Genomic DNA, 283,450 nt, shown 5'->3' with positions numbered 1-283,450 from the left:
AAGGAATACTTGAAAATGAAGACAGAGATAGGTTTCAGAGAGTAGGCATTTATTCTTACCACAGTTTCAAATTAGTACAGACATCGGACAGATTCTGGGTTCAATGGCACAGCGCTCTGCCGTCTGAGAAGTGCTGAAGACGACTCCCAAATTAAGCCCAAATCACCCTTCTTTTATACTCTTATCTCCCAATAGAAGTCTATGGCTGGACCTATTTTGGGACCTGTTTTTTTCAAATATTTCTCAATTTCTGTGGTTAAACTGTCGTGTCCTGCCATCTGTTGTTCTGTACCCAACTCTTTCCGTTCCAGCTATTGCAAGTTATTTCGCAATTTCCTCTTTTGTCAACATGTTTTTCTCTTCTGCCAGAACATCTTATTCTTAGCATATCAGTTTCACTTCCCCTTTTTCTATTATCTTATGATCTAAGTTTCATCTTATAGAAAGACAAACTCCATTTTAATAAGTGCTACATTCAATTTGTACCTGATTTTGTTCTATAAGGCCATTAGTAGGTTATCAGGCCTAGGCAGTGCTTTTCAGCTGTACAAAGCTATGTAGTTTGGCCTGCCACTATTCCAGTGGATAGATCTTAGGGTAGAACACATATTAACTTGCAGGAAAAGCAAGTCCATGCTCAGCCAGTCATAGATTTTTAAACCTAGCTGGTATTTTTACAGCCTGAGTCCTAAAATCTGGCCTTCCACCCTTTCGGTGGGCATCCAGTGAGGGCCTCTTGCTGTAGTATAATTATACATTCCCCACTTGTCACCCCCTCTAGAGAGGGGTGACACAAAGCTCGTCAAGCTCGTCATCATCCATTCCAGAAGGTGGCAAGCTATCAAACGAGAGGAGGAGTTTTGGTCTTACAAATTGCTAGAAGGTATGGTGCAAGATAGGAAACTTCATTCTTAGGTGGTATATTTTTGGGCATATGGAATTCCCTTTATATTACCCAATCCCTTGGGCCTTAATCTTGATGTTACCCCTCTTGAGGCTAATTCAAACCTGTAGTGAGAGAGGTTTTATGAATGGGACAAATCCATGAGTTCATCTGCAAAATCTCATGAAGTATAGGTATGTGGGTAATAGCAATTTCAGGTGGATCATACTAATAAATACTGTCAGGTCTTGCTATGACTTCTATTGCATCTGTTGCATAGTACATGGGGAGATAATCTAATGTATCTATCTCAGTGGTCCTCGGAAGGAACAGTGGTTTTGATTAAGCCAATCCTAGGAAAATTTATATTAACAAAGGTCATGCATGGATATTGACATATGCATAATGACCTGGAAGTATGGGAAGCATTTTATATATCCGTTACCCCACTTGGAGCTTAGTCAAACCTACAGAAAGACATGCAGCTTAAGTAAGCCTATACCAAAGTTAAACAATTGCATAACAGGTTGATACAAGCAGGGTTTACACCTGCATTACATAAACAGAAATAACGGGGAAACTCTTAGAAAAACAATTAGAACAATAAAGGAAATAATAGGAAAATAAAAATGTCCATAAACAGCAACAGTTAATCTCAAATGAAGTATCAGTTCTGAACTCTCTTTCATCGATCATGGTTGAGGCGGTGGAAGCGCTGAAGAATCTGGAAGATCTAACAGGGCTGGATTTTCAGGCTGGCTTGCTGAAGGAAGTGACTGGTCTTGAGATGGTTAGGCTGGTTCTGCGTATATCTTTCACATGGACCCAAAACTTATGGTCCAATAGTTTGCAAGGTGTAAAGATTATTGCCACAACCTTGGGGGATCTAACATCATTTGGATAGATCTTGAAGACGTACTTGTGGTGTATAAAATGGGATCTTTCCATGTCTTTATTCTAGGCATATACCATCAAGTCCATCAAGAGTCAGAGGCTGGCAAAGGAATAAGCAAAATAACTGTATGCCTGAATGATACATTGCTATATCTTGGTGGGCATAATCAGTGTGAATTGAATAAGCAAAAATAATATATAAATGTCAAGAGAAATGAAAGACAATGTAAACATGGAGAAATCAGTGCTAATTAAGTGCAAAAACAAAAGGGAAACCATAAGGGTTAAATAATGAAAAGCCAATTTTCATTAATAGCAATAGTATATATAAAATTATATCTCCTGTTTGGTAGGGGTCAATTGCAACCCTCTTAATACTAGAAATTGGGATGTGCATAATATATCCCCACTTCTGGCTTGCATAACGTGCGAGACAGATTGGTAATTTTAACGAACACATGATCAAAATAACAATGGTTAAGTATATGGAACAAAATAAGTACAAAAACTAACAATACAAATTTAGAGATGATGGTAAATGTTCAAGTTATTGATGTATGGAGGGCAATGTGTTGAAATCTATCGCCAATAGGTATGGAATTTTCACCTGCGATGACTAACATTCACCAAGGGTTGAGCCCTCAGCTGCAGGAGGCCAGCAGGACTTACGAGCTAGATGATTCAGAAAGAAGGGTAGAGGCCAAAGCTTCTTGCAACTCCAGTAAGTGGAGAGCCTATCTCTTTCGCTCATGGACCAATCGATGTATCTGTTGAAACTCACACTCAATAATGTCTCGTATCTCACACCGGGTAATGTTGGGGTCTGTGCATCTGTCCTTTAATTTAGCGATTCTTTGCTGCAACATAGCTTTCAGATCAGATATATTATCGGGTAGCTCTTCTTTGCTATCAGTCGTCTCCTTGGGGAGGGACGTCAACGGGATTCCTGTATTCATCTGGGGAAAGGTAAAACTTAAACAGACCAGTAGTGCAATTTATGTGCTTAATTTATTGAAATGCTAGGAGGCGGGTCGTGGGTATGAATGGGGGTCAGGGAGGAGGATATGAGGGAAAATCGGAAGGAGGAAAATAATTAAATTATGTAAGAGGAGAGCATCAGTGAGGAGGGCAGGGAAGAAAAGAAAAATGTGCAAGAGTCGGTAGAGCATCAGAGAGGAGGGCCGTGAGGTGTATCCCAAGTATGGTGTGTCCCCAAAACAAAAAAGCATCGAAAATTAAAAATTAAAAAAATTTAAAAAAAATGAAAAAAAACACTCTGAAGGGTGTAAAATAAAAATAGGCTTAATAAAAAAAAAAAAAAAAAATAAAACCAAATATGATACATCTGAATTGCAGCAAGGCATATTCAGAAGGCAATGCCAGAAAAAGGTTCCTTGAAAAAGACAAATAGAAAAAACATTCAAAAGTTATTGACCTTCACATAGAGTTTAAGTAACCCTTTTTAATCAGACAAAGAAGTAGAAAGAAGCATATCGCTTCCAGACAAAACCACCACGTGGCAAGAGTTAGTTGAAGCAAGGTGTTAGTTAAATACACAAAGCATAAATTCCAGGACCGCTGCACACAAATAGTTTATACCAGTGTTTCTCACAATCACTCACACTGAAAGACAGAGAGATAGAAAGAGCAATAGTTGGCATTCCAGGGGTATTGTGATAACCTGTTCTAAATAGTGGAAGTATTCTGAACTATAGAGAAACATTTCTTTGCTTTTACATTAATAGATATGCATATAAAATAAGTTTTACCTTTCCGGTTGAGAAGATGATGGCTGCGTGCCATGAGAATACAGCGTTGTTTCACTTCAGTTATTTCCTGTTGGTCCTTTATAACCCAACCTTCTCTTTCCTTCTAATGCTGCAGCTGTTCTGTTTGTCATCATTTAGACATATCATTTCAGTCACTGACTAGTATGTATGTTTTATGCCGTATCATTGGAAGTTCTTGATGTAAGAATCACATGTTTTAATTTGTTCTTTTTCCCCTTTCACCTGTTTAGCCACAAAAGCTTCCTGCCATTGCATTCGGGTTTATTTTATTTTTATGTCCCTTTTCTGAGTGTATATTTATGGGTATGAGCTTGTCATCTTTACACCACGATTCTGGTGTCCTGTTTCAAAATTTATTGATTTATATGCTTCTCTTATATTTAATATGTCTTTGTTAATATACATTTTCTTGCCTTTTGTTGAAATCGGTGTTTCCTTTCACTGGCTTGTTGGATGGAAAATTCTATTTTCCATTGCTGCATGACAAGTGATGTCTTTGGCATTTTTAGTTCTGGCTAATGTGTTCCAACTAATGACTTTTTTGTGACTGTGCCTTCCCCGAAGAGCTTACATTTGTTTTGTTTTGCCTTGGAATATTTCGTCTTTCTCTCTATTTTTCTACCACTTCTATAGTAATTTTCAGGGGCTTTTCCCTGGAACATACTATACTTTCTTATATACCAGTGTCACGCTATAACTATTGGGTTTGATATCGATGCCTGGGGCTTACATCCATCGAAGGTGGATGACGGTATCGCAATTATTAGATTTTAAGCAGAACCCCATTCTATTTTTGGAATGGCCTGCATTCACTGAATTGGACTATTGCCCATATAGAAGTTACCGGTACAGATGCGCGCTGGGGATATACAGAGACGTCTAAAATCCTTTAGTTGCAAATTTAGACAGGTTGACTGGGGCCCTAAATTTTTGTTCTCTTCTAGACGAATATTTAAGCATCTATTGGGGGTTAGCGACAAAATGGCGAGTGTATTCCCATATATGGCGAGTGTATTCCCATATTTCTAACCGGCGAAAACCAATTAGATCGCTGCCCTTTAATTTTAGAGAACTTATTTTCGCTGTTCGCTAAAATCTTTTTTTGGAGTTTTTGCTTCCCCCACTTTTGGGGTTTTCAATATGGCGAGTGTTATCCCATATCCAAATTCATGGCGAGTGTTATCCCATGTGCGATCCCAGGCGAGTGTAGTCCCATCACATGGCGAGTGTTATCCCATGTCAAAATTCATGGCGAGTGTTATCCCATGGTCAATTTCTATAGAAGCATACTCTGGAGGGCAGTATTTTTAGAGTAGGTTATATATAGTAAGTGACACAACTGACTCCTGCACTATTCTCATGTTCATGGCTATCATTTCTTTGTTAATATAACCTGCGGCAAAAGCATTGAGCTTTCCGCCAATTAGTAATTTATGTTTTAGGTTCCGCCAATGGGACGCTCTTGAAGACGCGTGAGTATAAGTGTTTTTGTTATACGCATGATGCATGTTCTTTTGTTTAGATAATTTTCCCGTGCATGGTTTTGTTTAGTTGCCCCTGTTATAGACCTCAGCATTTTGATTTGAACCATCTCACTTGTAGATATTGCATTATATTGAATACACTCTTCTATGAGTTCCTATGTGAATTGTCTTCCCCCTATTTCTGATCCCACTATGTCCCCCTCCTCATCCCCTAGTCCCCTGGAAAGAGTCCTTAATTTCTTTCCCGCTGATAGAAAAGAACTTACCCGCTTATGTCAAACCTGGCATACTGGTTGGTCCGCTAAGGATCAAGGACTGGAATGGCCATCAAAGGGCTCATTTGATCAGGGCAAACTCCAAGCCTTGGTCTGCTACAATGAGTCCAACAAAACGGGAAAATCTAGGGATAAACATTTAGCTGCCATTAACAAATTCATACTTATTGCACGAAACCAGCACGATAGAGCTCTGGGTAAGTCAGATACCGATCAAGCCCCCTATCAAGATCCTGTAGCACCTACAGCTCCACCACCTTATGATGCTGCTACTGCTGCAAGTACTACCAAGTTGTTACCATGTGCAGTGGGATATACCCCAATACCCCCAGGATATTGTGATAAACCTGACACAAATCCTCAGCTACAGATTTCTCAGGGATCTCAGACAGTGACACCCCCGCTGCCTGCAGTATCTCCTGCTCCTATGATATTTGACCCACCTACTACCGTGCACATCGCCGGTGTTGTTGATCTATCTCTTCCCTCATCACAAAAAAACTCAATTCCAATATCTCAGGGGTCAGTACAAACTCAGACGCCTTTAACCCCTTCAACAATCCCAGTGGCCCAACCAGTAGCCCTGATTTCGGCCCAATTACCCACTGTTACCTCTGCTCCAACGATGCAAGCAACAACCCAGACGCTAACCCCACCACCGCCTCATGTATATCGTACTCTTGGAGGCTATGAGATGGAGATACCCCCTCCCATTATTGAGCAATATCCTTGTGTCCCGAACCCATCAGTTCCGGCCACCGTCCAGTACCCTGCTATCAGTCAAATTGACGTAGCTGCCCAGACCTCCACCTACCCTAGCCTAGGATCCGGGTTGACTTCACACATGACCACCCAAACGACTACCTACCCACATATGGGACACACAACTCAGACATCACCTCCACCACTACCTTTGGACTCTTCTGTCCAAACTGGTCCCTTGCCAGCTGAATCCCTACAGTCTATCCTGTCTCAATTACGACAGATGGGTTTCATTCCATGTAGTCCTGCTACACAGACACGGGCTATTTGTCAGGAACTCTATGATCGGGGTTTCATTAAACCACCCCCTGCTCCAGTGAACCCTTCAATGCCCATTCTAGAACCTCAGTGTTCTATTCCTCCTAGATGGGACACGTTAGGTGCACGGCCAATGCGTCCCTTGGTACTCCCAGCCAAACCAGCTAATAAGGAGCGACCGAAGGTTAGACTCTCCCCATTAGACGAAGCATGGGAAGTTTTAAAACAACAACTCCCCACAAAATCGGACATAGAGGATATTCGAAACGAGCCTCCTCCGATGTTCCATTTCTCCTCTTTTTCAGATAGTGAAGTAATCCCTTCCCTTGCAGACGATTCACCTCGTTTCACGTTACCTAATACCCCAGTCCCCTCGGAAGAACAATACGATCACACATTGGCTAGTATGGGAGATGGCCTCGCGTTTGTTTCAGAAGGACTTCGTTCCTTACACAAGTCCCTGACAACGCAACCGCACCCTGATACCCCGGACACCGTGGTATCTGTTGCACCAAAATCTGAGTTTCCTCAACAACATGATGTTATTTCTCATCATACTAGACAGCGCCATCCTCACAGTTATCTTACTGATGAAGGATCTAGCCGCTGCCTTGCGGTTATTGACAATTCCCCACACCCTACAAGTTTGAATATCAGTACAGACCCTATCTTATCTAGTCCGCCTAGCACACCTGCCCAATATGTGGCTTTACATGAAAATTCATGGTATTACGTTCACCCATGGGTTGATAATCTCGCAGGATGGTCTGAGGCGCTCCAGCCCCAGTCCGCTCTCTTCCCACGTGAAGGATCCTTACGTTCTGACAAGCTTTCACTTGTAAGAGATCTAATTTATGACCACCCCGACCCCCATTGGGATCAGAAAACAACCCTCTATCTAATCCAAGGTCTTCAGGTTTGGAAAAAGTATGAGAATCAGTTTCCCCCAACCACCTCGATTGATCTCCTTAAATCAGTGAAACTTTTTCCCCTGCTGAATAAAATGTCAGGTGGTGTCCCTCATACGGAATACACCCCACTTTCAGCTGTTGAATTGAATAGCCTCATACTACAGCTCCCGGATATTGCACAGGGAGGTAACCGCTGGTTAAAGAAATTACAGGACATAACCCTGGGGACTACTCTATCAGTAGGTGATATGAAAGCGCTCCTGGGCAGAACCCCACACGCTAGTATCACTGACATATTCACTCAATCGGGCTATGCAAAATTTGCCACCGATACTCAGTATGATGGCAACCCTTTGACAGAAATTCAGACCAAAGTATTCCAGGAAATCCGGACCATGTATCCGACCCTTAAAGACTTTTCGGTTATCACTTCCCAAAGATGGGAAATGGATTCAGAGCCTATTGAGGCCTATTTACTCAGACTCCAAGACCTCTATAAGGAAGAAACAGAGGAAAAATTTGACTCTGATAATGCCCTCCCAGTATTCTACCATTTACTGAAGGGAACCTTACCTTCAGAAATTAAACTTAAGTTAGAGAACACCGTGGGTCTCCAATTAGAAAAATGGCCTAAAATTCGTGAACACATCCTTCATCATTGCAGACGACTTATTAAAAGCAAGCAAAATGAAGCCCAACATCGTAAGACAGTACACACTAACTTGGAGGTGCTACAGACTGAAGATCTCAAAGAGAAAAGAGCCTCTAAGAGCTCTGACACCAATACCAATACTCCTAACACTTCTCCCCCTGTTATTGTTATGTATGCTGATCAACGCTATGACAATAACACCCGAAATCAGGGCCCACGGCCCTACCGCCCAGACCGTAGAATTGATTACCCTGAAGAAAGAGGTCGTCGCTCTCAACCCCAGCGAGGTCCCCCAAGGGGCCCTCTTGGAGATACTAGGCGACAACGAGACTATCGTTCCTGGCCTAGCCCTGATCGCTATCCTGATGTGCTCTGTTATCGCTGCCAACAATACGGTCATTATGCTGCTGAATGTCTTCAGACACAGCCATATAGATTTAGAAAATCGCAGATCCGTCAAAATCCCCCTGAACGGCAGTCATTCCCTTTATGGAACCCGGATCAACACCGTCCGCGGTGACCACAGATTTAGGGATCAATATTACCCACCCCATAATGACTAGGCGTAATCCGAACACGATTTGATTTTGTTGCTCTCAGTTACTCAAAACTACTCGGCTCCTCATTTAGTATCCGGTAACCATTTCTCTGTATATGTGTTGGTTTGATGTTTCTGTTTCCATTACAGGTAACATGTCTTTATTTTATATTCCTCTAGGTTTAATAGCAAGTGTATATTTATGGTACCATACAAATGACCTAACTAAGTCAGCAAGTTATTTATTTATTTATTTGCTTTTATGCATACCTTCCCTGGGGAGTTCTTATCAACTGCAGGGATGAGCGATCCCCGAAGGATGTTCATTTTATATATATACCTGTACTGACTTATTTATGCCATTTTACTTTATACGGGATCCCTTTTAAATAAAAGCTGTGTATTGCTCTCTATGGTATGTGTGATATCTGAAAGCTTTTCATTATTTCCTTGTCTAAGAAAGAAGCAATATTTGATAACCATTATCCGTTTTATGGAATAAATGCGAGAAATGTTCCCTTGAACTGGCCATTTGGGGGAACGTTTTGCGCTGATCATAGATTTTGTAGTATTCTTGAATTGAGAATTGGTAAAGCTTTCAGTCATAAATAGGGAAAATTATACACTCCAGACTTTGTTCCTTTTATCTCGCTGCACCATATGCCTGGAATAGACTTCCTGAGCCGGTATGTCAAGCTCCATCTCTGGCCGTCTTCAAATGTAAGCTAAAAGCCCACCTTTTTGATGCTGCTTTTAACTCCTAACCCTCCTAACTTGTTCAGAACCCTTATTTTATCATCCTCACTTTAATATTCCCTTATCTCTTATTTGTCCTGTTTGTCTGTCCTAATTAGATTGTAAGCTCTGTCGAGCAGGGACTGTCTCTTCATGTTCAAGTGTACAGCGCTGCATACGTCCAGTAGCGCTATAGAAATGATAAGTAGTAGTAGTAGATATAACAGCCATATATAAATAAATAGAAACTCTGAATGTTGGGCACCTGATTCTCATAACATGATGTCTGTTTTAGTGGCCCTTTACCAGGATAAATAAATCTCTGCACAAAAATTACACATGCTAGGGTGTCCCTATAACCAGCCACTCCAAATGACTCAGTGATTAGGATTTATAACCAATAACTACTCTACCTATAAAAAGTTATTCCATTATTCCTCTGTGTACATCCGTATGCTGCACAAGCTGGTATGTTTGAAAATATAAGTGAGGTAAAATACAAATGCTACCAACAATAAAGAACAGCAACATGGATGCAGCTGCTCATAGGTTTGTTTAATATTTTATGAGTGTACTTGAATGACGGCCATATGGGGGAGGCGAAACTGAGATTGACCCAAGTGGCTTCAACTTTCTGATGTCATCAGTCTCCTGTGTTCTTCAACGGCCTTGGTTAAATGAAACAAAGATTTTATAACAGGAGATGACATGAGCCTATCTGGCCCATTATGTGGGCTATCAATGTCATCGTTTTGGGGTGTATCAATATAGCAGCAGCAGTGGGGAGAATGAAAACATCCTTGAGTGGAGTCTGGCTTATGACATCATGCCATCTCATGTTCTCAAACCTACTTGGGCAGAGCCGGGTGCTGGCTGCTGGCAAAATAATAGGCAGGAGATGCGCCTTGCAAAAGCTGGCATAGCTAAACCATGGGAAAGTTCCTATTTGGAGTGTCCTGTCTCTTATTGGACAGTGCTAGAGAACAGCTCTCTGCTCTGCTTTAGCCTCTTCCCTTTTGCTTCCTTTCTAAAGCTACTTGTGTTACCTTCAAAAGCTAATCAAAAAACATATTTAGTCCAATAAAAAAGGTATAATCTTATTTTCTATTTATTACCTTTAAAAGTGAACTAACACTGCTACCACATCACTTTACTCTAGAGCTATTTGGAAAGAGAGGGATATAATGGAGCAGACAACGCATAGTGAAAATTCAAATTTAGGCACTTATATGCAGGGCCGCTGAGAGACAAAGCTGAGCCCGGGTCAAAAAATCTTAAGGGCCCCCCCCCCCCACTGCTCCCACCACCACCGCTCCCGCAAATGACCCCTGAAACAGGCGCTTTGCGCCAAAACATGGCCCGTCGGGTCAACGATATATGATGCATAATTAAAGGTTTTTCCCCCGCTTGTACTTTTTGGCTGTTTGGACTTTATTTTGTACTTTGAACCCTCTCTCTGTTTTTTGTTCAGATTAGATATTTGAAAGATCGGATTTTAATTTGCTGTGATGGGCTTCAATCCCCCCTGGCATTTGTTAATTATTAACCACTAGGAGGGACATGATGTACCATTAATCTCAGCCAGAAGTTGGAGTGGAAGCTACTTAACAAATATCCAAAATAATGGCCAAATAACAAAAACAAGTTTGTTTGGATTTATGTCATGTGTTTTTGGTACTAGTTCAAGACAAGTTACATTCAGATACAGCAGATATACCAAATCACATGTAATTTGGCTGTCCTCACATGCCATGTGCCAAGCACCACTCTTCTCACACATTCAGGAACCAGTGTGCCTCCCACTGCCTTCCCCCTCCCACAGTCTGGCATTTCTCCCTCTCTCTTTCATTCTCTCTAGACCAGCATCTCTCCACCTCCACTTCTCCCCCTGCCCATGGCCCAGCATCTCTCCCTTTCTCTCCCCTCCCATTGTTGAGCATTTCTACCTCACTCCCCTCTGCCCCTGGATTCAGCATCGCTTACTCTCTCCCAACCCCCCCCCCCCCCCCCCCCCACACACACACACACAAGTCTACCTTTAAACTTTCTTTACCACCAGAGGTTACACTCTGCCTGTGGCTGATCTGGGAACCTTCCCTCTACCGTGTCTTTCTCCCTCTGATGCAGTTTCTTGTGTCCGGTGGAGCAAGATGCGGCAGAGAAAAGGCTGGCTGCGGGCAGTGTGTGTTAATTGCTGCCACTGCGCCTGATCTCTGTTGGTGAAGACAAGTTTGAAGGTAGACTTGGGGGAGGGGACTTTGAGAGAGAAAGGGAGAAGCCAGACTGTGGTCAGGAGGAGGAAAGATGCTGGACCCAGTGGTAGAGGGGAGGGAGGAAGAGAGGCTGCACATAGGAAGGAGGGAGTGAGGGAAGAGAGAAGGAGAGATGTTAGACCACAGGGTGCAGAGAGGGAAGAAGAGAGATAGTCCCACATGGGAGGGAAGAGAGGGAGATATACAGGCTCATGGGTGGGGGGAATAGAAGGGGAGAGGTGCTGGACTGGGGAGAGATACTGGACCATGTCAGCAGGGGGAGAGATGCAGGACCACCGGGGGAGGGCAGGAGGTAAAATAGAGAGAGACGCTAGGCCATGGGAGGGAAGGTTGAAAAAGAGAGGGAGAGATGCTGGACTATGGGGATGGGGTGGAGATCAAGACTGTTATCCTCTATGTCAGGGGTCCCCAAACTATTGTCAGCAGCATTTAGAAAGCAAAACAATATGCAGATCTTTCCAAATTTATGCTCCAGATGCATTGGTAGAAATATTCACTCTTTGGCCTTCAGTCTCATTCACTGTGGTGGTGAATCTCACTCTTTGAGGTCTCTGATACATTAGGTATTTTCCTATCCCCAAAGGGCTTACACTGTGTTTGTACCTGTTTAATCTGAAAACTAGATATAATAACTGCCAAAAAGTATTAGATCTCTTTTGCTTCCTAAAAGTGTGCTGAACCCTTCCCGCACCTGTTTTTTTTTTTTAAGACAATCAGAAAGCTCAGGTGTGGCTTAAAGATTCTGTTGAATGAGCTGCAGTTAACCCACGAGGTCTTTTCTTGACTCCTGCCTGAAGGACACTCATAGATAAGATTTGCTCTGGCTTTAATTCTGCATTTATATCCTTATATCTTTCAAAAAAAAATGGTTTTTATCTACTCTGCTAAAATTGTGATTTGCTTGTCCCAATCCTTAGACCTGTGGTTCTGGACATTTCTGGTGCATTTAAATGCAGCTCTACAGATAGGTTACAGCAAACACATTCCACAGGTCTTAAGCCCACCTACCCTGCCCCTCAACCCACCCACCCCAAGACTGACACTTCCTAAATAGCATTCCCAAATACACTACTTATCATAAATTAACTCGACCCTAATTACAGCTGTCTCTGAAAAGTAAACCCCTCATTATCACAGGAATCCCCAGTCTCTGCTCACCATCAAGGGCTTACTGCTCTAGATAAAAAGGACCTCTGTTAACATATCCATAGGCTGCTATTCTCATTTTATATCACATAGGATACCATTTTACCTTCTCTTCCTTAAACTTGTTCATCAAGCTTCTCTCACTGTTGGCAGTACCATATTGGCAGGATAATCAAACAAATCATTATTAATCAGCCATACCCATAGCTCTACCCTCTTTCCTTTCCTGCCTAGCTCTGATAGAGAAGAGGCTTTTCTAATTACTTCTGGTCCTGTAGTATTCTAACTTTGAGGAAAGGTTCTGCCAGTCCTAGTTTTATTCTAGTGGAATTTGAAAGTTAAATCAACTGGAAATTCTTGATCAGACTGTATCAGTTCTGGTCATACCTAGAGAACTTTTTAATACAGCACTTGGCTGACTCACTGGGACTAATAATCCCACCCACCCCAGGGTTTTCCAGTCATATATAAAGCCAAAACTCGTTGGCTTTACTCCTCGGTCACGCACAGGCAGTCTTGCAGACTGTTGACTCCATTATAGTACACCTGTTCATACCCATTTCAGCTTGGAGAAGAGACGACTGAGGGGAGACATGATAGAGGTATATAAAATAATGAGTGGAGTGAAAGAGGTGGATGTGAAGCGTCTGTTCACGCTTTCCAAAAATACTAGGACTAGGGGGCATGCGATGAAACTACAGTGTAGTAAATTTTAAAAAAATTGGAGAAAAGTTTTCTTTACCCAACGCGTAATTAAATTCTGGAATTCGTTGCCAGAGAACAGGATGCTGGGCTCGATGGACCCTTGGTCTTTTCCCAGTGTGGCATTACTTATGTACTTATGACTTTTATTCTCTCTAATAATTGTGGTGCTTTAGTTTCAAGGCCAATCATCTGGAGACTTAAGGTTTGTCTTCAGCTCACGAGTTTAAAACAAGAGCTCAGTAAAGTAAAACAGGAACTGGATGCACATCGTCTAACATTATATAACATTGTATCTAATCAACAAGATTATATTCACCCAGTGTCCTACCTATAATATTGTAACCAACTTTTGTCCCACTTATGATGTTAACCGCATTGAACCCTAAATGGGATATTAGCGGTATATAAGACCTGAATTGAATTGAATTAAAGCAACATCTAGGACTGCACAGAATCATACCAAATTCTCACCACTGCCACAAAGGATAAAACCACCTAAGAATAGGTGGATCACGGTAGGCTCAGGCAGACTTCGTTATGTGACACAAAAGCATCCGCCCTCACAAGTGTTGCCCCTACAGAATTCTTTTGCTCCATTACAGCACTGTGATGTTCCTGAAAATAGAACTGAAGCAGAAGAAAAAACAATGAAGGTGAAACAAAAAGATATGAAGATACCCAAAGAGAAAAGACACCCCAAAATCATTAATGTTGAAACACATACCAGGAAATGTAGATGGAAAGCGATGACCACAAAATGCTCGCAGTCTAAGCAATAAAGTTCATGACCTTCAAGCCCTGATGTTGGAGGCAAACTTAGATGATGTTGCAATCATGGAGACGTGGCTCAATGGTTCCCATGAATGGGATGCAAACGTACCAGGCTATAATCTATTTAGGAAGGATAGAGATGGTCGTAAAGGTGGAGGAGTAGCTCTGTATGCGAGAAATGATATTGCAGCGACTAAAATGACAGGGACCTGGGGAAAGAAAGAAGCAATATGGATCACCTTAAAAAGAAAGGATATAACCTCTGTCCACGTGGGTGTTGTCTACAGACCCCCGACACAAATGGAGGAACTAGATAAAGATCTGATCGCAGATATTCAAAAGTTGGGAAAGAAGAGAGAGGTTCTGTTGATGGGAGATTTCAGTCTGCCGGATGTAGATTGGAAGGTTCCGTCTGCGAAATTGGAAAGAAGTAGAGAGATAGTGGATGCTTTTCAAAGTGCTCTGCTCAGACAAATGGTGATGGAACCCATGAGGGAGGGAGCGACGCTGGATCTGGTGCTCATAAATGGGGATAGTGTGTCAAATGTCCGAGTAGGTGCCCACCTGGGCAGCAGTGGCCATCAAATGGTTTGGTTTGATATGACAGCTGAAGTGGAGGATGGCCACTCAAAACTCAGTCCTGGATTTCAAGCATGCTGACTTTAGTAAAATGGGGGAATACCTGAGGAAGGAGCTGATGGGCTGGGAGGATGAATGAGAAGTGGAAGGCCAGCGGTCAAAGCTGAAAGAAACTATAAATAGGGCCGTAAACCTTTATGTAAGGAGAGTAAATAAAAGCAAGAGAAAAAGGAAACCGATATGGTTCTCCAAGCAAGTGGCCGAGAAAATAAAGGCCAAAGAGTTGGCGTTCCTGAAATACAGAAAAACTCAAGAAGAGGAACAAGGAGAGGAATACCGGATGAAACTGAAAAAAGCCAAGAGAGAGATACGTCTGGCGAAAGCGCAAGCGGAAGAAAAAATGGCTAGAAATGTAAGGAGGGGTGACAAAAATTTCTTCAGGTATCTTAGTGAAAGGAAGAAGACAAAAAGAGAATTGTGAGACTGAAAGATGCTGCGAACTGCTATGTAGATAATGATGAAGAAAAAGAAAATTTGCTAAATAGATACTTTTGTTCTGTTTTCATAGAAGAAAATCCTGGAGAAGGATCGCGATTGACTGGCAAAAGTACAAATAAGAATGGAGTGGATAGAGCACCGTTCACGGAAGAGTGTGTGTATGAACAACTTGAAAAGCTAAAGGTGGACAAAGCTGTGGGACCGGATGGGATCCACCCCAGGATATTGAAGGAGCTCAGAGAGGTTCTGGCAGGTCCTCTTAAAGATTTGTTTAATAAATCCTTGGAGACAGTTCTGTGGGATTGGAGAACGATGGATGTGGTCCCTCTTCACAAAAGTGGTGACAGGGAAGAAGCTGGAAACTACAGGCCAGTAAGCCTCACTTCGGTTATTGGAAAAGTAATGGAAGCAATGCTGAAGGAAAGGATAGTGAATTTTCTGGAAGCCAATAAGTTGCAAGATCTGAGACAACATGGTTTTACCAAAGGTAAATCGTGCCAAACGAATCTCATTGAATTCTGTGACTGGGTGACTGGAGAACTAAATCAGGGACGTGCTACAGACGGAATCTACTTAGATTTCAGCAAAGCTTTTGACACGGTTCCCCACAGGAGGCTCTTAAATAAACTGGATGGGCTGAAGATAAGACCTGACATGGTGACCTGGATTAGGAACTGGTTGACAGACAGACGCCAGAGGGTGGTGGTTAATGGAATTTGCTCGGATGAGGGAAAGGTGAGTAGTGGAGGGCCTCAGGGATCTGTGTTGGGGCCGATTCTGTTCAATATATTTGTGAGTGACATTGCCGAAGGGTTAGAAGATAAAGTTTGCCTTTTTGCGGATGATACTAAGATTTGTAACAGAGTGGACACCCGGGAGGGAGTGGAAAACATGAAATAGGATCTGCGGAAGCTAGAAGAATGGTCTAAGGTTTGGCAATTAAAATTCAATGCGAAGAAATGCAAAGTGATGCACTTAGGGAGTAGAAATCCACGGGAGATGTATGTGTTAGGCAGTGAGAGTCTGATATGTACAGATGGGGAGAGGGATCTTGGGGTGATAGTATCTGAGGATCTGAAGGCGATGAAACAGTGTGACAAGGCGGTGGCCGTAACTAGAAGGTTGCTAGGCTGTATAGAGAGAGGTGTGACCAGCAGAAGAAAAGAGGTTTTAATGCCCCTGTATAAGTCGTTGGTGAGGCCCCACCTGGAGTATTGTGTTCAGTTTTGGAGGCCGTATCTTGCTAAGGATGTAAAAAGAATTGAAGCGGTGCAAAGAAAAGCTAGGAGAATGGTATGGGATTTGCGTATCAAGACGTATGAGGAGAGACTGGCTGACCTGAACATGTATACCCTGGAGGAAAGGAGAAACAGGGGTGATATGATACAGACGTTCAAATATTTGAAAGGTATTAATCCGCAAACTAACCTTTTCCGTAGATGGGAAGGCGGTGGAAATAGAGGACATGAAATGAGAGTGAAGGGGGGCAGACTCAAGAAAAATGTCAGGAAGTATGTTTTCACGGAGAATGGTGGATACTTGGAATGCCCTCCCGCAGGAGGTGGTGGAGATGAAAACGGTAACGGAATTCAAACATGCGTGGGATAAACATAAAGGGATCCTGTTCAGAAGGAATTGATCCTCAGAAGCTTAGCAGAGATTGGATGGCAGAGCCAGTGGGGGGAGAAAGGGCTGGTGGTTGGGAGGCGGGGCTAGGTTGCTGGGCAAGACTTCTATGGTCTGTGCCCTAAAAATGGAAGATACAAATCAAGGCAAGGTATACACAAAAAGTAGCACATATGAGTTTGTCTTGTCGGGCAGACTGGATGGACTGTGCAGGTCTTTTTCTGCCATCATCTACTATGGTACTATGAGACATATTTTCAAAGCACTTTGGGAGGCTATGTTCCACAGGTTTCTATGGAACTTTGGGAGGCTAAGTGCTTTGAAAATGAGCCTCTATGTTACTATGTTTACCTGAGACAATAGAGCGTTAAGGGCCCCTTTTACAAAGCGGCGGTAAGCCCAACATGGGTTTAACACTCGCTAAAAAGGACGTACCGCCGGGTTACCACAGCAGCCTGGCAGAACATCCCATCCCCAGTGCGCTGTCATATCCAGTGCTACAAAAATATACTTATATTTGTAGCGCCGGTGTATACCCGCTACCAGGTTACCGCCGGGTTAGCTCAATGGGTGGTGGTAAGGGCTCCCCCCCCCCCCCCCCCCGAAATGGCCGTGCGGTAAGTGCTTCACTTGCTGCACAGCCATTTTATCAAAAAATGAAAGACCTATCTTTTACCCGCTGTGGTATAAGGGGGCATCAACGCACATCATAAACACTCGCCGACCGCAACGCAGGCCTCCTTTTGCCGCAGCTTGGTCAAAGGGGCCCTGAGTGACTAACCTAAGATCATATGGAGACCCAGTGGGATTTGAATTCTGGTTTCTCTAGTTTTCAGCCTGCTGCTTCAACCGTTAGGTTACTGTTGCTTGTCATGCACAGTACGAAGAGGTTACAGTTTATTTGGAAAATTAAGAGTGTAGGGAACTGCAGAATGACAATGTCACTGAAATTGCACTTTGGGGGAGGAACAGCTTGCTGTGATACATGTTGTCAGGTAACCCCAACAGCAGGCGTGGCCTTTCTTAGAAAAAGCCCAAGATAAATGTTTGCTTTACAGGGCCTCATCCTGTGTGTGGAAGGTGAAAGCTCTGTACAGCTGCATTTGTAAGCAGCAGAAATATTGCACAGAGTGACATTGCAACACTGAGCACTGCTTCCAGGTAAAATGGTAACATGGCTTGTGCCAAACTGCATGTAAAGAAGCAGTTCTGACCTGATTCACCAATTTTAGGAACATGAGAACATAAGTGTTGCCATACTGGAACAGACTGAGATCCACCAAGCCCCGCATCCTGTTTCCAGCAGTGGGCAATACAGGTCACAAGTACCTGGCAAGATCCCAAAACAGTGGTGGCAGAGAGCAGGGCCACCAAGAAGGGGGGGAGGTCAAGATTCCCCGGGCCCTGTGCCAACGATCAAAAGAGACTGCTCTGCTAGCCACAGGTCCGTCTTCCTGCCATGTCCTGCCTATGCGGAAACAGGAAGTTACTTCACAGGAGGAGGGATGCCGCAAGAAGAAGGACCTATAGCTGGCAGAGCACTCTCTCATTCGCTGCTGAGGGGGGGGGGGGGTGCAGCGGTGGCGGCAGGGAGAGCAGCGGTGGTGGCGAAGGGAGCAGCAGTGGTGGGGTTGGGGGGCAGCGAGGACCTGAAGGTTGTTTGCCTCAGGCCCATCTTTGTCTCTCAGTGTCCCTGGCAGAGAGAGAAGGATGACAATTACTATTATTTATATAAGCACTGCTAGACACACAAAGCGCTGTACACCTACACATAAGTGACAGTTCATGCTCCATGAGAGCTTACAGTCTATCTAGGACAGACAGATAGGTCAAATAAGAGATTAGAAAGTTTAATTTATTATGGGAATTGATTAAAAACAAGATGGGTATAAATAGGAGAATAAGGGATTAGCATTTAAAAGCAGCCTCGTAAAAGATAGGCTTGTAGCCTGGATTTGAGTAGGACCAGAGAGGGAGCATGAGGTATAACTCAGGAAGTCTGTTCCAGGCATATATGGGGCAACAACATAGAAGGTACAGAATCTGAATTTGGCAGTGAAGGAGAAGGGCACAGATAAGAGTGACTTAGCTGATGAGTGAGAAATCAGTAGACAGGGAAAAAATTGTTATTTTTAGTCAACATTTTTTTTGTTACATTTGTACCCTGCGCTTTTCCCACTCATGGCAGGCTCAATGCGGCTTACATGGGCCAATGGAGGGTTAAGTGACTTTCCCAGAGTCATAAGGAGCTGCCTGTGCCTGAAGGGGGGATCAAACTCAGTTCCTCAGTTCCCCAGGACCAAAGTCCACCACCCTAATCATATCAGTGCTTAAAAGAGTATTTTTGATAAATTTGTTTTACTGTCTAACAGAATTCTCTGTCCTTCCCTACACCCCGCTCCATGGATAAATCCTTCTTATCTGTTCTCTTCTCCACCACTGCCAACTCCAGACTTTGCGCCTTCTGTCTCGCTGCACCCTACGCCTGGAATAAACTTCCTGAGCCCCTACGTCTTGCCCCATCCTTGGCCACCTTTAAATCTAGACTGAAAGCCCACCTCTTTAACATTGCTTTTGACTCGTAACCACTTGTAACCACTCGCCTCCACCTACTCTCCTCTCCTCCTTCCTGTACACATTAATTGATTTGATTTGCTTACTTTATTTTTTTTGTCTATTAGATTGTAAGCTCTTCTATGTTTGTGCAGCGCTGCATACACCTTGTAGCGCTATAGAAATGCTAAATAGTAGTAGTAGTAGTAAACCGTTTTCCATTGATATTGCTGCTTTAAGGTGGTCTTCATATGCTCTGTGACAAGGGCTGTGGAATGGAAGATCCAGGGTGGATCCTAGATGTGCCATGGAGGCAGTACACATTGGCCCAAGGAAGAAGATAGAAGCAATGGGCAACATTAAAGGTGCCCCTCCATCCCTGGGCCTGGTGAGTATACCAGCAGTTGCTTGACATCCTGGAGCTGTGAAATTCCTTCAGCGACATCAGCATAATATCTGTGCTTTCATGCAATGGGAGAAGCCAGAGTTTCACCTTTCTTGGTGCCACTATAAGAAACCTGTCCCTATCTACAGCATCTATTGTTGAAAACCAGAAGTCTAATTTTAAACAAATTTGGAGATACACATTGACTTCTGAGATGACAAAGTGGAGGAGTGGCCTAGTGGTTAGAGTGGTGGACTTTGGTCCTGGGGAACTGAGGAACTGAGTTTGATTCCCACTTCAGGCACAGGCAGCTCCTTGTGACTCTGGGCAAGTCACTTAACCCTCCATTGCCCCATGTAAGCCGCATTGAGCCTGCCATGAGTGGGAAAGCGCGCGGTACAAATGTAACAAAAATAAAATAGATACTATTGCAGATTCTACATGGAATGTTGCTATTCCAATAGCAACATTCCATGTAGAAGGCTGCGCAGGCTTCTGTTTCTGTGAGTCTGACGTCCTGCACATACGTAACAAAAATAAAATAGATACTATTGGAGATTCTACATGGAATGTAGAAGGCTGCGCAGGCTTCTGGAATGTAGAAGGCTGCGCAGGCTTCTGTTTCTGTGAGTCTGACGTGCTGCAGGACATCAGACTCACAGAAGCAGAAGCCTGCGCGGCCACATTGGTGATCTGCAAGGGCCGACTTCTACATGGAATGTTGCTAGTGGAATAGCAACATTCCATGTAGAATCTCCAATAGTAGCAACAGTGGAGGAGTGGCCTAGTGGTTGGGGTGGTGGACTTTGGTCCTGAAGAACTGAGTTCGATTCCCACTTCAGGCACAGGCAGCTCCTTGTGACTCTGGGCAAGTCATTTAACCCTTCATTGCCCCATGTAAGCCGCATTGAGCCTGCCATGAGTGGGAAAGCACGGGGTACAAATGTAACAACAACAAAAATATTTCTAGGACTGTAATTTTGAATTAAAAGGAGTTGATCGGGGGGGGGGGGTAATTTGGGGGTTCGGTATGGGGGTTGAGTGGGAATTGGGACTTGAGGTCTAAGGACTACAGACTTTTTTTGTTGGGGAAAAGGGAGTTATAGTGTAAATTGAAAAATGATTGCTGCTGTTCTGCTTTCTTTGTTTTCAGTCATTATTGTTGAAACTAAGAAACCTGGCCTTTTCTATGTCTGTTAAATGGATGCTTTTACAGAATCAGAGCTTCCTTTAGTAAATAAATGTGGTATTCATCAATATTCTAAAGGCTATGATAGGCCCCATTAAGGATATACATTTACAACTGTGTAGTGCCTTAAAGTGTCTCTGATGGGCTGAATTCAGTTCAGAGCTCTGGCATTTGAACTCCTGGGATGTATAGTATATCAGTTTTACCTATGTGCAGGAGTAACATAGTAGATGATGACGGCAGAAAAAGACCTGCACGGTCCATCCAGTCTGCCCAACAAGACAAACTCATATGTGTATACCTTACCTTGATTTGTACCTGCCTTTTTCAGGGCACAGACCGTACAAGTCTGCCCAGCAGTATTTCCCGCCTCCCAATCACCAGTCCCGCCTCCCATCACCGGCTCTGGCACAGACCGTATAAGTCTGCCCTCCACTATCTTCACCTCCCAACCACTAACCCCTCTTCCCCCCACCTGCACTGCCACCCAATTTCGGCTAAGCTTCTGAGGATCCATTCCTTCTGCACAGGATTCCTTTATGCATATCCCACGCATCTTTGAATTCCGTTACCGTTTTCATCTCCACCACCTCCCGCGGGAGGGCATTCCAAACATCCACCACCCTCTCCATGAAAAAATACTTCCTGACATCTTTCCTGAGTCTGCCCCCCATCAATCTCATTTCATGTCCTCTCGTTCTACCGCCTTCCCATCTCCGGAAAAGATTTGTTTGCGGATTAATACCTTTCAAATATTTGAACGTCTGTATCATATCACCCCTGTTCCTCATTTCCTCCAGGGTATACATGTTCAGGTCAGCAAGTATTGATTTGCATGGTATTTAAGAGCTTTAGAAGTTCCAAGCATCACAGAATGTGGCCTGGAATTTGGCAGCTTTGCTTAGGCACAAGATTTGTGAGGGTTAAAGGTCAGGGAGAGACCTTGCTTCTGTTTTCCAGGACTGGCTGGTTCCTGTGAGGTTGGTTATTGTTTCACCTGCACTCAGGGTCAGCATGGGCAGAAGCCACTATTCTGTGACTGAATTATTACACTGGTTTTAATGTAGTGCCCCTTTATCCGGTGGTCAGCAGAATGCAGTTTCCCTGGGCCAGTGTTTGTAATGATATTAATTTAATTTTAAAACATTGTTAGCGAAATGGGAGAGGTGGAGTTGCTTTAATTAACCATATTTGTTATTGCATGTACAATTTCTCTGCCAATGAAGTTAAATAAAAACCATAAGGCCTATCCCGTCTGCCCATCCATGCCATCTACTCTTCCTGTCACTCCCTTAGAGATCCTATGTTTTGTCCCAAGCTTTCTTTAATTCAGATACAGTTTTCCTGTCCACCACCTCCACCAAGAAGCCATTCCATGAATTTGCCACCCTTTCCGTGTCGTATTTCCTCAGGTTACTTCTATCCCTTTCACCTTCATCTTATGCCCCCTTATTCTAGAACAGTGTTTCCCAAGTCGGTCCTGGAGTACCCCCTTGGCAGTCAGGTTCAGAATATTCATAATGAATATGCATGAAACAGATTTGCATACAATGGAGGCAGTATATGCAAATCTATCTCATGCATATCCATTGTGAATATCCTGAAAACCTGACTGGCAAGTGGATACTCCAGGACCGACTTGGGAAACACTGTTCTAGAGCTTCCTTTCAATTGAAAGAGACTTGCCTCCTGGTTATTTACGCAACATAAGTATTTAAATGTCTCTATCATATCTCCCCTCTCCCACCTTTCTTCTAAGGTATACATATTGATATATTTAAGTCTGTCCCCATACACTTTATGATGAAGACCACTAATCATTTTAGTAGCTGCCCTCTGGACTGACTCTATCCTGTTTATATCTCTTTGAACGTGCGGTCTCCAGAATTGTACACAATATTCTAAATGAGGTCTTACCAGTCTTATACAGGGGCATCATCTCCTCCTTTTTCCTACTGGCCATTCCTCTTCCTATGCACCCAATCATCTTTCTAGATTTTGCTGTCACCGTTTCTGCCTGTTTGGCTACCTTGCATTAGAGACAGTTATATTAAATCAATCATTTACTCCATCACTTGTATTCATTTGATGGGCATCAAGGCACAGAATGCAGTTGTGGTGGAAAGCATCGTTCAATATGTGTGGCTTCCACACTTGACACAAGTAGGGCACTGCACCAGGAAAAAACTGGGCACAGACTGGAAAGGCCTTTTGGTACTTATTGGCTGTCAGATTTGTTTTCTCGTTGACCAATTTTCTGTCATAGTTACTTATGTTGGTAAAAAAAAAATTAATGGTGAACCCTTGAACAGGATTTCCTTTTCTTTCCCCCTCCCCTTCACCCTCATTTTTACCCTCCTCTGTCCTCCTCTTTTCTCTTTGTTTCTTTTCTCCCTCTTGGGCTTTCCTCTTCAGTATGATGTTTATTCATTCTTTTGTTTTTCTGCAGTGCAATCATTCACTTTGTGTGAATAAAACAAGGCCTTTTGCTGAGGTATGCCGGTGGCTGGGGCTGAACTATGGGGCTCGGGCTGGATCACCTCAGCAGACCTGTTAGGGCAGGCAACACAGCACCACAATGATGACAGTACCGGCAGTGGCGTTCCTTCCCTGGATGGCACCCGGGGCGGAGCGTCGATGCGCCCCCCCCCCCCCCCACTAAATTACACCTCCCCCCCCCCTCCGGCGAAATGACCCCCCCCGGGGTGCACGCCGCTGGGGGGGGGGGGGGTGCCGCGGCGCGCGCCTGCTCCGAGTTCGCTAAACTTCTTTGCTCGTTCGCTGCAGCTCCCTCTACCACGGAACAGGAAGTAGTAACCTGTTCCAGGGCAGAGGGAGCTGCAGCGAACAAGCAAAGAAGTTTAGCGAACTCGGAGCAGATGCGCGCCGCGGCACCCCCCAGTGGCATGCACCCGGGGCGGACTGCCCCCACCGCCCCCCCCCCCCCCCCTTGGTAAGCCACTGGATACCAGCAGTACTTTATTCATTGCTGCTGTGGCACCATGTACAAGTGGGAAGGTGGCAGTGCATGCACTTTGGTGTGTTTTTTTGAAACATCCATTTGAGGGAGCGATCGCTCCCCCTGCTGGCAGGATGACTTACACTCCTGGCAGTGAATATGACATCAGACGCTGACTTGCATCTGTTTGGGCCCAAACTTCCGGTCCCAGCTCAACTGTTTTTGGGGGCCAGAAGTTCAGGCCCAATCAGCTGCAAGCGCCTGAGGGGGATAAGATGAGGTAAGGAAAAATACTTTAAAAAAATACTTTCTTAACTTGTACTTTGTTACTAAGTACAAGCTTATTTGTAATGAGTTACAAGTAAAAAGTACTGGCAAAAAAACAAGTTAAAGTACTGACAACTTGTAACAACTCATTACAAGTAAAAGTACTTAAGTAACTACCCATCTCTGCATACAAGGATTCCTGACGCAGGCACAAACCAAAACACAGCCGTGTCAGGTCTGTGAACCAATAAAATATAATCATGTAGTACATTAGTCTCGTTTGTCCATCTTTGCTCCAGTTTTTTCATGCCTAAATTTAGGACCTAGCTTATAAAATTGCCCTTAACACTATTGTGGAGGAGTGGCCTAGTGGTTAAGGTGGTGGACTTTGGTTCTGGGGAACTGAGTTCAATTCCCACTTCAGACATAGGCAACTCCTTGTGACTCTGGGCAAGTCACTTAACCCTCCATTGCCCCATGTAAGCCGCATTGAGCCTGCCATGAGTGGGAAAGCACAGGGTACAAATGTAACAAAAATATAAATAAAATTATATATATATATATATGTATTTCTTTGTTTATCACTAGCAAATCTAGTTATCAAATTGTAAGATATTTTATTCAAAATAATGGTTAGAAACTGGACCCACTGCTTCATACTTTACACAAGGCCTACCAGTGTCTTAGGTGGCCCTAGTCACAGGAGGAAATGGAGGGCTGCATGTGGAACTAAAAGGGAAAGACCACTATGGTGATTTTTGTTACATTTGTACCTCGCGCTTTCCCACTCATGGCAGGCTCAATGCGGCTTACATGGGGCAATGGAGGTTTAAGTGACTTGCCCAGAGTCACAAGGAGCTGCCTGTGCCTGAAGTGGGAATCAAACTCAGTTCCTCAGTTCCCCAGGACCAAAGTCCACCACCCTAACCACTAGGCCACTCCTCCACTCTGATGAAAATACACATCAAATATAAATAAAGGTATTACACTTTAGGATCTAGACTGAGGCTGAATTGATGGGGAAGATAATTTAGAGGTTAACAGCAGTCAATAGCAAATCCTCTGTTTGCCATGCAGCTAATCAGAAACCAGGGATTAGTGTATCTATCTGGAGGCTTCATAGCCTTGGGTGGGTGATGGGGCACTGACCTGGTTTTCTGATTGATCAACAAATACTTTTCCCAGTGTAATATGATTCCCGGTCACTGCTCTATATGGGTAGTTGGTTGGACAAGGTTATTGGAGTATATCTCACTATCCATCCTTTGCTACTTCCTAGATCCAATTGATTTTGCCTCCTAACTGCTGCCAAGTCACCAATGAGCAAACTGCTTTATCAGGCAGAGTACTTTACTCCAAGGAGGTATAACCTGACAGTGTTGAAACAGCCACGATGTCACACAGCCTGGATCTTTGCTCCTCCACATGCTTTTTGCCTGATACATCATGAGAATTGCTAGACTCTGACATTTCCCAGAAACCCTGAAAAGAGTCACAAGACAGGTGATCATTACATAGTAAAAGGAAGTCGTCCTGTTGGTATAATGCAGCACTTCTCAACTCTCCCCTGGAAGCACACCAAGCCAGTCAGGCTGGCAGGATTACCACTATGAATATGCATGACAAACATTAGCATAAAGTGGAGACCCATTTTATGCAAATCTATCGCATGCATATTAATTGTGGTAATCCTGAAAACCTGACTGCCTAGGTGTGAGAAGAACTGGTATAAGGGGCAGAGGATATGACAAAGAAAAAAGCTTCCAGATTCTCAGGAAACACCCATCCAGTCAGGTTTTCTGGATACCCTCAATAAATATGCATAAGATAGATCTGCATACAGTAGAGGCAGCGCATGCAAATTATTCATTGTGGATATCTCAAAAAGCTTTCTGGCTTGGTGTATCCTATTTAATATTAAATCTGATTTATGTTTGTGCATGAGTTTGTTTGTTTTTTTTAATTCTTTTTCAAGACGTTTGCTGTTTCTTGCCCAGAGTGCCTCTGGCTTATGTTCATTTATTTATTTATTGCATTTGTATCCCACATTTTCCCACCTTTTTGCAGGCTCAATGTGGCTTATAATCAGTGGTGTGCTGGAGCAGGCTCTCACAGGCTCGCAAGAGCCGGTTGTTAAGTTTTTAAGAATTTTGGGAGCCGGTTGTTAAAGTAGGGCCCTCCATGGCTACTTAACAACTGACTCCCAAAATGTGGGCTTGGGCCCCCTGCTGAATTATCTTTTATTTTGCTGGTGGGGATGCTGAGCTCTTCCAGCCAAGTAAATAGACTGCTGCTGCTCCTCGCTCCATGTTTTCAGCTCTGGGCAGCAGGCTGGGACTTCTCAAGCATGTGAGAGAAGTTCCAGCATGCTGCTCAGAGCAAGACGTTGGGAGTGGTGGCAGTCCATTTATTGGCTGCCAGCAAAGGTATGCCTAGCGTGCCCGCACAAAGGGAGGAAGGAGAGAGAGGCAAGTGTTTCTCCACCCCCCCCCCCCCCCGCCCACCCCTGGCCCTTCCAACTGCAGAGCTGGCTACGTCCGGAGAAAGAGCCTGTTGTTAAAAATTTACCAACACAGGCTGCTTATAATACATCATGAATGGTGAAGGTATATTAGAAAATAGACATTTAGTGTTACAGAAGAATCATGGGTAACAAGATAATGATAGAACATGATAATAATATAACAAGCAGATATTATAAGACAGTTCTGAATATATGTGGAGGAGTGGTGTGTGTTCACATTTGTTTATCTTTGTGGTATGCTGTTGCACTTTGATCCAGAGCAGTGTCTGTTGACAAGCACAGCTTTTTTTGAAGGGGTTGATCACCCCTGATTTTTAGTTTTACCCCTGACGCAGCCTGAGGGCGAAACATGGCCACGTCGGGTACTGCTTTTATCTTGGTTTGAATAAATTATTTCTTTGTTTTTATATATGTGTACTTTTTATAATAGATTATTAAAGAGATGAGTCTTCAGTAGTTTGCGGAAGTTGGTTAGTTCGTAAATCGTTTTTAAGTTGCGCAGCAGTGCGTTCCATAACTGTGTGCTCAAGTAGGTAAAGTTCGACGCATGCATTAGTTTGTATTTTAGACCTTTGCAGTTGGGGAAGTGCAAATTAAGGAATGTGCGGGGTGATCTTTTAGCATTCCTGGGTGGTAAGTCTATCAGGTCTGAAAGAAGTCTTCAGGTTTGTCTCTTCCTTGCCCATGATTAAGGATCCTCCGTTCCTGACCCAGGTAGTTTTGAATTCTGATCCTTTGCCACCATGTCCTCTGGAAGATTGTTCCACACATCTGTCATCTTTTATTAAAAAAGAAAAATACATTTTCTTACATTATTCCTGAGATCTATACTCAACCTCATGCCACAATCCCTTTTACTAGAAAGAGGCCTCTAAATCTAATCCTCAGGACACATCAAGCCAGTCTGGTTTTCAAGATATCTACAATGAATATGCATGAGATAGATTTGCATACGTTGGAGGCAGTGTATGCAAATCTATCTAATGTATATTTATTGTTATTCAATGTGTGTGTCAATTGGGGGTTTGACCCTGATCTCTTTTCCTCTTTAATGTAAATCATCCAGAGCTATAAGGTTGAAAGGGTATGGAGAAACTGGTTATTATTATTTATAGGCCCAATATGCTATCAGCATTTTCTTGACCGCCATTAGCATTAAACCTTGAAATTCAATGCCGGGGCCTGTCCGGGCACCAGCATTGAATTTCCAGGTTTCCGGAGCTAGCAAACACTCTCCTATCAGTCAGCTAGAATTTGGAATTCCTTGCCAAATGTGATTAGATTAGAAAGAAATTGAAACGTATTTATTTACTCGTTACATAAAAATACTATAATGCCTCTGTATCGCTCCATGGTGCAACCGCACCTTGAGTATTACGTTCAGTTTTGGTCGCCGTATCTCAAAAAATATATAGCGGAATTAGAAGAGGTTCAAAGAAGAGCGACTAAAATGATAAAGGGAATGGAACTCCTCCCGTATGAGGAAAGGCTAAAGAGGTTAGGGCTCTTCAGCTTGGAAAAGAGACGGATGAGGGAGATATGAATGAGGTCTACAAAATCCTGAGTGGTGTAGAAAGAATCGAAGTAAATCAATTTTTTACTTGTTCCAAAAGTACAAAGACTAGGGAACACTCGAGGAAGTTACATGGAAATACTTTCAAAACAAATAGGACAAAGTATTTTTTCACTCAATGAATAGTTAAGCTCTGGAACTCTTTGCTGGAGGATGTAATAACAATGGTTAGCGTATGTGGGTTTTAAGAAAAGGTTTGAACAAGTTCCTGTAGGAAAAGTCCATACTGCTATTGAGACAGACATGGGGAAGCAACTGCTTGCACTGGGATTTGTAGATGGAATGTTGCCACGATTTGGGTTTCTGCCAGGTAATTGTGACCTGGCTTGGCCACTGTTGGAAACAGGATTCTGGACTGGATGGACCATTGGTCTGACCCAGTATGACTACAATGACACCTAGATCCTTCTCTTGAGTGCTGACTCCTAAGGTGGACTCTAGCATCATGTAACTATGATTCAGATTATTCTTCCCATTTTGCATCGTTTCACATTTGTCCACATTAAATTTCTTCTGCCATTTGGATGCCCAGTCTTGCAGTTTCCTAAGGTGTTCCTGCAATTTTTCACAATCCACATGTGTTTTGACAACTTTGAATAGTTTTGTGTCATCTGCAAATTTAATCACTTCACTCGTCATTCCAATTTCCATATCATTTATAAATATGTTAAATAGCACCGGTCCCAGTACAGATCCATGCGACACTCCACTATTCACCCTCCTCCATTGAGAAAAATGGCCATTTAACCCTACCCTCTGTTTTCTGTCCAATAAACAATTCCTAATCCACAGAAGGACGCTGCCTCCTATCCCATGACTGTTTAATTTTCTCAGGAGTCTCTCATGAGGAACTTTGTCAAAAGCTTTCTGACAATCAGCCCTTAGTGTATAAGGGGAGTCCATTCATTTATTAAATAAGGTTAAAAAACTATCTCAAAGCACATAATCCCACTAATGCTACAAAAATCACCAAAAATTGTGCACACAAATTTAATTGAATAACAAGCTAATTAGTGCCAATAACGGGCAATTATTGGCTCTAATTGGAATCAATTAAGATAGCTGTGCCTAAATTTTAAGCACGTCCCAAAAAGGGGGCAAGGAAATGGGAGGGTCATGGGCAGTTTGGAGTGGATTGTGGACATGGTTTTGGGTTACACATGCAATTATAGAACAAGGGGATTCCGCATGTAAATTTAGGTGGGGCATTTGCACCACGTTTTAATTGGTGCAAATTGCTGTGCCTAAATTTATGCATGCCCCCCCGGGACTTAAGCGCTGTTCTATAAACTGTGCCTAACTTTAGGTGCAGGTTATAGAATAGCGCTTAAACGTTTGTCCAGGCAATGGACAGCAGACTTGCACACGGAAATTAGTGCAAGCCAGATCAAGACCCATGTGTTGACAATCAGGCGAATTACATATCAATCCAAGCATTGGTAATTACAATATAAATTTGCACTGCGCTTCTATGTGCCCCCCAAAAGAGCATTTTACATGGGCCTTTCCCCCTGGGGAGAGTGCCTGAAATGCAGAGCAGAAGGGGCAGATCTGGGACATATGTTCTGGCTATGCAAAGCAGTGGAGAAATTCTGGAAAGAAATAATCCAATACGTAAACTCAATCTGGAAGCAGGGCTGGACTTATCATCCGACCCTCCTGTTTGGACAGCTAACAAATAGTCGACCCACAGTAAAAGGCTTTACAGCATTTACCCAGCGTGCTGTAATTGTGGGCAAGCAAGTTATATTGACAGAATGGTTGTCAACTGGGGGCCTGACACTGCAACAGTGGAGGACGCAAATGTTACAGATACTGCGCACAGAAAGGATGGGAGTAACAGACATCAACTCACAAATTGGAGAACAATTACAGCAACGGTGGACCCCCTTTTGGAACACTCTAACTCCCCCAGCACGTAGCCATCTTCTAAACTTGTAATGAACATACAAAATCAGAAGACAGACTATCAAGAACAAGGGAAAGGGGAAGGGAGTTGGGGGGAGGGTTTTTGTTGGGATAAAAAGAAAATGGATGGTGAACAGTTGTAGATGTTATAAAATTCTGTTTATAATTGTTTGTCACATCAATAAAAATGATTTAAATATAGAATAGCGCTTAAGCAGGTTTTTTTCAGCGCCAATGTTTTTAGATGCAATTTAAAGAATTCACTCTAATATGTCGCAGCTTGCAACTTTGGGGATTATTTCCAAGCAGCCTTGGAATGGAGTGGATACAGCACCGTTCACGGAAGAGCGTGTGTATGAACAACTTGAAAAGCTAAAGGTGGACAAAGCTGTGGGACCAGACGGGATCCACCCCAGGATATTGAAGGAGCTCAGAGAGGTTCTGGCGGGTCTTCTTAAAGATTTGTTTAAAAAATCCTTGGAGATGGGAGAGGTTCCGTGGGATTGGAGAACAGCGGAGGTGGTCCCTCTTCACAAAAGTGGTGATAGGGAAGAAGCTGGAAACTACAGGCCAGTAAGCCTCACTTCAGTTATTGGAAAAGTAATGGAAGCGATGCTGAAGGAAAGGATAGTGAATTTCCTGGAAGCCAATAAGTTGCAGGATCCGAGACAACATGGTTTTACCAAAGGGAAATCGTGCCAAACGAATCTTATTGAATTCTTTGACTGGGTGACTGGAGAACTGAATCAGGGACGTGCTACAGACGTAATCTACTTAGATTTCAGCAAAGCTTTTGACATGGTTCCCCACAGGAGGCTCTTGAATAAACTTGATGGACTGAAGATAAGACCCAACGTGGTGAACTGGATTAGGAACTGGTTGACGGACAGACGCCAGAGGGTGGTGGTTAATGGAATTCGCTCGGATGAGGGAAAGGTGAGTAGTGGAGTGCCTCAGGGATCGGTGCTGGGGCCAATTCTGTTCAATATATTTGTGAGTGACATTGCCGAAGGGTTAGAAGGTAAAGTTTGCCTTTTTGCGGATGATACTAAGATTTGTAACAGAGTGGACACCCGGGAGGGAGTGGAAAACATGAAAAAGGATCTGCGGAAGCTAGAAGAATGGTCTAAGGTTTGGCAATTCAAATTCAATTGAAAGAAATGCAAAGTGATGCACTTAGGGAGTAGAAATCCATGGGAGACGTATGTGTTAGGCGGTGAGATTCTGATATGTATGGGCGAGGAGAGGGATCTTGGGGTGATAGTATCTGAGGATCTGAAGGCGATGAAACAGTGTGACAAGGTGGTGGCCATAGCTAGAAGGTTGCTAGGCTGTATAGAGAGAGGTGTGACCAGCAGAAGAAAAGAGGTTTTAATGCCCCTGTATAAGTTGTTGGTGAGGCCCCACCTGGAGTATTGTGTTCAGTTTTGGAGGCCGTATCTTGCTAAGGATGTAAAAAGAATTGAAGCGGTGCAAAGAAAAGCTATGAGAATGGTATGGGATTTGCGTTACAAGACGTATGACGAGAGACTTGCTGACCTGAACTTGTATACCCTGGAGGAAAGGAGAAACGGGTGATATGATACAGACGTTCAAATATTTGAAAGGTTTCAATCCGCAAACGAACCTTTTCTGGAGATGAGAAGTTGGTAGAACGACATGAAATGAGATTGAAGGGGGGCAGACTCAAGAAAAATGTCAGGAAGTATGTTTTCACGGAGAGAGTGGGGGATACTTGGAATGCCCTCCCGCAGGAGGTGGTGGAAATGAAAACGGTAACAGAATTCAAACATGCGTGGGATAAACATAAAGGGATCCTGTTCAGAAGGAATGGATCCTCAGAAGCTTAGCCGAGATTGGGTGGCAGAGCCAGTGGGGGAGGCAGGGCTGGTGGTTGGGAGGCGGGGCTAGTGCTGGGCAAGACTTCTACGGTCTGTGCCCTGAAAATGGCAGATACAAATCAAGGTAAGGTATACACAAAAAGTAGCACATGAGTTTATCTTGTTGGGCAGACTGGATGGACCGTGCAGGTCTTTTTCTGCCGTCACCTACTATGTTACTATCCTGCTTATTTTTGAACGAGAAGGCCGGCCATCTTCCGACACAAATTGGGAGATGGCCGGCCATCTCCTGAACCCGGCCAAATTGGTATAATCGAAAGCTGATTTTGGCCAGCTTCAACTGCATTCCATTGCAGCGCCGGCCAAAGTTAAAGGAGGTGTTTTGACAGGGTACGGAAGGCGGGATGGGGGCGTGGTTACCAGATGGCCAGCTTCGCCTGATAATGGAAAAAAGAAGGCCGGCTCTGACAAGCACTTGGCCGGCTTCACTTGGTCCATTTATTTTTAGGACCAAGTCTCAAAAAAGTGCCCGAACTGACCAGATGACTACCGGAGAGAATCGGGGATCACCTCCCCTTACTCCCCCAATGGTCACAACCCCCTCCCACCCAAAAACATTTTTTAAACATTTTTTGCCAGCCTCAAATGTCATACCCATCTCCATGACAGCAGTATGCAGGTCCCTGGAGCAGTTTTTAGTGGGTGCAGTGCACTTCAGACAGGTGAACCCAGGCCCATCCCACCTATCTGTTACACTTGTGGTGGTAATTGGGAGCCCTCCAAACCCCCCCCCCCCCAAAACCCACTGTACCCACATGTAGGTGCCCCCTTCACCCCTTAGGGCTATGGTAGTGGTGTACAGTTGTGGGTAGTGGGTTTTGGGGGGGATTTGGGGAGCTCAGCACACAAGGTAAGGGAGGTATGCACCTGGGAGCAATTTTTGAAGTCCACTGCAGTGCCTCCTAGGGTGCCCGGTTGGTGTCCTGGCATGTCAGGGGGACCAGTGCAGTACAAATGCTGGCCCCTCCCGCGACCAAATGCCTTGGATTTGGCCGGGTTTGAGATGGCCGGCATCGGTTTCCATTATCGCTAAAAACCGATGCCGGCCATCTCTGACATTTGGCCGGCCCCAACCGTATTATCGAAACAAAAGACGGCCGGCCATCTTTTTCGATAATACAGTTCGGGACCGCTGTTTGTGGCGCCAGCCATATAGATGGCCGGTGCCGTTCGATTATGCCCCTCCATGTTACTATGTTACACACTCCCCACGCAGTCCATCAATCTTTCTATAACCTTTTCTGATCTGAAAACCCTAGGGAACAGGAAGAGAATAAACTCTGAAAAACAAAAGTCCTTTTAGGGGGAAAATATTTGTATTTGTTCTTCAAATGGGTCTTTTACCCTCTCCCCTCCTCCCAAACCAGAAAGAAAATAATTGTTATTTTTGTCTTCAAATTCATTTACTGGAATATGTGTAAAAATGGATAAATATTCGTTTTTCTGGTCCCTGCTACAAACAGCCCACAGATGTATCAAGGGCAGGTCACAGTGCAAAAGGGGCTTTGATGACGAATACGTTGTTGAGCTGGCAGGAGCAGTAAATGCACTTTGCTCATCAGCAAATAAACTCTTAATTTGTTTTGGACTGAAGATGGTGTGATCAGAGGTGAGGCCAGGATCACCCCAAATCTCCTGTTCCATCCCATTGGCACCCTTGTGGTGGCATCTTCCATAGCCCACCAGTTAACATTTTGTAAAATAACAAATCTTCCATGAAAAAGGAGCCTTGAGCAATGATTAATAAAAATGTTTGTTTGATAGAGTTGAATACAATTCATTATGCATGACTAAGAGATAGTGTCACCATTTCACTCAGGTTAAGTCAAAGAGGTTAATTCAGTCCTTCTTTAGTATGGAGATGCAAATTTACTCATCTCCCCCTCTTCCTCCCCTTTTTTTTTCTTAAGGAAGGCAAAACTACAACTCCCAGGGGCCTCCTTCACCCTGTTTGGGTTTACCTGAGTGAAATGATGACCTTAGTCATGGTTGTTACATTCCTAGTCTGGTTGTACAATGTAGTGTAGACTAGAGAGTTGCATGAGGACAGAAATCTAACCCATCCCTGCCGGAATCTAACCCGTCCCCGTGGGGAATCTAACCGGTCCCCACCTGTCCCCACGGGAATCTAACCCGTCTATGCCCATCTCTGCAGCAAGTAATCTCCTCCATTCCAGCCCCTGCTGCATCACAGTCACCTTGCTCCCCCTCCCCCCAATAAAGACATCTGCATGAAATATGACTTATGAAAACCACTTGCCCATAAAACATGCTGAAACAGAATAATCCATTTGTACAAAAGAGATGAAGTGAAGATGTTGTAATTCTATGTGCCCCAATAAAAGTCAACTTGTATGTATTCCCATACCCATAGAGGAACATCTTAGTGGATAGAGAACCAGCAAAGCCAAGGTTCAAATCCTGCATCTCCCAGCGACACTCCTTGTGATCTTGGGAAAGTCACTTAATGCTCCACTGCCCTCAGGCAAAATAGACCTGATATTCAGCTGGCGGTGATCAGCCTTTTGCTGACTGCAGCCGGCATTAAACCTGGAATTCAATGCCAGGCCATGTCCGGGCACAGGCATTGAATTTCTGGGTTTCCGGAGCTGGCTAACACATAGCTAGTTAAGTGCAATATTCAGCACTTAACTCGCTATGTGGCACCGCAATCTTATATATGTGGTTAACCCAGTGGTGTAGCCAAGGGTGGGCCAGGGTGGGTCCAGGTCCACCCACTAGCAGGACACCTATGATATGACTGGCAGGGATTCCCAAGCCCCACCAGCTGAAAACTCCCAACAACTGTCCCTCCTGCATACCTTGTAAATAGCAGATCTTCACCTGCAGCAAGCAGCGACTGATACATACTGCTTGAATAGCCCCACAGCCTTCCCTCTGATGTATTCCCGTCTATTGCGGAAACAAAGAGTTGCATCAGTGGAAAGGCTGTGGGGCCAACCTGAACAGTATGTATTAGTTACTGCTCGCTGCCGGTGAGAATTTGCAATTTAAAAGGCATCCCGGGACTTCCGGTGACGTCATGAGCTAGGGAGCAGCGTGCTGTCGAAGCTCTGAGACCCCCGACTCCACTAAAACCTAAATCTTGAACAAAAAACCCTACGGAGCGACTTCACTGTATGGAAAAATACTACAAAGTGCTTCCGAAAGACATGGCACAAAAATCCGCAAAAAAAGATAAGCTTAAAACAAGCAGCGGGGATACCAAGATGGCGGAGGAACCCGCGATTGTGGAGCCTGCGTTTACTGAAAATCAACTCCTGCAGCTTACCCAGGCAATCACGAAAGCATGGGAGCCGAAATGGGAAGCGCTGAATACTAAAATAGAAGCTTACCAAACCACATTAGACGGGATGGGAATCCGGGTCGGAGATTTGGAGGCCAGAGTCTCAGCCGTTGAAGACGATACACGTGGAGTTAGCCCAGATATTGTAGCCCTACGACGTCAGCTCGCAGATCAGAGAAACTTGTTGGATGACTTTGAAAATCGAGCACGTCGAAATAATATACGGATTGTCGGGCTAGACGAGGCACTTCCAGAAAGAAACCTTGACACGTGGTTGGAAACATGGCTCTCAAAAGAGTTAGCGGTTACAGATACGATGGGACCGCTTATTGTGGAAAGAGCACACCGCGTGGGCCGCCGAACAGAGGATCGCCATAATAACCGCCCACGCGTGGTCGTCGCGAAAATACTGAACTATCGCCACAAACTAGAAATCCTTCAGGGTTTCAAGCATAAAAGAGATACGTTGAAATATAACAAAAAGAATGTGTTGATTTTTCAAGACTTTTCTACTCTAGTTCAGGAAAAAAGGAGGCAATATCATGCGATTTGCTCAACCTTAGTACTTAAGAAAATCCGCTTTGTATTGCAATATCCAGCTCAACTAAAAGTGCTCATACGGGACCAATGGAAAATATTTCCTACAGTATCAGAGGCGAAAAAATATCTCGTCGAAAATAACATCATTGATGCTGTTTGAACATAAGTTTATTTCCTTTGTGCAACAGCGCTCTGTGGGAGTTACACTGTATGGAACTTTCAGATAGGTATATGTATGCATATTTGGTTAAATTGTGGAGTTTGGGGTCTCTACTGTTCACTGAAGTCCTAATCTCAACACCTGACTAGTTTAGGTGGATGAGGAAGGGTATATGTGGGGCTGATGGGATAAAGGGATGGGAGGGGGGAAGGGGACATGGATCAGGGGGAAATATTTGGCAGATGGTCAGTAGGAAATGTTTATTTAGAAATCTATCAATAGAATATGTATGTGCACAGATTATGAGACATCTGATAAACTCCAATGTGTGCTCAATGAACAAGGGGATGCCCTTGTATAGAGGTGATGGTGGGAATAATAATATTATTTTCATGGTATGCCAATTAGAATAATATCTTGGAATGTGGGGGGTATAACGTCCCCTATAAAGCGAAATAAAATCTTAACGGCCTTAAAGAGGTATAAGGCTGATATAGTCTGCCTTCAGGAAACGAGACTTAATGATGTGGAACACGCAAAGTTACAGAGAACATGGGTAGGAGAATGCTATGCAGTGGCAGCCAAAGGGCGCCGAGGTGGAGTGGCGGTGTTAACTCGAAAAGGATTAGCATGTAAAATAACGGTAGTGGAGAAAGGAGAACACGGGCGTACCCTCCTCTTAAAGGTATGGATACAGGGCACTGAATTTTTATTAGTGGGGGTATATGGCCCAAATGAATATGACCCAGGGTTTTTCAGATCACTAGAAAACAGTTGTATTCAACATAAAATAACTAAATTGTTAGTATTGGGTGATTTTAATTTAGTATCTAATCCAAGAGAAGATACCTCAAACCCCATTTCATCACATTATTTAGGTCAGAGGGCGAAAGGATTGAAAATGTTCATGAAAGCTCTAAATTTAGTAGATACCTGGAGAGTGATGCATCCTGGGGAAAAAGATTACACACATAGATCCAGGGCACATGGCACTTTAGCGAGGTTAGATTATATATTCCTAGAAAGATCTATGTTCTCCCAGGTAAAAGCAGCCCATATAGGACCGGAAGAAATATCAGACCACGCATCAGTGTGGTTAGATCTCGAGGTTACGGGCGGGGGTGTTGGAGGAGCAGGATGGAGATACCCGGCATATTTACATAACGACCCCCAATTTCAGAAATACTTGGCAAATAAGTGGGAGGATTACGCCATTAATAATAAGGAACATGCACAAACAGACCCAATATTATTTTGGTCTGCCTCGAAAGCAGTCCTGAGAGGTGACCTCATAGCACATTGTAATATCAGGAAAAAACGACGGGTGGCAAACATTCTACACCTAGAAAAACAATTAGCGAAGGCTAAGAGAATTTATGCACATAAGCACACATTAACTGCTTTAGAGAATATGAAAACAATCCAAATAACTCTAAACACTTTATTACATGAACAAGAGACCAGATCCTCAATTTATTACAAATATAGATTGCAACGTTTTGGTAATAAAACAGGGAGGTTATTAACTAGAGTTATCAAAAATTGGGGTGCACCTCGAGTGGTGACTGCGTTAAAGGAGGATACAGGTAAAATTATAGTCACACAAAATGAAATTGGGCAGGCTTTTACTAAGCATTTCGCCTCACTTTACTCGGCCAGTGCCCCACCAGAACCAAGCTTGGTACACGAATACTTAGATAAGGCAGGGCTCACAAAGTTGACGAATGAGGAATTGACTGTGCTGAATGCACCATTAACCCTGAGAGAACTGCAACAGGCGATCAGGAAACTTAAATTACGCAAAGCACCAGGACCCGATGGATATTCCGGGGAATACTATAAAAGCTTGCCCCTAGAAGCACAGCTGGCACTGCTAGAATATTTTGAGGAGGTGATAGAGAGGAGGGGTCTCCCTCGTTATGCCAACTCAGCTTTAATTACATTAATACCAAAGCCGGGAAGACCGCATAATAGAGCAGAAGATTTCCGACCAATATCTCTATTGAACGTAGACACAAAACTATTGGCAGGAATATTGGCGGAAAGACTTGCACAATATTTGCCCAAACTAATTGGAATGGAGCAAGTGGGCTTTGTTCGAAATAGACAAGCCACACACAATGTACGCCGCCTATTATTGGCGATTGCATCCAGCCAAGAGGGGGAGATCCCATCAGTAATAATGAGCCTAGATGCAGATAAAGCATTTGACAGGGTAGGGTGGGAATACCTATTTCATACTATGGAAGCTATGGGAATTACAGGCTGGTTTCTGTGGGCGACGCAGGCTCTTTACCACAAGCCGGGAGCACAAGTGTTGGTCAATGGATTGCGAGGGAAAGAGTTTGAGATTATGAGGGGTACTAGGCAAGGTTGCCCTCTTTCGCCTTCCCTCTTTGTGATATCATTAGAACCACTTATCCGTACACTCCTGAAACAAAGAAACATCACAGGAATATCTGTAGCAGGACAGCAGGTGAAGGTATTGGCTTTCGCTGATGACTTGCTGTTGACTGTCACTGACCCACCTAGATCAATGCGAGTTCTATTAGCTGAAATAAATAGATATGGACAACTATCAGGTCTTAAGCTAAATATGTCTAAATCGTCAGCGTTAGAGGTAGTTAAAGGAGACAACCAAGATTGGAAGAATGAATTCCCACTTACTTGGGAGAAGAGATTTATTAAGTATTTGGGAATTCGCATTCCAGATCAGCTGTCACAGCTATATGAACTTAATATACAAAAATTACTTACAGACACAAAGTTAAGTTTACAAACTTGGAGTACACTTCCGGTATCATTACTGGGGAGAATAGCATTATTTAACATGATCATAGCCCCCAGATGGATTTATTGTTTTCAAACTATGCCACTGTATTTGAGGAGAAAAGATGAACAAATCTTGAATCAACAGCTACAGACATTTCTTTGGAAAGGGAAAAAGGCCCGTTTATCTGTTAATTCTTTAAGTATACCAGTGGAATATGGAGGGTTGGGACTCTTAAACCTTCGCTATCTTAATGTTGCTAGCGGAATGAGGCACATAAATGACTGGTATAGGAATACCAGTGATTACACAAATACAGCCCTAGAATTGAGCCTTACCCCGAAACTACATTTTAGCAATTATCTACACGCTACAGGCGCACCCATGCCATATACTCTAAAACATTCTGGGATTATGCCAACGGCTAGAGCAATATGGAGATGGGTGTGCCGGTTACACCATTTTGATATAAAAGTGACACCATATCTACAAATTTGTGATAACTTTGCTTTTGTACCAGGTCAAATGTACTCTGTTTTTCAAAAATGGAAACAAAAAGGAATAGTATATTTATTGCAAGTGGTGACTAGAGAAGGTCATATACGAACGTTTTCAGACTTGCAAAGCGAATATACGCTGTCGGACAGAGATAAATTTCACTATGGACAGTTGAGCCACTATATTTCTACATTGCCATGGACATCAATGACAGAAGATGTTCAAGAAGAACTCTCCTCGGCTTTTACCTTGGAGTCACAGCAGAGGGTACCGATGTCGTATCATCACAGGCATATACGGGATACAACTCCAGAACTGGAATACCGCAGATTGGCACACTTGTGGACTGGGGATTTACAAATGACAGTCTTGGAGCAACAACTGAAATCCCATGTTCAACAAATAAGACGAATCACAGATTTTGCGACTCACTGGGAATTACAATATAAAATAGCCCTACGCCTGTACATCCCACCAAAAAGAGCATTTTACATGGGGTTATCACCCTGGGGAGACTGTGTAAAATGTGGTGCCCCAGGAGCCACTCTAGGCCATATGTTTTGGACTTGCGTAGGTATACAGCAATTTTGGAAACAAATTATAGCCTGGGTCACCAAGATATGGAGACAGACATGGCATTATGAACCACTGTTGCTATTTGGACAACCAAACTTGGGGGTGTCCTCAAAAAAAAGAGGATATGCTGCATTTATACAGAGAGTAATAATTGTTGGTAAACAAGCGATTCTTGCAGAGTGGCTATCCTATCAATACCCTACCTGGCAGCAGTGGCACGCTCGTATGGTGTCCCTATTACGTATGGAGCGCATGTCCATAAGCGACTTGGAGTCAAGGACTGGAGAGAAATTCCAACAACGTTGGAGTCCATTTTGGGATTCAATGACATCTGCAGCACGCAGTCACATACTAAATTACTGACAAAGCGGCTATGACTTACAATGAATGGGGGGGAGGGAAGGGAGGTGGGGGAGGGGGGAGTTAGAATGGGGGGGAGAAAGGAGATAAAAATTCCTAAAAGGACAAAAGAAAACCAATCTTAAATGTACAATGTAAGTTGTTAATACGGATGTTTTGTTACTAACAGTTTAAGAGACAAGGCGATAACATTCACCTATAATATATATAATCATATGATGAAAGACTTGTCAAATATTTGGTTTTAAGTACAAATGGAAGAACTATGTACATGTACTGTAGATTATGATTGTTTCCAATAAAACAGATTTAAACATAAAAGGCATCCGGGAGAGGGGGGATGTTTGAAAGACCATATAGCATGCAGGTGAGAGGAGAGACCAAATCACCTGTGGGATGGGGCGGGGTTCTTCTGGCCACCATCTTGGGCCCAGGCCCACCCAAAATTTGGGTGTCTGGCTACGCCCCTGGCAACTACTACTACTACTTATCATTTCTAAAGCGCTATTAGACATACGCAGCGCTGTACACTTGAACATGAAGAGACAGTTCCTGCTCAACAGAGCTTACAATCTAATTAGGACAGACAAACAGGACAAATAAGAGATAAGGGAATATTAAAGTGAGGATGATAAAATAAGGGTTCTGAACAAGTGAATAAGGGTTAGGAGTTAAAAGCAGCATCAAAAAGGTGGGCTTTTAGCTTAGATTTGAAGACGGCCAGAGGTTGGAGCTTGACGTACCGGCTCAGGAAGTCTATTCCAGGCATATGGTGCAGCGAGATAAAAGGAACGGAGTCTGTAGTTAGCGGTGGAGGAGAAGGGTGCAGATAAGAGAGATTTACCCAGTGAATGGAGTTCCCGGGGAGGAATGTAGGGAGAGATGAGAGTGGAGAGGTACTGAGGAGCTGCAGAGTGAACGCACTTATAAGTCAATAAGAGGAGTTTGAAATGTATGCGGAAACAGATAGGGAGCCAGTGAATTGACTTGAGGAGAGGGCTAATATAATCATAGCGACATTGGCGGAATATTAGTCATGCAGCAAAATTTTGAACAGATTGAAGAGGAGAGAGATGGCTAAGTGGGAGACCTGTGAGAAACAAGTTGCAATAGTCTAAGTGAGAGGTGATAAGAGTGTGGATGAGGGTTCTGGTAGTGTGCTCAGAAAGAAAAGATGACCCCAAGTTTACGAGCTGATGAGACAGGAAGGATGAGAGTGTTATCCACAGAAATAGAGAATGGAGGGGGGGAGGAGAGGTAGGGGGAAAGATGAGAAGCTCAGTCTTGGTCATGTTTAGTTTCAGATGGCGCTGAGACATCCAGGCAGCAATGTCAGACAGGCAGGCTGATACTTTGGCCTGGATTCCTGCTGAGATTTCTGGTGTGGAGAGGTAGATCTGGGAGTCATCAGCGTAAAGATGATACTGAAAACCATGGGATGAGATTAGAATACCAAGAGAAGAAGTATAGATGGAGAAAAGAAGAGGTCCCAGGACAGATCCTTGAGGTATACCAACTGGCAGTTGGATAGAAGTAGAAGAGGATCCACTAGAGTATACACTAAAAAAACGCTGGGAGAGATAAGAAGAAAACCAGGAAAGAACAGAGCCCTGAAATCCAAGTGAGGACAGCGTATCAACCTGATATTCAGCAAGTAACCTGGCTGGTTACTTGTTGAATATCAGCACTTAGCCAGTCAAGCGCTGACTCCATCTCCGGAATGTTCTCCAAAGAGCTGGTTTTCAGTTTGGTGCTAAGCAGTTATTTTCAGCAGCACTCGCCTCTTTAGTGCTGCTGAAAATGAGGTTAACCCCGAATAAGCAATTTAACTGGCCAGGAGCCGTCTCTGGCAGGTTAAATCACTTTGAATATTGGCCCCTTAGATTGTAAGACTACTTAGGGGCGAATTGGTTTTGGCTCATAAGGCCTTTTACAAAATACAGCCACCATAACTGAGCACATTAGTAATACCTTATTAAAGATTTTAGGATGGTAGTCCCTAGCGCATATAGAGTGAGATTTAATTTAATTTGCATTTATAACCCGCTTTACTGACAAATTCTAAGTGGTTTACATTTTTTTGTTACATTTGTACCCCGCGCTTTCCCACTCATGGCAGGCTCAATGTGGCTTACATGGGGCAATGGAGGGTTAAGTGACTTGCCTAGAGTCACAAGGAGTTGCCTGTGCCTGAAGTGGGAATCAAACTCAGTTCCTCAGTTCCCCAGGACCAAAGTCCACCATCCTAACCAGTAGGCTACTCCTCCACTCCGCTTTAACAGTATGTTATCAAAAGATTAGCTAACAATAGTAATAACTTACAGTGGAACTGTTCAGTATGCAGTAAACAATATTACATTACATCTTATTAACTAGCTAGACATGGTTGAGCATAAATGTTTATGTAAGATCATATTTAATGAAACTTGATGGTCTTTGGAACTCATCTCTCTATATAAAAAGCAGCACCAACGTTCTATGAAGCCTCCAGCCGGAAGTGTGAAGGGGGCGAGATATCCGGTTTCCCTATGAGTGTCTGCCCCGCCCTCTCTGTAACACAGTCAGTGAAGGAAAACAGCAGAGCACAAAATCAAATCGCTGGCTCTGTATCAGTGAAGGACTCAGAGGGGGGAGGGGAGAGAGGGCAGGGACACACACACTCCCACATGCACACAGAAGAAAACATTGCTAGCCCCCCGTTTCATTTGCATCAGAAACGGGGCTTTTTTACTAGTAGTCTATAATGTAGATCCTTCGCCATTTTTATCTGGACAAGTTTAAAGTCTCATGTCAGTGTTCTGCTACGTTTAGCAGGTGGTTTCGTGTTTCATCTTCCGTGTCTTGTGCAGATGTGGGGCTAGTTTTTCTGAGGTTGAGCCAAAGTGTTCCTGGAATACCCAAGTTTTAACTGAGCATCTGAAATGCAGATCGTCTGTTATTAATCTTATATCTCATAAGTACATAAGTATTGCCATACTGGGAAAGACCAAAGGTCCATCAAGCCCAGCATCCTGTTTCCAACAGTGGCCAATCCAGGTCTCAAATACCTGGCAAGATCCCAAAAAAGTACAAAACATTTTATACTGCTTATCCCACAAATAGTGGATTTTCCCCAAGTCCATTTAATAATGGTCTATGGACTTTTCCTTTAGGAAGCCGTCCAAACCTTTTAAAACTCCGCTAAGCTAACCGCCTTTACCACATTCTCTGGCAACGAATTCCAGAGTTTAATTACACATTGAGTGAAGAAACATTTTCTCTGATTTGTTTTAAATTTACTACATTGTAGCTTCATCGCATGCCCCCTAATCCTAGTATTTTTTGAAAGTATAAACAGACGCTTCACAGCTACCCGTTCCACTCCACTCATTATTTTATAGACCTCTATCATATCTCTCCTCAGCCACCTTTTCTCCAAGCTGAAGAGCCCTAGCCACTTTAGCCTTTCCTCATAGGGAAGTCGTCCCATCCCCTTTATCATTTTAGTCGCCCTTCGCTGCACCTTTTCCAATTCCACTATATCTTTCTTGAGATGTGGCGATCAGAATTGAACACAATACTCACGGTGCGGTCGCACCATGGAGCGATATAACGGCATTATAACATCCTCACACCTGCTTTCCATACCTTTCCTAATAATACCCCACATTCTATTCGCTTTTCGAACCGCAGCAGCACACTAAGCAGAAGGTTTCAGTGTATTATCGACGACGACATCCAGATCCCTTTCTTGGTCCATAACTCCTAATGTGGAACCTTGCATGACGTAGCTATAATTCGGGTTCTTTTTTCCCACATGCATCACCTTACACTTGTTCACATTAAACGTCATCTGCCATTTAGCCGCCCAGTCTCCCAGTCTCGTAAGGTCCTTCTGTAATTTTTCACAATCCTGTCGCGAGTTAACGACTTTGAATAACTTTGTGTCATCAGCAAATTTAATTACCTCGCTAGTTACTCCCATCTCTAAATCATTTATAAATATATTAAAAAGCAGCGGTCCCATCCCCTTTATCATTTTTGTCGCCCTTCTCTGTACCTTTTCTAATTCCGCTATATCTTTTTTGAGATGCAGCGACCAGAATTGAAAACAGTATTCGAGGTGTGACAGTAAGTTCCACAGTTCTGCTCCTTTGCCTGTAATTGTCATGTTGAGATGGGAACGAACGAGATGCGAAGCCTTCTAATGTTTGGCTCCCCGTCTTTGGAATATGCTGCTAAAGGATTTGAGGGCAGAGGATAGTTTTAAAAAGTTTAAAATTCTTTGCAAAACGTTCTTATTTTGTCAAGCTTTCAATCTATGTGAAGACAGGGTTGGGAAGATTTATTGAGGATACTGCAATTTTTAGAAACATAAACCTTTTTTCTGTCTCTGAATGAGCTTGAATGTGTGGGCAGGTCTGTCCTAATTAGAGTGGCATTTTTTTCAATTTTATGTTATTGTATTTTTTTGTTATCCTCCTAGAACTGGTGTCGCGTGCTCGAGGACCTTGGCATACTGTCAGGCTTCTTCCCCGGGAGCACTGGGTTCGTGAGCCCATGGGCCACTATCGTGGAGCAGCAGTGGCAGGCAAGATCACCTCCAAGGTAGAGATGAGACAAAACTGGACCGGAACCCCGGACTGGAGTTCTACACCGGAATACACGGAACTGGAACGCACCGGACGGGTGCGCACTGGAGTGGAGCCCGCTGGACTGGAACACACTGGAGGGCCCCACAGGACTGGAACATACAGGAGAGAAACCCGCTGGACTGGAACACACTGGACCTAGGCTTCACCTACGCTTGACCACCTTTCCCCGAGGGTTGAGCCCTCAGGTTCTGGCAGCCGGTAGGACTTACAGGAAAACCCGGAACTGGAACTTGCAAGCAGGAACAGCAGGAATGAAGATCCAGGAGTGCCCCCTGGCACCTAGGCGCAGGCAAGGCCGACAGGCAGGGACTGTCCGGGTTCTGGCAGTCGGCAGGTTTAAACACAATGACTAGTAAACTGTACCTAGGCTAATAGAAACGCTATACCCAGGCAAACCAGTCATACACAAGAAACATACACAGAGCACACTCAGGAGACTTGAAAGCTATACACCAGCTAACAACAAAGCTGTGCCCAAGCTAACAAGTCATGCACTGGAAACAAACACAGAGCACTAGCAAAGCTATACACAGGCTAACAAGCCACACGGTGCCTAAGCTGGCTAGTCTAAACAAACACCGAGCACTAGCAAAGCTATACACAGGCTAACAAGCCACACGGTGCCTAAGCTATCTAGTCAAACATAGAAACTCACACAGAGCAAACACTGAAACAGTGTACAGAGCACTCTATACACCAGGGCCCTTAGATGAAATGCAAAGGCCAGGGCTGTAGTCTCTAAGTGATTAATAAAGCCCTTCCACACCAGAGGCACAGCTGCAGCAATCACCTTGCATCCAAACAGAGGCTTGACACACAGAGAAGTCAGCCCAGCGGGAGCCATCTTGGATACTGGCATAGAGGAGTGGGCGGCAGCCATCTTGGAAAAGGCATAGCCCACACAGGTGAGGTTCAGTAGGGCAATCAGCACAGAGCCAGAGAGAAACTAAGACAGAGATAGACACAGAGACAAGCAGAAGCCAGCACAGCCACTGACTCCCAGAAACAGGGTAAGTCTGAGGGTGGTCACGGCCACAGACGTAACAACTGGTACAGCTTGATGGTATATAAAGTTTTAATAAAACAAACATAAAATAATGCAGAAAGCCGCACATGAGAAATATATGCCAATGGCTGAGCACACAGCTTCGAATGCAAAAGTTTTAGCTGCTGATGCAGTACGTTAACCATGCTAACATGAAGCTTGCAGAACTTGTGCTCTAATTAAGACAAGCATACCAGATGAATGCACGGAAGGTTCTGAACCAAGGGAAACTAGAACCCTGCGCATGTCCGAGCAAAGTGCCAGCACATATCTGTACATGTGCTGGAATGTTATTCTGTGGGAAAATTGCGGCATCAGAAACCTTTTGTGTGCATAAAATTTGTAAAATGCACAGATAAGTTTTCTGCTTGGATCTGTGCGCAGAACTGTCACCTCCCATCCCATCTTAAAACTTTTGGGTAGGAAAGGGGATTTGATATACAGTGCAATCCGCTTAAGTGCAAGGGTCTGGGACCAAAGAAATGCATGCAGTTAACCGGAGCGTGCACTTAACCGTTGTGACCCAAAGAAGCTTGACATCTGATAAACATATGTACAGTACTGTTTATTATACGTACAGTATACAGTCTCCATTAACTGACGTTAGGCTTACTTGAAGTAATCAGTCATAGTCCTCTGTACACTATTGTGTCTGCGAGTTCCATAGACTACGTCTGCCAGACGGTAAAAACTGTCATAGCACTGACATCCAGTAGCCTCCAGATAGGCCCAATGGTGTTGAGAGTCTCCAGCGCTCTTGCAAAAGTGACAGGAGGTTGTTGAATTTCGTCAGCATGTGCCTCGCTGCTCATTTCATCATCTGTTTCATCATCAGCCGTTGCCTGCGTCTAGGTGCATATCTGGACATCAGTGCTGTCGTCAACTGTTTGTACATCGTAATCAACAGCTACGTAGTGATGAAACTCCTCTTCAGTAACACCGGCTGGGATGTCAATAGCCTGTTCATCTGACGCGTTTGCAACAGCTGCATCTGTTTCGTCCCTCTCCACATCCCTAACAAAGCTTGCCTGCTTGTAGTAGTTCACAATGGTTGCCTGTGTAACATGATTCCAGGCTTCTTTCTGCATATGTAGGGAATCCAACAGTGATAGATTATGAGCCAGTTCAACAGCACGTTTATCCTTGCCAGTCTGGTCATCCATAACGCTCATCAGACAACGTAGCACAAGAGCCCGATAATGTTTTTTTGAAATTGGCTATTATGCCCCTGATCCATACGTTGGATCAGAGAGGTAGTGTTTGGTGGCAGGAAGACCACCTTGACATTAAACAACCTGACATAATCCCTGTGTGCAGCAAAATTATCACAAAGCAACAAAATCTGACGCTTTTGTGCCCGCATTCTATTGTCTAACTTCTTTAGCCACTGCTTCCAAATTTCCCAAGTCATCCATGAATTTGCATTAGCCTCGTATGACACAGGAAGTCGCTTAACATTCTTGAAGCAACGGGGCTGTTTGCTCTTTCCAATGACGAGTGGTTCCAACTTTTCACTCCCATCCATATTGCAGCAAAGGAGGATCGTCAGTCGGTCCTTTGACGTTTGACTTCCTGTAGTTTCAGCTTGTTTGAATGCAAGTGTTCAATCAGGAATCGCTCTCCAGTAGAGACCATTTTCGTCAGCATTGAAAATGTCATGAGGTGCAAACTCGTTCAAGATGGTAGGAAGAACTGAAGCAACCCAATTTTCAGCACCAAAGTCATCAACGTCTTGTTTTTCACCATGCTGTTTCTTGAATTTTATGTTGTTCCTCTCCTTCTGCCTTTCCAACCATCCAACAGTGGCTTTGAATTCAGTTAGTCCAAGACTTTCAGCTAGCTGATTAGCTTTCTCCACAAGCAGTGGACCACTGACAGAAAACTGGGGTAAGCAAACATGTGGACAATGGGGAGCCGGTTGATATTGTATATCTGGATTTTCAGAAGGCGTTTGACAAAGTGCCGCACGAAAGACTCCTGAAGAAATTGCAGAGTCATGGAATCGGAGGTAGGGTATTATTATGGATTAAGAACTGGTTGAAAGATAGGAAGCAGAGAGTAGGATTGCGTGGCCAGTATTCTCAGTGGAGGAGGGTAGTTAGTGGGGTCCCGCAGGGGTCTGTGCTGGGTCCGTTGCTTTTTAATGTATTTATAAATGACCTAGAGATGGGAATAACTAGTGAGGTAATTAAATTCGCCGATGACACAAAATTATTCAGGGTCGTCAAGTCGCAGGAGGAATGTGAACGATTACAGGAGGACCTTGCGAGACTGGGAGAATGGGCGTGCAAGTGGCAGATGAAGTTCAATGTTGACAAGTGCAAAGTGATGCATGTGGGTAAGAGGAACCCGAATTATAGCTACGTCTTGCAAGGTTCCGCGTTAGGAGTTACGGATCAAGAAAGGGATCTGGGTGTCGTCGTCGATGATACGCTGAAACCTTCTGCTCAGTGTGCTGCTGCGGCTAGGAAAGCGAATAGAATGTTGGGTGTTATTAGGAAGGGTATGGAGTCCAGGTGTGCGGATGTTATAATGCCGTTGTATCGCTCCATGGTGCGACCGCACCTGGAGTATTGTGTTCAGTACTGGTCTCCGTATCTCAAAAAGATATAGTAGAATTGGAAAAGGTACAGCGAAGGGCGACGAAAATGATAGTGGGGATGGGACGACTTTCCTATGAAGAGAGGCTGAGAAGGCTAGGGCTTTTCAGCTTGGAGAAGAGACGGCTGAGGGGAGATATGATAGAAGTGTATAAAATAATGAGTGGAATGGATCGGGTGGATGTGAAGCGACTGTTCACGCTATCCAAAAATACTAGGACTAGAGGGCATGAGTTGAAGCTACAGTGTGGTAAATTTAAAACGAATCGGAGAAAATTTTTCTTCACCCAACGTGTAATTAGACTCTGGAATTCGTTGCCGGAGAACGTGGTACGGGTGGTTAGCTTGACGGAGTTTAAAAAGGGGTTAGATAGATTCCTAAAGGACAAGTCCATAGACCGCTATTAAATGGACTTGGAAAAATTCCGCATTTTTAGGTATAACTTGTCTGGAATGTTTTTACGTTTGGGGAGCGTGCCAGGTGCCCTTGACCTGGATTGGCCACTGTCGGTGACAGGATGCTGGGCTAGATGGACCTTTGGTCTTTCCCAGTATGGCACTACTTATGTACTTATGTACTTATGTCTGCTCCTGACTTGAGAAAACCACCGAAGAAGAGCATCTTCTACATCCTCAGCTTTTCCCGCCCGTTTAGGTTTCCTGTGTGGATTTGTATTGTTTTGCCAGTCTTCCAGAAGCTGATCTTTCTGCTTCAAGATACGTGAAATTTGACTGGGATTGACACCATATTCTTTAGCAATAGATGCTTGACTTTGTTTGTTTTCTCATTTTTTAAGAACTTCTATTCATTCAGCCAGTGTTAAAGTCTTACAGTTGCGCGATGACGACTCCGACTCCAGTGCACACTCTAACAACTTTCTTTCGCTTATTCTGCCTGTGGCAGTTAACCAATGAGATTTCAAATTTATCGCCCCTTTGTCATGTGCCAATCGGCTTCCATATTCCATGCGTGCGTTTATGCGGAGTCTTTCCTGCAGAGGAGCGGTCTTAAACCATGCATATAAGCGAATCTTGCACTTATCAGTGGTGCGCTAAACCAAATTTTGTCCCCATAGAAATTGATGGCGCCAAAAACGGGACCGATGTACGGCATGCAGTTAAACAGAGCATGCGCTTATCCGATGTGCACTTAAATGGAGTACACTGTACTATCTTTCCATGGTTACAAACAAAGCAGTTTACATATTATATCAGGTACTTATTTTGTACCTGGGGGCCCACTGTTCCCTCTAAGCTGAGCAGGAGTCCTCCAACTGCATTGTTGCCAGTGGTGGGAAGTGCTTCAATATTGTGTTTTCAATCTCTAGGGACAGGCAGGTTCCCTGGAGTCCTGCAGAGGCTGCCTGTCCCTCGGTATTGAAACTGTGATAGTGAAAGAGCACCACCCACTGGCAGGACCATAGGTGGAGGACTCCCGCTCAGCTTAGAGGGAACAGTGCCTGGGGCAATGAAGGGTGATGATGTTAGCAGCAGCGTCAACCCAAATCCAGCCTCCCCCAATAGAGCACGCACAACTGTCGGCAGGTCGGAGAAGGGAGCAGCGTGGAAGGCAGTGGAATGCATCACATGGGGTCCCAACGCAAAAGTAAGGAAGTAAGGAAGCGCAAGAGCAACCATGACATCCAGGCCATATCAGAAGAGAAGTCTCTAGCCTGAAGTTCAAAAATTAGCAGACACTGGTTGATGAACCCTCTACAGTCTTTGGGGTTCCCGTTGTGTCTTGGTGGAGCCACGAGTCGAATACCTGGAGTTATGAGAGCAGCCACTGGGGCTAGATCTGGACCTGGAGGGGCCGGAGCCTGTTGTGCTACCAACTGGTAATGATCCATATGAGCAGACAAGTCTTAGACAGAGTCATCGAATTGCTGAACCCGGAGACTCAGTTGCTGGAGCAACTAGAAGGCGGATCACTTACTGGGGCTCATGGCCTTTGCAATCTGTCACAGTTCAGGAAAGTGAGCCTTTGGGCCGTAGCTGAGTTGGTGCTACCCGATCAACCCAAGGGTTAGCTGGGCCCCAGCTGGTGGCAGGCATGTCACCTGAGCTAGGCTGAGGACAATCAGAACTAGGCACCCAGCCCAACTACAGCTGAAGATGAGGCTTGGCTGGAACTGAAGACCCAGCAAGAGCTGAGGCAGGGCTGGACTGGAAGATTCGGCAGGAGCTGAGGCAAGGCTGGACTGGAGACAGGCAAGGCTGCAAATAGTAGACCAAGTGACCCATTGGAAAGGCACTAGCAGAGTGTCAGAGGCTTCCTAATACAAGCACCATACCGGAAGTGATCAGCAGCATGGCCCTGGCATTCCTGCAAGAGGCCCTAGGATGCCAGCACCGTACGTGCAGCAGGAAAGCAGACCACCACCCAGAGGAGTGCCATGGAGAGGAAGGTGCGTCGGGACAGGAGAAACAGCAGAGGTCATGACAGGACCACATGAAAAGCAATGAGGGGGTGACAAACCATGGTATCACCAGTAAAGGCCACTTTGTACCATTATCACCAGGCAGGAGCTTAGCTTTGAAGTGGCTATTTCACAAATTAAAGGTTGATCAGAGGACTCACTTGCTAATTGAATCCTGGCTTTACCGCCATGACATGCAGTGATGCGTTTCCTAAAAGAAATTGGAACTGCATGTCCCAGCATGCACCAGGCCAAAACCAAGACTGACTCAACCAGTACTTTGATGACCTGGAGCCATCTACTGTCCCTAATCTCTTTATTCACTAATACACTTGATTTATGTTCCAGTTGTCCCTCAGCAGAACTGCAGATGAAGCGGCAAGCACCGCAGATCTTCCACTGGTGCAATGACAGTATATGCGTAGTTCTAAACCCTAGTCCTAATCATGCCTCTCCTTGCAGTAGGTAAATGCATGTACAGAATGGCACCAGTACAAACACAGGACTGAAATCTATAAATGGCACTTAAAGTTAGGCGTCACTTAGAGAGCAGCATTTAGAAATGGAAACTGTGATTACTTTTAGGCGTGACCATTTACACCAACGAAACCCTGGTCTAAACCTCTGCACCTAAATTAGGAGTGGATCCATAAGAACATAAGTATTGCCATACTGGGAAAGACCAAAGGTCCATCGAGCCCAGCATCCTGTTTCCAACAGTGGCCAATCCAGGTCACAAATACCTGGCAAGATCCCAAAAATATACAAAACATTTTATACTGCTTATCCCAGAAATAGTGGATTTTCCCTAGTCCATTTAATAATGGTCTATGGACTTTTCCTTTAGGAAGCCGTCCAAACCATTTTAAAACTCCGCTAAGCTAACCGCCTTTACCACATTCTCTGGCAACGAATTCCAGAGTTTAATTACACGTTGAGTGAAGAAATCTTTTCTCCGATTCGTTTTAAATTTACTACATTGTAGCTTCATCGCATGCCCCCTAGTCCTAGTATTGTTGGAAAGCGTGAACAGACGCTTCACATCTACCCATTCAACTCCATTCATCTACTTTATTCTATCACAGCATGTATAATTTGTGGCCACGCCCCCTTTTTGGAGCCACACATAATAAAATGCACAGAACTGGACAAGTAAATATACATGTGTAAATTTTAATTGATGCCAATTAGCACAGATAATTGTTAGGGCCCAATTATTGGCTCTAATTGGCTCATTAATCAATTAAATTGCATGCACAAATTGAGCGCACACCCAAATTTGCACACACAATTTTTAGCCACTTTTATAGAATTCAAGGGATAATACTGTCAAGGGCCCTTTTACTAATCTGCGTAGATGCCTACGCGTGCCCAACACACACCAATTTGGAACTACCCCCCACCCCCCCCCCCCCCCCCCGGCTACCACATGGCCCAGGCATTAATTTAATTTTTTACAGATGCCCACTACGTGCTCCAGAAAATTTCCAGCATATGGCGCTACCTGGGCAGTAATCAGCATTGTACACGTGATGACGATTACTGCACGGTTAATGCGTGAGACCTTACTGCTAAGTCAATGGGTGGCGGTTTAAGGTCTCAGGCCCAAAATGGATACGTGCCAATTTTCATTTTGCCACACGTCCATTTTCAGCCCCCCCCCCCAAAAAAGAGAGTTTTTTTGCAGGCGCACTGAAAAATGGACATGTGTGCGTCCAATACACGCGTCTACAACAGCGCAGGCCATTTTTCGGTGCACCTTAGTAAAAGGACCCCTCAGTTTTATAAATGCCCATTTCTATAAGTAAAGCACTGCCCTAGCTATGGAAGTATTGCCCTGTAAAAGGCAGGCATAATTAAAGGCCTCTTTTATCAAGCCACGCTAGCGGTTCCCGTGCAACAATGCCAACAGAGCCCATTCAAACAGAGTGGCCTAGTGGTTAGGGTGGTGGACTTTGGTCCTGGGGAACTGAGGAACTGAGTTCGATTCCCACTTCAGGCACAGGCAGCTCCTTGTGACTCTCCTTGTGACTCTGGGCAAGTTACTTAACCCTCCATTGCCCCATGTAAGCTGCATTGAGCCTGCCATGAGTGGGAAAGCGCGGGGTACAAATGTAATAAAATAAATAAATTAATTAATTAATTAAATAAATTAATAAAATTACCACATCAGGAAAAGAAGCCCTAAGAGAGCAGTTGAAACAGAGACATTTTCTCTCCATATAGGAACTGTCCAGGAAGCTAGTGTACATGAGCTTTGGAGTCACACCTGCAAAAGGGGGCTGGGTAGGCTCCCAAGCTTAGGTACTGGAGCACAATGAAGAGTGCAGAAGTTGCCAAATGCTCATTACAGACATGTTAAGTTAGTCCTACAAAAGTCTCATCTAGAGCTTTTCTGTTGCCCTGTTTCTCTGTAGCTTTACATTAAAAGTGTGATTATATTAAGTATTCTCCGAGGACAAGCAGGCTGCTTGTTCTCACTGATGGGTTGACGTCCTCGGCAGCCCCCTCCATTGGAAAGTTTACTAGCAAAGGCCTTTGCTAGTCCTCGCGCGCCCATGCGCACTGCGCATGCGCAGCCGTCTTCCCGCCCGAAACCGGCTCGAGCCGGCCAGTCTTCTTTCGTCCGCGCTCGGTACGGTCGTGTTACGCCGTTCGTGCCCAGAGAGTCGACCTCGCGCGTCCTTTTCGACGTGTTTTTCGTGTATTTTCTTCTAAAAAAGTTTGGGAAGCGCTCCGGAAGTGTTCCGGAAGACCCTGTCGGGTTTTCTGCCCTTCCCGTATTTTTCAGGTTTTGCCCCGTAAGTTTTCTTTCGTTGTCGGGGTAGGCCTAGTTTGGCCTCGGTCGAGATTTTTCTCCCTCTAAATTTGGTGCTTCAATTTTCGCCATTTCGGCTTTTGATTTCGCCGGCGTGATTTTTCCGCCCATGACATCGAAGCCTTCCAGCGGCTTCAAGAAGTGCACCCAGTGCGCCCGGGTAATCTCGCTCACTGATAGGCACTCTGCGTGTCTTCAGTGTCTAGGGGCCCAGCACCGCCCTCAGAACTGCAGTCTGTGTTCCCTGTTACAAAGGCGGACTCAGGTAGCGAGATTAGCCCAGTGGAACGTTTTGTTCTCGGGCTCTTCGTCGGCATCGGCACCGGAGGCATCGAGTGCATCGACGTCGTCAGCGTCCGGACCTTCTCCCTTGGCTGCCGCTCCATCGACTGCATCGAGGCATCGGACCTCTGCATCGGCGCCGAGGCATCGGGCGACTGCATCGACGTCGGTGGTACCGAGACTTCGTCTGCTGATGTCGTCGGACGGAGGTGCATCGTCAGGAGTGCAGGTGAGGGCTGTCCATTCCCCTGCTGGTGGCGGTGAGCCTTCGGGTGGGTCTCCTCCTACCCTGAGGGCTCCTGCGGTACAGCCCCCCCGGGATCGACCCTCTTCGGTCTCGGCCCCGAGGAAGCGACGGATGGATTCTACGTCCTCCTCGTCGGTGCCGGGGAGTTCCGGTGACATGCTTCGGAAGAAGTCGAAGAAGCATCGACACCGGTCTCCTCCCCGTGTCGGCACCGAGAGCTCTGGGTCGCCGAGGGATTCGGCACCCAGTAGACATCGGCACCGAGAGGACCGCTCACCCTCTGTTCAGGAGGTGTCGATGCGCTCCACTCTGGACAGCCCGGAACAGCCTCCTCGCCCGGAACAGGTTCTGACGTCGACGCCTGCATCGACCTCTCAGCCTTTTTCTGCAGCCACTCTGAACGAGAGCCTCCGGGCCGTTCTCCCAGAGATTCTGGGAGAGCTGTTGCGCCCTACCCCTCCGGTACCGGCGGTGCTTGCGCCTCCGGTACCGTCGAGCGCGGCGCCGGCTGGCCCATCGCCCAGGTTGAGGTCCCCGACGTCGGTACCGCGTGCGGTGCCGACCGCGGCCACCTCCCAGGAAGGCTCCCGACTACATCGGCGGAGGGAGCTTCGCCGATGCGGGCGAGGGAGTCTACCTCTCGACGCCCCCACCGTGGACGGGGTTCCACCGAGTCGAGCAGGGCGAGGTTGCAGACACAGGTCCGTGAACTTGTGTCTGACACCGAGGGTGAGGCCTCGTGGGAGGAAGAGGAAGATCCCAGATATTTCTCTGACGAGGAGTCTGAGGGTCTTCCGTCTGATCCCACTCCCTCTCCTGAGAGACAGCTTTCTCCTCCCGAGAGTCTGTCTTTTGCCTCCTTTGTCCGGGAGATGTCTACGGCCATCCCCTTCCCGGTGGTTGTGGAGGACGAGCCCAGGGCTGAAATGTTTGAGCTCCTGGACTATCCTTCTCCACCTAAGGAAGCGTCCACTGTTCCCTTGCACCATGTCCTGAAAAAGACATTGCTTGCGAACTGGACCAAGCCATTAACTAATCCCCACATTCCCAAGAAGATCGAGTCCCAGTACCGGATCCATGGGGACCCAGAGCTGATGCGCACTCAGTTGCCTCATGACTCTGGAGTTGTGGATTTGGCCCTAAAGAAGGCTAAGAGTTCTAGGGAACATGCTTCAGCGCCCCCGGGCAAGGACGCTAGAACCTTAGACTCCTTTGGGAGGAAGGCCTACCATTCCTCTATGCTCGTGTCCAAGATCCAGTCTTACCAGCTCTACACGAGCATACACATGCGTAACAATGTGCGGCAGTTGGCGGGCTTGGTTGATGCTCTTCCCCCTGAGCAAGCCAAGCCTTTTCAGGAGGTGGTCAGGCAGCTGAAGGCGTGCAGAAAATTCCTGGCCAGAGGAGTTTATGACACTTTTGATGTTGCGTCCAGGGCCGCTGCTCAAGGTGTGGTGATGCGCAGGCTCTCATGGCTGCGTGCCGCCGACCTGGAGAATAGAATCCAGCAGCGGATTGCGGACTCGCCTTGCCGTGCGGACAATATTTTTGGTGAAAAAGTCGAACAGGTGGTAGAGTCTCTCCACCAGCGGGACACCGCATTCGACAAATTCGCCCGCCGGCAGCCTTCAGCTTCTACCTCTACAGGTAGACGATTTTTCGGGGGAAGGAAGACTGTTCCCTACTCTTCTGGTAAGCGTAGGTACAATCCTCCTTCCCGACAGCCTGCGGCCCAGGCTAAGCCCCAGCGCGCTCGCTCTCGTCAGCAGCGTGCGCCTCAGCAAGGCCCCGCGGCTCCCCAGCAAAAGCAAGGGGCGAGCTTTTGACTGGCTCCAGCAGAGCATAGCCGACATCCAAGTGTCCGTGCCGGGCGACCTGCCAGTCGGAGGGAGGTTGAAAGTTTTTCACCAAAGGTGGCCTCTCATAACCTCCGATCAGTGGGTTCTGCAAATAGTCCGTCAGGGGTACACCCTCAATTTGACCTCAAAACCTCCAAATTGTCCACCGGGAGCTCAGTCTTACAGCTTCCAGCACAAGAAGGTACTTGCAGAGGAACTCTCCGCCCTTCTCAGCGCCAATGCGGTCGAGCCCGTGCCATCCGGGCAAGAAGGGCTGGGATTCTATTCCAGGTACTTCCTTGTGGAAAAGAAAACAGGGGGGATGCGTCCCATCCTAGACCTAAGGGCCCTGAACAAATTTATCGAAAAAGAAAAGTTCAGGATGCTTTCCCTGGGCACCCTTCTCCCCATGATTCAGCAAAACGATTGGCTATGCTCTCTGGACTTGAAGGATGCCTACACACACATCCCGATACCGCCAGCTCACAGACAGTATCTGCGATTTCAGTTGGGCACACGCCACTTCCAGTACTGTGTGCTACCCTTTGGCTCGCCTCTGCGCCCAGGGTGTTCACCAAGTGCCTAGCTGTGGTAGCAGCGGCGCTTCGCAGGCTGGGGGTGCATGTGTTCCCATATCTCGACGATTGGCTGGTGAAGAACACATCCGAGGCAGGAGCCCTGCAGTCCATGCAGATGACTATTCGCCTACTGGAGCTACTGGGGTTTGTGATCAATTATCCAAAGTCCCACCTTCTCCCAGTGCAGAGACTCGAATTCATAGGAGCTCTGCTGGATTCTCGGACGGCTCGCGCCTATCTCCCAGAGACGAGAGCCAACAACTTGTTGTCCCTCGTCTCGCGGGTGCGAGCGTCCCAGCAGATCACAGCTCGGCAGATGTTGAGATTGCTGGGCCACATGGCCTCCACAGTACATGTGACTCCCATGGCCCGCCTTCACATGAGATCTGCTCAATGGACCCTAGCCTCCCAGTGGTATCAGGCCGTCAGGGGTCTAGAGGACGTAATCCACCTGTCCACGAGTTTTCTCAAATCCCTACATTGGTGGACGATTTGCTCCAATTTGACTCTGGGACGTCCCTTCCAAATTCCTCAGCCACAAAAAGTGCTGACCACGGATGCGTCCCTCCTGGGATGGGGAGCTCATGTCGATGGGCTCCACACCCAAGGAAGCTGGTCCCTCCAGGAACGCGATCTGCAGATCAATCTTCTGGAGTTACGAGCGATCTGGAACGCTCTGAAGGCTTTCAGAGATCGGCTGTCCCACCAAATTATCCAAATTCAGACAGACAACCAGGTTGCCATGTACTATGTCAACAAGCAGGGGGGCACCGGATCTCGCCCCCTGTGTCAGGAAGCCGTCAGCATGTGGCTCTGGGCTCGCCGTCAAGGCATGGTGCTCCAAGCCACATATCTGGCAGGCGTAAACAACAGTCTGGCCGACAGGTTGAGCAGGATCATGCAACCTCACGAGTGGTCGCTCAACTCCCGAGTGGTGCGCCAGGTCTTCCAAGCGTGGGGCACCCCCTTGGTAGATCTCTTCGCATCTCGAGTGAACCACAAAGTCCCTCAGTTCTGTTCCAGGCTTCAGGCCCACGGCAGACTGGCATCGGATGCCTTCCTCCTGGATTGGGGGGAGGGCCTGCTGTATGCTTATCCTCCCATCCCTCTGGTGGGGAAGACTTTGTTGAAACTCAAGCAAGACCGAGGCACCATGATTCTGATTGCTCCTTTTTGGCCGCGTCAGATCTGGTTCCCTCTTCTTCTGGAGTTATCCTCCGCAGAACCGTGGAGATTGGAGTGTTTTCCGACCCTCATCACGCAGGACGAAGGGGCTCTTCTGCATCCCAACCTCCAGTCTCTGGCTCTCACGGCCTGGATGTTGAGGGCGTAGACTTTGCCTCTTTGGGTCTGTCAGAGGGTGTCTCCCGCATCTTGCTTGCTTCCAGGAAAGACTCCACTAAGAAAAGTTACTTCTTTCATTGGAGGAGGTTTGCCGTCTGGTGTGACAGCAAGGCCCTAGATCCTCGCTCTTGTCCTACACAGACCCTGCTTGAATACCTTCTGCACTTGTCTGAGTCTGGTCTTAAGACTAACTCTGTAAGGGTTCATCTTAGTGCAATCAGTGCATACCATTACCGTGTGGAAGGTAAGCCGATCTCGGGACAGCCTTTAGTTGTTCGCTTCATGAGAGGTTTGCTTTTGTCAAAGCCCCCTGTCAAGCCTCCTACAGTGTCATGGGATCTCAATGTCGTTCTCACCCAGCTGATGAAACCTCCTTTTGAGCCACTGAATTCCTGCCATCTGAAGTACTTGACCTGGAAGGTCATTTTCTTGGTGGCAGTTACTTCAGCTCGTAGAGTCAGTGAGCTTCAGGCCCTGGTAGCCCAGGCTCCTTATACCAAATTTCATCATAACAGAGTAGTCCTCCGCACTCACCCTAAGTTCCTGCCAAAGGTCGTGTCGGAGTTCCATCTGAACCAGTCAATTGTCTTGCCAACATTCTTTCCCCGTCCTCATTCCTGCCCTGCTGAACGTCAGCTGCACACATTGGACTGCAAGAGAGCATTGGCCTTCTACCTGGAGCGGACACAGCCCCACAGACAGTCCGCCCAATTGTTTGTTTCTTTTGATCCCAATAGGAGGGGAGTGGCTGTAGGGAAACGCACCATATCCAATTGGCTAGCAGATTGCATTTCCTTCACTTACGCCCAGGCGGGGCTGGCTCTTGAGGGTCATGTCACGGCTCATAATGTTAGAGCCATGGCTGCGTCGGTAGCCCACTTGAAGTCAGCCTCCATTGAAGAAATTTGCAAAGCTGCGACGTGGTCATCTGTCCACACATTCACATCTCATTACTGCCTGCAGCAGGATACCCGACGCGACAGTCGGTTCGGGCAGTCAGTTCTTCAGAACCTGTTTGGGCTTTAGGATCCAACTCCACCCCCCGAGGGCCCTGTTTGTTCTGTTCCAGGCTACACTCTCAGTTAGTTGGTAAATTTTTAGGTCAATCTCAGTTATGTCCTCGCCGTTGCGAGGCCCAATTGACCATGGTTGTTGTTTTGAGTGAGCCTGGGGGCTAGGGATACCCCATCAGTGAGAACAAGCAGCCTGCTTGTCCTCGGAGAAAGCGAATGCTACATACCTGTAGAAGGTATTCTCCGAGGACAGCAGGCTGATTGTTCTCACAAACCCGCCCGCCTCCCCTTTGGAGTTGAGTCTTCCCTTGAACTGTATTGTCTTGCTACATACTGGACTGGCCGGCTCGAGCCGGTTTCGGGCGGGAAGACGGCTGCGCATGCGCAGTGCGCATGGGCGCGCGAGGACTAGCAAAGGCCTTTGCTAGTAAACTTCCGATGGAGGGGGCTGCCGAGGACGTCAACCCATCAGTGAGAACAATCAGCCTGCTGTCCTCGGAGAATACCTTCTACAGGTATGTAGCATTCGCTTTGTTGCTTTGCTTGTTACAATGGGGCTCATTTTCAAAGCACTTAGACTTGCATAGATTACTATGGAACTTTGTAAGTCTAAGTGCTTTGAAATACGCCTCCACGTATGGTATGTTTGGTTGTAATCTCCCTCAGTGTATGGCAGAATATAATTGAATACATAAATAAATAAATTCAAACTTTGCAAAAACTTCAGCTGAAGAGGTTTTACCAGGACCTTACTATCACGCCAGTCTTTCAGTTTCATCATCTCAAACACGAAAGCTGACCTTTAGATCTGTTTATCCATTTTTTTTTGGCTTTAATCCCCTCCCCTGCCCCGATTTCTTAGTGTCTGAAAAATCTCAAGGTTGTGTAACATGGAATCAGAAAAACAAACCAGACGAGATTAAAGCACCAAGAGGTCCACAAGTCAGGAGGACCTTTCAACCTGTTCAGCACAATCAACCCTTATCCCTTTATGAACATGAGGAACGCGGGGACCAATCCGCTGACTGCAGGGGTGAGGTTACTGGAGTCCTCGCCAGGTATATATTCAGCTGTGCAGCAGGGCTGTCAGTCACACTTCTGAGAAACAAGTTCTATTTACAGGTGAGACATTACTGTATCTATACTAGGCTAAGAACTTGACTTTGAAATTATTCAATATGCGTTAGGATAAGCTCCCTTCTGTGCTTTCTGTGGTTAGGGTATTTAAGGAGGAAAAGGCTTCCGCTGTTCGGTATGTTTTCTGACTTTAGTGTATTTATTTATTAGGATTTATTTACGAAGGAATTCACTCAAGGCGGTGTACAGTAAGACTAGATCAAACATGAGCAATAGACAATTACAGCAGTAAAAATATTCAAAAACAATACAAAGTATGGCATGGTATACTATTTACAATGTCAACGCAATACGTAATAGAACATTATTTCCAGTACTTGAAAAATATTTTTATACCTTTAGCACCGGGGTTTTCCTGGTGGTAATCGGGCAGCGCCTCACACTGCCTGGTTACCACCGGGCTAGGGCAGGAGCCTTACCACCCCTAACTAGGTGGCGATAAGGACTCCCCAAGGAAATGGCCGTGCGGCAAGTGTTTAACTTACCACATGGCCATTTCCTTTTAAAAAAAAAAGCTTTTTACCTGCTGTGGTAAAAGGGGGCCTCGGCTTGTGGAAAATCAATGTGCCAATGCCCACCACAGACTTGCTTTGTCACCTGCTGAACCGATTTCTTCATCAGCCGAAGAGTTATATTTCTTTTTCTTTATTTTTTTAAATATTTAAGTATATTTTTTCAATTTACTTTAGAGTTCATATACTCCTATTTTATATTTCTTTTATATTGCATAAAGGGCAACACCGGTACTTATCTTCTAGAGCAGTGCTGTCTGTATAGGTCTCTATTATTACTAGAGAATATTTGCTTGCAGCAGAGAAAATGAAAGACAGAATTCCTTATCTGTAAATTGATACACCTTGGGTGATAGATTTTGATCACTCTTGTAGTGTTGGGTATTTTTTTTTAGTTGGTTTGTGGGTTTGTTTTCCCCTGTTGTAGCTCAAGGTGAGTTACCTTCAGGTAACATGGGTATTTTCTTGTCTCTGGAGGGCTCACAATCTGTTTGCACCAGAGGCAATGGAGGGTTAAGTGATTTGCCCAAGATCACAAGGAAATACAGTGAGATTTGAACCCTGGTTTCCCGAGAGGTGGTGGAGATGAAAACGGTAACGGAATTCAAACATGCGTGGGATATGCATAAAGGAATCCTGTGCAGTAGGAATGGATCCTCAGAAGCTTAGCCGAAATTGGGTGGCGGAGCAGGTGGGGGAAGAGAGGTTGGTGGTTGGGAGGCGAGGATAGTGGAGGGCAGACTTATACGGTCTGTGCCAGAGCCAGTGATGGGAGGCGGGACTGGTGGTTGGGAGGCGGGAAATACTGCTGGGCAGACTTGTACGGTCTGTGCCCTGAAAAAGGCAGGTACAAATCAAGGTAAGGAATACACATATGAGTTTATCTTGTTGGGCAGACTGGATGGACCATGCAGGTCTTTTTCTGCTAAATAGTAGTAGTACTATGTTACTATGTCACTGCTCTTGCCATTAGGCTACTCCTGCACACCTTTTATTCTTCATTCTTGCCAAATATCTAATTGCTAGGGATTTGTTCATTTCATGCTGCCAACTTTTATTCTTGAGTTGCCAGCAACTTTTACAGGTGTTTTTAACAAAGTAAAATCTGTTAGAGGTAGCAGAGGGGTTTGGAGCACTTTTTACGTGGGCATTTTTTTCTAGGCAGGACCTGGCACAAGTAATGGGTGTCATCATTTGTGGTAGGGTATTAACAGTTTTAGGTAAAATCTAAATGTAATAACAATGCTGACTGGAGATCAGGTAACACCTTTCCTCTAGGCTAGATTCTAATGTACATTACACCTCATGCAGGTCAGAAACTAGTATGCACAAAGCCTGGTGACTTCTGAAAGCAAGCGGGAGGTTTACTCTAATCATCCGAGTACACAAAGGCAAAGGAAAATTCAGTGACTCAGTCAAAGTCACACAGAACAATGGCAAAAACCAAGATTAGAGCTCATGAATTTTCATTAGTCTCACTAAGAAACTTCTATTCAGTTTTTCTTCCTGGAATATCTCTTTTTGTGAAGATTGAGGTCTGAAATATCAGCATGGGAAGGGAAAATGGGCAGAGACTGAATGGGTTTTGGGGTCTTTACATGTCATCATGTTCTGTGTAAGGAACAATTCAATTCAATTGACTCAAAAGTGGATATTAAGGGGCTCATTTTTGAAGCACTTAAAGACTTACAAAGTTCTATAGGTTACTATGGGGCTCATTTTCAAAAGAGGAAAACTGTCCAAACAGTGGCATAAATCTGAATTTGGACGTTTTTTCTTACAAAAACATCCAGATTGGTATTTTAGAAACCAATTTTTAGACTTTTTCTATGAAGTTCGTCAGAAGCGCGTTCAAATCAGAAGGGAGCATGTTACTTACTAGCCTCTATGCCAGCCTCAGATGTTATACTCATGACCATTAGAGCAGCATGCAGGTCAATGGAATAGTCTAGTGGTGGGCACAATGCGCTGCAGACAGGTGGACCCAGGCCCATACCTCCCCCTGTTACACTTGTGGTGGAAACTGTGAGCCCTCCAAAACTCACCAGAAAGCCACTGTACTCACATAGAGGTGCCCCCTTCACCTGGGCTGTTGTAGTGGTGTACAGTAGGGGGGTGGGTTTTGGGGGGCTCAGCAGACAAGATAAGTGAGCAACAGTGAGATGTGTATCTGGGACCATTTATTTGAAGTCCACTGCAGTGCCCCCCTAGGGTGCCCCATTGCTCTCCTTGGATGTCCGTGTGGCCCAATCCACTGCTGGCTCCTCCTACATCCCAATGGCTTGATTTTGTGTGTTTGGAATTTTGTGTGGAATTGGAAAAGGTGCAGCGAAGGGCGACTAAAATGATAGCGGGGATGGGACGACTTCCCTATGAAGAAAGACTAAGGAGGCTAGGGCTTTTCAGCTTGGAGAAGAGACGGCTGAGGGGAGACATGATAGAGGTATATAAAATAATGAGTGGAGTGGATGTGAAGCGTCTGTTCACGCTTTCCAAAAATACTAGGACTAGGGGGCATGCGATGAAACTACAGAGTAGTAAATTTAAAACAAATTGGAGAAAATGTTTCTTCACCCAACGCGTAATTAAACTCTGGAATTCGTTGCCGGAGAACGTGGTGAAGGCGGTTAGCTTGGCAGAGTTTAAAAAGGGGTTAGATGGTTTCCTAAATGACAAGTCCATAAACCGCTACTAAATGGACTTGGGAAAAATCCACAATTCCAGGAATAACATGTACAGAATGTTTGTACGTTTGGGAAGCTTGCCAGGTGCCCTTGGCCTGGATTGGCCGCTGTCGTGGACAGGATGCTGGGCTCCATGGATCCTTGGTCTTTTCCTAGTGTGGCATTACTTATGTACTTATGTATTTTCACTTGGATTTTTTTTTTTTTTTTTCGAAAATGGACCAAAAAGATAAATACACAGAGCACAAAAACATTTAGCAAATAGCCATTTTTGAAAAAAAAAAAAAAGATAGACGTTTTTCTATTTTGAAAATGGCTATATTCCCCACTTGAATTTTGGACGTTTTTAGCAAAACGTCCAAAGTTGGACTTAGATGTCATATCAAGAATGCCCCTCTATGTAACGTTGTAAGTCCTAAGTGCTTTGAAAATACGCCTCCACATGTACTAAGATAATACAGATGCATACAGAGAATGAGAGACAGACAGACAGATAGCAATAGATGAGAATAAGACAAAGAAAATACTGAACAGGGCATTGATGGTTTCCTGCTTTTGACAACTGATGTTTACAGGTCTACCAGTGTGTGCTCTGCCTGCAGAAATGAAGGTTTTGGTGTTGGCTGTTCTGTTAATCACGGTCAGCAGCATGGAAGGTAGGATAACCTGAGCCCTTGAGAGGTTGGGGGGGGGGAGGGAGGGAGGCAGTCAACAAAAAGTAATGGGAGAAGTGATGCAACACTTATAGGGACCTGTCACCTGGTGAGAGACACCTTAAGACAAGTGACAAGATTTAAATCTGTTCCAGGGGCAGCAAAGTATAAATTTGATCAGTTTCCAGTTTCCATAGAAACTGAACCCCCCCCCCCCCCCCCCTTGATATTCAGCCGGCAGTGGATAACGTTTTTTTTTATTTTTGTCCACCGCCAGCACTAAAACCAGATATTCAATTTTGGGCCCTGTCTGGGTTTCAGCATTGAATTTCCATTTTTTTAAAAGCCGGCTAGTACACGACCAGTTAATTCAGATGTAACCAGCCATGGGTTAGCAGATAAAGACTGGACAGCAATTTATGTGCTCTTATTTATCCACTAAAACTAGCTGGTTATGTCTGAATATTGAGACATAACCGGACTCTGCCCCAGAACGCCCTCTGACATAGCTGGCTTGATATTCGGCTCTAACTGGTCATTTTTTAGCAGTGCAAACCAGTTAAGTGCAGCTGAAATAACCAGATAGTGGTTCACTGGTTGGTGGCCGTTGAATATCGGCTGGGAAGACTCTGATGCTGAAACCTTAGGGTGCCCACATTTTTTGGTGTGCAGTGGGAAGGCGCACTAGCAACCCTTGCCTCCCATTCTCCAGGCCCCAAAAGTGGAGGAAGAATTGCTATCTATCTTTGACATTTCTTGCTGAAAAGGGGCAGTTTCCTATGAGCCCTGGGTTCCGAGCTCCAAGGCCAGAGAAGAGGGGGCTAGGGGTTTAAACCTCAGAGGCTCGGGTGCTGTGAGAGGAAATGACTAGCCTGGGATTCCTTCCTTGAAGGAAAAATGGAAGATGTTCCAAAAACTCCAATTTAATGAGGGAGAGAGGAAGGTCCCACACAAATAAATGGATGTCCACATAAAGAACCATCAACTACTTACTAATGTGAGAGCATCCTCAGAAGCAGCAAGAATGGGGCTGCATGGAGGGTTGATTGCCCTGCTGCCTACTTGTGCTGTACCTGTAAGGGTCCTCTCTCTGTTTGGGGAGGGTTTGCCCCAGAGGGGACACACAACATTCGCTGCTGATGCAAGAAAACTCCAACATTCCTGAACAACTCCAAAAGAAACCTAAGTCCACATGAGAAGATTCTTTCCGTGAAAATACCTTTATTAGGTGCAATACCCAAAATCAAATATCTACAATGTAGCAAAATGAAAGACAGAAAAAGATACATTAAATAAACTTCAGTTTCCTTTTTCTCACTCTGATTTGGTCCAGGGTGGGTCCCTCTTCTTTAGAGTCCCGAACTCCTGTAAAACATTCTCAGAGAAAAAAAAAAAACATTTCAAAAACTCACAATCCTTCTCATGAAGTTAGAGAAAGTTCAGTCAGTGTCACTTGTCTTTCATTAAGAGAATTACCAAAACACTCTTCTAAAGCAGGATGGTGAACCCTAGGCAAACAAGTGCACTGGGCCCCTTATCCTAATACTAGCCATTAAGCCCGTTAAAACGGGCGAGATTTGTGTTTTGCAAAATGTAATAATTCTCACCTCCATCCATCCATTTGCAGCAAACCTCCTCTCTCCCCTGCCCTCCCTCCCTCGATCCATGTCTAGCAACCCTGCTCTCTCCCCTGCCCTCCCCCCCATGTCCAGCAGCCATCCTGTATCCCCTGGCCTTCCCCCCCCCCCGTCCAGCAACCATCCTCTCTCCCCTGCTCTCTCCCCTACCCTCCCCCCATGTCCAGCAGCCCTCCTCTCTCCCCTGGCCTCACCCAGTCCACCGATCCTCCCCCTCATATCCAGCAACCCTCCTCTTTCCCTTGGCCTCCCCCTTCCACCAACCCTGCCCTCCCCCCAATGTCCAGCAACCCTCCACTCTGCCGTGCTCTCACCCCATGTCCAGCAACCATGCCCTCTCCCCCCTGCCCTCTCTCCATGTCCAGCTACCCTCCTCCCTCCGTGCCGGGCCCCCTGCACTGACCTGGCACGGAGGGGGGCGGGAGCGGCGGCGGGGATGGGGGGAGGGTGGAGGATGGTGTGCGCGATGTTTCTTTCCAGGCTCCAGCGTCAGCGTCCGACAGTCCGACTCCGTTTCCCTCTCTGTTCCGCCCTCTGACGTCATCACGTCATGACGCAAGGGCGGGACAGAGAGGGAAGTCTCTACTGCGCATTTGCAGGTGACTCGGTCACTTGCCATTTATATGTTTGATACACAGACTGTAAAACTCCCACAAATAGGATCCAGCATGGTTCTGAGTGCAGGGAAAAACCAGCAGAGCAGCATGCAGCAGGCAAGAAGCGCTGCTCACCAGCTCCTTCTGCACAGGGGTTGAGAAAAATAAATAAGACCTCTGAGGGCAACAATGGTTCTGGTTCCCCTGCCCCCACACCTTTCTTTCTGCCAATATCTGAATCACAACTATTGAACGCATTGCCAAAAGCAGTAAAAACTACGCTCGACCACCTAAATTTTCAGAAAGCACTAAAGACAGACCTGTTCAGAAGAGCATACCCCACCGACCCAACATAAAAATACCTGGTCACTTGCAACACAATGTAACCAAATACCGTAACGAACATTACCTGACTCTTCTTCCCCCTTTTCCTCTCTGTTCCCCCCAACTGTACCTACCATACATATACCTCACTCTACCACAATATCACTTAGAATTCATTCATGCCATGTATTCGTTCAGACCGTAATCGGCTAACGCCGTTAACGGTTATATGTAAGCCACATTAAGCCTGCAAAAGGTGGGAAAATGTGGGATACAAATGTAACATAATAATAATAATAAATAATAACATTCTGCTTCAGAAGTCATTTATTAATTCAATGGCCATATCAACTGTGGTATGTCACTTCCTAAACATTTGGGCCTTAGGCATGTGTCTGTTTTACCTATGGAACAAAAGCGGAGTTTGACACTCCGCACAAAACAAGCAAGGAAACAAGGAACAGCAGTGGAGTTACACTCTGCACAAAGCAAGCAAGGCACAACAGCCTTAATCCTGCCCTGCACTCTTAACAATATCGCCTTTGGGGAAGATACTAAGGGAATCTTTTACTAAAGCTCGAGTTATCTGCAGTAGGGCCCATTTTATTCCTATGGGCTCTGCTGCAGATAACTCGAGCTAAGCTTTACTACTACTACTATAAATCACTTCTATAGCGCTACCAGTCGTACGCAGCGCTTTACAATTGAATATGAAGAAGACAGTCCCTGCTCAAAAGAGCTTACAATCTAAATCAGGACAAACAGACAGGACCAAGAAGGAGAAGGGCAGACAGAAGGACACATAAGGATAAGATAAAAGTTACAAGTGAGGAGTTGAAAGCAGCATCAAACAGGTAGGCCTTTAGCCCGGATTTGAAGGCAGCCAGCGATGGAGCTAGACGTAATGGCTCAGGAAGCCTATTCCAGGCATAAGGTGCAGCTTTAGTAAAAGCTTTAGTAAACGACCCCCTAAAGCTTGGAGAAAAAAACTACTCTATTCCCCAAACACATCTGCTGAAACACTGCTGCTCTGAGTGCTAGGTTTCAGTCCCTCAAATTCAAAAGACCTGTATTAACAAGTGTGGAGATTATATATCAATTCTATGTAGAAATATCTCAAACACTAAATCTCAAAGTTTTTCACAATTCATCAGTGGTATCTCTCTTCTATTTTCCAGTATATATTCATAACACAACCCTATGTGATAAATGTGGATCTTCAGAATTTAATTGACAGCACACACCTACTAGGAAACTTGTTCCAACGATTTTGGTGTTTGGTAATCACATCTTCATTGATCCAACATTTTAGATTTTTCTTGTAATCTTCACGATCTGTATTTTCAAAAAAACTACATCTTGCCCTTTAAAAAAACTTTTTTTCCTTTCTTATTTTAAATTTTTATATAAATCAAAGATGTACTAATCATGACACTTAGCTTTAAATAGCATTCAGCAGCGATTTTTCTCCCAAGTCAAACCCCAGCCCATCCTATGTGTCAGGTTTCAGTCCCTGACATAGGATGGACTTCCCTGGGGATGCACTGTGTTTGCCTATTCCCCTCCTGAGGAATACTCAGTTTAAGCTGGTTCTTGACCCTAGATCCTTCCTTAGATTTGTACCTTGTCCAGTCTTCTCCTTTGTTTAGGTTAATCCAGCCTTGAGCACTCCTCTTCCAGTACAAGGTCTGGCTGTCTATGAAGAAAGACAACTCCCAGCTTCTCCTCCTGTGGTAGGACTGACTCCAGATACCTCCCAGCTCCAATATCCTGAGCCAAATGTGCCCTCAAGTCAGACCAACTCCTGGCAATCACACAACGATGGGTTCCAGATTGCCCCCTCCCTTTTGGGTTTCTTGGCATGATACAGCAGTGGTTTGCCATTGCCTTCTCCTGTGCAGTGTGAAATACCACTATGTTGCTACTGCCCAGCAAAGAGGGTACACTTCCTGGACTGATATTGCTGTAAAAACCTTCCAAACACTGGGCATAAGGCAATAGAACGTTAAGTGACTTGTCCAGGGCCATAAGGAGTTGTTGTGAAATTTGAACCTTGGGCTTCCAGTTCCCACCCTACTGCTCGAACCATTAGGCTACTTCTGTACTCCACTTTGACTCTATCAAGATACACCCACTGTCCAGAGATGGACATGTAGGCCCATTCTCCACCACATCACCTTAAGCACAGGTCAAAAAAGCAACAGGGACTCCGCAATGTTTCTTCTCTAAATACTGAGGGACAATTCCTGGGATGCTGCTACTTGTGTGGGCAGGTTTTTTTCTTTACCTTTGAGAATGGAGGGAGACTGGGAAATGTTTACTCACATGTCTGTCTTTTTCTGTCTCACACAGCTGCAACAGTAAAGAGGGAGACAACAAGTCTACCCTTCTCTCTGGACCAGTTAACAGAGTTTTTCACATCAATTAAACAGAAGACCGATGACTTGATCCGAAACGTTAATGTCCCAGACCTGCAGCAACAGGCTCAGTAAGACTTCCCCTACTTTTAACTACCCTTAGTTACCCCAGAATTGCCCAAGACTATAGAAACTTTTTGTGTTAGGTGAAGGAGATTAACAGTAATCCTGCTGTTTTTGACTAGATACCAGAGGGTGAATTTATACACACTATCTTTAAGGTCAGCATCGAATGCAGTCTGAAAAAAATTATGATCAGAGGGGGCCTGATGGCTTGGGAGCTCCAGTCACGCTGTCAGAGCTGGGGATTGGGGAGGGTGAATTTCTTAGTTATTGCAAAAGCACAATTCAATGACAGGTCCTATATAAACAGAATGAGAAGCCTAAACGAATTAGGCCCCTAGTCTTAGTGTTCTCATACCATAGTAATTAAGGAGTTGCACTTTTCAAACTGATTTCCCCTCTCATCTACTTTCTCGATCACAGACCCAAACACACAGGCAAGAGAAAGGGGATGGAAAGAGCCATGCTCTGCATGCTTTCCTCACTTAAGCCTTGTTGCCAGCATGGACTGCAATCTTATACCTTGTAGAAGGCAATGGCAGGAGGGATGTGCAACCTGCAGTCTCTCTTTATCTCTCCTACTCAGTTTCCCGGTCCCCATTTGCCTCCTCCAAACCTCAGAGTTGCTTTCTCACACTCAAACCCTGATTCCTCACTCTACCTTCTCCATTCCCTCCCTTCCACTTTACTCTCTTGGTTTTCCATTTCTCTCTCTCTCCTCCCATTCAATTTCCAACTCCTTGTTTTCTCTTCCCTATAAGCAGAACAGCAATGCAGGGAGCCTAATACCTCTAACTTTCTCCTCTCTTTATCCCTCAGCCCCTCCCCGCTCACCCTCCAATGATGATCCCCCTCTCATCAACTCCCACAGTTCTCCAACAGTGATACCCGGTCAGGTTATTAATGAAGCTATCACTGTCTCTATAAATTCTAGCCCAGGGAATTCAGGCTGGAATTTATTTTTACGTTGTAGCCAGCGTCTTTAGAGTTTGGTGCCCAATGATGTGGCACTTACCAATCCTCTTCTTTGAGGTGGCCCCAAAACAACTGAGTGGGCCATGGCCTAAAACAGTGTTTCCCAAGTCAGCCTTGGAGTACCCCCTTGCCAGTCAGGTTTTCAAGATATCCATAATGAATATGCATGAAATTGATTTACATATACTGCCTCCATTATATGCAAATGTCTTTTATTGTGGATATCTTGAAACCCTGACTGGCAAGGGGGTACTCCAAGACTGACTTGGGAAACAAAGGCCTAAAACACAACTAAATCCTGAATCACTTCCCCAGTGCCTATCCTTCCCCCTCATCACCTTGTTACTGTGGCTCCAGGGTAACAGATTTTTATTTCTCTGTTTCCCTGCACTGGACAGCTCTGACTGAGTATGAGCTGGCAATATTGATATGGCTGTGGTGTTCTTGTGTAGAGATGCCAAGTTACCCAGTTCTAAGGCTGGAAATTTTGAGACAGTCCTGCATTTCTGACGACCTCATCCTGATTATTGGACTTGCAGCACTGATTTCAATGGGCAGGGACAGGAACTAGAAATCCCACACTGCCTTAGGATGTAAGTTCAATAGCAGAACTGGCTAAGAAATCTCCGGCCTAGAACTGAGCATCTGTGGCTTGAGAGACTTTGAGAACATAGTGGTAATTCCAGCACTGAGAGCAGTGCAAACAAAACTAAGAAATCAGGGTAGTCAGTGCAAGATGAGGGTAGGGGACAGAAATCTTGCTGAAGCCTCCAAAGATGCAAAGTGTTTGGCCTGTGCTTAACAGATGGCCCAGCTGGTAACTCTAGAGTTGTAATCAATGTGCTTGTTGTGAGCCCTAAATTTAAGGCAGGTTTTGGGCCTAACAACCTTTGGGGCTATTTTACTAAAGTACGACAAGGCCACCACGGGCTTGCCACATGGCGATCCAGCACTACCACGCTACCGCAGGAGCTCAGCGGTAGTGCCTGCCCCCACCACACTCTATTTCCAGCGCTTCAAAAATATTTTAGTGCCAGGGGCTTACCCAGCGGTAATTGGGCAGCGCTGCCCACTGCCCAGTTATCTCCGGATTTGCGTGGGAGCCCTTACCACCTCCTAACTAGGTGATGATAAGGGCTCTCCCAGGAAATGGCGGCATGGAAGGTGGTTAACTTACTGCATTGCCATTTCCTTGTTTTTAAAGGCCTTTTACCCACTGGGGGGGGGGGGGGTCCTCGGTGCACAGCAAACCTGTGCCACCGCAGGGGTCCTTTTACCCCTTTATGTACTCATAATAAAAATCAGCGGGTGTCCATTTTGGGCCTGGAATTCATTGCTAGAGAATGTTGTAAAGGTGGTTAGCTTAGCGGAGTTTAAAAAAGGTTTGGACAGCTTCCTAAAGGAAAAGTTCATAGACCATTATTAAATGGACTTGGGGAAAATCCACTATTTCTGGGATAAGCAGTATAGAATGTTTTGGGATCTTGCCAGGTATTTGGGACCTGGATTGGCCACTGTTGGAAGCAGGATGCTGGGCTTGATGGACCTTTGGTCTTTCCCAGTATGGCAATACTTATGTACTTATGTACTTATAGGTAACAACTTCATTTTCTTTTCCTTTCTGCAGGGACTATGTTCAGGAGTCAAAAAAACATGTGGATTCTGCCACAGCAGAAGTGGAAAAGTGGTGGCAGCAGTTCGTAAGCAGCATAAAGAAGACTTACAATGAGCAACAGTAGATGTACTTCTGGAACCAAACGTATTCTGGAGTGGGAGACTCTGAAATCTCCAGATCCCCCAAGTGTAAACATGCTGGTTTGTCTACAGAATCCTGTCAAACCCTGTGTAACTCTGGCTCATGTTGCCTCCTCCTTCCTTCCTTCCTCCTTCTAACTAGTTTTTATACATGCTCAGGTATTAGTTTGATGGATGGTATATAAAATAAAGACAAACTATGAACTATTACTGTACCTATTACTGTGACATGAGTCACCACGGCAATAAAATGTGAAAATTACATAGCCAATAATTCTGGGTCATGTCGTCCCTGTGTCTAAATATCCAGGCTACATCATGCAATAAATATAAGGCTGCCAACTGGATCCAGATGCGCAGGACAGGATTTATCCAGGCTTGGGTCTACCCTGTTGCATGCAGAGAAAATGCAGGACAATGTAATGACATGATGAAACTCTCCACAGTATAATGCTTTTAACACATTGACTAATGCAAGAACATACAGTGGCAGTCTCAGTGAACCCCCTTTGTAGTGGCAGATTCAGGAGGCTTTGGGACAATGTTGTATATAGCCGGTGGGGGGAGGCGGGGCTGGTGGTTGGGAGGCGGGGCTAGTGCTGGGCAGACTTCTACGGTCTGTGCCCTGACAATGGCAGATACAAATCAAGGTAAGGTATACACAAAAAGTAGCACATATGAGTTTATCTTGTTGGGCAGACTGGATGGACCGTGCAGGTCTTCTTCTGCCGTCATCTACTATGTTACTATGTTACGTTGAGGCATATTTTCAAAGCACGTAGCCTTCCAAAGTTCCATAGAAACCTATGGAACTTTGGAAGTCTAAGTGCTTTGAAAATATGCCTCCATGTGTATTTTGTAGGGTCTTGAGGAACAGAGTGGAGATTCACTCTCCAAGGCCATGAGGTGGAGAATGACTCTTAAGCAGCGCACACTGTCCCGGTTCAATCCACTGCATCCCAGGCTGTGAATTAAAGTTATAATTTATTGGGTGGCTGCTCTTAAAACAAAATTCATTCTGTTGATGCACAAAACTACTAGCTGTTGATTTCTTTAAGCTTCAGGCCTCTAAGATGTTTTAGTTAAACCACTTCTCTGACTTCTTACAGTATATTTCCTGGTGATTCTTCAGAGCACTCCTCTCTGGGGTTTTTGTAACTTTTTCTCCTTCAAGATTCTGAAAGGAACAAACTCCTTCTCCCCCTCACTTCTCACAGACAAGGCGAACTCCTCCTTTTCCGGGCTTCTTAGTTGCTTAGGGCTCTATTACCTGAACACTTGCATCACCCCTCTCCCTTCTTCCACATACACTTTAGGTTACTCACATTCAGCAGATCCTCTCTGTCTCATATGTTTTCCTACCTTCCATGCAGTGGTGTATCCACTCAAGCTGCATGTGTTGCGTACACCCCCTCTGTCGTCCCTCCCTTCTCCCTCCTGCCACATCTCTCCCTTCCTTTCTCACACCAGGTCTGCAAAGATCTGTAATTCCATCCCTCCCCCCTGCACTGTACCTTAAAATCATTTCCAGTCTTCGCCCAGGGGGCTGATTTTTCTTTAATCTTCTATCTGGCACAGGAGGAGGTAAGGGGACGGCAGCAGGGCCAGGCCTGGAATTGAGAAGGGAAATGAGGAGATGCCCATGTGGAATGGGGGGAGGTGTAAGGGGAGATAAGAAACTCGCCAATTAGGGGGATTTAGAGGAGAAGGAGAGATACTGGAACCTGTGGAGTAAGGGAGAGAGAGGCAGGGAAGATGCTGAATTACCTGGAGGGTGGGCACTTAAGGCTCACCTAGTACATCCAATAACTTTGGGCCAGCCCTGATATCTGGCTGTATCTGTCTTTCATTCTCTGTATACATGTGTATTTAGGAGTATATTAGAGCATCTAATGTCTAACTTTTGAGTCAGTTAAATCAAATTGCTCCTTACACAGAGAAACACAAAGCATATAAATCCCCCAAGGGCACATCCAGTCTCTGCCCATTTTCACATCCCATGTGATATCTTACACCCTACTCAATCTTCAGAAAAAGAGATAAGTACATAAGCAATGCCACACTGGGAAAAGACCAAGGGTCCATCGAGCCCAGCATCTTGTCCACGACAGCGGCCAATCCAGGCCAAGGGCACCTGGCAAGCTTCCCAAACGTACAAACATTCTGTACATGTTATTCCTGGAATTGTGGATTTAGTAGTGGTTTATGGACTTGTCCTTTAGGAAACCGTCTAACCCCTTTTTAAACTCTGCCAAGCTAACCGCCTTCACCACGTTCTCCGGCAACGAATTCCAGAGTTTAATTATGCGTTGGGTGAAGAAATTTTTCTCCGATTTGTTTTAAATTTACTACACTGTAGTTTCATCGCATGCCCCCTAGTCCTAGTATTTTTGGAAAGCGTGAACAGATGTTACACATCCACCTGTTCCACTCCATTCATTATTTTATATACCTCTATCATGTCTCCCTTCAGCCGTCTCTTTTCCAAGCTGAAAAGCCCTAGCCTCCTTAGTCTTTCTTCATAGGGAAGTTGTCCCATCCCCGCTATCATTTTAGTCGCCCTTCGCTGCACCTTTTTCAATTCTACTATATCTTTCTTGAGATGCGGTGACCAGAATTTAACACAATACTCAAGGTGCAGTCGCACCATGGAGCAATACAACGGCATTATAACATCCTCACACCTGTTTTCCATACCTTTCCTAATAATACCCAACATTTTATTCGCTTTCCTAGCCGTAGCAGCACACTGAGCAGAAGGTTTCAGTGTATTATCGACAACGACACCCAGATCCCTTCTTGGTCCGTAACTCCTAACGTGGAACCTTGCATGACGTAGCTATAATTCGTCATCTGCCATTTAGCTGCCCAGTCTCGTAAGGTACTTCTGTAATTTTTCACAATCCTGTCACGAGTTAACGACTTTGAATAACTTTGTGTCATCAGCAAATTTAATTACCTCGCTAGTTACTCTCATCTCTAAATCATTTATAAATATATTAAAAAGCAGCGGTCCTAGCACAGACCCCTGAGGAACCCCACTAACTACCCTTCTCCATTGTGAATACTGCCCATTTAACCCCACTCTCTGTTTCCTATCCTTCAACCAGTTTTTAATCCACAATAGGATATTTCCTCCTATCCTATGACCCTCCAATTTCCTCTGTAGCCTTTCATGAGGTACCTTGTCAAACGCCTTTTGAAAATCCAGATACACAATATCAACTGGCTCCCCTTTGACCACATGTTTGTTTACTCCTTCAAAGAATTGAAGTAAATTGGTCAGGCAAGATTTCCCCACACAAAAGCCGTGCTGACTTGGTCTCAGTAATCCATGTCCTTGGATGTGCTCTGTAATTTTGTTTTTGATAATAGCCTCTACCATTTTCCCCGGCACCAACGTCAGACTCACCGGTCTATAATTTCCCGGATCTCCCCTGGAACCTTTTTAAAAAATCGGCGTTACATTGGCCACCCTCCAATCTTCTGGTACCATGCTCGATTTTAAGGATAAATTGCATATCAGTAACAGTAGCTCCGCAAGCTCATTTTTCAGTTCTATCAGTACTCTAGGATGAATACCATCCGGTCCAGGAGATTTGCTACTCTTCAGTTTGCTGAACTGCCCCATTCTCCAAAGACAAGCAGGCTGATATTCTCACAAGTGGGTGACGCCACGTCGGCCCCGGAGGATTTTAAAGCAAAATCTCAAAATCTCTTTACGGCGTTCCGTCGCGCGAGCGATCGTACTGCGCATGTGCGCACACCTATTCCCGCTCGCCGAGCGGACACGCCCCTCAGTTTTTCTTTTTCCGCGTCTGAGGAGACACGGAGTTCGTTAGGGCTTCGTGTTTTCTTCAGGTCTTCGGAGTAAATCTCTTTTTATTTTTTATTTTTATGGCAGGCTCATTGTGGCTTATATATACAGGTATTTTTTGTACCTGAGGCAAGAAAAAAATTTAAGTAATTGCCAGAGTCACAAGGGGCTGTGCCTCAACGAAGCTTATAAGCTTCTCTTTTTCTTTTTACTTGAAAAGTGCTGGTATATTGTTATCTGTGGGCTCTCTCTAGCCAGCAAATAAAACAAGCCCACATTTTTTGATCCATTTATTAAAACTTATACAAATTGCTCTCGAGAGCTGTGAGAGCCTGCTTCATGGTGAAGGTGTATGTCACAGCCACTGAATGGGCAGCCTGGTGACACAATATCAGTGGTGTAACCTTTGAAGTGAGTCTCCACCCGTCTCGGCGTCTCCTGCTCTGCAGGTCATTCGGACGCATCGGCGGAAGTGTCTTGGGCTGGATCATCTCCCTGTGAAGCGCAAGTAGTGTCTCAAAGTACCGAGACGTATTCTACTCTGCCAGGGATGCCCAAAGGACCAGATCATCTCCCTGTGAAGCGCAAGTAGTGTCTCAAAGTACCGAGACGTATTCTACTCTGCCAGGGATGCCCAAAGGACGGATCATCTCCCTGTGAAGCGCAAGTAGTGTCTCAAAGACGAGACTTATGCTACTTGTCAGGGAGTCCGACAGAGACCGATGCACGCTGGGTATAGTTATGCATCGAGTAGGTCTCCACCTGCCTCGGCGCCTCCTGCTTGGCAGGTCATTCGGGCGCATCAGCGGGTGTCGGTACCATCGGTGCCCAGAGCTTTGCTCCCTCTGTTATGGAGGTATTCGGGCTTCAGACATCAGTCGGTGCCGAGAGCGTTGCTCCCTCTATTATGGAGGTATCCTGGCATTGGACGTCGATACACCGCATCGGTACCGGGCATCATCGGTACCGTCGGTACCGAGTATCATCGGTACCGGGTGTCATGGGTACCATCGGTACCGAGTATCATCGGTACCGGGTGTCATGGCGTCGGTACCGAGTTTCATCGGTACCATGGGTGCCGTCGGTACCGAGTATCATCGGTACCATGGGTGCCGTCGGTGCCGAATGTCACCGGTGCGTCGGTACCGAGGAGTATCGGTACCGGGAACATTGGTACCATGGTCGGTGCCATGGGTCCCGTCGGTACCATCGGTGCCATGGATTCCATCGGCACCGGGTATCATCGGTGCCGAGTATCTTCGGTGCATGGGCACCGTCGGCACCAGGTATCACCATCGGCATCAGATATCATGGGCACCATCGATCACAGGTATCATCGCCCATCGGTACCGAGTATCACGAGTCCATCGGTATCGGGTATCGTCGGTACCATGGATAGCTATCATGGATACCGTCGGTACATGAGTACCGTCGATACCAAATATCATGACCAGGTACCATCGGTACCATGGGTGCCATTGGTACCGGGTGTCTTGAGCACCGTCGATACCATGTGTACCATAGGTACCGTCGGTGCTGTTGGTGCCGAATATCATGGGTACCATCGGTACCACATGTCAAGGGTCCCTTCGGTACTAGGGTATCATGGGTACCATCGATACCAGATATCATGACTATCATCGGTACCAAGTACCATGGGTTCCATTGGTACCGGGGGTCATCGGTACCATGTGTATCATCGGCACCGTCGGTGCCATGAGTACTATCAGTACCATCGGTCATATCTCTGTTATGGAAGTCATCTGGCAGTCTGGTTTCGATTCCCTTGCATTGCCAGATGTTGTCCTTGGCTTCGAGACCATGGGTACCATTGGACGCCATGGATGCTACCGCCTCCCGCGGCATCTAGCTTTTCAACTGGTCTCCTTCACCGATGCTGCCTCTGGTATGGGTGTTCGCTCGTAGAACTTACCGCGCCTCCATACCTTGGCTTCCAGGCCCAGAAATGCATGTTAAGAACAGCCATTTTGCTACAGGAGAACATATTTTTCCATAGCTGTTCTTTAGAATTGTATGTATGACAGTTGCTCTATACTGGTCAATGTTTGCATCTGACCTGCTCTGTTTGAGTAGTTGGCTCAGTTCAATGATGGTTCATCTGATGAACATGAAGGTCATGGGGTTTTCTCTGCTGAGAATCCTCTAGATCCTCTATTTGTCTTGACACATTGCAATGGAGATTGTCAATCAGCCCAATGCCAGATGCTCGAGGTCCTGGACTACCATCTTCAACTCAGAACTGATAGCAGTTCTAAGAACTTGCTTCGGCGCCCCCGAGGCCAGAGCATACATCCTTAGCCTCCTTTGGAGATTGGCGTACCAGGCTGGCATGATCGCATCCAAGACCAAGTCCTGCCAGATATTTATGAGCATTCCCACCGGGGTAGGCTACATCTTTTTTCCAAGTGTCGCAAGTTCCTGTCCAATGGCGTTTTCATCACTTGTATTGTAACACCTAGATTTCTGCTCTAGGTATGGTGATGCGCAGACTCTCATGACTGTGTGCCTCTCACCTGGAGGAGGAGACTCAGCAGAAAATTGTTGATATGCTGTGCATATACTTCCTCATCTCGGAACTTCTTTAAAGAGATCAGCACGCTCGTTCTAGTCAGCGGCGTGCACCTAATCAGGCTCCTGCAGCTATTCCGCAGGAACCAGAGAGGGGCAACAAATGTCCATACCGGCCAATCTGCCTGTCGGGGGGAAGTTCAAATTTTCTCCACCACAGGTGACTTCTATATCCTCCAACCGGGGGGTTTTTTCAAATAGTCCGGTTAGGATACATTCTCAGTCTGGAATCAAACCCTCCACATTGTTCATTGGAAGTTTAATCCTTTAGCTTCCATCAACAGTGAGTACTTGTAGAGAAACTCTCTGCCTTTCTCAGTACCAATGCAGTCGAGCCTGTTCCACAAGGGTAAGAAGGATTGAGTTTCTATCCCAGGTCCTTCCTTGTGGGTTCCGTCCCATCATAGACATAAGGGGCCTCAACAGATTTCGTTCAGGATGATTTCCCTGGGCATCCTTCTCCCCATACTTCAGGAAAACGAATGGTTATGCTCTCTGGACTTACAAGATACTTCTACTCACTTTGCGTCCAGAGTATGTTTTTCCTAGTGCCTAGCTGTTGTTGCAGCGTATCTTCATGGACTGGGAGTGCAAGTGTTCCCTTACCACGTTGATTGCCCGTCTCAACAGATTACAGCACAGTAATATTGAGACTTCTAGACACATGGCTTCCACAGTTCACGTCACTCCCTTGACACTTTTGCACATCTAGAGGATGTAACCCAACTGTTCGCCAGTCTTCGGAATTCCCCTCAGAGGTGGTTAATTCTCTCCATTTTGATTCTGAGGTGTCCAGTCCACCTTACTCAGTCAAAAGCTGCTGACGAAGGTTGCATCCCTCCTGACTATCCAACCTAATTATTTTAATCAACCACACAATCGGGTTGTGATGTACTCGATAACAAAGGAGTACTGGATCTTGTCCTCTGAGTCAAGATGCCATGCAGATGTAGCGGTGGGCTCGCCAACGCGGCTTGGTTTCTCCAAGCCATTTATCTAATTGGCGTAAACAGCAGTCTGGCCGACAGGCTGAGCAACTTAGTTCAATCACAAAGTCCCTCAGTTCTGTTCCAGGCTGCAGGCTCACGACAGACTACCATCGGATGCCTTTCTCCTTCTTTGGAGGACAAGTTTTCTGTATGCATATCCTACCATACATCTGATGGAAAAGACTTTGCTGATTCTCAAGCAAGATTGTGGAGCCATGATTCTGATTGCTCCTTTCTAGCTACGTCAGATACGATTCCCTCTTCTTCTGGAGTTGAAATGTTTTCCAGCTCTCATTACGCAGAACGAGGGGGCACTTCTACATCCCAACCTCCAATCTATGGCTCACACGGTCTGGATGTTCAGAGTGTAGGTTTCGTTGACTTTTCCAGAAGAGTGTCTCCCGACTCTTGCCTGCTTCCAGAAAAAGATTTCACAAAGAGGTGTTATTCTTTTCATGGAAGAGGTTTGCCGTCTGGTGTGACAGCGAGGTCCTAGATCCTGCCTCTAGTCTTATACAGACCTTGCTTGAGTTCTTTCCACACCTGTCTGAATCTGGTCTCAAGACCAACTCGGTCTGTATTCATCTTCGTGCAATAAGAGCTTATCATCAACGTGTACAACGTCAGCCTTCAGCTGTCCACTTCATGACGTTTACTTCTCCCACAGTATTGAGAGAATTCCTTGTCTGTATCTAAGGGGGATTATTTCTGTTGGGCTTAGCACCCACAATAATTTTTCAAGTTGGCTCTTATGCTTCGGTCAGAGCCCCTATCACTCCTTATTCAGTATCTTGGAGTCTCAATGTCGTTTTCATCCAGCTGCTGCAAGCTCAATTCGGGCCACTGGATTCCTGTCATCTGAAGTATTGGACCTGGAAGGTCATTCTCCTTGGTGGCTGTTCCTTCAACTCGAAAGGTCGGTGAGCTTCAGACTCTAGTAGCTCAAGCTCCTTACCTTACTTCTCATCTTAACAGAGTAGTTCTCCGCATGCAGCCAATGTTCTTACTGGCGCTGGTATCAGAGTACCATCTGATCCAGTCAATTGTCTTGCCAACATGCTTTCTCCCTCATCTTACAAGCCCTGGCGAAAGCAAGCTGCGCACTTTTTGCGTGGAGCAGACGAGCTCCCTCGGAAGGTCCGCCCAGTTGTTTATTTCTTTTAATGCCAGTTGCTGTCGGAAACCGCATCATTTCTTCTTAACTGGCAGATTGCATCTCCTTCATTTTTGTCCAAGCTGGACTGACTCTAGAAGGCCATGTCACGGCTCACAAAATTAGAGCCATGGCTGAATCGGTGACTAATCTAAAATCAGTCACTATTGAAGGGATCTGCAAAGCTGTGGCGTGGTCATCAGTCCACACATTCACATCTCACTACTGCCTTCAGCAGAATAGCCGACGCGTCAGTCGGTTTTGGGCAGTCGGGGCTGCAGAACTTCTTTGGGGTTTAGAATCCAACTCCAACCCTCCTAAGCCCATGTTTGTTCTGTTCCAGGCTACACTCATTTTGATATTTCGGGTCAATGTTTATTCTGGCCTCGCCGTTGCGAGACTCTATTGACCACTGTTTGTTGTGTAAGCCTGAAAGCTTGGGATACCCCACTTGTGAGAATATCAGCCTGCTTGTCTTTGGAGAAAGAGTAGTTACTTACCTGTAACAGGTGTTCTCCGAAGACAGCAGGCTGCATATTCTCACAAACCCTCCCACCTTCCCCTTTTGGAGTTGTCTCCTCCATCTTTTGGATATAACTGAGGGGCGTGTCCGCTCGGCGAGCGGGAATAGGTGTGCGCACATGCGCAGTACGATCGCTCGCGCGACGGAACGCCGTAAAGAGATTTTGAGATTTTGCTTTAAAATCCTCCGGGGCCGACGTGGCGTCACCCACTTGTGAGAATATGCAGCCTGCTGTCTTCGGAGAACACCTGTTACAGGTAAGTAACTACTCTTTACATCCTCCAGGTTTACCGTGAAGTCAGTAAGTTTTGCCGACTCGTCCGCTTGAAATACCATTTCCGACACCGGTATCCCACCCAAATCTTCCTCGGTGAAGACCGAAGCAAAGAATTCATTCAATCTCTCCGTTACGTCTTTATCTTCTTTGATCGCCCCTTTTACCCTTCGGTCATCCAGCGACCCAACTGATTCTTTTGCCGGCTTCCTGCTTTTAATATACCGAAAAAAATTTTGCTATGTTTTTTTTTACCTCCAATGCTATCTTTTTTTCGTAATCCCTCTTGGCCTTCTTTATCTGCGCCTTGCATTTGCTTTGACACTCCTTATGCTGCTTCTTGTTATTTTCAGGTATACCAGCAAAAGGTATCTAGAGAAGGTTTCTTATTGAAAATTCCTGGATTCTGGACATCCAGCCTCCTTGCACTTGCAAGAACCTGGGTAACCTGCTTGTCTTATTCTTTCAGGTCTGAGGTTGATATCCCCATTCCTCCTTTACAGGTACCACTCTCTTGTTCCTTTGTGAGGATGGTGCTGTCCCTGAAGGGCTTAGAATATAAGTTTGTACTTAAAGCAATGGAGAATTAAGTGACTTTCCCAATATCACAAGGAGGGGCAGTGGGATTTGAACTGGGCTTCCCTGATTCTCAGTCCAAGCTATTCCTCCAATGCCTTTGGTGGCAAAATCTTGCAAAAGTAGGACCAACCATCTTTCACTCCCTCCCTCCCAGGCTCTTCTATGGTTCCACGCAATGATGAATTTTCATTCTGGGAAGAATTCACAAGGAATGCAAGATGCACTTTTGTTACAGATCCATTTGATAGAATACCAACAATTTAAAGGATTGAAAGCACAATTCCGTTTTGGGAATTTGTTCCTGTAGTGCAATAACCAGATTTACTAAAGGATTAGACATGTTTATGGAAAAGGAATTAATCCTTGACAATTAAACATATCGGGGTGTCACCCTGGGTTCAGTAACATAGTAGATGACGGCAGAGAAAGACCTGCACGATCCATCCAGTCTGCTCAACAAGATAAACTCATATGTGCTACCTTTTGTGTATACCTGACCTTGATTAGTATCTGCCATTCTCACGGCACAGACCGTAGAAGTCTGCCCAGCAATAGCCCCGCCTCCCAACCACCAGCCCTGCCCCCACTACCGGCTCTGCCACCCAATCTCCGCTAAACTTCTGAGGATCCCTTCCTTCTGAACAGGATTCTTTTATGTTTATCCCACGCATTTTTTAATTCTGTTATCATTTTCATCTCCACCACCTCCCACGGGAGGGAATTCCAAGCATCCACCACTCTCTCCATGAAAAAGTACTTCCTGACATTCTTCTTGAGTCTGCCCCCCTTCAATCTCATTTCATGTCCTCTAGTTCTACCGTATATTCCTCATATAGTCTAGGACTGCACAACAGTGACACATGTGACAGGGGATGGACAACTCCCTGCATCGTATAACTCCTCTGAGCACCTGCTGCTTGCTACTGATGGGATGGCACCCTGGACAAGGCAAATCTTTGGTATGAGGAGTATGGTCATTCAGGAGCTGAAAATACAGGAAATCTGAGGTAACTGGGTTAGGGTTGGTAACTTGGTCAGCCAGTCTCTCTTCATCTGTTTCTTTATTTTCTTACCTTCTTTAGCCCCCATGAGACCCTGATGGTACTGGAAAGCAGTTACCCATAGTTCCCATAAATTCAGCCCATCTTCAGCACAGCAACATCTGGTCAGGATGCATAAGGACTGCTGTGAATTCTATCCTCTCCTCCTCTGGCACAAGCCTCCTTAACAAACAGAAAGCCAGGGGGAGGAAGTGTGCTGTAGGGTTTTGAAATGCATACTGGCTCACAGCTCCTGTACTTCAAGGAACCAGGACAGGAGGAGTGAAGGAAGATACAGGAAAAGGATTAACACTTCAGGTAAAGGCATCAGGATGGGAAGTTGGAGTTAGAATGTTTTACTCATGTCCCCAAAGTAGAAAATCAGAAATATGCCGACTTCACCGCTTTCCTATGACCTGAAGCTATCTGCTTACCCTACATGCAGGGAGACTTGGACAGATAGAGGGTGTGTAGACTAATGACAGTTGTATTGCTGTATTAAAGTCTTGCTGGTGACTATTCCCCCTAAATTAAAACCCACCAGACTGGTCTAAAGCAGCCAACTGGCTACCCTAAAACAGGGTTACTTATCCAGTGAAGGAACATAGCAGAAGTGAATATGGCCAGGTGAAGGGTTGCTGACTTTAAAAAACTGAAAAACTAGCCAGCCCCTGAGACCATTACACTCCCTCCCTTCAGAAAGTAGGAGCTGGCCTTGGTGCTGACTTTGTCAGAACTGGCAGGCAGGGCTGAACCTATGGGGTCCAGGGCATATCATTCAACCTGGGGCTTCATAAAATCCGGTACCACCAGAAATGCATTGCGCTGGGGGCGGAACTACCACCGGAGGCCGTGTTAGGTCTGCGGTAGTTCCAATTTGTCGCGCGACAAACCTTTAGTAAAAGGGCCCCGAAGTGTTTTCTTCTTCAAGCTGGTGCAAGTGAAACTTATCAGACAAGTATCACTACAGATAACATTTACTTCACTAAAGGAGGCCTTTTACAAAACCACACTAGCATTTTTAGCTCACAGTAAAAATCAGCTGGCGGTAAACACTGAGATGCCCATAGGAATATATAATGGGCATCTCAGCCTTTACTGCCAGCTGAATTTTACTGTGAGCTAAAAACACTAGCACGGCTTTGTAAAAGACCCCCTTAGGGACTCATTTTCAAAGCACTTAGATTTACCAAGTTCCATAGGTTAGTATGGAGCTCATTTTCAAAAGAAAAAAATGTCTAAAAAGTGACATAAAGCAGCATTTGGACATTTTTTCACAAAAACGTTCAAATCAGCATTTTCGAAACCTGTTTTTCAAACATCTGCAGTGCATCCAAATCTCGAAAGGGACATGTTAAGGGTGGGATTTGGGCATTCTTACACATTCTCAGCCATAATGGAACAAAACTAAAACTAAGACATTTTGAGCAAGACCTTTTTTTTATAGCGAATACGGCACAAAAAGGTGCCCTAAATGACCAGATGACCTCCCAATACCCCCCCAGTGGTCACTGACCCCCTCCCACCCCCAAAAATTATGAATAAAAATATGACTTACCAGCTTCTATGACAGCCTCAGATGTTATAGCCAGGTCTATTAAAGCAGCATGCAGGTCCCTGGAGCAGTGTAGTGGTTGGTGCAGTGCAGTAAGGAGTGGGGGACTCGGATCCCTATTTCCCTCTACTTGTCACACTTGTGGTAGAAACTGTGACCCCTCCCAAAGTTACCAAAACCCTACTGTACCTATATATAGGTGTCCCCTTACCCATAAAGGCTAAATTGTGCTGTACAGTGGGGGGGGGGGGCAGTAGGTTTTGGGTGGGTTTCGGAGAGCTCAGGGGACAAGATAAGGGAGCAAAAGGTGAGATGTGTACCTGGGAGCATTTTTATGACGTGCACAGATGTGCCATGTAGGGTGCCCCATTGCTCTCCTGGGATGTCTGGGGGAGCAGTCTGCTAAAAATACTGGCTCCTCCTACATCCCAATGGCTTGATTTTCTACGTTTTGCACTTTTGTTTTTCGAAAATGGACCAAAAATAAAACGTCCAAAGCGCAAAACCTTGTTCGAAAACAGTACTTTCGAAAAAAACAGATAGGCGTTTTTTTTTGAAGATGACCTTCTTTCCTATTCAGATTTTAGACATATTTTGCAAAACGTTCAAATTCGAACTTAGATGTCATATCGATAATACCCCTCCTTGCAACTTTAAAAGTCTAAGGGGTCCTTTTATGAAGGTGTGGTAGGGCTACCGTGCAGGTAGCATGTGCCAAAAAAGCACTACCACCGGGAGCTCCTGGGTGCCCGACAGTACTTCTAATTTTAGTGTGCCCTGTTTCCTGCAGTAGAAAATAATTTTCTATTTTCTACTGTGAGGAGCGTTCCTGGCGGTAATCGGCAGCATGACCATACTGATACTCTGCCTGATTACCGCCGGGTTAGCACGTGATCCCTTACTGCCTAATAAATAGGAGGAAGAAAGGGCTCACACAGTAAAAGGCCAGTTGCTAATTTTGAATTAAGCGCTCGGCCATTATTGCCATAAATGAAAAATTGGCTTTTTTTGCAGCCACACTTAAGAGGTGTCTGGAGCGCGCGGGAAAACCACACACTACAGCTACCACTGGCCACTTTTTAGCACAGCTTCATAAAAGGGCCCCTTTTTGAAAATATGCCTCTATATATAATATCATTTATGTGTTTAAATCTTTTTTTTATTAACATTTCAACAAAGAAATCAAGCCACCAAAATGTGCAACTTTGTCTTGTGTACACAGTGCTTTTTTTGTAGGAAAAAAGGTACTGGTACTCATTACGGGTGGGGTCACCATATATGGCTCCACCCCTATGGTAGCCACACCCACAGTAGCCACACCCCTTATACCAGCCATGGTGCATATAAACAGGTACCATTAAAAATACTATACCAGTATTTTCACACGCAAATTTCCCCATTAGTAAGTGAGTCCTTATGACACCTATTTTCTAGGTGGCAAGGGCTCCTGTGCTAACCCCATGCTAATCGGTTAGTGTGCGGTGATGCAGCTGAGCTAACCCGTTAGCGCTAGGCATGCCTACTCTCTGCCCCTAGACCCGCCCCAGCACTAAAAAATATTTTCTATTTTTTAGCATGTGGGTAGCGTGCACTGAACACAAAACTACCATGGAACACCTGAGCGCATCCCATAGTAGTGCCTTTTACCCTGTGCGTAACCCTCCAACTACCTCAATTGCACTAAATAGAAACCTTTTATCTCTTTTCCCTCCAATCAGAGGTAATGTCAAGGACGCCCATTCGCCCCCTTATTATTTGCGACAGCAATTCGAAACTCAGATATGATAAAAGAAATTACAGGCGAAAATCACTCCATACCACTCTATGCAGACGATACACTTTTTTTTTTTTTTTTACAAAACTTGTCCCACTGTTTACCACAATTATTGGCATTATTGAAAAATGTTGGACATATCAGGTTATTCTGTGAAGTATACAAAATCTGTAATTATGCCACGTGGTATTCATATGAAATCAACAAAAGACAGGCTAATTTTTTGTGTTGTATCTTTTACATTTTTATTGAATTTTTGTGATATAGGATAACCAAACATTGATTGAAATCGGCATATCCAGTTTCTATCCCTTTCACCAGCAAACAATAACAATGTTAACAAATCTATGTAAGCCACATTGAGCCTGCAAATAGGTGGGAGAATGTGGGATACAAATGCATGAAATAAATAAAATAAATAAAAAAAAACCCTGATTCCCCTGATTCTCTGCCTTCCCCGGCACTCTCCACTCATTTTGAAAAGTTGGCTTCTATTCGTCTTCTAAGGAGCACTGCTCTATTACTATTTTTATGCAGTAATACACAGACTACAAAGCAATACGTCTCATCATAGCTCTCAGTCTCTGCCCTCACTAAACATGGCCGCGCTGCTGTCACTACTCATCCTGCAAGCAGCTTGAAGTCACTTCCGCTTCCGGGCCGGCTTTTCCCAGAGGCGAAATGGCCGACGAGGCGACGCGGCGTGTCGTGTCCCAAATCCCGGTGCTGAAGACTAACGCTGGCCCCCGGGATAAAGAGCTGTGGCTGCAACGGCTGAAGGAGGAATACCAGGCGCTCATCAAGGTCAGGGAAACCCAGTCCCTTCTTACTATTTTCGGCTTTGCACACGGGTGTCATGCTGAACTATGTTCGTGGGGAACCCGTTTCCGGCGTGGATTTACGAGCGTCACTGTCGACTCGGCTCTCTCTGGAGTGTGGGGTTTCTTTTTGTTTATAGGTGGCGCTTTGTGAAAGGAAGTATAGTTTAGGGGACAATGGCAGGAGTGAAGTTCCTCTTTTTAAATACGATTTTTGAGGCGCTGGTAAAATGAGTCCTACCCTGGTGAAGGGTGTTACATTTTCTCACCCCACTTGTCTCTGTTCAGTGGCAAAGTACTGTCCTCTACTTTAGGCAATAGAGAGGCTCATTTTCAAAGCACTTAGCCTCCCAAAGTTCCATAGAAACCTATGGAACTTAGCCTCCCAAAGTGCTTTGAAAATATGCCTCATAGCTTCTCAGCTAGTTCCTGGTTACTACTAAGTAGTAGTAGCTAGTTCCTGGTTACAAGGGTTTTGCCCCGTTGCATCGTTTCTACCCCTGATATCTCACCTTGCATCCAAACCAAAGTTTCAGCGTGCTTGTCTGACATTGCTGTCTGGATGTCTCAACGCCACCTGAAATTAAATATGACCAAAACCGAGCTTCTCATTTTTCCCACCTCCCCGCGCCCCCCGTTTTCTATTTCTGTTGATGGCTCTCTCATTCTCCCTGTCTCTTCAGCTCGAAACCTTGGGGTCATCTTTGACTCTTCTCTCTCCTTCTCTGCTCATATCCAGCAGATTGCCAAGACCTGTCGTTTCTTTCTTTACAACATCCGTAAAATCCGCCCCTTTCTTTCCGAGCACTCTACCAAAACCCTCATCCACACCCTTGTCACCTCTCATTTAGACTACTGCAATCTGCTTCTTGCTGGCCTCCCACTTAGTCACCTCTCCCCACTCCAATCGGTTCAAAACTCTGCTGCCCGTCTCGTCTTCCGTCAGGGTCGCTTTACTCATACTACCCCTCTCCTCAAGACCCTTCACTGGCTCCCTATCCGTTTTCGCATCCTGTCCAAACTTCTTCTACTAACCTATAAATGTACTCACTCTGCTGCTCCCCAGTATCTCTCCACACTCGTCCTTCCCTACACCCCTTCCCGTGCACTCCGCTCCATGGATAAATCCTTCTTATCTGTTCCCTTCTCCACTACTGCCAACTCCAGACTTCGCGCCTTCTGTCTCGCTGCACCCTACGCCTGGAATAAACTTCCTGAGCCCCTACGTCTTGCCCCATCCTTGGCCACCTTTAAATCTAGACTGAAAGCCCACCTCTTTAACATTGCTTTTGACTCGTAACCACTTGTAAGCACTCGCCTCCACCTACCCTCCTCTCATCCTTCCTGTACACATTAATTCATTTGATTTGCTTACTTTATTTTTTGTCTATTAGATTGTAAGCTCTTTGAGCAGGGACTGTCTTTCTTCTATGTTTGTGCAGCACTGTGTATGCCTTGTAGCGCTATAGAAATGCTAAATAGTAGTAGTGAAGGGTGTTACATTTTCTCACCCCACTTGTCTCTGTTCAGTGGCAAAGTACTGTCCTCTACTTTAGGCAGTATAGCTTCTCAGCTAGTTCCTGGTTACAAGGGGTTTGCCCCGTTGTATCGTTTGTTGGTGGCACAGTAGCATTTAAAATCTTTTCTCTCTCTCTTTCTGTGTAGCTTAAAAGAGAAAGATGTGTGGAAAAAATTCTACCTTAGAAATATATTTTAATAGTAGGTTACAGTTTAGTAAATATGACCACTTTCTGGATGTGTATTATCTCACTGTTTAACTCTAAAGAACAGAGTGACCAGAGTGATTTAAGTGACCTAGGTACCTTTCGGAGTGGGAAAACATTGTATGTTATTTATATCATTATTTGAATCTTTCTTTTATGTATTCCTTTGATCCTTTTGTGTTCAAGCTGCCAAATTCCCTGTATAAGGAGCTGTCTTTTTCCAGAATTCAGAACATACCTTGTCTGCCATTAAGACTTGTATGTCCTCATATATTGATTATATTAATAAAATAATTGTTAATTTTGAATACAGGCTAGTGTTTTTTTTTATTTACAGTTATACAGATGGACTCCTGATGAAAGCGCATGCTGACACGGACCATGTATAGTCCATGCTTCAGTGAAAGGCTCTTTGATGCTTTGATTGCATTTTTTCAAGTGAACATTTGTAATATAGACTGATTAATGCATCTTGCTTTATCGCTTCCCACCCTACTTTTGCTGCTATATATCAGCTGACAGCTGTCGTTCTTTATCCAGGTTAATTTTTCTTGTCTTCCTCTTTGGTTTTCTTGGATTCAGTTGGAAAAACTGTGTAGATAGAGGGTCGAGGTAAAAATTGAAATACTAAATGGAATATGGCATGGGGACAAAGTTTGTCCCCGTCCCTTCCCAGTGGGTTCTGCTTCCATCCTCACCCCATTCCCGCTGTCTCTGTGGGCCCTGTTACCATCCCACAGATTCTGTCCCTGGCTACACCCCATCCCCGCGGGCTCTGTTCTCATCCGCAGAAGCTTTGAACACTTATGATTTTATATTTAAATCTTTTTATTAAAGTATAAAAAGGAACAATATGCTGCACAACTGTTGTTTATAAATCACAAAAAGAAAACAATAATGAATAACTATAATAACTCCACCACCACCCCCTCTACCCTTCCAACCCCAGCAATAGCCGAGTTCTACTACTCCAAGGAATCCTAATCCATCTTGTTGAAATGGCCAGGGCTACAAAATTCAACCTGCACTGTATACCCTAGTAGGGGAGAAATATGCCCTATAAAGCATTGTTGTTAATTTTTAATCTGTGGATGAAGAATGCATTAGCAATCTCAGTATTCAGTCTAGCTCTCCTGTCTTCCACAGTCCTTCTTGCAGAAGATGTGCTGGTAGCAGGAATGTACAGGATCCCCCATGCAAATTTTGCCAGTTGTGGCCAGCATGTTTGCTTGTTTTTCCAAAAAATCAAAATATTGTGGTCTGCATCATTCAAACATAAATAACACTCCAGTTCATTAAGAGGCTTCAAAGTAGAGAATGTAGGTTATTCTAGTCATTCCCCACATTTTCATGTTTCCTCTGAACCTCTCTGCGCTTTCAGTTTGTGACCCCCTTCCCCTCCCTGCCCCCTTCTGTATTTTCCTTTTCTATAGACATTTCATCTTCCTTTCCTTGATTAAAGCCTGTCCGATATTTCCATTTTTATATCATATCCACCTTTTCCTTCTTTCCTTTGACTACATATTGAGTGTCTTTAGCCTCTTGTTGTAGACTTTGTGTTATTTTAATATCCCTTTTCTAAAGTGCCTTTATCCATGTTGTAGTTCTGATTGTTTCATTTTATTTCCCTATGAAAATAAAAACTACAAACCCATGCATGCAATGTGGCAAAACCAGGATCGGGATCACCTTTTCTTTATTATATGAGGCCAGTTGGTAAACAGCCCACCCCTCCATACTAATTGTGGTGATCTAGGTCTATTAAAATAGTCGGAACAGTGCAGGCCTCTCTGAACGCCGCCCGAGTAAACTTAGCACACAGTTGGAAATCACCGCTGGTTCCCCCGGTGGTGAGATGGATAACCAAGGTACGATATATTTGCGAAATGGAGAGATTGGCTGCTGTGAAGAGAAAAACTATGCCCAAATGGAAGAGGGTTTGGGAACCCTTTTTGACAAAGTGTCCTGAATAAAAGATGTACTGAATGAAAGGCAGGGAAGACGAGGGGGAGGGAGGGAGGGGTAGAGAACGAGAGGGGGAGACCTAGGATAAGCTATGGGGGGTGTTAATACATAAAACTGGAAAAAAGTTTGAAGTATAATAAGTTACTGTTATGGCATTGTTTTATGCTTGGATCGTTCTTTTTTTAATGCACTCATTTCATGATCCAGAATATATGTGGAATATTGTATTGTATTGAGTAGCATAAATCATGTTTTGATTATCAATGCTCAATAAAGACTTCTACAAATTAAAAAAAACAGAATAATTGGAACATGTTTCTGCATATCTTGATTTCACTGAAGTGAGAGAAGGGTTAGTTTGTGGCCCTGAAGGAGTGTAGATGCTGCTCCTGCCTTGGCGTGAAACAGTGTTTCTGGGGCAATAGAGAAGTGCAGCACAGAGCTGAGATTAGATAATGGCTGACTGTGGCCTACACCTTCTCTTCCCCAGTATGTGGAAAACAACAAGAGTGCAGACAATGACTGGTTCAGACTGGAGTCCAACAAGGAAGGCAGCAGGTACGTGATCAAGTGTGCAGGTTGATGTTACCAAGAGACTAGACGGGTTGTAATCCGACTCTAGCAAAAAGCCCATTTAAAAATTAGGATGGGAGAGGGCTGGGGTTGATGTTTGATTGCTTTGGTTCGTCTGTGTAAACATTCAGACCAAATGTAGAGGTCTGGCCTCTTCTGCTGAGTTTGTTACTTATGCCTATTCCCTCCTACACTCCTGTGGGCAGCCATGATCAGTATCATGTGATCAGAGTCACATGAAGGGATGTAATATCACTGCTCTCTGCTGCTGTAGCACAAACATAGCACAGAGAAGTGATGGAGAACTGGGGGGTGAGAAACAAACACCAATCCTTCACGTATATCAGCCTTCTCTTTCATAACTTGATCAAATACGCAAACTTGCCAGCTATAACTGTTCTCTGCTAAAACACTATAGCAGAGTTGTCCAACCTCAGTCATCAAGGGCCGCAATCCAGTCAGGTTTTCCCTAATGAATATGCAAGAGATGTATTTGTATGCGCTCCCTCCACTGTATGCAAATAGATCTCATGCATATTCATTGGGGAAATCCTGAAAACCTGACCAGGCGAGGGCCAAGATTGGACACCCCTCACTATAGTATGGTTGTTTCCAAGCTGTGGGTTGTGATCCCAAATGAAGTCATAAAATCCTTATTTAAGGTCAAAATCACAGCTGCAAAATAATAAACCCTAGAAAGTGGCGTCGTCGGCCTGCACAGGCCAGTGGGGCACTATATCTCTTGCACAGGGCCAGCAGAAGGCGAGGATTATATTAGCACAGTGGTCCCCAAACCTGGTCCCGGAGGCACCCCAGCCAGTCAGATTTTTAGGATATTCACAGTAAATATTCATGAGAGAGATTTGTATGCACTGCTTCCACTGCATGCAAATCTCTCATGAATATTCACGTGGGTATACTGAAAACCTGACTGGCTGGGGTGCCTCCAGGATCAGATTTGGGAACTACTGTATTAGCACAATCAACTGACACTACGTCTTTGGAGGAAATGTACAGCCAGGGTTTCTATTTTCTAGATCTGCTAAACTAGGGCGGTGGCCTTCTGTTCTGTCTTTCTCTTCCAGGTGGTTCGGGAAGTGTTGGTACATTCATGATCTTCTCAAGTATGAATTTGACGTTGAATTTGATGTAAGTTTGTGTTTTGTTTTTCCCCATGTTAACAGCAAGACTCAGAATCTTATCTTAGCTGACCCGTAAGCTCAATAATAAAGTGCTGTGCAGATTCTTGGGTTTGAATCCCAGCTCAGGAGAGGCTGGGGATGTCCAGGAAGCAACACTCGCCATTTTCACTCAACAGTAGCATCTACTAGTCGGAACTGAGATCCCATTTTACTGTGTTTCAAACAGCGCCACAGCCTGTGGCCTCATGCTAAGAGCATTTGCTGCAGTGCTACAGAATGAAGGCTTACAATATACAACTACTACTTAACATTTCTAGAGCGCTACTAGGGTTATGCAGCGCTGTACAATTTAACAAAGAGATACAGTCCCTGCTCAAAGAGCTTACAATCTAATAGACAAGTGAACGGTCGGTCCGATAGGGGCAGTCAAATTGGGGCAGTCTGGATTCACTGAACGGTAAGAGTTAGGTGCCGAACGCAGCATTGAAGAGGTGGGCTTTAAGCAAAGACTTGAAGACGGGCAGGGAGGGGGCTTGGCGTAAGGGTTCAGGAAGGTTGTTTGTTGTATATACTGAGGTAGAAGTCCGAAGAAGCAGGCGGAAATTGCTGGGCCACAAGAAAACCCCCTTTATTTTCATATTTTGACTTTTCTGGACACCCTCTGAAGTGTGGTGTGAGGTATGGAATGCCCTCCCGCGGGTAACGGAGTTCAAACATGCGTGGGATATGCATAGAGGAATCCTGTGCAGAAGGAATAGATCCTCAGAAGCTTAGCTGAAATTGGGTGGCGGAGCAGTTGGGGGGAAGAGGGGGTGGTGGTTGGGAGGCGAGGATAGGGGAGGGCAGACTTATACGGTCTGTACCAGAGCCGGTGATGGGAGGCGGGACTGGTGGTTGGGAGGCGGGAAATACTGCTGGGCAGACTTATATGGTCTGTGCCCTGAAAAGGACAGTTACAAATTCAAGGTAAGGTATACACATATGAGTTTGTCTTGGGCAGACTGGATGGACCATGCAGGTCTTTTTCTGCCGTCATCTACTATGTTACTATGTATGTAATGGCTGTTCAAATGCTGCTGCTTCTTTACCCAGTGTTCATCATTTGTCTCTGTAGCTCTGTTAAGTAGTTTTATACCTACTCCCTAGTTTTAAAAATCTCCCACCAACGTTGACACATGGAATAGACTTAAGACGGGACAGATTACTGTTGAGGGACTTTGAATATTAATAAAAGAACTAAAACAAATTAGCTGTTTAGTCCTTTTACAAGAATAACGATGTAATTTTTTGCTGAGACTGTTCATTTCTTAAAGCTTATTTGGCAAAATTGACACCCAGTCGCTTGCCCTAAGTATTCAGATACCCCAACTACATTGACACAAATTTTTTCAATATGTGAGAAAATTCAAGTTTTTTTGTCAAAGAATGACTGACCTAGAATTTAGCACCATTGAGTCTTGGTAAAACTGAAAATATAGTTATCTGATGGAGTGGCCAAAAAAGGAAACATTTTTGAAAAATGCATTTCTACTACTACTACTACTAACTGTATCATTTCTATAGCGCTACTAGACGTACGCAGCGCTGTACACTTGAACATGAAGAGACAGCCCGTGCTCGAGAAAACTTACAATCTAATCAGGACAAATAAGGGATACAGGAATTTCTTAAGGTGGGAATGATAAAACAGGCATGGGTAAAAGCATCATCAAAAAGGTGGCCAGATTTGAAGACGGCTAGAGATGGAGCTTGATGTACTGGCTCAGGAAGGTTGGAGTTGGCAGTGGAGGAGAAGGGTACAGATAAGAGAGATTTATCCAATGAACAGAGTTCCCAGGGAGGCGTGTAGGGAGAGATAAGAGTGGAGAGGTACTGAGGAGCTGCAGAGTGAATGCACTTGTAAGTCAATAAGAGGAGTTTGAACTGTATGTGGAGGAGTGGCCTAGTGGTTAGGGTGGTGGACTTTGGTCCTGGGGAACTGAGGAGCTGAGTTCGATTCCCACTTCAGGCACAGGCAGCTCCTTGTGACTCTGGGCAAGTCACCTAACCCTCCATTGCCCCATGTCATGTAAGCCGCATTGAGCCTGCCATGAGTGGGAAAGCGCGGGGTACAAATGTAACAAAAAATAAAAATGAATAAGGAGCCAATGAAGTGACTTGAAAGGGCTAATATGAGCATAGTGATACCGGCAGAATATAAGTCCTGCAGTAAAAGTTTGAACAGATTAAAGGGGAGAGAGATGGCATAGTGAGAGACCTGTGAGAAGCAAGTTGCAGTAGTCGAAGTGAGAGGTGATAAGAGTATGGATAAGGGTTTTGGTAGAAAAGGACGAATTTTGGTGGTGATATAAAAAAAGAAAGGACAGGTTTAGCAGTCTGTTGGATATGTGCAGAGAAAGAGAGGAGTCAAAGATGACCCCCAAGGGTACGAGACAGGGAGGATGAGTGTTATCCACAGAGATTGAGAATGGGGGAAGAGGAAAGGTGGATTTAGGGGGAAAGATAAGAAGCTCAGTCTTGGTCATGTTTAGTTGCACATGGCAGTGAGACATCCAGTCAGCAATGTCAGACAGGCAGGCGGATACTTGGACCTCGATTCCTGCTGGAATTTCTGGTGTGGAGAGGTAATCTGTGAATAATCAGCATAAAGGTGATGCTGAAAATCATGAAATGAGATCAGAGAAGTATTTTTCTCTTGAAGGAAATGCATATTGTTGAATTGGAGAAGACCCCCCCCCACACACACACAATTATTGTTCAGTAGAAAAATGAGCTTTACCGATTGTTGAAGTTTTGAGCGATTAGATGTAAAGAGGGGAACACTGTTCATGTAGCAGACATTTACACACCTGTGTGGGAAGCTTTACCCCCAGAGAGCATGTAGTTTGCTGTTAAACGTGTAATATTGAGCACTTGGAAAGGGAAGGAACTAGGATTATGGTTGTACTTTGGGAGGGGAGGGAGGGAGATGTTCTTATAAAATTAAGTTAATACTGCAGTAAAGAGTCAACTCTGGTAGTCACTGGACTTTCTGCAGATGGAGCTGGCAATTTGGAGGGGAGAGGAAGGAAAAACATATATATTGTGGTGTCTCTTTTTGGAGGTACTGTACTATTGTGTGACCAGAGTTTTTGTAACATTGTACTGAATGAATGCATTGATTAATTGTATTGATTAAAAAAAAATTCCACCAAATCTGCTCTTTAACTGTCCATGTTACATTTGAGCTTCTCATGTGACAGCTTCATACCTGCCTGGAGGCTCTGATCGGTACGACAGCTCCTCCTGACGAGCTTCATCTATAAAAGTGGAAGTTTCTAGATTGGAAAAACTTTAAATATATACGTTTTCAGGAGTAAAATAAAATTCAAAAAGAATGTTTGTGATTTTTTTTCTTAACTGAAGACTGAATAATTTTTAAACATATTTGTTAGTTTTGCAAGGCTCTGAGCTGCGCTTCTGCATTTCCTTTGAGCTTTTGGAAGCAGTCATCTTAGCAAATTGCAAAACACCTCCCACTTACTGGATATGATTGATCTTTATTTGTTGTTATGACATCACATTCATTTCATGTGACTCATGTGAGTGGAGTGGCCTAGTGGTTAGGGTGGTGGACTTTGGTCCTGGGGAACTGAGGAACTGAGTTCGATTCCCACTTCAGGCACAGGCAGCTCCTTGTGACTCTGGGCAAGTCACTTAACCCTCCATTGCCCCATGTAAGCCGCATTGAGCCTGCCATGAGTGGGAAAGCGCAGGGTACAAATGTAACAAAAATAAAATAATCACATGACACTGATCATGGCTGCCCCCAGTAGTGTAGGGGAAGCAGGCACATGAACTAACTCCAGAGTCAAGGACTTCTTTGAGAGTTGCCATACTGGTAGTGGATACATCATTCTTTTCAGTATATCAGGCTCAACAGCCAACACTAACTTTACTAACGGGGTGGGGGTGGGGCAAGGGATCTAATAATTTATTCAATAATGTTTTGGACCAGCTCTGTACATAATAAGAGAGCTCTTTGAAGGTGCCCCGGCCCTCCACCTTTATTCTGGGTTGGGGGGGGGGGATGATACACATGAGAAATGGTGTTGGCTTTCTGTACAGTAATCAATGCTGATATTTTCAATTACAGATTCCAGTCACCTATCCGTCAACTGCTCCAGAGGTGGCCATTCCAGAGTTGGATGGGAAAACGGCCAAAATGTACAGGTAGAGCACAGATGGCTTCTCTCTACGTGAAGGCAAAACATGGTTGGATACCCATTCTCCTCAATCGCCAGCATGTGGCCAGTTATAGCAGATTGTCATACCTTCACATCCTTTGATAACAGATTCCCCTTTTTCTTGTTCATATTTTGCTCACATTTAACTTTACAGTTTCCCATCTTACACAGATGACTTTTTAGGAGCATTTTGCCAAGCAATAGCACCTATTGAGGGAGGGTCCATCCATCTGTTTGCTTGTTTGTACATCTGCCTGAATATACCGGTTTGTTTGTATATCGGTCCAGGCGGAAGATAAGACGCGCGGCAGAGTTCTGAACGGATTGAAGGGGGGATAGATGGTTAAGTGGGAGGCCAGTGAGGAGTAGGTTGCAGTAGTCGAGGCGAGAGTGGATGAGAGTTCGGGTGGTGTGCTCAGAGATAAACAGGCAAATTTTGCTGATGTTATAGAGAAAGAAGCGACAGGTCTTGGCTGTCTGCTGGATGTGCACAGAAAAGGAGAGGGAGGAGTTGAAGATGACTCCGAGGTTGTGGGCTGATGAGATGGGGAGGATGAGGGTGTTATCAACTGAAATAGAGAGTGGAGGGAGAGGAGAAGAGGGTTTGGGTGGAAAGACAATGAGCTCAGTCTTTGCCATATTCAGTTTCAGGTGACGGATGGACATCCAGGCAGCAATGTCAGATAGGCAGGCTGATACTTTGGCCTGGGTTTCTGCCGTGATGTCTGGTGTGGAGAGGTAAAGCTGGGTATCGTCAGCATAAAGATGATATTGGAAACCATGAGATGAGATCAGCGAGCCTAGGGAAGAGGTGTAGATTGAAAAAAGAAGGGGTCCAAGGACAGATCCTTTGGGGAACACCAACAGAGAGGGGGATGGGGGTGGAGGAAGATCCATGAGAATATACTCTGAAGGTGGGAGAGATAAGAGGAGAATCAGGAGAGGACGGAGCCCTGGACCCGAATGAGGACAGTGTGGCAAGAAGTAAATTATGATTGACAGTGTCAAAAGCGGCAGATAGGTCAAGGAGGATGAGGATGGAGTGGTGACCCTTGGATTTGGCAAGGAGCAGGTCAATACAGACTTTAGAGAGTGCCGTTTCAGTTGAGTGTCGAGGACGAAAACCGGATTGAAGCGGATCGAGGATGGCATGAGGGGAGAGAAAATCAAGGCAGCGGCTGTGAGCGCGTTCAAGTATCTTGGAGAGGAAGGGTAGGAGGGAGATGGGGCGGTAGTTGGAAGGACAGGTAGGGTCTAGTGATGTCTTTTTGAGGAGTGGTGTGACTACAGTGTCCTTGAAGGTGTCAGGGACAGTTGCAGTGGAGAGAGAGAGAGGTTGAGGATGTGACAGATGGAGGGGGTGACAGTAGGAGAGATGGTGTTTAGTAGGTTGGTGGGGATGGGATCAGAGGAACAGGTGGTGCATTTCAAGGAGGAAAAAAGGTGGGCGGTTTCCTCTTCGGTGATATTAGGGAAAGAGGAGAAGAAGGCCTGGGTAGGATGGTATTATTTCTGTTTTCTTCTCTCTCTCTCTAAATTAAATTCCCCTATTGTCTCCTCTTTTGACAGAGGTGGGAAGATCTGCTTGACGGATCACTTTAAGCCCCTCTGGGCCAGAAACGTCCCTAAGTTTGGGCTGGCACATCTCATGGCACTTGGGGTGAGTAGCAGCAGCAGCTCCATAAGGAGCATTTCCCCTGAATAAAGCTCTATCATGTAGTAGACTTTACCTTTTCCTTTCTTACTGCAGCTGGGCCCCTGGTTGGCAGTGGAGATCCCAGACCTCATTGCCAAGGGTCTGATTGAACACAAAGATAAATGAATACACCTTGGGAGCCAGGCAGGAGGAGCCTGGGGAAAATAGAACAAACATTGTCACAACCCTGAAGATCTTGGCAGCGTTGCTTTGCTCTTGTGGTTAAATCCACAGGCAGTTCCCAGCATCAGAATCATCCCTTGGATTATTGGACCATCCTGTACCAGAACCATTCAACATGTTTACAGCTGCTTTGCCTCAAGTTATGTCAGACAAGAAATTTAACATTATGGAAAAGAAATCTGCTTTTCTGCTTTGTTCCTCTTTCTCAAGAGTGTGTGCAGTTCATGCTTTCCAGCTGGTCTAGATTCAGTTTTACTTACAAAAAAAGCTGTCTGCTGGGCAGCCCATATAACAGACAGCAGCTGAACCTTTGTAGAAAATAAATAGTAAAGGCCAGCAAACACTTCTAAATGAAACCCTTTTTATTGGATTAACGTAATGTTTTTGACTACCTAGCAGAGGCTTCACAGTGCCCAAGAAGTTGTAGACATCCTCCCCCCCCCCGCCCCCAACAGTCCCCCTTGGGCTGTGCAGCAGCCGAGTTTCACTGTTGTCATAATGACAGCGGTGGCAATATAGTAACCCAGATTGCTGCTTGTCTTCCCCCTTTCTTCTACTATCTATGTACCTAGACATGCTGGGTAGTCCAAGTACAAGGTATCCTCTACAGTTTCTGTTTTAGTATTTATATGTATTCATGTGAACTAGAAAGACAATGACCCTGCTGTCACGTCTGTGGCCGTGACCTCTCTCAGATTCACCTTATTTCCTGTGGTCAGCTTCTGAGCTGGCTTCTGTCTGTTCTTTCTGAGTTAGTTCTGCCCCTGTCTCTGTGTGCTGGCTGCTTTGGATTGTCTGTGTGCTGTTTCCCGTTCCAGACTTCAGCCCAGTCCAGTCCGGATCTTTCAGCCTGCCAGACTTGCTTGGCTTGTTTGAGCCAGCACAGCACCCGTAGCTGCCTGGTGATTGCTGCAGCTGAGTCTCAGCTGCTGCTGGGCTTATTAGCCATTTGGAAACTCTCTGCTTTGCTGTTGCATCGCCTAAGGCCCTGGTATGTTGGTGCTTGTTCACTTCTGCCTAGTCCAGTTTGTTGTCTGAGATTCTTGCCTTATTCTAGTTTAGTCTTTGTGTGGCTTGTGCTCTGTAGTGCTTGTTTACTGTATTGTTTGTTTCCCAGTCTTGTTTCTTGTTTGTATGTCTTTGTCTAGTTCTGGGTTGCCTGTGTTTCTTGTTCAGTGGCTGCCTGGCAGCTTTTAGTCCTGTCCCTTATCTATCAGTGTTTGTTCCCTGTTTCAGTGACTGCTTGCAGCTTTCAGTTCTGTCCCTTGTCTGTACTAGCCTCCCTGTGTGTTCTAGTCCTTGTATGTATCCTGCTGGTATCCAGTTCCGGCCCTGTCCGGTAAGTCCTGCCGGCCACCTGCACTCAGGGGCTCAACTCCCGAGGAATGGTGGTCAAGTGCAGGTGAAGTCTAGCTGGCCCTGTCAGTGTTTTGCCTTATCCCTTTGTGGGGTGGTTTTGCCTGCCACTGCCGCTCCTCGGCAGTGGCCCAAGGGCTCACAACCCTAGTTCCTGCTGTGAAAGCGTGACACCTGCTTTATGCCAGGGATTAAAGCAGCAGCACTTGCTGGGTACATTCTCCATGCTGCTGTTCTTACTGTTCTTGGCTCTGTTGCTACCTTTTGGGGTCTCTCAGTTAGAAATAAGATTGCATTTTATTAATAGTCCACCGCTGACATTTAAGGTGCCTCTTTCCTTGAGTCCCTCCTCAGTTGCCTTAGTATCTCAAGATTTAAATAAAGTTTAGAAAGAACAGGTGGATCTTAAACTTGAACTTCTTTATAATTGCCCGCTGAACTATCTAAAAATATTTTTGCGAGTACAGATGCTGCATTAAAATTATCTGTACAGTTCTTTTTAGGGTGAGCAAAATCTCGGTGCAGTCTTTCCAGGTGCAGTTTTCTCATTGCTAAAATGAAGCTTATATATATATATACTAGTAAAAAAGGCCCGTTTCTGACACAAATGAAACGGGTGCTAGCAAGGTTTTCCTCAGAGTGTGTATGTTTGAGAGAGTGTGTGTGAGAGAGAGTGAATGTGCGAGTGTGTGTGACAGAGAGTGAGTCTGGGTGCGAGTGTGTGTGACAGAGAGTGAGTCTGGGTGCGAGTGTGCGTGTGAGAGAGAGAGTGCGTGCGTGAGAATGAGAGTGTGCGAGTGCGTATGTGAGACAGTGACTGAGAGAGTGTGTTTCACACAGATGCACTGTGTGAGAGAGAGAGTGTGTGTGTGAGACAGAGTGTGAGAGACTATGTGTGCGATACACAGACTGTCTGTGAGACCGAGGTTGTGTGAGAGTGACTGTGTGACAGAGAGTGAATGTGATACAGTGTGAGACATAGTGTGAGAGACTGTATGAGAGTGAGAGAGAGAAAGACAGTGACTGTGAGAGAGAGTGTGTGTGTGTGACAGAGATACCTCCCCCCTCCCTCTGTGGTCTCAGCACCTCCTCCTCAGGTCTCAGGATCCCCTCCCCCCTCTCAGGTCTGAGGACCCCCTGCCTCCCCCCCCCCCCCCCCCCGGCAGCACCATGCGAGTGTGTGTGTGTGACAGAGCGAGAGTGATATGGTGCGAGTGTGTGTGTGTGACAGAGCGAGAGTGATATGGTGCGAGTGTGTCTGTGAGAGAGAGAGAGTGTGTGTGATTGTCCTCTCTCCCCTGGCCCCCCTCCAGCCACCCAGCGATTCTCCTGTCTCCCCTGCCCCCCCCTCGAGCCATGCAGTGATTCTCCTCTCTCCCCTGCCACCCCTCCAGCCAGCCAGCGATTATGCTCTCTCCCCTGCCCCCCCCCTTCAGCCACCCAGCGACTTGTGCTGTCTGCCCTGGCCCCCCTGCAGCCACCTAGCGATTCTCCTCTGTCCCCTGGCCCCCCTCCAGCCACCCAGCTATTCTCCTCTCCCCTGCCAGCCCTCCAGCCAGCCAGCGATTCTCCTATCTCCCCTGCCACCCCTCCAGCCACGCAGCGACTTGTGCTGTCTGCCCTGGCCCCCCTGCAGCCACCTAGCGATTCTCCACTGTCTCCCCTGCCCCCCCTTCAGCCACCCAGCGATTTGTGCTCTCTGCCCTGGCCCCCCTGCAGCCACCTAGCGATTGTCCTGTGTCCCCTGCCCCCCCTGCAGCCACCCTGCGATTCTCCTTTGTCCCCTGCGCCCCCCCCCCCCCAGCCACCCAGTCGAAGCGGCGGCGTTATTGTAAGTCCTGGCTGTCCATGGAGTCAGCTTCTGAACGGAGCGATGTTCGTTCGTTCCCTCAGTCCTCCTCCTGCGTTGTTACCCGCCCTCGACGTCATCACGTTTAGAGGCGAGGGCGGGGCCCGCCCTCGACGTTGTCACGTTTTGATGCGAGGGCAGGGCATAGAGAGATGAGACACCCTTACAGACTTACGAACCCTGAAGCCACGGAGTCAGCTTCAGAACGTTGGAGGTGCATTTTATTATAGTAGATATATATATATATATATATTTTTTTTTTTTTTTTTTTTTGAGTAGCAAGTCCTGTAAGAAATGTAAAGATGAAACAGATATTAAAATATAAATGAACCTACAAAATGTCTTCATTATGCCTAATTCTGATTTTATTGATTTATTAGGATTTATTTACCACCTTTTTGAAGGAATTCACTCAAGACAGTGTACAGCAAGAATAAGTCAAACATAAGCAATAAACACAGCAGTAAAAATATTCAAATAACAATACAAGGTATAACATGGAGGGGCATTTTCGATATGACGTCTGTCCGTCTTTGGACATTTTGCATAAAATGTCCAAAATCCAAATAGCAAAGAAGGTCATTTTCAAAAAAGAAAAACGTCTATCTTTTGTTTTCGAAAATAGAAGGTTTTGTGATTTGGACGTTTTATTTTTTGGTCCATAAAAAAAAAAAAAGCAAATTACCAAGTGCAAAACGCACAAAATCAAGCCATTGGGGGATGTAGGAGGAACCAGCATTTTTCGTACACTCATCCCCCTGACAGCCCAGGAAAGCAATAGGGCACCCTAGGGGGCACTGCAGTGGACTTCATAAAATGCTCCCAGGTACACATCTGACCATTGCTCCCTTACCTTGTCTGCTGAGCCCCCCAAAACCCACTACCATAGCCTTTATGGGTGAAGGGGGCACCTATATGTGGGTACAGTGGGTCATCAACAGTTTCCTCCACAAGTGTAACAGGTAGGGGGAGGTAGAAGCCTGAGTCCACCTGTCTGCAGTCCCTGCACCCACCACTAGACTACTCCAGGGACCTGCGTGCTGTTCTAATGGCCCTGAGTATAATATCTGAGGCTGGCAAGTAATGTTTTTCATCACATTTTTGGGGTTGGGAGGAAGTTAGTGACCACTGGGGGAATAAGGGGAGGTCATCCCTGAGTCCCTCCAGTGGTCATCTGCTTATTTAGGGCACCTTTTTGTGCCTTATTATTTATAAAAAGCAGGTCTAGCTCAAAACGTCTTAGTTTTAGTCCTGGATGGTTTTGTTTTCTTCCATTACAGATGAAAAGCGTCTTAAGTCTCAGGAACGCACAAGTCCCGCCCTGAACACGCCCCTGATACGCCCACGAGATTTGGATGCACTTCTGACAGACTTCAAAGAAAAACATCTAAAAATAGGTTTCGAAAATGCTGATTTGGACGTTTTTGTGAGAAAACGTCCAAATGGAACTTTATGCCACTTTTTAGACGTTTTTCTGTTTTGAAAATGAGCCCAGTAGTATGCTACATTACAATGTCAACACAATATGCAATAAAACATTTTAATAGACAGCACAGGATGTCAACAAAGACAGAACATGTAGAGGGATATTTTCAATATGACATCTTTATCTGATTTTGGACGTTTTGCGAAAAACATCCAAAAGTCCAGTAGCGAACATGGACATTTTCAAATCAGAGAAATGTCCAACTTTTTTTTTGAAAACGGCTGTTTGCTAGATATTTCTGTGCTCAGTGCATCTATTGGAACCATTTTTGGCAATGAGGAACAGCTTCTGTGTGATCATGTGTAGAGCACAGCTGCCATTTTGCAGCCTCAGTGGCCCGATAGAGCATTCAGCTGCCTAGGGGTCTTTGTTTTCTCTTGAATTTATATTGCTCTTATACCAGGCCTATTTACTGAAGCAGGGACAGCCAGAGTTGCTTTATCGCCTCGCTGCCCCTCCGGCTCCTAAGAGATCTCATTTAGATCTCCAGGAGTGGGCATATGAGCCTATCTCTGCTTCTCCTTCCTTATCTCATGTGGCCTCAGTCGGTTCAATGGAGACATCGTTGAAGGAGCTGTTAGAGGAGGAAGATCTCCCTCCTGAGGAGAGGGATGATCTGAAAGTACTGAGGTTTCATAGAGAAGCTTAGGACTCTTATTTCTGAGGGACTGGCAGTGCTTTCCATTGAGGAGCCTTCTGCGTCAGCATCAGGAGTTCCGTCTTCATTGATCATGAGGGGGCTTAGAGGGGCTTAGAGGTCCTTCTAAGACTGTCTTGATGCATCCAAACATCCAGGGCCTGATTATAGCAATATATGGATTTCACCGGACGTAGGGCTGAGAGTGGGAAGAACCATGACTCGCCTCTACCTGTTGGTTCTGAAGGAGAAAAATAAATTGCAGCTTCCCAGAGTGGACTCCCTTGTTACGGCGGTGACTATGAAGACCACATTGCCAGTGAAAGGGGGCACTGCCCTAAATGACCTATACAATAGGATGCCTGAAGTGGCATTAGCAATTGGCAACATAAGACAGGCGCCACAGTACCCAGCTGGAAGTGGGGTTGGTCTACTTGGCAGATGCTGTTTATGACATGTTAATGGGTTATGGCTAATTGGAGAAGATCTCAGTAACTTAGTGAAAGAACTGGGGGAAACGTTCCCAAGTCACAGCAGTTGCCGGAGGATAAGCCAAAAGCCTCTGGTCGTCCATCTTCAGGAGGCTCTTGATTTCAAGACAGCAAACTGTACCGGCCTGGCCTGGTCGTCAGCAATATGGTCTGAAGTCCCGCTTTCAGGCACGCCGTTCTTCCTTTTGTACAGACAGGAAGTCCTCCTCTTAATCAGCTAGAACAGCCAAAGGCCTCCTGAGCTTTGCAATGATGTCAGGCTGATCCACTTTTCCCTTCCTCCAGTGGGAGGACGTCTTCAGGAGTTTCATGAGGAGTGGGCCAAAATCATGTCAGAGCAGTGGGTTCTGGATATTCTTACAGAAGGCTATAAGTTGGCATTCTCCCGCCTGGTCACTCCTCTCTTCTTGCAGTCTCCTTGTCAAAAGGGAACCAAAGTAGTCAAAGTTCAGGCCACTGTAGATTTTTTTTTGTTTGTTACATTTGTACCCCGCGCGCTTTCCCACTCATGGCAGGCTCAATGCGGCTTACATGGGGCAATGGAGGGTTAAGTGACTTGCCCAGAGTCACAAGGAGCTGCCTGTGCCGGGAATCGAACTCAGTTCCTCAGGACCAAAGTCCACCACTAGGCCACTCCTCCACTAAATTCCACCATTGTTCCAGTTCCCCAGGCCAAACAAAGACAAGGCAGATACTCCATCTACTTAATTGTCCTAAAGAAGGAAGGCACCTTTCGTTCAGTCTTAGATCTCAAAGGTCTAAACCACTGCCTTGAGTGTCCCGCTTTTGCATGGGAACACTAAGAGCACTGAAACATAGAAAAATGTAGGCAGATAAAGACCATATAGGTTATTTATCTGCCCATCCATACCATCTACTCTCCCTATCATACCCTTAGAGATCCTGTGTACTTGTCCCAGGTTCTCTTGAATTCAGATACTGTTTTCATCTACACCACATCCACCGGGAGGCCATTCCATGAATTCACCACCCGTTCCATGAAGAAGTATTTCCTTGGGTTAATTCTGAATCTATTACATAAGTACATAAGTAGTGCCATACTGGGAAAGACCAAAGGTCCATCTAGCCCAGCATCCTGTCACCGACAGTGGCCAATCCAGGTCAAGGGCACCTGGCACGCTCCCCAAACGTAAAAACATTCCAGACAAGTTATACCTAAAAATGAGGAATTTTTCCAGTCCATTTAATAGCGGTCTATGGACTTGTCCTTTAGGAATCTATCTAACCCCTTTTTAAACTCCTTCAAGCTAACCGCCCGTACCACGTTCTCCGGCAATGAATTCCAGAGTCTAATTACACGTTGGGTGAAGAAAAATTTTCTCCGATTCGTTTTAAATTTACCACACTGTAGCTTCAACTCATGCCCTCTAGTCCTAGTATTTTTGGATAGCGTGAACAGTCGCTTCACATCCACCCGATCCATTCCACTCATTATTTTATACACTTCTATCATATCTCCCCTCAGCCGTCTCTTCTCCAAGCTGAAAAGCCCTAGCCTTCTCAGCCTCTCTTCATAGGAAAGTCGTCCCATCCCCACTATCATTTTCGTCGCCCTTCGCTGTACCTTTTCCAATTCTACTATATCTTTTTTGAGATACGGAGACCAGTACTGAACACAATACTCCAGGTGCGGTCGCACCATGGAGCGATACAACGGCATTATAACATCCGCACACCTGGACTCCATACCCTTCCTAATAACACCCAACATTCTATTCGCTTTCCTAGCCGCAGCAGCACACTGAGCAGAAGGTTTCAGCGTATCATCGACGACGACACCCAGATCCCTTTCTTGATCCGTAACTCCTAACGCGGAACCTTGCAAGACGTAGCTATAATTCAGGTTCCTCTTACCCACATGCATCACTTTGCACTTGTCAACATTGAACTTCATCTGCCACTTGCACGCCCATTCTCCCAGTCTCGCAAGGTCCTCCTGTAATCGTTCACATTCCTCCTGCGACTTGACGACCCTGAATAATTTTGTGTCATCGGCGAATTTAATTACCTCACTAGTTATTCCCATCTCTAGGTCATTTATAAATACATTAAAAAGCAACGGACCCAGCACAGACCCCTGCGGGACCCCACTAACTACCCTCCTCCACTGAGAATACTGGCCACGCAATCCTACTCTCTGCTTCCTATCTTTCAACCAGTTCTTAATCCATAATAATACCCTACCTCCGATTCCATGACTCTGCAATTTCTTCAGGAGTCTTTCGTGCGGCACTTTGTCAAACGCCTTCTGAAAATCCAGATATACAATATCAACCGGCTCCCCATTGTCCACATGTTTGCTTACCCCCTCAAAAAAATGCATTAGATTGGTGAGGCAAGACTTCCCTTCACTAAATCCGTGCTGACTTTGTCTCATCAGTCCATGTTTTTGTATATGCTCTGCAATTTTATTCTTAATAATAGCCTCCACCATCTTGCCCGGCACCGACGTCAGACTCACCGGTCTATAATTTCCCGGATCTCCTCTGGAACCTTTCTTAAAAATCGGAGTAACATTGGCTACCCTCCAGTCTTCCGGTATTACACTCGATTTTAGGGACAGATTGCATATTTCTAACAGTAGCTCCGCAAGTTCATTTTTTAGTTCTATTAATACTCTGGGATGAATACCATCAGGTCCCGGTGATTTACTACTCTTCAGCTTGCTGAACTGACCCATTACATCCTCCAAGGTTACAGAGAATTTGTTTAGTTTCTCCGACTCCCCCGCTTCAAATATTCTTTCCGGCACCGGTGTCCCCCCCAAATCCTCCTCGGTGAAGACCGAAGCAAAGAATTCATTTAATTTCTCCGCTACGGCTTTGTCCTCCTTTTCACCTTCATCCTATGCCCCTTTTTTCCAGTGCTTCCTTTCAATTGAGACTCTTATCTATCTCCCCTCTGCCAAAGTATACATATTGAGATTTTTAAGTCTGTCCCCTTATGTTCTATGATGAAGACCACTGACCATTTTAGTAGCCATCTTCTGGACTGACCCCATCTTGTTTATATCTTTTTGAAGGTTCAGTCTCCAGAATTGTAAACAGTATTCTAAATGAGGTCTCGCCAGATTCTTATACAGGGGCATCCTTTTTCTTACTGGCCATTCCTCTTCCTATGCACCCAAGCATCCTTCTAGATTTTGCTGTCGCCTTTTCTACCTGTTTGACCACCTTCAAATTATCACATACAATCACATCCAAGTCCTGCTCCTCTTTTTTGTGCACAAAAGTTCTTCACCCCCTAAATTGTACCGTTCCCTCAGGTTTTGGAGCCCAAATGCATGGCCTTACATTTATTAGCATTAAATTTAAGCTGCCAAATTCCAGACCATTCCTCTAGCTTTGCTAAATCCTTCCTCATGTTATCCACACAATCAGGGGTGTCTACCCTATTGCATAAGTACATAAGTAATGCCATACTGGGAAAAGACCAAGGGTCCATCGAGCCCAGCATCCTGTCCACGACAGCGGCCAATCCAGGCCAAGGGCACCTGGAAAGCTTCCCAAACGTACAAACATTCTATACATGTTATTCCTGGAATTGTGGATTTTTCCCAAGTCCATTTAGTAGCGGTTTATGGACTTGTCCTTTAGGAAACCGTCCAACCCCTTTTTAAACTCTGCTAAGCTAACCGCCTTCACCACTTTCTCCAGCAACAAATTCCAGAGTTTAATTAAACGTTGGGTGAAGAAACATTTTCTCCGATTTGTTTTAAATTTACTACACTGTAGTTTCATCGCATGCCCCCTAGTCCTAGTATTTTTGGAAAGCGTGAACAGACGCTTCACATCCACCTGTTCCACTCCACTCATCATTTTATATACCTCTATCATGTCTCCCCTCAGCCGTCTCTTCTCCAAGCTGAATAGCCCTAGCCTCCTTAATCTTTCTGTCCCTGATTCCTGCCCGTATCCAGTTTCTGACCCCTACCTGCATCCGGACGTCCTGTCGGCCGCTCGCACCTGGGGGCTCAACCCTCGGGGAACGGCGGTCATCACAGGTGAAGCCTCGGGGTTGCTTGGATGCCCAGCAGAGTGCAGGTTCGAGTCCTCGTCTCTGTGCTCCGCCCGGCACAAGGACTCACGAAGTCGACCTCACCCTCTAAAAGAAACAGGGCCATGTGTGTGTATTTTATTCAGGTCCTCTGCTTTACTTCTCTTCCAATCAGTGGGCGGACAATGATGGCTCTATCACATCCCTCACTCTGGAGCTAGGTTTTCATTTTCTCTTTGTTTGGAATAATTTGGTGTTTAAGAGCCGTTGTTTCCAACTCCTAGCAGTCACTGAATGCTGAATAATATACAATTAGCTGAGTGCCTGCCAGCTCACAGTTAACCCTTTTGGTAAATAAGTGTGTTCTGATTGCAGAGGAAAACCAGCAGCAGAGGAAGCAGAAGACTAATGGACAATTCACAGTGGGGGAAAGCACAGACAGTCCTCCAGGGGCAGCGGTGGCTCTGTTTCCCCCCTCATAAGAACATAAGATTTGCCATACTGGGACAGTCCGAAGGACCATCAAGCCCAGAATCCTATTTCCAACAGTGGCCAATCCAGGTTATAAGTACCTGGCAAGATCCCAAAACAGCACAATACATTTTATGCTACTTACCCTAGAAATAAGCAGTGGATTTTCCCCAAGTCCATCTTAATAATGGCTTATGGACTTTAAGGAAGCTATCCAAACCTTTTTTTCAATCCCACTAAGCTAACTGCTTTTACTACATTCTCTGGCAATGAATTCCAGAGTTTAATTACACATTGAGTGAAGAAATATTTTCTGTGATTTGTTTTAAATGTATTACTTTGTAGCTCCATTGTGTGCACCGTAGTCCTAGTATTTTGGGAAAGAGTAAAGAAACGATTCACGTCTACCAGTTCCACTTCCGGCAGGTTTGCCAGGATGAAAATCTGTGACAGTCATTTTACACTTCCCTGTAATTTATCCAGTTGCAAACTATGCCAAAATATTTCACAGGACCCCAAAGTCATCCACAAAGGAAAGATATTCAACATAAAGGGATCGTTCACTTGCTCATCTTCCAATGTGGTATACTGTATATCATTCAGTGTAAAAAATGTAACGAAGGATGCTATATTGGAGAAATAGGCCAGATGCTTAAGACAAGATTCAATTTACATAGACATCATATGAACAATACTGGTGCCAGCAGGGTTCCCACGCCTGTTGGTCAACATTTTACAGGACCAGGACACTGTACCAGTGACTTCACAGTGAGAATCCTCAAAGGTAACTTTAAAACCATACAAGAACGTAAGACCTTTGAAGTCAGAATGATTGAATATTTTAACACCCAACAGAAAGGACTTAACAAGGATCTGGGGTTCCTAGCCCATTATAAACCATAAAGCTGTATGTCTCTGTTGATCACCCTCACCTATCCACACCCACCCTGTTAGAATATCAATGATATGCTTTGATGTCCCCATGCATACTTCCTACCCACCCCCCTCCTCCCACCCTGTCAGACTGTCATAGTAATGCTTGAATGTTTTCACTTATATACACTTATATACACTCCAACTACCGCCCCATCTCCCTCCTACCCTTCCTCTCCAAGACACTTGAGCGCGCAGTCCACAGCCGCTGCCTTGATTTTCTCTCCTCTCATGCCATCCTTGATCCGCTTCAATCCGGTTTTCGCCCTCTTCACTCGACAGAAACAGCACTTTCTAAAGTCTGTAATGACCTGTTCCTTGCCAAATCCAGAGGCCACTACTCCATCCTCATCCTCCTGGATCTATCCGCTGCTTTTGACACTGTCAATCATGACTTACTTCTTGCCACACTGTCCTCATTTGGGTTCCAGGGCTCTGTCCTCTCCTGGTTCTCCTCCTATCTCTCCAACCGCACCTTCAAAGTTCACTCTCATGGATCTTCCTCCACCCCCATCCCCTTATCTGTTGGTGTTCCCCAGGGATCAGTCCTTGGACCCCTTCTCTTCTCAATCTACACCTCTTCCCTGGGCTCCCTGATCTCATCTCATGGTTTCCAGTATCATCTCTATGCTGATGACACCCAACTGTATCTCTCCACACCAGACATCACCGCGGAGACCCAGGCAAAGGTATCGGCCTGCTTATCCGACATTGCTGCCTGGATGTCCAACCGCCACCTGAAACTGAACATGTCCAAGACCGAGCTTATCGTCTTTCCACCAAAACCCACTTCTCCTCTTCCTCCACTTTCTATCTCAGTTGATAACACCCTCATCCTCCCCGTCTCATCTGCCCGCAACCTCGGAGTCATCTTTGACTCCTCTCTTTCCTTCTCTGCGCATATCCAGCAGATAGCCAAGACCTGTCGCTTCTTCCTCTTTAACATCAGCAAAATTCCCCCTTTCCTCTCTGAACACACCACCCGAACTCTCGTCCACGCTCTCATTACCTCTCGCCTGGACTACTGCAACTTACTCCTCACCGGCCTCCCACTTAGCCATCTATCCCCCCTTCAGTCTGTTCAGAACTCTGCTGCACGTCTCATATTCCGCCAGAACCGATATACTCATATCACCCCTCTCCTCAGGTCACTTCACTGGCTTCCGATCAGATACCGCATTCAATTCAAGCTTCTCCTTCTTACCTACAAATGCACTCAGTCTGCTGCCCCTCACTACCTCTCTACCCTCATCTCCCCTTACGTTCCCGCCCGTAACCTCCGTTCACAGGATAAATCCCTCCTCTCAGTACCCTTCTCCACCACCGCCAACTCCAGGCTCCGCTCATTCTGCCTCGCCTCACCCTATGCTTGGAACAACCTTCCTGAACCCTTACGCCAAGCCCCCTCCCTGCCCATCTTCAAGTCTTTGCTTAAAGCCCACCTCTTCAATGCTGCGTTCGGCACCTAACCCTTACCGTTCAGTGAATCCAGACTGCCCCAATTTGACTGCCCCGATCGGACCGACCGTTCACTTGTCTATTAGATTGTAAGCTCTTTGAGCAGGGACTGTCTCTCTTTGTTAAATTGTACAGCGCTGCGTAACCCTAGTAGCGCTCTAGAAATGTTAAGTAGTAGTAGTAGTAGTAGTAGCTAGCACATTTGCTTATTTCCGATCTGAGGAAGAAGGGCAACCTTCGAAAGCTAATCAAGAAATGTATTAAGTTATACAATAAAAAAGGTATCATCTTATTTTCTTTTCCATGTTTTATTTTGTTTGATTTCTATTGATAACCTTAAGAGTGGACTAACATGGCTACCACACTCCTCTACTTAAAATGGCTATGAGAACTGATATAGTTGGTAATACATCACTGACTGTAGGCAAGATTTTTGGAATGGTCAGGATGATTGCTGGCAGGGATGTGAGCAAAAGGGGACCTTTTTGCATTTATTGTGGGACTGCTTTTGGGATTACTGGATATTGGGACAGAGTGGTGTACATTTTGCAAGAAGTATTGGGAGTATAGATTGTGAAACAGTTGGGTGATTTCCTGTTGAATAGGCAATCTTCTGGTTTGGATGAGGACCAAGTACAGACTGGGAATGGGTGATAGTTAAATTATATGTATCAAATGACAAGATTGACCAAATTGTTAGGATCTTGGAACATTATGAGAAATAGAGGAGGAAACCTGGGCATTAGGAGATAAGAGAGGGCAGCCTTATCTAGGGAATGTGGGATTAAGGAGGGGAGGGAAAGGGATATGCAGTTGGTACTTAGGAGAGGTTCAATGGGATGGGTCACAGAAGTAGGAGAAATCTATGTATGTGGATAAATGTGCTTCCTGTGGGAACTGTTGAGATTATGGAGAGGTGTATTTTCAAAGCACTTAGACTTACAAAGTGTCATAGTAACCTATGGAACTTTGTAAATGCTTTGAGCCCTAAATCTCATAGTTGCTTCAGTGTTAAAGTTTGTAAAGTATTTAATTAAAAATAAATTAACATGTTAAAGGTCATAAGAATATAAACGTTGCCATACTGGGACAGACCAAAGGTCCATCGAGCCCAGCATCCTGTTTCCAACAGGTTACAAATACCAAGATCCCAAAATAGTACAATACATTTTTTGCTGCTTATCCTAGAAATAAACAATTGATTTTCCCCAAGTCCATCTTCATAATGGCTTATGAACTTTTAGGAAGTTAGCCAAACCTTTTTTAAACCCTGCTAAACTAACTGCTTTTACTGTATTCTCTGGCAACAAATTCCATTGTTTAATTACAGGGTGTGTGAAGAAATATTTTGTACAATTTGATGTAAATTTACTACTTTGTATATTCATTGAGTACCCCCTAGTCCTACTATTTTTAGAAAAAGTAAACGAGATTCCCATCTACTTGTTCCACTCCATTTGTTATTTTATAGACCTCTATCATATCTCCCATCAGCCGTTTATGTACAGAGTTACTACGTTACTGAGCTCTAGGAAGGAGATTTTAGGCCATTCCCGAATTTCTGTCAACTCCATCATTATGTATTATGGTACCTGTAGCACTGGTTTTAATGAACAGAAGCAAGGACTACAGGCAGTATGCTGCACTGTGGCATGTATGTTCAAAACTAGATCTGGCCAAAAAAGTTCCCCTCTTAGAACTTGTTAGCTCTGGTTTTAAGCCTAGGCATGTGTCTAGTTAATTTATGCCTTTAATCGTGCCTTGAATGTAGATGTACTTAAGGCTTGAAAAGGTTGGGAAGCTGTCTTCAGTGCGTCATCTAATATAATTTGCTCCTTCAACGTTTGAATGTGTCTCATTGGGATCGTAACCATCTCCGGACATCACTGGCCCGCATTAGAACCCTGCTTGCCTGACGTCAGGAGATGTTACTACAGAGACGTTGCTGTGGAGGAACCGCTTCAGCTGTTTAACGCCAGTGACAGGGTCCCCTTTCCCTCCCTCCCTCCCAATTCCAGGCTCCCCCCTCCCTCCCAGTTCTACGGGCGTCGTCCCTCCCTCCCTCCCTTCCAGTTCCAGGCCCCCTCCCTCCGATTTTTAAAACTCATCTTCACTCACAACGTCGGCGTTATGGCCGCCGGCAGCAGCGGTACAACGCACGCAGGCTCGGCCCGTTTCTCTGTCTTAGCTCTGGTCCCGTCCTTGCAGAAACAGGAAATGAGTTTTGCCCACCCGCCTGTTTGTCCGGATTTCTGGACAAACAGGCGGGCGAGCGGCGCCATAGGTCTCCCCTCCCCTTACTATCTGCCCTGGTGGTCTAGTGACCTCTTTGGGGCAGGAAAGAGCCCCCTCTTTCCTGCCTGGAGCGCTGCCTGCCCTCGCCCTGCATCCTTCTCAGTCTCGGCTCGGGATTCAAAATGGCCACCGGGAGTTAAAGCGGCCTCGTGAGACTTCAACTCTCGGTGGCCATTTTGAATCCCGAGCCGAGACTGAGAAGGATGCAGGGCGAGGGCAGGCAGCGCTGCAGGCAGGACAGAGGGAGCTCTTTCCTGCCCCGAAGCGGTCACTAGACCACCAGGGCAGTAGATAGTAGGGGAGGGGGAGGGGAATATGGGACAAGGGGCAGGGGAGGGGAATATGTGACCCGGGGGGGGGGGAGGGAATATATGAGGGTGGAGTGAGCGAGAAAGGGCAGGGCGAGGTTGCGAAAGGGACGTGACATAGTAATATAGTAGATGATGGCAGAAAAAGACCTGCACGGTCCATCCAGTCTGCCCAACAAGATAAACTACTACTACTATTAAACATTTCTATAGCTCATATGTGCTACTTTTTGTGTATACCCTACTTTGATTTGTACCTGTCCTCTTCAGGGCACAGACCGTATAAGTTTGCCCAGCACTATCCCCGCCTCCCAACCACTGGCTCTGGCACAGACCCTATAAATCTGCCCAGCACTATCCCCGCCTCCCAACCACCAGCCCCGCCTCCCACCACTGGCTCTGGCACAGACCGTATAAGTCTGCCCAGCACTATCCCCGCCTCTTTTTCAGAGGACAAAATATGGTAACCCTACTACACTCACTCACACTGACAGATACACACATTCTGTCTCTCAATCACACACTGTCTCTCTCTGACACACACTCTTTGTCTCTGACACATACTCATTCACTCTCTCACACATACTCTCTCCTAACAGTTGAACTGTTTAACAGTTCCCTTAAAAACATAATTACCATTAGAGGCCAACCTTGCTAGCGCCCGTTTAATTTCTTTCAGAAACTGCCTGGCCTTTTTTCACTAGTATGCAATACATTTTGATCACGTCCAGTCCCCGGGAAAAAATAAAAAAATCTCGTACGTCATTCACCCCGCCCCTTTCAAAGGAGGCGGAGTTTGAAGCACAGTCAGCCGTCCCCCGTTTTCCAGCCTCCTTTACGCACTACAGGCACGTGGGGACAGCCAGCAGTGTCTCCCAGGCGACGGCCGTAAACAAACGACTCTGCTGGGGGAAGTGGCTCCCACGCCCTCCGTGCGCACATGCGCACTGCCGCCGCTTGAAGCCCGGCGGGGCGGAGCGTCAAAGATGGCGGCGGCTGCAGTTGCCATGACGCCCGGCAGGAGCAGGCCCTGAATCCCTGCGCTCGCCGCCTCCGCTTCCCAAATGGATGAAGGTAAGAGTAACAGGGGTGGTGGGAGGGTTCGTGGAGCCCCGAGAGGGGGGCCACTCCCGCCTGAGCTGGGGTAACAAGAGAGAGTGGCTGCCGGCAGCTCTGGGCTCCCGGTCCTCAGTCTACACAGGACTGGGCATTTATTTTTATTGCCATGTTGTTAAATAGTAGCAATACTTTCACCGGTTTCGTGGCTTTTATCATATGTTTCTGTGGCGATAAGTTAGACCTTGGTACTTGTAGTGGGGTACTAAAGGGATAAATGGAAGAAGCAGGTACTACAAATCCCGCAATGCATTAGGGTAGAAGCACCGCTGCAGGTGACATTCCAACAAGTGGAGGGGAAGGAATGTAACATACTAGCTTTTTAAGGGGTTGGGGGGGAGGGGGCTAGTACAGTTTATGGAATTAGCTTCTTCCCTTCACTTTCAAATAAAACATGGTTCTCATAGTACATTTCAGAAATCAGAGTCAAAGCTCCAGACAGAATTAAACATCTTTCAAATCAAATAAAACAGTATGCTGTCAATATGATATACAATTTTTAATAAATGAGGCTTTACAGTCAGTTGAGAACATTGAATATCATGTCTGTGTGCAGCCTGAACCAGTGACAGTTTGGTGGTGATGTCCCAAAAATAGGCAATATAAATAGATGCCATTGCTTGAGCAGGGACTGTCCTTCCCCATGTTTTAACTTGTACAGCGCTGCGTAACCCTAGTAGCACTATAGAAATGCTAAGTAGTAGTAGTAGTAGCGCTTCTATTGGTAGCCTTGGATCCCTGAGCAGCTCTTTGCTTCCACCCCATCTGGACCAAAAATTCCTCTCCCTGTCCTTCAGAATCATGAGCTTCTTGAAGAAGAGCTCACCCAAGCCAGGGCATGCTTATAATTTGAAGGCAACAGGAGGAAGAAATTGCACAATTGTCTGATTCTGTAAGGCAGTGGTTCCCAAACCTGGCCCTGAAAGACACCCCAGCCAGTTAGGTTTACCCACAATGAATATTCATGAGAGAAATTTGCATGCACTGCCTCCACAGCTTGCACATCTATCTCATGAATAGTCATGAGAAATTTGCATGCACCGCCTCCACAGCTTGCACATCTATCTCATGAATATTCATTGTGGATATATTGAAAACCTGACTGGCTGGGGTGCCTCCAGGACCAGGTTTGGGAACCACTGCTGTAAGGAATCTCCTTAGCAAGCAAGTATTAATAGGTCATTTTTCCCCCTTGATATTTTTGTCTTTATTGAAACTTTTCAGGATCTTATTCATATGTGAGAACATCAACAGTTGCATCCAGAAAGGATTTTGATATGTCTTGGTCTTGTGAATTCCTAGAGAAGTGTACTGTACCTGCTGCACATCGCCTTGGGTGAATCTCTTCATAAAGGCAGTTAATAAATCCCAATAAATAAATAAAAACAATTGTTAGTCAAATTGTCCTCAGCATGCTGCTGCTCATCTGTGGCAGGGAACTGTAAGGAATAGATCTATTCTTTGGGATCTGTTGGGTATTGCCTAGTGACCTGGATTGGCCACTGTTGGAGACGGGATGCTAGTCTAGATGAAACATTGGTTTGATCCAGCATGGGACATCTTATATTCTTATGTACTCTTGTTGTAGGAGTCAGAAGAGTTCCTGGGATTCTCCTAGGGGAGACTCCCAAGTTTATCTTTCTGTGCTTTACAAAATGATCCTTAAAACAAATCTCGCTTCTGCTCTGTACAATAGAAGATTCTTGTATATTTGTTTCTAGTCTTTTTATTATAAAATATTGATCAGTCTGCTCTGTACCCTAAGGAAACTGTCCTACTGCCAGGTCATTCGACCTCAATCTTGACCACATTGTCCGTAGGGGAATTAGGATTTATTTTGTAGCAGGTCCTGTTATCTTGTACTTATTAGTGACTTTGATGCTGACAATATTGAAGAAGAGCTTTGTTGAAGCTAATGCAGGTTTAATACATACTGTGTATGTCCATAATAGCAGGGTGCAAAACAATACCTAGGAATTAAATTGACTAATGGGCAAAAGACCAGCAAAAACTTTAGCTGGTTTCCTGCTCTTCCACTCTCCCACTGACTACCCATTTCTGTGGCTTGTGTGGTTTGTCATGATGCCTAATGAGTGTGTGCTAAGGTAAATTTGAGCAGTGCCAAAACAAATGTTCACCAAACCACCAAAGTAGCACAGTGCACTTGAATATGTTTCTTTTGCTTTGCACTCTGTCTTTGATGCATATTTGTATTCACTAATGATTGTATGTTTCAGTTATGTTTTATAAACATTCACTTGATCATCAACAATTTACTAATCCCAGGCTATGGGACCTAGGAATTTCCTCATTTTACACTTCTGGCTTTATTTGCAAAGGACAGAGCCTTGGTGCTCAATTTAGTTTTCCTCCCATTCTTTGTTGGGGGGAGACGGGAGGCCATGATTGGTAATGCTTTCAGAATGACTGAATGAGACAACACCCACCTAGGGTAGGTACCAAGATGCATTTTACCAGTAGAAGTGAGCTCCCACCGCCACTCCTGAATGGTTGCATCAGCAAATGAAAACTCTTTCTTCCCCCCCACTCACACTAGCCAGCTGAGACATTGTCTTAATGGTAATGCTGTATTTTACTGTATTATCGAATTGTAATACTGTTCATACTTTAATACTGTTTGATGTTCATGGAGTAAGCCACTTTGAGCCTGTTTTTGAGAAAGATGGAATGCAAATGTGAGAGTATGATGGTTTTCAGCAAACATAGTAAAGCAGAAAAGCCTTGTTAAAAATGACCAAATTCCTACAGAATAGAAGGGAGGCATAAAATCAGCCATTATCAAGGTGTTTATTACACAATCCAGTGGTTTTTCATTATCTGTAAAACAGCTGTATAAAGAGCCAAGCATTTTTCCAGTAGACATAAAGGGCCGGATTCTATATATGGCAACTAAATCTAGGCATGTCCGATTTATGCGCTTAGCAGTATTCTAAAAGCTGCGTCTACGTTCAGACGTGGCTTGTAGACAAACACGTAGGCCGGATGGATGTGCCGCAGCCATTTACGCCAGTGAAAAGCTGATGTAAATGGCTGCGTCTAAATGTGGGCTCCCCCAAATTCTATAACTATGTGCGTAGATTGATTGTTGGCCTCGACATACCCACCCTCCTACCACTACCATGCCTCCTATTTGTCTATGCTGGAATTTATGTGCCCCTCTTTTATAGAATACTCCTAAAAAGATACGCATGTAAATTCCAGTTATTGCCAATTAGTGTTGATAATTGGTTATTGGCCAATTATCAACACTAATATGCTCATTAACTAATTGAGTAGCGTATGTAAATTGGCCACGTGCACAATTTAATGTGTGCTACTCAATATGCCATATATAGAATCTGGGGGGAAAATATGAGGAATGCCTTCAAACACCAGGAGGCCACAAGCATTATTTATAATATCCACTCCAACTGTTTGAAAACACAGATGAAACGTCAGGGTATTGGGATGGTTTCCTCCACTGGACTTCTCTGTTAATTGGATTTGATCCCAAAAGAACCCCCCAAAACACCCCAACCTTAACATGTTGATATTGCAGAAGCTAGAAATCTTGCTTCTCATACACGTTGCCCCACCGCAAAACAGGAACAACACAGTCTTCAGCAGTACAAGTTTCATTTCCTTGGGTTCCTCTAATGCACATACCACAAAACAGATGCAGCACAGGCGGCAAGCATGCAGGCTTCTCCTGTGCCCTGGCTCCAGTCATTGTTTCATGAGAAGCAGGTCTAAGAGAAGAAAAGTCAAATGGTCCAACTGGTAAAAAGATATCTGAGCACACTTTCCTGTTTATTGCCCCCTCCCCTCACCCATTTCTTTTCCCTGGGGGAAAGGGGAGAGAGGAGTGATATGATACAGACATTCAAATATTTGAAAGGTATTAATCTACAAATAAACTTTTTCCAGAGACAGGAAGGTGGTTGGATTAGAGGACACGAATTTGAGGTTGCAGGAGGGCTGACTCAAGAATAATGTCAGGAAGTACTTTTTCATGAAGAGGGTGTTAGATACCTGGAATGCCCCCCTGTGGTAGGTGGTAGAGATGAAAATGGTAACGAAATTCAAAAATGCGTGGGATAAACACAAAGGAATCCCATATAGAAGGCATAAACCTAATCTGAGATTGATGGAGACCCTGCTCACGCAATTGAGATTCATCTCCCAACAACAGAATCCTATAGGACCACTCTACTGGCACTGTCAACATACGCTCCATCACTTCCAACACCCCCCTCCAAAACTCATCTAACTTTGTGTACTCCAAAAAAGTATGGACTAGCGTGCCTACTCTACGTTTACATCTCATGCAAGTATCATCATCCCATAGCCCCATCGGTTCCCTTTCTCTTGTGTTATAAAAGCACCATGTAGCAACCTAAACTGCATCTCTTGCAAATCTGCACTAGTTGTCACCTTAAATGCCCCTGTAAAATAATTTGCAAGCATATCCACTGTAATTTCCTCCCCTAGCTGCTTCACCCACCATCTTGCTAAGCCAGCAAAGAAAGAGGCCTCCTTCTGCTCCCTTCCCATGAAGTACCATACTGCCAATTTATTTGCAAGTTCCGGAACCTAGCAAAACATCTTGTCTAGCCTAGAAAAAATGGGTCCCCTGTTTTTCGTGGAAGTCAAAGTCACACAATAGTGCTTCAATTGCAGAAAGGGTAAAAAATCCGCCCATCCCAATTTCCAGTATGCCTGCGCCTGCTCAAATGTAGGGAATGTCTCCTCCCCATCGGCCATAAAATGTCCCACATACCGACACTGATTTTTAGCCCATATCTTAAACCTCAACGCCCCCTGCCCCGCCGGAAAAAAAGGGTTGTCCACCGCTGCAAAAAACGGAGACGGCCCTGTAGCTACTACTACTACTTAACTATTCTAAAGCGCTACTAGGGTTACGCAACGCTGTACAATTTAACATAGAGGGACAGTCCCTGCTCAAGGAGCTTACAATCTAAAAGACAAGTGAACAGTCAGTCCGATAAGGGCAGGCAAATTGGGGCAGTCTTTCCCAAACCTCCTCTCCACCAATTCCAGGCCTTTCTCAACGGCTGGACCAAAAAGTGCAAATCTCCATTCAAGCTTCCCCCTATCTGCAAAATATTAAACGCCGAATACGGAACAGTCCCATCCTGCCAAATACAGTTTGGAGCATATTTGGATGTCCCAGAGTGTAGCTCATAAATCCACCGAAACAGCGCTGCCACGTTATACAAGCACAGGTCTTGAAGACCTAATCCCCCTCTATTCCTGATCAGCGTTAATTTAGCAAAACTAATCCTTGCCCTCTTCCCTGCCCAAATAAAAGTACCAGTGAACCCCTTATAGTATAAATCATCTTTCCGTTTAATCCAAAGCGGCAACATCTGCAAGGAGTACAATATCTGTGGCAACATGATCATTTTAACTAACTCTACCCTCCTCAATAAGGAAAGTGGCAGATCTCTCCATCGGTGACACAGTTTTTTAAGACTATCCAACTTGTCCTGTATATTGCGACGATACACCACTTTCATATCCGTATGAAGATACACTCCCAGATACTTTAATGTTCCTGCTAACCAAGCTAAGGGGAATGCTGTCACCAGCTGACACGCACAAGGCGATGACACCGGTAAAGCCTCCGACTTATCAAAATTAATTCTTAGCCCAGAAAAGGAACCAAATTGTACAATTAATTCTATTAGGTTGGTGACATTCGTTGAGGCCTTGTCTAGATAGATAAGCATGTCATCAGCAAACAAATTAATTTTGAATTCCTGGGATCCCAATCTTATTCCCTGTACTTTATCTGTCTTCTGAATTTTTATAGCAAAAGGCTCAAGAGACAGCACAAATAGCATCGGGGAAAGCGGGCACCCTTGCCTCGTGCCCCATTTTAAGGAAAAAATCGAAGACAATGCTCCATTAATTAAGATCTGAGCTGTGGGATGGCTATATAGAGCACGTATCCCTCCTAAATTCTCCAATTATACCAAATTGAGGCAATACCCAAAACAAATATTCCCACAGAATCTTATCAAAAGCTTTCTCCGCGTCTAAGCTTGTGATTATTGCATCCCCCGGTGCACCCCCCCCCCCCCACCTTTCTGCAGGACTGTCAGAGCTCGCATAATATTCGAGGACGCGTACCTCCCTGGCACAAAGCCTGCTTGGCCCGTATGAATTAACTTAGGTAGAACTCTCCCTAATCTATTTGCCATTATGTTTTCAAAGAGCTTTATGTCTTGATTGAGGAGTGATATTGGCCGATAGGAGCCCAACATTTCCTCATTCCGCCCAGGTTTAGCAAGCACCACTATATGCGCGTGTGTAAGTCTGCCTCCCGCTCCTCCAGTTGTACAAAGATGATGACATAACCCTTGGAAAGGAGGACACACTTTGGTACCCAGTATCTTATAAAATTCAGATCCTAGCCCATCTGGTCCTGGAGCTTTGGCCAGCTTCAGGTGTTTAAACGCCTGATGAACTTCCTCTCCCACTTCCGGCGCATTTAACTGATCTCGTTGCCCCTGCGATAACTGTGGTAACTGTATATCTTGAAAGAATAATTCCCTCTGTACCCGATCTGTCTCGCCTGTATTATATAGCGCCTGATAGAAGTTGACAGACTCTTCCTGTATGCCCTCTGGTGTTACCACTACCTGTCCTTCTGGTGATCTCACCTTGGTTATAATCTTTTTTGCCCCTCTACTTTTTACCAGAGCCGACATCAATTTCCCTGCCTTATTACCTCATCTATACAGGTTATATTTATACATGCTTATATCCTGAGCCGCTCTCGCATTCAAAATATCATTAATTTGCCTACGTGTGTCCCAATATTCCTTTTTCGTCTCCTCATCTCTCTGTCTTACGTGTCTCCCCCTTAACTGTTGAAGCTGACTCGATAAAGCGATTAATCGACTATTGCACTCCCTGTTCACTTTTGTTCCATATGCTAGGATATGCCCCTGCATCACTGCCTTACTACTACTACTTAGCATTTCTATAGCGCTGCCAGGGTTACGCAGCGCTGTACAAGTTTAAACATGGAGAAGGATGGTCCATGCTCAAGAGAGCTTACAATCTAAAGGTGCCTTCCGCTTCCCAGTAAGTGATGGGGTCTACCAACTCCAGGTCATTTTCCAATATGTAGTTGTCCCATACCTTCAACAAAAAAGTACGAACCTCAGGAACCAGATACAGCGTCGGGTTCATACGCCACATCCACGATTCACTGCCTTGTCGCCATTGTATGTCTACCCAAACCAGACAATGGTCCGACACCGCTCCATCCACTTTATCTGCCGCACTCACCTTAGACAAAAGGGTTGCATCTATAAGTAAATAATCAAGTCGCGCATACACTCCATGCACCTGAGAAAAAAAAGTGTAGTCATATGATTCTGGGTGCAATATCCTCCAAATGTCCAGCAGTCCCAGTTCCCTTACCAGAAAATTAATCCCTTTGTCCTTCCACGGCTTTGCTGGCTTGCAATCGATCAGGGAATCTGCAGTGACATTGAAATCGCCACCCAATACCAATTTGTACCCACTAATTGACACCAGATGTGCCAATATGCCAGAGAAAAAAGAGTGGGAATATATATTTGGAGCATATATGGAACACAGGGCCGCTCTCTGACCTGCGACCTCTCCCAACCATATAACAAACCGTCCCTCCGGATCCTATACTAATTTATGCATGCTAACATGGTGCTTTTTATGAAACAAGATAACAACCCCCCCCTTTGTCTGTTATTAAAGGAAGAGGAAACTAACTCCCCAACCCAACCCCTTTGTAATTTCCAATGTTCCTGCTGTGTGAGATGGGTCTCCTGCAAAAACAGCACATCAACTTTCATTTTTGCACAGTAGGATAGAATTTTAGTACGCTTGACCAGTGAATGGATTCCATCAACATTTAAAGATCCAAATCTCAGACTACCCATCTATCCAATCTAAGTTAATTATGATGCAGTTTATCCAAAAGCGAGGAGGGATGTCCCAGCTCACCACCCCCCTCCTCCTCCAGGTGCTGTTTCCACTCCATTCTCCACTGTGGAACCTATTCCCCTCATCTCCAGGAGCCAACCACCCTCCCCACCCCCTCCCTTCCCTTCCGAGAACTACCTGACCCCCCCTCCAGGGGCGTAGCCACGGGTGGGCCTGGATGGGCCTAGGCCCACCCAGTTTGGGTTCAGGCCCACCCAGCAGCGGAGCGGAGGGAGCAGGCAGCGCTGATCCTGCATCTGCCTCCTTCTCTCTGACGGCAGCGCTTCCCAGACGCTGCCTACTGCTGCCACGATCTACCTCCTCCCTCTGTCTCACTCTCATCTGCAGCGGTAGCGTCGTGATTCAAACACGCTGCCTCCTGCTTCTAACCCGGAAGCATCTCCTCTGCAGAGGAGATGCTTCCGGGTTAGAAGCAGGAGGGAGTGTGTTTGAATCGCTACCGCTGCTGTTGCTGGGGATGATGGATGGATGGATGGATGGATGGATGGATGGAGTTGGGGGGCAGGGGAGAGAGGAGAATTGCTGGGGATGAAGGATGGATGGATGGAGGTGGGGGGCAAGGGAGAGAGGAGAATTTCTGGGGATGGATGGATGGAGGTGGGGGTCAGGGGAGAGAGGAGAATTGCTGGGGATGATGGATGGATGGATGGAGTTGGGGGCAGGGGAGAGAGGAGAATTGCTGGGGATGATGGATGGATGGATGGAGTTGGGGGCAGGGGAGAGAGGAGAATTGCTGGGGATGGATGGATGGAGGTGGGGGGCAGGGGAGCGAGGAGAATTGCTGGGGATGATGGATGGATGGAGGTGGGGGGTAGGGGAGAGAGGAGAATTGCTGGGGATGGATGGAGGTGGGGGGCAGGGGAGCGAGGAGAATTGCTGGGGATGATGGATGGATGGATGGAGGTGGGGGGCAAGGGAGAGAGGAGAATTTCTGGGGATGGATGGATGGAGGTGGGGGTCAGGGGAGAGAGGAGAATTGCTGGGGATGATGGATGGAGTTGGGGGCAGGGGAGAGAGGAGAATTGCTGGGGATGGATGGATGTATGTGGTGGGGGGCAGGGGAGAGAGGAGAATTGCTGGGGATGGATGGATGGAGGTGGGGGGCAGGGGAGCGAGGAGAATTGCTGGGGATGATGGATGGATGGAGGTGGGGGGTAGGGGAGAGAGGAGAATTGCTGGGGATAGATGGAGGTGGGGGGCAGGGGAGCGAGGAGAATTGCTGGGGATGATGGATGGATGGATGGAGGTGGGGGGCAAGGGAGAGAGGAGAATTTCTGGGGATGGATGGATGGAGGTGGGGGTCAGGGGAGAGAGGAGAATTGCTGGGGATGATGGATGGATGGATGGAGTTGGGGGCAGGGGAGAGAGGAGAATTGCTGGGGATGGATGGATGTATGTGGTGGGGGGCAGGGGAGCGAGGAGAATTGCTGGGGATGATGGATGGATGGAGGTGGGGGGGTAGGGGAGAGAGGAGAATTGCTGGGGATGGATGGAGGTGGGGGGCAGGGGAGCGAGGAGAATTGCTGGGGATGATGGATGGATGGATGGAGGTGGGGGGGTAGGGGAGAGAGGAGAATTGCTGGGGATGGATGGAGGTGGGGGGCAGGGGAGAGAGGAGAATTTCTGGGGATGGATGGATGGAGGTGGGGGGCAGGGGAGAGAGGAGAATTGCTGGGAATGGATGGATGGAGAGGACGGGGCAAGAACAGAATTGCTGGGGATGGATGGATAGGGGCAGGGGAGAGAAGAGAATTGCTGGGTATGGATGGATGGAGGGGAGAGGAGAGTTGCTGGACATGGGTGGATGGAGGGGAGGGAAGAGGAGAGAGGAAGGTTGCTGGACATGGGTGGATGGAGGGGAGGGCAGGGGGCAGAGGAGGGTTGCTGGACATGGATGGGTGGAGGGAAGGGCAGGAGAGAGGAGGCTGCTGGATATGGATGGAGGAGAGGGAAGGGAGAGAGAAGAAATGCTGGACATGGATGGAGGGGAGGGAAGAGTGAGGAAGGTGATGAGATGAGGGAAAAGGAAGAGAGGAGAAAATTGCACATGGATGAAGAAAATAGGCAGAAGCTGGATCCACTGGACAGTCAAGTCTGCGGAGGACCCAAAGCAAGAAATGAAGAAGAAAGGCGGAAAGTAAAGAAATAAATGGAAAGGAAGCCCTGGAAACGGAGTAAAGAGGACAGATAGCAGCAGAATCAGATACTGGGCCAGTATGATCAGAAAAACAAAGTCACTAGACAGCAAAGGTAGAAAAAAAATCATTTTATTTTTATTATAATGATTGGAACATGTCCACTTTGAGAATCAGGTGCTCAACATTAAAAGTTTATATTTATTTACTTATTTATGGCATTTTATCTCACATTAAACATGAATTAGATTGGAACCTGGGATCATTTAATGGTTTTTTTTCCTGGAGAGAGTAATGCATTGCCTCCCCCACCCCCCAGGCTCTCTCCCCAGCTATTGCCAGCTCTGCAATTTTGAGGGGAGGTGCACAGGTGGACGGGGGGGGGGGGGGGGGGGGGGGCGCAGAGGTGGACCGGGGAGAGAGCCTGTTGTTAAACATTTACCAGCACACACCACTGTCTAGTGCCCACCCATCCAACCTGTTGGCCCACCCAAAAATTGACTTCTGGCTACGCCACTGCCCCCCTGCCACTTTCACACTCCATGAACCACTCACACCATCCAGTCGTACCTCCCCCCCCCTCGCTAACTCTCCCCTTCCCCCTCTCCCACACCTGTTGCTCTGCCCATAATTCCCTCCCCCTCCTCCCTCCAAGTACAGCCAGTGTTACACCCCTTACCTAAGTAAACAAGCTGCTCCCCCCTCTTCCTCCCCTTATCCCCTCATTAAGCCCCACAATATGCATAAACATTAATCTTTAAAGTCTTACCACCCGCCACTCCCTGCAACAGTATGTCTACAATAAATCCCAATGCATGCTATGGTGTTTCGATAGGGAACAAACTAAACAAAACATTTCCCCACCAAACTATGTCAACTGTTCATACTTAACCAACTTTACATTCAGTACATATAACAAACACATTCTGCGTTGCAGCCAAACATGTTAACGTCCAGAGCATTGAGATCTATGCATGTCTTCCCCGCTGAATCATCGTCTCTCCAACTGGCATCCAGGTAGTACTAGAAAAACCCTTGCAGCTGCTCATGCCATTACTGTAATGGCTTCTTGCTGATAACTCCCGCCAAACCTGGAGTCACTTCACTTTCTCACTCTCATACAGTGTCCCAGCTCTATTGATTTCTGTCTCTTAATAAAGCGATATTATAATCCCAAAATAGGTGCCCGACAGTCTCATATAAAACATTAAAAAACTGATCATCCTGAGGCACCTTCTCCACTACGCTCCATATTTCTTCAAGGCTCCATCAAATCTCTAGCATTCTACTTCTGTAACAAAGTCTCTCTCTCACTTTAGTCATTCTACAAACGATTGAAGTTCGTCCGGCTTCTCCATAAACAGGACGTGGCCTTCATGCAACACTCTCACCTTTGCTGGGTACTGCAGTGAGAACCTGATCCCTTTATTATGAAGCTGGGAGCAGTATGGGGACAGCCATTTTCTGAGCTCTGACACTTTTGGTGAGAAATCTTGGAACATCAGCACGGTAGCCCCATGATATGTCGGATTCCTCCGCTGGCGGTATTTTTCCATTAGATGGGATTTCTCCGCATAATTAAAGATACGGGCGATTACCGGTCGCGGCCTGCTGTTTTGTTCTTTAAAGGCCCCACACGGTGTACACGTTCTGCCCTGAGTCGCTGCCCCTCCAGCTCTAGGCCCAGCTCTTTCGATAACCAGGATTCCACCAAGTCCCATATCTCCTTCTCTTTAACAGTTTCTGACACTCCCACCAGCCTTGTATTATTTCGTCTACTCCTATTCTCATGATCCTCTACTCTCTCTTACAACAATTTGCACCGCTTTTCCAAGGCAGACATTTGAGAGTTCATGCTATTTACCAGATCTTCTTGCTGAGAGATTCATTCCTCGGCAACCTGTATATGAGTGCTCTGTGCTGCCATACTTTCTTTCATCTCATCTATGAAAACATGCAAAGCCGATAATTTATCGTACAGGACTGCTGCCATGTGTTTCATGATCTCCTGCCAGCATACCCTGAGAGCCGCTCCTGATCTTCCGTAAGCACTCGATCAGTGCCGCCGATACTTCCCCTTGCAATTTGCTGTTTTTTGAGGGGCCAATTCGGGGTGTAGAATAGAGAAAAAAAAGGCTGTTTTATTAGCTATGGAGAGTAGAGCAGCCATCACGTGACCCCCAAATGTATTCGCTGGTCAGACTTCTTGTTCCACACCTTCTCCTATTAGTCATGTCTTGTCTCCCCATTAATCTTCTCTCTCTATAATTTTAGTTTGTAAGCTGCCTAGGGTAACCCACGATGGGCAAGGTAGTAAACCCCTAATAAACTTGGAAACTTGGATAATATGGTCTGTGCCCTGATCATGTCTGGACAGATTCAGCTTCAGAATTTGGAGAACAAGACCAGTGCTGGAGAGACTTCTAAGGTTTGTGCCATGAAAATGGCAAGGACAAATCAAGATCAAGTATATTTATCACATCATACCTTATACTATGAGTTTATCTTGTTGGGCAGACTGGATGGACTATACAGGATTTTATCTGCCTTCATCTACTATGTTACTATCCAGCTTATTTTCGAAAGAGATCGCCGGCTATCTTCCGACACAAATCGGGAGATGGCCGGCCATCTCCTGAACCCGGCCAAATCGGTATAATCGAAAGCCGATTTTGGCCGGCGCCAGCTGCTTTCCGTTGCGGAGCTGGCGAAACTTCAAAGGGGCGTTTCGGCAGGGTACAGAAGGCAGGACGGGGGCATGGTTACGAGATGGCCGGCTTCACCCAATAATGGAAAAAATATGTCTGGCTCTGATGAGAATTTCGCCGGCTTCACTTGGTCCATTTATTTTTACGACCAAGCCTCAAAAAAGTGCCCCAATTGACCAGATGAATTCAGTTGAAGTGTCCATGCTGGATGACTTGCTGGTCGGAGGGAGGCTGACATTTTTTTCACGAAAGGTAGCCCTCTTATCACCTCTGACCGGCGGGTTCTTCAAATAGTCCTTCTTAGATACGCCCTCATTTTGTGTCAGAAACCTCCAAATTGCCCACCGAGAACTAATTCCTTCAGCTTTCAGCACGAGCAGGTACTTTCAGAGGAACTTTCAGTAGTCGAGCCCATTCCACCAGGGAAGGCAGGGATTCTATTCCAGGCACTTCCTCGTTCTAAAGAAGACAAGGAGGATGAGTCCCATCGTAGACCTAAGGGTCCTGAACAAATTCCTGGTCAAAGGAAAGTGCAGGATAATTTCCCTGTGCACACTTCTACCCATGATTCAGGATAATGATTGGCTATGCTCTCTGGACTTAAAGGATGCATATACACACATCCCATCTGAAGTATCTATGGTTTCGGTTGAGAGCACAGCACTTCCGGTACCGCATGTTGCTATTTGGCTTTGCGTCAGCCCCCAGGGTTTTTACCAAATGTCTAGTGGTAGTCATAGCATTGCTACGCAGACTGGGAGTCCATGTGTTCCCTTATATCGACGATTGGCTGGTAAAGAGCACATCGGAGAACAGTGCTCTGTAGTCCATGTAGAGGACTATTCAGGTGCTCAAGCTACTAAGGGTCGTTTTAACCCATTAGTGCCCAATGTTCCCATGTTTGTTCCCACATATAGGAGGGAACATTGAGCACTAATGGGTTAAACCACCCCAAGTCCCATCTAAACCCTGCTCAACAATTGGAGTTAATTGGGACCCTGCTCAAATGCAGAAGGTTCAAGCCTTCCTTCTGGGGCCGAGAGCAGATGCTCTAGTCGCACTGGCTTCTCGGGTTCGAACCTCTGAGCAGGTCACGGCTTAGCAAATGTTGCGGTTGTTGGAAAACATGGCATTCACAGTTTGTGATGCTCATGACACGTCTTCACATGAGAACAGCCTAGTGGACCTTAACTTCTCAGTGATGCCAAGACACAGGGAACTACTACTATTACTTAACATTTCTACAATCCTAGTAGCGCTCTAGAAATGTTAAGTAGTAGTAGTAGTAAGGTGGTGTTGGAGTTCCATCTAAATCTTTCGATTGTCTTGCCAACATTCTTTCCCCAACCTCATGCCCATCCTGGTGAGAGTGCCTTGCACACCTTGGATTGCAAGCGAGCATTGGCCTACTACATGGAGTGAGCTAAGCCCCACAGATAGTTCGCCCAAGTTTTTGTTTCTTTTAATCCCCTCACATTAGGGGTTGTCATCGGGAAGCACAATCTCTAATTACATAGTAACATAGTAGATGGCGGCAGAAAAAGACCTGCATGGTCCATCTAGTCTGCCCAACAAAAGATAAATTCATATGTGCTACTTTTTGTGTATACCTTACCTTGATTTGTATCTGTCATTTTCAGGGCATAGACCGTGTAAGTCTGCCCAGCACTATCCCCGCCTCCCACCACCCAATCTAGGCTAAGCTTCTGAGGATCCATTCCCTCGGAACAGGATTCCTTTATGTTTATTTATTTATTTATTGCATTTGTATCCCACATTTTCCCACCTTTTTGCGGGTTCAGTGTGGCTTACAATATGAGTTAAATGTTGGAAATACAATTTGTTACAGATTGGTTATGGATTACATTGTGCAGAGTTATGCGAAACAATTGAGGTGTCCCATGCATGTTTGAATTCCGTTACCGCTTTCCTCTCCACCACCTCCCGCGGGAGAGCACTCCAAGCATCCACCACTCTCTCCATGAAAAATACTTCCTGTCATTTTTCTTGAGTCTGCCCCCCTTCAATCTCATATCATGCCCTTCATGTCCCCGCCTCCCACCACCGGCTCTGGCACAGACCGTATAAGTCTGCCCAGCACTATCCCTGCCTCCCAACCTCCAGCCCCGCCTCCCACTACCGGCTCTGCTATCCAATCTCGGTTAAGCTCCTGAGGATCCATTCCTTCTGAACAGGATTCCTGCGCATGTTCCCACGTATGTTTGAATTCTGTTACCGTTTTCATCTCCACCACCTCCCGCGGGAGGGCATTCCAAGCATCCACCACTGTCTCCGTGAAGAAATACTTCTTGACATTTTTCTTGAGTCTGCCCCTCTTCAATCTTTGAAATAATTGGCATTTCTTTTACTTATGCCCAAGCTGGGCTGACCCTGGAGGGTCATGTCAAGGCTTACAATTTCGGAGCCATGGTTGGGTCAGTAGCCCACATGCGGTCAGCCTCCACTGAAGAAATTTGCAAGGCTGCAACATTCACATCACACTACTGCCTTGAGCAGGATATCCGATGTGGCAGTCTGTTTAGACAGACAGTATTGCAGAATCTGTTTGGGGTCTAGAATCCAATCCCACCCCGTGGGCCCATTTTCTTCTGTTCCAGTCTGCAGTCTCACATAGTTTGTATATTGTTTTCAGGTTAATCTCTATTATGTCCTTGCCATTGTGAGGCCAAGTTGACCAATGGTTGTTGTTTTCAGTGAGCCTGATAGCTAGGGATTCCCCATATATGAGAATATGTTGGCCTGCTTGTCCTCGGAGAAAGTGAAGATACTTACCTGTAGCAGGTATTCTCTGAGGACAGCAGGCCTTATATTCTCCTGCATCCCCTTACAGTTGTCGCCTTTTTTGTATTTTTTTTCTTTTCTTTTTTTTATGCTGTAGTATTGTACTGCGGTAACTGTGCTCTTATGTTGGGCGGGAAGGCATTCATGCATGTGCTGTGGAGCATGTCTCGCTCTCCACAAAGCTCTTAATAGTTTGTCATAAGCCCTGGACCTGGCAACACTGGATCGCATTACCCATATGTGAGAATATAAGGCCTGCTGTCCTCTGAGAATACCTTCTACAGGTAAGTATCTTTGCTTTACCCTTATGATGATGAGCCCTCTGTGGACAAGAAAATACCTGCTGTACCTAACTTGCCTTGAGCTACTACAGAAAAAGACGAGAGCTAACACAAAAATCGCCTTCTCTTCCCACTTGAGGAAGCACCAGTACAATATATACATTCACTAGACTTTGAGCCCGTAAAAACGGGCTATTATAGGAAGGGGGGGTTGAAAGGCCCGCCCCCACCGCCGAGTTCGCCGCTGCCCCCCCCCCTCCGAGTTTGCGCCCCCCCCCCCCCCCCACCGAGCCGTCACCACCCACCTTCCACCCGGCCGGGCCCTCGCTCCGCTATTGAAACAGCGAGGGTCCGGGAACGCAGCACTGAGCTCTGCTGAGCTGCCGACGTCGGCCTTCGTTCTTCTTCTCTGCCTGTCCCGCCCTCGTGTGACGTAACGTCGTCGAGGGCGGGACAGAGGCAGAGAAGAAGAAGGAAGGGCGATGTCGGCAACTCAGCAGAGCTCAGTGCTGCGTTCCCGGACCCTCGCTGTTTCAATAGTGGAGCGAGGGCCCGACCGGGTAGAAGGTGAGTGGCGGCGGCGACTCGGGTGGGGGGAGCGTTAGACGGCGGTGTCCCTCCCTCAGCAATGCGCAGTACAGACCCTCTGTGTTCCGCCCCCCGTCATCACGTATTGACGTGGGGGCGGGGCAGAGAAGGTCTCTACTGCGCATTTGCGAGTGAGTACGGTCACTTGCCGTTTATATGTTTGATTGGCCTTTTCTCTAATACTGATATCACTGGGGTTGTTAGGTGGACTTTTAGATCATTTCCTTTTATTTTGGGTTGGCTGTACTTGAGAACATAAGAAGTGCCCTACATTCTCAGACCAAAGGTCCATCAAGTCCAGGATCCTGTTCCAACAGTGACCAGTCCAGGTCATAGATATCTGGCAGGATCTCAAAAAGTAGCAATATTCAGTACTGCTGACCCCCAGGAATAAGCAGTGTACCTTATTAACAGTCTATTGACTTTTTCTCCAGGAGCTTGCCCTAACCTGTTTTAAACTTGAATACAGGAGGGCAACTAAGCATCAGTCTGTTCTGGCAGAGCATTCCTCTCTGAGAACGAGTACCCATGCTTGGCACATTGTGTGCGCCTGGTTTCCAGGAAACTGGTTACATTACCTGTGTAATAGTTAAGCTGGCATGCAGCATTCTTAATTTATATGTAAATTGAATGCTGATTTCAAGAAGTTACAGCATATTCAATCTGGACAAAGTTAACCTGAGTAAAAATGGGGTTAGATTTCAGGTTTTTGCTGATCATATCCAACTGCATATCCTGTTGCGATCAGACCACTCTAGTTTAGTTGATAAGGGATATAAATGTACCAGTTGAAAACAAGCTAAAAATCAACCCCTGTGTGGAAAGGAGATCAATGAAGAATTCAAAAGTCAAAGTTTGTCAGGCCATAGAGAATCGGGCTGCACATTTAACGTAACCTTTGGAACTTTGTAAGTCTAAGTGCTTTGAAAATGAGCCCCATAGTCTTATTTCTCCGACGACAAGCAGGCTTCTATATTCTCACAAGTGGATGACGCTGATCCACGTCGCTCAGTATGGTATTTACCAAAGCTAAATGAGAGGTCTGTTGTGTGCATGCACAAGTGTCTTCCTACATGTTGCATGAGCGCGGTCTCCTCGTTTCTTCTTTTTCCGCATGAGGAGAAAGTGTTTTTCTTGCCCTCTCCTCATTTGCTCAGTCTTAGAGAGATATTTTTTGTACCTTTCAGCTATTTTTTCTTCTTTATAACTGAGCTCCTCATTATAACTTTCCTTAGAGTTGTTTTGCCCGGTTTTAAGTTTTATTGTTTTTCCGTCATCATTAGGGTCACTTTTAGGCCACTTTTAGGTATCCCACTTGAGGTCAGCCTCCATTGAAGAAATTTGGAAGGCTGCGATGTGGTCTTCAGTCCACACATTCACATCACACTACTGCCTTGAGCAGGATACCTGACGCGACTGTTTGGGGTCTAGAATCTAACTCCACCCTCCTATGCCTATTTTATTCTGTTCCAGGCTACACTTTCATTCAGATTGCATATAGTTTGAGGTTAATCTGTGTTATGTCCTCACCATTTTGAGGCCCAGTTGACCAATGTTTGTTGTTTTTGGTGAGCCTGGATGCTAGGAATTCCCCACTTGTGAGAATATAGAAGCCTGCTTGTCCTTGGAGAAAGTGAAGATTCTTACCTGTAGCAGGTATTCTCCGAGGACAGCAGGCTATATATTCTCACAATCCCTTCCACCTCCCCTTGGAGTTGTCTCCTTTGTTATTTTTATGTTGTTTTTTGCTATAGTATTAAACTGAGGAGACCGTGTTCGATCAGTGGGCGGGAATGCACTGCGCATGTGCAGTGGAGCATGGCGCGTGCTCCACAAAGCTCTCATTTAGCGTTGGTAAATACTGAACATGGCGACGCAGATTGGCATTGCCCACTTGTGAGAATATAAAGCCTACTGTCCTCGGAGAAAACCTGCTACAGGTAAGTATCCTCGCTTTATCAGGTCTTCTCTGGGGAAGCACCAAACTATTTCATGTCTTCTATGATCTAGATTATTGCAGTCAGAAAGTAATAGGAAATGAGTTACCATTTGAAGGAAGCATGTGTCAGGACCATCTGAATGGAATAAACTGGGAAATGATATCAGGTTGTCTGAGAATTATGATGTTTTTAGAAAACTTTTGAAGATGCTTTTTCTCACAAGCATTTAATATGTAACAGATATGCTGTATTTTTAAGTGTATTGATGAAAGAATCCTGCTAGGGTATGTGATTGGTAATGTAATGTCTGTTTATTACATATGTAATTTTGTATTCTTGCCTAGAACCATGGATAGTGCAAGTAATACATATTTGTAATAAATAAAAGAGAAATTTTTAAAGTGGTATGTCTGTTTCCTCTGTCTTGCTTCAGGGACATGGTGAATGGGAAGCCTCTGGAGAAATACTGACCGTATCCAATGTGAGCCTAGGTCTCACTGACAGTAGGATCTGGCATTCTGTGGGAGGTAAGTTGCTTTAATTTTGGTAGGTTCATTCTGCAGCCTCAAAGGCAGAACACACTAAACCATTAGATTTGGGGAGCCAGGTTCCAATTCCACTTCTTAACAGAAGAGAGTATGTTAAGATTTCCTTGTATAGTCAATTGAGCCATTTCAGGTTTTATTTATTTATTTAGATTTTATTTTAGATTTTTGCTCACACCTTTTTCAGTAGTAGCTCAATGTAAGTTACATTCAGGTACTCCGGATATTTCTCTGTCCCAGGAGGGCTCACAATCTAAGTTTGTGCCTGAGGCAAGGGAGGGTTAAGTGACTTGCCCAAGATCACAAGGAGCAGCCGTGGGATTTGAACCGGCCACCTCTGGATTGCAAGACCAGTGCTCTAACCACTAGGCCACTCCTCCACTCAGCAACATTCTGTGTAGAATCTCAAATAGTAGCAACGTTTGATGTTCCACTGCACTAACCACTAGGCTACTCCTCCATTAGCAACGTTCCATGTAGAAGCCTGCCCTTGCAGATCAGCAACGCGGCCACGCAGGCTTCTGCTTCTGTGAGTCTGACGTCCTGTACGTACGTGCAGGACGTCAGACTCACAGAAACAGAAGCCTGCGCGGCCGCACTGCTGATCTGCAAGGGCAGGCTTCTGTTTCTCTGTTCCAGGAGGGCTCACAATCTAAGTTTGTACCTGAGGCAGTGGAGGGTTAAGTGACTTGCCCAAGATCACAAGGAGCAGCGGTGGGATTTGAACCGGCCACCTCTGGATTGCAAGACCGGTGCTCTAACCACTAGGCCACTCCTCCACTCCACTTACTTTTGCATAGCTGGACACACCCAAGTTCAGGTCCTATAGAGGTAGAGCTAAGAATTTTTACCTATTCAACTGGCCTTGTTAAATTTGCAGTTAAAGTGCTACACTGTGTAGCTATACATTGTTGCCTTTTCAAAGTGCTTGTCTGTTATCTTTTAAGCAATTTGTTTAAGTGGCACTTACAGCTGCAAAATTATATCAGTCTCCCTATCAACCTTCAGTGCTACCCAATATTGTTGTAACAGGGTAGGCATGTTGGGATGGTCCACTGTGGTACATAGTACCCCTGGTGGTAATTTTGTAAGGGATCTGAGTGTACAGAACAGAGTTTTATATGCTCCTGTAGGCTTGTATGTAAAAAGAAAAAAAAATTGCGTGGATGAATATGTGTATAAATGTACATGTACCAAAAAGATAGCATGTACTTACAGATGTGCCATGCTAAGAGTTCCTGAGGGCATAGTTTGGGCAGAGTGGATGTGGAGTTCAGATGTACATTTGTATTTTATAAAGTGTACAAGTACATACACAGAGTACATGCATACTAGAAACCAGCCAGATTTGGGTTTTGGCTTTGGTGCCAAAACCGACCCGAAATTGTTAATAAAATATTGCAGGGGATGTCCTTGAAACAGCCCTTGGGGCGAATCATGTCACGTCGGACGAGTTAACCCCCGTCTGATTTTGATCTCTAAGATAAGTATTGACATATATAAGATGTAGTATTAGAAAAGTCGGCAGAATATAAGAGTTACGTACATATATAAAATGAAGATATTACCAGCATTTCTAATAAGAGTTTAGTCAATTCGGCATCTGAACCCTTGGAGAACCGATGACGACGTGGGTGCATAAGTCCTTGCAGGAAAAAGCTATGTGTATGTAAGGCGCACCGCTGAGGTTTTCGGGGCTCAGTAAAATATATTAATGGGAAGATTTTGAAGATCTTGGAATTACGTTTGTCCCACTTTAGTATTTAACCTTTATTTCAAGTATCTTAACTGGATTGTGACATGGAGCAGGTTCTGCTTCTTATGTGTAATGTATATCTAGTAGCACTATAGAAATGCTTCCTAATAGTAATAATATGGGGGTCCCAAAAAACAACAAGGCAAACGATCTGCAAAATCCAATATGGGAAAGAAAGCCAGCAGATCAATGTCACAACAAAAAGATTTTATTGAAGATACCGTGTATGAAGAAATCGCCCGACACAGGCCGTGTTTCGCCCACCTAGGGCTGCGTCAGGGGCTACAATGAACAAATATATAATAACTAGTAAAAAAAGCCCCGTTTCTGATGCAAATGAAACGGGGGCTAGCAAGGTTTTCTTCTGTGTGCATGTGGGAGTGTGTGTGTCCCTGCCCTCTGCCCTCTCTCCCCTCCCCCCTCTGAGTCCTTCACTGCTTTGCTGTGTTTTCCTTCACTGACTGTGTTACAGAGAGGGAGGGGCAGACACTCATGGGGAAACCGGATATCTCTCCCCCTTCACACTTCCGGCTGGAGGCTTCATAGAACCTTGGTGTGCCTTTTATATAGAGAGATTATCATAGATCATAATAAATAAAATATAAAACACATACGAACATAATATATCAAATATATAAATTGACAAAAAACAATTAATAAAATATGGAATATTACTAGGTATACATAGAGAGTATACTAGAATAATTACATATATTTGTTCATTGTAGCCCCTGACGCAGCCCTAGGTGGGCGAAACACGGCCTGTGTCGGGCGATTTGTTCATACACGGTATCTTCAATAAAATCTTTTTGTTGTGACATTAATAGTAATAATATTACAGGCAGGATGTTGAGGGAATACTTTGCCATCCATTTAAAGTATGTGTGAAAGTCTGGAATTCACTTGACTCGGCATTTCATCCTTTGGAGCTGTGCGAGAAGCCAATGTAGCAGTTCTTAATCTGAGGAATCTTTGTCCAGAGTATTTGTCTTGAAGAATGAAGCAGTTACAGTAACTATGATATCTCTGTGGAGAGCTTTGCTATTTACATACGCTATCATCATTATTGGAGCAGGGAGTTCAAGATTATGCATTCCCAGTTGGCCTTAAGAGCTCTCTACCTTCCATTTTGGGCCTTCTTTGAAAGCTTGTTTTTTGCTTTTTGTCTCCCTAATAGGTCCTTCCTCTATATTGCTCCTACAATGCCTCAGGCCTCTGAGTCCCGAGGCATTCGTGCCAGAGAGACGGCAGGCATTTCTACACAGCCCAAGTCCCTCAGCAAGGTCCCTGGTGCCCAGCGGACTTTGAGCCAAGAGCGTCAGGGCTCTGCATATACTCCCACTGTCCTGACCAATGGAGTCACATCTGCACAGAAACTCCGCCCTTTGCCGCCGAGGCCCACCCCACTAGACGACCGGGGAAAGCAGGAAAGAGGACGTGCTTCGAAACGCAGCAACCCATCGCGAGGCCCAACAGCATCGCGGCGAGGGCCTATAAAAGCAGATCACACAGTCGGCGTCCCCAGCCCACCGCAGGACGGCATGGTTTTGGGGAGTATGCCTTTAAACCCTGTAAACACTGCCATTCCCAGTTGGAACCAAGAGTCAGAGAGGAGAAGAGGCAACCTGACCCGTTCAAAGTCTGTCAGCCATGGGGACCTGAGCCAGATGTTGGATAAAAGGGAGGACCTTTGTCGAGGTTTAGACAAGATCACCTTGAAGGAGTTCAGTTTTTCTTCCAGTCGCAAGGCAATCTTAGAGGCCCCCTCCCTCAAGAGAAGCTCCTCTCTAAAGAGACTTAATGTGTTACCCGGATTGGAAGGAAGGACCAAGTTAAACGTGGCTTCCACGCTCTTAACGTCACGAACTGACAGCTTCAGTAGGACGCAAACCCCAGATCCCCAGGCTGAACATGCTCTTTTACATCATGACACATCCACCACTGCTCCTTCCAGCAAGCCCCTGGTTCCTGAGGGGAGCAGGACTGAAGAGAGGACTGCCACTGTAAGTAGGCTACATAGGATAAAATATAGATAAGTTCCTTGAAATTCTTGCAATGTAATTGTGTGAGGCAGACATACTGTGTGTTGCAGGTACAGGAGGGTGCTGCACTACAAGGCTCAAATATAGGCATAGATGAGTTTGGGAGAGGGTACAGGAAGCTGAATTTTCTCGAGATTGAAAAGACAAAGGGAATTATAAAGGGACGATAGCATAAGAGGGTCATTTTCTTTCTTTAATTTGTATACTTTTTGTAGGTAATGAAACCATCTTTCTGATCTGTGAAGCAGGGGCGTAGCCAGACAACAGATTTTGGGTGGGCCTAGGCAAGAAGTGGGTGGGCACCAAATGTTCTCCCCCCCCCCCCCCCCCACCAAAAGATATCTCAGCTGGCAGGAAAATGCTTCTTTCCACCTTGGCAGTCTGCAGCAGGCATGAGCTGAAAACTGAACATTCGCAGGTGCCAGTATCGTGGAGAGTAGCGTTTTCATTACCATCAGGGGGAAGTCTTCAACTGGTAGAGCTTGGGATCTCCACCACCTACCGCTAAACATATGCTACTTTTGGGTGGGCCTGAGCCCTAAGTGGATGGGCCCTGGCCCACCTATGGCTACGCCACTGCTGTGAAGACAAGCAGGTGACATGCTCACACCCACGCGCAGGGCTGGATTTGCCATTAACCACACTAGGTTCATGCCCCACACTGCACCCGTCCAGCCTGCATTCCTCCTCTAGCAACAACAAGGCTGGGCTGGGTGGGTGACGTGATCATCCCATCTGTGGTTGGCAATCCATGGAGGAAGGGGGGAACGGTACCAGGGTAATTTCAGTGTTGGAGGTCTTGCAACAGCAGTGACAACAGAAGAAATTCAGTTTGGACCTGTGCTGGCACATACTCATAGGCTCTGCAAGGTTCTGCCCTTTCTTTCTCATGAGTAACTGTTAACCAGGGAAACGATGCAAGGGACAAGACTGGGGCAGATTCCACAAGCATACATCCTGCTCATTGAGGTGAGGAGTAAAAGAAGGAGGAGGGGGGGGAGCCATAAGTATGTAAAAGCTGTGCTGAGCCAACCAAAGTCAATCAATCCCAACATCCAGTCTCCAACAATGACCATTCTGGGTCACAATGACAGATTTCAAAGAGTAGATCAAATGTCTCAATGGTTCATTTCCAAGGATAAGCCTTACTCTGCCTGGCTAATAATTTTTTTAAATTTACTTTTCCTCTAGGAGCTTCTCCAAACCTCTTGCAAACTCTTCTATGTTGGTCACAGATAGGAGGAAGATTAGGAATGGAAGGGAAAGCTTACAGTTGGTATGTAAGAATTAAAATAAATAAGAGGTTAGATTAGAGCAGACATCAGGCTGAAGGTCTGCAGAAGAGGAAGACCACCATCCGTCCCCTCCCTGCTTAGGGCCTGCATTACAACTGTAAATCTGGCCCTGCACATGGGTAGCATCATTGCTCTCAGTGTCAGTGAGAACATCTCTAGCGCTTTTCAGGAAATCCTTGAAGCTTGTGTTCCCTTGGCAACTTGGTGTGCCTTAGTTTGGCTTTTCTGCTGCTGTCAGCGATTTGTGTTTGGGCCATTATAATTTCTTACTGCATTTTGGCTCTTCAGAGCATTTTTTTCTGTGTTGAGTGCTTTAATTAGTATGCTTGGCATTTGCTGATCTGTTTGTCATCCTTGCCGACAAGCCCACATTTAACACATTCTTCTGACAGATAATTTGGTCACAGTTCCTCCATTTTTTCTATTGTGGGTTGTCTTTTAACTAGAAAAATTTTTTTCCTTTTGATTTTTGCATCACCAGTTTTTTTTTTTAAATAGCTTTATTTAACATGACAGGTCATGTTAAATTCCTTTGTTTCAGTACCACTCCAGATTTAAACCCACACATGATCACCATTAATAATGTTGACTTTTTGCTTTCTCCAGTTATTAAGATTTTGGGGGTTCAGATTGATCTGTCTCAGAACCACAAGTCAATTGAAAAAATGCCTTTTCTTGATGAAAAAGCTGCATAATATTAGGAAATGTTTTGAACACGATTATTTTGAACAATTTGTACATTCATTATTATCGTCATCTCTTGATTATTTCAATTTGATCTATTTGGATTGTACAAAGAGGTCATTGAGAAAGCTCCAAAGACTAATCTTTGGCTTATCCAAGTGTGATAGTGTCTCTTCTTTTTATGTTAAGCTTCACTGGTTGGAGTGGAGGAGTGGCCTAGTGGTTAGGGTGGTGGACTTTGGTCCTGAAGAACTGAGTTCAATTCCCGGCACAGGCAGCTCCTTGTGACTCTGGGCAAGTCACTTAACCCTCCATTGCCTGCCGCATTGAGCCTGCCATGAGTGGGAAGCGCGGGGTACAAATGTAACAAAAATAATAAAATAAAATTCAAAATACTGAGCATTCCAGGCTACACAATACCCTTAACATAGTAACATAACATAGTAGATGACGGCAGAAAAAAGACCTGCACGGTTCATCCAGTCTGCCCAACAAGATAAACTCACATGTGCTACTTTTTGTGTATACCTTACCTTGATTTGTACCTGTCCTTTTCAGGGCACAGACCGTATAAGTCTGCAAAGCACTATCCCCACCTCCCAACCACCAGCCCCACCTCCCACCACCGGTTCTGGCACAGACCGTATGTCTGCCCAGCACTATCCCCGCCTCCCACCACCGGCTCTGGCACAGACCGTATAAGTCTACCCAGCACCATCTCCGCCTCCCGCCACTGGCTCTGCCACCCAATCTCTCCTAAGCTCCTTAGGATCCATTCCTTCTGAACAGGATTCCCTTATGTTTATCCCACGCATGTTTGAATTCCGTTACTGTTTTCGTTTCCACCACCTCCCGTGGGAGGGCATTCCAAGCATCCACTACTCTCTCCATGAAAAAATACTTCCTGACATTTTTCTTGAGTCTGCCCCCCTTCAATCTCATTTCATGTCCTCTCGTTCTACCGCCTTCGCATCTCCGGAAAAGGTTCGTTTGCAGATTAATACCTTTCAAATATTTGAACATCTGTATCATATCACCCCTGTTTCTCCTTTCCTCCAGAGTATACATGTTCAGGTTCGTAAGTCTCTCCTCATACGTCTTGTAACGCAAATCCCATACCATTCTCATAGCTTTTCTTTGCACCGCTTCAATTCTTTTTTACATCCTTAACAAGATACGGCCTCCAAAACTGAACACAATACTCCAGGTGGGGCCTCACCAACGACTTATACAGGGGCATCAACACCCCCTTTCTTCTGCTGGTCACACCTCTCTCTATACAGCCTAACAACCTTCTAGCTACGGCCACCGCCTTGTCACACTGTTTCGTCGCCTTCAAATCCTCAGATACTATCATCCCAAGATCCTTCTCCCCATCCGTACCTATCAGACTCTCCCCGCCTAACACATACGTCTCCCGTGGATTTCTACAGTGCATCACTTTGCATTTCTTCGCATTGAATTTTAATTGCCAAACCTTAGACCATTCTTCCAGCTTCCGAAGGTCCTTTTCATGTTTCCACTCCCTCCGGGGTGTCCACTCTGTTACTGATCTTAGTATCATCCGCAAATAGGCAAACTTTACCTTCTAATCCTTCGGCAATGTCACTCACAAATATATTGAACAGAATCGGCCCCAGCACCGATCCTTGAGGCACTCCACTACTCACCTTTCCCTCCGAGCGAATCCATCCACCACCACCCTCTGGCATCTGTCCGTCAACCATTTCCTAATCCAGTTCACCACTTCGGGTCCTATCTTCAGCCCATCCAGTTTATTTAAGAGCCTCCTGTGGGGAACCATGTCAAAAGCTTTGCTGAAATCTAAGTAGATTACGTCCATAGCTCCGTCCTGATTCATTCTCCTGTCACCCAATCAAAGAACTCATGAGATTCATTTGGCATGATTTCCTTTGGTAAAACCATGTTGTCTCGGATCTTGCAACTTATTGGCTTCCAGGAAATTCACTATCCTTTCCTTCAGCATCACTTCCATTACTTTTCCAATAACCGAAGTGAGACTTACCGGCCTATAGTTTCCAGCTTCTTCCCTATCACCACTTTTGTGAGAGGGACCACCTCCGCCGTTCTCCAATCCCTCGGAACCTCTCCGTCTGCAAGGATATATTAAACAAATCTTTTTTTTTTTTTATTTTAATTTTTATTATTTAAACAATATACAAGTTGTAGTAACAACATACTTGTGGAAACACAGAGATCATACAAAGAAAAATAAACATCTGGACCAACTGGTCTCAAGTGAAAAATATAATAACAGCAATCCTATCTCTTTCTCAGACCTCAATCTTCAAGGAGGGGAAAGGTGGTGAAAATCATATAAGAGAGATTAAGAAAGAAAACATTATCTACATGTCAGTGGCATTACTTCTGATGTTTCTCACAATTTCTGATGATTATTCTCAATTCAAGTTTTTCCTATCTACAAAACCCTGTAATTGTTCAGGATCATATATTAAACAAATCTTTAAGAGGACCCGCCAAAACCTCTCTGAGCTCCCTCATTATCCTGGGGAGGAACCCGTCCGGTCCCATGGCTTTGTCCACCTTTAACTTTTCAAGTTGTTCATACACACTCTGTTCCGTGAACAGTGCTCTATCCACTTCAATCTCATTTGTACTTTTTCTAGTACATCGCGGTCCTTCTCCAGGATTTTCTTCTGTGAAAACAGAACAGAAGTATCTATTTAGCAAATTTGCTTTTTCTTCATCATTATCCACATAGCGGTTTGCAGTATCTTTTAGTCTCACAATTCCCTTTTTAGTCATTCTCCTTTCACTAATATACCTGAAGAAAATGTGCCCCCCTCCTTACATTTCTAGCCATTTGTTCTTCCGTTTGCGCTTTCGCCAGACGTATCTCTCGCTTGGCTTCTTTCAGTTTCATCCGGTATTCCTCCTCGTGTTCCTTTTCTTGAGTTTTTTTTGTATTTCTGGAACGCCAACTCTTTAGCCTTTATTTTCTCAGCCACTTGCTTGGAGAACCATATCGGTTTCCTTTTTCTCTTGCTTTTATTTACTTTCCTTACATAAAGGTTTGTGGCCTATTTATAGCTTCTTTCAGCCTGGACCACTGTCCTCCACTTCTTGTATTTCCTCCCATCCCATCAGCTCTTCCTCAGGTATTCCCCCATTTTACTAAAGTCAGCATGCTTGAAATCCAGGACTTTGAGTTTTGAGTGGCCACCCTCCTCTTCAGCCGTCATATCAAACCAAACCGTTTGATGGTCACTGCTGCCCAGGTGGGCACCCACTCAGACATTTGACACATTATCCCATTTGTGAGTACCAGATCTAGCGTTCCTCCCTCCCGTGGGTTCCGTCACCATTTGTCTGAGCAAAGTACTTTGAAAAGCATCCACGATCTCTCTACCTCTTTCCGATTCCGCAGACGGAACCTTCCAATCTACATCCGCAGATTGAAATCTCCCAACAACAGCACCTCTCTTTCTTCCCCAACTTTTGAATATCAGCGATCATATCTTTATCTAGTTCTCCCAATTGTGTCGGGGGTCTGTAGACAACACCTACGTGGACCGAGGGTTCTATCCTCTCTTTTTAAGGTGATCCATATAGTTTCTTCCTTTCCCCAGTTCCCTGTCATTTCAGTCGCTGTGATATCATTTCTCACATATAGAGCTACTCCTCCACCTTTATGCCCCTCTCTATCCTTCCTAAAAAGATTATAGCCTGGTATGTTTGCATCCCATTCATGGGAACCATTGAGCCTTGTCTCTGTGATTGCAACTATGTCCAAGTCTGCCTCCAACATCAGGGCTTGAAGGTCATGAACTTTATTGCTTAGACTGCGAGCATTTGTGGTCATTGCTTTCCATCTACATTTCCTAGTATGTGTTTCGGTTTTAGTGATTTGGGGGTGTCTTTTCTCTTTGGGTACCTTCATATCTTTTTGTTCCAACTTCCTTGCTTTTTCTTTTTCTTCCGCCTCAGTTTTATTTTCAGGAACATCACAGTGCTGTAGTGGAGCAAAAGAATTCTGTAGGGTCAAAACTTGTGAGGGCGGATGCTTCTGTGTCACATAACGAAGCCTGCCTGAGCCTACTGTGAACCATCTAGTCTTAGGTGGTATTATCCTTTGAGGCAGTGGTGAGAATTTGGTATGATTTTGTGCAGTCCTAGAAGTTGCTTTAAGTGCATTCAATTCCTGCTTTACTTTGCTGAGCTCCTGTTTTAAACTAGCGAGTTGAAGACAGATAGGACAAGCTTTAAGTGCTTGGAACTATTTTCTCTGTTTCCTTCTGCTGGTGGATGGACATAACCCATTAGTCTGGACTGGTCTGGTATGATTAAAGCAAAGCAAATTATCAAGTAAGAACATGATTTTTCCATATCTCTTCACTCAACATGTAATTAAACTCTGGAATTTGTTGCCAGAGAATGTGGTAAAAGCAGCTAACCTAGGAGAGTTTAAAAAAGGTTTGGATATATTACTAAAAGAAAAGTCCATCTTAATAATGGCTTATGGACTTGAGAAAATCCACTGCTTAGGATAAGCAGCCTGAAATCTGTTTTACTCTTTTGGGATTTTGCCAGGTACTTGTGACCTGGGTTGGCCACTGTTGGAACAGGATACTGGGCTTGATGGACTGAAACAAGCCTTTGCAATGATGATATCTGAGAGCCAAGGGAGTTGGGAGTCAGTAGTGACTCTTGGGTATTTGAAAGAGTCTTCTAGAGTGATAGGAGAGCCTACGAGAGAAGAGACAAGAGATGGTCACAGTGGTCTGCTAATGTCTTTGAGGGATTCAGGACAAGTAGGTTATCTTCTAACCAAGACACAGTAGCTTCAAGGCATTGTTGTTTTTGGGTCAGATCAGGATCATAAGGGTCAACATATATGACTAGTGAGATGTCATCTGCGTAGATAGTACTGTAAATGTACAGCCTTGGAGAAATGAAGAAAACCATTGAAGGACTAGGCCAGACAGCCTAATATCTGCTTTAACATCACTGGAGAATATGACTGTCAAACTGTATTGAGAAATGAGTATGAGAAATGTCTTTGGCCCTAGTGCTGACTTTAACTCCAGCCCTGGATATCTATTACAGATCATGGTAAGTCTGTCCTGACTGGGCTTTCATCATGAATTAGTGTTCAAATAAGAAAAGATGTAACTGGATGGCAGACTTATTCACTGTTTTACACCATACACTAAGTAACTAAAAGTGCTAGGATAATCATACGCTTTGTAACCTTACTTCACAAGAAGTGCCTGGAGCTCTGTGTGATCCCTTGGCATGATGGTTAATTAATCCCAAGAGCTGATCTAAAAGCAGGGCTAAGAATAGTACCATCCACAATTGGCTCAGCTAATTCTATGGGAGCATCTTAGCATGAGGAGAGCTGCTTTTAACCATCCCTTTAGTCTGCGCAGAAGGGTGAAGGGCTGGCATGCCAGGCCTGCAAGGGACTGCCCAGGGGGAGCTACCCCAGAAACTACAATGCACACTGGCCACCAGAAGGAAGCAGCAAGTCAAGGGGGCTGATATCTCAGAGTCTGTGGTCCACACTGCCATGATGGGCCTACTGCTGGTGTCGAATGAGGTAATGTCCAGTAGTGTCCACTCTGTCTCTCTTATGGCACAGCATTGGGATGGGTGTAGTAATGGCAGAGGAGGAGGTCCATAACTGCTTTCAGAGAGCAATGAAAAAATTATCAGGCTGTGTGAAACAACTAGTCCTTATCTTGAAATACTGCTACATATGCTCCTACAAAGCCACTATGGCTGTAAAATTCTAACATTTGGTGCAGGTGGAGATTAGTTTAGATGGCACTTAAAAGCAGTTGTAGCAGTAATGTTCATCTCCATTGCACATGGATATATAATGGCTATCTGAGGTTGTTTCTGCATCTGTTCACATCATAGGGGCTAGCTCTATGGGTGCTATGGGTGCTTGAGCACCCTCAGTATTGAAAATAGTCCTTGACTATGTCCAGGGAAGGACATAGTCCTTGACTACGTCATTTTGAAAAGTTGGCTGTTATGATTCACATTGCCACCCACATTCCTTACTGACTGCCAGGAAAAGCACATTCGATACAGTTCTGAACAGATAAAATTGTCTCTATGAGTTTGCAACATAGTATTTTACCAACTGAGCCTTTCTAAACTTTTTAGGGTACCTAGGTACGATTTTCAGTGACGTGAGCTCCGTTTTGCCGCTTGCTTGCATAAGTTATGTGCTTTGTGGGGGGAGGGGCTCTTTTCAGCCTTTTCTAGACCTGGACTTATTAATGATTTTTTTTTTTAATGTAAAGTTCTCTTCAATGGAAGGAGATTGATTTAGTACGAGATGTAGCATGTCCTTAGCCGCCTAAAGATTCAGGGTATTTTGAATTTCCAGACGTATGCGAAGGAGGTTCTGTGCAGCTTTGTGTATTGATCCTTACTTATGCTGCAAGTTCATAGGAATGCTCAGAGTTGCTTCTGAAGGATTGCAGACATTTGTCAGCTGGAAAAGGTGGTCCAGCAGGAAACAAGATTCTTTGCAGGCTGTCAAACTTTGTCTTGGACAAACATTAGAATTATTGTGACATGATGTTCATGAGTTTTTCAGAGCCCATACAGGTACCTGTCTTCAACTGGGAAATTAGTCTTGTTCAGATCACTCAAACAAGGTGCCATTTGCCCCCTGAATTCACTTCTAGGGTGGAATGGAATACTTATTTGTGTGTAGGTGGAAATGTTCATGTACATTGTACAAAACAACTCGCATGGTAACAAGGACCCATCCCTAAAGAGCTTATAACTTGAATTTTGAGTACCGAGTGGTTGCTCGAAGACACAACAGAGAAATTGGAATAATCTATATAAACATGTGGAACCCCGTTTTAGATAGAATGTAGAAATCAGAACTGACACATCGACATTCTGGAGGACACATCCCTTAATTCCTCCTGTACAGGGTCGGCCAACATGCAAAAGTGCAGGTGTAGATCCTGATGTATAGATTATCTCACATATATGTGAAATGTGGAATACACGTGTAGATTTTTGTCCTGCCCAAGTGTCACTCACACATTCCCAAACTGACCCAGTATGGCTGTTCTTATTGACAAAGCACCTGTCAAACCTTCATCTGTGTCATGGGATCTCAACATTGTCTTCACCCAGTTAATGAAAGCTCCTTTTGAACCACTTGATTCCTGTCATATGAAGTATTTAACCTAGAAAGTAGTGTTTTTGGTAGGTTTCACTTCAGCTCACAGAGTCAGCGAGTTTCATGCTTTAGTAGCTGATCCACCTTACACTAAGCTTCACCACAGTAGAGTAGTTCTCTGCACGCACGCTAAGTTCCTTCCTAAGGTAGTGTCAGAATAGAGACCTGCACAGGAATGTGGTTTGTGGGAATCCCACAGGAATCTCCTCTGGGGCCACAGGACTTCCTTGGGAATCCTCTCTGGGTTTGCGGGACTCCTACGGGAACGGAAGCAGTTCCTTCAGGGTTCCCATGGAAGTGTAGCCAGCCTTGCTCTCACCTTAGACCAACAGCATTTATTTATTTTTTAAATCATGTGGCATTTCTCTTTCTCCCCTCTCCCGCTGCACAGACCAGCACTGCTCGCTCTGTCTCCTTCCCTCACCCCCTGAGTCCAACGCCGCTTTCTCTTCTCTCTCCTCCCTCCCCTCCTCAGTCCATCAAACCTGCCTTGTCTGCCGGACCCTGCAGCGTTAACAGGCTGCTTGGGCTGGCGCCTTATTTCTGTCAGGTCCGGCCCCTGCTTACACAGGAAGTTGTGTCTCAGAGGCAGTATGCAGCAAAGGGAAGGATCAAGTGCCGGCCCAGGTAGTCTATTAATGCTGCAGGGGCCAGCAGACAATGCAGGTTTGATGGACTGAGAAGGGGAGGGAGGAGGGAAAAGAGAAAACAAAGTTGGACTTGGGGTGTAAAAGAAGGAGAGGGAGCTGTGTTGGACTTGTATGCGGTGGAGTGGGGGGGGAATTGCGGGATGGAGAAAGATCAGCGTTGGAAGGGAAGGAGAGGGAGCAGCGTTGGACTTGTGGGGAGGGGATTGATGGAAGGAGAAGGATCAGCGTTGGATGTGGGGGGTTGGTAGTAGGAGAAGAAGAAACATTGGACTTGTGGGGGAGGGGTTGAGGGAAGGAGAGGGAGCAGCATTGGACATGGGGGAGGGGTTGAGGGAAAAAATGGGAGCGGTGTTGAACTTGTGGGGGGGGGGGGGTTGATGGAAGGAGAAGGATCAGCATTGGATGTGGAAGGGGTTGAGGGAAAAGCAGCGTTGGATGTGGGGGAGTTGAGGAAAGGAGAGGGGTTAATGTTGAATGTGAGAGGGGTTGAGGGAAGGATAGGGAGCAGCGTTGGACTTGTTGGGGGGTTTGAGGGAAGGAGAGGGATCAGCGTTGGACTTGGGGGGGGTGGGCTTGAGGAAGGAGAGGGAGCAGCATTGGACGTGGGGGGAGGAGGTTGAGGGAAAGAAAAGGGACTGGAATTTAATAATACCACTACCATACCATTTGGCTTAAGTTGTCTGTCTTTGTTTGAGTTGCTTGCAATGCAATGCAGAGGGGATTGGGGATTAATAACGTTGATTCCTTAGCGTCCCTCTAGACTGGCCCAGCAGAACTGATGTGTTGTGCACATCTTCTAGCAGGTGGAGACGGAGAACAATTAAGCCAATAAGAACCCAGCTCAGCCCTAGCAAGTCTCAGTATTCTCAGTCTCCAGCAGGTGAAAGACGTGGTGAGCCCTAGTCTCATTCTCTCTTTGCCTTTCTGTCTGGGGAAAAATTCCTTAGATCTTGCTTATTCTTTCTCTGTGCACCACTGAGGATAATTGCTGAGGCTGAGACCCACGGAGGTTTCTGGTGCCTCGGGGGTGCACACTCAGGTGGCTGGGTCTCTCCTCCCTTCTCTCTCCCCAAGCCTTCCTTGAATGCTAATCAGCTTCAAGGGTGCTAATCTGAAGGCTGGCTACATCCCTTTGAAGGAAGGGTGCTGTAGAGCTGCGGGGAACAGCCATGTCTCAAATGTAAAAAAAAAAAGATATCCAGTACAGAGAGAGTTTCAGAACAGAAGCAGTGCAGACCAGTGCAACACCACTTGCTATTTTCTCCTATTCTATTTGAGTGTGGCTGTTTCCCTGGGAGTTTTGAGCAGCAGCTCATGCAGTACAATGACAAAGTTCTGCAGTATGTCGGTGCTGGGGAGTTGCCACCAGGGTCTGTAAGATTTGCACCGTGCCGGAATCAGAGCTTCCGGTGGTTGCCACAGACATGGTTGCGCGGAGTTCAGTTGTTTTCCCTGGCATGGAGGTTTCTTCTGACCCAGGATCGAGCGGCAAAGCGGGGCCGATTTTTGGCAGGAAGCTCCGCCATTTTGGGAATGCAGACTGATTCGGGGCAGCCTGTGGCGCGTGTTTTTAGGTAGGCCCAGGTGTTGGCTGAACTGGTAGGACTGCAGGGAGGGCTGAGGGGGGATTCCCTCCAGACTTTATGATAGCAATGTTGGAAACAGAATGCTGGGCTTGATGGACCTTTGATCTTTCCCAGTATGGCAATACTTATATACTTATGTACTCAGGCATTCCTCTCCTCAGCCTTCTTTGGCTTCTGAGCATGCCCAGGAGCTGTTGGCTGGCTCCAAAAGGCCAAAGGTCTCCTGGGAAGATCAGTAGGTGGCTTTAGGCATTAGAGTCCCTGGGGGATGGGGACGATTTACACTTTCAGACAGAGGAATATGAGGGAGAGAAAGAAGCCTTTCCTTCCATAGAGGAGTTGCCTCCAGCGGAGGATCTGTTGGTGGCTAGGGTCTTCCACAAGGAAGACATATACAGTATACAGTTCAAACTCCTCTTACTGACTTTTAAATACATCCACTCTATGACCCCTCACTACCTCTCCTCTCTCATCTCTCCCTACATTCCTCCCCGTGAACTCCGCTCTCTGAACAAATCTCTCTTGTCATCCCCCTTCTCCTCCACCGCTAACTCCAGACTTCGTTCCTTTTATCTTGCGGCACCTTATGCCTTCGTCTTCCCGAATCCATAAGTCTAGCTCCACCTCTACCTGTTTTTAAATCTATGCTGAAAGCTCACCTTTTCACTACTGCCTTTGGCTCCTAACCACTACTCATTTGCCCTCCTCCTCCCCTGTTCCTCTTTACCCTGCAATTCCCTTGCCTGTAATGTCTTGTCTGTCTGTTTTACCTAGATTGTAAGCTCTTTGAGCAGGGACTGTCTCTCTATGTCAAATGTTCAGCGCTTCGTGTGTCTGGTAGCGCTATATAAATGCTATTAGTAGTAGTAGGAGGAGGAGGATTTACAGGAGTTAATTGCTCTGGTATCATCCACGTTAAATTTTGAGGGAGTGCAGGAATCTGTGGTTCCATGCAAAGTGAATCCCTTGGTGAAAGCGGTAGGTAAGTCTGGAAGATCTTTCCCTATGCATCAGGACATAAGGGATATAGTTCAGGCGCAGTGGGACGTCCCGGTCGGACGCTCCCTTTAGGTTGGCTCACTCCATGGTTCGGCTCTATCTGGTACCTGAGCAGGACAAGGATTGGCTCAAGCCTCTGCTAGTGGATGCAGTGGGGTCAACAGTGACCAAAAAGAATGCGATGCCGGTGGATGGGGGTACATCCCTCAAGGACCCACAGGACCATCGTCTAGAGATGCTCGAAGCATTCCTTAGATGTTTCGGTCTTGGCAGTGCAGGCGGCCATCTCTGGGGTACTGGTAGCATGGGTGTGCTTCCAGGAGTCTGAACGGCTGTTGGAGAGAGATTCGGATGATTTTTCCGTAGTCGATCAGGAGATGATGAAGATTGAGATGGTCTTGGCTTTCTTTCCCAATTCCGTTATGATTTGCTTAGGGTGCCTGCAAAGTCTAAGGAGTGTCGTCTCACAGGACTCTTTGGCTTCAGGGTTGGTCTGCAGATGCTGCTTCAAAGTTCAAGCTGAGTAAGTTTCCTTTTTGGGGGTCTCTCTTGTTTGGAGAAGAGTTGAACATGCTTGTTAAGTGTTTAGGAAGATACTAAGGTGCCTTGGCTTCCGGAGGACCAGCCGAGGGTAGTTGACCATGGTTATTCTTCTTCCAGAGGTTGAGGGCATAATGCTAGGTGCTTTTGGCTGGGCAGAGGAACCCCCTTCCAAAGGTCCTGTTATTTCCAGCGTACCCAACCCTTTTGTGGGGGGGGGGGGGGTGGCGAGGAGGCAGGAATGACGCTTTCTCTTTCCAGGTTCCTGGTCGTATGCCTCCAGTGGCATTTGGTGGACGCTTGAAAGAGTTTTGCTGGAGGTAGGCCCAAATTACTTGGGACCAAGAAGTCCTTGAAATTATTCACAACGGGTATGCTCTCGAATTCGCTCACGTGCTACCAGACGCCTTTCTGGAATCCCCCTTTCAGTATTAGATAAAGGCTCATGCGGTCAGGGACATTCTGGCCAGGTTGGTCGCTTTACGGGCGGTTTGCTCAATTCTGGCCCAGGAGCAGGGCACAGGCAGATATTCCATCTATTTTGTGGTTCCGAAGAAGGAAGATTCTTACCGTCCCATTTTGTATCTCAAAAAGGTCAGCCGGGCCTTTCAATTGTCTCCATTTTGTATGGAAACGCTACAGTCAGTTATCGTGGCCATTCAGTTGGGAGAATTCCTCACAGCTCTAGACTTGACAGAGGCCTATCTCCACCTTTCTTTTAGGCAGGCGCACCAGCGCTTCCTCCGCTTCGCAGTGTTGGGTCGGCACTTCAGTTTTGTGCGATGCCATTAGGGCTTGCGATGGCTCCAAGGATGTTCACTAAAGTTGTGGTTGTTGTGGCAGTGGCTCTTCGCAAGAAAAGGACATTCTGGTGCATCTGTACCTGGACGATTGGTTGATTCAGGTGAAGTCTTATTAGGAGAGTTGTCAGGTAACGACACAGGTGGTTCAGTTCTTGGAATCCTTAGATTGGGTGATCAATTCGCTCAAGAGCCATTTGGTGCCATCACAGATATTGGATTATCTGGGAGTCACCTTCGACACGCTTCGGGGATGGGTGTTTCTTTCGGAGTTGCACATTCTCAAGCTCCAGCAGTAGGTACGGAGTCTCCGCAGTCAGAGAATGTGTGCTAAGGATTATCTTCAGGTGCTGGGGTCAATGGCGGCAACCATAGAAGCAGTGCAGTACGCCAGGACCCACAGGAGGAGTTTTCAGCATTCTCTGTTCTCCAGGTGATTGCCTCAGAGGGACTCACAGCAATCTGTTACCAGTGGCGATGCATCAGGGTCTCCGCTGGTGGCTCCGGTCGAACAATTTATCATCTGGTCAGCTGCTGGATCTGCCCTGGTGGACGAAGTTAACTGCAGATGCCAGTCTCAGGGGCTGGGGAGCCCTTTGCTTGGGCCAGCTGACACAGGGCTTGTGTTCTGTGGAGGAGGCGAGTTATTTGTTAAGAGACCAGAGCGATTTGCCTAGCTTTGAGCGTGTTTCAGAGCCTCTTCGAGGGCAAGGCAGTGCGTATCTTGTCAGACAATGCTACGGCGATGGTATACATCAACCATTAGGTCAGTACAAGGAGTCCCAGGCTGGCGCAAGAGATGGCTGCACTCATGACATGGGTGGAGAGACGCCTAGAGCATTGATTGGCCTCGCATGTAGCAGGAGTCCTCAGTCTGCAAGATTTCCTCAGTTGACAGATCCTGGATCTGGGAGAATGGTCTTTCGGCTAAAGAGCCTTCCTCAGGGGTCAAAAAGGCGTTTAAGAATGGAGCGTATGAACCTCTAGGCAAGAGATACAAATATACTACGTCGGTGCAGTTCACGGTCTATTTATTTCTCACTGCAGACCGTGGACTGCACTGACGTAGTATATTTGCACCTCTTGCTTAGAGGTTCATACGCTCCATTCTTAAACGCCTTTTTGACCCCTGAGGAAGGCTCTTTAGCTGAAACATGGACCGTGTAGGGTCCCAATAAACTTTGTTTTTCGGTGCTCTTACTACTGGGCTTGTGGGCTGGTCATTTGGAATTGGTTCACTTCCACCCTCGTGTACTTTGCTTTGTTTTTTGTGGAAGACCTGGACCCCCCTTTCTTGTTCCTCTCAGTGCTCATTCATCCTCCCTATAAGCCATTGGTCTCTTATTTCCATCAAGAAGCAATTGGTTCGGTATACATTCTGAAAGACAGATCCATTCTGGACAGAATTAAAGCTCATTCTACTACTACTTATCATTTCTATAGCGCTACAAGACGTACACAGCTCTGTACACTTGACCATGTGCCTGCTCAACAGAACTTACAATCTAATTAGAACAGACAAACAGGACAAATAAGATAAAAGGGAATTACTAAGGTGGGAATGATAAATTACAGTTACTGAACATTTTATTTTACTAGAGGACAGGCTGTATCCTGGGCGGAGGTTTCTTTGGTTTCTCCGGTGGATATTTGCGTGGCAGCCACGCAGTCCTCTTTGCATTCATTTTTCAGACATTACAAAGTTGATGTCCAGGTGCGTCTGGACACGATTTGTAGCGGGTGTTGTCGGTGGAGCTGTTAGGGTCACTCCTTTAATTGACTTCTTTGGTACTTCCCATCAGTTCTGCTGGGCTGGTCCGGAGAGACGCTAAGGAAGGAGAAATTAGTTCCTACCTGCTTATTTGCTTTCCTTTAGTCTCTCCGGATTAGCCTAGCTCCCCCCCACCGCCCGGCAGACTGTATTCGGTTCAGTGGTCTTTTGCTATTTTCTCTTTGGGGGACAGTGGTAGTTTCTCTAAAAATAAATAAATAAAATCATAAACAAATGATAATTAATTTCTCATCTCATTTGCATTTATCACTTGCCAGCATGATTGTTTCACTTTGTGTATGTGTGGCTGTAGAACCCAGCGGGGCACAGATGGTTTCTTTCTTTCTTTTGTTTTGGTACTGATATACTGAGACTTGCTAGGGCTGAGCTGGGTTCTTATTGTTCTTACTCTCCAACTGCTGTAAGGCATGCACAACACATCAGTTTTGCTGGGCCGGTCCGGAGGGATTAAAGGAAAGCAAATTAGCTGGTAGGACCTAATTTCTCCTTACTATACTGATAATGAGAAAATAATGAGTGGAGGAGTGGCCTAGTGGTTAGGGTGGTGGACTTTGGTCCTGGGGAACTGAGGAACTGAGTTCAATTCCCGGCACAGGCAGCTCCTTGTGACTCTGGGCAAGTCACTTAACCCTCTATCGCCTGCCGCATTGAGCCTGCCATGAGTGGGAAAGCGCGGGGTACAAATGTAACAAAAAAAAAAAAAATCTAACTGAAGTACTGGGAGTTTCTGTTGTTAATTTGCCCCCTTTTACATTGATATATTATCTATCAACTGCACTACAAGAAGAGTATACAGTAATATGGAAATGGATGGAATTTCTAGATGGTTCAGCTAGTTTGGAAGGTTTTGGGTAACGGTGGCTAGTGGTGCTGGTGGCTGGTTTACTGTTATGCATGTTGTCATGATCATGGGTGATTGCTGGTCACATCAGCTCGGTTTGAGGATGGGGAATTGGGGGAGAAAGTATGGTTTTATGCCTGTTTTGGCACGTTTGTGACTTTCTGTTTGTATTCTCATTAACACTCAATAAAAACAAAACTTCTGAAGGTTATTTATTATTATTTGTTTATTAGAATTTATTTACTGCATTTTTGAAGGAATTAACTCAAGGTGGTGTACAGTAAGAATAGATCAAACATGAGCAATAGGCAATTACAGCAGTAAAAATATTCAAATAACACAAAGTATGGCATAGTATACTAACAATGTCAACACAATATGTAATAGAACATTTTAATTAATAGTGAAGACTAAAGCAAAGATGTAACATATAGATAGGTAAGAGAGTAAGAAGAGTTAGAAAGTAAGGTTATGAGTACGGACAGGGATGGAGAAGATTACTTGTAGGACAGGCAGGGCGGGTTGGATTTCCAGCAGGGATGGGTTAGATTTCTGTCCCTGTCTAACTTTCTATGCTGGAGTGCCATCTTTTTTTAATTTATTTATTTATTTATTTATTTCAATAATACAAACAAATAATCATTTGTAAGGCAATACAGAGAAATTATTTACGAGAAAATAAAAAGAAAACATAGAAAATCTAACAAAGATTTCCAGAATACAATTATTTATACTCTGCCTCAGACCACAATCTAGGAAGGGGGGGTAGTGGGTTGTGAGTACAATTTCAAGGAGAATGTAACTTGAGAAGAAACTATATTAATAACATATAGGTAAGTCCTGATCTTTATCCCGAATTATTATTGCTGATAGTTCTTAATGTCATTCAACTAGAAGATCTTTTAGAGTCCAGAAACGTCTTCAGTTGAGATGGTTCAAAAAAAACATATTTTGTCCCAGACAAGCGAATCAAACATTTACAAGGGTAGGCCAACATAAATGTTGCACCTAATCCCTTGGCTTCATCTCTCATAAGTAAAAATTGTTTTCTCCTTTGTTGTGTAATCTTTGCCACATCCGGGAACATCCACACTTTCTGACCACAAAATGTTTTAGAAGAATATTTAAAATACAGTTTCATCAACATATTTATATCTTGTTCGAAAACTAAAGTTATAATCAAAGTTCCTCTGGATGTGATCTCATCCATAGATTCTTCCAGAACAGCTGTTAAATTTTGAATGTCAATAGCGGACGTAGTTTTCGCTGGTTCTGAAACTTCTCTATTTTTTTGAACATTTGGCAAATAATAGACTTTACTGCAAGGAGGTATATCTGTTAAAGATAAATTCAGTATTTCTTGAAAATACTTCTTAAGAAAATCACGAGGTGTCATTATTGACGATATAGGAAAATTAAGTAATCTCAAAGTCAGTCGTCAATTGTGATTTTCTAATTGTTCTAATTTCCGTGCCGAAAAAACTTTATCTTTAACCAAAGTATCCACTACCATTTTCACAGAGTTAACCTCTTCTTTTAGTTGACCTATTTGATTAGCATGATCCTGTTTTATATTATCTAGAGAGTCAGACATAGTCGTCAATTTACTCACTATCATAAGCATTTGTTTAGTAGAGTTTGCCACCTCTTCCGTCAGTTTCTGGACCGCTTGCCAAATGACTTCCATTGTTGCCTCCTTGAGCACTTCCTGCTCCTCGATGTCTCCCTCTGCTCCTCCAGGGGAAGCACCGCCGTGCGAGCTCGGACTCAACACTTCGGAATCAGTCCGGTCTGCAACTTCTAACCTGGAGGCTGCAGGGCAGGGCGGTGGATTCAGCATAGGCGGCGATAAAGAAGTTTCCGGCCCCAAAGTCGGCGTCGCTCCCTCGACGTCGCTTACAGCAGGGCTCGCCGATCCTTGTCCAGGAGGTAAGCTTCTCACATAGCGGTCAATTGTTTGCTGGGCGGGGGACGACGTTAGGGGTATCGGCGGCAATCTCCTTGTCGTCCCTTTTCTTTTAGTGTGTGGCATTTTAATTTTCAAGAAGAAAATCAGATCTGAGGAATCACCCGCTAACACAGAGAACGCTGAGAGACCAGCTAGGACGCCATCTTGCCACGCCCCCCCCCCCCCCACCCCTGCCCAGTCGCTGGAGTGCCATCTTAATCAGTCAATCGTTCTGCCAGCATTTTTCCAAAAACCACATGCCCATTCTGGCGAAAGTGTACTGCATACCTTAGATTGCAAGCAGGCCTTAGCCTTCTATCTGGAGTGTACTAAAACTCATAGAGAGTCCAGCTTTTGTTTCTTTTGACCCAAACAGAATAGGGGTAGCTATCGGCAAACTCACTATTTCCAATTGGCTAGCAGATTGCATCTCCCTTATTTATGCCCAGGCTAGGCCGACAAGAGGGTCATGCCAAGGCTCATAATGTGAGGTCAACCTCCATAGGGGTAAATTGAAAGCTGTGACATGGTCATCTGTCCACATGTTCACATCTCAATACTGCCTTGAGCAGGATACCCGACTTGACTCGGACAGGCACTCCTGAAGAATTTGTTCGGTGTTTAGAATCTAACTCCACCCCCCTAGGCTCAGTTCGCAAATGGTGCTTAACTTTAGGTGCCCCATTATAGAATGAGGGGGAAGATTATGCTCAATGATAGAGAGGTCTTTATACATAAACTTGCTAGAACTTTGAGCAATGCTCTATGCACGTTTCTGGGAAGAGCCTCGTAATTCAGATAGACAAACGTATTGCTGTGTGTTACTGAGGGTAAGGAAGCACTTGAAAGTTTTTGGAAAATGGCCTTGTCCGTAGGAACAGACTTACAAAACTGCCTGTCTTCCTGCCAGATTCAACCAAGCAGCTCTCGAGTGGTCCCTCAACAATCATATGGCCTTGACTGTATTCAGGAGATGGCAGGACTCCCAAAATAGATCTCTTCACCTCTCAGATGAGCACAAATTGCCAGCTGTTTGTTCAGACACCAGGAGCTCAGATGATCTCCTGTGATGCCTTCTCCATTTCTTGGAGCAAAGGTTGGCCCTTCATTTTTTCCCTGTTTACTCTAATATCCAAGATCATACATAGTAACAGATAGGTGTATTTTCAAAGCACTTAGACTTACAAAGTTACATAGAGGGGCATTTTCGAAAGAAACGTTTAAGGTGGAATTTGGATGTCTTTGTAAAACATCCAAATTCGGAGGCAGGGAAAAGACCATTTTTGAAAAAGATGGACGTCCATCTTCTGTTTTCGAAAATACCATGGACATCCTTGGATTTGGACGTTTTGCGATTTGGACGTCTTTGATTTTCGGCCATTTTCAAACACAAAGACGTCCAAGTCTAAAACGTCCAAAGTCAAGCCATTTGGACGTGGGAGGAGCCAGAAGTTTTAGTAGACTTGTCCCCCTGACATGCCAAGATAGCAGTCAGGCACCCTAGGGGGCACTACAGTGGACTTCATAAAATGCTCCCAGGTACACAGCTCCCTTACCTTGTATGCTGAGCCCCCCAACTGTACACCACTACCATAGCCCATACAGGTGAAGGGGGGCACCTATATGTGGGTACAGAGAGTTTCTGGTGGGTTTTGGAGGGCTCACTGTTTCCTCCACAAGTGTCACCTACTACTAAACTACTCCAGAGCTGCATGCGCTGTAATGGACCTGAGTATGACATCTGAGGCTGGCAAGTAATATTTTTAATTATGTTTTTTGAGGGTGGGAGGGGGTTAGTGACCACTGGGGGAGTAAGGGGAGGTCATCCCTGATTCCATCCAGTGGTCATTTCGGGCACCTTTTTGTGCCTTATTCGTAATAAAAACAGGTCTAGCTGAAAACGTCCAAGTTTTAGTGCTGGTTGACTTTGCTTTGTTCCATTATGGCTCAAAGACGTCCAAGTCTTAGGAACGCCCAAGTCCCGCCTCGAACACGCTTCCGATATGCCCCCTTGAGATTTGGACGTCCTTGCGATGGACTTCTGACAAAGATGTCCAAAATGCCGTTTCGATTATACCGATTTGGACGTCTCTGAGATGGATGGCCCAATGCCGATTTATGTCACTTTTTGGACGTCCATCTCTTTCGAAAATGAGCCCAGTAGTAACCTATGGAACTCTGTAAATCTAAGTGCTTTGAAAATGAGCCCTATTGTAACATAGTAGATGGCGGCAGATAAAGACCTGTACGGTCATACAAAAGAAATTTGGGACTAGCAACAGCAATTCTTGTACTGCCACATTGGTACCCCTGCTTGCTCTCTGTGGCAATAAATGGTTCTTTCTTCCTGGGAACAAATCCTAGTCTCCTGACACAACAGGGTCAACTTCTCTATCCCAACCTCAGTTGGCTAATGCTAACAGCATGGATATTGATAATCTCTCAACTCTGGTTCCCTCAGAAATGTCAAGAAATTCTCTTTGCTTCCAGGAAATCGTTCACCATTAGATCTTATTGCTCAAAGTGGACTTGCTTGGCAAGTTGGTGTAATCTAGCAAAGTGTAGCCCTCTTTCATGTGTGATAAGCAATGTTTTATCTTATTTGCTGTATCTCTGACTTTGCCTTAAAGAGGAGTTCAGTAAGAGTATATTTAGTTGCTGTCTCAGCATATCATAACTTCGTGGATGGAAAGCCTGTCTACCTCCACCCTTCTGAAAATGCATGCAAGGACTTATGAACACAAGACTTCCAATTAAAAAGCCACTCAGCTTGGGACAAACATTGTGTGCTAGCTCAACTTTATAAATTCTCCATTTGAACCTCTAGGACTTGCTATGTTGGAAACACCTATCTTAGAAGACATTGTTCCTAGTGTCTGTAACTTTAGCATGCTCTTGTTCATTATCCTCCCTATACTCTTCAGCTTTTCCTAATCAAGATGGGACCACAATCAGCCAGGACCCGCACCATCTCTGATTCCATCCTCCCACCTGCGATGCCCTGAAGGCCTGACCAAGTCCCCCACCCCATAGCCCCCATCCCCCAGGCTTACGTTGTATAGTGTTGGTGGTCTAGTAGGATCCTATGGGCAGGAGCGATGCCCACTTGCTCCTGTTTCTAGGACCCCAGAAGATCAACAAGGTTATACAAAGTAAGCCTAGGGGGTGGGCATGGGGGCTTGATCAGGCCTTCAATCAACCAGAGGTGGGAATAAGGGGGATCTAGATCATGGGGGAGGGAGGGGGCACCAGTAAGCTTGATGCCACCACCCAGAATTTATCTGGGCACCAGCCAATATTCAGACTGATTCCCAGTTAATTCTATGGCTACAGTTAGGACAAGCTTTTTGCTTTCCTAATTTTAGCCGTTTATTTAACCAGTTAGCCATCTGAATTTCACGGCTAACTGGTTAAGTACTGGCTCCTCCAAGGCTCTGCCAAGCTCCACTCAAAGATCGCCCCAGGAGTGACCAGACAGTGCAGGGGTGATTAGTGGTGATAATTCAGCGGCACTTTCCAATTAAGTACCACTAAATTTCAGTGGCTAGGCGGCCACAGGCGATTTAACCAGGCAGGAGCCTCTCCTGCCCAGTTAAATTGCTTTGAATATCAGGTGAGCAGGTTTTTTTCCCCAAAATCTCTGCTAACATAGGGGAGGAATCTCTTCATTACTTGGACTTGCATATTACATTCTATTAGGAAATTGTCCCAATTATTTGAGACTCTTATTGTGACCAGTCTTGGATTAACTGCAAGCAAACACACATTTTTGATATATTGCAGCAGGATTTTTACCCCTGGTCAGGTTTGAATATATCAGCTTGGATCAAAAGCTGAAATCATTGCAATTATGCATTCTTTGGTGCAGGACCTTTTCAAAGCAGCTACATGGTGGTCAACACACTTTTACAAGCACTATTGCCTTGATACATACTCTAAATATGAGACTGCTTTTGGATACTCAGTCCTATGTAATCTCTTTGTTTAATCTTCCTTTCTGTCCACCCAATTTGTAATTTCCTGGGTTGCGGTTTCATCTAATAGCATACCTCTGGTGTGGAATCATCCATGTTGTTGGCTGTATTTGCCTGTTGTCAGAGAAAGTGGAGTTGCTTACCTGTAATGGAGGTTCACTGTAGACAGTAAGAAATGCAGCCATGCCTTCCCACCCGTTGTTGCCCCTCACGTAAGGACCCTTATACTAAGCTATGGTAATCGCTAGTATGTGCTTATCGCACCTTAAAAGGGCTTACCGCAGGATGTGCTCAGGCATTCTGTGTTAAGTTCCAAATCTGCACATGCAAACCACGCGCTAAAAAAAAATTATGACGTTTTTCACTGGGGGAACAGAGCGTGGGCATTTCTGCGCTAATCAGTGCAGCCACATTGCTGTGTGCTAACTGATTAGTGCAGGATTAGCACGTGAGCCCTTACCGCCTTCAAAATAAGAGCTCACGTGCTAACTTTTTTAATGGCCTCATACTAATGGCAGCATTAGAAAATGGAAAATCGTCTCATTTTCCAGCTGCAGTAAAAATGGCCATAGCTTTTCCCACACGCTATGGCCATTTTTACTCAATGATTTCTCTCAGCTATGATATGGACTGAGGCAGTTGCTGGAGTGAACACAGAGAGACGTGGAAAAACGGCATTTTTATAAATATGCTAATAAAGTGTCTGCTGCACTAACCCACATAGATAGCTGCATTTTCTTGCTGTCTGTGGAGAACCTGCATTACAAATTTGCTCTCTTGAAGGGTCTTTGTGCAGTGATCCTGCCAACTCTTCTTAACTGTATAACATTTAATAGGAATGTGATGAGAGAGGAATAACAAAGATGGGCATCTTTTAGTACCTCAGTCAGAGGAGCTGTACCTTTTTCCATAGCAGTAGGAGTCCATGGTTTGGAGAAAGAAGACTGCCTTGTAGTGCTATAGAAATGCTAAATAGTAGTAGTAGTAGTCTTGTTTAGTAAAAGTGGCAGTACTTGCAGAGTCCTTTAACTAAATGTCTGCCTTATTCTTATGTTGGGAGATCTTCCTTATGACAAGTCTTTCCTTTCCTCCCTTTTCCCAGCCACAGCAACCTCTTGTCCTGGGGACGGGCCGAATAGGACTTAGAAACTTGGGTAACACGGTAAGTAAAATTTGTGTTTCACTTTTTAACAGTTTACTTTTCTTCATATATTTATTTATTTATGAAAATTTATACCCCACTTTTTCCACATAAAGCAGACTCAAAGTGGCTTACAATGTACGGATGATTCAGTTACAATTACATTAGATAGGGTAGAAGGAACAGGGTAAGAGGTAAAAGGGAAAGGGAAGAGAGTCTAAAATGGACTGTGGAAATCCAGATGCTGAGATGGATCAGAGTGGAGGTCATTCTCAAACCAATGTTCTTGGGCAGGTGGTGTTTCTGTTGTACCAACAATTACAAGATGTACATGGGGTTGTCAAGATTTAAAGACATGGCCACTGCATAAAGAAAACAGGTGATTTCTCTGCTGTTATGCCTGTTATTCCGTAGACCTATCCATTTATGTGAGAGTGCTGATATTCAGTCTAAACTTAAATAGTTTGTCCTTTTGAAGATAGGATTGTTGTAGGTGGAATCCTAAACAGATACATTTATCTGCTGAATATGACACTGTACATATTCATTTTGGCCCTTTCAATACTTAAATGGCTACATTGTAGCCATATATTGGTAGGTAAGAACAAAATGTATCCATTTGCTGGTGGGAATTTAAAAATAAATGCATGTATGCAATTAGCTTTAGAGCTTAAGAAAATGTGGCAGGATACTACAGAAATAATTCCAGTTGTTTGAGGTGCCCCTGGCCTGATTAAAAAGAGTTTCCAACTGGTCACGTGATGCCATGCTGGAGAAAGGACATTGAGTTTGTGCTCTCCTGCTGCTCAATCAAACCCTGATTTATCAGCTCTAATCGTCCCCGCTGATATCTGAGTGTAACCTACTGACAGCATTAGTGTTGGACGTTCAATTGTGGTTAGCGATTCCGCTGTAATGGGAACTAAGGTAGCTCGCCGGGACATGCCCCGCAAGATTTCGGCGCCTTGTAGCCCCGCAGGGTAGACACAGAGTTCGGCATGGGTCGTGAAGGTGGCAGCAGAGGTGGCGACAGTAATGGAGGTCATGCTTGACAAACAAACACTTGACAGACGCTGGAGGAAAAACTAGGCAAAGTTCAAGGGACCCTGGAGAAATAGGGATGGGAATTAGCTCAATATCAGGCCCGTACCGGGGAACTGGAGGACCGTACTAAACAGTTGGAGGACTGCCACGCACACATGCAGAAGGCCTTAGAGGATTGTCGGGACAAGTTGGAGGACTTGGAGAATTGCTCCCGGAGAAGCATTTTATGATTGGTGAGGCTCCCGGAAACCATAAAAGATGCAGAACTCATCAATTATATGGAAGCCTGGCTACCCAGAGAACTGGTATTCTCCGAGGACAAGCAGGCTACTTGTTCTCACTGATGGGTGACGTCCACGGCAGCCCTGAGGTCCGGAAATCTACCTAGCAACAAAAGTTTGCTAGAGCCTTCGGTCGTGGGCAGGCGCGCACACCGCGCATGCGCGGCCATCTTCCCGCCCATCGCGTGGGGACACCAGTTTCTTTTTGTCCGCGATTGAGAGAGACTGTGTTTTGGTCCCTCTTAGCTCCTGAGAAGCCTTCGGTTTTTTCGTCACGATTTTCGCGTTTTTTCTTCTCTATTTCTTTCGATTTTTTCTTCTTTGGCTCCGTTGGGCTGTTATTTAAAAAAAAAAAAAAAAGTAGTTTTCCTTAGACTCTTAGTTTGGGCCGACTAAGTTTCATTTCGCCACCGTTGCGGCCGTCTTAGGCTGCCCTTTCGGTTTTTTTCCCCCTTTTTTGTGCCTTTCTTTTTGGCACCATCAACAACTTTTTTTTTCTTACATTTGTACCCCGCGCTTTCCCACTCATGGCAGGCTCAATGCAGCTTACATGGGGCAATGGAGGGTTAAGTGACTTGCCCAGAGTCACAAGGAGCTGCCTGTGCCTGAAGTGGGAATCAAACTCAGTTCCTCAGTTCCCCAAGACCAAAGTCCACCACCCTAACCACTAGGCCACTCCTCCACTTCGCTGCCGCTATTTTTCCGTCCATGACATCGAGGATTCCCAACGGCTTCAAGAAGTGCAGTCGCTGCAACCGGGCAATCTCTGGTTCTGATCCACATGTGTGGTGTATTCAGTGCCTTGGGCCCGAACATCACCCAGCCGCCTGTAAATTGTGTCTCAGTCTCAAGAAGCGGACACAAGCGGCGAGACAAGCTCAACGGGACCGTCTGTTTGGAGCTTTGCCCGGTACTTCGACGTCGACAGAGGTACCGAGTTCGGCCATGTCGGCACCGGAGCAAGCATCGACCTCAGGAGTGCAGGTAATGGCTGTCCGCAGACCACTGCACGCTGGAAGTAGTGAGCCGTCGAGGTCTCCACCTGTCTTGAAGGCTCCTACTTCTCAGGCCCATGGGGACCGACCATCTTCAGACCCGACCCCGAGGAGGCATTTGGATTCGACGTCCTCCTTGTCAGTACCGAAGGGTACCGATGCCGTGACTCGGGCGAAGGCCAAGAAGCATCGGCACTGGTCTCCTTCTCGAAACAGTACCGGGAGCTCCGGGGTGTCAAGGGAATCTATTCAGGAGGTGTCGATGCGTCGCTCGATGGACAGCCCGGTACCGCCTCCTTGTCCTTTGCAGGTTCTGCCTCCGACTCCTGCACCGGCTTCCCTGCCTTTCCCGGTAGCGACTCTGGACAAGTGCCTCCGAGCCGTTCTTCCGGTCTTTTGGAAGGGCTGATGCACCAGTCTGTACTGGTACCGACGGTGCTTGTGCCCTCTGTACCGTTGGCAGAAGCGCCGGCTGGTTCCTTGCCTGTGGTGAGGTCCCCAACACCGGTACCGCTTGTGGCATCGGCTTCGGCTGCCACCCAGGTCGACTCCCCGTCGACGTTGTTGGAGGGAGCTTCTTCACCGCCGCCGAGGGAGTCGACTTCTCGATGACACCGTCGAGGACATCGTTCCTCGGAGTCGAGACGGGCCCGGTTTCGGACTGCTGTTCGGGAGCTTTTGGCCGACATCGAGGAGGAGGCCTCGTGGGGGGAGGAAGAGGATCTCAGGTATTTCTCATCCGAGAAGTCTTGTGGTCTTCCTTCTGACCCCACTCCCTCTCCTGAAAGAAAGCTTTCTCCACCGCAGAGTCTTTCTTTCTCCTCTTTTGTCCGGGAAATGTCTGTGGGCATTCCCTTCCTGGTGGTTACTGAGGATGAGCCCAGGACTGAGATGCTCGAGGTCCTCGACTATCCTGCACCACCTAAGGAGTCGTCCACGGCTCCTTTGCATAAGATTCTCAAGGAGACATTGCTTAGGAACTGGACAAAACCCTTAACTAATCCCACCATCCCTAAGAAGATTGAGTCCCAGTATAGGGTCCATGGAGAACCTGAGTTGATGAGGACCCAGTTACCTCACAACTCTATGGTTGTGGACTCTGCCCTGAAGTGAGCTGGCAGTTCTAGAGAGTTTGCCTTGGCGCCCCCGGGGCGGGAATCTAGAACTCTCGTCTCCTTTGGGAGGAAGGCCTACCAGTCCTCCATGCTCGTGTCCAAGATTCAGTCGTACCAGCTCTACACGAGCATCCACATGCGGAACAATGTGAAGCAACTGGCGGACCTGGTAGATAAGCTCCCTGTGGAGCACGCCAGGCCTTTTCAGGAGGTGTTTAGGCAGCTGAAGGCTTGTCGTAAATTCCTGTCCAGGGGTGCTTATGACACTTTTGATGTTGCATCCAGGTCCGCTGCTCAAGGTATAGTGATGCAGAGACTCTCATGGCTGCATGCCTCTGACCTGGAAAGTAGGACCCAGCAGTGGCTGGCGGATGTTCCTTGCCGGGGGGATAACATTTTTGGCAAGAAGGTCGAGCAGGTTGTAGAACAGCTCAACCAGCGGGTCACCGCCCTCGACAACCTCTCCCACCGGGTGCCTTCAGCATCTACCTCAACTGGTAGGCGTTTTTTCAGGGGCAAGAGGAGTGCTCCCTATTCTTAAGTGTAGGTATGCTCCACCTGCCCGACAGCCTGCTCAGGCTCAGCCCCAGCGCACTCGTTCTCGTCAACAGCGTGTGCCTAAGCGGGCCCCTGCAGCTCCCCAGCAAAAGCAAGGGACGGGCTTTTGACTGGCTCCAGATGAGCATAGCCGCAGTAAACATGCCCGTACCGGACAACTTACCAGTCAGGGGGAGGTTAAGATTTTTTCACCAAAGGTGGCCTCTTGTAACCTCCAACCAGTGGGTTCTTCAAATAGTCCGGTTAGGATACACCCTCAATTTGACTTCTACACCTCCAAATTGCCCACCAGGAGCTCAGTTGTTCAGCTCCCAGCACAGTCAGGTACTTGCAGAGGAACTCTCCACCCTTCTCAGCGCCAGTGTGGTTGAGCCCGTTCCACCCGGGCAAGAAGGGCTGGGATTCTATTCCAGGTACTTCCTTGTGCAAAAGAAAACAGCGGGGGGTGCGTCCCATCCTAGACCTAAGGGCCCTGAACAAATTCCTGGTCCGAGAAAAGTTCAGGATGCTTTCCCTGGGCACCCTTCTCATGATTCAGAAAGACGATTGGCTATGCTCTCTGCACTTAAAGGATGCTTACACCCACATTCCGATACTTCCAGCTCACAGGAAGTATCTTCGATTTCATCTCGGAACGCAAAACTTCCAGTATTGTGTGCTGCCTTTTGGCCTGGCCTCGGCACCCCGGGTCTTTACAAAATGCCTGGCGGTGGTCGCAGCGTGTTCCCTTACCTCGACAATTGGCTGGTGAAGAGCACCTCGGAGGCAGGAGCTCTACAGTCCATGCAGATGACTATTCAACTCCTGGAGCTACTCAGGTTTGTTTTAAATTACCCAAAGTCTCATCTCCTTCCAGTTCAAAGTCTAGAATTCATAGGAGCTCTGTTGGACTTAACGACAGGAGGTAATGGTGCTGGGCTGCTTGATAACAGTAATCATAATATGATCAGGTTTGATATCGTCTTTGGAGTAAATACATACATGAAATCCAATAAGTTAGCATTTAACTTTCAAAAAGGAGACTATGATAAAATGTGAAGAACAGTGAAAAAATAACTTAAGAGGAGCAGCTGCAAAGATCAACAGTTTACAATCAGGCGTGGATGCTGTTCAAAAATACCATCCTGGAAGCCCAGGCCAAATATATTCCTTGTATTAAAAAAGGAGGAAGGAAGACAAAACGACAGCCGGCATGGTTAAAAAAATGAAGTGAAGGAAGCTATTAGAGCTAAAAGAAAATCCTTCAGAAAATGGAAGAAGGATCCGAATGAAAATAATAGGAAAGAGCATAAGGAATGGCAAGTCAAATGCAAAGCGCTGATAATGAAGACAAAGAGGGAGTTTGAAAAAAAGATTGCTTTGGAGGCAAAAACACATCATAAACATTTTTTTAGGTATATTAAAAGCAAGAAGCCAGCAAAAGAATCAGTTGGACCACTAGATGACAGAGGGGTAAAAGTGGCACTCAAGGAAGACAAAGCTATATGGAGAGGTTAAATGAGTTCTTTGCTTCTGTCTTCACTAAGGAAGATTTGGGAGAGATACCGGTGCCACAAAAGATAGTCAAAGCTGACAAGTCAGAGAAACTGAATTAAATCTCTATAAACCGGAAGATGTAATGGTGCAATTTGACAAATTGAAGAGTAGCAAATCGCCTGGACCAGATGGTATTCATCCGCAAACGAATCTTTTCCGGAGATGGGAAGGTGGTAGAACGAGAGGACATGAAATGAGATTGAAGGGGGGCAGACTCAGGAAAGATGTCAGGAAGTATTTTTTCACGGAGAGGGTGGTAGACGCTTGGAATGCCCTCCCGCGGGAGGTGGTGGAGATGAAAACGGTAACGGAGTTCAAACATGCGTGGGATATGCATAGAGGAATCCTGTGCAGAAGGAATGGATCCTCAGAAGCTTAGCTGAAATTGGGTGGCGGAGCAGGTGGGGGGAAGAGGGGGTGGTGGTTGGGAGGCGAGGATAGGGGAGGGCAGACTTATACGGTCTGTACCAGAGCCGGTGATGGGAGGCGGGACTGGTGGTTGGGAGGCGGGAAATACTGCTGGGCAGACTTATATGGTCTGTGCCTTGAAAAGGACAGGTACAAATTCAAGGTAAGGTATACACATATGAGTTTGTCTTGGGCAGACTGGCTGGACCATGCAGGTCTTTTTCTGCCGTCATCTACTATGTTACTATGTATCCCAGAGTACTGATGGAATTGAAAAATGAACTCCAGAACACACGCGGCTGTGAGAGACCATGGATCACATCCATGCCAGTCCATAAACAGGCTGATGTTGCTGGGGATCCAGGATGTACGCAGAAATCCAATGCCGTAGCACCCAATATCCCCACAGAGCATAAGCTTCCTGCTATAAACAAAAAGAAAGAAAAGAAGCTTCAGAAGGTATTCCTGAGCTCCAAGAACCTGGGAATGCAAGAGCAGCACCCGCAGCATGAACCTCGGCTCCACAGATGCAGATTTTCTCAAAGAGGAAGAAGTTGCAACCCAGGAAATTTCCAGATTTGTTGGGCAAGACTGAGGTGCAGAGCGCAAGAGGACTGAAGGACAGAGATGGGAAGACTATACTGCAGCAGGTTAAAGGACAGGTTGCTAAAGAACCCGATCCACTGATGGAGGGCAGTGTGCAGATGAGCAAGCCTGAAGCCAAGGATGACTGCCAACAAAGGAAATATAAGTCAGAACTTTCCAGCCAGCCAAATGCAAATACTTGAGCAGGTGTGACTGGAAACAGAACAGTTGTTCTGCAAACTTATCGGTCTCCGTATCTGTCGTCAGCACCAGTTTCTCCAGCAACCAATGACTTTTTGTTACAGAGGAAATTAAGGGAGTCATCGAGAGTATCTACTAGAAGAGCACAGTCAAGATTTTCTCCTTTAAGGTTCAGAAATGAAGATTTCTTTATTTTGGATCAGAACACTGAAGATGCCCTAAAAGGAAACAAGGATATCAAAGATGATGATCTCTTTCAGGAAGAAAATCTTTCTTGTAAGTGTCTCCTCCCATTTTAAACAAGACTGATGAACATGGCAGGAGAACTTCAAGGCAAATCATGCATCCCAGCTCTGGAGAGGAATGTGGCGATGTGTCATCAGAAGCAGCTGAACCTTTCAGTGACCCATTAACACAGATGGCTGCATCTCCTGAATATTCTGTATTAGAAGGGAAGATGACTACAGATCTTTCTGACGAGAATTCTGGATTAGATGGTAATAACAAAATGGAAAGAGAAACCTCGTTCAGCCCAATAAGTGCCAATCTTCAACAGCAATCTGACAATACTGTTGCTTCAGAGCCTATCAGTACCAATCAGAATACTGTAGACAATACACCTTCCTTCTGTGTTCATGATGAAGAAATGCAAGCCTGTGAAAATCCTCAAGGGTCTTCTTTTGCCTCAAGTGTATCAACTCATATACCAATATTAATTTCTTCCTGTAACCTAAGGGCATTAATGCCTTCTGTACAAAGAGAGGTGGCCTTAACCAATCAGTGTTCTTCAACCACTTCTGTTGGGTTGGAGATGGATATGAATGGAAGCCCAAGAACTCCTGTCACACCTTCTAGAAATAGAGATTCTTTAACTAGGGTAGAAAACCAAGACTCTCTATTGCTTGTGATCCAGGAACCTGAAGCAAGTGTCAGGGTGCCTCATAATATCATGAACATTCCCAATGGCCCATCTCCAAGGGGTGACCCTCATGGAGAAGTAATCTTACCTGATTCACAGAGGTCTTCTTCAACTGTGAATGCTCCTTATCCCCTGGCATTGCTGAATGTTGCAAGCAGCCATCAATTAACTGGAACACTGCAAGAGCAATTACCATTTACTCTGGTGACCATTTCTGATCTCCAGAACCAGGCAAGTGTTATAAACAGAATAGCGGCCCTTACTGCAGCCAGCGAGAAAGAGAGAAACAAACCCCAGGCTGACCCTGAGAAGCTGAAGAAGCTACAGGAGAGCCTACTAGAGGAAGAGTCGGAAGAGGAAGGAGACTTGTGCAGGATCTGTCAGATCGCTGGGGGCAGTCCTACCAAACCGCTGCTGGAGCCCTGTCAGTGTATGGCAGCCTACAGTTTGTTCACCAGGAGTGTCTTAAGAGATGGTTGAAGGTGAAGATAAACTCAGGTGCAGAGTTGGTGGCCGTCAACACCTGTGAACTGTGCAAGCACAGCCTAAAATGTGACCTGGACAATTTCAGTGTGGATGAATACTACAGGAAGCATCAGCAGTCTCAGGCACAGAATGATCTGATGGATTCAGGGCTGTATCTTGTGCTGCTGCTTCACCTCTACAAGCAGAGATATGCTGAACTGCTGCGGCTCAGCCAAATCCGTACACGAAGAAGCCTGCTCTTCAGAAACCAACCACAACTTATGGCTGAAGATATTGAAAGTGTGGTCTTCAATTTCTAGGTTCAGGATCACGAGATGGAGAGAGATATGGAAATGATAATCCTAACTGTAATGAGTCCATCTGATAGAAAGAGAGAAAATCTTGCATCAAGATCATGGAAAAGAAACAGTCCTTTTTCCTTTTCTGTCTTCTGATTGTGTTTACCCAGCTTTATCCCATCCAAAACGAAATCCACAAGCTTAATACGTTAATATTCATCACCTTAAAAAAAAAAGGTCCATTGTGCTTCTGTTGAAACCATTTGACATTTGTTTGCACTGGCACTTTACATGAAAAGGGGCTCAGAGAAAAAAAATGAACTTGCAGAACCATTGTTAGTAATATGTAATTTATCATTACCATTCTTTATTGGAGAGTGGCCAATGTAACGCCAATGTTTTAAAAAAGGTTCCAGAGGTGATCCGGGAAATTTATAAACTGGTGAGCCTGACGTCTGTGCTGGGCAAAATGGTAGAGACTATTATAAAGAACAAAATTACAGAGCATATTCAAAAGCATGGATTAATGAGGCAAAGGGAAATCAATCACATTTCTTTGACAGGGTGAACAAACATGTGGATAAAGGTGAGCCCGTCGATAATGTGTATCTGAATTTTCAAAAGGCATTTGACAAAGTACCTCATGAAAGACTCCAGCGGAAACTGGAAAGTCATGGGATAGGAGGTAGTGTTCTATTGTGGATTAAAAACTGGTTAAAGGATAGAAATCAGAGAGTAGGGTTTAAATGGTCAGTATTCTCAATGGAGAAGGATAGATAGAGGAGTTCCCCAGGGGACCGTTGCTTTTAAACATATTTATAAATGATCTGGAGATGGAAGTAACTAGTGAGGTAATTAAATTTGCTGAAGACACAAAGTTATTCAAGTTGTTAAATCACAAGAGGATTGTGAAAAATTAGAAGAGGACCTTACGAGTAAGGGATTTGGGATAAAAATTGTTAAACGTTTGATGACAGTGTATGTCTTCTGATTTGTTAGTTTTTGTTTTGCTTTTTGACGCCTTGCATTTTTCTCTTGTTTGTAAGGTTCCGCATTGTCATCAGTAAATATTTTTAAACACTAAAAAGAGCTTCCAAGTGTGTTTGATGTGTATATATTACTTGCTATAAACCCCAGAAGGAAGCTCTCTTTGGCACCACCCAAGTCCTATAGCAAGCATTAGCAGTAAATTTTAGATACTGAGATCAAACTCCAAAAACACTGGAGTAGGTTCAATGCTGTCAATTGGCATGCACAAAACTGCAGAAACCATTATTTTAATGGTCTGAAGCCTCAGTTCTATATTTTCTGAAAGTCATGCAGTGGATTATAAAAACTTAGGGCCTGTAGTACTGTGATCGAGGGTTGAGGGTGGGCCTTCAAATGACGTAGCTGGACAAGGTTGCTGGCCTTCCACTTGGGCCTGGAGTAGCCTCTCCATGTTTTTGCTGTAGCAGCCTCTCCCAGAAGCATGCACTGTGTGAGGAAAACAAAAATAAAACCAGCACTAACTAGACATTCCCCCCCCCCCCCCCCGCCATAACTAGGGCAGGGCTAACCCCTTTTGCCTGCGTGGTATCTTCAATGGGCCCAGAGCCCCAGAGGTCAAGGATCCAGCTTTCTTGGGCAGGATATGCTCCAAATCCCACGATAGCCACCACATGTGATACTGTGAATGGGGGTTGAGGGTGGGTCTTCAAATGACATAGCCGGACAAAGTTGCAAAATTAAGGTAAGCACTTTATCAGTTGAAAACTAAGGCCTGTTACTTCACAGGGTCAAGAAAAAAAAGTGAAAGTTTCTTAGTTTCAAATGGAAAAGTCATAACATGGGCCTGTGGCTGACAGGACCCAAACCACAGCCTGTATAGTCTCTCTTTCTCTCCCAGGTTGTCATCCCTGGTCTGGCTTCAGCTGGACCTGAAGAACAAGATTTCACAAATTGTCCAAATGAAAGTTTCGCATACGTCAGCTGGGTCTTAATAACTAGACATAGGAAATGAAAGCGTATGCTGGGGATTCACTTCTTCCTTCCCTGGGCCTCTTTAACCCCACTCTTGTCCTGCCTTTTATACTTCCTGGTTCCTGTCCTTTCTGCTCCACCCCTCTCATCTCACTTCCTCCCTGGGTGGGACTAATGGTTTTAAGGTGGCTCAGACTTCTGAGGGACTATCCTTAAGGGTGAGGGGCAGTGTTCTATAACCACATTATTGGCATTATGTAAGCCACATTGAGCCTGCAAATAGGTGGGAAAATGTGGGATACAAATGTAAACAAATACACCCTCACAGGGCCCAATATTCAATAGGGTTTAACCAGGCAGGGAGGATCCTGCCTGGATAAATCCTGCTTAGCTGGCCCCTCTGCCAGTACTCAGTGGCATGTAACCTGACAGTGTCACTGAATATTGGCTCTGATTGCCACGGCACAGTCTGTTAGTGCCAGGGCAGTCTGTGAGTGGAATACTTAAATGGTTAGCAGTGATATTCAGCCCACTAACAGGTTATTGTCCTGACTTTATCCATCAAGCTAACTGAATATCGACTGGTAGGGAGTTTGTTTCCAGGTGACCGCTGAAACCCGGATATTAAATGCTGGTGCCCAACATAACCAGGCATTGAATATCCAGGCTCAGTTCATCTTAAAACCACTGACCACTGCAGGCTGAATATTGACTCCTTAAATATGATGACAGATATTAGACCTGTTCAGTTTGTCCTATTTCAACACTGGTATAGTGCAGGGCCGCCAAGAGACTGGGCCGGGCCTGGGACAAGGCTGCCCCCACCACCGTCCACCCCCGGCCCCGTCGACAACCCCCCCTCCATCCGCCACCGGGCTGGGCCCCTGCATTCAAATCACAGCGCCTCACCTCCGTATGAGAGCGCAGCAGCGGCAGATCATCTCCCTTTAGGCCTTCCATCTCTCTGTCCCACCTCGAGGAAACAGGAAGCTAAATCAGACGAGGGCGAGACACAAGGAGGGAAGGCCCGAAGGGAGGCGATCGGCTGCTGCGCTTTCACATGGAGGTGAGTCGCTGTGATTTGAATGCAGGGGCCCGGCCTGGTGGCAGACGGAGGAGGGCTGTCGATGGAGCCGAGGGTGAGTGGGACTGGGGACTGTGGTGTCAAGCCCCCCTTGGAGGCCCGGGCCCGGGGAATTTTGTCCCTCCTGCCCCCCCCCCCCTCGGCGGCCCTGGTATAGTGCCATAGACCCTAGTTGATTTCCAGCTTTCTTCTCACATCTTGGCAAAAACAGTAACAAACTTCAAACATAGATAATCCCCAGCTGTGAGCCTTTTTTTATTGTTTAATATTTTATTGGAATTTTCAAAACACAAGAAGTAATATAGTCTTGTTACAAAAGAAATATGAGTCCATAACATACCAGTTACATAGAAATCAAATACAGATAACTGTCAATTTGTTAAATCGCAAGAGGATTGTGAAAAATTGCAAGAGGACCTTACAAGACTGAGAAACTGGGCATCCAAATGGCAGATGATGTTTAATGTGAGCAAGTGCAAAGTGATGCTTATAGGAAAGAGGAACAGGAACTATGCAAGGATCTCCATTTGGAGTCACTGATCAGGAAAAGGATCTAGGTGTCATCGTTGATGGTATGCTGAAACCCTCTGCTCAGGGTATAGCGGCAGCTAAGAAAGTAAATAGAATGTTAGGTATTATTAGGAAAGGAATGGAAAACAAAAATGAGGATGTTATAATACCTTAATATCGCTCCATGGTGCAACTGCACCTCGAGTACTATGTGCAGTTCTGGTCACCGCATCTCAAAAAAGATATAGTGGAATTAGAAAAGGTACAGAGAAGGGCGAGAAAAATGATAAAGGGGATGAGAAAACTCCTCTGTGAGGAAAGGCTAAAGCATCTAGGGCTCTTCAGCTGGGAGAAAAGACAGCTGAGGGGAGATATGATAGAGGTCTATAAAATAATAAGTGGAGTGGAACGGGTAGACGTGAATCGCTTGTTTACTCTTTCCAAAAATACTAGGGGGCATGCAATGAAGCTACAAAGTAGTAATTTTAAAACAAATCGGAGAAAATATTTCTTCACACAGCGTATAATTAAACTCTGGAATTCGTTGCCAGAGAATGTAGTAAAAGCAGTTAGCTTAGCATGGTTTAAAAAAGATTTGGCTAACTTCTTAAAAGAAAAGTCCATAAACCATCCTTAACACGGCCTTGTGGAAAATCCATTGCTTATTTCTAGGATAAGCAGCATAAAATGTATTGTACTGTTTTGGGATCTTGCCAGGTTCTTGTGACCTGGGTTGGCCACTGTTGGAAACAGGATACTGGGCTTGATGGACTTTCAGTCTGTTCCAGTATGGCAAACGCTAATGTTCTTATATTATGTTCTTGTGTTCCTATAAAAATAAGAGATTAAAAGGTTAAAGTAAAAATAGGAAAATTCCACTAGACCACGAAAGGTGGGGGCGATAGTACAGCTAATGGTAATTCCGTAAAAGAAAAGGCTTTAACATCTTACGACAAGTCATATCTTCAAGTTCAGCCAGGGTCACCTGCATTGGATACAATTGTGGGAGTGATTAGAATCAAAGATTTCTTTGCATCTAAAAAACATCTCAACTGATTTGGGACATAAATACATAGGAAGTATCTAAGTACTTCACCAAACACTTGCAGGGGTATTTGAGGAAAAACAAAGGCCCCACGCTTCGTGTCGCTGCCCTCATGGCTAAGAAACATTTTCTATGCTCCTGAGTTGATCTTGCGAAATCAGGAAAAACCCAGATTTTGTATCCAAGAAAGAAATAAAGTCCTTATATTTAGAAAATAAAGATGAAGTATCATATCCAAGTCTTGTTCAAATACTAGAGTAACTTAATAAGGTTGGTTTCCCAACAGCCACAGGGCCTTCAAAGACTGATCCAGTCGCCACATTAGAATTAGCTGCATCCACAGGCAGATTTCCCAAATTTTCAGTCTGAGGCCGTACACCAGACTTGGAAGGTGTATAATAAACCCTGGTAGTAATTTTGATGAAATCTTCAAATTCTCAGTCAAAAACTTTTTTTAAAAGATCTAATGGTGTCATATCTTGAACTTTAGGAAAATCCAAGATCCTAAGGTTAAGATACGAACAAACATGTGGATGAAGGGGGTGAACAAACATGTGGATAAAGGCAAGCCAGTTGATATTGTGTATCTGGATTTTCAAAAGATGTTTGACAAAGTACCTCATGAAAGTTACCTCAGGAGGGTATCTGGGTGAAAGATGTCTTCAGAGCCATTTGGGCCCTTCCAGCGAGATCAAGTTCCCTCTAAGGACGAAGCAACACTGCCGGTTCTGCTCTCTTGCTCTGTAGGTGCGACCAGCCCCACCTGAACTTGATCACGGACCTCCGACATGAGCGTTTTCTCCTCTGCTCCTAGCAACTGCCTTTCAGTAGTATTGATGACTAGAGGCTGAAAGTGGAGGCTGTAGAATTTCTGGTCTCCCAAGCAGCACAGACACCCACCCCCACCCCCAGAAGAGCTGAGCGGGAGAAACTGGCTCCTCACTTGCTTCAGTTTACCACTCCTCGAAAGCTTCAAGCATCGGCTTAGACAAAGAAGAAACCAAAGTTGTAGGGATGTGTATAGCCACTTTCCCCTTCTTTTTGGAAGGCATAAAGTATGTTGTTCAGGAGGAATTCAGGAGATGCCGGAACAGTCACGGTCAGAATGTCTTGACTCCGCTCCCCTCAAGCTGCATTTATGTGAGTTCGTTGAGTATCTGAGCATAAGTGGTGCTTTCCCCATGCATTATCTCTGCGAGTTGGAGATTTTGAGATTTATGTAACATAGTAACATAGTAGATGACGGCAGAAAAAGACCTGCCTAGTCCATCCAGTCTGCTCAAGACAAACTCATATGTGTATACCTTACCTTGAATTGAATTTGTACCTGTCCTTTTCAGGGCACAGACCATATAAGTCTGCCCAGCAGTATTTCCCGCCTCCCAACCACCAGTCCCGCCTCCCATCACCGGCTCTGGCACAGACCGTATAAGTCTGCCCTCCCCTATCCTTGCTTCCCAACCACCACCCCCTCTTCCCCCCACCTGCTCCGCCACCCAATTTCAGCTAAGCTTATGAGGATGAAAGTGCAAGAAGCTTAGCGCATAGCTTAGCATGCATTCGCTTCATAATTTTCTGTGCTGTTCATGCTTCAGCCCACAAGAAATCTGGGCATAAAGAATTGTGTAGACAGCTTACTGCTTATTTAAGTCCAGTGATAACAAATGAATTGCCCATTAAATCCAACTGCAAAGAATTGCATGCACACAACCTGAATGTTTAATGCCTGTTTTTCTAACACTGGGAACTGTGTGAGTGGTCTGATGGAGGAGTAAAAGGTTAGCTCACTTTTTTTGTGGCTAGTGTTAGTGAGGTTTTGTGCCAGCATGAACTACCTGCAAGTACTATTTTTTTAGGACTGCATTTCAATTGAAATTTGAATTACACAGCTAAAAGTATGTTATTTGTTTCCCCACTACAGCAGCTTGTGACTCTGAGCCACTCACTTAACTCTCCATTGCCCAGAGCTGCAGCAGGGGGAAGAAAACCCATACCTTTAATTGTGCGATTAACCGCGATTACAAATTTTAATTGAAATGCAGCCCTAAAAATATTAAAGAATAAAAAGTAATGAAAAGATAAGAAATATAAACCGAAAATTACAAATGAAAGAATCTAAAACAGCATGCTGACTAGTTATAAACAGCCGTACAATTTTCACAGCCTACTTCAGAAAAGCAAGCCTATTTTTTTTTTCTTTTTATCCTGTTCCAGAGAGTTTACAATCTGCATTTGTACCTGAGGCAATGGAAAGTTAACTGACTTGCCACTCCTCATGATCTTGAGCAATGGGATTTGAACCTGGTTTTCCTGGTTTTCAGCCTGCTGCTGTAAACATTAAAAACAAAAAAAAAGGTGGGGTATGAGCAGGGGTGTGCTGGTAAATTTTTAACAACGGGCTCTCTCTCTGGACATAGCTGGCCCTGAAATTTGGGGGGAGGGGGGAATACATGCCTCTCTCTCCCCTCCCTTGTGCGGGCACGCTAGGCATACCTTTGTCGAGCCCCACCAGTCAATAAATGGACTGCCACCATTCTCTGGTGCTTGTTTCTGGCTCTGAGCAGCATGATGGAATCTTCTTGCGCTTGCATGAAAAGTCCCAGCCTGATGCTCAGAGTCAGAAACAAGGAGCAGGGAGCAGCAGCAGTCTATTTACTTGGCTGGTGGTGCCAGCATCACTGCCAGCAAAGTAAAAGAGAATTCAGGAGGGGGCCCAAGCCTACATTTTGGGAGTCAGTTGTTAGAATAGCCATGGGGAGGCCTACTTTAACAACCGGCTCCCAAAATTCTTAAAAACTTAACAAACGGCTCTCGAGAGCCCGTGAGAGCCCGCTCCAGCACACCACTGGGTATGAGGAGCTGGGGTGCTGCAGCTGTGAAATGGTGGGCACTGCACTGAACTGCAGAAATGCATGATAATATTGATAATATTTATATGTGGAATATATATTTGGCATTCCTCAGATATGCCCATCTAGGACTGGATTTAGTAAATGACGCTCAAAATTCAGCACCGAAAAACTTGGTGCTGAATGGTATTCTGTAATGGGTGATCCGAGATTGGCGCCCTTTATAGAATAGCGCATAACACCGAGATCTGCATGCAAGGAGTTACACCAACTGAAACCAGGTGTAAATCCTGGCATGTAAGTTGGGCTTAGATCCACATTGTTGTGTAACACTGTGCACATTTTAAGGGAACGCCCCTGACCTGCACATGCCCCTCCTGTGGCAATGGGGGAGCGTGCTGGGGCATTTGAGAGATGCCTTGAACTCCAAGCCTGGTTGACTGTGGCTCAGTTAGATATATATTTGTTTTTGCATTTGTTCCTGATAGTGCTTCATGAATGCTGTAATTCAGTGTCTGAGCAGTACTCAACCCCTCCGAGATTACTTCCTGAGGAGAGAATACCGTCATGAACAACCTGGCAGCTCCCACACGCAGCAGGACCTCACAGAAGGTGGGCTATCTTCATAGGGGTGTGTAATCTCTCCGGAGCTGGGCCGTAATCACTCAGCTTCTGGCAGTGAAATATATGGCACACCTGGTTCCATGTGAACACTGGCCAGGGGACTGGTAGCCAGAGGAAATGCATGTGTGGTGGTGGATATGGATTACAGGTCAGGAGGAAATGTGTAAAATACATCAGGAAACTGCATAAATGTTCCTCATATGTATTAATAAGAAAATGTTACAGCTGCTCAGTGTAGTATATTATCTAAAATATAGCACCAAGGCTCTGGCCAGGGGAAGCGTGTTGAGGATCACAGGGTATTAGCTGGGGGAATGTGCTAAGACTCGGGGAGGGGTATATTGGCTGGGGTACATAGTTCTGGGGCTCAGGGGAGTGCGTTGACCAGGCAGGAAGGGAGAAGAGGGTCAAGACTCAGGGATATGTATTGGTCAGGGGTGAGAAACCAAGCTTAAGTAGTAACTTAGTAGATGATGGCAGAGAAAGACCTGCATGTTCCATCCAGTCTGCCCAATAACAGGGATATATTGGTCAGAGAAAGAGAGCTGAGACTTAGAGAAGTGTATTTTTTTTTTTTTTTTTTGGGGGGGGGGAAGTATATTGGGTGATGTGCACTGAGGCTCAGGGAAGTGTATGGGTGGAGTAGAGTGTACTGAGGCTTGGGGGAGGGAGCGTATTGGGCAGGGTGGAGTGCACAGAGACTCGGGGAAGGAGGGGGGTTGGGGGGGGAGTATATTGGACAGGATGGAATGCACTGAGTCTCACAGTATTATGTTTCCTCTCTCCTAGCATTTGCTGATGTTATTGCTGCTTTGTGGCATGCTGACACTCCAGAAGCTGTGAATCCCGGGTGGTTTAAAACTGTCTTTCAGAGATATGTTCCCTCTTTCACAGGATACAGGTAGAGGATAAAGAAGAGCACCATTACTTTACCCACAAGCTCTGGCACGTGTTTGTGCTTTGTAACCTCCTCTGATGCAGGGATTCGATGCTGTACAAATCAGAGGAGAATAACACATATCTCTCCACACACAATTGCACAATGCTACGCATGAAGAGGTAGTGAATTCATTATCACACAGTCACACCACTGAGAGATATATCAATATTAAGAAATCAATTTCTGCTCCAAGAAGAGTCTGAACATGGTGATGTCAAATCAACTCTTATTCATAATAGGCTCAATTCAATGACCTCAAGCAGACTTTAAAGTGATATATAGTTTTGAACTATGTTAACAGAGGATGCTTAAGCTTTTAGATGCAAGAAACAAAACTCTAGGTTATGAGAGAACAAAGCTGAGTGCATGAGTCCAAATGCACTGGATTTTGACTGAGGCAATCTTCAGTTTAATGGAGAATTTGGCATACCTTTGCACTGAGATAGTGAAGATTAACAGTTCTTTAGCTGACTAAGCCCAGAGGCATTTAATCTCCGAATCCCGGCATACTTGGATGATGCTGAAATAATGTACAGTGGATACATAGTAACATAGTAGATGACGGCAGAAAAAGACCTGCACGGTCCATCCAGTCTGCCCAACAAGACAACTCATATGTGCTACTTTTTGTGTATACCCTACTTTGATTTGTACCTGTGCTCTTCAGGGCACAGACCGTATAAGTCTGCCCAGCACTATCCCCGCCTCCCAACCATCAGCCCCGCCTCCCAACCACCGGCTCTGGTACAGACTGTATAAGTCTGCCCAGCACTATCCCTGCCTCCCACCACCTGCTCTGGCACAGACCGTATAAGTCTGCCCAGCACTATCCCCACCTCCCAACCATCAGCCCCGCCTCCCAACCACCGGCTCTGGTACAGACTGTATAAGTCTGCCCAGCACTATCCCTGCCTCCCACCACCTGCTCTGGCACAGACCGTATAAGTCTGCCCAGCACTATCCCCACCTCCCAACCATCAGCCCCGCCTCCCAACCACCGGCTCTGGTACAGACTGTATAAGTCTGCCCAGCACTATCCCTGCCTCCCACCACCGGCTCTGGCACAGACCGTATAAGTCTGCCCAGCACTATCCCTGCTTCCCAACCACCAGTTCTGCCTCCCACCACCGGCTCTGGCACAGACCGTATAAGTCTGCCCAGCACTATCCCCACCTGCCAACCACCAGCCCCGCCTCCCGATCTCGACTAAGCTCCTGAGGATCCATTCCTTCTGCACAGGATTCCTTTATGCTTATCCCACTCATGTTTGAATTCCGTTACCGTTTTCATTTCCACCACCTCCCGCGGGAGGGCATTCCAAGCATCCACTACTCTCTCCGTGAAAAATGATGAGTAATTTTAGTTGTGCTTTGATCAGTGATTATTAAACAGCAGGTCACTATGAGCGTCGTTGCGGATCACTGCATGAAGTTTTTTGTTGAGCCTATCTTGGCTATGCACCGATTTGACAAGTCGTCTTAAAACAAGTTTTAGTCTCCCTCTCTCTGCTGAGCCATTCTGTCTGTTGGAATTTGCTGAAAGATATCATGAAGGGCAGGGGTGCCAACGTTGGAGGGTCCTTCGAAGCAGAAGCCTTTTGACTTGGAAACAGCGGCTTCTGATGGGGCCTGATCATTTTGTTCCTTTCTGTTACTGGATTTGGTGCTGATACAGCCTGAGAGAGAAGCTGTTTCCTGCTTCTCCACCCTTTTTGTAGCATTTTGCGATTACTGCAGAATTTTTCTACTAATTTAGAGCTATTTTAGGAGTATAATAAGATAGAAATTTTGGTGTGGAAAGAGGTGCGGGCAGATGATTTCCAGTTTTCAGCAGGCCTTATTTGTGCCTTAGCCAGCTATGGCAAAACACACAGAATGTGAATTATGGTTTGGAATATCTTGACTCCTATGATGTGGAGGATCATTTTTTGGGAATATTTTAAATATGTATTGGTTGATATTCAAAGTGATTTAACCGTCCAGTGCTAACCAGTTATTTTTAGCAACACTTAACTGATCAGTGCTGCTGAAAATGTCCGGTTAGTGCGTATGTCAAAAACAGCTATTTTGAGGGCAATCAGGGGAGCGGAGTCGGCACTTGGCCGGTTAAGTGACAATATTCAGCACGTAACCAGCCAGAGTAACTGCATAAATAGGACCACATAAAAGTCAGTCCTACCTTTATGTGATGCCTCATAGCTGGTTAAATGCTATGTTTATGTGTTGCCTCATAGCTGGTTAAATGCGGGAGAGGTACCACAAGATTGGAGACGATTGGATGTGGTCCCTCTCCACAAAAGTGAAGACAGCAAAGAAGTGGAAAACTCTAGACCGGTAAGTCTCTCGTTGGTGGTAGGAAAAATAATGGAGTCGCTGCTGAAAGAAAGGATAGTTAACTTTCTAGAAGCCAATGGGTTACAGGGCTCGAGGCAACATGGCTTTACCAAAGGAAAACCCTGCCAAACGAATCTTACTGACTTCTTTGACTGGGTGACCAAAGAACTGGATGAAGGACGTGCCCTAGATGTAATCTACTTGGATTTCAGCAAAGCCTTTGATACGGTCCCCCACAGAAGACTCGTGAATAAGCTGAAAGAGTTGAACTTAGGACTGAAAGTGGTGAACTGGATAGGAAACTGGTTGACCAACAGGTGGCAGAGGGTGGTGGTAAATGGAATCCGCTCGGAGGAAAGGAAGGTGAGCAGTGGAGTTCCTCAGGGGTCGGTGCTGGGGCCTATTCTGTTTAATATATTTGTGGGAGATATTGCTGAAGGATTGGAAGGAAAGGTGTGCCTTTTTGCGGATGACATGAAACTAGCCAATAGAGTGGATACCCTGAAGGGGAGTAGAAACGATGAGAAGGGATCTCCGAACGTTACAAGAATGGTCGAGGGTCTGGCAGTTAAAATTTAATTCTGCTTTTGTGTACTCAAAACCCTTGTGCTACTTTTTTCTTTTTTTTTTTATATGCTCTTAAGTATTATTTTCATATATAATTGGTGATATTTAAATTTAAATGTAAATTAAACAGTGCTCAGTTGTGCATATTACATATCACTCCGAGTGCTTGACTTAGTAATATAATCACCCACACATCACTGCACTGTGACCCTCCCTACCTCCTTATTGTCTCTTAATGATTTCTTTTGTTTTATACAGTCTCCTTTACTTCGTTGAAATTTATTATTTGCAAATGTACTTATCTCGAGGTGGGCCTTCGGTTCAGCGTTTCTCTGTGTTCGTGATGTAATAAAATCATCGGAGTAGATAATCTGCGTAACGTCGTGCTCGTGCCGCTTTAAAAACTTCTTAACATCTAGAGTCCTTATAGTTCGCTTTCTGTGTTTGTTCCCAACACAATCTGTGTTTCGCAATATCTTGTGTCGTCAGGAGAACTTATGTACTCTACAATGTAAACATATTCCATTACTGTCCACTCAACTCTTGTCCACACTGAGCCTTAATTTTCTCTATGTCACAATATTTCTTTAATCCACCTTCTCACTCCATTATTTCTTAATTATTTATTCTTTTATCATATGGATCTTGGCTTACCTGGTGCGGATCATCCTCTTTACTCATGACTCTCCTATCGAAAAGATGCCAGCGCATGCGTTGTGCTTTTTATTTTGAATTCTATTTTGCTCCTCCTTTTCGGTTATTCCTGTAACTAATCAATCTCTCGATTCAGGCCCCGTGGTATCACCGTATCCCACTGAAAAATCATTCTTTGTTCTTTGTTTTTCAATGCTTTTACTATATCGCTACCATAAGATAACCGTATTTGAGTTAGTACGGTATATTTTACATCCTCTAAACTGTGATTCATGCTGTTCCAATGTTCTACCAGAGGGGCTTCCCTCTTTTTAATCCTCAGGTTTCTCATATGTTCAGCTATTCATTGCTTGATTTTCCTAGTTGTATAGCTTATATACCATTTTGTGCATGGACATACTGTGCCATAAACTACCTGGGATGATTCACAATCCGTATCAGATAGAATCTGATAAGGTTTTCCTGTTATAGGGGGCGGAACCTGTTGTGTTTGCCATATGTATCTGCAATAAATGCATCTTAAACATGGTTTGTGTCCTCCTTCAGTTGAATCCATCATCCTTCTAGCACCCCTTGAACATTGTTGTAATAATTCCCCTTTGTTTTTTGCTCTTGTATATGCAAATAACGGGTCTTCTTCTCTAAAGTTAAGTAAAGATAGTATAGACCAATGCTTTTTGATTATATTTTTTACTTCCCCCGTTTGGGTGGAATATGGTAGCACGCACATAAATACATCCTGCTGATTTTTTTTTTGTTTCTTTTTCGGTTGCAATAACCATTGTTAGTGTGTGTTCGAAGCTCTTTTTTGTGCTTTTTTAATTATTTTGTGAGGATATCCTGTAGCTCAAAAACGGTGGTACATTTCCCATGCCTTTATCTTGAAATCATCCTTTGTGCCACAGAGTTTTCTGATTCTCAGAAACTGACCCGTCGGGATGCCAGTTTTTACTGCATACGGGTGGAAACTTTTGAAACGTAACAGAGTGTTTGTGTCTGTAGGTTTCCGAAAAATTGTAATTTCAATTTTGTTATGACTATATATAATCGTAATGTCTAAGAAGTTAATTGACAAGCCTCCTATCAGCGATTCAAATTTTATATGTTGGTCGCATTCATTGATGTAGCTCAAAAATTTTTTTTAGTTGTGTACTATCCCTTGACCATACCGTCAAAGCAGTATCTAAGAAAATGTAGTCGATACGAGAATACAAGTCATGTACCGGTGAGTAAAATGTATAATCTCTATCCCTCATATGAGTCAGTCTCCACAGATCCAATGTACCCAGCGAATAGGCTAGAGACCCCAGCGCTAGCGATTCTTTATTACCCTCTGGAGTATTAACCCCTGAGCGGTCTAGACCAGAATTCACCACTGCGTTAAAGTCCCCCTCCATGATCAAGGAGCCTTGGGCAAAGGCGGGCAAAGCATTTTTCAACCTGACAAAAAATTCCGCCTATCCAGTATTGGGTGCATATATAGACGCCACCGTTAACTCCACGTGATCTATTTTAATATGCAGAAATAAAAAACGCCCGCCCAGATCCCTCTTTACCTACCTTTATTACTTGCATAGCCAGTGAGGAATGCATCAGTACCGCCACTCCACGAGCTCTTGAGCCCTCAGGGGAGGCAAAGTAAGCCACCGGGTAGCCAGGTTGAGAAAGAAGCCTCTCATGCTTTTGTCGCAAGTGTGTTTCTTGCAAGAGGACAATATGCGGACTATGTTGTTTGAGCTCTTTAAAGAGTTTCTGTCTCTTCTGCGGCATATACAGGCCCTTAACATTGTAAGATAATATCTTTAGGTCTGTGGTCATTTCTTAATATTTAAACAGAACATTGTATAACTGCACATCAGTAAAGAGAAAGCCCCCATTATCCCAGCCTTAAGATTCCCCTTTCCCCCTGTACGAAGCCATAACCCCTCTCCCCCCCCACCCCCCCAGTGCCCAACTCCACCCCCCCTTTGACCCCTCCCGACCCCCAACTCTAATACCACCTGGAAGTCTAATGCCCTCCAAGTGGGAATCAAGGAAGTGACCCGCCACCTCAACTGCACCCCAACCCTCACTCCCCCCCCCCCTTATTGTGTCTTAAACATCACTCCAATCAAACAGCCTTCACTACATCCATACTCACACCCCACACTTTTCACACATTAATACCCCATTCATCCATTGCTCTATATAGCAACATACTTGTCTCCCTGCCCTTCCCCGTTCACACGTCTCTCACCCAACATGCCAACATGAGTGTAACTTCAATGAACAAGCTTGTAGCAATACAAGCTCTTGCCCTGTTAGGAACTTAGCCCAATTACAAGTCCCTGAGTAGTACAGTCATTCTGCACCTGGTCCAGTTCTCTCCCGGCCTCTCAGCGTTTCGGGTTATTGCGCTTTGCAGACTCCTTTGTAGCTTAGCTCTTGTTATGGGCGCCACTGCCCCTGGTGGATTGAGCGAGGTCACCAGTCCCACCTTAAATAGCGCTTCCCAGGCCTCCGCTAAAGATTGCACTCTACACTTAGTGCCCGTTTCAGGGAAAACGGGAAGCCCCATCTGTACTGAACTTGGTTCTTGATCAAAATCTCCAGGGCTGGTCTTAGCTGGCACCTCTGTTGCAGAATATACTGTGAGAGATCCTGGTATACAGAGACCTTGGCCCCTCCGTACTCCAGGGCTTGTGCCTTCCGGGCCCGTGTAAGTATCCTTTCTTTAGCTTCGTACTTATGGAATCGGACTATTATGTCCCGTGCTTGTTGTTCCTTCCTTGCGCCCAGTGCACGATGCGCTCTGTCAAGTTCTACCGGCACCTCTCCCGCCTCTGAGCCCATCAAGGTAGCACACAATGACTGCACTATCAGCGGCACATCCTCAGTCTCTCCCCCTTCAGGGACTCCACGGAACTGGAGATTATTCCCTTGGCCCCTGTTCTCCAGATCATCCAGCTTGTATTCCAGATCTGCGTTTTGTTTTTCCAGCCCCTGGATCGTTGCAGCATGTTTATTCAATGTTTCATCGAGCTTAAGCTCAGCCTCCTCCACCCTGCCTCCCAGCTCTCGGAGCGCCGAGCTCAGCGAGTCCATTCTCTCCAAAATCTCCTCCTTGGAGTGCTTTATCTCATCCTGTATGTTTGAAAGAAATTTTCAGAGCTCTCCAGAAATACCTTTTTTCGATGGTGGGGGACGAGTCTCCGCTAAAGACAAAGCGGAATCCAAATCAGATGGAGAGGCCCGTTCAGGAGACTCGTGACGGTGTGCTGCCCTGCCCCCCACGCTTTTCTCCTGCCTCTCGGGTTCTTTTTTCCGGGCGGAGGAAGCTTTACTCATGGCGAGCTCTCTTTAGATGGGTTTTCAAATCACTTTTTCCACTCACAGCTCTGCTTAAGACCACTATTTATTGCTTCAAACGGGTGTAGGGAACAGAGCAAAGAAGCTAGGCTGCCATATCGTGCGATGACGTCACTTCCTCTCCGGTATCCTCGTTTCATAAGCGCTTCCTTATTCTGTTTGTTTTCCTATCAAGAGTTCTCAACCTCAACCTATTTGTTTCTGATGGCTGTTACATAGGCTCGTCAGGACTGTGACCGTTGGCCCTGTCAGCAGTTTCATCTTTCATCGCAATGGAGTGGTTCTCTGCGTGTACCCTAGGTTCCTACCTTGGGTTGTATCGAGGTTTGATCTACATTAGTTGCTGTCTTGCCTCCATCCTTCATTCTGTCTCATGCATGGCAAGCATGTATTCCACTCATTGCACTGCAAGTGGACACTGGCCTGACCTTGATGTGGCCTCAGCCCCTCAGGTTTTTTTCTTAGCCTTTAGTTACCTTCCTTCCTACAGGAGGTGGCTTGCCATCGGGGATTGCCAAATGTCTGTTTAGCTACCTCCTTATTTTTTCTTTTCCTTCCACCTAGGCCGGGCTACCCAGGATAGTCCTCTTCAGACTTGCCTTGTCAATGCAATGACTATATTGTTCATTTCTATTAGGAAGCTTGGTTGTGCTGTTGTGTTCTCTTCATTCCACACATTAATGTCTCATTCCTGCTCAGGGTAGCATGCCTGCGGCAGCATTCCCATCACAGATTTGATAGAATAGTAATGCACTTTTACTTTGGATTCTAGAATTCAACTCCACCCGCCTAGACCCTTTTTATTTTTCCCAGGCTTCATTTCCGACGATTTTCTTACCGGTTTCTCTGTATTCCTACCTTGCTGTTGCGAAGTGCAAGTTGTCATTGTTTGTTGATCTTGGAGTTGTCTTCTATGCTATAGTATTTTACTGTTGGTCCCGCATTCGTGTGGCAGGCAGGAAAACACTCGTGCATGTGCACTGGAGCGTGTCTTGCACTCCAAAAGAGCTTAGTGAAAAGCTTGATACAAGCTCTGGACCGGGCAACGTGGCATTGTGTTACCCCAATTGTGAGAATATTTAGCCTGCTGTCCTCAGAGAATACCTGCTGTGCAAGTTACATAGTAACATAGTAGATGACGGCAGAAAAAGACCTGCACGGTCCATCTAGTTAGGTGACCTGTTTAAAATTACCCCTAAGAGGGAATGATTTAAGGGTCTTGAACGTGTAAAATTATGTTCACATGCTCAGCTAAGCTCTTATAAAATTGCCTAGGGGATATATGCATATTAAAAAAAAAAACCAAACGAGGCACTTTGAAACATAGAGCCTACTTTTACACATATGCATTTGTGGAGGGGGGAGGGGAGAAAGATCGAACAGCAGTGGGATTGGTATTTAAGTGCATATTGTACAAAATACACACGTGCCAGTTCTTACTGGCATAAACTTGCACATTTTCATATCTGCATCGGAGTAGGTGTAAATATGTACAGTTCATTTCCTTGGGCTAATTTTATAAAGACACATGGGTGTATATATTGCCTTTATAATATAGGTGCCTATCCTGCTTATTTTCAAAAGAGATCGCCGGCCATCTTCCGACACAAATCGGGAGATGGCCGGCCATCTCATGAACCCGGCCAAATCAGTATAATGGAAAGCCGATTTTGGCTGGCTCCGACTGCTTTCCGTCGCAGAGCCAGCCAAAGTTAAAGGGAGTGTTTCGGAAGGGTATGGAAGGCGGGATGGGGACGTGGTTATGAGATGGCCAGCTTCGGCCGATAATGGAAAAAAGATGGCCGGCTCTGACGAGCATTTGGCCGGCTTCTGGTCCATTTATTTTTAGGACCAAGCCTCAAAAAAAGTGCCCCAATTGACCAGATGACCACCGGAGAGAATCGGGGATCACCTCCCCTTACTCCCCCAGTGGTCACCAACCCCCTCCCACCCCAAAAAAAAAATGTTAACCTATTTTTTGCCAGCCTCTGTGCCAGCCTGAAATGTCATACCTAGCTCCCTGTCAGCAGTATGCAGGTCCCTGGAGCAGATTTTTATGGGTGCAGTGCACGTCAGGCAGGTGGACCCAGGCCCACCCCCCCTACCTGTTACACTTTTGGTGGTAAATGGGAGCCCTCCAACCCCCCCCCCAAAACCCACTGTACCCACATGTAGGTGCCCCCCTTCACCCCTTAGGGCTATGGTAGTGGTGTAGAGTTGTGGGGAGTGGGTTTTGGGGGGCTCAGCATCCAAGGCAAGGGAGCTATGCACCTGGGACCAATTTTTGAAGTCCACTGCAGTGCCCCCGGTTGGTGTCCTGGCATGTGAGGGGGACCAGTGTACTACAAATGCTGGCTCCTCCCACGACTAAATGCCTTGGATTTGGCCGTCTTTGAGATCGCCGGCATTAGTTTCCATTATCGCCGGAAATCGATGCCGACCATCTCTAAAGCTGGCCCAAATACAGACATTTGGCCGGCTCCAACTATATTATCGAAACAAAAGATAGCCAGCTATCTTTTCTCGATAATATGGTCGGGGTGCCGTTTTACGGCGCCGGCCATCTATTTGGCCGGCGCCCCTCCACGTGCCTTGACAGCTTAGACATCTTGTTATAAAATTATCTTTTCAAAAATGTGCCTATTTGCGTTTATAAAATAGGATCCTACAGTGATCCCCAATAGGGCACTAATGCTGTCAAGCAAATTTACACCTGCTCCAAGGTGCTTAATGAGTTCTTTTCCTGATTCCTTTGTGATGTGAACAAAAATTTAAAGAAATATGCCAATAACCACAATGAGAGTCTGTTCTTGCAGTCAACAGGATGCTCAGGAATTCCTCAAGTTTTTAATGGACCGGTTCCATGTGGAAATCAATAGGAAAGGTCGAAGAACTCCAAGCATTCTTTCTGATGCAAAGCGCCCTTCCGTTTTGGAGCCCTCAGATGCCCCCAGGTAACCAAGACGCCAATGGATCTGAGATTGCTCTGTGCTGGGTAGAGGGTTTCTTTCCTTCCCTGGTTGCTTCTTGCCACCCTCCTGCATCTCCCTTCTCGTGAGGATTTTCAAACCAGAGCAATATAAGTATTGTAAGTTGGATTGATTCCTAACTACTGAAAATAGAGAGGCATTTGCTGACACACAGAATCTTTTAGAGTGTGGCCCACTGGTGATCAGCTGAATTTGTCATTGGGTTTGGTTCAGTGAGAACTCGGCCTTATTGTATATATGTATATATTATTATTTTTAAAAAAATTGATATATCACTTAGCCCATTAGGATAACAGCGGTGTACAATAAAATAAGCATCAAGTAAAGAAAATAAAAGAATGCCGTTAAATAGTAGGCAAAATGTTATAATTCATCACCAAACCTACAAAGAAGAGAAGAATGGCTGCGGGGACAGAGAACCAGAGCCTTTCATTCTTATCCAGAATAATGAGCAAGGTGCTTTCCAACTCTATCCCTCCCAGGAAGAAATGATCTTATCTTCCTCTGTCATAGACCGGTGGCCGTGTTTGGGGGAAAAATAAATCTCAGAACCTACCTAACCACTGGATGAGTGACTAGAAAGCAGATCTTCCCCCAACCAGAGTCCAGCATTTTAACCATTTCTAGGAAATTCTTGAAGCCTTGTGTCCTAACTCCTTTCCCATATCCCCAATCTGATTTGACTACTACTACTACTTATCTTTTTCTGTAGAGCTACTAGACGTACACAGCACTGTACATTTGAATATTTGAGCCTGCAAATAGGTGGGAAAATGTGGGGTGTAAATGTAATAAATAAATATGAACAGACAGTCCTTACTCGAAAGTGCTTACAATCTAATCAGGACAGAGAAACAGGACAAATAAGGGATAAGGGAATTACTAAGGTAGGAATGATAAAACCAGACATGGGTACTGTACAAGTGAACAGGGGTTAGGAGTTAAAAGCAGCATCAAAAAGGTGGGTTTTTAACCTAGATTTGAAGACGACCAGAAATGGACCTTGATGTACTTACTGGCTCAGGAAGTCTATTCCAGGCATATGGTGCAGCAAGATAAAAGGAACAGAGTCTGAAGTTGGCAGTGGAGGAGAAGGGTACAGATAAGAGAGATTTATCCAATGAACGGAGTTCCCGGGGAGGAGTGTAGGGAGAGATAAGAGTGGAGAGATACTGAGGAGCTACAGAGTGAATGCACTTGTAAGTCAATAAGAGGAGTTTGAACTGTATGTGAAAACAGGTAGGGAACCAATGAAGTGACTTGAGGAGAGGGCTAATATGAGCATAGCGACACTGGTTGAATATAAGTCATGCAGAAGAATTTTGAACAGATTGAAGGGGAGAGAGATGGCTTAGTGGGAGACCTGCCAGAAGCAATAGTCTAAGCGAGAGGTGATAAGGGCTTTGGTAGTTTGTTCAGAAAGGAAAGAATGAATTTTGATGATACTATAGAGAAAGAAATAATGGATTTTAGCAGTCTGTTGGATATGTGCAGAGAAAGAGAGAGAGGAGTCAAAGATAACCCCAAGGTTATGAGCTGATGAGACAAGGAGGATGAGAGTGTTATCCATAGAGAGAGAGAATGGGGGAAGAGTATAGGTGGAGAAAAGAAGAGGTCCCAAGACAGAGCCCTGAGGTACACCAACTGATAGTGAAATAGAAGCAGAGGAGGATCCACCAGAGCATACACTAAAAGATGAGAAAGATGATAAGAAAATCAGGAAAGAACAGAGCCCTAAAATCCAAGTGAGGACAGCCTATCAAGGAGTAGGTGGTGATCAACAGTGTCAAAAACAGCAGATCGATCGAGAAGGATGAGGATAGAATAGAGACCTCTGGATCTGGCCAGGAACAGGTCATTGGTGACTTTAGCAAGGGCTGTTTGTTGAATGAAGAGGGCGAAAGCCAGATTTAAGTGGATCAAGAATAGCTTAAGATGAAAGAAAGTCAAGACAACGGCAGTGAACAGCGCGTTCAAGTATCTTGGATAGGAAAGGGAGGAGGGACATGGGGCAGTAGTTGGAATGAAATATATAATATAGGCGCGTCTGTTCTTTTCTGTCACAGTGGACAAATTGTAAGTGAAAATCATTGTCCAGCAACTTAGTTAAGCTATACAACTTGGGACTTGCGTTCCCAGTGGGTATGAGCCTGTATGGCCGAACAGGCATGACTGGCAGACTGCTTATGAGAATTCCAACAGGCTCCTGTCTCTGTCTCTTATTCATTTATTGGGATTTATTAACCACCTTTATGAAGCGATTTCCCTAAGGTGGTGTACAGTAGGCGCTGTCTGACATAAAATGTACAATTTTTTAACAATATAAACAATAATAAAAATAACAAATACGATAAAGGGGTTAAACTCGGAGATGACAAATTGAATCCTAGTAGTAGGACTAATGTGAAAAATAATCAGAAATATAAACATTTAACAGCACTGTAAGACAGTCATATAACAGAAATATACAAATAATACCATAATAGGCAGCATGGAAGAAAATTCATTTAACATAGAAATGATACCCACAATGTCACCGCAGTATAAACGAAACACCTTAATAGGCACATTAGAACATTCAAATAACATAGGTAAGATGCTAACCCTGTTCTTACAATACCATACAGTGAAACTTCTTAATAGAGATGAGGGGGCAAGTGTAGTTGAGATATATACACAGAAGAAACCAAAGGCAAATTATAGGTACAGTTGAGTAAGATATGAGGAACTAGTGTGAGTTACAGGGTGTGCAGTAGCTAGTCCAGGTGCAGAGTGATTGGATAGTCAGGCTTGGGTGAAGAGCCAGGCTTTCACTTTGATTTAGATGTAGCTCCTCTGTGCGTGAGTTTGAGTGTGGAGTCTACTCCTGAGAAGACTGGTATCACATTGTTCAATTGAGGGTACAGATAGTGTTGCTCCTTGAGAGGAACTTAGGGACCTTATAAGTCATACATACAGATAGCAAACTTCTCGGGTTTTGGGAATTATTTTCGATACTACCTTGTGTTTTGAACCACAAATTAACAATGTAGTAAAGAAATTATTTTTTAAACTAAGGCAACTAAGATCCATTTGGCCCTATTTTTATAGGAAATATTTTGTATTGCTGGTACAGGTGTTTGTATTGTCGCAGTTGGAGTACTGTAATTCAGTTTACATAGCATTGCCCCAGAAACAATTGGCTAGATTGCAGCTTCTACAAAGCACAGCTACTAAGTTGATCTTTGGACATCATAAATATGATAGTTATACCATTGCTGAATGAGTTACACTGGTTACCAGTAAAAGCCAGGATAGTGTATAAGATCTCGTGCCTGTTTTTTAAGTCTTTAAATGGTCAGAGTTCTGTTTACCCATATGAATTGTTGAACAGTTCTACTTTTCGTTTGACGTCTAGAATTAAGAAAAGTAATCTTCTTCTATACACAGCCATTAAACATATAACACCTAAACGTAACCATAAACACTCATACTTCTATCAGGCAACTCGTTTCTGGAACTCTTTACCATTAGATCTAAGATTAGAAAGTTCCTATGGCTTATTTCGTAAGAATCGTAAAATGTTTTTGTTTCATGAATACTTAGTAGTAGATGCTGTATAATTGACCTATTTATGTTATATTAATCTGTGTAAACTGTATCTGTAATTATGCAACTGTATGTTTAAGCACTATTGTTGTACACTGCTTTGTACCCATTCAAGGAAATTAGTGGTATATTAAGTGCCAGATTAGATTAGAAATACAATAGTTTAAAAAATGTACAGTATGCGTAAAACAAAATAGAAAAGTTTTTAAAAATCAGGACAGACTCATTAAGAATGAAATGAAAATACAATAAACCTGGAGAACTAACTTAGATACAGATGAAAATAGCCATTTCTCCGAGGACAAGCAGGCTGCTTGTTCTCACTGATGGGTGACGTCCTCGGCAGCCCCTCCAATCGGAATCTTCCTAGCAAAGTCCTTTGCTAGCTCTCGCGCGCCCGCGCGCACCGCGCATGCGCGGCCGTCTTCCCGCCCGAAACCGGCTCTAGCCGGCCAGTCTTCTTTCGTCCGCACTCGGTACGGCTGTGTTTTTGTCGTGTCGAGCCCCGGAGAGTCGACCTCGCGCGTCCGTTTTATATTGACGTGTTTTTCTTCGAAAAAGTTCTGTAAATTTGTCGGGAAGTGCTCCGAAAACCCCCTTGGGTTTCGTTTTCCCCTTCCCGTATTTCCAGTTTTGCCCCGGTAAGTTTTCTTTCGTCGTCGGGGATAGGCCTCTTTTCGGCCTCGGTCGAGATTTTTTCTCCCTTAAAGTTTTGGTGCTCCAAATTCGTCATTTCGGATTTTGACTTCGCCGGCGTGATTTTTCCGCCCATGACATCGAAGCCTTCCAGCGGCTTCAAGAAGTGCACCCAGTGCGCCCGGGTAATCTCGCTCACTGATAGGCACTCTTCGTGTCTTCAGTGTCTGGGGGCCGAGCACCGTCCCCAGAACTGTAGTCTGTGTTCCCTGTTACAAAGGCGGACTCAAGTAGCGAGATTAGCCCAGTGGAACGTTTTGTTCTCGGGCTCTTCGTCGGCATCGGCACCGGGGTCATCGTGTGCATCGACGTCATCAGCGTCCAGACCTTCATCCTTGGCTGCCAGTGCATCGAGTGCATCGAGTGCATCGAGGCATCGGCCCTCTGCATCGGCGCCGAGACATCGGATAGCTGCATCGACGTCGGTGGTACCGGGACCTCGTCTCCTGATGTCGTCGGACGGTGGTGCATCGAGTGGAGTGCAGGTGAGGGCTGTCCATTCCCCTGCTGATGGCGGTGAGCCCTCGGGTGGGTCTCCTCCTACCCTGAGGGCTCCTGCGGTACAGCCCCCCCGAGACCGACCCTCTTCGGTCTCGGCCCCGAGGAAGCGACGGATGGATTCTACGTCCTCCTCGTCGGTGCCGGGGAGCTCCGGTGACATGCTTCGGAAGAAGTCGAAGAAGCATCGACACCGGTCCCCTCCCCGCGTCGGCACCGAGAGCTCTGGGTCGCCGAGGGAGTCGGCACCCAGCAGGCATCGGCACCGAGAGGACCGCTCACCCTCTGTTCAGGAGGTGTCGATGCGCTCCACTCTGGACAGCCCGGAACAGCCTCCACGCCCGGAACAGGTTCTGACGTCGACGCCTGCATCGACCTCCATGCCTTTCTCTGCAGCCGCTCTGAACGAGAGCCTCCGGGCCGTTCTCCCAGAGATTCTGGGAGAGCTGTTGCGCCCTACCCCTCCGGTACCGGCGGTGCTTGCGCCTCCGGTACCGTCGAGCGTGGCGCCGGCTGGCCCATCGCCCAGGTTGAGGTCCTCGACGTCGGTACCGCGTGCGGTGCCGACTGCGGCCACCTCCCAGGAGGGCTCCCCGACTACGTCGGCGGAGGGAGCTTCGCCGATGCGGGCGAGGGAGTCTACCTCTCGACGCCCCCATCGTGGACGTGGCTCCACGGAGTCGAGCCGGGCGCGGTTGCAGACGCAGGTCCGTGAACTTGTGTCTGACACCGAGGGTGAGGCCTCGTGGGGAGAAGAAGAAGACCCCAGATATTTCTCTGACGAGGAGTCTGAAGGTCTTCCTTCTGATCCCACTCCCTCTCCTGAAAGACAGCTTTCTCCTCCCGAGAGTCTGTCTTTTGCTTCCTTTGTCCGGGAGATGTCTACGGCCATCCCCTTCCCGGTGGTTGTGGAGGACGAGCCCAGGGCTGAAATGTTTGAGCTCCTGGACTATCCTTCTCCACCTAAGGAAGCGTCCACTGTTCCCTTGCATCATGTCCTGAAAAAGACATTGCTTGCGAACTGGACCAAGCCACTAAGTAATCCCCACATTCCCAAGAAGATCGAGTCCCAGTACCGGATCCATGGGGACCCAGAGCTGATGCGCACCCAGTTGCCTCACGACTCTGGAGTTGTGGATCTGGCCCTAAAGAAGGCTAAGAGTTCTAGGGAGCATGCTTCGGCGCCCCCGGGCAAAGACTCTAGAACCTTAGACTCCTTTGGGAGGAAGGCCTACCATTCCTCTATGCTCGTGGCCAAGATTCAGTCTTACCAGCTCTACACGAGCATACACATGCGGAATAATGTGCGGCAGTTGGCGGGCTTGGTTGATGCTCTTCCCCCTGAGCAAGCCAAGCCTTTTCAGGAGGTGGTCAGGCAGCTGAAGGCGTGCAGAAAATTCCTGGCCAGAGGAGTGTATGACACTTTTGATGTTGCGTCCAGGGCCGCTGCTCAAGGTGTGGTGATGCGCAGGCTCTCATGGCTGCGTGCCGCCGACCTGGAGAATAGACTCCAGCAGCGGATTGCGGACTCGCCTTGCCGTGCGGACAATATTTTTGGAGAGAAAGTCGAACAGGTGGTAGAGTCTCTCCACCAGCGGGACACCGCATTCGACAAGTTCTCCCGCCGGCAGCCTTCAGCTTCTACCTCTACAGGTAGACGATTTTTCGGGGGAAGGAAGACTGTTCCCTATACTTCTGGTAAGCGTAGGTACAATCCTCCTTGCCGACAGCCTGCGGCCCAGGCTAAGCCCCAGCGCGCTCGCTCTCGTCAGCAGCGTGCGCCTCAGCAAGGCCCCGCGGCTCCCCAGCAAAAGCAAGGGGCGAGCTTTTGACTGGCTCCAGCAGAGCATAGCCGACATCCAAGTGTCAGTGCCGGACGACCTGCCAGTCGGAGGGAGGTTGAAAGCTTTTCACCAAAGGTGGCCTCTCATAACCTCCGATCAGTGGGTTCTCCAAATAGTCCGGCAAGGATACACCCTCAATTTGGCCTCCAAACCTCCAAATTGTCCACCGGGAGCTCAGTCTTACAGTTTCCAGCACAAGCAGGTACTTGCAGAGGAACTCTCCGCCCTTCTCAGCGCCAATGCGGTCGAGCCCGTGCCATCCGGGCAAGAAGGGCTGGGATTCTATTCCAGGTACTTCCTTGTGGAAAAGAAAACAGGGGGGATGCGTCCCATCCTAGACCTAAGGGCCCTGAACAAATATCTCGTAAAAGAAAAGTTCAGGATGCTTTCCCTGGGCACCCTTCTCCCCATGATTCAGCAAAACGATTTGCTATGCTCTCTGGACTTGAAGGATGCCTACACACACATCCCGATACTGCCAGCTCACAGACAGTATCTGCGATTTCAGTTGGGCACACGCCACTTCCAGTACTGTGTGCTACCCTTTGGGCTCGCCTCTGCGCCCAGGGTGTTCACAAAGTGCCTAGCTGTGGTAGCAGCGGCACTTCGCAGGCTGGGGGTGCACGTGTTCCCATATCTCGACGATTGGCTGGTGAAGAACACATCCGAGGCAGGAGCCCTGCAGTCCATGCAGATGACTATTCGCCTCCTGGAGCTACTGGGGTTTGTGATAAATTACCCAAAGTCCCATCTTCTACCAGTGCAGAAACTCGAATTCATAGGGGCTCTGCTGGATTCTCGGACGGCTCGTGCCTATCTCCCAGAGACGAGAGCCAACAACTTGTTGTCCCTCGTCTCGCGGGTGCGAGCGTCCCAGCAGATCACAGCTCGGCAGATGTTGAGATTGCTGGGCCACATGGCCTCCACAGTTCATGTGACTCCCATGGCCCGTCTTCACATGAGATCTGCTCAATGGACCCTAGCCTCCCAGTGGTATCAGGCCGCTGGGGGTCTAGAAGACGTGATCCACCTGTCCACGAGTTTTCTCAAATCCCTGCATTGGTGGACGATTTGGTCCAATCTGACTCTGGGACGTCCTTTCCAAATTCCTCAGCCACAAAAAGTGCTGACAACGGATGCGTCTCTCCTGGGATGGGGAGCTCATGTCGATGGGCTTCACACCCAAGGAAGCTGGTCCCTCCAGGAACGCGGTCTACAGATCAATCTCCTGGAGTTGCGAGCGATCTGGAACGCTCTGAAGGCTTTCAGAGATCGGCTGTCCCATCAAATTATCCAAATTCAGACAGACAACCAGGTTGCCATGTACTATGTCAACAAGCAGGGGGGCACCGGATCTCGCCCCCTGTGTCAGGAAGCCGTCAGCATGTGGCTCTGGGCTCGCCGTCTCGGCATGGTGCTCCAAGCCACATATCTGGCAGGCGTAAACAACAGTCTGGCCGACAGACTGAGCAGGATTATGCAACCTCACGAGTGGTCGCTCAACTCCAGAGTGGTGCGCCAGATCTTCCAAGCGTGGGGCACCCCCTTGGTGGATCTCTTCGCATCTCGAGTGAACCACAAAGTCCCTCAGTTCTGTTCCAGGCTTCAGGCCCCCGGCAGACTGGCATCGGATGCCTTCCTCCTAGATTGGGGGGAGGGCCTGCTGTATGCTTATCCTCCCATTCCTCTGGTGGGGAAGACTTTGTTGAAACTCAAGCAAGACCGAGGCACCATGATCCTGATTGCTCCTTTTTGGCCGCGTCAGATCTGGTTCCCTCTTCTTCTGGAGTTGTCCTCCGAAGAACCGTGGAGATTGGAGTGTTTTCCGACCCTCATCACACAGGACGAAGGGGCTCTTCTGCATCCCAGCCTCCGGTCCCTGGCTCTCACAGCCTGGATGTTGAGAGCGTAGACTTTGCCTCTTTGGGTCTGTCAGAGGGTGTCTCCCGTATCTTGCTTGCTTCCAGGAAAGACTCCACTAAGAGGAGTTACTTCTTCCAATGGAGGAGGTTTGCCGTCTGGTGTGACAGCAAGGCCCTAGATCTTCGCTCTTGTCCTACACAGACCCTGCTTGAATACCTTCTGCACTTGTCTGAGTCTGGTCTCAAGACCAACTCTGTAAGGGTTCACCTTAGTGCAATCAGTGCATACCATTACCGTGTGGAAGGTAAGCCGATCTCAGGACAGCCTTTAGTTGTTCGCTTCATGAGAGGTTTGCTTTTGTCGAAGCCCCCTGTCAAGCCTCCTACAGTGTCATGGGATCTCAATGTCGTTCTCACCCAGCTGATGAAACCTCCTTTTGAGCCACTGAATTCCTGCCATCTGAAGTACTTGACCTGGAAGGTCATTTTCTTGGTGGCAGTTACTTCAGCTCGTAGAGTCAGTGAGCTTCAGGCCCTGGTAGCCCAGGCCCCTTATACCAAATTTCATCATAACAGAGTAGTCCTCCGCACTCACCCTAAGTTTCTGCCGAAGGTTGTGTCGGAGTTCCATCTGAACCAGTCAATTGTCTTGCCAACATTCTTTCCCCGTCCTCATTCCTGCCCTGCTGAACGTCAGCTGCACACATTGGACTGCAAGAGAGCATTGGCCTTCTATCTGGAGCGGACACAGCCCAACAGACAGTCCGCCCAATTGTTTGTTTCTTTTGATCCCAACAAGAGGGGAGTGGCTGTAGGGAAACGCACCATATCCAATTGGCTAGCAGATTGCATTTCCTTCACTTACGCCCAGGCTGGGCTGGCTCTTGAGGGTCATGTCACGGCTCATAATGTTAGAGCCATGGCTGCGTCGGTAGCCCACTTGAAGTCAGCCACCATGGAGGAAATTTGCAAAGCTGCGACGTGGTCATCTGTCCACACATTCACATCTCATTACTGCCTGCAGCAGGATACCCGACGCGACAGTCGGTTCGGGCAGTCAGTTCTTCAGAACCTGTTTGGGCTTTAGGATCCAACTCCACCCCCCGAGGGCCCTGTTTGTTCTGTTCCAGGCTGCACTCTCAGTTAGTTGGTAAATTTTTTAGGTCAATCTCAGTTATGTCCTCGCCGTTGCGAGGCCCAATTGACCATGGTTGTTGTTTTGAGTGAGCCTGGGGGCTAGGGATACCCCATCAGTGAGAACAAGCAGCCTGCTTGTCCTCGGAGAAAGCGAATGCTACATACCTGTAGAAGGTATTCTCCGAGGACAGCAGGCTGATTGTTCTCACAAACCCGCCCGCCTCCCCTTTGGAGTTGTGTCTTCCCTTGAAGTGTATTGTCTTGCTACATACTGGACTGGCCGGCTAGAGCCGGTTTCGGGCGGGAAGACGGCCGCGCATGCGCGGTGCGCGCGGGCGCGCGAGAGCTAGCAAAGGACTTTGCTAGGAAGATTCCGATTGGAGGGGCTGCCGAGGACGTCACCCATCAGTGAGAACAATCAGCCTGCTGTCCTCGGAGAATACCTTCTACAGGTATGTAGCATTCGCTGTCTTACAACATTTCCTAAATGTAAGTAATCTTTGGTAACTTCATTTCCCTTGGAACAGAATTCCAGAGCAGAGTCATCTAATGAAATAAGATTGGCTAGTGTCAACCTGCTTTTATCTCTTTGATAGAAGAGAAAAGTATAGTTCCTGTAGAGAACAATGGGAATATAAGCTTTAGCCTGTGTCTCTTAGATAGCAAAGACTTTGCTCTCTTTGATTTTTAAGACTCTTTTTGAACAGTTTAAAATATATTCTGGCTTTTACTGGAAGTCCTTGAAGATTCTCTACTATTGGAAAAACATGGTCATATAATTTGAAGTACTAGGAGCCTTCACAAACAGGACAAATCCTTTGATTGCATAACATGTGTCTTGTACATCAATCTTGTACCATTGACCCGACACGGGCCGTGTTTCGGCGCAAAGCACCTGTGTCAGGGGTCTATATTAAACATAAATGTAATTTAAAATCATATACTTTAAACCAAATGCAATGAAAGAGCTGACATCACAAAAGGAAACTTAAAAGAACCAATACACATAATATATGTGAAGGCTTCTAGTACTTTTTTTTCTTTTCGGACTTTGTTTTTGTGCTTTGAACCTTCTCTTTGTTGTTTCATGTAATTTGAAGCCCATAAGAATGCAAGCTAGCATATTTTATATGTATTGCAGTTTAATCAGCTGGGTTTTTTTTAAACCAAGCAGAAGATTACAGTAACCTTGGTGTCCCATTTATCAGAGTGTGAATCAGAGTTGCTAGATTGGTCTGACTACAGTAAGACTGTAAATTTTGAATGATTCAAAGTTGCAGCATGACTTTACATTTATAAATTTATAGGTGTGACTGTTTGTTCTCTCCTTTTTAAAGCGATGATGAAAAAGCCAGTCACATGTGGAAACGTTACTTGGAAAGGGAAGACAGCAAAATAGTAGGTAAGAATTTTTCTGCTTGGAGTGGTACCAAAGACCAGTGTCCCTTGGGATATTACCAGATCTCCTCCTTTACTGTGTATACAACTAAAGCCTCAACAGCTTGGCCCATAGAAAGGAAAGGACAAGCTTCTTTCTTGTCAGAGTCTGGTCTCATGACTAACTCAGTAAGGGTTCACCTTAGTGCAATCAGCGTGTAGAAGGTCAGCCTATCTCTGGACAGCCTTTAGTGGTCCGATTTATGAGAGGTTTGCTTTTGTCAAAGCCCCCTGTCCAAACTCCACCAGTGCCATGGGATCTCAACGTCGTTCTCACCCAGCTGGTGAAGCGTCCTTTTGAGCCACTGAATTCCTGCCATCTGAAGTACTTGACCTGGAAGGTCATTTTCTTGGTGGCTGTTACTTCAGCTCGTAGAATCAGTGAGCTCCAAGCCCTGGTAGTCCATGCTCCTTATATCAAATTTCATCATAACAGAGTAGTCCTCCGCACTCATCCTAAGTTCTTGCCGAAGGTGGTGTCGGAGTTCCACCTGAACCAGTCAATTGTCTTGCCAACATTTTTTCCCCATCCACATACCCGCCCTGGTGAGGACAAGTTGCACACCTTGGACTGTAAGAGAGCATTAGCCTTTTACGTGGCGCGGACAAAGCCCCATCAACAGTCCGTCCAGCTGTTTGTTTCTTTTAATCCCAACAGGATGGGAGTTGCCATCTGAAAACGCACCATCTCCAGTTGGCTAGCAGATTGCATTTCCTTCACTTATGCCCAAGCTGGGCTGACTTTGGAAGGCTATGTCACGGCTCATAATGTTAGAGCCATGGCTGCGTCAGTGGCTCACTTAAAGTCAGCCTCCATCCTATATAATAATTCTCACCTCCAACGTTCTAATCTTGCTGCCTGTGTCCATGGCTCCTTTGGAGTTGCTGAGCTAGGCTCCGTAGTCAGGCTGGCGTCACCGTTGCAATTATGCTGGGAACTTCAGAACCCGCGAAAATAAGAAAAAAAAACATTCTACGCCGCAGAGCTGATCCATGTTCAGCGACCCTCCTCACTCCCCTGCCCCCCCCTGCAGCCACCCATGTCAGCGACCCTCCTCTCCCCTGCCCCCCTGCAGCCACCCATGTCCAGCGACCCTCTTCTCTCCCCTGCCCACCCTGCAGCCACCCATGTCCAGTGACCCACCTCTCTCCCCTGCCCAACCTGCAGCCACCCATGTCCAGCGACCCTCCTCTCTCTCCTGCCCACCCTGCAGCCACCCATGTCCAGCGACCCTCCTCTCTCCCCTGCCCCCCCTGCAGCCACCCATGTCCAGCGACCCTCCTCTCCCCCTGCCCCCCCCTGCAGCCACCCATGTCCAACGACCCTGCTCTCTCACCTGCCTCCCCTCCAGCCACCCAGGTTGTGTAGCGAATTCTTCGGGGCAGGCAAGAAAGATCCCCGGTCCTGCCTGCACGCTGCTAGCGCTGACCCTCTCCCGCTGCCGGATCGCTGTTCAAAATGGCCGCCGACACAAGGGCGGCCTCCAAGACTACAGCAGAAGTCTCGCGAGTCTGCCATTGGAAGTCTCGGCGGCCATTTTGAACAGTGATCCGTCAGCGGGGGAGGGTCAGTGCCAGCAGCGGGCAGGCAGGACTGGAGCTCTTTCCTGCCTGCCCAGAAGAATTCGCTACACAACCTGGGTGGCTGGAGGGAGAGGCAGGTGAGAGAGCAGGGTCGTTGGGCATGGGTGGCTGGAGGGGGGGCGGGGGGAGAGAGGGTCACTGGACATGGGTGGCTGCAGGGGGGGGGCAAGGGCAGAGGAAGGTCGCTGGACATGGGTGGCTGCAGGGGGGGCAGGGGTGAGGGGGGTCCTGAGACCAGAGAGGTGGGGGTGGAAGGGGGTCCTCAGACCATAAAGGGGGGGAGGGGCGTCCTGAGAGAGGGGGGTGGGGCACACACTCACTCACTCTCTTTCTCTCACATACACTCTCTCTGACACGCTCTGTCTATCACACTCTATCTCTCTGTCACACACACACAGTCTCACACACACAGACACTCTGTCTCTCACACACACTCTCTCTCACACAAACACACAAACGCGCACACACACTCTGTCTCTCTCTCATTCTCTCTCTGACACACACACTCCAGCTCTCACACACACTCTCTCTCAAACATACACTCTGAGGAAAACCTTGCTAGCGCCCGTTTCGTATCTGACAGAAACGGGCCTTTTTTACTAAGAGATTTGCAAGGCTGCAACGTGGTCATCAGTCCACACATTCACATCTCACTACTGCCTTCAGCAGGATACCCAACGCAATAGTCAGTTTGGGCAGTCAGTGCTGCAGAATCTGTTCGGGGTTTAGAATCCAACTCCACCCTCCTAGACCCATTTATGTTCTGTTCCAGGCTGCACTCTCACTTCGTTGTGTTTCTTTTCAGGTCAATCTCTGTTATGTTCTCGCCGTTGCGAGGCCCAATTGACTACTCTTCATTGTTTTGAGTGAGCTTGGATGCTAGGGATACCCCTTGTGTGATGATATCCAGCCTGCTTGTCCTCGGAGAAAATGAAGATACATACCTGTAGCAGGTATTCTCCAAGGACAGCAGGCTGGATATCATCACAACCCACCCTCCTCCCCTTTGGAGTTGCTCTTCGTCATCTAGTTTTGCTTGTTATATAACTGAGGGAAGCGCGCGGGCGTCGCCGGCGGGAAGTTACTCGCGCATGCACGATGCGTTGTCCCCGTGCGACCCATGCTGTTCTAGAGCTTTATAAAAGTTTTTTTTAAGATCCGGTCTCCTGGGCTGTCGCGGATGACGACCCATGCGTGATGATATCCAGCCTGCTGTCCTCGGAGAATACCTGCTACAGGTATGTATCTTCATTTTTTTGCCATAATTACTCTCTGCCGGTTCTGATCCTCCGTTCTGCGCCCGACGCGGTAACCCTTTCCACCACTACCATTGTGTCTGTGAGGGCCAATTCCTTAGCTAGCCAATCTTCCAGCCAAGTTGCTAGGTTCCGCTCAGGAATTTTTTCTGTTAAGCCCACTATACGCAAGTTGTTGCTGCGTGAGCGATTTTCAAGATCTTCCAGTTCACTCATATGCTCCTTTAGTTGCTAGTTGAGACTCGCTATGTCCAGAACATACACGTGGGAGTCATCCTCCAGAGCCGAAACCCTAGCTTATAAATCCCCCGTTCGGCCACCCCAAACCGTCCAGCATCGTTTGAAACAAATCCAGCTTTTGATCCATCATTGCCCACTTTGGCTCCCAGGCTCTCTCTACCGCCGATGTTAGCTGCAGGAGCTGGGTGTCTGTAAAGGCCGCCGACGGCAAGGGAGGATCTTCCGCCATCTTGGCCTCCACATTGCCAGGTTTACTTTTTTCTTTTTTAACAGCCTTATGCGCCATCTCAGCAGGTAATTTGTTCAAATATTTGTCCATGAAGAAATAGCCCGCTACCATCCAGTGCTAAGCAATGAATATGGTGCATCAATTAAGACGATAGGGAGGCGAGGGCCCCGGAGCTTTAGCAAGACGCTGTTGTTCAGCTCATAGCATCATGTGATCCCTTCTATTATTTTATTTGTTTATCAAATTTATATCGCACCTATCCATGACATCTAAGCAGGTTACAATTCATACTCATAAAGGTTTAAAGCAAACTAAGACTAATACATGTAGTACAATACAAACAAAGCATAAACATAAGCAAATCTAAAAGGAAATAAAAAATCAGCATAAAATTGACATTAATCAACCGAATGCCTCATGAAACAACAGTTTTTAACTTTTTTCTAAACATCAGTAATGAGGTAATCTGACGCATTTCTAAAGGAAGAGTATTCCACATAGTTGGTCCCACTACAAAGAATATACAGTACGAGCACAACATTCATCAAGATGAACTTGAAGAAAAGAAGGAACATCTAGAAGGCAATGACTTTGTGATCTCAAATCCCTTGAGAGACGATAAATTTTGAGACTTTGGGCAATGGTTAATGGAGCTTCATTAAGTAAGGCTTTAAAAACCAACTTCAAAATTTAAAACTTTAATACACCAAAAAAATAGGCAACCAATGAAGCTTCACAGTGTCTTGGGCAGTAGCTGCCACTGACATTGTAAAGCAGTGACATAGTCTTTGTGTCATACGTGTGCGAGGCACTATAGGCTCCATGTGGCTGCTCAAGCAGATGCTGCCTCTGGTGCTGTATCTCTTCAAGCAGAATTTCAGTCCCACCCTTCTTAAGGATAGCTTTTCTATATCCCACAGGTTCTATACTGGTCTGGTAAAAATGCTAAGGAAGGAGAAATTATGTTACCTTAGTCTTACCAGACTAGTCCAGTGATCCTCCCAAACATTCTGTATATACTCAGATTTCATATTGTGTTAGTTCTGCTGATATTTTGATATTTTAAGTCAAAGTATATTGTTAATTATGCAGTTCAAAAGAAAGGGGAAAGCCTACTTTCCATTGCTTTATCATTCAAAATACTGAAGACCTGAGGCTGCACGGTGTTCTTATAGGGCAGAGTCCATGCATCTTTGATTTTTGTCTCTATCTGTTGGTTGGTGGTTATAACCCACAGGTTCTGGACTGGTCTGGTAGGACTAAAGGAAAGAAAATTTAACAGGTAAGCATAATTTCTCCTTAGGTTTAAGTGGGTCAAGATGTCAATACGGTACTTGGTAGTACAAGTGGTTACCAAGTAGGAGTGGTATTTCAGTGGAGGTCTTAAGGGGAACCCAGACAGTGAGTTAAGCTGGAACACAGGACAGTGGGGGAGATACCAGTTCAGGAATTAGTGTGGATGCTCAGACTGGGGAATAAAATAGAGGAAATTCGGATTCACTTCTCACTGGAACCATGCTGAAGGCAAGGAAAATGGTAGAAAAGCAACTGTTAGGAGGGAAAAGGGTTTCAGGACCCACCTCCATTTATTTTAATGATCATTTCCTACTGGGTAGAATATATGAGATAATTGGGAAATGGAGACAGGAAGATTTACTACAGCTTACGTCAACTACTAGAAAATAGGAGAGTAGGTCATGCAATTTGAGGCAGCGAAAGGAAAATATGGACTTAATGTGAATGATCGATATTTTGATGTGCAAGTATTGCATTATATTATAGCATGCCCAAATAATGAGGACTTCAAGAAGCAGAAGACCCCCTTTTAAAATATTATATGGCACAGCTAAGAGTAATAAAAGATTACTATCAGAACTATATAGAATGATTGTCCAGGGTGAGGACTTCCTGTTTCCACATAATGAAGACATGGGACTTAGATTTCAGTAGCAAAATGGGAGAAGGAATGGTCACAGATTTATCACACTTTGAAACTATTGTCAATGTCAGTAAATATAATCAAGAATGGCTATAAAATGCTATTTTGAACATACCTTATACCCCCAAAAATTAAACAGATGAACACTGATCCTTGCTGGCAGGGCTATGGACAGTGTGGTGTGTTTTTATTTTATTTTTGTTACATTTGTACCCCGCGCTTTCCCACTCATGGCAGGCTCAATGCGGCTTACATATTCTATACAGGTACTTATTTGTACCTGGGGTAGTGGAGGGTTAAGTGACTTGCCCAGAGTCACAAGGAGCTGCCTGTGCCTGAAGTGGGAATCAAACTCAGTTCCTTAGTTCCCCAGAACCAAAGTCCACCACCCTAACCACTAGGCCACTCCTCCACTGTTGCTACTATTTGAGATTCTACATGGAATGTTGCTATTCCAACATTCCATGTAGAAGTCGGCCCTTGCAGATCACCAATGTGGCCGCGCAGGCTTCTGCTTCTGTGAGTCTGACGTCCTGCACGTACGTGCAGGACGTCAGACTCACAGAAACAGAAGCCTGCGCAGCCTTCTACATGGAATGTTGCTAGTGGAATAGCAACATTCCATGTAGAATCTCCAATAGTAGCAACATTCCATGTAGAATCTCCAATAGTATCTATTTTATTTTTGTTACATTTGTACCCTGCGCTTTCCCACTCATGGCAGGCTCAATGCGGCTTACATGGGGCAATGGAGGGTTAAGTGACTTGCCCAGAGTCACAAGGAGCTGCCTGTGCCTGAAATGGGAATCGAACTCAGTTCCTCAGTTCCCCAGGACCAAAGTCCACCACCCTAACCACTAGGCCACTCCTCCTGTTTCATGTTATTCTTATGAAGTGTTATATATGTTTTTCTGTTATCCACTCAGAATGGTAGATGATGTGGGCTAAAATAATGTAAAATAAATATATGTGATAGGATTTTCACATGTTCAGAGAATGTGGGACTTAGCATGGGAATAAACTGGAGAATGCAAGGGGATGTTGAGGATGGATTGATCCTTATATGTGTCTGCTGAATTTGATGCCTCCAAATATGGAAGAGGGAGTAGGGAAATTGGTGAAAATATGGTATGTAGGGTACAAATGAAAATAGCAAAGAGGTAGAAATCTAAATATACACCTGGGCGAGTGGATACTGTGAAATGGAAAAACCAGAAAATGTATGCTGCTTTCTTTTTCATTGTTGCTTCTTCAGTGAACTACCCCCCCCCCCCCCCCCATTTAAACAGTGATGTTCTTTAAGAGGACCATTCACCCAGCAACCCCCCTGTCCACCATCCAACTTCAAACACAGGCTCTCTAGACTCTTCAAAACTTAAAACATTCTTTTCCCCAAGCTCTTCAGTCATTAGTGGAAAGGGTACCAAAGTCTTCTGAATGCTTAATAGTTAGAGCAGCAGGCTGAGAATCGGGGAAGCAGGGTTCAGATCCCTCTGCCACCGCTTGAGATCTTAGACAAGTCACTTAAGCCTCCATTGCTTCAGTACAATTGGAAGAATAGGAGTTATATGTTTAAATAGAAAATGGACAGACCATTTACTTTTTCTTCTTCCCTCCTCCTAGATCTCTTTGTTGGCCAGTTGAAAAGCTGCCTTAAGTGTCAATCTTGTGGCTATCGTTCCCCCACCTTTGAAGTTTTCTGTGATATCTCGCTTCCAATTCCAAAGGTATAGTGCCTTCTAATGTGTGTAACCTGTGTGCATATACAGAGCTTCAGATCAGGTCATTGTCTGAGGAGGTGTGCAGATAACTGTTCTTTCTGCTAATTAGAGCACCTTTTGACTGCATGTCCGGCTAGGCCAGGAGACCTCACTGGAGTGCTGAACTGAAATGGAAATAGCTCCTCCTCTGAGAGGTGCTGGCATAACAACAGCACTTTATGAGACAGTGAAGTATCAGGACAACAGCAGCCCTCTCAAAGCATGTGAGAAGACTATATCTGCCTCTAGAGAGGCACAGGATCTTGAAAGGAAACCTTGGGTAAAAGGATATGAAACGAGAAGTCTGTTTATAGATGTCAACACCATTCTCTATCCTCTATTTGCAGAAAGGTTTCACAGGTGGAAAGGTGTCCCTCCTAGACTGCTTTACCCTTTTCACAAAAGAAGAGGAGCTGAATTCAGAAAATGCACCAGTAAGTTTCCCATGGCAGGATGCACTTAGGGGGCTCAGCAATGGATATGTTTGGCACTGTTGAATGCAGCAGACCTGGCTTGTGGTTGCCTAGGGCGGCAGCGAGCAGCAAAACAGTAGGTCAGAGCTTCCACAATACCTGCATTTGGGGTCATGACATGGGTGGGCTCTCCATAGGTGCATCATTATTCACCTTCACGGGGGCTCACACAATTTTATTTGGCTGCAATCATGGGGGTCACAGGCACAAAAAGATTGGGAAGCATTGCAATAGGCCTGACAGACAGACACACTCAAAGAGCCATCAATGCATACTTTACCTGCAGGGAGGAGTGAGCAATTTTTAAATAGTCCATTTACCTAGGTAAAGTGCTTTTGGAAATTGCCCTCATTTTGGCCTTTTATCTCTGATTTTAAAGACATTTTTTCAGTTCATTTCACACACATTGTTTTAATAAAAAAAATGTTAACATGCACTGTACCATATGTTACATTGATTTCTCCGAGGACAAGCAGGCTGCTTGTTCTCACTGATGGGTGACGTCCACGGCAGCCCCTCCAATCGGAAACTTCACTAGCAAAGTCCTTTGCTAGTCCTCGCGCGCCCGCGCGCACCGCGCATGCGCGGCCGTCTTCCCGCCCGAAACCGGCTCGAGCCGGCCAGTCTTCTTTTGTCCGCACTCGGTACGGTCGTTTTTTCGCCGTGTCGAGCCCCGGAAAGTCGACCTCGCGCGTCCAAAGTTTTTTTGAGCGTGTTTTTTCTTCGGAAAAGCTTTCTTCTAGTGCGGGAAGTGCTCCGGAAACCCTCCCCGGGTTTCGTGTCAATCCTCCCCGTACTTCCAGCTTTTTGCCCCGATAAGTTTTCTTTCGTCGTCGGGGTAGGCCTCTTTCGGCCTCGGTCGAGATTTTTCTCCCTCTAAATTTTGGTGCTTCAATTTTCGCCATTTCGGCTTTTGATTTCGCCGGCGTGATTTTTCCGCCCATGACATCGAAGCCTTCCAGCGGCTTCAAGAAGTGCACCCAGTGCGCCCGGGTTATCTCGCTCACTGATCGACACTCGTCGTGTCTTCAGTGTCTGGGGGCTGAGCACCGCCCTCAGAACTGCAGTCTGTGTTCCCTGCTTCAAAGGCGGACTCAGGTAGCGAGACTAGCCCAGTGTTCTCGGGCTCTTCGTCGGCATCGGCACCGGGATCTTCGAGTGCATCGACGTCGTCAGCGTCCAGACCATCTTCCTCGGCCGCCCTTGCATCGAGTGCATCGAGGCATCGGGCCTCTGCATCGGCGCCGAGACATCGGATAGCTGCATCGACGTCGGTGGTACCGGGACCTCGTCTCCTGATGTCGTCGGACGGTGGTGCATCGAGTGGAGTGCAGGTGAGGGCTGTCCATTCCCCTGCTGGTGGCGGTGAGCCCTCGGGTGGGTCTCCTCCTACCCTGAGGGCTCCTGCGGTACAGCCCCCCCGAGATCGACCCTCTTCGGTCTCGGCCCCGAGGAAGCGACGGATGGATTCTACGTCCTCCTCGTCGGTGCCGGGGAGCTCCGGTGACATGCTTCGGAAGAAATCGAAGAAGCATCGACACCGGTCTCCTCCCCGTGTCGGCACCGAGAGCTCTGGGTCGCCGAGGGATTCGGCACCCAGCAGGCATCGGCACCGAGAGGACCGCTCACCCTCTGTTCAAGAGGTGTCGATGCGCTCCACTCTGGACAGCCCGGAACAGCCTCCTCGCCCGGAACAGGTTCTGACGTCGACGCCTGCATCGACCTCTCAGCCTTTTTCTGCAGCCACTCTGAACGAGAGCCTCCGGGCCGTTCTCCCAGAGATTCTGGGAGAGCTGTTGCGCCCTACCCCTCCGGTACCGGCGGTGCTTGCGCCTCCGGTACCGTCGAGCGTGGCGCCGGCTGGCCCATCGCCCAGGTTGAGGTCCCCGACGTCGGTACCGCGTGCGGTACCGACCGCGGCCACCTCCCAGGAGGGCTCCCCGACTACGTCGGCGGAGGGAGCTTCGCCGATGCGGCCGAGGGAGTCTTCCTCTCGACGCCCCCGTCGTGGACGTGGTTCCACTGAGTCGAGCAGGGCGAGGTTGCAGACACAGGTTCGGGAACTTGTGTCTGACACCGAGGGTGAGGCCTCGTGGGAGGAAGAGGAAGACCCCAGATATTTCTCTGACGAGGAGTCTGAGGGTCTTCCGTCTGATCCCACTCCCTCTCCTGAAAGGCAGCTTTCTCCTCCTGAGAGCCTGTCTTTCGCTTCCTTTGTCCGGGAGATGTCTACGGCCATCCCCTTCCCGGTGGTTGTGGAGGACGAGCCCAGGGCTGAAATGTTTGAGCTCCTGGACTATCCTTCTCCACCTAAGGAAGCGTCCACTGTTCCCTTGCACCATGTCCTAAAAAAGACATTGCTTGCGAACTGGACAAAACCCTTAACTAATCCCCACATTCCCAAGAAGATCGAGTCCCAGTACCGGATCCATGGGGACCCAGAGCTGATGCGCACTCAGTTGCCTCATGACTCTGGAGTTGTGGATTTGGCCCTAAAGAAGGCTAAGAGTTCTAGGGAACATGCTTCGGCGCCCCCGGGCAAGGACGCTAGAACCTTAGACTCCTTTGGGAGGAAGGCCTACCATTCCTCTATGCTCGTGTCCAAGATCCAGTCTTACCAGCTCTACACGAGCATACACATGCGGAACAATGTGCGGCAGTTGGCGGGCTTGGTTGATGCTCTTCCCCCCGAGCAAGCCAAGCCTTTTCAGGAGGTGGTCAGGCAGCTGAAGGCGTGCAGAAAATTCCTGGCCAGAGGAGTTTATGACACTTTTGATGTTGCGTCCAGGGCCGCTGCTCAAGGTGTGGTGATGCGCAGGCTCTCATGGCTGCGTGCCGCCGACCTGGAGAATAGACTCCAGCAGCGGATTGCGGACTCGCCTTGCCGTGCGGACAATATTTTTGGCGAAAAAGTTGAACAGGTGGTAGAGTCTCTCCACCAGCGGGACACTGCATTCGACAAGTTCTCCCGCCGGCAGCCTTCAGCCTCTACCTCTACAGGTAGACGATTTTTCGGGGGAAGGAAGACTGTTCCCTACTCTTCTGGCAAGCGTAGGTACAATCCTCCTTCCCGACAGCCTGCGGCCCAGGCTAAGCCCCAGCGCGCTCGCTCTCGTCAGCAGCGTGCGACTCAGCAAGGCCCCGCGGCTCCCCAGCAAAAGCAAGGGGCGAGCTTTTGACTGGCTCCAGCAGAGCATAGCCGACATCCAAGTGTCCGTGCCGGGCGACCTGCCAGTCGGAGGGAGGTTGAAAGCTTTTCACCAAAGGTGGCCTCTCATAACCTCCGATCAGTGGGTTCTGCAAATAGTCCGGCAGGGATACACCCTCAATTTGACATCAAAACCTCCAAATTGTCCACCGGGAGCTCAGTCTTACAGCTTCCAACACAAGCAGGTACTTGCAGAGGAACTCTCCGCCCTTCTCAGCGCCAATGCGGTCGAGCCCGTGCCATCCGGGCAAGAAGGGCTGGGATTCTATTCCAGGTACTTCCTTGTGGAAAAGAAAACAGGGGGGATGCGTCCCATCCTAGACCTAAGGGCCCTGAACAAATATCTCGAAAAAGAAAAGTTCAGGATGCTTTCCCTGGGCACCCTTCTCCCCATGATTCAGCAAAACGATTGGCTATGCTCTCTGGACTTGAAGGATGCCTACACACACATCCCGATACTGCCAGCTCACAGACAGTATCTGCGATTTCAGGTGGGCACACGCCACTTCCAGTACTGTGTGCTACCCTTTGGGCTCGCCTCTGCGCCCAGGGTGTTCACAAAGTGCCTAGCTGTGGTAGCAGCGGCACTCCGCAGGCTGGGAGTGCACGTGTTCCCATATCTCGACGATTGGCTGGTAAAGAACACATCAGAGGCAGGAGCCCTGCAGTCCATGCGGATGACTATTCGCCTACTGGAACTACTGGGGTTTGTGATAAATTATCCAAAGTCCCACCTTCTCCCAGCGCAGAGACTCGAATTCATAGGAGCTCTGCTGGATTCTCGGACGGCTCGCGCCTATCTCCCAGAGACGAGAGCCAACAACTTGTTGTCCCTCGTCTCGTGGGTGCGAGCGTCCCAGCAGATCACAGCTCGGCAGATGTTGAGATTGCTGGGCCACATGGCCTCCACAGTTCATGTGACTCCCATGGCCTGCCTTCACATGAGATCTGCTCAATGGACCCTGGCCTCTCAGTGGTATCAGGCCGCAGGAGGTCTAGAGGACGTGATCCACCTGTCCACAAGTTTTCTCGACTCCCTGTATTGGTGGACGATTTGCTCCAATTTGACTCTGGGACGTCCCTTCCAAATTCCTCAGCCACAAAAAGTGCTGACCACGGATGCGTCCCTCCTGGGATGGGGAGCTCATGTCGATGGACTCCACACCCAAGGAAGCTGGTCCCTCCAGGAACGCGATCTGCAGATCAATCTTCTGGAGTTACGAGCGATCTGGAACGCTCTGAAGGCTTTCAGAGATCGGCTGTCCCACCAAATTATCCAAATTCAGACAGACAACCAGGTTGCCATGTACTATGTCAACAAGCAGGGGGGCACCGGATCTCGCCCCCTGTGTCAGGAAGCCGTCAGCATGTGGCTCTGGGCTCGCCGTCAAGGCATGGTGCTCCAAGCCACATATCTGGCAGGCGTAAACAACAGTCTGGCCGACAGGTTGAGCAGGATTATGCAACCTCACGAGTGGTCGCTCAACTCCCGAGTGGTGCGTCAGGTCTTCCAAGCGTGGGGCACCCCCTTGGTAGATCTCTTCGCATCTCGAGTGAACCACAAAGTCCCTCAGTTCTGTTCCAGGCTTCAGGCCCACGGCAGACTGGCATCGGATGCCTTCCTCCTGGATTGGGGGGAGGGCCTGCTGTATGCTTATCCTCCCATCCCTCTGGTGGGGAAGACTTTGTTGAAACTCAAGCAAGACCGAGGCATCATGATTCTGATTGCTCCCTTTTGGCCGCGTCAGATCTGGTTCCCTCTTCTTCTGGAGTTGTCCTCCGAAGAACCGTGGAGATTGGAGTGTTTTCCGACCCTCATCACACAGGACGAAGGGGCGCTTCTGCATCCCAACCTCCAGTCGCTGGCTCTTACGGCCTGGATGTTGAGGGCGTAGACTTTGCCTCTTTGGGTCTGTCAGAGGGTGTCTCCCGCATCTTGCTTGCTTCCAGGAAAGATTCCACTAAGAGGAGTTACTTCTTCCATTGGAGGAGGTTTGCCGTCTGGTGTGACAGCAAGGCCTTAGATCCTCGCTCTTGTCCTACACAGACCCTGCTTGATTACCTTCTGCACTTGTCTGAGTCTGGTCTCAAGACCAACTCCGTAAGGGTTCACCTTAGTGCGATTAGTGCATACCATTACCGTGTGGAAGGTAAGCCGATCTCAGGACAGCCTTTAGTTGTTCGCTTCATGAGAGGTTTGCTTTTGTCAAAGCCCCCTGTCAAGCCTCCTACAGTGTCATGGGATCTCAATGTCGTTCTCACCCAGCTGATGAAACCTCCTTTTGAGCCACTGAATTCCTGCCATCCGAAGTACTTGACCTGGAAGGTCATTTTCTTGGTGGCAGTTACTTCGGCTCGTAGAGTCAGTGAGCTTCAGGCCCTGGTAGCCCAGGCCCCTTACACCAAATTTCATCACAACAGAGTAGTCCTCCGCACTCACCCTAAGTTTCTGCCAAAGGTCGTGTCGGAGTTCCATCTGAACCAGTCAATTGTCTTGCCAACATTCTTTCCCCGTCCTCATTCCTGCCCTGCTGAGCGTCAGCTGCACACATTGGACTGTAAGAGAGCATTGGCCTTCTATCTGGAGCGGACACAGCCCCACAGACAGTCCGCCCAATTGTTTGTTTCTTTTGATCCCAATAGGAGGGGAGTGGCTGTAGGAAAACGCACCATATCCAATTGGCTAGCAGATTGCATTTCCTTCACTTACGCCCAGGCGGGGCTGGCTCTTGAGGGTCATGTCACGGCTCATAATGTTCGAGCCATGGCTGCGTCGGTAGCCCACTTGAAGTCAGCCTCCATTGAAGAAATTTGCAAAGCTGCGACGTGGTCATCTGTCCACACATTCACATCTCATTACTGCCTGCAGCAGGATACCCGACGCGACAGTCGGTTCGGGCAGTCAGTTCTTCAGAACCTGTTTGGGCTTTAGGATCCAACTCCACCCCCCGAGGGCCCTGTTTGTTCTGTTCCAGGCTACACTCTCAGTTAGTTGGTAAATTTTTTAGGTCAATCTCAGTTATGTCCTCGCCGTTGCGAGGCCCAATTGACCATGGTTGTTGTTTTGAGTGAGCCTGGGGGCTAGGGATACCCCATCAGTGAGAACAAGCAGCCTGCTTGTCCTCGGAGAAAGCGAATGCTACATACCTGTAGAAGGTATTCTCCGAGGACAGCAGGCTGATTGTTCTCACAAACCCGCCCGCCTCCCCTTTGGAGTTGTGTCTTCCCTTTAAGTGTATTGTCTTGCTACATACTGGACTGGCCGGCTCGAGCCGGTTTCGGGCGGGAAGACGGCCGCGCATGCGCGGTGCGCGCGGGCGCGCGAGGACTAGCAAAGGACTTTGCTAGTGAAGTTTCCGATTGGAGGGGCTGCCGTGGACGTCACCCATCAGTGAGAACAATCAGCCTGCTGTCCTCGGAGAATACCTTCTACAGGTATGTAGCATTCGCTTTACTGCACACTCATTTTTTAAGGTTCACTGATAAATGTACATTCCTAATTATAAACAAAATGATTTGAATTGTGCAGTTTTATAGGATCATTCTAGGAGGTTTGTTTGGGGGGGGGGGGGGGGGGGTGGAGAACCCTGAAAGTTAATTAGAGAGTTGCAAAGCTTAAAGTTTGCTTATGGTGCGTAATAAATCTGCACCAGCCCTAGGAGGAAGGTTTGGAGTGGGAACTGATTGTAGGCTCACAGAGAAGTCCTGACATGTCCCACAAACTGAGAATAATGTTCGTTTAAAATCATTAATTGAAATTTCTTTTGGATATCAGTGAACTAAGCAGTGGAATAATCTCTTGGTGGATTTAAATGAATTTCATCTTATTTTCTTTTTCAAAAAGTTTTAGAAACTTTGGGCCTTGTTTACTAAGCCACGCTGTAGGCGCAAACCTTTTAGCGTGCACTAACGCTAGAGAAACCCATAAGAATATAATGGGTATCTCTATCATGCGCTAAAAGGTTACCGCACCTACAGCATGGCTTAGTAAACAGGGCCCTTATTACTTTAATTGTTATGATGCAACTGCTTACATTGTAACCTGTGATTGTTTTCAATTTCTGTATCTGGTTAGATGCCTATAGTTTGTTATCTATTGAGATTAGTGTGGACTATAAATTACAAGATTGGAATAGAATAAATAGAATGTTTCCTCTTTCCTGGAGCAGATCTGTGATCGATGCAAGCAGAGGACGAAAAGTACCAAGAAATTAACCATCCAGCGGTTCCCTCACATCCTCGTCCTGCGTATCCTTTTCTAGGTCACTCACCTGCACTTCCAGCTTTTTACACAGAACTTAGGCTGCAAAGAGCTGACTGTAAAAGGGAAAAGGCATGACTACTTGGAGCTGCTGTTCTCTAGATATATAGCCTTCTAATACACTGATATCATATGATCTGACTGTGCAGCCAGGTCAGAAAGAGGATCACATGTTCTCCAACTTTCACAAGAATTTTGTGCCCCTAGATTAAACTGGCTCTCCATGTGACCTGGTGAGGATTCCCTTTATCTTTCTGTTCTAATCCCAGGCTTGCCCCTGACATACTGTGTGATTGTGGTACATTTATTTATCTCCCTGTGCTTGGGCTTACCCCGCTGAAAATGGATATTAATAGAATTATTCCCCTCCCCTTTTGCTTCCTTGATGCAGGGATTTTGAAGTGCATATTGTGCTATGACACACATCCCGGAGGTAATGACCGCCATTTTTCTGTGTGGTGGTGGGTAATAATCATTATTATGTTCCTGTGGCCTTAACTCATAGTCTCTCTACAGACTTAAACAGGTTTTTCACAACCAGGTTCTCTATCAAAAAATGCTCCATCCATGTAGATTTCCCCCTACAGAAGCTAAACCTGAAAGAGTTTGCAAGTGAAAAGGCAGGTGAGTATACATTCCCACACCTGAAAAATGGATTTTCGATGCTGCAATATTTTATTAAACTATTCTTTATATCGGGGTGGGTGGGGGGGGGGGGGGTCCTCCAGCTTTATAGCCCTCCTCCTTTAGCCCAGCCATTAAAGCAGGGCTTGCCAAATCTGTATGATGACCTCAGTGCCAGTCAGAATTTGAGGATACCCACAGTGAATATGCATATACTAGGTCTCCACTATATGCAGATTTATCTCGTGCATATTCACTGTGGACATCCTGAATTCTGACTAGCAGTGAGGTTATCGGACAGATTTGGGAATCCTTATGTTAAAGATAGCAGGGCATGGCCACTGAACTTTACTCTGTGTAACTTGGTTATACTGTATGTGCTGGCCAATAGGTGTCACTGTTGCACATTGAGTGGGACTCCTACTTCCCAGAGTAAGAAGATAGTGATTTGACCCTAGAGCATTCCCAGTTCCTTCCCATTCGAGGGACAGGAGCCAAGTCCAGGAATCAAATCCGGGTCTCCAGAACTGCAATGTACAGCAGCAGCATCAAGCTGACTACTGCTGCTAGACACATTCCAGTCAAGAGACACAGACAACACAAATATAAAGTGTGCTACATCATAATTCCCAAGCTCACTGTCATATCAGGGCTCCTAAATAACAAAAAAATATTTAATTCTTTTTATCTTTCTAACACAAGAATGTTTATTTTACTTTGCATTACCTTTAGGTAATTTAACTATTTCAGAATTAACTTCAGTTAACTGCAGAGTTTGATTTTTGGTTCAAATAAAAAAAAAAGCCAGAAGGGATTTTTTTAAACCTCTTATAACAACAACAACAAAATAGTCCTTCCTTTCAGATCACCAATGATATCATCTGGCTACTGTCCACAAGCAAGTCCAGACAGAAGGCAGTGGCTGGATAATATCACCAAGCTCTGCTTCCATTAGCAGCATTGTTATCTGGCCAGCACCTCTTTCTCCTCTCCACTGGCTGCTAATTTCGATTTGGTGATTTTAAAATTGGCAACAGTGGCACCTCAGGCTGCTTCTGCTTCCCCCTGAAGCCTGGGTCCAAAGTGCTGTGCTCTTAACCATGCATTGCATGCTCCAGCCCTGGGCTGCAGGGGAACAGGAGGTTGTTTCAAGTGCCAGGGCAGCTGGTCTTAAATTACCAAATTGGAATGGGCAGTTGACTGAGGGTGATGGGAAGAGAGGCATTGACAGATGGAGTGGTTGAAAATCACAAGGGATTACAGGGCACTTAGGAGCCAACTTTTCAAAATGATTTGGGTGAGGGGGGCAGTGGAAACTTCCCCTCTTTGTACACAGTCAAGGAGTTTGCTCAATAACCACAGCATCCAAGAGCTGGCTCCTATGGCAGGGGATTTACTGTGCGTGTGGAGGTGGGGTTGGGAGAGGGAATCAGAGAAAGTTTTAGTGTGGAGGAGTAGCCTAAAGGTTAGTGCAGCGGACAGTTATCCTGTCCCAGGTACAGCCTACTAGGACAGCTCACTGAACTTGATGTGCACAAGCTGTGAAGGTCCTAAGAGACTATCAGGCTTATTTTCGAAAGAGAAGGGCGCCCATCTTTCGACACAAATCGGGAGATGGGCGTTCTTCTCTCAGGGTCGCCCAAATAGGCATAATCGAAAGCCGATTTTGGGCGTCCCCAACTGCTTCCCGTTGTGGGGAAAACCAAAGTTCACGGGGGGGGGGGGGGGTGTCGGAGGCGTAGCGAAGGCGGGACGGGGGCGTGCCTAACAGATGGGCATCCTCGAGTGATAGTGGAAAAAAGAAGGACATCCCTGATGAGTACTTGGGTGAGATTACTTGGTCCTTTCTTTCTTACGACCAAGCCTCAAAAAGGTGCCCGAACTGACCAGATTACCGCCGGAGGGAATCGGGGATGACCTCCCCTGACTCCCCCAATGGTGACTAACCCCCTCCCACCCTGAAAAAAACAACTTTAAAAACAGCCTCAAATATCATACTCGGGTCCATCGCAGCAGTATGCAAGTCCCTGGGGGGGGGGGGGGGGGGGGGGAGGTGTGTGTGTGTCAGCAGAGGCATAGCGAAGGCGTGGACATCCTTTCAAACATTTTGGATGTCCTGAACTGCCCCCCCCCCCCCCCCCCACAGGGATGGCCAAATTTCAAGGGAGTGGAGTGGAGGAGTGGCCTAGTGTTTACAGCACTGGTCTTGCAATCCAGAGGTGACCGGTTCAAATCCCACTGCTGCTCCTTGTGATCTTGGGCAAGTCACTTAACCCTCCATTGTCTGCTACTTGTGATCCAAAATCCAAATAAATAAATAAAGGGGATGTCGGAGGCATAGCAAAGGCATGGACGTCCTCAACTGCCATCGCAGGGACGGAGGCATAGCGAAGGACGTTCTTCACCCATACTCTAAAAAAAAAAAAAAGATGTTCCTGACGAGCACTTGGACATTTTCATCTGGACTTGTATTTTTTTAAGGTTGTATACGGCAATTTATTTAAGGTTGTAGATGGCTATTATACACGCAGCTTGTCTGCGTGTATGAAGCCGTCTTTGGCATGCGCAGAGCAGCCACGCATAACACTTGGCTGCTCTGTACTGGCTTCCCCTCCTTAGGAAGGAAATCATGTGCAAATGAGCTAACAGCGAGCAGCTCATTTGCATATGATTTCCTTTATGCATACCCGTTCCTTTCCGAATCGCTAAGGGATTGGTAAGGGAACGGCTTTTTCCGTTCAGTTAGTGCATCAGTTAGTCCACTGCAGTGCCCCCTAGGGTGCCCGGTTGGTGTCCTGGCATGTCAGGGGGACCAGTGCACTATGAATGCTGGCTCCTCCCACGACCAAATGAGTTGGATTTGGTTGTTTTTGAGATGGGCGTCCTCGGTTTCTATTATCGCCAAAACCGGGGACGACCATCTCTAAGGTAGACCATTTCAACATTTATGTCGACCATCTCTAAGGTCGACCTAAATGTTGAGATTTGGGCGTCCCCGACCATATTATCGAAATGAAAAATGGACGCCCATCTTGTTTTGATAATACGGGTTTCCCTGCCCCTTTACAGAGCCGTCCTGCGAGGACGGCCCCAGGAAAACTTGGGCACCCCGTTCGATTATGGCCCTCTATGGGGCCTGCACAAAGGTCCATCGAGCCCAGCATCCTGCTTCCAACAGTGGCCAATCCAGGTCACAAATACCTGGCAAGATCCAAAAAATGTACAAAACATTTTATACTGCTTATCCCAGAAATAGTGGATTTTCCCCAAGTCCATTTAATAACGGTCTATGGACTTTTCCTTCTCTGCTCAGATCCCCCTTAGATCACGCTCTTCCTAGTGTTTCTCTAGGCAGGTCTTCTGAAAGAATTGGTGTTTGGGTTCTCTAGAAGTTCAGGTTGCGGCTTTGGCCTGTTTCAGGAGCCGACTACAGAAGATGTCTCTTGTGGCTCACCTGACTATCATTCAATTCTTGCAGGGATCAAGCTGCTTGCGGTTTCCATTTTATACTCTGTATCCAGAGTGGAACCTTAATTTAGGCCTTTGGACTCTTCAGAAATCTCCTTTTGAGCTGCTCCAGAAGGCTTCCTCAAAAGATCTTACACTAAAGACAGTGTTCTTAGTGGCTGATGCATCAGCACATAGGGGTTCGGCACTTCAGGCTCTCTCTTGTCGGGTTCTCTTTTTTTGCTTTTCGGAGGCGGTGGTCTCCCTGTGTACAGTTCCTTCCTTTCTTTCAAAAGTGGTATTAACATTTCATCTCAATCAATCTGTGGAGCTCCCGTCCTTTTACAGAGAGGATGAAGAAGCTCAGTATTCTTCCTTGAAGCTCCTTGATATGAATAGAGTTCTCATTAATTATCCGGAAGGCATGAATGAGTTTCACAAATTGGACACACTGTTTGTGCTTTTTGGTAAGCAGAGGCTTGGCCTTATGGCTTCCAAGCCCACAATTGCTATATAGCTGAGAGAGACTATTGCATCAGCTTATTTGCTTGCAGGGAAGCAGGTTCCTCAGGCATACAGCGACATCCTGGGCGGCAGCTACCTTGTTATCTCTGGCAGATATTTGCAAGGTGGCGACATGGTCAACGCTACATGTCTTTGCCAAGCAGTACAGGGTGGATGTTGCGGCATGCTCAGAAGCCAGTTATGGGGCTTCAGTTCTCAGGGCGGTGGTGCCAGGATCCCACCCAATGTAGGGATTGCTTTTAAACATCCCACGGGTTCTGGAATAGTGGGAAGCTGTGTAATAGAAGGAGAAATTAGATCTTACCTGATAATTTTCTTTCCATTATTCCTTCCCACTATTCCAAGGACCACCTGAAGTTTCTGAGATGTTTATTCAGTGCAAAGTAATGGGTCGGATAAGAACTGTCACCTTGCATGATGCTTCTTGCTTATCTCTTGTTCTCCACAAAATCAACCAGATGCTGAGTTGTCTAGAGATAAGAGGTCCTCATAGGTTTGCTCGTCAGGTTATTTTTAGGTTAGCAGGTTGTTTAAGGTTGTTGTTTTTATTCTGAGTTATCCTTACTGCTTGTTTACGTAAATAATGAGGAGCTGTACCAGATGCCAAGAGAGATGTCTCAAGTCAGTTTTCAGTTCTTTATCTCCACCTACTGGTTGATGGACACAACTATCCCACAGATTCTGGAATAGTGGGAAGGTCTAATGGAAAGAAAATTATCAGGTAAGACCTAATTCCTCCTCAATAATTCTCTCTAATTTTTGACAGTTTATGTGAACAAAAGGTTTTTGTGCATCTTTTTATAATCTGAGTTCAAATTTGTGCACTAAAAGCCATGTGTACCTTGCCAAGTATAATACAAATAATATTGAAACGTCAAAAATGCACTATTTAAGTAATTGTTTCAGTGACAGTAGTTCTTAGGTTATTTAGAATATCGTTTGTTTAAATAATTAGAAAACATCAAGTAAAATAAATGTAATTTCATATTGCTATAGATAAGCATGATTATTAGATTGGACCAGTGCAAGAATATAAGGCAATCTATATGAACTATTTATTTATGAATGACTTCCATCATGGTTGTGAAAAAAGGCAAGGGAAATGAAAAATATAAGACAATACAACAATTAGTCATAATTGGCCAACTGGCCAGGGAGAGGAAAGTAGTAGCACAACATTAATGAACTGCAACATAGGCAAGAGCAGGGGATACAGTAGGGAAGGGGCAGAGGTTTAAAGTACTTACAAGGTCAACTTCCCCCAAAGTGAGAAGCAACAGTCCGTTAGTGGGTAAAGTTCAGGAAAAGCTCAGCGACACAGCCAGGTTTTCACCAGGGCCTTAAATTTTTGTAAAGATGGTTCACAATCTTGCCCACCCCTTCCTTCCTCCCCTGTTACAATTTACCTAATTATGGCAGCTCTGGCATAAACAGATTATACCTTAAGAGGTTATGTTCAGCCTGAGGATCTTGAGGCTCATCCCGTGAGACTCACCTCATTTCACAGAGAAAATGGACTAAGGTGCACCCTTCCCCCAGCTATACAGAGGCTAAGCTACTGAGATAATGCTTACTCACTGCCACTACCCTATTGCTGCTCCCAGAATTATGACGTTATATTTTCTTGTGGATGTTACGTTTTGCTGTGTGCACATATACCCAGCTTAGAAGGAACAGGGATCTAGCCTCTGTTAATGCTTCAGATTTCCAGTTCTCTGTACCTTTAGTTCTGAAGAACAGAACATTTGAGAACTTATTTTTTTTTCCTTTGCCCTTGCAGGGAGTCCTGTATATAACCTTTATGCCCTGTGCAATCACTCTGGCAGCGTCCACTATGGTCACTATACTGCCTACTGCAGGGATCAGTCCAGCTGGTATATCTACAATGACTCCAGGTAAGGATGTACTGAGCTAAATCGACAAATTAAAGAGTAGTAAATCACCTGAACCGGATGGCATGCATCCAAGGGTGCTGAAAGAATTCGGTCATGAAATTGCTGATCTTCTGTTAGTAATCTGTAACCTGTCATTGTCCATAGTACCTGAAGATTGGAGGGTGGCCAATGTAACACCGATGTTTTTTTCAAAGGTTCCGGGTTGATCCAGGAAATGACAAACCGATAAGCCTGACGTCAGCGCAGGGTAAAATAGTGGAAACTATTATAAAGAATAAAATTATGGAATACATAGATAACATGGTTTAATGGGACAGAGTCAGCATGGTTTCAGCCAAGGGAAGTCTTGCCTCACCAATTTGCTTCATTTCTTTTAAGGAATGAATAAACATGTTGTTAAAGGTGAGTTGGTTCATGTAGTGTATCTAGATTTTCAGAAAGCTTTTGACAGAGTTGCTCGTGAGAGACTCCTGAAAAAAATTAAAAGTCATGGGATAGGAGGCAATGTTCTGTTGAGGATTAGGATCTGGTTATTGGACAGAAAACAGAGGGTAGGATTAAATGGCTATTTCTCTCAATGGTGGAGGGTGAATAGTGGAGTGCTGCAGGGATCTGTACTGGGATCAGTGCTATTTAACATATTTATAAATGATCTGGAAATCAGAACGACAAGTGAGGTGATTAAATTTGCAAATGACACAAAACTGTTCAAGGTTGTTAAAACACATGCTGACTGTGAAAAATTGCAGGAATGCCTTGGGAAATTGGAAGACTGGTCATCTAAATTGCATACTAAATTTAATGTAGACAAATGGAAAGTTATGCACATTGGGAAGAATAATCCAAATCATAGTTACCTGATGCTAGAGTCCACCTTGGGGGTCAGAGTCTAGGTGTCTCTTTTGGCCACCGCATCCTGTGCAGAAGATTTCAGTAGATAATATGAGAGAAGCTACACTGGCTCCCACTTAATGAACGCATTACTTTTAAAGTATGCATATTAGTCCACAAAATTATTCACGGTGAAGCTCCAGCCTACATGTCTGATTTAATAGAACTACCACCCAGGAACGCTAAAAGATCATCTCGAACTTTCCTTAACCTCCACTTCCCTAATTGCAAAGGCATAAAATACAAGACGCTGCACGCATCAACCTTTTCTTACATAAGCACGCAATTCTGGAATATACTACCACGCAACTTGAAAACAATCCACGAACTAACCAACTTCCGCAAACTACTGAAGACGCATCTCTTTGATAAAATTTACTGTAAGGATCAATACACATGAAGTCCACACTCACTGTTCCAGAAATACCCAATGTTCTTTTGCTAAGGTTCTATTACCCTATTAATTTCCCGTTGTCTCTTTCCATTGTTCCATTGTTCTTTTCTTTGTCCTATTCCCTAACGATACCTTGACTCTGTCTTCGCTTAACTTCTCACAATGTAATCCATAACTGATTTGTAACAAATCGTATTTCCATTATTTACAATGTGTTGTAAGCCACACTGAGCCCGCAAATAGGTGGGAAAATGTGGGATACAAATGCAATAAAATAAATAAATAAATAAATCTTCTGCACAGGATGCAGTGGCCAAAAAAGCAAACAGGATGCTAGGATTATTAGGAAAGGGATGGTAAATAAGACTGAGAATACTATAATTCCTCTGTATCGCTCCATGGTGCAACCTCACCAATAGTATTGCGTTCAGTTCTGGTCGCTGTATTTAGAAAAAGATATAGCGGAATTAAAAAAGGTCCAAAGAAGAATGACCAAAATGATAAAGGGGACAGAACTCCTCTCGTATGAGGAAAGGCTAAAGAGGCTAGGGCTCTTCAGTCTTTTCCGAGACGGCTGAGGGGAGATATGATTGAGGACTACAAAATCCTGAGTGGTGTAGAATGAGTAGAAGTGAATCGATTTTTTACTCTTTCAAAAAGAACAAATACTAGGGGACACTCAGTGAAGTTACATAGAAATACCTTTAAAACAAATAGAAGGAAATATTTTTTGACTCAACGATTAGTTAAACTCTGGAACTCTTTTCCGGAAGATGTAGTAACAGCAGTTATTGTATCTGGGTTTTTAAAAGATTTGGAGAAGTTCCTCAAGGAAAAGTCCATAGTCTGCTATTGCGACAGATATGGGGAAGCCACTGCTTGCCCTGGGATTGGTAGAATGGAATGTTGCTACTATTTGGGTTTCTGTCAGTTACTTGTAACCTGGATTGCCCACTGTTACAAACAGGATACTGGGCTAGATGGACCATTGGTCTGACCCAGTATGGCTGTTCTTATGTTACTGTCTTCAGCATAGCTGGGATCTGTTATCACAATACAGCGGACTACAGAATCAACTAGATGGCAAGTTTAATGTGGGATCACAGTATTGCTTTGTGGACAAGGCAGTAAACAGCAAAGTTTTGTCCTGATATAACCATCTACGTACAGGGGTAGTGTCTGGGTGACGGTGATTACTCTGTGAGGACAAGCTAGATATAGCTATACAAGTGGGTAACATAATTTGATGACATAAACAGGGATAGATTCACAGAGTTTTGTGGAATAGTTTTTCTGAGTATGTATGGAATATTTTGCATGCACACTAATGCCCAGGACCCCCTCAGTCTATTTTTTTTTATCTATAGCAATCATCACAAAATTTTCTTGTGCTCCTTTGGGGCTATAGCATGTACCCTCTGATTGTGATGTGTACTTAAAGATGTCATTCAGGGCTCTGCCATTTTTGCTTCAGAGCAAATGTATGGCGCAAAGCCACAGCTACAAAACCATCAACATAGAAATATCACAGAACTGCATCCAGGGAGCCTAATTTATGCATGAAGATCAAGGTGTAAGTTGAAGAGAGAGAAGCATTCCAAGTTCTACTGTATGCTAAGCAGTGATGAAGAGTTTGACAATGAGTATTGCTTAAAGTATTGGCAAGATTTTAGCGACCCACTCCTGAGGAGTAGGAGATGAGCTTAGATTGAGACAGTCACAACTATAAAGGTCATGAGTACTATTTGTACATCCCCTCTGGTTACTTGTGAGAATGGGACTTCTCGTACTGAGGCTGCTGTCAGGGCCGTGCCGACGCGGTAAGCGAGGTAAGCATGGCAGGAGGGCGCCATCCTCTGGGGCACCATGCTTACCTCGCCCTCTTCTCCCCAGATCCTTTTTTTTTTTTGTTTAAATTTACCTCTCCGGCGCGCGGCAGCGTTAGTGAGAAGGAGGCGGCGCTCCCCCGGCCGCCCCGACGTGTCTTCCCTTCGCTCGGTTCCACCTTCTTCTGACGTCATTTCTGACGTCAGAAGAAGGCGGGACACGTCGGGGCGGGGGAGCGCCGCCTCCTTCTCACTAACACTGCCTACACTGCCGCGCGCCGGAGAGGTAAATTTAAACAAAAAAAAAAAGGATCTGGGGAGAAGAGCGCGGGTAGTGTAGCGCTCGTTTTCGGGGGGGGGGGGGCGCGCCGGAGAGGCCAACTGCAGGGGGGCGCCGGAGACCCTAGGCATGGCCCTGGCTGCTGTGGTTGTGGCCTCTGTAATGTTTTAGAAGAGATTGACTAGAAGGATTCTTGAGACCTTTGCTTCATATTTTGGTCAGTTTTAAATTCCATCACAGAGTGCTTCTGCACCATCTGTGCTGCTGGCTGATCCTTGAGACATTTGCCCTGGCACTGAGCAGGATAACCACTAACATTAATGCCATTTGCACCAAGCTAAAACATGACAGTCTTAGAAAAAATAGTCTTCAGTTGTTCAACCTCCCTTAGACCTAATGAGCCTACGATTTAGGATTTGCTCCCTTTCAGATTTGCAGCTACAGTTCTGATGTCAGTTCCTTCACGTGCAAGGTCCAAGAGACAGTTAGAGCTCTGGAGTCTCTATGCATGGATGAGGCAATGGTACTGGAAGGAGGGTTTTAGATTTGTTAGGAACTAGGCAGCATTCTGGGGAAGGGGAGCCTATTCCAAAAGGATGGGTTCCACCTTAACCAGGGTGGGACCAGGCTGCTGGCATCGGCTTTTAAAAAGGAGATAGAGCAGCTTTTAAAGTAGAAACTGGGGGAAGGCCGACAGTCGCTCAAAAGCGTATAGTTCGGAAAAAGGTATCTTTCAAAGATATCACCAAAACAGGGAAGATAGGGCATCCCGATAGCAAGGTTGCAATAGAGAGCATCAGGTGTCTTAAAATAAAAAGCAGACAGATTTTCAAGACTGCACATTATCACTGTCAACTGCTGAGCAAGATGTAACTAGGAGCAACAAACATAGTTTAAAAAGGGTTTGGACGGTTTCCTAAAGGACAAGTCCATAAACCACTACTAAATGGACTTGAGACAAATCCACAATTTTGGGAATAACATGTATAGAATGTTTGTACATTTGGGAAGCTGCCAGATGCCCTTGACCTGGATTGGCCGCTGTCGGGGACAGGATGCTGGGCTTGATGGGCCTTTCCCAGTATGGCATTACTTATGTACTTGTAGTTTGAAATATCTATATGTGAATGTCAGAAGCCTAGGAAATAAAATGGGAGAGTTAGAATATATTGTACTAAATGAAAAAATAGATATACTAGGCATTTCTGAGACCTGGTTGAAGAAGGATAACCAGTGGGACACTGTAATGCCAGGATACAAATATCGCAGTGATAGAATCGATCGAATTGGTGAAAGAGTAGCATTGTATGTTAAGGAGAGCCTTGAAGCGAATAGACTAAAAATTTTACAAACACATGTTGGAATCCCTATGGATTGAAATTCCATGTGTAACAGGGAAGAAGATAATGATAGGCATGTACTACTGTCACCTGGCCAGGATGAAGAGACAGATGTAGAAATATCAGAAATTAGGGAGGCTAACAAACTGGGGAACACAATAATAATGGGTGATTTTAATTACCCCAATATTGACTGGATAAATGTAACGTCAGTACATGCTAGAGAGGTGAAATTCCTTGATGGAATCAAGGACTGCTTTATGGAGCAGCTGGTTCAAGCGCCAACAAGAGGAGGAACAATTCTAGACCTAGTCCTTAGTGGAGCGCATGATCTGGTGCAAGAGGTAATGGTGCTGGGGCCTCTAGATAACAGTGATCATAACTTGATCAGATTTTTATTTATTTTATTTATTTAGATTTTGCTCACACCTTTTTCAGTAGTAGCTCAAGGTGAGTTACATTCAGGTATACTGGATATTTCTCTGTCCCAGGAGGGCTCACAATCTAAGTTTGTACCTGAGGCAATGGAGGGTTAAGTGACTTGCCCAAGATCACAAGGAGCAAAGGTGGGATTTGAACCAGCCACCTCTGGATTGCAAGACCGGTGCTCTAACCATTAGGTCACTCTGGAGTAAGTACACACAGGAAATCAAATATGTTAGCATTTAACTTTCAAAAAGGAGACTATGATAAAATACGTTAGCATTTAACTTTCAAAAAGGAGACTATGATAAAATGAGAAGAACGGTGAAAAAAAAAACTTAGAGGAGCAGCTGCGAAAGTAAAAATATTTACATCAGGCGTGGATTCTGTTCAAAAATACCATCCTGGAAACCCAGGCCAAATATATTCCTTGTATTGAAAAAGGAGAAAGGAAGACCAAACTACATGGAAGAATGATCCGACTGAAAATAATAGGAAACAGCATATAGAATGGCAAGTCAAATACAAAGTGCTGATAAGGAAGGCAAAAAGAGACTTTGAAAAGAAGATTGCATTGGAGGTAAAAACACATAGTAAATTTTTTTTTGGTATATTAAAAGCAAGAAACCAACAAAAGAATTGGTTGAACCACTAGATGACTGAAGGGTAAAAGGAAGGAAAAGTGGGAAGTGGACCAAGAACTTCAGAGACTGGGATTATTTGTCTTGGTCTTCTTTTGACATCAACACATACCTTTGTAGTATTGTCAATAGCAATGCATTTCTTTGGAACACTATATATATTGACATTGTATATGTCTAGTATATATGTCTATTTGTCATTATTTATATCAATACACTATTTTAGATTTACATTATGACTGTTTTAATAAGTGTTTGTTATATGTTTTGTTTTAAATGCTTATGTTACAGTTGGTTTGCATTTTATATTGTTCAGTATTTTATTCATATGTATGTTTTACATAAAGATTCTTTATGTATTTTTTTAGACTCCTGAGGCAGGCCTGTGGCTGAAACACAGATCTGTGTCATCAATAAAACATTATCAGTTTCTTATGTAACTGTCCCAGTCTCTGAAGTTCTTGGTCCACTTCCCACTTTTCCCTGCATTCTGTTTGATTTCGTGAGACTTCGTTGTCCATCCACTTAGGTGGATTTTTCTTCCTTGAAGGGTAAAAGGGGCACTCAGTGAAGACAAAGTCATAGTGGAGAGATTAAATTAATTCTTTGCTTCATTCTTCACCGAGGAAGATGTGGGAGAGATACCGGTGCCAGAAATGGTATTCAATGCTGAGAAACAGAATCAAATCTCTGTAAACCTGGAAGATGTAACGGGGCAATTTGACAAATAAGAGTAGATCCAATAAGAGTCCTCTCACAGTGGGCGTCTCTCAGAACAAGGTCTTTATTCAAAACAATCAAACAACCCGACACGTGACGTGTTTCAGCCAAAAAGGCCTGCGTCAGGGGTCTATAAAATAAATATAAAAACAAAATGTACATATATTGCGCAAAACACATAAAACATGTATAAAACCTCAAATATATATAATATATAAAAATATAAGTAATGAAAAATATTTATTTAAAAAAATAATAATGAGAAAAATAATTAAAAACAATTTAAAAACCATAGAGATACAAAAAGGGAAATATCAAAGACAATGTGCATCTATTATTAAAAAGCGTACCTATTGATCCTTTATATGAAATACCTTGGGAATCAAATGGCTCTCTGTAAATAAATTGTTAACAGAGATATCTAAAACAAATATATAAAAAAACATCAATGATGTAAATACATACTGTACATCACATGATCTTGAACATATGCAAGGTTAAGAACCAAGAAAACAGGAGGCCACATATATATAATTGTAATTAAACATGTAATATTGTGGTAGCACTTATAATAAAGGATTTCACCTCAAATCAGAAGGACACATATATATGAATATGACATCATGCTAAGTACCAATTATACTATTTTTACAAAAAAATGAAATAAATTGTCGAATATATATGTATATATCAATATAAAACAGATAGGGATCTCAACAAAAATGTATCACCAAAAATTATGCATAATAAATATGCCTATAGAAAATAAGAGAAAAAGTATAAAAGAACATATGCATAATGAACAAGCCTATAAAAAATATACTACAGAAATGATTAATATATGCTGCGAAAAAAATCACAAAGGGAACAGCTGAATATTATATGGAATGTAGACACCATTAGTACCAAATCTTCTGTGAATGAAAGATGTGTATAAAAACCGCTATACTACGGATGTCAGCACAACAACAAATGAAAGGCATCAGAAAACGTCACTTTCTGGCGCCAAACCCACAAGGAACTGTGAATGTGACTCGCACTTGTTTGCTCCAAAATCACGCTAAAAAAAGGGGGTATAAAACTGCAAGGAAAGCAAAACTGCTGACTGCCTGCGTGTAAAGTATACCACGATGCAAAAAGAATCTCGCTGGCTAGCCCCGAAACCACGTAAGAAAAGTGAAGCTAAAAATCAAAATGCTAACTGCCTGCATGTAAAATATACCGCGAGCATATAAGATATACCGCGATCCGAGACAAAACCAAGTGGAATCCGGACCAGATCACAAAATGAACTAGCAGCCAGACATGAACTGCAAACGAAAATTGAACTTTATATACCCTGTCGGATGAATCGCTGCACTTGTCTCTGTTAGATACTAGATACCCATCTGCACACAAACCGAAAGAAAAAACGCGCTGATGCTAAGTGAGTTTAAAGAAATGTAGAACTGATGTCATTTCCGGAGAACGATCTGGGAAAACCAGAAAAATAAAAAATAAAAATAAAAACTTACATTAAATATTGTGCAATGGCGTTGTAAGACCAAATAATGTTGTAAAAAAAATGTATATAAACACACTGTTACTGAATGAAATCTCACGGAATGACGTCATTTCCGGAAACAGACGTTGGAAAACAATGAAATTAGAAAACCAACATGTATTATGTATTGACCTAACAAGAGAGAAAAAAAATAAGAAATAATCTATTAAGATAGTTAAAAATGTAAAAAATGTAAAGAATATATATATAAAACAACAAAATGAAACATGATTATTCAATTGTTTACCCAATGACGTCATTTCCCAAACAACGGAAAAAAAGTGATAAACTTAAAATGTTGCATGATGAGATAAAAAAAGGAACTACATATGAGATAAAATATCCAAGGGTGAATATTTGTGCATTAGCAGCCAAACTACTGATGTAAACAAATAATAAAATAATCAACCAAAAATACCTTGGTACCCGTAAGAAATTGGTGGTATGTTGTACAGAGCAGAATGTGGGAGACCCTGCTTTCAGTACTTTCTTGTCGAAAAGAAGGTAGACACTACATATGGTGTGCCTACAGCTTCAGGCTTCAAAAAATTCCAGTTGCCACACCAGTCTGTGATGATTGAATCTGTCCTACAAAGGACCAAGAAGTCCAAGACTCACCTGTAGGTATTCCCTGGCAGGGCCAGCTTAAGGCATGAGCCAGGTGAGGCACTGGCTGAGGCCATAAAGCCCAAGGGTAGCCTAGTGGCTCATTCTTCACATTGATGAGAGTATGCTCCTTTACTCTCAAAAAAAAGTTGACTGCAGGCACCAGAACCCTTGAGCCGGCCCTGCTCCCTGGGTTTGAGTTGCAGACCTTGGATTCTTACAAGAGGAATTTTTCAGAACAACTTGGCATGATGCTGTGTGCTGAGCATCGGTTCTATAACAGGATGCCGTTATAGACTGCTAGCATTATTGACATTGTTATCGACATTGTCGTTATTACATTTAGGCATGACCATTTATGCCAGGTCAATAGCAGACATAATGGGTGTACCTAAGTATGCCATGTTAAGTGTGAACTTTGTAGGCTATCATAAGTTCCATGCATAAGTTGGAGACATTCCCATGCTCTTCCCCCCCTTTACATGGCAAGATGCTCATTTTCAAAGTAGATGGACACCTCAAAATGCCTAAAAAATGTCCATCTACTAAAAACATCAAAATCCCAATTTCGGAAAGTCAGAATCTGGACGTTTCACCCTGCAGTTTATCCAAATAGAAAGGGGGTGGGACTAGGGAGGGCCCAAAAGTAGGGCATCCAACTGCAATTTGGGAGTGGCCTAGTGGTTAGAGTGGTGGACTTTGGTCCTGGGGAACTGGGTTCGATTCCCACTGCAGGCACAGGCAGCTCCTTGTGACTCTGGGCAAGTCACTTAACCCTCCATTGCCCCAAGTACAAATAAGCACCTGTATATAATATGTAAGCCGCATTGAGCCTGCTATGAGTGGGAAAGCGCGGGGTACAAATGTAATAAAAATAAAATAGATACTATTGGAGATTCTACATGGAATGTTGCTATTCCACTAGCAACATTCCATGTAGAAGGCTGCTCAGGCTTCTGTTTCTGTGAGTCTGACGTCCTGTACGTAGGTGCAGGACGTCAGACTCACAGAAGCAGAAGCCTGCGCGGCCACATTGGTGATCTGCAAGGGCCGACTTCTACATGGAATGTTGCTAGTGGAATTTTGCTACTCTTTGAGATTCTACATGGAATGCTGCTACTATTGGAGATTCTACATGGAATGTTGCTATTCCACTAGCAACATTCCATGTAGAAGGCTGCTCAGGCTTCTGTTTCTGTGAGTCTGACGTCCTGCACGTATGTGCAGGATGTCAGACTCACAGAAGCAGAAGCCTGCGCGGCCACATTGGTGATCTGCAAGGGCCGACTTCTACATGGAATGTTGCTAGTGGAATAGCAACATTCCATGTAGAATCTCAAATAGTAGCAACAGTGGAGGAGTGGCCTAGTGGTTAGGGTGGTGGACTTTGGTCCTGGGGAACTGGGTTCGATTCCCACTGCAGGCACAGGCAGCTCCTTGTGACTGGGCAAGTCACTTAACCCTCCATTGCCCCAAGTACAAATAAGCACCTGTATATAATATGTAAGCCGCATTGAGCCTGCTATGAGTGGGAAAGCGCGGGGTACAAATGTAATAAAAAATAAAACAGGAAGAAGTATCCATGTGTAAAAAGAAGGATGTCCTAAGTTAGACCTATTCCAATCAAGTCTAGGGTACAAAAAGGTGCTGTGATAGAGCAGCTGACCAAAAGAGGAATTAGGGCATGGCCCCCTCCTTAATCCCCCCCCCCCCCCCACCAGTAGTTGCTGTCCTCTTCCCAACCTCCTGAAAGTGAAATTGGATAGTAAAGCCAGGCTCTGTCAGCTGCAGGTATTATGGCCATTCTGAACAAAGCAGCAAGCAGGTCAGAAGAGTAGCCTAGTGCTTAATGCAGTGGACAGAAAACCAAGAGACACATGTTCAAATCCCACTGTACCACTTAATAAATTTTTTTTTCTGGGGCTCCCTCCAGGAACAGAAAAATACTTGCTGTACCTAAAGATGTAAGACACCAGCAAGCGAGAAGGCTATTGAAGTGATATACATTCAGGTACAGTGGGTATTTTTCTGTTCCTGGAGGGATCATATGTACAAAAAAAAGTTACAGAGGTATTTGAACCTGTGTCCCTTGCTTTACTCTCCACTAGGCTACTCCTTTGTTCTGCAGGGACATCTGTGTTGCCATTTTCATAAGAATGCTGCCAGACAGACATCCCTGTGCCTTGTTTCCCCCCATTTACAGTTTAAATATTTCAGTTTGTAAAATGGTTTTTCAGGCTGGACAAATCCAGCTTAAGGCCGTCCTTCTCACTTACTTTTGAACAGATAATCTGGATGTCTTTTCTGTTCAAAAAACTGCTGTGAGATGGACGTTATGAGCAGGACATCTCAATTCTGACTGGGACGTTTTTTCAAAAATGCTTCTCTAAGGGGTCCTTTTACTAAGATGTGCTGATAAATGGCTTGCTGTAATGTTGGCGCGGGTTGTAGGCCGTGCCAATCCATTTCTCAGCGCGCCTATAAAAAAGGCCTTTTTTTATTTTTGCTGAAAATGGACGTGTGGCAAAATCAAAATTGCCACGCGTCCATTTTGGGTCTGTGACCTTACTACCAGCCATTGACCTAGCGGTAAAGTCTCATGCGATAACCGGGTGGTAATGACCTACGTGCGTCAAATGCCACTAGGATATTAGGGGTTGTTGTATTTCCCTGTTTGGCCAATCTGCTGATCAAAGCACATCTCGGGCAGGGGTAAACATATCCACGTGCAATACCATCTGAATGCTGGTTAGAAGTTCCGATGTAACGTAACATATAACAAAAACATAACCTTGTTGTAAACTACTCAAAATCCAGTTTAATCCCATCACCCCATTAGGCATTCATAGAGGCCCTTCTAGACATATTCAAACAAAATACTATATTTTCATCAACAGTATAATGAAATTAACAACCAGGGTGAAGGGAGTACTGTTGCACATTTATGTAGCACTACAAGATGTACTGAGTGCTGTGCTGTACAGATACAGCAAAGAAAGAGACCTGCTAGATAGATAACGTTTGGGAACATATGGGCAGTGAGTAGTCAAGATGTTAGGTCAGCATTTTCTCCCTCTCCTTAACTTTCACTTATTGACAGATGGTTGGTCGCAGTGGAATCTTTAATAGAATCTATAATGAGAACTTTTGTCAGAGAGCAAATGGAGAGGAAGGTGAGGGTACTTGAGTAGGTGAAATTTTTAATTAATCTCTTGATGCTCAGGATATAAGGTCACTTAAATGAGCAGAAGACGCCACCTTCCTGAAGCTTTTGTAAGAAAAACAGTCAAAGGAGTGGGTGGATTGATGAGCATCAGAGTGGAAGGAAATCAAAGTAAATGTCATCAACAATTAATCTCTCCTGTTCTTGTAATCAAAATGAAAGCACAAATTTAACAGCAGTATTAAGAAATTTAAATATTTTAGCAGCAGACGACTTAGCTGAAGTGGCTGATCTAGAGAGCGAGAATCACTAGGAATACTGTATCACAGGACGGCTGAAAGACCCACCTGTCTTATTGGCTTTCCCTTGCCATTCTGACCTTGAACTTCGTTGTTCTAATTCCATTTCATCAGGCTACTGGCAATTAGGACTAACCCAATTATTTGTATTTGATTAGTCAGGACCAATGATCTTAAATGAAAAACAGAGCAACTTAAATTGTATTCTTAAAGTAACTGGAAGCCAGTGAAATGATTTTAATAAAGGAGTTACTCTCAATTTTGTTCTTATAGAGTATCAATTTTGCAGCAGTATTTCGTAGTAACTGAGACATATTTATAGATTTGTTTTTCTTTTGGAAGACCCAAATAAAGATTGTTACATTAATCCAATCTAGAAGATACAAAGGCATGAACAATTTTCAGAGCCTGGCCTCAAAACTAGTGCTGTTATGGTTCACGTCACTGACATGCAGAAAGAAACCCATCTCTGTTCAGCCTTTGGTTATCAGATTTGTCATGTTTGCTGGAAATAAGGGTCAAAAGAGAAGTTGTACATATCATCTTTTTATTAGACTAACTTAATATATCTTTGACAAGCTTTTGAGAGTTATCTTGTCTTTATCAGGTCAGTGAACTGCTTGCTTAAATTGAAGCATCTCATTAAGTAATCTGCAGTGTTCTTAGACTAATGAAAACTTCCTTTGATCTGTAGAGTGGAGAAGTAGCCTAGTGGTTAGAGCAGTGGTCTTAGAACCAGGGAAGCCAGGCTCAAATCCCACTGATGTTCCTTGTGACCTTGGGCCTCAAGTACAAGCTTTAGATTGTAAGCCCGTCGGGGACAGGGAAATACCTTGTGTACCTGAATGTAACTCACCTTGAGCTACTACTGAACAGGCATGAGCTAAATGTAGATACATTTATACTCCTGTGGGCTAATGTGTCTGATCTAGATGTTCATATGTTTGGTGATGATCGTTTAACATCCAGAGTTAGTGAACACCATAGCTTGTGCATCTCATACATAGTGGTGCAGCGCACCCGTTCAAGTTCCTTTTCTGCCTAAGGTGGTATTGGATTTCCACGAGATAATTATCTTGTCAACATTGTTCTTAACAGGTGAATTGGTCCTGTACAGTGTGGATTCAAAAGAACTATTGCCTTTTACTGGGACTGGTCTGAACCCTTAGAACAGGGGTGGGCAACCTCTGTCCTCAAGGGCCACAACCCAGTCAGGGTTTTCAGGATTTCCGAATGAATATCCATGAGATGTATTTGCATGCACTGCCTGCATCGTATGCAAATAGACCTCATGCATATTTATTGGGGAAATCCTAAAAACCCTGACTGGGTTGCTGCCCTCGAGGACCAAGATTGCCCACTCTTCTTTAGAAGGTCCACCTAATTTTTGTTTCCTTTGTTTGATTTGATTTTAATTACTTAATATAACACTTAATACAAATTGAGTTTTAAAACAGTTTACAATATATGTCGAACAGAAAACTTAGCAACTCCAACCACAAATAACAAAGAACTAGTTAGTCATATCATTTAGACACCCTGCCCTCCCCCCCCCCCCCGGACGAACATAGAATGCACACCGCGAGATCTGGAAAAGCAACAAAAATCATAATTATTCGTAATAAATGATTGAACATCCATTTCCCACCCAGAAGTCTATAACTTCAGAAAATTCAACAAAGAACTGCACAGTCGCGTAGTGAGTGAATGGAAAAAGGGGGTTCATAGTGATATAAATTGGTAATTTTCTTTCTCTCTTTCTCCTGAACTGACATACATTTCATAAGGAGGAGATGATGATTTAGTTTCTCTTAAACCAACCAAATTGTATGTAATTGGATATTGACTCTTGACATAACAGTGGATTTAGTCAGTCAGTCAGTCCTTCATAATTTCTTTGAAGGATAAAATCCAATTCTATCCTTCATAGGACTCTTATCTTTATTTTGTAGATTTTTTTTTTTGGAGATGGGAGATGGATCTCACTTAACATTATCGGCTTGTGTCTCACGTAGAATGTAAACCGCACTGAACCCTGGAAAGGGGATATTAGCGGTATACAAGAACTGGTTCATTAATCTCATCCCATGGCTTTTCCTACCATCTCTATGCTGATGACTCCCAAATCTACCTTTCTACCCCTGATATCTCACCTTGCATCCAAACCAAAGTTTCAGCGTGCTTGTCTGACATTGCTGTCTGGATGTCTCAACGCAACCTGAAATTAAATATGACCAAAACCGAGCTTCTCATTTTCCCCCACAAACCCACCTCCCCGCTCCCCCCGTTTTCTATTTCTGTTGATGGCTCTCTCATTCTCCCTGTCTCCTCAGCTCGAAACCTTGGGGTCATCTTTGACTCTTCTCTCTCCTTCTCTGCTCATATCCAGCAGACCGGCAAGACCTGTCGTTTCTTTCTTTACAACATCCGTAAAATCCGCCCCTTTCTTTCCGAGCACTCTACCAAAACCCTCATCCACACCCTTGTCACCTCTCGTTTAGACTACTGCAATCTGCTTCTTGCTGGCCTCCCACTTAGTCACCTCTCCCCTCTCCAGTCGGTTCAAAACTCTGCTGCCCGTCTCATCTTCCGCCAGGGTCGCTTTACTCATACTACCCCTCTCCTCAAGACCCTTCACTGGCTCCCTATCCGTTTTCGCATCCTGTTCAAACTTCTTCTACTAACCTATAAATGTATTCACTCTGCTGCTCCCCAGTATCTCTCCACACTCGTCCTTCCCTACACCCCTTCCCGTGCACTCCGCTCCATGGATAAATCCTTCTTATCTGTTCCCTTCTCCACTACTGCCAACTCCAGACTTCGCGCCTTCTGTCTCGCTGCACCCTACGCCTGGAATAAACTTCCTGAGCCCCTACGTCTTGCCCCATCCTTGGCCACCTTTAAATCTAGACTGAAAGCCCACCTCTTTAACATTGCTTTTGACTAGTAACCGCTTGTAACCACTCGCCTCCACCTACCCTCCTCTCTTCCTTCCTGTTCACATTAATTGATTTGATTTGCTTACTTTATTTATTTTTTGTCTATTAGATTTTAAGCGCTTTGAGCAGGGACTGTCTTTCTTCTATGTTTGTGCAGCGCTGCGTATGCCTTGTAGCGCTATAGAAATGCTAAATAGTAGTAGTAGTGATTTCATTTGATCTACAGCACTTACGACCCTAACCACATTACTGAGCAGACTGTAGATGGGCCGTTTCAGTCTTTATCTGCCATCACCTACAATGTTTTCCACTTGTATGATAAGACAAGGAGATATCAGCCAAGGAAGCCTTCCTCATCCTCATATAAACTTCTGCAAAGAAGCTATATTATAGATCCCCTGAGGAGAAAGCAGCACACACCCTTATAAAAGCCTAGAATGTTTTTTCCAGAAATCTTTGTGAAGCTGTCTGTGTTGGCACCATCAAATGATGACAGAGCTTGATGGCCTTGGATGACATCTTTGAGCACACGCCACAACCAGAGACACCATTCTGCAGGCCTGGCAACACATTCAGATTTTGCAATGATTGCTGTAAAAACAGATATACTGAGCCCTAGGGGTTAGGATGCGATTGTGCCAACACAAACAACTTCATGGAGAGTTCTAGAAAGGCCGCTGTAGGCATGGAATTGCCTTTGTTTATCCCTCCTCATGAGATCTGTAATATAACGTACTTCAACAACTCCATATGAGGATGAGGGAGATTTGTGTGCCTGATTGTTCAGCTGTCTTTAGAGAACACTCATTACAGGTAAGCAACTGTGTTTATTTGTCTATTGACTTTGTAAATGAATGCAGACCTGTACAGATGGAACTAAAGAAGTTTAAGTGACTTGCTCAGAATCACTCAAAGTCTGAGATCTTGGAAGTAGGGCTTTCCACGCATTGTTGAAATAAGAAATCACGTGATCTGAGTAAGGCTGTGCTGGGACTTGAACTTAAGCCTCTCATTCACCAGTGCATGATTGGTACTCCCTTTGTTGTTCTGGAAAGAAATGTAAATATGATAACAAATAAAGACCTCCGGGCCTGGATAGCTTTTGCCCATCTTTCTGTTGCGAGAGATCCTCCACACTTGTCCTGCATACAGAGCTGGGATGGAAATGTTCAAGTCTGATGCTATAGTGATTCATTTTTCTCTGGTTTCCTTTGTGGCAGGGTGTCTCCAATCCGGGAGAACCAGGTGCAGTCCAGTGAAGGCTATGTTCTCTTCTACGAGATGGATGACTCTCACTGGAAGAAACAATAATAGAATGAATAAAAGTATTAAATCATGACTGTATCTGAAATTTTACCTCAGAGACATCTATTTTTATGCCTTTATAATGATATTTGGGGTTTTTTAAAGAGGAACTCTTGGTGGGTATTGTATAGATTGTACATAAGTATTTTTTTAAAGTGAGTAATAGATCTTTTCTGAGATCCTTCCCCGCTGTGGAGAGACTGGTGAGGACCGTGATGAGGAAAAGGAACATTATCTGCCGAAAATTCTTTTGTAAATATATTATGGAAGAGCAAAGAGGCTGTAACTAACTTTTATGATTAAATTTACTAGAAAAGAAATGACTGTGTGCCTTCTGATTTTGTCATTGTTCGCATATTTCTGGTACATGAGAGGTTTTCTTATAGTGTGGTGGTGTTCTCACATAAAGGAAGAGATATGTCATGGATTAATGGGGATCAGACAAGTTACTTTCAAAACACACCATCAGTAGTGCAGTTCCACTGCTTGAGTATTCTAATCGAAGGGGATCGATGGGAGACTCTTCATTTCAAGGGTTCTAATATCTGCCTGTACAGTGTAAAGCTACTGCTTCTCTATCTGTCAGAAAGACAAGAGGAGGAGGATGAACCCAGAGCCAGCTTTAGTCCTGGTGACACCCATGTGTCCCTGTCTCCTGCCAGCATGCTGGAGATCCAAAGTCACAGAATGGATCTATAGAGAGGCATTATGATGATCAGTTTTTTTCTTCCTCTCTAGATCTATGGTGCAACTGCACTTTGAATATCATGCACACTTCTGGTCTACATTTTGAGTATTGTGTGTGCATTTCTGCTCACCTTATCTCAATAAAAGATAAGCAGACCTGGAAAAGGTTGATGGTTCACAAAAATGATATAGAGGATAGAAAGACTTAGCAGAGTAAGGCCCTTCAACTTAGATAAAGGTCCACTGGAGGGAAATAGGATATAAAGACTTGAACAACTCAGAGAAGGGAGCACTGAGGGGAAATAAGAGATTTGTAAAAATCACAAGGGAAGTTGAAAAGGTTGATGGACAGAGCTTAATTTGTTGCTATATTTGGGCCCATTTCAGTTTGATCCACTGTACATCCACCTCACCTACCTCCCACCACCCTGCAAGTGGTTATTTAAGATACTTGCCCATTTTATGAAAGTTTGAAATTCAGGACCCTGAGCTTCATGGGTCTCCTCTTCCTCTTGGCTGTTATATGAAACTATACCAGCTGATTATCACTGGTGGACAGGTGGACTTCTCCCCAGTTGCCATTACAACCACCAGATCCAGTGTCCCCTTTATTCATGGGTTCTATCACCTTTTGTCTGAGCACAGCTCAATGAAAGTGTCCACAATTTCTCACTACAAATTCTGCTGATGGTATGCTCTAATCCAGAGCTTCCCAAACTGTGGGTCAGGAGTAAAAGAACCTGTTTTGGGGGTCATGACCTAGGTGGGCTCTCCACAGATACGTCGTTTACCATTTTTCCTATACCGTCTCTATTTGCAAAGCAAGCCAGAATGGTTTACAATGTATAATACAAAAACAAATTATTATCTAAAAGAACTCCATAAAATGTATAGGAAAGAAAAAAACATTCCATTCATATGAGAAACATTGATTATTCACCCAAAATAAAATCAAACAACATAACCCAAAATATGTCATAAAAGACACAGTCTAATTTTCCCCTGCTGCAGGGTCCTGCCCAAAGGATTGGGTGAAAGGTGACTTTACTGGGAGCCAAATGCTAATTGAAAGAAGTAGGTTTTTAAAGCAGTGTGAAAGAGAGAGCAAGATCTTCCTAATCGAATAAGTTGAGGCAGTGAATTCCACAAAGCTGGAGAAAGGAAATAAAAAGCTGAAGCATGTGTGGAATCCCCAATGAGCCCTAGAAGGAGGTGATTAAAAAAAAAATCTATAATCAGTAAGTGACCAAAAAGTACAAGCTGGGTGTATAAGGAATAAAAGTCGCAAGGGGGTCACACAATTTTCTCTGAGGACAAGCAGGCTGCTTGTTCTCACGATTGGGTTGACATCCAAGGCGGCCCAGAAACTGGCAAAACTTTGCAAGCAAAACAAAAATCTCTCCAGAACGCTCCGCAGTTACTTTTTTTCCACGACTGAGGTGACACGGAGTTTTTCGCTGTGTTACCTTCGGCCCAGGAGATCATAGCTTTACCGCTTTCCCTTTTGCTTCTTCTTTTTCTTTAGTTTTTCTCAAAATTAAAAAATAAAGTTTTTAGTCTCTTATTTCCTAGTTTTCTCACTGACTATAAGTTTTCTTTCTTTTTGTCGCAGCCCTCTTTTTCCCTTTTTTGTGCCTTTTTAATTGGCACAATCGCGTCTTTTAATTTCGCAGCCACCATTTTTCCGTCCATGTCATCGAGGACACCCAGCGGCTTCAAGCATTGTACTCGGTGCAACTGGACCATCTCGGGTACCGACCCCCACTCGTGGTGCCTCCAGTGCCTTGGGGCCGATCATCTTCCAGCTGCTTGTAAGCTGTGTCCTTTAATGAAAAAATGGACCTAAGTGTCTCGGGAGGCTCAACGGGAAAAACGTTTTGCTGATCGGTCCGGTCCTTCGATATCGGCTTCGGTACTGAGGTCAGTGGTGTAGACGTTGAGGGAAGCATCGACTTCAAGAGCACAGGTAATGGCTGCCAAACAACCACATCGCGCTGGGAGCAGCGAGGCATTGAGTGGGTCTCCACCTGTCTTGAGGCCTACTGCTATGCAGGCCCCCCAGGACCAACCTTCGTCGGACCCGGCCCCGAGGAGGCGTGAGTATTCCACGTCCTCTTCGGTACCGAGGAGTCTCGATGACGGGCGTCGAGCAAAGGCTAAGAAGCACCGTCATCGATCTCCTTCCATGTGCGGTACCGAGAGCTCAAGGGAGCCGAGGGATTCGGCACCCGAGAAGCGTCGGCGCCGGGAGAACCACTCACCCTCTATACAGGAGGTACCAATGCGTCAGTCTTCTGGCAGCCTGGTACCGGCTCTCGAACCCCCTCAGATTCTGCCACCGGCCCCTAGCCTTCCGATGGAGGATCTCAACAAGCACATCAGGGCCCTTCTTCCAGAGCTTCTGGAGGGATTGCTGCGCCAGTCTACGGTGCCAGGGGTGCTTGCGCCTTCTGCACCGTCTGTTGAGGCGGCATCTGGTCCTTCGCCTGTGGTGAGGTCCCGGACCTCGGTGCCGCTTGCGGTATCGGCGTCGGCTGCCACCCGGGTCGACTCTCCTTCGGCAGAGGAAGCATCGCCGCAGTCCAGGCAGGGGTTGACTTCTCGACATCCCCCTCGAGGTCGTCGTTCCTCAACGTCGAGACAGGCTTGGGTTCGGGCTGCTCTTAGAGAGCTTTTGTCCGATACCGATGATGAGTGCTCGTGGGAGGAAGAGGAAGATCCCAGATACTTTTCTGAAGAAGAATCCTATGGGGTCCCCTCTGATCCTACTCCACCCATTGAAAGAAGGATGTCTCCGCCTGAGAGTCTTTCCTTTTCCTCCTTTGTTCAGGAAATGTCTAAGGATATTCCCTTCCCTATGGAGGTTGTGGATGAGCCCAGGGCCAAGATGCTCGAGGTCTTGGATTATCCTTCTCCACCTACAGAGGTGCAACGGCTCCCTTGCATAACACACTCAGGGAAGTTCTTATGCGAAACTGGTCGTTCCTGCTCTCTAATCCAGTGGTCCCCAAAAAAGCTGAGTCCCGGTACAGAGTTCACAGAGAGCTGGTGATGGTGAAGTCTCAGCTACCTAATGATTCTATGCTGGTGGATTCTGCTCTCAAGAGAGACAAGAGTACTAGAGACTATGCCTCAGCGCCCCCAGGCAGAGAGTCTAGGACCTTGGATTCTTTTGGTAGCAAGGCATATCAGGCCGCTATGCTCGCAGCCAAGATACAGACATACCAGCTCTACACGAGTGTCCACTTGTGGAACTCGGTGAGGCAACTGTCCAGTTTGGTCAAAGCGCTTCCTCCGGTGCTCGCCGAACCTTTTCACCAGGTGGTCAGGCAGCAGAAGGCATGTCGAAAATTCCTGGCCAGGGGTACTTGGCTAGCGGATTGCATATCCTTTACTTATGCCCAAGCTGGGCTGACTCTAGAGGGCCATGTCACGGCTCATAATGTCAGAGCCATGGCTGCTGCGTCAGTGGCTCACTTGAAGTCAGCTTCTATTGAAGAGATTTGCAAGTCTGCAATGTGGTCATCAGTCCACACATTCACATCTGCCTTCAGCAGGATACTAGACGCGACAGTCGGTTTGGGCAGTCGGTGCTGTAGAATCTGTTCAGGGTTTAGAATCCAACTCCACCCCCCTAGGCCCATTTCTGTTCTGTTCCAGGCTGCACTCTCACTTAGTTGTGTTTCTTTTCAGGTCAATCTCTGTTATGTCCTCGCCGTTGCAAGGCCCAATTGACCAATGTTCATTGTTTTGAGTGAGCCTGGGTGCTAGGGATACCCCAATCGTGAGAACAAGCAGCCTGCTTGTCCTCGGAGAAAGTGAAGATACATACCTGTAGCAGGTATTCTCTGAGGACAGCAGGCTGATTGTTCTCACAAACCCACCCACTTCCCCTTTGGAGTTGTTCTAGTTCTTTGGTTGCTTTTTATTAAACTGGCGATGCAACGCTCATGCCGCGGGTGGGAAGCCATTCGCGCATGCACGGTTTCCTGGGCCGCCACGGACGTCGACCCAATCGTGAGAACAATCAGCCTGCTGTCCTCGGAGAATACCTGCTACAGGTATGTATCTTCACTTTATTTGATTGTAATCATGGGGATACAGGCACAAAAAGATGGGGAGGCGCTGCTCTAATCCATGTCCAGCAGGTTAAAATCTCCTACCAAATATTGATTCAATTGAATAATAGACTTCAAAGATCACCAAATATTCATTAACAGAGAAGAAATTTTTTTTCAGATGCAAGTCCACGTATATTTGCAGTCCTACAAATTTAGCACTACCTTCAGTCTCAAAAACAACATTCCGTGAGAGAAATCAACCCATTGGAAGAGATCTTCAGCCTTGGTGGGGGGGGGGGGGGGGGGGGGAGAGGCTTAATAGGACAACTCTAAAATCCTCAACACAATGAAAACAAGCACAACTCACTTGCACCAACAAAAGTGGGAAGAAGACACGGAACTAACATGGATACAAGAATATGGACAAACATTCATAGAACTTCTACCTTCACCTCCCATTGGATACCTAAATTAAGATCCTGTATCAAACATGCATAACCCTCACCACCACACACACACCCACACAAGATCTGTACAGACCTCCCAGACATTTGCTGGAGAGGTTGTGGCTTAAAAGGAGATTTCAAACACACATGTCTCTGTTGATCACCCCACCCCTCACCTATCCACACCCATCCTGTTAGAATATCAATGATATGCTTTGATGTCCCCATGCATACCACCTACCCACCCCCATCCTCCCACCCTGTCAGACTGTCATAGTAATGCTTGAATGTTTTCACTTATATACACTGTCAGCTAGCACATTTGCTTATTTCCAATCTGACGAAGAAGGGCAACCTTCGAAAGCTAATCAAGAAATGTATTAAGTTATGTCCAATAAAAAAGGTATCATCTTATTTTCTTTTCCATGTTTTATTTTGTTTGATTTCTATTGATAACCTTAAGAGTGGACTAACACGGCTACCACACTCCTAGACACACATGGTGAAACTGCCCAAAGATACAACCATTCTGGGAGGCAGTGTGACCAAAAGCCCACAACTACACCAAGCGGGGCATTCCAATGGACTACACCCTGGTACTCCTAAGAGCAACAGCAGAGGCAACTCCCACCCTACTAGACAAAAATGACATGATCAACGTCATGCTCCCAGTGGCAAGAATTACGATTTTCACAGCATGGAGAGAAACCAACTTCCTCCCCCTACAGAAATGGAAATCAAAAATCTGCAACTCCTAGAATTGGAATGGAGTGCAGCAATAATGAAAGATAGAGAAGTAGACTTAAAAAAATAAATCTGGAAACCGCTCTTACAAAAGCAAGAGGAGTAGCCTAATGGTTAGTGCAGCGGGCTTTGATCTAGTGACCTGGGTTCAAGTCCCACTGCAGCTCCTTGTGACCTTGGACAAGTCACTTAACCCTCCATTGCCCCAGGTAGAAAAACTTACTGTGAGCCCTCTAGGGACACAGAAAGTACCTGCATATAAGGTGTACAGCACTGTGTACATCTAGTAGCACAATAGACATAATTAGTAGTAGTAGTAAAAGTTACCACACAAACACCTAACATACAGCAGAAAAAAAACACACCACCAGACAAAAGACCAGTGCATGCCCTCTCAGAAACTCCCTCCCTCCTTCAAGACTTAAAATCTCATAATGGAACAGTCACCAACCCAGGGGTCCCCCCATCTTCCCAAATACAGATGAACAAAGTCAACCTCAAAATGAAGAATATTCTTTTATTATAACAATGCAACTATTCAGACCCTCATATAAAAGGGCGCATAACCACAACCCAAGATAATTATGTTGATGTTTATTCCACATTACTAACAAGACTTGACTCTGTCTTAAAGTGATTATGTAAAAACGTTAACAAAACTCTGATACATTATCTGTTACCTCAAGCTGTTTATAAAACAAAAATAAGTTGTTAGCCATTTTTAACCTGATCTATTGGGATAATGTGAGATAAATAAATAAAACAAGAAATTAATGCCATCAGTATTATGCTCCACTGGGGGAACCAACTGCTAAATTAAGTTAAACGGGTATTATATTGTAACACATGGCAATAAGAGAGAAGAGACGGCTGAGGGGAGACATGATAGTGGAGGAGTGGCCTAGTGGTTAGGGTGGTGGACTTTGGTCCTGGGGAACTGAGGAACTGAGTTTGATTCATGGCACAGGCAGCTCCTTGTGACTCTGGGCAAGTCACTTAACCCTCCATTACCTGCCGCATTGAGCCTGCCATGAGTGGGAAAGCGCGGGGTACAAATGTAACTAAATAAATAAATAGAGATATATAAAATAATGAGTGGAGTGGAACAGGTGGATGTGGAGCATCTGTTCACGCTTTCCAAAAATACTAGGGGGCATGCGATGAAACTACAGTGTAGTAAATTTAAAACAAATCGGAGAAAATGTTTCTTCACCCAACGCATAATTAAACTGTGGAATTCGTTGCCGGAGAACATGGTGAAGGCGGTTAGCTTGGCAGAGTTTAAAAAGGGGTTAGACGGTTTCCTAAAGGACAAATCCATAAACCACTACTAAATGGACTTGGGAAAAATCCACAATTCCGGGAATAACATGTATAGAATGTTTGTACGTTTGGGAAGCTTGCCAGGTGCCCTTGGCCTAGATTGGCCGCTGTCGTGGACAGGATGCTGGGCTCGATGGACCCTTGGTCTTTTCCCAGTGTGGCATTACTTATGTACTTATAATAACAGTCTGCAACAAGGGATTTTTGTAAGAAAGCTAAAAGTTGTAAAATTGGAAGATTTCAATAAAAATAGTTAAAAAAAAAAAAAAAAAAAGCCTATCTGCACTTCCCCCTTCATTCTCACCCAGTCTCTGCCCAGTTCCTCTGTGTCAAAGGTCTGTGGACCACATCACTGGAGATGGAACAGCCATCATCACCTCTTTCCAAAATGAGCTGTGGTTCTGTCTCATTTCCCCATTCCCCCTTCCCCTTCTATTTCAGTCCCTTTGATATTATTTTTCCATAAAGAAATACTCTTCCCCCTTTTCTTCCCCCCTTTTCCTTCCTCAGCAGATGATACTCCATTCACAGGTGTCTTTGAGCCACAATTTCTGGAAGAACAGCAGTATCCAAGCCCGCTTCTGCTATATTAGAATTTAAGAAGCTGTCGAAAACCTGGCTATTCCAACTGGCATGTGATTGATGTTTTGCTTTTTTCCTCCTTCCTGGTATTTGCATCATTCCCTTCCTATCCTTTTGGCCTGCACCCCGTTTTCCCCTATTTCTGTTAGTCTTCATCCTTCGCTCACCTTCTTTTTAGCCTACTTTTCTTGATTAAATTGTAACTTGTTTTCTCCTCTTTCTGATTATTAATATTGTAAACCACTCAGCAGCACTCCAGTGTGTTTGGCAGTATTTCAAGTATCTGTAAATAAAATAAATTAACCGCCATTCATTAACAGCAAAGCAGGCTCCCACATCTAGAACTGCATTACCTAGACTTTGTGCTTTCCAGCTTTTTCTCCTTTGCTCGCACTCTGCCTTGCTCAAGAATAATGTAATGAAATCGTTGCTTTCATGATCTTCCCTACAGCTTTGCCTTTTATTTATTTTTTTTCTTTTCTTTTGTGGTGGCAAGGGTGGGTGGGGATGACGACAGCCTGAACCAGTGGGTTTCCTTTCTTTGTTTAAATGCCAGGCCACACATGGACTGTATTTCTCCTACAGAATCTTTTCTTTCAGTCACATGGAGGCCACTGTAGCCTTTTATTGTTCCGTATATGGTTCTGACCCAATTTATCTAAACTGGCCTTTATACTATGTTTTGAGCCCCATATTGAAGTATCCTACACGACAGTCTGTTTTTCTCACTTGCCATAAATAAGCAATATCTCTGAAAAGCCGTAGCCTTTTGCAAGGCATGCAAGATCATCTGAACTGCATGGAAGTCCTCTTCCAACCAGACCTCAAGTAAATTAGATTTGTATCTATTTTGGATCTGAGAAAGGTTCAGTTTAGAGAGTTTTAAAAAAATATATACATGTCATCTCATGTTCAGTGGTGGTTGTTGAATAATTTAATTTGGAATATCATCTAGGTCAGAGACCTGTCTTTGTTCTCTGATCAATTTGATGCTGCTTTCGACTCCTGACTTGTAACTTTTATCTTATCCTTATGTGTCCTTCTGTCTGTCCTTCCCTTCTCCTTTTTGGTCCTGTCTGTTTGTCCTGATTTAGATTGTAAGCTCTTTTGAGCAGGGACTGTCTTCTTCATGTTCAATTGTAAAGCGCTGCGTACGACTGGTAGCGCTATAGAAGTGATTTATAGTAGTAGTAGTAATTTGGTTTTCATTCCTGCTAGCTGAAGCTCCCAGTAGACCTTTACAGACACAAAACAGGAGAAAACTTTTAGTCAACAGATTGATAGAATTCAGGCTCTCCAGGTGACCCAGAGTTTGCTAGAATCTCTGGTATTTTCCGGCACCTGAAAATTCTCTAGTTACACATCCGACAGAACTGAGCTTCAAACACCTTCGGAAGCCTATGGCAATTCAATAAACATAGGTGGAAAATTAGCTGGGTGGCATAAAACGCTTGCTCTTGCAGAAGATGCTAGCTCCAAAGTAACTGCTTGACTCCGCAGTGTGAAGAGGTCTCATAGGAGCCCGCTCTCTGAGTGCCAGTGGGTGCTGAGCACCCCCAGTATTGAGTAAGCGCCTTCAGTATATCCAGGGTAGGTAATTTGTTTTGTTTGCACACCCGATCATTTTTGAAATGTTAGTGCCTGTGTGAATTACAAAGTATTAAAACGATGTATAACGTGGCCAAGAAAACATTTACTGCAATGCAGAATCTGTTTTCACTTTTGTGTCCTCTAATGTTGTAAGAAGTCAGAGGTCAGCCTGTGGCTTTGTCTGGTTCTGAGTTCCTTTCCTTGGTTCTGGATTCACTTCTTGGGGGCAGGAGGGTTTTGTAGCACAATAATACAACACACAAAGGTGGACTGGCCAAAGATATTTTATCTAGCAATAGGTTTAGGGCAGAAAGATAATACAGCACTGCTATGGCATACCTGAATGAATGAATGTCTGTGCTGAGCAGTGGGCTGTGTGTGTGGAATGGATGCAGGGAGGAGGAGGTGTAGAGATGTATCTGAAGGTGTGAATGTGTGTGTGTGTGGGGGTATGTATGCTTGTCTTTGTCCTTCTTTGTGGCGAAAGAGGCTGTCCGGGCTCCTCCCCAGGGCTTTTAAGCCCCGTTTCCTCTCCTCCCTCTCACAGCGGGGTGCCCCTCTCACGACGGGATCGAGCACACCTTGCCCCTCCCAGGGCGCCCCGCTGGCACGAACGCGCATGTCCCCTCGGTGCACGGCGCCATGTTATCTTCGGCTCCGTGCACCCGAGGGGGCACTACGCCTCTCTTTTCTTTGTGGGTTTAAATACTGAATTATTTTCCCACACACTGGTCTATGATATCATTTGGTTTGCTTTGATCCAATGTCTCCTGATTCACCAAGGAAGTGTGAATTCCTGTAAACTGGCACAGTTTATAGAGACAGTGGTTTTATTTCTATTGTTTTCCTGTGCAGATTCTGCTGCTTTATTGCTCTGAAGCACAGGTGTTAGGTGCCATCCTGTCTTTCCCTGACATTCCCAGAGATCAGACTATGAGGGGATGAGGGAATGTCAGAGCTGCTCTCCCAGAGGACTTATGGTGACACAGAGTAGGCCCTGAAGTAGGGTTTACCATCCTGCTTATAATCGAAGGAGAAAAACGCCCAAGTTCCGACCTAAATCGGGAGATGGACGTTTATCTCACAAAAACGAATAAACTGGTATAATCGAAAGCCGAATTTGGACGATTTCAACTGCACTCCGTCGCGGATGCGGACAAAGTTGATGGGGGCGTGTCGAAGGCGTGGTGAAGGCGGAACTGGGGCGTGGTTATGGGGCGATCAGAGATGGGCGCCTTTCGCCGATAATGGAAAAAAAATATGCGTTTTTAGCGAGAATTTAGGGCACTTTTCCTGGACCCTGTTTTTCCACGAATAAGGCCCCAAAAAGTGCCCTAAATGACCAGATGACCACTGGAGGGAATCGGGGATGACCTCCCCTGACTCCCCCAGTGGTCACAAACCCCCTCCCACCACAAAAAATGATGTTTCACAACTTTTGATTTTCACCCTCAAATGTCATACCCACCTCCCTGGCAGCAGCAGGTCCCTGGAGCAGTTGTTAGGGGGTGCAGTGGACTTCAGGCAGGTGGACCCAGGCCCATCCCCCCCACCTGTTACAATTGTGCTGCTTAATGCTTAGTTGTCCAACCCCCCCCAAACCCACTGTACCCACATGTAGGTGCCCCCCTTCACCCCTTAGGGCTATAGTAATGATGTAGACTTGTGGGTGGTGGGTTTTGAGGGGCATTTGGGGGGCTCAACACCCAAGGGAAGGGTGCTATGCACCTGGGAGCTCTTTTACCTTTTTTTTTGTTTTTGTAAAAGTGCCCCCTAGAGTGCCCGGTTGGTGTCCTGGCATGTGAGGGGGACCAGTGCACTACGACTCCTGGCCCCTCCCACGAACAAATGCCTTGGATTTATTCGTTTTTGACCTGGGCGCTTTCATTTTCCATTATCACTGAAAAACAAAAACGCCCAGCTCACAACTTGTCGAATAAAACATGGACGTCTATTTTTTTCGAAAATACGGTTCGGTCCGCCCCTTCACGGACCCGTTCGCGGAGATAAACGCCCATGGAGATAGACGTTTTTGTTCAATTATGCCCCTCAATATGTCCTCCAGGATTTTTAATTTTTAGGAAAATGTCCTCTTTTTCTTTTATGTGCCTATGACCAACACACCTACCCATATAATGAGAGAAACTATCTCTGGCTTATTTGTCAGTCTGAACACATGGGGGTGCTAAAGAGAGAGAAAGATGTTGCTTATCCCCTCTCTTCCCCTGATGGTTGAATCTGTCAAAGGAATTTTGTTCCTGCAGCACAACATTAAGCGTTTGTCATGCAAAGACTTTCTCACGTATTTCAATAGAAATCAAACAAAATAAAACATGGAAAAGAAAATAAGATGCTACCTTTTTTATTGGACATAACTTAATACATTTCTTGATTAGCTTTCGAAGGTTGCCCTTCTTTGTCAGATCGGGTTCTACATGGAACGTTGCTACTCTTTGAGATTCTGATGTGGAATCTTGTCATTCTTTAGCATTCCGGAATCTTGCTATTCTTTGGGGTTCTACATGTAGAGAGGTGTGGTAGCCGTGTTAGTCCACTCTTAAAGGTTATCAATAGAAATCAAACAAAATAAAACATGGAAAAGAAAATAAGATGCTACCTTTTTTATTGGACATAACTTAATACATTTCTTGATTAGCTTTCGAAGGTTGCCCTTCTTTGTCAGATCGGGTTCTACATGGAACGTTGCTACTCTTTGAGATTCTGATGTGGAATCTTGTCACTCTTTAGCATTCCGGAATCTTGCTATTCTTTGGGGTTCTACATGTAGAGAGGTGTGGTAGCCGTGTTAGTCCACTCTTAAAGGTTATCAATAGAAATCAAACAAAATAAAACATGGAAAAGAAAATAAGATGCTACCTTTTTTATTGGACATAACTTAATACATTTCTTGATTAACACCTCTCTTCACGTATTTCAGAAGCCAGCCAAAGTTTTTGAGGGATATGCACGCTTCTGATTAGTACGCTTGGTCTCAGACTCCGTCAAACTCAAATCCAGAAGTACTTGAAAAGTAGACTTTCTACTGCTGTACTTGTAAGTAAGTCACTGTTTGATGTGTGTTCATTAACTACGATTAAATATTTCTTTAGCAAAAGTAGCAACCATTTTAATTTTTCTGTCCTCTTTTTTTGGCTCTGCAAATATGGTGACTCTACCCTGAAGCCTCTGTTAGGCTAACTCTTAGGGCCTAAGGAAATGCTGACAAATGTCAGACAGGGCAGAGTAAGGAAGGGAAGGGAAGGGAAAATACTGGACTAGGGAGGTAGGAAGGAAAGAAAGAGGAGATGCTGGACTACTGGGAAGGGGAGTAGGGCCTTTTTAATTTATTTTATTTATTTGTAGCATTTATACCCCGCTCTTTCCCGCTCGATAGGTTCAGTGCGGCTTACAGAGTATGGTACAAAGTATCACAGAGGTTATACAAAGTATGGTACAAAGTATCACAGAGATAACACAGTTATATAGAGTAGGACAGTAGGAAGAGATGTGGGGGACAGGATTGGAGTATGGGTAGTGCTAGTGGTATGGATTAGGTTCGAGAATTAAGTTGGGTCGTTTGGGTAGGCTTGTTTGAAGAGGTAAGTTTTCAGCAGTTTTCGGAAGGGTTAGGTGTTCATTGGTTGTTCGGATGTGTCGTGGTATTGCGTTCCAGAGTTGGCTGCCTATCACGGAGAAGTTGGATGCCTAGTAGGTTTTGTATTTGAGGCCTTTGCAATTGGGAAGATGAAGATTGAGATATGTTCGAGAAGATTTGGATCCGTTTCTGGCTGGCCTTGAGTCACACCCCTGGGAGAGGTGCATTTCTGAAGGTTCACCCAGGGTCCTGAAGTATCTGTTTTCTTCCCTCTCGCTCGCTTTCCTTCTGCCTAAGTTATTGCCACTCTTTCTCAGCTCAAGATTCAGGAAACTTCAAATAGTAAAGAAAGAATTAGAAAAAATAGCACAGAAATAAGGGTTGCTCAATACTGGAGCGGGTCTTCATTGTCTCTGGCCTGCTTAATAGGACATCCTATATTGAGACCAGCTGTTTGTAACCTCAACAACCTCTGCGCACCATAGCTGATAAAATCCAAAATCCAGAGTAATAAATCAAACTATGCAAATCGTATCCTCTTCTTTGAAAAAAGGGGAGAGGTTTCTAGCATTAAAGGCAGCAGTGTTCATCCTATTTAAAAAAAAAATGACCTTCATTAAATGAAGAGTTTTAAATAAGTATAGACTAGTATCTAATTACTAAAGTTAGATAGGCTGATGTGGCACACTAACTTAGATTCTTAGATAAATTGTATTACCCAGACACCTTTAGAGTCCTGCTTTAGGGGAGGTCACATCACAGAGACAGAAGTCGATGACCTGCGCAGTGATCTGGACCAGGAAACTACTTATCTCAAGCTGCTTTTGACATGTAATATTATTCAGGAGGACAGAGGTTTAGAAACAAGCTACAAGACAGTTCAGTGGTTCAGAAATCTTCTTTTTCAGTTGGTGAAACAAAGAATTAAATGGACGATTGATGCTCAAGCTTGGACCTCTGTTTAGGAGGGATATTGTCTCCTGTTCTACATTAGGCCTTAGAGAATACTGTCAAGTAATTATGGTGTTAATATTAAATGGTTGCAGACAATATCAGATTTATACAACAAGAAGAGACGATCCAGAGAGAGCAGGATGGAGACTGAACAATTGCTTACAAGCAATCATGGAGGTGGGAGGAGAGAACTTATAAGAAACCCCCCAAAAATAAGATTTATGGGTCAGTAATAAGGAATTGCAGGAAACTGATTAATTAATAAGGTAGGGTGGGGGATCTTCTTAATGCAAAAATGCATCCTGGATTCACATTTAAAAAGGGAATTTGCAAGACTCCAACATGTTTGTCAGCTTCTGCCATATCTAGGGAAAACTGAATTACAGTAGGAAAAACATTTTAGCTTTAAAGCTGGCATATCCTAATTGCTGCTAACGTTTTATCCTTATTCTACTGCTAAATTCATGTGTTGTATCTTTTAACCTTTGTAATTCATGGAAGCCACATTGTGTCTGCATTTGTGGGAAAATGTGGGGTAGAAATGAACCGTAAATAAATAAATAATATGTCCCCCATTTTCAGGGCAAGTCCCTACCATCAATATCCTTTCTCTTGTCCTCTCCTTTTCCGGTACATCCAGCTTTTATGTTGATGCGTGTTGCCCTCTCTTTTCTGTTTTCAGCCCATACCCCCTCCCCCTCCTAATATAGGACCGGCCCTTAATAGTGTATTACCTTCCTCAGTTACTTAGGGCCAGTCACATAGGATGGAGTCACAAAATGTATTGGATTGGTACAGCATCTCTAGCAAGAATGGCTCTGTGTGGGGCAGGAAGTTGATGCGCTATTAAGCATCACTCCTTTTGCTGGCCGCATGGGGGAGGGGGAGGAGAACAAGAAGGAGAAGAGATGCACAGAGGGCAGGCCATATTGCAGTCATGGGCCAATGATCAGAAGCAAATGCAGGCACTAGAGGCTCTGAACGTGCTTGCGGGCTCTGAACTAATCTAGCATGCAAATGTATGCAAAGCAGGGCTCTCAGCGCAAGTAGCATGCAAATGCAAGCTAAACCTATTCATCCCCAATGATCAGAGACCAACGTGCCAAAGATTGGCTCACTGGTCATGGCAAACCCTATGCCAGCTCGTAGCTCGTGTTGGGGTTTGCAGACCATTGGGGAGGAATGGTGAGCCCTGTCCAGCATGCATTTGCATGCTAGCAGGCCCCCATTCCCGCCAATGCAGCAGCCCTCCCGCAGGAACCTCGACCCGACCGACGACCACCCCCCAGCGACGGGGCTGGAGGTCCGGCGGATCTCCGGTCCCCCCCAACACAGGTTCGGGGGGGGGGGGCTGGAGACCCACCGGATCTCCAGACCCCCTAACCCCCCTCCAGCATTCCTGAGATGTCCCTGGTGGCCCAGTGGGCTGCGGTCAATCCCACCCCCACCCACCTGGTGGTCTTGTGGCTCTTCCCTTCCCCAAGTGTGCTGGGAAGGTGAGCCCAGCCCTGCTATACTACAGGGGGGATGGGACTTGATATACTGCCTTTCTGTGGTTACAATCAAAGCAGTTTACATATTATATACAGGTTCTTATTTTGTACCTGGGGCAATAGAGGGTTGCCCAGCATCACAAGAAGCTGCGGTGGGAATCAAACCCAGTTCCTCTGGTTCTCAGGCAGCTGCACTAACCCTTTGGCTACTCCTCCACTCCTAGGGAGGAGAGAGGACTTGTAGAGAGAACATTTTAGGAAAACAATGGAAGTGGGGATGTGACTGAGGACAACTGTGTGTGTATGTGTGAGGTTGGGGGGTAATACTAGAAAGTGAAGAGAAGAGAGACAGAATGTGAGTATGGAGAAAGGAAGAAAGACATGATGTAGGCAAACAGAACCTGGGATGGGAAAATGTGTGTTAGGCTTACATTTGGTCATTTTATTATTTTTATGCTATGAATGCAATACTAAGTTGTTTATATCAAGTTGTATCTATTGTACACTGTCTTGGCCAAGAAAGAAACAGGAAATCAAAAGGAGTGGCCTAGTGGTTAGGGTGGTGGACTCTGGTCCTGGGGAACTCAGGAACTGAGTTCGATTCCCACTTCAGGCACAGGCAGCTCCTTGTGACTCTGGGCAAGTCACTTAACCCTCCATTGCCCCATGTAAGACGCATTGAGCCTGCCATGAGTGGGAAAGCTTGGGGTACAGATGTAACAAAAATAAAATAGATACGATTGGAGATTGTACATGGAATGTTGCTACTATTGGAGATTCTATATGGAATGTTGCTATACCACTAGCAACATTCCATGTAGAAGGCTGCGCAGGCTTCTGTTTCTGTGAGTCTGACGTCCTGCATGTGCAGGACGTCAGACTCACAGAAGCAGAAGCCTGCGCGGCCACATTGGTAATCTGCTACTACTACTACTACTACTTAGCATTTCTATAGCGCTGCCAGGGTTACGCAGCGCTGTACAAGTTTAAACATGGGGAAGGACAGTCCCTGCTCAAGAGAGCTTACAATCTAAAGGTAAAAACTATGTAGTCAGTGTAGGTATCAGGAATGGGAAGGTGGTTAGGCGCCAAAAGCAAGGGAGAAGAGATGGGCCTTGAGTAAGGACTTGAAAATGGGCAGGGAGGGCGCATGGCGTATGGGCAACCTTCGAAAGCTAATCAAGAAATGTATTAAGTTATGTCAAATAAAAAAGGTATCATCTTATTTTCTTTTCCATGTTTTATTTTGTTTGATTTCTATTGATAACCTAGCACAGGTTGGAAAACTATTTTAGTTTCTGAAAGAGAATATTAATTAACCTATATAAAGATTCTGGGGACCAGAGCCAGAAGTATTATAGTCTGTGTGTATATCCTCAGGGAACGTTTTTATATTTAGAAAGGTCAGCGTGCCAAATAAGGGAGCATTCCCATATGTGCTAGGTATGTTCTTATGTACTGCTAGGAGTCAGGCATCACCATTTTATTCAATGGTGGAGGAGAAAGATGGTGCAGCAGCTTCAAGAGCGGTTGAGGGCTCCTATATGCCAGGTCTGTCCTTGATTCAGGCACTGACAGGAAAATACTACTACTACTACTACTTAACATTTCTAGAGCGCTACTAGGGTTACGCAGCGCTGTACAAATTAATAACTAAGGACGGTCCCTGCTCAGAAGAGCTTACAATCTAAAGGACGAAATGTCAAGTTGGGGTAGTCTAGATGTCCTGAGTAGAGGTGTTGTGATTAGGTGCCAAAAGCGACATTGAAGAGGTGGGCTTTGAGCAATGATTTGAAGATGGGTAGGGAGGGGGCCTGGCGTATGGGCTCAGGGAGTTTGTTCCAAGCATGGGGTGAGGCGAAATAATAAAGCCACTTCTGCCTGATGCAGAAAACTGGCGGCACACAGTTTGTCTGCACTTATTTTTTGTTCATGCTGCAGTAATTTGCATGCTATTAGTTTACTACATCAGAAGTGAAACTTTTTTTCCAGCGTGTGTGCCAAGAAACTGCACTGAAGCTCCCTTCCTGGCTTATCATATCTGTCCATGTAGTGAGCGACATTATTCCCAGCCTGGAGATGCTGCACTGGTGACAGGCTTGGACTTAGGAAACTGCCTCACACAACATTTTGCTAAGCACTGGAGCATCACTGACTGGGCCTGCAGCAAAAACTGGCAAACCGCAGAATGGGATCTGTGAGTTGATATGTGCGCTCACAGGCCCTGCCCCTCGCAGGGTTTCCCTGATAGCAGGTGCCCTGCCAGAGGAGGGGGTGAGAGTGGATTTGAAGAACTGCCAAGCTCCCCAAGTCCAGGAGGGAGATTCAAGGCCAGTCCTGCAGCCTTACCCTGAAGTGGAAGAGTAGCCTAATGGTTAGTGCAGTGGGCTAAGAACCTGGAGTATTGGGTTCACTTCCCACTAATTCCTGTGACCCTGGCCAAGTCACTTAACCCTCCATTACACCAGGTACGGACGGGGAGAGGGATCTTGGGGTGATAGTATCTGAGGATTTGAAGGTGACGAAACAGTGTGACAAGGCAGTGGCCATAGCTAGAAGGTTGTTAGGCTGTATAGAGAGAGTTGTGACCAGCAGAAGAAAGGGGGTGTTGATGCCCCTGTATAAGTCGTTGGTTAGGCCCCACCTGGAGTATTGTGTTCAGTTTTGGAGGCCGTATCTTGCTAAGGATGTAAAAAGAATTGAAGCGGTGCAAAGAAAAGCTACGAGAATGGTATGGGATTTGCGTTACAAGACGTATGAGGAGAGACTTGCTGAACTAAACATGTATACTCTGGAGGAAAGGAGAAACAGGGGTGATATGATACAGACATTCAAATATTTGAAAGGTATTAATCCGCAAACGAACCTTTTCAGGAGATGCGAAGGCGGTAGAACGAGAGAACATGAAATGAGTTTGAAGGGGGGCAGACTCAAGAAAAATGTCAGGAAGTATTTTTTCACGGAGAGAGTAGTGGATGCTTGGAATGCCCTCCTGTGGGAGATGGTGGAAATGAAAACGGTAACGGAATTCAAACATGTGTGGGATAAGCATAAAGGAATCCTGTGCAGAAGGAATGGATCCTCAGGAGCTTAGTCGAGATCGGGAGGCGGGGCTGGTGGTTGGGAGGCGGGGATAGTGCTGGGCAGACTTATACGGTCTATGCCAGAGCCGGTGGTGGGAGGCAGGGATAGTGCTGGCAGACTTATACGGTCTGTGCCAGAGCCGGTGGTGGGAGGCGGGGATAGTGCTGGGCAGACTTATATGGTCTGTGCTAGAGCCGGTGGTTGGGAGGCGGGGCTGCTGGTTGAGAGGCGGGGATAGTGCTGGGCAGACTTATACGGTCTGTGCCCTGAAGAGCACAGGTACAAATCAAAGTAGGGTATACACAAAAAGTAGCACATATGAGTTGTCTTGTTGGGCATCTACTATGTTACTATGTTACCAGTTACAAAAAAAAAAAAAAATAGAAACCTTAGATTGTGAGCCCACTAGGAATGGTGAAAGTAGGGTTAACATATGGCTCCAGAAAAAGGAGGACACATTGATCCAGTCCAGGTTTTGCTTCCATTAAAAGCAATGGAAGTAAATCCCAGACTGGCTCAATCTGTCCTCCTTTTTCTGGATAAAACAACCAAAAAGGAGGAAAAAAAACTCACGAAACCGTGAGAAGTGAAAAGAAGACAGTGAGATAAATCCAAGGATAACAAGGAAGTCTTTATTGAAGATGCTTAAAAACCGTTTTTTAAGCATCTTCAGTAAAGAGTTCTTGTTATCCTCCTTGGATTTACCTCACTGTCTTCTTTTCACTCCTTTTTCTGGAGCCATATGGTAGCCCTAGGTGAAAATAACTGTATATAACAAATGTAAACTCCGCTAAATTGCAGTATTAAAGAAAAGAAAGCAACTTGGCAAGGCAAAACAGCATGCAGCGTCTTGGGCAGGCATCCGCACCAGACGGGGTCTTTTTTGAGTACTTCTACAGAACCATTGCAGCAGCGTGTGCCAGCCAGGTTTTTGGTATCCTTACCCTTGAAGAAGCCCCACGGTGAAACGGGTCCGTCGGGTGCGGATGCCTGCCCAAGACGCTGCATGCTGTTTTCCCTAGCCAGCTAAGTTGCCTTTTTTTCTTTAATGCTGCAATTTAGCGGAGTTTTTTTGAGCCTGCAGCTATCGTATTTAAGCACATTTAAGCAGTCAAAAAAAATTATAAAAAGTAGTAACGCTGTTAAATTCACACATAGGTTGGATCAGGGGTTTTTCAGACCTATGACTAAAGAATTTGCATCGTGATGTCCAAGTTTGGAAGTATTACCGCAATCATGCTGTGTGTCCCGTTTTTCTGAGATCTTTTCCCCCATTTCTTTAAAATTTCTTTTGCTGAACCTATATCCTATATAATAATTCTCACCTCCAACGTTCCATGCTTGGGACCGTGGGTCCCTGGCTGCAAGTGGTCTGCGAGGCAGACACGCAGGATGTCACTGACATCAACACAGCTGATTGCAAGGCAAGGGGAGGAGTAGGGAAACACGCGCAGCGTGTTTCCCTACTCCTCCTACTGCCTCGGAATCAGCTGTCACCCCCCCCCCCCGCGCTATGGCCCCCTCGAAACCCACCCCCTCCCGCGAACCTGTCGATCCCCCCCCCCCCGCCGGAACGCCGAAAACTGCCGCCGCCGTTGTTGTGCTACCTTCCCTTCCCTTCCCGTAGGTTGTTCAATCATCTTCTTAGAAAGTTTAACTCCGTGCGTCTGACGTCAGACGCACGGAGTTAAACTTTCTAAGAAGATGATTGAACAACCTACGGGAAGGGAAGGGAAGGTAGCACAACAACGGCGGCGACGGTGGCGGCAGTTTTCGGCGTTCCAGGGTGGGGGGGAATCGACAGGTTCGCGGGAGGGGGTGGGTTCGAGGGGGCCGTAGCACGGGGGGGGGGGGGATTGCCTGCCTAAGGCCCGTTTCCTTGCCTACAGAAACGGGCCTTTTTTACTAGTTATTAATAAGCTCGTTTCTGAGCAATTTTCAATAAAGCAATTTTCAATGAAACAATTCTCTATATTTTATAAATTTGTAGAATGGACCTCAGCGATACTTTTTGTGCAACAGCGATTCATTTATTAAGAGAAAGGGATACTCTTAACTCTCTTAACTCGCCTTTGCCTACATTTAGGAGTACTTTATAGAATAAGCCTAAATTTCCACGTGGTTTATAGAATAAGTAGCGCGCCCATCCGCACAACTAAATTTAGTTATGAGCACTTATGCCAAGTAAAACTTGGTGTACATGCGACGTCTAAATTACGCGCGGACTGGGAGTATTCTATAGCAACACACATAGATTTTAGAAACACCCACGGCCCACCCATTCCAAGTCCCTTTTTCAACTATGTGACTTAGAATTTACATGTATCACGTTATAGAATACGCTTAGACAGTTCTGTGTGTAAATTCTAATTAATGCCAATTAGTGTCAGTTGCTTGTTAAGCGACAATTATCAGCGCAGATTGGCTTGTTAACTAATTAAGTTGTGCACAGCAATCCAGAATATGACTAGATTTGCACATGTATCTTCAGTCGCACTATGTAAAATCCCATGGTAAATGTAGATGTGCTGTTAGTGGAGGAATGCCCACTTTTTGCCCCAACATGCCTCCCCCCAAAAAAATATTCACAGTGCAGTTAGCCCATGCACATGCAAAAAACTAACGTGTGATGCTTTAGTACATCCTGCATTAGGCCAATTTTGCTGCATTAGGAACGTGTTAGTACCTAATGCAGCTCAGTAAAAGCACCCCTTAGAACGTTGTATGTTGAGATATCTACCACTTTGGACACTGAGATGGGCCCAGGGAACTCTCAGGGACTTTAGCTTGCTCAGGGGATTGTTTGTTGTGATTGTGAGCCGATGCTCAGACCTCCCGGGGTAAAGCCAACAGCACAGAACCCATACTGCTGGAACAACGCAGATATCTAGCTCAACAAAGCTTCAAAGGAAACAGGATGGAGTCGGTCCAGAGGGCGGCTACAAAATGAGTAAGCGGTCTTGAATACAAAAATTATAGGGACAGGCTTATGATCCTCAACATGTATACGCTGGAAGAGAGGAGGGAGAGAGGAGACATGATAGAGACGTTTAAATATCTCAAGGGCATTTATGTAGAGGAAGAGAGCCTTTTTCAAATGAAGGAGAGCTCTGGAATGAGGGGGCATATGACAAAGATAAGAGGGAATAGGCTTAGGAGTAACCTAAGGAAGTATTATTTCACAGAAAGGGTGGTGGAGGCGTGGAATGGCCTCCCGGTGGAGGTGGTAGAGTCGAGGACTGTTCCAGAATTTAAAAAGGCATGGGATAAGCATGTGGGATCGCTTAGGAACAGGAAGAATTAGGGGTTACAGAGGATGGGCAGACTGGATGGGTCATATGGCCTTTATCTGCCGTCATGTTTCTATGTTTCTATGAAAATGGTATTCAAATTATATGCATGCTGTAAAACCAAAAGCAGGGGGGGGGGGGGGATGTGCTTGGCGCATGCATAGAAGAGTTTCACGGTAAGCTCAGCTCATATGTGCATATGCCAGGCAAACCTGAAAGTGAAGCACACATTAGCACCTGTTTTCTGCGCCTTTAAATATAAGCTTTTCGAATTGTTTTTTTAAACGCAGGAAACAGGTGCCGGTGTATGCTTTCACATTCTGGTTTGTTTGGACTCGCGCACATTTGTTTCTCGCTACTGACGCTTAGGGGCTTGCATGGAATTCCTTCTGCTTCAAAATTAAAGAAAAAGCAGATTTTAAAGAAAGAATCAGGAGAAATCCTCTCTTCAAACACCCTAACGTCTGCTCCGAGCTGACGTTATTTTTTCTGCGGTAAGGTTGGCTTTGTTTTGTGTACTGTTCTCTGAGCAGTGGGAGGGAATAGGAAATAGCCTCAATAACATCCCTTTGACTACATTTGCATGTTATTTGCGCTAATCTTTGGCGTGCACATTGTCTCCTACGCTAGAGCTTTCTGAGCATTCTGCACTTACTAACACCGATGCTAATCTCCTCTAGCACTGGCGTTGCGTTTTGAGCATCAGCCCTTTAGTGTGAATTAAGGGCCAGAGCCAGTAAATGATTCTCCAAGTTAGGTGCCAGGAAAAATCTGCACTATGCTTTATTCTATAAAGGCTTCTCCGGGCTGTGTGCCCTTCGTAGAATTGCGCTTAGATTCCTGCATCCAACTTTGCATGTGAGGACTTACACTGTACAATCCTTGCAAAAGTGCTGTCTCAAACACTAAGCTAGACTGTCAGCTAAACCAGAGTTTAGAACATCACTGTGAAGACTCGGTGGAACTCTTGAACCAAAATCTTCTTTAATGCAAATTCAAACAAAGGGAAAATAACTTACAGTAAGATGTGCTGGACAAGAGTTTCTGCCTTGCAGAACTGGGAGTCTGTTTTCTGCCAGCTCACCCTGTATACCAGGGGATCCAGGACATCTCTGCACCAAGCTGAAAGAGATACTGTGAATACATTTAAACTGGTGAAATGTTGATGATGTTACAAAGCTTTTGAAAGACTTAAGCAGCAAGGTACAGTGTTAGCTACACTTCATAACAAGCATGCTGCAGACAGATTCCTTTCAATGGAGAGAGAATGGGCAGGCTAAGCCCATCATACAAAGGGCCAGCCAATAGGAAAGGTCCCAAAAGGCATAGAAAACAGGGACAGGTGCTCAGGAAGAGCCTATCACAAAATAAATACAATTATATCACTTTGTAGTCCTATCCTACTTAAAGATCACAGGACATACATAAACAACAAGCACCCTACCTCCATGAATATGGGGGCAGAACATACCCTTGCTGAAATCTTGTGTAAATGCGGGCGTGCAAGTTGGCACATAACCTGGTAATGTATAACACTGCGCTGAAATTTTTGGAATGTCCCTGACCTGCCCATGACCCTCCCCTGGCCACTTCTCCTTTTCAGTTGTATGCTGTGAAATTTAGGCCTGGATCTTATAGAATAGTGACTAGCAGGGCAGCCAAGAGACTGAGCCGGGCCTGGGGCAGGCCCGCCGCCCCCCCCAGGATCACCAGTACCTTGGCTGGCGGGGATCCCCAAGCCATGCCAGCAGAAGAAACCTTCCTCCAGCATGTTTGACATGAGGTAGGCTATGCGGCGGAGTGAAGAACAGTGCTGGAGGAAAACTTCTGCTGGCGGGGCCTGGGGGACCCCCGCCAGCCAAACCAGAGGCCCTGGCCCGAAGCCCTGTATCTGCTGTTCCCCAGCCTCTAAAGGGGGCCCAGTGCCGAAGTTTTCTGCTCCTGTCAGGACATGATCACCTGGGTCCCGTCAGGAGCAGAAGAGAGAGAGACCCCAGCGCTGGACCCCCCTTGGATGCCGAGCCCGGGGGAATCTTGCCCCCCCCCCCTGCTCCCCCTCTCGGCAGCCCTGGTGACTAGGCCAGAAGTGCCTGCAAATCCAAATTGATGCCAATTAAGTCCAATTCGTGATTGTTGACACCTTGCTTACTTACATGCATCTGCCTTGTGCACCCAAATTTGGGTGACCTATATAGAAATTGGAGTTAAGTATACAAGGAAGAAGTTCTATGAGACTTTTACCTTCCTAGATTCCTGTTTTAGATTTAAATGGATAATATTTGATAACATTTACATTTTTTAGTTTATTGAGATTATTTATGTTAATTGAATGCAGGATTTGATTGGTTTGAATGAATGGATGTTTGTGTATAAGAACATAAGAATAACCACACTGGGTCAGACCAATGGTCCATCTAGCCCAATATCCTGTTTCCAAGAGTGGCCAGTCCAGGTCACAAATGCCTGGCAGAAACACAAATAGTAGCAACATTTCGTGCAACCAATTCCAGGTACTCAATAGCAGACTATGGACTTTTCCCCCAGAAACTTGGGCAAACCTTTTTTTAAACCCAGATACGCAAACTGCCGATACCACATTCTCTGGCAAGAAGTTCTTGAGCGTAACTATTGGTTGAGTAAAAAAAGTATTTCCTTCTGTGTTGTTTATATCTGTCTTGATGACGAGTTTGGAAAGGTGATGTATAACTCTCAGAATGGAATGAACACTAAACTAAACTGTACTACTTTGCCGCTACAGCTGCTGTGTGTCCTGATTTCTTTTGGATTAAGACGGTTTTCCTGCTCATGCTTTATTGGGAAGATGAAGCTTCACAAGTAGGGATGCCAGGACAGGGCTGCCGAGAGACAGAGCCAGGCCTGGAGCAAACAGTCTTCAGAGCCCCGCTGCCACTCCCCATTGTCACCACTCCTGCTGCAGCAGCGATCGAGAGAGACTGCTGCCGCATCCCGCCTCGTTTGAAGTAACTTCCTGTTTCCTCATGGGCGGGATGTGGCAGCAAAAAGGGACCCATATCTGGCAAAGCAATCTCTCTCAAACACCTGTACCACCGCACCAGGCCCTTCTTGGATACCGCGTCCGGGGGATCTTCCTCCCCCCCACCTCTTGACGGCCCTGTACCAGGGTCGAATCCCGCATCCCCCCACTGATGCTCAGGTTTCCAAGTACCAACTGAGCCTGTAAGGCCTGTGGGCAGGGAACTACCTGACTGTAGCTGGAGCATTTAATTCCAACTATTTGCTGGGAACTCTGCATCTCTGATATACTTGTATTTTGCACAGTGTAAGAAGAAATGCATTTCTGTTTCAATTTGTACACAGTGGTCTACTGCAAGCAGAATCTGGTACTTGGATTTCACTGCCTTTCCCTCCCTCTCGCATTCATCCATCACTCTCCTCTCCCTTCTAACCCTCCATCTTTCCTCTTCTCGCCCTTTTCCTCCTCTCTTTTATTCTTCCTCCCTCCCTCTGTCTCCTTTGTCTTTTTTGGCATAAGATGAGTGGGAGAAAACATTTCTGCAGCGGGAGGCTCTGCTTCCCTTAGTAAGTCTTTGAATTTACACTGTAGAAACCAGCATTTATTTCATCTGAATGTTCGCTGCAGTAAAGGAATCCTTTGAAAGGAGACTTACTGCTAAACCCTTCAGTGGTAAACATTTATGGAACTCCAGCTGAGTTCTTCTGTTTTATAGAGAGGTTTCCTGTAACCACAACCCCCACTTTCCTGTGGAAGCTCCGGGCTAAATTAGGCAGCAAGAGTTAAAAAGAATATGCTGCTAGAATTTACATAAATTGGAACAGATTTGCATATTAAATAGCATGTATTTCATTTTCTTAAGTGTTTGCATATTCTAGTTTTGATATTTTTAATCATCCATATTCCCGTATTCAGCCCATCTCCTTTTCAGATGCACATATTCCACCAGCCCTGATCACCTGGAGGTACTCTCCTGTTCCAGTCTCCTTTCTTCCTCTTACCCCCCACCCCCCCTCCATCTGATCTCTTCAGAGAATCTCATCCCCAGCCAGTTCTCTCACACCCAACTCTCTGTTGAATCCCCCTCATTTTTCTAGGACTAATCTGAGTCGGCTACATCTTCCTTTTCTGCCCTTGAGGATGGATCATGTTTGGTGCAGTTGGGATAACTGTACCTCAGTCTGACCCTCCTTACTCAAGGTCGGGAGCAGGAGCATCACGAGTGGCAAATATGCCCTGTGCACTGTGCGACATGTCCACTACTGCTCACGTTACACTCCCACCCTGTCCACTTTGGTGACAGTAAAGAAAGCTGATGGGCAGGATGCAATTTTGGGGTCCCTCCCAGCTTCCCTTGCTCCTGGTGTGGCCACACCAGCCACACATAACTAGCTACAGCCCTGGGAGGGGAGATGACCTGTGGTTTGAGTGGTGATCAGTCTTGCCCCTCAGATGGCAGTCTTCTTGGAGTATTATTATTGATAGCATGTAAGAGCTTGAATGCTGGCTCGGGTACCTTATTGATTAATTGATGTTTTTCCAAAACAGTTTTGTATTCAATACCCAATAAATATATAAGTAAATCAAGCTGTGGTCAAGTTGTTACCATTGGAATACAATGTGGTGTGGTTTTTATGGCACTAATTGGTATTCATTTAAATTTACGCATGCATCGTTAGGCAGTGGGATCCTGATGTAAATTTTATGAGTGGATTAGAAAAGCGGGCATGACCTTGGGAGGAGCATGGGCGGATCTGGGTGTTCCTGAAATTTGCGCAATGTTACAGTATAAGGGACATCCATGCCTAATTTAGGTGTGAGAATTTACACCAAGTTTCAGTTGGTATAAATCCTCACGCCCAAAACTGGGTGCAGATCCCGGCACTAAACGCTATGCTATAAACTGCGCCTAACTCTGAGCGCCAATTATAGAATAACGCTTAGCACTAATTTTCATCGGTGCCTAAATTTGGGTGCCATTTAGAGAATTGAGTCCTTTACCTCCAAGCTCTTAACTAGCCTGGTCTAAAGGTTTTGCCTACATTAAAGTGAGAATGACGTTTGGATGAGGGATGCAGCGTTTCTATGGACTTTGTCAAGTGTGTTATTATCTTTGTCCAAAAGGGACTCTAGGGGGCTCCTTCCATGAGAGTCACTCTTTACAAAGAAGGTAATACCCTAAGGGTTGATTCTTCCTCCCCTGGTGATTTTAGCCTCCAAGAAGCAAACAACAAACGGGTTTTTCCTGTCTACTGTGATATTAACTACGAGGAGGAATTTTTACCACTGGAACACCCGATTCTCTGGATGTCCAGTTATCCTGACTGGTGCTACAGTATTTTGTGTTTAAATTGTAAACAAAACTGTACAGTGTACTGTATTCTGGAAACTAGAAGCAGGTTTTTAACAATGTTATGAAGAAGATTTGATGAAAACTGTGTGCTATCAAACATATAAACGGCGAGTGACCGTACTCACTCGCAAATGCGCAGTAGAGACTTCCCTCTCTGCCCCGCCCCCGCTTCAATACGGGGGCGGGACAGAGAGGGAAGTCTCTACTGGCATGCTGCAGACGTCGGAACTGCACCCCTCTCCCTTTTCCCTGGAGTCGCCGCCGCCCCTCCATCTGGCCCGAGCACTGTGAACTTACATCACCACGCAGCAGCAGGCACATCAGCAAAGCTGCCGTCGGGCTTCCTTCTCTGTCTTTGTCCCGCCCTCACTGACATTACGTCACACGAGGGCAGGACACAGGCAGAGAAGGAAGCTCGCCCCGACGGCTTTGCTGATGTGCCTGCTGCTGCATGCTGATGAAAGTTTACAGTGCTGCTCGGGCTGGGTGGAGGGGCGGCGGCGGCGACTCCGGGGGGGGGGGCTCGGAACCCCCCCCCCCCCCCATTACAAAAGTAGCCCGTTTTCACGGGCTCAACGGCTAGTTACAATCAGGGGTGGCCCAAGGCAATCTGCCACCTGAGGTTAGGGCTGAAATGGCGCTCCCGCCCACCCCCTGTTTTGGTCTGGCATCTCCTTCCGTCTTCAACCCTCTTCCCCAAGCCTACTTTTGTTTTCCAAAAGACGGCAGTGGCGGTGATTCCCATAGGCTGCACTGCTGCCGGCACCGGCCTCTCTACTGTGGCCCACCTCTGAGGAGACAGGAAATTATGTCAGAGGCGGGCCGCAGTAGAAAAAAGAGACCAGTACCGGCGGCAAGGCAGCCAGTGGGAATCTCTACCGCCGCCACATTTTAGTAAACACATGTAGGCTCGGGCAAGGGGATTGGAGAAGGAAGGGGGGAGATGCCAGACCTTGGCTGATGTGGGGGGCATATGCTGCTCCTTGGATTGCTGCCTGAGGCCCCCGCCTCAGGTGGCCTAATGGTAGAGCCGCCACTGATTGTAATACAATACTGTACAGTACAATACCTCTATTCAGGAAATCTGGATTGCCCCTACTTGACATTTCGCCCATTAGATTGTAAGCTTCTTGGAGCAGGGACTGTCCTTTTTGTTAATCTGTACAGCTCTGCGTAACCCCAGTAGCGCTCTAGAAATGTTAAGTAGTAGTAGTAGTACTGTGGTGGCACAGCTATGTGCCCACCCAGCAGCGGTGTCTCACTCCCCTGTCTCCTTCTCCTCCACTGGTGGCCCGGCATCCACCCCCGTCACTAAATCCTCCCCGGTGTACCTCAGAGGCTCCCAGTGAGCCATCCTCGTGTCCTATGCTGGCCCTTGAAGGCTTCCCTCAGGAAATGCTGTGTTTCTTTCTAACAACAAGAAAATGTAAATGCCATCAAAGCGGAAAAGGGTTGTTCTGTAATTACAAGACAAAACGGACATTGTGGAGAAGTTTAAAAAGGGAGTATTAGGACAAAAATTGGCAGAAGAATATGGTGAAGGAACATCAACAACATCCGACATAAAAAGACAAAATGATGCTATTGTAAACTACGTCTCCGTTTTTGAAAAAGATGAAGAATTGTTCCAGAAAAACCATGAAAAGGTTAACTATTGAACAGGTACATAAAGCTCTAAATCTGTGTTTTTTGCAAAACAGATCACTGGGCCATCTGATTTCTGGACTGATATTAGCTGAAAAGGTGATGCTTTTCAGTCAGCAACTTCATGGGGATGCCGGATTGAAAGCCAGCACTGACTGGATGGTTTCGAAATTTTAAACACTGCCATGGAATTAGGCAGATTGAAATTCGTGGTGAAAACCTTTCTGCAAATTTACCAATGGCTAATGACTTTCTTGAGGGTCCCAAAAAACAACAAGGCAAACGATCTGCAAAATCCAATATGGAAAAAGAAGCCAGCAGATCAATATAACATCAGAAAGATTTTATTGAAGATACCGCATGTAAACAAATTGCCCAACACAGGCTGTGTTTCGCCCACCAAGGGCTGCGTCAGGGGCTAATTTGAAACCTTCTGAAAGGAGCAACTCTAAAAACGGAAAACTTGTGGTGTATATTAGATTGGAAAAAAACAGCGCATACAGCAGATGCCAAAAATGATGTGACTCTTAACACAACGCAAGCAGATGCACTGCTGTTAAACCTGGAAAAAATGACTTTATTGTACAATTTAATGACTTTATGAAAAACTATGAGCCTGATTGTGTTTATAATGGAGTTGAAACGGGTCTGATTGGGAATCACTTCCCAGTAAATCTATGGTTAGTCATAGGAGCAATCAGCTCCTGTGTTTGAGTCATCCAAAGAACGTGTCACATTGTTAGTGGGGGGAAATGCAACTGGAAGTCATTAGTTAGAGTTATTGCTAATTGGTAAATCTAAAAACCCTCTTGCTTTCAAACACATACAAAAGCTATCGCTGTTATACAGAAACCAAAAAAGGCCTGGATGAATTGCAAAGTTTTCCTCGACTGTTGCTTCATTCCCAGTGTGTTTTTTTCTAGCAAAAAAGGTGCTGGTACTCAAATGCTAGGCCACCCTTCAGGAGTGGGATGATCTGAGGGACCCACCCCATAATAGCCAGGCCCCCTGCAACCAGTCACAGAATCTATTACAAGACAGAATTGGTGTATAAAACATGAGCTCTATCAATAAAAGTTGGGGCCCATGAGTCAATTTTAGCAGACAATGGAAACGGTGCCGATACTCAGTACCCCCTCAAAAAAATCCCTGTTCATACCAGAAGTGAAAAGATTTCAGGTTCGTACAGAAAAAGATGGAAATGATATTTTATTGTTGGACAATGCACTGTTGCGTTCTGTGGCTGAAAGAGAGTGAGAGCAGATTGCCAAGACCTGTCGTTTCTTTCTTTACATCCGTAAAATCCGCCCCTTTCTTTCCGAGCACTCTACCAAAATCCTCATCCACACCCTTGTCACCTCTCGTTTAGACTACTGCAATCTGCTTTTTGCTGGCCTCCCACTTAGTCACCTCTCCCCTCTCCAGTCGGTTCAAAACTCTGCTGCCCGTCTCATCTTCCGCCAGGGTCGCTTTACTCATACTACCCCTCTCCTCAAGACTCTTCACTGGCTCCCTATCCGTTTTCGCATCCTGTTCAAACTTCTTCTACTAACCTATAAATGTACTCACTCTGCTGCTCCCCAGTATCTCTCCACACTCGTCCTTCCCTACACCCCTTCCCGTGCACTCCGCTCCATGGATAAATCCTTCTTATCTGTTCCCTTCTCCACTACTGCCAACTCCAGACTTCGCGCCTTCTGTCTCGCTGCACCCTACGCCTGGAATAAACTTCCTGAGCCCCTACGTCTTGCCCCATCCTTGGCCACCTTTAAATCTAGACTGAAAGCCCACCTCTTTAACATTGCTTTTGACTCGTAACCACTCGCCTCCACCTACCCTCCTCTCTTCCTTCCCGTCCACATTAATTGATTTGATTTGCTTACTTTATTTATTTTTTGTCTATTAGATTGTAAGCTCTTTGAGCAGGGACTGTCTTTCTTCTATGTTTGTGCAGCGCTGCGTATGCCTTGTAGCGCTATAGAAATGCTAAATAGTAGTAGTAGTAGTAGTAGTAGATTCAAACAGAGGCTTAGCTAGATGGGGCCACGGGGGCATGGGCCCCCGCAGATTTAGCCCTGGCCCCCTGCTTTCACCGACCCTCCCCCGCCACATTCGACTCCCACCGCCGCCAACCCTCCCCCGCCGCCACCCGTCCCCAACCTCCACCAGCCGAAGTCCTCTTCAGCGCCAGTCTCCGGCGCGTTGCCAATCTGGATTCTGTTTCTGTGAGTCCTGACGTCCTGCACGTGCAGGAGGTCAGGACTCACAGAAACAGAATCCAGATCAGTGAGCGAACACGCCGGACTCAGAGACTGGTGCTGAAGGGGACTTCGGCTGGCGGGGGTTGGGGACCCCCACCAGCAAAGGTACCTGGCGGTGGCGGGGGAGGGTTGGTGGGAGGGGGAGGTTGAAAGGGACAGGGAGGGGCGGCGGCGCCAGGGGGGGGGGGTCAAAAGTGGCAGGGGGTTGGCGGCACTGGGGGGGGTCTTAAATGTACATCCTCACGGGCTCTGGACCCCCCCCTCCCGCTGAAGTCTGGCTACGCCCCTAGATTCAAAGTGCTTTTTCTGCTACTATATGTGACATCTGTAATGAAGTCAATGAATAAAGGAGTTATCATTTCCTTGAAATGACTTTTCAGGAAATAATTGTTACAAAAACTTCTATTGGCTGATATTAACAATGGATGTGGTATGATCCAATTTATAAAAGAATTGAATATAAAAGATTGTTTGTACATAGTTGCTGACACTTGGAATTTAGTTAAACAAAACAAACTCTAAAAATGCGTGGAACATTATTCTAAACAAACCAGAAAGAGACGGAGAAGGAGAAGAATATGATGATGTCCTTAAAATATCGCTAAGAATGTTCTCCAAGTTCCTGGCTGCTCTGATTGTGATGTAGAGAATGTCAGCGAATGGATATGCAGTGACACTGTATCATGGCCCTGCTTTGTCTCCTGCCCCGATCTCCCTCTCTGGTGCCTCTGTGGGATGGCGTCCTGCCTTCTTCAGTCAGCCGCATGCCAGCCTCCTAAGGTGTACACCATAGCCCATTGTTTACAAGGTTAGCAGTGGGAAACTATGCGGGTGCGCTGGCAGTGATATCGTGGGCCTCAGCACATTTAAAGAAGGCCCAGGCCCTCTTCCTGTGCCTTCGCAACAGGTCTTTATCAGGTCTCCTGTTCCTGCCTTGTCTTCATGTGTCTTCCTGTTCTAGTCGTGCCTAGCCTTGACTCCAAGTTGCTGTCTTCTTGACAACAAGCCTTGCCTTGTTTCCAGCTTTGCCGAGCCTTGCCTAGTTTCCAACCTCCAAGTCCTACCTTGCCTCCAAGCTCTGAATCCCAGCCTTGACATGCCTTGTTTCCTAGTCCCAGCCCTGTCTGTTTTGTCTCTTGCTCCAGTCTTGTCTTGTCCAGTTTGGTCTCATCTGGATCCAGTTCTTGTCCTGCCTTGTCTGGACCCAGTTCTAGCCTTGTTTTCCTTGTCTTGCCTTGTTGGGGTCCATTTCTAGCCCTGTTTGCCTTCCTTTACCTTGCCCTGTCTGCCTAGAACTGCCTAGCCTTGTCTGCCGTGTTTTGCCAAGCCTTGCCTGTTCTTCCTGTGCCGTGCCTACCTTTCCTAGTACTTTGTCGAGTGCTGTGTCTAGCAAGAGTGACTCGTTTACCGTGATCAGTCCATGGCTATGGCCCAAGGGGTCATGTCCTCTTGAACTAAGACACACTGATGATCCAGAGTATCAGATTATAACAGAGAAAAATAGAAAAATGTAGGCAGATAAAGACCATATGACCTATCCAGTCTGTCCATCTATGCCAACTACTCTCCCTATCACTCCTTTAGAGATCCTATGCACTTGTCCCAAGCTCTCTTGAATTCAGATACTGTTTTTGTCTCCACTGCTTCCAATGGGAGACCGTTCCACGAATTCACCAGCCTTTCCGTGAGGAAGTATTTCCTTAGGTTACTTCTGAGTTTATTCCCTTTCACTTTCGTCCTATTCCCCCTCATACCAGAGCTTCTTTTCAATTGAAAGAGACTCGCTTCCTGTACATTTACAGTGGTGGAAATAAGTATTTGATCCCTTGCTGATTTTGTAAGTTTGCCCACTGACAAAGACATGAGCAGCCCATAATTGAAGGGTAGGTTATTGGTAACAGTGAGAGATAGCACATCACAAATTAAATCCGGAAAATCACATTGTGGAAAGTATATGAATTTATTTGCATTCTGCAGAGGGAAATAAGTATTTAATCCCTCTGGCAAACAAGACCTAATACTTGGTGGCAAAACCCTTGTTGGCAAGCACAGCGGTCAGACGTCTTCTGTAGTTGATGATGAGGTTTGCACACATGTCAGGAGGAATTTTGGTCCACTCCTCTTTGCAGATCATCTCTAAATCATTAAGAGTTCTGGGCTGTCGCTTGGCAACTCACAGCTTCAGCTCCCTCCATAAGTTTTCAATGGGATTAAGGTCTGGTGACTGGCTAGGCCACTCCATGACCCAAATGTGCTTCTTCCTGAGCCACTCCTTTGTTGCCTTGGCTGTATGTTTTGGGTCATTGTCGTGCTGGAAGACCCAGCCACGACCCATTTTTAAGGCCCTGGCGGAGGGAAGGAGGTTGTCACTCAGAATTGTACGGTACATGGCCCCATCCATTCTCCCATTGATGCGGTGAAGTAGTCCTGTGCCCTTAGCAGAGAAACACCCCCAAAACATAACATTTCCACCTCCATGCTTGACAGTGGGGACGGTGTTCTTTGGGTCATAGGCAGCATTTCTCTTCCTCCAAACACGGCGAGTTGAGTTCATGCCAAAGAGCTCAATTTTTGTCTCATCTGACCACAGCACCTTCTCCCAATCACTCTCGGCATCATCCAGGTGTTCACTGGCAAACTTCAGACGGGCCGTCACATGTGCCTTCCGGAGCAGGGGGACCTTGCGGGCACTGCAGGATTGCAATCCGTTATGTCGTAATGTGTTACCAATGGTTTTCGTGGTGACAGTGGTCCCAGCTGCCTTGAGATCATTGACAAGTTTCCCCCTTGTAGTTGTAGGCTGATTTCTAACCTTCCTCATGATCAAGGATACCCCACGAGGTGAGATTTTGCGTGGAGCCCCAGATCTTTGTCGATTGACAGTCATTTTGTACTTCTTCCATTTTCTTACTATGGCACCAACAGTTGTCTCCTTCTCGCCCAGCGTCTTACTGATGGTTTTGTAGCCCATTCCAGCCTTGTGCAGGTGTATGATCTTGTCCCTGACATCCTTAGACAGCTCCTTGCTCTTGGCCATTTTGTAGAGGTTAGAGTCTGACTGATTCACTGAGTCTGTGGACAGGTGTCTTTCATACAGGTGACCATTGCCGACAGCTGTCTGTCATGCAGGTAACGAGTTGATTTGGAGCATCTACCTGGTCTGTAGGGGCCAGATCTCTTACTGGTTGGTGGGGGATCAAATACTTATTTCCCTCTGCAGAATGCAAATAAATTCATATACTTTCCACAATGTGATTTTCCGGATTTAATTTGTGATGTGCTATCTCTCACTGTTACCAATAACCTACCCTTCAATTATGGGCTGCTCATGTCTTTGTCAGTGGGCAAACTTACAAAATCAGCAAGGGATCAAATACTTATTTCCACCACTGTATGTGCCAAGTAGGTATTTGAATGTTTCTATCATATCTCCCCCTCTCACCTTTCTTCCAAAGTATATACCGTATTTTTCGGACTATAAGACTCACCGGACCATAAGACGCACCTAGGTTTTAGAGGAGGGAAATAGGAAAAAAAAAAATTTCCTTTTTCCCTCCTCTAAAACCTAGGTGCTCTGGTGCGTCTTGTCCGAGTTTTGGACCTCCGTCCCGTACTTACACGATTCCATGTTCCCTGGTGGTCTAGTGACGTCGGGGCAGGAAAGAGCCCCCTCTTTCCTGCCCATCGCGCTGCTCTCCATGCTCCTCAATGCTTTCTGACGGTCTCGGCGAGATTCAAAATGGCCGCCAAGATTCTCGGCGGCCATTTTGAATCTCGCCAAGACCGTCAGAAAGCATTGAGGAGCACGGAGAGCAGCGCGATGGGCAGGAAAGAGGGGGCTCTTTCCTGCCCCGACGTCACTAGACCACCAGGGAACATGGAATCGTGTAAGTACGGGACGGAGGTCCAAAAACGCTACCTTCGGACTATAAGACGCACCCCCCATTTTCCTCCCAAATTTTGGGGGAAAAAAGTGCGTCTTATAGTCCGAAAAATACGGTATATTGAGATCTTTAAGTCTGTCTTGCTTTATGACAAAGACCACTGCCCATTTTAGTAGCCGCTCTCTAGACTGACGCCATCCTGTTTATATCTTTTTGAAAGTGCAGCCTCCAGAATTGTACACAATATTCTACACGAGGTCTCACCTTAGCCTTAAACAGGGGCATCATCACCTCCTTTTTCCTACTGGCCATTCCTCTTCCTATAACAGATGATGAAATCGTGGAATCAGAAACTGATGACGATCACCACGTTAATGCTGATGTGGGACAGACCAAGACATGTTAGAAGCCTTTGAATGCTGAAATACAGCAATGGCTTGACTGGAAAAGCAGGAAGAAAGCAGTGTGACCCAGTTCCTTTGTCTGAAGAGACTACGTAATCTTGCAGCAGAGAAATGAAAATCAGCACTGAAGCAATTAAGATGCACTTCCTTTTTACAACAGAAATACAGTAGTGTATGTACCACAAATACAGTATTGTACTGTAGTTTGGTATTTTCCCCCTTTATTGTTGAAAATAAAAAAAAATAATGTTTAACATGCAACTTCCAGAATGTGTGCTCTTTTCAAATAGGTATGTCCAATCATCCTCTTGCCCTGCAGCAGCGATCAAAAAAGATTGCTGTGCCAGCCACGGGTCTTTCTTCCTGCCATGTCCTGCCTCCTGTGAAGTAACTTCCTGTTTCCGCATGGGTGGGACGTGGCAGGAAGTAGGACCCATGGCCGGCACAGCAGTCTCTCTCAACCCCCCTCTTTGGATGCCGGGCCAGGGAATTCCCCCTCCCCCTCGGCGGCCCTGCCAAGGATAGTCCAGATAATCGGCATCATTCCTGCTGTACGTAATTGCTGGCAATTCTATACATTTTTTACTAGATGTGTTTATTTTTCTTTGTGGTTATTTTATCTGCATTTTTCTTTGTGTTTTATTGTATGTTTATTACATTGTTTTAACTATTCTAAATTGTTTTGGACAACTTGTTTTAAGCCAGGAGAGCAATCTAAAAGTATTCAGTAAATACATAAAAGATTATATTTGTTCATTACCTGGTGTGCCCAGATTTCACTGGAATAGAATCAGCAAAGGGCCTGAGATGGAGCTGTTTCTCTGTGCTTTTAAAGAGACAGACCCTTGTTGCAAAGACTGCAGCACATTTCTGCATTTGCCTGTTCAAACAGTCTGAAAAGTGTATAATTTTGTTTGGAAAAGGTCCAAATGGTACCCTGAATGGTCTTGGGGGGCCCATTTACTAAGGTGCAGTAAAAGGGGCCATGTGCTAGCAGCAGTGCCTGTTGTTGCCGCAGCTGAGGCCCTTTTTACTGCAGCGGGTAAAAAGACCGAAAAAGTAAACGTCCATGCGGTAAGTTTCTACTGATTGCGCAGCCCTTTCGGGGGGGGGGGAACACTTCCACCCATTGAGGTGTCGGTAAGGGCTCCTGCACTAACCCAGTGGTAATTTTTTCCGGAATTTCCGGTAGCACCAGATATGCTGTGCGCTGGGGGTGGAACTGCCACCAGAGGCCGGTAGTTCCGATTTTCCACGCAGCAAGGCCATTACTTCGCGGCAACTCTTTAGTACATAAGATCATGAGTAGCCATACTGGGTCAGACCAATAGTCCATCTAGCCCTGTATCCTGTTTTCCAAACAGTGGCCAAGACAGGTCACAGCAGTTGCTTCCCATGTCTGTCTCAATAGCAGACTATGGACTTTTCCTCCGGGAATTTGTCCAAACCTTTTTTAAACCCAGATACGCTAACCGCTGTTACCACATCCTCCAGCAACGAGTTCAAGAGCTTAACTATTCATTCAGTGAAAAAATATTTCCTCCTATTTGTTTTAAAAGTATTTCCATGTAACTTCCTCAAGTGTTCCCTAGTCTTTGTAATTTTGGAACAAGTAAAATATCAATTTACTTCTACTCGTTCTACACCACTCAGGATTTTGTAGACCTCAATCATATCTCCCCTCATCTGTCTCTTTTCCAAGCTGAAGAGCCCTAACCTCTTTAGCCTTTCCCAGTGGCGTTCCTGGCCTGGATGGCACCCGGGACGGAGCGCTGATGTGCTCCCCGCTAGATGACACCTCCCCCCCTCTGGCGAAATGACACCCCCCCTGGGTGCACGCTGCTGGGGGGGTGCTGCGGCGCGTGCCTGCTTTTCCGAAGTAACCTGTTCCGGGACAGAGGGAGCTGCAGCGAACGAACGAAGTTTAGCGAACTCGGAGGAGCAGGCGCGGGCCGCGGCACCCCCCAGCGGCGTGCACCCGGGGCGGACCGCCCCCACTGCCCCCCCTTGGTACGCCACTGGCCTTTCCTCATACGAGAGGAGTTCCATACCCTTTATCATTTTGGTTGCTCTTCTTTGAACATTTTCTAAGTTCGCTATATCTTTTTTGAGATATGGTGACCAGAACTGAATGCAATACTCAAGTTTCGGGGCAGAGGGAGCATGGAAACAACGAAGCTGACCGGCGCGCGGCACCCCCCCAGCGGCGTGCACCCGGGGCGGGCCGCACCCACCGCCCCCCCTTAGTACGCCACTGCACCAGAAAGAGAGGGGGGGCCTGACACCAGAGAGAGAGAGAGAGGGAGGGAGGGTGGTATCTCTGTCACACACACACTCTCACACACTCTCTCTCTCACAGACAATGTCTTTCTGTCTCTCTCTCTCTCACACTCAATGTCTCACAGTGTATCACATTCACTCTCTGTGTCACACAATCACTCACACACTCGCTTGGTTTCATACACTCAGTCTCACAGAGCATCTGAGTATTACACACACTCTCTCTCACGCACACACTGAATCTGTGTGAAACACACTCTCTCTCACACTGTGTCTCACATACGCACTTGCACACACTCTCATTCTCACACATACACTCTCTCACAGACACACTCACACCCAGACTCTCTCTCTCACACACACTCGCACTTTCACTCTCTCTCTCACACACACTCACTCTCACATACACTCTCCCAAACATACACACTCCGAGGAAAACCTTGCTAGCGCCCTTCATATGTGTCAGAAACGGGCCTTTTTTACTAGTAAATAAATAAATAAATGTAAATTTCCGCTTTCTGACCTTGTGCACAGAAGTAAGCAAGGGGACCAAAGGACATTGGAAGTTTGGGCATCCAAAAGGCAGATGAAATATAATGTGGACAAATGCAAGGTGATGCACATTGGAAAGAATAATCCGAATCACAGTTACCTGATGCTAGGGTCCAGCTTGGGGTTCAGCACCCAAGAAAAAGATCTAGATGTAATTGTAGACAATACACTGAACCGGCCTACATTATAATGCAAAAAATATGGTATTGAAAGAGTACTTATCTTTCAAACCGCTAGCTACCAGCACTAGGACGTTCTTCAACTACGTAAGCCACATTGAGCCTGCAAATAGGTGGGAAAATGTGGCGTAGAAATGTAACAAATAAATAATAAACTAAAGGCTTGGGACGAGGGAGAGAAGGAACGAACTTTAGTTGATTTTACTCATCCGTTAACCCCATTAATCTTGTGTTTACTACAAACTGTATATTCTTCTTACAACTTTGTAATTCTTTATGTTGTTACTATGTAAGCCGCATTGAGCCTGCCTTGTGTGGGAAAGCGCGGGGTACAAATGTAATTAATAATAATATCCTTTTCATTAGGTGGAAATTAGTGTAATTTAGTATTATCCAACGATTGTGTATTTCCACACCCTAGGCATTGTTCTTGATATTACCCACATTGAAACTTTTGGGTGTATGCGGTTTATAAGACCCACAATCAAACATGTAAACGGCAAGTGACCGACTCACCTGCAAATGCACAGTAGAGTTGGAACGCTGAGAGGTAGAAGTCCAAGCCCCGCCTCCACCAGCAGTACAGCCCAATAGGGAGGAGGGCTTGGGCGTGGAAATCGGAGAGGAGGGAGCAGGGAGGGAAGGAGGGGGCGGAACTGAGGGAAACAGACGCTGGGGGAGGGCAGGGGAGAGAGCAGGGTTGGTGGATGGGGGGAGGCCATAGGAAAACAAAAAACTAGCCCGTTGTTATGAGCTTAATGGCTAGTGTAAATATAAATGTACATTTGTGATACCACCCTATATGGCAAACAGGTCAAAGCAGTTTACAATCACTATAAAGGCAATAAACAAAATATAACATGAAAGGAATGCCTTTAATCCAAGGGAAGGCCAGAAACATCGGACAAGAAAGACACTGAGAAAACTGCTCAGGTGGACAGTGTTAGAGAGGGGAGAGTCAAAAAAGAGTTTGAGGATGTCTATTGGGTGCAGCAGAAACTACTACTACTACTTATCATTTCTATAGCGCTACTAGACGTACGCAGCGCTGTACACTTGAACATGAAGAGACAGTCCCTGCTCGACAGAGTTTACAATCTAATTAGGCCAGACAAACAGGACAAACAAGAGATAAGGGAATATTAAGGTGAGGATGATAAAATAAGGGTTCTGAACAAGTGAATAAGGGTTAGAAGTTAAAAGCAGCATCAAAAAGGTGGGCTTTTAGCTTAGATTTGAAGACGGCCAGAGATGGAGCTTGACGTACCGGCTCAGGAAGTCTATTCCAGGCATATGGTGCAGCAAGATAAAAGGAACGGAGTCTGGAGTTAGCGGTGGAGGAGAAGGGTGAGGAATCAGAGGGGTGAGGTAACCAGGTACCTATACAGCAATCATAATTAGGAGCAGCGTTTGTTTCTCCTGGAATGGCAGCTATCTTCAGCATCGGAAGTTCAAAGCCTTAAGTCCAGCAAGATTTTCTGTGCTGTCTATAGACCCATATTGTATCATCATAGAAACGTTCTCTCTTCCAACAGCAACCTCCTAGGGGACTGTTATCATCCAATTTCACCGTGGCAAGGAAGTCGCCATGAATACCAAAAGGGCAACTTCCTTTTCCTATATATAATAATTCTCACCTCCAACAGGATGTGCCTGGGACCGTGCCTGCCGGAAGTGGTCTGCTAGGCAGGCATGCTCTGACCTCAGTGACATCAGTGACAGACAATTTGGCAAAGCAAAACAATCTGAGTACTGGCCATTAGGACACAGGGTTGATAGGAGAGTTTTAAAAGACTGAAGGAACCGAAAGTGTTAAACTGGAGAAGGGGGGAGGAGTTGTGAATGACTGAAAGACATGCAAATTTGGGACAGGAAAACAATCTCAATGCTGGCCATTAGCACACAGGGTACATAGGACAGTTTTAAAAGACTGAAGGAACCAAAAGTGTTTGGGGGGGGGGGGGTGGGGGCAAGTTCTGAATGAATGAAAGAAATGAAAATTTACGAGAGCAACACAATCTGAATGCCGGGCATTTGTACACAGGGTAGATAGGACACTTTAAAAAAAAAAATGAAGGACGTGAAAGTATTACATCTTGGGGGAGGGGTGAAGAGGAAAGCAGTGGGGTATACGGATACAGCGAATGCTACATACCTGTAGAAGGTATTCTCCGAGGACAGCAGGCTGATTGTTCTCACTGATGGGTGACGTCCACGGCAGCCCCTCCAATCGGAAACTTCACTAGCAAAGTCCTTTGCTAGCCCTCGCGCGCCCGCGCGCACCGCGCATGCGCGGCCGTCTTCCCGCCCGAAACCGGCTCGAGCCGGCCAGTCCAGTATGTAGCAAGACAATACACTTCAAGGGAAGACACAACTCCAAAGGGGAGGCGGGCGGGTTTGTGAGAACAATCAGCCTGCTGTCCTCGGAGAATACCTTCTACAGGTATGTAGCATTCGCTTTCTCCGAGGACAAGCAGGCTGCTTGTTCTCACTGATGGGGTATCCCTAGCCCCCAGGCTCACTCAAAACAACAACATTGGTCAATTGGGCCTCGCAACGGCGAGGACATAACTGAGATTGACCTAAAAAATTTACCAACTAACTGAGAGTGTAGCCTGGAACAGAACAAACAGGGCCCTCGGGGGGTGGAGTTGGATCCTAAAGCCCAAACAGGTTCTGAAGAACTGACTGCCCGAACCGACTGTCACGTCGGGTATCCTGCTGCAGGCAGTAATGAGATGTGAATGTGTGGACAGATGACCACGTCGCAGCTTTGCAAATTTCCTCCATGGTGGCTGACTTCAAGTGGGCTACCGACGCTGCCATGGCTCTAACATTATGAGCCGTGACATGACCCTCAAGAGCCAGCCCAGCCTGGGCGTAAGTGAAGGAAATGCAATCTGCTAGCCAATTGGATATGGTGCGTTTCCCTACAGCCACTCCCCTCTTGTTGGGATCAAAAGAAACAAACAATTGGACGGACTGTCTGTGGGGCTGTGTCCGCTCCAGATAGAAGGCCAATGCTCTCTTGCAGTCCAATGTGTGCAGCTGACGTTCAGCAGGGCAGGAATGAGGACGGGGAAAGAATGTTGGCAAGACAATTGACTGGTTCAGATGGAACTCCGACACAACCTTTGGCAGAAACTTAGGGTGAGTGCGGAGGACTACTCTGTTGTGATGAAATTTGGTGTAAGGGGCCTGGGCTACCAGGGCCTGAAGCTCACTGACTCTACGAGCCGAGGTAACTGCCACCAAGAAAATGACCTTCCAGGTCAAGTACTTCGGATGGCAGGAATTCAGTGGCTCGAAAGGAGGTTTCATCAGCTGGGTGAGAACGACATTGAGATCCCATGACACTGTAGGAGGCTTGACAGGGGGCTTTGACAAAAGCAAACCTCTCATAAAGCGAACAACTAAAGGCTGTCCTGAGATCGGCTTACCTTCCACTTGGTAATGGTATGCACTGATTGCACTAAGGTGAACCCTTACGGAGTTGGTCTTCAGACCAGACTCAGACAAGTGGAGAAGGTATTCAAGCAGGGTCTGTGTAGGACAAGAGCGAGGATCTAGGGCCTTGCTGTCACACCAGACGGCAAACCTCCTCCAATGAAAGAAGTAACTTCTCTTAGTGGAGTCTTTCCTGGAAGCAAGCAAGATGCGGGAGACACCCTCTGGCAGACCCAAAGAGGCAAAGTCTACGCCCTCAACATCCAGGCCGTGAGAGCCAGGGACTGGAGGTTGGGATGCAGAAGAGCCCCTTCGTCCTGCGTGATGAGGGTCGGAAAACACTCCAATCTCCACGGTTCTTCGGAGGATAACTCCAGAAGAAGAGGGAACCAGATCTGACGCGGCCAAAAGGGAGCAATCAGAATCATGGTGCCTCGGTCTTGCTTGAGTTTCAACAAAGTCTTCCCCACCAGAGGAATGGGAGGATAAGCATACAGCAGACCTTCCCCCCAATCCAGGAGGAAGGCATCCGACGCCAGTCTGCCGTGGGCCTGAAGCCTGGAACAGAACTGAGGGACCTTGTGGTTCACTTGAGATGCGAAGAGATCCACCAGGGGGGTGCCCCACGCCTGGAAGATCTGTCGCACCACACGGGAATTGAGCGACCACTCGTGAGGTTGCATAATCCTGCTCAACCTGTCGGCCAGACTGTTGTTTACGCCTGCCAGATATGTGGCTTGGAGCACCATGCCTTGACGGCGAGCCCAGAGCCACATGCTGACGGCTTCCTGACACAGGGGGCGAGATCCGGTGCCCCCCTGCTTGTTGACATAGTACATGGCAACCTGATTGTCTGTCTGAATTTGGATAATTTGGTGGGACAGCCGATCTCTGAAAGCCTTCAGAGCGTTCCAGATCGCTCGCAACTCCAGAAGATTGATCTGTAGATCGCTTTCTTGGAGGGACCACCTTCCTTGGGTGTGAAGCCCATCGACATGAGCTCCCCATCCCAGGAGAGACGCATCCGTGGTCAGCACTTTTTGAGGCTGAGGAATTTGGAAGGGACGTCCCAGAGTCAAATTGGAGCAAATCGTCCACCAATACAGGGATTCGAGAAAACTCGTGGACAGGTGGATCACGTCCTCTAGACCCCCGGCGGCCTGATACCACTGGGAGGCTAGGGTCCATTGAGCAGATCTCATGTGAAGGCGGGCCATGGGAGTCACATGAACTGTGGAAGCCATGTGGCCCAGCAATCTCAACATCTGCCGAGCTGTGATCTGCTGGGACGCTCGCACCCGCGAGACGAGGGACAACAAGTTGTTGGCCCTCGCCTCTGGGAGATAGGCGCGAGCCGTCCGAGAATCCAGCAGGGCTCCGATGAATTCGAGTTTCTGCACTGGGAGAAGATGGGACTTTGGGTAATTTATCACAAACCCCAGTAGCTCCAGGAGGCGAATAGTCATCTGCATGGACTGCAGGGCTCCTGCCTCGGATGTGTTCTTCACCAGCCAATCGTCGAGATATGGGAACACGTGCACCCCCAGCCTGCGAAGCGCCGCTGCTACCACAGCTAGGCACTTTGTGAACACCCTGGGCGCAGAGGCGAGCCCAAAGGGTAGCACACAGTACTGGAAGTGGCGTGCGCCCAGCTGAAATCGCAGATACTGTCTGTGAGCTGGCAGTATCGGGATGTGTGTGTAGGCATCCTTCAAGTCCAGAGAGCATAGCCAATCGTTTTGCTGAATCATGGGGAGAAGGGTGCCCAGGGAAAGCATCCTGAACTTTTCTTTTACGAGATATTTGTTCAGGGCCCTTAGGTCTAGGATGGGACGCATCCCCCCTGTTTTCTTTTCCACAAGGAAGTACCTGGAATAGAACCCCAGCCCTTCTTGCCCGGATGGCACGGGCTCGACCGCATTGGCGCTGAGAAGGGCGGAGAGTTCCTCTGCAAGTACCTGCTTGTGCTGGAAGCTGTAGGACTGAGCTCCCGGTGGACAATTTGGAGGTTGTGAGGCCAAATTGAGGGTGTATCCTTGCCGGACTATTTGGAGAACCCACTGATCGGAGGTTATGAGAGGCCACCTTTGGTGAAAAGCTTTCAACCTCCCTCCGACAGGCAGGTCGCCCGGCACTGACACTTGGATGTCGGCTATGCTCTGCTGGAGCCAGTCAAAAGCTCGCCCCTTGCTTTTGCTGGGGAGCCGCGGGGCCTTGCTGATTCGCACGCTGCTGACGAGAGCGAGCGCGCTGGGGCTTAGCCTGGGCCGCAGGCTGTCGGGAAGGAGGATTGTACCTACGCTTGCCAGAAGTATAGGGAACAGTCTTCCTTCCCCCGAAAAATCGTCTACCTGTAGAGGTAGAAGCTGAAGGCTGCCGGCGGGCGAACTTGTCGAATGCGGTGTCCCGCTGGTGGAGAGACTCTACCACCTGCTCGACTTTTTCGCCAAAAATGTTATCCGCACGGCAAGGCGAGTCCGCAATCCGCTGCTGGATTCTATTCTCCAGGTCGGCGGCACGCAGCCATGAGAGCCTGCGCATCACCACACCTTGAGCAGCGGCCCTGGACGCAACATCAAAAGTGTCATAAACTCCTCTGGCCAGGAATTTTCTGCACGCCTTCAGCTGCCTGACCACCTCCTGAAAAGGCTTGGCTTGCTCAGGGGGAAGAGCATCAACCAAGCCCGCCAACTGCCGCACATTATTCCGCATGTGTATGCTCGTGTAGAGCTGGTAAGACTGGATCTTGGACACGAGCATAGAGGAATGGTAGGCCTTCCTCCCAAAGGAGTCTAAGGTTCTAGCGTCCTTGCCCGGGGGCGCCGAAGCATGTTCCCTAGAACTCTTAGCCTTCTTTAGGGCCAAATCCACAACTCCAGAGTCATGAGGCAACTGAGTGCGCATCAGCTCTGGGTCCCCATGGATCCGGTACTGGGACTCGATCTTCTTGGGAATGTGGGGATTAGTTAATGGCTTGGTCCAGTTCGCAAGCAATGTCTTCTTCAGGACATGGTGCAAGGGAACAGTGGACGCTTCCTTAGGTGGAGAAGGATAGTCCAGGAGCTCAAACATTTCAGCCCTGGGCTCGTCCTCCACAACCACCGGGAAGGGGATGGCCGTAGACATCTCCCGGACAAAGGAGGCAAAAGACAGACTCTCGGGAGGAGAAAGCTGTCTCTCAGGAGAGGGAGTGGGATCAGACGGAAGACCCTCAGACTCCTCGTCAGAGAAATATCTGGGATCTTCCTCTTCCTCCCACGAGGCCTCACCCTCGGTGTCAGACACAAGTGCACGGACCTGTGTCTGCAACCTCGCCCTGCTCGACTCCGTGGAACCCCGTCCACGATGGGGGCGTCGAGAGGTAGACTCCCTCGCCCGCATCGGCGAAGCTCCCTCCGCCGACGTAGTCGGGGAGCCTTCCTGGGAGGTGGCCGCGGTCGGTACCGCACGCGGTACCGACGTCGGGGACCTCAACCTGGGCGATGGGCCAGCCGGCGCCACGCTCGACGGTACCGGTGGCGCAAGCACCGCCGGTACCGGAGGGGTAGGGCGCAACAGCTCTCCCAGAATCTCTGGGAGAACGGCCCGGAGGCTCTCGTTTAGAGCGGCTGCAGAGAAAGGCTGAGAGGTCGATGCAGGCGTCGACGTCAGTACCTGTTCCGGGCGTGGAGGCTGTTCCGGGCTGTCCAGAGCGGAGCGCATCGACACCTCCTGAACAGAGGGTGAGCGGTCCTCTCGGTGCCGATGCCTGCTGGGTGCCGAATCCCTCGGCGACCCAGAGCTCTCGGTGCCGACACGGGGAGGAGACCGGTGTCGATGCTTCTTCGATTTCTTCCGAAGCATGTCACCGGAGCTCCCCGGCACCGACGAGGAGGACGTCGAATCCATCCGTCGCTTCCTCGGGGCCGAGACTGAAGAAGGTCGATCTCGGGGGGGCTGTACCGCAGGAGCCCTCAGGGTAGGCGGAGACCCACCCGAGGGCTCACCGCCACCAGCAGGGGAATGGACAGCCCTCACCTGCACTCCACCCGATGCACCACCGTCCGACGACATCAGCAGACGAGGTCCTGGTACCACCGACGTCGATGCAGCTATCCGATGTCTCGGCGCCGATGCAGAGGCCCGATGCCTCGATGCACTCGATGCAGGGGCGGCCGAGGAAGAAGGTCTGGACGCTGACGACGTCGATGCACTCGAAGATCCCGGTGCCGATGCCGACGAAGAGCCCGAGAACAACACGTTCCACTGGGCTAGTCTCGCTACCTGAGTCCGCCTTTGAAGCAGGGAA

General features: G+C 45.8%; 2 protein-coding genes across 3 annotated transcripts; both read left to right on the top strand.

Annotated features, from left to right (window-relative positions):
- The first annotated feature begins 86,762 nt into the window (after positions 1-86,762).
- UFC1 (ubiquitin-fold modifier conjugating enzyme 1) lies at positions 86,763-99,096 on the top strand. Its single transcript, XM_030188033.1, has 6 exons — positions 86,763-86,919; positions 91,113-91,180; positions 92,281-92,344; positions 96,473-96,549; positions 98,133-98,223; positions 98,314-99,096. Exons 1-6 carry the CDS (start codon positions 86,797-86,799, stop codon positions 98,383-98,385), a joined length of 495 nt encoding a protein of 164 aa, XP_030043893.1. The 5' UTR covers positions 86,763-86,796; the 3' UTR covers positions 98,386-99,096.
- A 15,620-nt stretch (positions 99,097-114,716) lies between these two features.
- On the top strand, positions 114,717-237,617 carry USP21 (ubiquitin specific peptidase 21). 2 transcript variants are annotated; one of them, XM_030187823.1, is made up of 14 exons: positions 114,717-114,817; positions 133,769-133,862; positions 136,814-137,639; positions 161,091-161,150; positions 177,474-177,597; positions 178,399-178,510; positions 188,268-188,405; positions 199,404-199,468; positions 206,375-206,478; positions 206,859-206,945; positions 214,362-214,440; positions 214,970-215,077; positions 220,830-220,944; positions 237,230-237,617. In XM_030187823.1, the coding sequence occupies exons 3-14, from the start codon at positions 136,839-136,841 to the stop codon at positions 237,318-237,320; spliced, it is 1,884 nt and encodes a 627-aa protein (XP_030043683.1). In that variant the 5' UTR covers positions 114,717-114,817; positions 133,769-133,862; positions 136,814-136,838; the 3' UTR covers positions 237,321-237,617. The 2 variants fall into 2 exon arrangements, with proteins under 2 accessions (XP_030043683.1, XP_030043682.1); XM_030187822.1 differs by having other exon boundaries at positions 214,359-214,440.
- Positions 237,618-283,450: the final 45,833 nt, after the last annotated feature.

Source organism: Microcaecilia unicolor, chromosome 14, assembly GCF_901765095.1.
Source record: "Microcaecilia unicolor chromosome 14, aMicUni1.1, whole genome shotgun sequence".
Lineage (NCBI taxonomy): Eukaryota > Metazoa > Chordata > Amphibia > Gymnophiona > Siphonopidae > Microcaecilia > Microcaecilia unicolor.
This window is presented reverse-complemented; position numbering and strand designations above follow the sequence as displayed.

Coding starts and splice junctions, on each gene's coding strand:
- UFC1 (XM_030188033.1), top strand. CDS start 86,797: ATGGCCGACGAGGCGACGCGGCGTGTCGTGTCCCAAATCCCGGTGCTG. Junction 92,345..96,472: donor AATTTGACGTTGAATTTGAT/GTAAGTTTGTGT, acceptor TTTCAATTACAG/ATTCCAGTCACCTATCCGTC. Junction 98,224..98,313: donor CACATCTCATGGCACTTGGG/GTGAGTAGCAGC, acceptor TTCTTACTGCAG/CTGGGCCCCTGGTTGGCAGT.
- USP21 (XM_030187822.1), top strand. CDS start 136,839: ATGCCTCAGGCCTCTGAGTCCCGAGGCATTCGTGCCAGAGAGACGGCA. Junction 137,640..161,090: donor CTGAAGAGAGGACTGCCACT/GTAAGTAGGCTA, acceptor CCCTTTTCCCAG/CCACAGCAACCTCTTGTCCT. Junction 214,441..214,969: donor CCCTCACATCCTCGTCCTGC/GTATCCTTTTCT, acceptor GTCTCTCTACAG/ACTTAAACAGGTTTTTCACA.